This window comes from Choloepus didactylus, chromosome X, assembly GCF_015220235.1.
Source record: "Choloepus didactylus isolate mChoDid1 chromosome X, mChoDid1.pri, whole genome shotgun sequence".
Classification (NCBI taxonomy): Eukaryota; Metazoa; Chordata; class Mammalia; order Pilosa; family Megalonychidae; genus Choloepus; species Choloepus didactylus.
Window position 1 is genome coordinate 162,471,311 of NC_051334.1, and position 288,358 is coordinate 162,759,668.

At 38.3% G+C, this 288,358-nt stretch overlaps 2 protein-coding genes and 2 pseudogenes across 2 annotated transcripts; all 4 read left to right on the forward strand.

Annotated features, from left to right (window-relative positions):
* The first annotated feature begins 64,725 nt into the window (after positions 1-64,725).
* On the forward strand, positions 64,726-191,803 carry LOC119522436 (annotated as a pseudogene).
* A 2,359-nt stretch (positions 191,804-194,162) lies between these two features.
* On the forward strand, positions 194,163-197,502 carry LOC119522437 (annotated as a pseudogene).
* Positions 197,503-223,059: 25,557 nt separating this feature from the next.
* Positions 223,060-224,016, forward strand: LOC119522439 (olfactory receptor 13H1-like). The gene has a single exon (XM_037820911.1). The coding sequence runs from the start codon at positions 223,060-223,062 to the stop codon at positions 224,014-224,016; it is 957 nt and encodes a 318-aa protein (XP_037676839.1).
* Positions 224,017-247,238: 23,222 nt separating this feature from the next.
* LOC119522440 (olfactory receptor 13H1-like) lies at positions 247,239-247,994 on the forward strand. Its single transcript, XM_037820912.1, has one exon. It carries the CDS (start codon positions 247,239-247,241, stop codon positions 247,992-247,994), a length of 756 nt encoding a protein of 251 aa, XP_037676840.1.
* Positions 247,995-288,358: the final 40,364 nt, after the last annotated feature.

Sequence of the window (288,358 nt, forward strand, 5' to 3'; positions counted from 1 at the left end):
TCCTTATGGCTATTCTAATACACAAAACCTAAAAAGAGACATCTGTATAATGCATAAAAATAAACTGCAGCATGAGCTCTCAACTCTATCTGAAATCTCTCCACCACTGAAATTTTATTTTGTTTCATTTCTCTTCCCTATTTTTGTCCAAGAACGCCTTCTCAATCCCACAATTTGAGGGTCAGGTTTATCCCTGTGAGTCATGTCCCATGTTGCCATGGAGATATAAGCCCCTGGGAGTTACCCCCCATGTAAGGGGGAGGGCAGTGTGTTTACTTGCAGAGTTGGCTTAGAGAGAGAGGCCATAGATGAGCAACAAAAGAGGTTCTCTGGGGTTGAATCTTGGGCATAATCATAAGTAGACATAGCTTCTCCTTTGCAGGAATAATTTTCATAAGAGCAAGCCCCAAGATCAAGGACTTGGTCTATTAAATTTGTAGTCCACAATACTTGTGAGAATATCAGGAATTCCCCAAATGGGGAAGTTTAATATTTCCACATTTTTCTCAAGTCCCTCAAGGAGGCTTTGCAAATACTTTTTTAATCTCTGCCCAAATTACTCTGGGATGTATCAGGGCATCAAACTAACTAGAACAAACCCACAAGATCTCACTCCCTAAAATGTTTCATGTATTTATGCTGTTCAAATATACTGAAGAGATTATCAGTTTTTGATCTTCTCAAATAATCAACTTTTGGTTTGTTAGATCCCTCTATGCTTTTTTGTTTTTCTCCCTTGGCTTAAACTTTATTTTAAATTCAATTTAATTGAGATGTATTAACACACCAAATAATCCATCCAAAGTATACAAACAATTGCTCATACTATCATCATATAGTTGTACATTCATTGCCACAATCAGTTTTAGAACATTTTCATTACTCCATAATAAAGAAAAAATACAAATAAAAATTAAAAAGAACACCCAAAACACCCCATACCCATTATCTCCTCTATTATATATTGTTTGTCTTTATTACTCATCTGCCCATACACTAGATAAAGGAGTGTCAATCACAAGATTTTCACACTCACACAGTCCCATGAAAAAAGCTATATAGTAATACAATCAACATCAAGAATCAAATCTAGTGGATTACAGGTCAAGAGATTCTAGTATTACGTTCTTGCTATTCTAATACACTAGAAACTAAAAAGGAACATTTATACAATGCATAAGAATAACTTCCATAATGAACTCTTGACTGTATTTGAAATCCCTTAGCCACTGAAAATTTATTTTGTTTCATTTCTTTTCCCCCTTTTGGTCAAGAAGAAATTCTCAATCCTATGATGCCAGGGCCAGGTTCATCCATGGGAGTCATGTCCAACAATGCCAGGGAGACTTACACCCCTGGGAGTCATGTCCAACATAGAGGAAGGGTAATGAGTTTATTTGCAGAGTTGGCTGGGAGAACGAGGCCACACCTGAGAAACAAAAGTGGTTCTCTGGGGGTGACTCTTAGGAATAATTATAATCAGGCTTAGCTTCTCCTTTCCAGGAATAACTTTCATAAGGGCAAGCCCCAAGACTGAGGGCTTGATTTATAAAATTGGGATTCCCTAATGCTTGTGAGAATATCAGGAATTCCTCAAGTGGGTAAGATTATTTTTCTGCAGCCCCTCAAGGGGACTTTGCAAATACTTTTTTGTTTTCTGCCCAAAATACTCCAAGATGTTGTGATGATTAGGTTTCTGTGTCAACTTGGCCAAGCAATAGTGTCCAGGTGTCTGGTCAAGCAAGCACTGTTTGAACCATTACTGCAAGGGCATTTGTGGTTGGTTAATAAACCAGAAGGCTGGTTTATTAAATCATCAGTCAATTGGCTGCAGCTGGGACTGATTACATCAATGAAGTGAATGTCTTCTACAATGAGAGAATTCAATCAGCTGGATTTAATCCAATCAGTTGAAGACTTTTAAGGAGGAAAGAGAGAGGACATTCCCTTCTTCTTTGGCTAGCCAACAAAGCATTTCCTGAGGAGTTCAACAAACACCTTCATCAGAGTTGCCAATTTGCTGCTTGCACTATGGAATTTAGACTCGTGCATCCCCGCAGCTGCATGAGACACTTTTATAAAGTCTTGTATTTCCAGATATCTCTTGTTGATTCTGTTTCCCTAGAGAACCCTAACTAATACAGCTTGGTACTGGGAGTGGTTCTTGAGAAACAGAATCCTAAAATGGGCATTTACAATTTGTTTTCTACTCTAATTAGATTCAGAGGCACTAATGACTTCATTTCCAAGAATCAAGATGGTACTGACAGTCCATGTTGTGAGTTGGCAATGGAGATATGCAAAATATCACCATTTGATTCACCTAATCATACTCTTGTATGAAGCAAGGCTCTGGGTGACAGTGTTTTTGACACTTAACAGAGTTTTGCAGAGTAAAGAGGTATAATGATGTTGGTTGCTTGCTCTTAGGTATGCTGGATAAAGTTATAAAAGAAAGGGATGAACTAAAGTCTTCAAATTTGAAACTTAAGTGCTGTATGACAAATGTAAAGGTTTCTATGTGTGCCCTGAAAGAAAATCTAATTTCCTGTTACTGCAAACTTGACATTTCTGAAAACCAGACCTAGAGTCTCATTGTGCAAGTAGCAGATTTACAACATAAACTAAAACCTCAACTTTGCAGGGTGTCTGCTGTTAAAGTAAAGGCATTGATTGGAAAAGAATGGGATGCTGACACTTGAGATGGGGACATATGGATTGATAATAATGGCAGTGAGGACACTGGAACCCTGGATTCTGCAAAGACTTTGCTAGATATACCTGTAATTGTCTGCCCTGAGGAAACAGCCCCCCCACCTCCAGTCTGCCCAGAGGAGAGAGCTATCCATCCTCCAGCCTGCTTTGAGGAAACAGCTTCCAGAACTCCAGCCTGCCCTAAGAAGCCTGCCATCCAGCCTCCACCTAAAGAGATTAACCCTTTAGTGCCTGCTAAACCTATAATCACCTCCCCTGAGGAAGCAGCCCTCACTCCTCTGTCTGGAGGGATTGATCCTGTTTCACTAGATGAAACTGAAATGGAATGTCCTGAGGTAAATGGCTTGAGGGATGTTTCTAATACTTTTCATGACCCACCCCCACCACCAGTCTTATCTATACTTATTCTTCCAATCCATGAACACAGTGTGTCCTTCCATTTATTTAGGTCTTCATTGATTTCATTTAGCAATTTTTTATAGTTTTCTGCTTAGAGATCCTTTATATCCTTGGTTAAATTTATTCCTAAATATTTGATTCTTTTGGTTGGTATTGTAAATGGAATTTTTTTCTTGATTTCCTCCTCAGTTCATTCCTTACTAGTGTATAGAAACACTACTGACTTTTGCATACTGATCTTTTATCCTGCCACTTTACTGTTCTCATTTATTAGCTCTTGTAGCTTTCCTGTATAATTTTTGGGATTTTCTACACATAGTATCATGTCATTTGCAAATGGTGCAAGTTTTCTTCTTCCTCTCCAATTTGGATGCCTTTTATTTCTTTTTCTTGCCTAATTGCTCTAGCTAGAACTTCCAGCACAATGTTGAATAACAGTGGTGACAGTGGCATTCTAGTCTTGTTCCTGATCTTAGAGGAAAAAACTTCAGTCTTCCACCATTGAGTATGATGTTTTCTGTGGGTTTTTCATGTATTCCCTTTATCGTGTTGAAGAAGTTCCCTTCTATTCCTATCCTTTGAAGTGTTTTCATCAAGAAAGGATGTTGAATTTTATCTAATGCATTTTCTGATCATGTGATTTTTCCCCTTTCATTTATTGCTATGGTGTATTACATTGTTTGATTCACTGTGTTGAACCAGCCTTTAATACCTGGAAAATATCCCACTTGTTCACATATAATTCTTGTAATATGCTGCTGGATTCAAGGTGCAAGTATTTTGTTGAGGATTTTTGCATCTATATTCATGAAAGAGATTGTTCTATAACATTTTTTTCTTGTAGTATCTTTGGCTTTGGTATTAGGGTGAGGTTGACTTCATAGAATGAGTTAGGTAGCTTTCCCTCCTCTTCAGGTGTTTTGAAGATTTTGAACATGACTGGTACTAATTCTTTCTTGAATGTTTGGTAGAATTCACATGTAAAGCCATCTGGTTCTTGACTTTTTTAAAATTCAGTTTTATTGAGATATATTTACATAACATACAATCATTCGATGTGTAAAATCAGTTGTTCACAGAATCATCATATAGTTCTGCATTTATCACCACAATCCAACTCTGAAAATTTTCATTACTCCAAAAAATAAAATTAAAATTAAAGTGAAAAAGAACTTCCAAAATATCCCATTCCCCTCCTCCCTGCACTGTTCATTAACTTTTTAAAAAAATTTTATTTATCAAAAAAGTAAAAAAAAAACAATGAAAAACACATTTCAAACAAAACAAAGCAAATGATTAAGAAAAATGAATAACCTAAAATAATAACTTTGCTTCCAACATGTTCCTACCATACCCCAAGAAAATTAACAAACCATAACCAAACAAAGGAATAAGAAACACAAATAATCTAAAATAACAACATTGCTTCAAACATATTTCTACCATACCACAAGAAAATTAACAAACCATAATTAAAGAAAGGCATAAGAAAAATCAAATAACCTAAAATATCTACACTGAAGCTAATTTTTAATGCAATAGCATTTTTTTACTTTCTCAAAAAATTAAAAAATAAAATAAACAATTCAAACAAAACAAAACAAAGGAATTAGAAAAACAAATAAATTAAAATAACTACGTTGCTTCCAACGTGTCCCTACCATACCCCAAGAAAATTAACAAACTCTAACAAAACAAAGGAATAAGAAAAACAAATAACTGAAAATAACTACATTGACTCAACATGTTCCTACCATACCCAAGAAAATTTGCAAACCATAATCACTCATGAGCATTCCCATAATATTGAGATAATCCTCAATAGCTTTTCTGTTCTTATTAGATTATCATTTGTATTAGTTAGGGTTCTCTAGAGAAACAGAATCAATGAGAGGTGTCTCTGACTATCCAATTGTAAAAGTGACTCACACAACTGTGGGTATGCATGAGTCCAAATTCTGTAGAGCAATCAGCAAACTCTCAACTCCAAGGAAGATGTCCGATGAACTCCTCAGGAAACGAACCAGCAACTTCAACGAACTCCTCAGGAAACACTTCACTGGGCAGCTGAAAAAGAAGTGAAGGTCCTCTATCTGTCTTGCTTATAAGTCTTCAACTGATTAATTGGATTAAATCCAGCCAATTGCATTCTCTCATTGTGGAAGACACACCCTTTGGTGAGCCATCAGTCACAGCTGCAGCCAATTGACCAATGATTTAATAAACCAGCCTGTTGGTTTATTAACCAGCCTCAAATGTCCTCACAGCAATTGTTAGGCCAGTGTTTGCTTGACCAGACAGCTGGGTAATATCAACTGGCCAAGTTGACACATGAACCTAACCATCACATCATTCCTCCTTCATCTCTAGGTGCCCTACATTCTACAATATAAAATATTCATTTTACATTTTTTACACAGTTCACATTAGTGGAAATATATAATATTTTTCTTTTTGTGCCTGGTTTATTTTGCTCAGCATTGTGTCTTCAAGGTTCATCCATGCTGTCATGTTTCATGACTTTGTTCCTTCTTACTGCCATGTAGTATTCCATCATGTGTATATACCATATTTTGTTTATCCACTCATCTGTTGAAGGATACTTGGATTGTTTCCATCTCTTGGCAATTGTGAATAATGCTTCAAATATCTGTGTGCAAATATCTGTTCAGGTCACTGCTTTCAGATCCTCTGGGTATATACTGAGAAGAGAAACTGCTGGATTGAGGGGTAACTCAATATCTAGTTTTCTAAGGAACTGCCAGACTGTCCTCCAAGGTGGCTGTACCATTACACAGTCCCACCAGCAATGAATAAGAGTTCCCATCTCGCCACATCCTCTCCAGCATTTGTAGTTTCATGTTTGCTTAATGGCAGCCCTTCTTATTCATGTGAGATGATACCTCATTGTGATCTTGATTTGCACCTCCATAATAGCTAGCAAAGATGAACATTTTTTCATGTTTTTTTAACCATCTGTATTTCCTCTTCAGATAAATGTCTTTTCATATCTTTTGCCCATTTTATAAATCGGCTGTTTGTACTATTGTCATTGAGTTGTAAGATTTCTTTAACTATGAAAGATATCAGTCTTTTGTCAGATACATGGTCTCCAAATATTTTTTCCCATTGAGTTGGATTCATTTTCACTTTTTTGACAAAATCCTTTGAGATACAGAAGCTTTTAATTTTGAGGAGTTCCCATTCATCTATTTTTTCTTTTGTTGCTTGTACTTTGGGTATAAGATCTGAGAAGCGACCTCCTAATACAAGGTCTTGAAGATGATTCCCTACATTATCTTCCCTACATTATCTTCTACAAGTTTTAAGGTGCTGTCTCTTATATTGAGGTCTTTGATCCACTTTGAGTTAATTTTTGTGTAGGCTGTGAGGTAGGGGTCCTCTTTCATTCTTTTGGATATGGTTATCCAGTTCTCACCCAGTTTGGTGATTTGGGGGGCTTATCAATGTTAAGTTGACCGCAGATCTGGGGGTCTATTTCTGAATTCTCAATTCAATTCCTTTGATAATTATGTCTATCTTTGTTTCAGTGCCATGCTGTTTTGACTACTGTGGCTTTATAGTAAGCTTCAAAGTCAGGAAGTGTAAGTCCTCCGGTTTCATTTTTCTTTTTTAGAAGTTTTTTTAACAATTTGAGGCAACTTTCCCTTCCAAATAATTTGATAACTAGCTTTTCCAAGTCTGCAAGGTAGGTTGTTGGAATATTCATTGGAATTGTACTGAATCTGTAGATGAGTTTTGGTAGAATTAACATCTTAACATTTAGCCTTCCTATCCATGAACATGGAATATTTTTCTATCTTTTTAGGTCCCCTTCTATTACTTTAGGTAAAGTAATGTAATTTTCTACGTATAGGTCTTTTACATCCTTGGTTAAGTTGATTCCTAGATACTTGATTTCTTTAGTTGCTATTGAGAATGGAATCTTTTTTCCTGAGTGTTTCTTCAGTTAGGTCATTTCTAGCATATAGGAACATTAGTGACTTATGTGCATTAGTTTTGTATCCCACTACTTTGCTAAATTTGTTTATTAACTCAAATAGCTGTGACATTGGTTTCTTAGGGTTTTCCAAATAAAAGATCATATCATCTGCAAATAATGAGTTTTACTTCTTCCTTTCCAATTTGGATGCTTTTAATTTGGATGCTCTGTCTAGCACTTCTAGCACAATGTTGAATTTGAATGCCCTGTCTAGCACTTCTAGCAAAATGTTAAATAACAGTGGTGACAGTGGGCATCCTTGTCTCATTCCTGATCTTAGCAGGAACAGTTTCAGTCTCTCGACCTTGAATACTATGCTGGCTGTGGGTTTTTCATATTTGCCCTTTATCATATTGAGGAAGTTTCCTTCAATTGTTACCTTTTGAAGTGTTTTTATCAAAACAGGATGCTGGATTTTGTAGAAAGCTTTTTTAGCATCTATTAAGATGATCATTTGATTTTTCCCTTTTGATTTGTTAATGTGTTGTAGTACATTGACTGATTTTCTTATGTTAAGCCATCCTTGCATGCCTGGAATGAACCCCACTTGGTCATGGTCTATGATTTTTCAGTGTGCCTCTGGATTCTCTTTGCAAATACTTTGTTGAGAATTTTTGCATCTATATTCATGAGGGAGATTGGCCTGTAGGTTTCCTTTCTTGTAGCATCTTTACCTGGTTTTGGTATTAGAGTGATATTAGCTTCATAAAATGAGTCAGGTAGTGCTCCAATTTCTTCAGTTTTGGGGAAGAGTTTAAGGAAGATTGGTGTCAGTTCTTTTGGAAATTTTGATATAAATCCCCTGTGAAGCCATCTGGCCCTGGGCTTTTATTTGTGGGAAGATTTTTGATGACTGTTTGGATCTCTTTGCTTGTGATTGGTTTGTAGAGGACTTCTATTTCTTCTCTTAAAAGTCTATGTTTTTCATGTGTTTCCAAGAAATTGACCATTTCCTCTACATTATCTTGTTTGATGTTGTACAGTTGTTCATAGTGTCCTCATGATTTTTTAAATTTCTTTGGGATCTGCAGTAATATCCCCTCTCTCATCTATTATTTTGTTTTATTGGGTCTTCTCTCTTTTTTATTTTGTCAGTCTAGCCAAGAGCTTGTCAATCTTGTTGATGTTCTAAAAGAATCAATTTTTGGTTTGATTTATTCTCTCTATTGCTCTTTTGTTCTCTATATCATTTATTTCTGCTTTAATCCTTGTTATTTCTTTTCTCCTGCTTGGTGTAGGATGTTTGCTGTTCATTTTCTAGCTTCTTCAGTTGTTCCATTAGTTCTTTGGTTTTACCTCTTTTTCCATTTTTAATATATGCATTTAGAACTATAAATTTCCCCCTCAGTACCACCTTCACTGCATCCCATAAGTTTTGATATATTGTGCTCTCATTTTCATTCATCTCTAGATATTTAGCAATTTCTCTTGCTATTTCTTCTTTAACCCACTGATTGTTTGGGAGTGTGTTGTTTAGGCTCCAGATATTTGTGAATGTTCTAAATCTTTGATGGTTACTTCTAGTTATATTCCATTGTGATCAGAGAATGTGCTTTGAATAATTTCATTCCTTTTACATTTATTTAGGCTTGTTTTGTGGCCCAGCATATGTTCTATTCTGGAGAAAGTTCCAGGGGCCCTAGTGAAAAATGTATATCCTGGTGATTTGTGATGTAATGCTGTGTGTGTGTGTGTGTGTGTGTATATATATACATATCTATATATATATATATATGTATATGTATATATATATATATCTATATATATATATATATCTGTTAAGTCAAATTCATTTATCACATTGCTTAGTTTTTCAATTTCCTTATTGATCCTCTGTCTGGTTGATCTATCTATAGGAGAGGGTGATGTATTGAAGTCTCCCACAATTATTGTGGAAACATCTATTGCTTCCTTCAGTTTTACCAATGTTTGTCTCATGTACTTTGGGGCACCTTATTGACTGCATAGACATTTATAGATTGTTATTTCTTTCTGTTGAATTGTCCCTTTTATTAGTATATAGTGTACTTCTTTGTCTCCCATGACATCCTTGCATTTAAAGTCTATTTTAGCTGAGATTAATATTGCTACTCCTGCTTTCTTTTGGCTATAGCTTGCATGGAATATTTTTTGCAGCCTTTCACTTTCAATTTTCTTGTGTCTCTGGGTCTAAAATGAGTCTTTTGTAAGCAACATATTGATGGGTCATATTTTTAAATCCATTCTGCTAATCTATATCTTTTAATTAGGGATTTTAATCCATTCACACTCAATGTTGTTACTGTGAAGGCAGTTCTTGAATCAGCCATCATATCCTTTGTTTTTTATTTGTCAGATGTATTTTCCTGCCTCTCTCTTTCTTTCCTTTAACATATTCTTACTAAAAATCTTTAGTTCTGTGCCCTTCTCCAGATCTCTCTCTCCTTTCTTTTTTCTCAGCTGGTAGGGCTCTCTTTAGTACTACTTGTAGGGCAGGTCTCTTTTTAGCAAATTCTCTCAGCATTTGTTTGTGAAGATTTTAAGTTCTCCCCCAAATTTGAAGGAGAGCTTTGCTGGATAAGAATTCTTGGTTGACAATTTTTCTCTTTCAAAATTTTTAATATGTCATACTACTGCCTTCTTGCCTACATGGTGGACACTGAGTAGTCAGTACTTAGTCTTATGTTTTTTCCCTTGTATGTGGTGAATTGCTTCTCTCTTGCTGCTTTTAGAACTTGCTCCTTCTCCTCAGCATTTGACAATCTGATCAGAATATGTCTCAGAGTGTGTTTATTTGGATTTATTCTGTTTAGAGTTTGTTGGGCATCTACTATTTGCATATTCATGTCATTTAGAAGGGCTGGGAAGTTCTTCCCAACAATGTCCTTGAGTGCTCTTCCTAGTCCTTTACCTTTCTGTTCCCTTTCTGGAACACCAGTGATTCTTATATTTGTGTGCTTCATGTTGTCCAACATATCCCTGACATCCAATTCAAATTTTTCAATTTATTTCACCATTCATTCTTTTGTGATTTCACTTTCCAACCTACTTTCTTTCAGTTCACTTGTTCATTCCTCAGCTTCTTCTAATCTAGTACTATGTGTGCCAAGAATCTTTTTAATTTGATCAAGTTTATTTTATTTCCATAAGATCCTCTATTTTTTAATTTATTCTTGGAAATTCTTCTTTATGCTTTTCTACAGTCTTCTTGAAGTCCTTTATATCCTGAGCCATGGTATTGGTGTTTGTGCTTACTTCTTTGATTAATTTCTCTAAGTTCTGTGTCTCCTCTGATTTTTTAATTTGGGTGTTTGGGTTATCCATGTCTTCTGGTTTCTTCATATGCTTTATAATTTTCTGTTGTTTTTGGCCTCTTGGCATTTGCTTACCTTGATAGTTTTCTTTTAGGATATGCAGGCTTCTTTAACAACTAACTTTAATTTGACAGAGCTACAGCTTGATGCAGTGCACTTTCCCTGATATACCAGCAGATGGCACTCCTGAGTCACCTCTTACCCTCAATCCAGTTCTCCCCAACTTGATTTATGCAGCAAGTGGGGGTCCAAAACATGTGCATGTCCAGTCAGTGCACCAATTGTCCATGTGCAGTGAGGACAACCAGCTCTGTGGGTGGGGGTTATGCCCTTTGCAGTTTAGCAGGGAAGAGGGTTTTAAGACCCAGTACTCCCAGCTGTACTGGGGGTTGTGGCTGGAATACCCTGGGGCTGTGGCAGGCATCCACCCCTTCAGCTCGGACTCCCCTCAGTTCCTCTCTGCTATGGGCCCACAAGTCCCTGGGCTTTGTGTAGGGCTCCTGTGACTTTTGTGCAGCTCCCTGGCCTCTAGGCTATGCACCTCATGGGCTTCTGCAGAGGAGGAGTTGCACTGCCACAAGCTAGCTGAATCTTGAGATCCCTTTGAGGAAGCTCTTGGCTGCAGCGCTGTGAAGAAGTGTCTCCCAGCCCACTTCAAAGATGGCTCTGTGGGTTGTGGAAACTACCCACTTCCACAGACATCCTCTTGCTACAGCAGCTCCTCTCTGACTCGGGGGCCTTAAGCTGTCGGTGTGTGCAAAGGGCTATCACCCATGCCAGATACTGAGGCATGTGCCTGGAGCATGGAAGCCATTCCCCACCATGATCCACTGCAGCTCCCTCTGCCATCTCCCTGGCCATTCCCCAAGCCCCACTCCTACCTGCCTCCAAACAGCACAAGTCCAGCTGCTGTTTTTCCAGCAGCTCTCTGTATCAAAGACTTACATGATTCTGAATGCAGGCTCTTAGCTTCTCCAAGTGCTCAATCAATATGGATACACAAGTCCCTGCTTAGCCAGTGGAACCCTTGAACCAGTATTCTGGAGAAATTTTTGTCTTTTATCTAGTGTTTTTCATGGAGAATTTTTCTCTGTCTCTCCTAATCCACCATCTTGGATTTCCTCCATTATTTTTTTTAAAATACAGTTTAACGAGATATATTCACACAATATACATCATCCACAGTGTACAATTATTCACAACACCATCATACATTTGTGCATTCATTGCCAGAATCAATTTTTGAACCTTATCCTCACTCCAAAATAAAACTAAAAGCAAAAAAAGAACACCTAGATCTTTCCATCCCCTCCATCCCACACTATTCTTCTAATTTTTGTTTCCATTTTTCCACTCATCTATCCATACACTGGATAAAGGGAGTACAAGCCTCAAGGTTTTCACAATCACACAGTCACACTGTGCAAGCTGCATAGTTATAAAATCATCTTCAAGAATCAAGGTCACTGGGTTGCAGTTTGACAGCTTCAGGTATTTCCTACTAGCCATTCCAACACACTAAAACCTAAAAAGTGATATCTATATAGAGCATAAGAATACCCTCCAGAGTGACCACTTGACCCCATTTGAAATCCCTCAGCCACTTGAACCTTATTTTGTTTTATCTCTCTTCCCCTTTTTAGCCAAGAAGATCCTCTCAATCCCATAGTTCTGTATCCAGGCTCATCCCCAGAAGTTGGTTCCTTCATTGCCAGAGTGACTTACACCCCTAGGTGTCTTGTCCCACTAGGGAGGATGGTAGTGAGTTCACCTACTGAGTGGACTCAGAGAGGTGGGTAGGCACATCTGAGCATAAAAGATGCTCTCTGTGAGGGGGACTCCTAGGCACAACTGTAAGTAGGCTTAGCCTCTCCCTTGCAGCAACTAGCCTCACAAGGGAAAGCCCCCAGATCAAGGGCTTATCCCACTAAATTGACAGTCCTCAATGTTTGCTGGAAAATCAGCAATAACCCAGGTGGGGAAGTCCAACAGTTCTGCATTTCATGCCAGTTCCTCAGGGAGGCCCACAAATACAATTTTACTCTCTGCGCTTATCACTGGGATGTACCAGGATTTCACCCCAACCTGTACGAACTCCCCAAATTCCACTTCCTTTCACAGCCCTGGACTTTTCTTTCTTTCTTTCTTTTTTGGAATTTTTGATGACTGATCTCTTGTGATTGGTTTATTAAGGTCTTCTATTTCTTCTTGAGTCAATGCTTGTTCTTCATGCTTTTCTAGGAAGTGGTCCATTTCATCTAAGTTGTCTTGGTTGTTAATGTGTACTTGCTCATAGTATCTTCTCATTATCTCCTTTATCTCTTCAGGTTCAGAAGTTATGCCCCTTCCCATTTCACATTTTATTTATTTGCATCCTGTCTCTTTTTTTTGTTGTTGTTAGCCTAGCTAAGGGTCCATCAATTATATTGATTTCCTCAAAGAACCAACTTCTGATTTTGTTGATTTTGTCTATTGTTTTCATGTTATCAATTTCGTTTATTTCTGCTCTAATCTTTGTTAATTCTTTCCTTTGTCTTGTTTTGAGATTAGTTTCCTATTATTTTTCTTGTCCCTGCTGGTGGGCATTAAGTGTTACTTTTTAGGTCTTTCTTCTTTTTTAATGTAGGTGCTTAGGGATATAAATTTTCCTGTCAACACTTATTTTGCTGCATCACATATGTTCAAATAAGTTATGTCCTTGTTTTCATTTCTCTTGAGATACTTACTGATTTCTGTTGCAATTCCTTCTTTACCCCACTGACGGTTTAAAAGTGTGTTGTTTAACCTCCATATGTCTGTGTATTTTAAAGTTCTCTGCCAGTTATTGATTTCCACCTTCATTCCACAATGATCAAAGAAAGTGCTTTGTATAATCTCAATCTTTTAAATTCTATGGAGAGTTGTTTTGTGACCCAACATGTAGTCTCTCCTGGAGAATGATGCATGAGCATTTGAGAAAAATATATATTCTGCTGTTTTGGGGTGCAATGTTCTGCATATGTCTTTCTGGTCTAGTCATTTATGCTACTGCTCAAGTTCTCTGCTTCATTACTGATCCTCTGTCTAGTTTTTCTATCTATTCCTGAGTGTGGTGTATTGAAGTCTCCAACTATTATTGCAGAGATGTCCATTTTTCCTTTCAGCTTTGCCAGTGTTTGCCTCATGTATTTTGGGACACCCTGGCTATGTGCATAAATATATATTTTTGGTGCATAAATATTTATGACTGTTATTTCTTCTTGGTGGATTGCTGCTTTTATTAATATATAGTGTATTTCTTTGTCTCATAATATTTTTGCATTTAAAATTTATTTTGCCTGAACTTAGTATAGCTGCTCCAGCAGTTTTTTTTTTTTTTTGGTTACTGTTTGCATGGAATATGCTTTTCCAACCTTTCACTCTCAACCTACTTGGGTCCTTGAATCTAAGGTGAGTCTCTTGTAGACAGCATGTAGATGGGTCATACTTTTTATCCATTCTGACAATCTTTGTTTTTTGACTGTGGAGTTTAATCCATTAACATTCACTGTTATTAATGTAAAGGCAGCACTCACTTCAACCATTTTTTCCTTTGATTTTTCTGTGTCATATCTTATTTTTCTCTCTCCTTTTACCTATTTTTTTACTCTTCCTGATAATTTTCATTTCTGTATTCTACTCCAAGCCTTTCTCTCCTATCTTTTCCTTTCAACCTACTGAACTTCCTTTAGTATTTTTTGTAGGTCTCGTCTCTTTTTGACAAATGCTTTAAGTTTCTTTTGAATATTTTAATCTCCCTTCATTTCTGAAGGACATGTTTGCCAGGTAAAGAATTCTTGTCTGTTTTTCTTTTTAGTACCTTTAATATATCATACCACTTCCTTCTCACCTACATGGTTTCTGATGGGAAATTGGCATTTAGTAGTATTACTGTTCCCTTGTATATGACAAATTGCTTTATTTTTGCTGCTTTCAGGATTCTCTATCTTTTGCCTTTGACGTTCTGATCAAGTGCCTCAGAGTAGGTCTATTAGGAATCATTCTGTTTGGAGTTCTTTGTGCTTCCTGGACAGGTATTTTATGTCTTCCATAAGAACTGGGAACTTTTTGGCCATTACTTCTTCAAATATTCTTTCTGCCACTTTTTCCTTCTTTTCTCCTTCTGTGAAACCCATGGTGGATATATTTGTCTTCTTCATTCTGTCATTTAAATCCTTGAGACACTTTTCAGTTTTTTTTTTCCATTATTTTCTCTATCTGTCCTTCAGTCTGTAAGATTTCAATTGTCCTGTCTTCTAGTTCACTGATTCTTTCATCTGCCTGTTCAAATCTGCTGTTGTATGCCTCTAGTGTATTTTTAATCTCTCTATTATGACTTTCATTCCCATAAGTTCTGTTATTTATCTATTAATATTTTCAAAATCTTATTTATGCTCACTAAGTGTCTTCTTACTATCTTTCATCTTTTTAGTCTTTCCCTTGATATCTTTGAATTGATTTATGAGATTTATTTGAACATCTTTGATTAGTTGCTCCAAATTCTCCAATGTCTCCTCCAAAGTTTTAATTTGTTCCTTCAACTGGGTCATATCTTTCTGTTTCTTAGTATGGGTTGTAATTTTTGCTGATGTCTAGGCATCTGATTATCTTGATGAGTTTACTCATGGAAGGTCAACTTCTCTCTCTTGCCTAGGGCTTTATTGTCAATTGGTTTTGTGTTGAAGCTCTTCCTTGACACTTGGTTTAAATTATTCCAGATCTTTAGAATTGCCTGTTATTGACTGATCAGATTTTTTCAGCTCTTCTTCATCTTATTCTTGACCTAGGTATATGGTACAATTTTAAGATTGCAATATTTGTGCAATTGTTTCACCACCAGGGGAAAGTTTCCTTTCCTCTTTTCCTTCTCCGGGAATCTTGATCTGTTCTGTTGGTTTTTGTTTTGCATGCATATTTTTTTACTCTCCTTTCATTGCCTCTAGCTGCTTGTCTGAAGGTCAAAAACTGGGGGGAGGGTCACCCCAGAGAGGACTTTCCAAGTGAGTATTTTCCAGCCAAAATGATGCCAAGAATCCATGAAGGGAGTACAGAAAACTTCCAAGGACTCCTTGGGAGAGGGTCAGGAAAGATGCCAAAAGGCCTTTTGATGACTCCCCAAAGATGCCCTTTCCTGGCCTACCAAACAGATGGCACTCTTCAGCAAATTCTGCAGCCCTACTTAGACCCTGCTTCTTTTAATTTCTACTGCCTTTGCCCATTGGGGGTTGGGTTGAAATAATGGCATGACCATCCCTTTCTGGGCTAGGCTGAAAGAGCCAGGACCCACTGATCTAAACTCACCAATCAAGAGCTGTGATCAGCGCTCAACCTTACTGCCTCCTCCCCCTACCCCCCCATTCTAGGGGAAGAGGGCTTCAATGTTCCTCTCCCTCCACAGGAGCCACTTAGGAAATGGAGACCAGGCAACCAGCTTCAAGAGTGGGGAATAGGCACCAGCAGTTATCACTGAGCATTTACTCACAGTTATTTGCACAGTGTCTCAGCCTCTTGCTTCCACTTTTATCTGGATGCTGAACAATGTTCCCATAGGTTCCATATCCCCAGGCAGTTGTTTTAGATAGTTTCTTCCCATCCACTAGTTGTTTTTGGAAGACTGAGCACTGCACACCCTACTCTGCCATCTTCCTCGGACATTCTCACTCCTTGTTATTGTTCTACCCAAACCATTGATCATAACTTCATCTGCTGTTGCTGCTGCTCAACAGCCTGCCCAGGGGAAACATTCACCAACTTGTACCTCAGAGGGGGAGATGGGAAGAGAAAATACTGAACTGAATGATGGAGGTAATAGAATGAAAGCTGCTTTTAGAGACACAATTCATAAGTTTTAGTCCTGGCTCTAATTTGCATTGTCTTTCAGTTATGCAAAAGTCACTTAAACTCCTCTTTGCGGCCCATATTTTCTCTTCTCAAAAATTGAGAAAAAAATACCCATTATGCCTTTTAGGTTTGGTAAGAGGATCAAGTAAGATAATGAATGTGAAAGCACTCCATAAACTCTGAAGGGTGATACAATACATAAGGAAAGGATCCCTATTATTATTCCATCATGGAAGGTGGAAGGGGGAGGAGAAGTATGTCAATATGATTATTTTCTGCTGCTTCCTTCAGCTACTGCTTACAGAGCTTCACTCTTTGCCCTCCCACTCACCCCTTCATACACATCATCTGCTCTGCCTCTCCACTTTGAAAGATTTAACCTGTGAAAGTTTAAACAAACAGCTCTCAGCTGTTCACATATTTTGCATCATAAGCAAGACACATTTTCAATGTTACTTTAATGTTCTTATATCACTTTTTTAAATTTCCCAATTTAGGATAATTCTGCTCCTTGAATTCCTCATGCATTGTAGGCATTCAATAAATATTATTTTAATGAATAAATGACTCTATAATAGTCTTTAAAACTTGGCAAAACCCTTGTTTTAAATCTTTTATCTTTAAAATAGCTTAGATTGCTTTCTTTCCAAAGGAAATAAACATACAAAATTAAGACATTATGAAGGAAATGACTTGATACACCCCATCCATGTATGCTGGTGCATTAACCAGTGTCATAATAGCAGCCGTAACAGGTGTATTATTATCTTGCCTAATGTGTTTTGGATATTTCCTTGTTGTAAATAATCAGGCATTCCTTCTATTTGTTGAAGACATAGCCTTGCATATTTTTAAGTATGCATTTGTGTATTTTTCCCTAGAGGCATGTAAATTTACAGTACTTGTTCTTTAAAAACTGGTTTCCCCTTCTTACAGTTATTCAGTTATGTAGTCCTCTGAGAGTCTTCCAAAAATAGCATAACATTTATAATTTAAGTGAAGGTCCAATTATTTATCTAATCATTAAGATTGTCCTAAGTGTTTAATAAATGCCAGGCTTCCTAATGATCATCTATTCCACCGTATCCACTTTCAGATGAAGAAACAGAAGTCCAGAGAGCTAAAGTGACTTGTCTAAGATATCACACTGAATTAGTTGCAGGGCTAGTGTTGGAACATAGAACTCTTGACCTGATTCAGTGCCCTTTCCATAATACCATTTTGCTATCCCCTTTACTTGTTTCCTAAAGTATTTCTGGAAGGGATTCTTGCCTTCAGTATGTTCATTCTTCCAATAATATATGAAAGGTCATTCTCTGTCACTATATGATCTTGAGCAAATAACTTGTTCTTTTTGGGTCTTAGCCTCATCATCTATAAAGTGAAGCAGCTAGACAAGGTACCTCTAAGGCTCTTTCCATCTTAGAACTCTCATTCCCCATGGCTTTGTGAGTCAAACTATACACAGACCATTGGTCATGCTGAGCATCCAATGGAGGGAAGCTGAAAGAGCAAATTTCTATAGTTGCATGAATCTGTGCTATACAAACCACTCCACCCTTCTCTGCTCTTTCAGCCCTCATGGTATAAAAAAATCTCATATTGGAGTTCGGTCAGTTTTACAAGGCACTGAAGACCATTAAGGCAGGAGCAAGGGAGGAGTCTTTTCCAAACATCCTAACCATCTTAAAGCAGAGAAAGCCTGTTCAAAGATCTGTTCAAATCATCCAGATTATGTCACCTCCTGGCTTCCCATCCTTGCTTGGGCAAATTACTCAATGTCTCTGCCATCAATTTCCTTATTTAAAACAGAAATAATACTACCTAACTTTAATAACTGTATTTAAATCTATATATATATATATTTATATACATATATATGTAAGCTTAACATAAATTTATGTTTATGCTTCCCCTTAAAATTCCACTTTTAATTGTATGATTCCATTTATACAAAGTGTAAAGAACAGAAAAATTGATAAAAACAAAAAGTAAATTAGTGGTTGTTAGGGTGTTGGGGAGCGGTGCAGGAATGGGTGACTGCTAATAGGTATAGGGTTTCTTTCCTGGGTGATGAAAATATTCTAAAACTGATTATGGTGATGGATACACAACTCTGAATACACTAAACGCCATTGAATTTCACACCTTTGGTGTGTGAATTAATGCTATATGCATTATATCTTAATCTTAATTAAACTGTTACCAAAAAAAGTAGTCCTAATGAATACTGGGAATTTAAAAAAACATCCATTTTATAGATTGATCATCCCTGACTGCATCTAAATTATACTACTGACCTGTAACAGAGAGTCCTCGTAGGTACTGGAAGAGATCATCAATTTAAAAGTACTTTGAAAACTTATACAATGACAAAAGAAATGTATTCAAAGGAAGTGATAAAATCATAACTTGAGAAATAATGAAGTACATGAATAAACAGCAAGAGACACTTTGCTCTTAACTGATAAGGTTAAAATATAATAAAGATATATACTTTAAGTTAATGTTTAGATTTAATGTAATATCAATTTAAAATTCTACAGCATATTTTACTGTCCATGACAAATTTATAGTGAAATTCACCTGAAAGAATACAAAAATGCCAAGATATATTATTTCAAGTAATGATGGTAGATAGATTCTCATATTTTAAATTTAAAAAAAATCCATACTTATTTAAAGACCATTTGGCATTTGTTAAAAATGAAGATTATCAAAGAAATGGTATATTTTAGAGAAATAGAGACAAACTCTCAAAAAGACATATCTGGCAAGCTACAAAACACACACACACACACACACACACATATGTAAAAGGAACACAAACAAATAAATGTTGGGACAATTATGCATCAGTAAGAAGATAAATGAATTCGGATATGCACCTCACATCATATGCTGTAATAAATTTGAGAGGGGTCAGAAAGTTAACATAGCATTTTAAACAATAAAACTAAGAGGAAACAAAACTGTATTGTTTATCATTGTAGCTATTGAAAAAAAATGTGGGGTATCATCAGAGCCAGGATTATTGTTCAAATATATGACTAAATTTTTCACAAAGTATACTATAATAAAATAAAGATCAAGTGGAAAATATATGCAATGAGCAGAACTTTTAAAACTTTTCAAAAAATATAAAGAAATAATGAAACATATGAGATCAATGTACAAGGTTCACTTGATGAGTAGTCAAAGAAGATGGACAGCATACACAGTAGGAAGCACATGGAGTATACAATCACATGATAAAACATATCCCCTCACCAGCAATGAGAAAAATACAAATTAAAATGCAAAGCTTCCCTGGCTTGGTAAGTGTGTATGCAATAAAGAACACTGTCAGGAAACAGGTCACCATGTAAATTGTGGTATTCATTTCTGGAATATACTATGACAATGCATAACTCTCCTTTGCCCAGGTAATTCAGTTTGCAGGGATATACACACAAGGATATACTCCAAAGGAAATTAAATAATTTATGCAAAAATGTTCATTGCATTGCTTTTTAAATATTCATCTACTCTATAGGTATATATGTAAATCACCATGTTATATACATAGAGGATTCAATTATGTGTAAAACCTAATTCCTGTCCTCAAGGAATCTAGTGGGGAAGGCAACTGTATGTATAAAATATCTTTCATGGAAATGAAGACAAAGAACTACAGAAGCATAGATGGGGGGAATTGATTTCATTACATGGTGGAATGGGGGTGGGGAGAAGAAAGGATTCATGGAGGAGGTAGCATCGGACATGGAGGTTGAGAGATGAGTAGAGTTTGATGCATATTAGGAGTGGTTAAAAAATGAAAGGCCCTTCCAGGAAAGATTCCAAATGTCCAATAACTGGGGGAGGGGGGGGGTGTTCACTACATAAACTACTGGATATTAACAAGATGGAAGACTATGTAATCAGTAAAAACAATAAAAAGGAATATATTTATGAAATAACCTCAAATGACAAAATTATGACTGTATATGAAAAAGATGAGGCATGCAGTCAGAAGGTGGGATACCCACAATGTTCCTTTCAGTAAAGTTGTTCTAGTTCCACAATTTTAAAAAGTCAATAACACTATATATACATGTGAGGGTTAAGTCAAACAAACAAGTATTTGCTGAGATTATTCTCTCGGATGAAGGATTAGGAGGGCAGTAGGCATTGGATTTCTGCAGTGTCTTCAGGAATTTAAGAGATGTAGTTCCCCGTTACTGCAGGAAGCTGGGTTATGTCCTTCCTCCACTTCTACAAACACAAGTCATCTGCTTGATGTGCTGCTCCCAGCACTTTTCAATTCCTCTCTCCCTCAGAACCTAACCCACTAAATCTGCTTCTATTTCAACAAAGCAATCAAAATGCCTAATCCTCCAAATCCCTGAGTAATGGGACAAGAATTAGGAGGACTCAGAACATATGTCTTGTTTTACTAAGTCTACTGACAGGGAAAAAGAAAAATACCTGGGATTGGGAACCACAGTTTATAAAATCTTGGAATTCGTCAGCTCTGATTTCTGCCTGCTAGATTCTTACCCAAATTTATTATGTTTCTTCTGCAGACATAAAACAGAAATGTGAAAAGCAATTTAGGATTACTCAAAGAAAAATGTTTCTCTCTTCCTAAAGTTTTTCAAGTTCCAGGCCCCAGTCAAATACTTCAAAATAGATCAGCTTTTACTCTATGGCCCAAATCAGTGACTCTGGGTAAAAGGCCCCATTCCATTGGTTGCTACCCTCCACCTCAAGAGGTGGGATTTCAACAAAAGCACAAGGCCTCTATATTCACCTATAATATCTTTTTTTTAAGAAAACTTTCAGCATTTCCCATCTTCCCCAATTGTTTCTTCCAGAAAGACTGGTTTTAGCTTCTTGGATTTTTCTCCATGTAAATCACTACTCATCAGCCAACTGTATGGTGTTCATCACAAGAAATACATGTCATATAATACAGAATCATTCCCCTCTGAGGAAGTTAGAAGTTAATTGAAAGGTTGTGTGTAAATAGGCTCTCTTTCCTTAATCATATCTTACATTAAATGTCAAAAAAGTAACTCTTTTAATTAATTTTTTAATCCAAATACCACTCAAATCTATTATTACACCTTTATTGTCTTAACATCTGTGTAAGATCAGTAAAGCAGTGATAGTACACACTTGTATATCTTGGCTAATTAGGATCAGGCCCTATCTTTAGGCCCCCAAATTAGAAAGAGCAATGGGCAGATTATCTGAAAAGATGGGGCTTGATCTCAACTGTTCCCCTAATGAGCTGGATGACTTTTGCCTAATAATTACTCCTCCTCTCTCATCCTGTTTCCTCATCTGTAAAATGAGAGATGGGATTGGATGGTTTGCAAAGTTTTTTCCACTTCTAAGATGCAGTGAGTCTAAGTCCAGAGATATGTTTCAGAGGCAGGCCTCTTCATACAAAGGATAATATTATAAAGTATTTTTTAAATTGACTTTGCTGTAAAACAAACATGGATCTGAATCTTTGATTTACCACCAACTAGCAGTATTATTTTGGCCAAATTACCCTCTCTAAGCTTCACCTTTCTCATTTGTAAAATGGAGATAGTAACAGTTATCTCATATGGTTGTTGTGATGATTATATAAGAAAACACAGGTAAAGCACAAGGTACATGGTAGCTTCTCAATAAATGGTAGTCACTGTTATCTGCTATAGGGCAACACACTGTATCTTTCTCTCTTGAACATATCTACACTTTAAGGTAAAGTGTAAACTTATAAAGATTCTGCCTTTCCAATCTCAAAATAAACATGAATCTTCTTCACTTTCTCTTTCAGAGAATGGATAAGCAAGAATGCAATTGTTATATTAGCAACCTGATTTTACATATAGGAAAACTGAAGTGACATGACAAATATGAAGTGAGATAATGACAGAGCTGAGTCTAGAACCCAGGTGATTTCATCTCCAATTCAATAGATATTACATGCCCAGTTGACACTCTTTAAACTAGGCTGTACTGTTATTAACAATTTTTGCTGTCAGGAATACATAATGATGATTATTTATAATTTACTCTATTGCTTAGCTAAGTCTATGCAAGAAGAGTACTGGCAATCTGAGTAACTCAAGCTAAACATTTTTTATCCTAAATTTTAAGGCAAAATAGCCAAATGATGACATTTGGGCAGTTGTGGAAAAAGCAGAGAAAATTATTGTCAATACTTGTTTCCCCATATCTACTTCCAGTCATTCTGACAACCTCACTGAAGTCTCCATCTAGCCAGAAACCTTGAAGTCATCCTTAATACCTTAATACTCCCTTATTTCTCACCTCCTCCCATTTCCAAAGGTAACTAAGTCCTTCAAACTCTAACCCTTAAATTCTTTATGATTCTGTTAAATTCTTACTACCCCGCTACCAGACTATAATTTTCTCTCTCCTACAGAACAGGCAATAGCCTGTTAACTGATCTCCATTCAGCTGCTCTTATTTCCCTAAAATCGATCTATTATGCCCAATTGGTCTTTTTAAATGAAAATCAGAATATGTAAATATTGTTCATTGAAAAGTTAAATACATACTATTATGATGTCTGTTTTCTTGCACAAATTTTTGGTTTTCTTTGAGTCAGAATTTTATCATTTTTATTAGCCTTACTTATTTTATGTTTCCCACAAACACTATCAGACATGTTAGGACTAAAAAAAGTCATTTTTCCCAAATAAGAAAATATGTCAGATTACTTAATTCAGCAAATATTCATGGAGTGTCTATTATGTCCTAGGCACTTGGGATGTACAGTGAACAATACAATGTCCTTATGCTCATGAAGCATATATACTATTGGACAGAGACAGACAATAAACAGACATAAAATATATAATATAATGGAAGTGGTATAATAAAAGTGGTAAGTACTATGATGAAAAATAAAAAAAGTGGGTCCACTTAAAGATAGTTGATTAGACACTCATATTTACTCTATAAGTGTCAGAAAAGAACTATTCTAGAGACATAAACCCATCCCACAAAGTCAAAGAAAACAGAAGGCATGAGAATAGCAATATTTTAGGAGTAGAAAAGTAAACAAAGAAGAACTAACTGTCTAAGCTGACCAAAGGAGCCTAAATCTGAAACCAGCAGTGAGGAAATGAACAACATAGTTTCCACCAATAAATTCCCAAAAGGCTCAGAAATTGCCAGCATTAGTTATCTCTCTAAATGAGGAGAAAGTGGAGCTGAAAACAAGAGGAATGTTGAAAGATGATTTAAGAAGCAGTTAGGCCTCCAAATATCTTAATATATTCTTCACAGCTGAGTACCACCCCATACACACACCTTTCTCACAGAAGAATGAAGATTTATTCTCTGGTAATTAAAATAGAAGCCATTATGACTGGATGTCTCAGATAGTTGAGCATGAGATTAAGTGAAAATCTAGCTAAGTTCTGCATATTGAGGCCACCAACCCTCTTCTCCTATTTGGCTCCCAGAAAACTGCAGGCAAAGTTTATATTTCCAAGGTAGGAGGATGGAAGATTACTTTCTGAAAGAATCTAACCAGACCTGCAAAGTTATCTAAATATATTTAAATAAGGAAACTACTAAAGGAAAAGACCCAGCCAAATCATGCTATAAAGACGTACACCAAGATAAAATCTTTTAATAAGCCATTTTATGGTCCATTCAAATATAAGAAGACACCAAAGATCCGAACACATATGATTAAAGAAAATCCCATCATGAAAGGAAGAGCAAAAAAAAAAAAAAAAAAAAGAAAAAAGAAAAAAGAAAAAATGTAGGCAAAGTAAGTAAAATAAAGAAATAATAAAGATTAGAGTGGAGATAAATGAAACAGAGAATAGAAAAACAATTGAGAGAATCAATTGTTGGTTCTATTAAAAGTTGGTTCTATTAAAAGATAAACTGACAGTTCATTGGCTAGAATAACAAAGAAAACAAAGAAAGGATACAAATAATGAAAATTACAAATGAAAAGGGGTCATTACCACTGATCTTACAGAAATTAAAAAGATTATAAGAGAATACTATGAACAAGTGTATGCTAAGAAATTAGATTTAGATGAAATGGAAAAATTCCTGGAAACACACAACTAATTCAAACCAATTCAAGTAGAAGTAGAAGATCTCAAGAAAATTATAACAAGTAAAATGATAGAATCAGTAATCAAAAACCTCCCCAAAAAGTTAAGTTCAAAGCCAGATGGCTTTATATGTCAATTTTACCAAACATTCAAAGAATTAACACCAATCTTTCTCAACCTTTTTCAAAAAATTGAAAAAGAGGAACTCTTCCTAACTCATTTTATGAAGCTAGTGTTGTCCCAATACCAAAGCCAGATAAAGATACCACAAGAAAAGAAAACTACAGACCAATGCCCCTTATGAACACAGGTGCAAAAATCCTCAATAAAATACTAGTAAATCAATCCAACAGCATAGCAAAAGAATTATACACCATGACCAAGTGGGATTTGTAGCAGGAATTAGAGGGTGGTTTGACATAAAAATATCAATTAATGCAATATACCACATTAACAGAATGAAGGGGAAAAATTAAATGATCATTTCAATTGATGCAGAAAAGGCTTTTGTCAAAATCCAACACCCTTTCATGATAAAAGCATTCATAAAAATAGGAATAGAAGATAACATCTTCAACATGATAAAGGGCATATTCTGGTTTTCTAATGCTGGCATTATGCAAAATACGAGAAATGGATTGGCTATTATAAAGGGGGCTTATTTGGTTACAAATTTACAGTTTGAAGGTCATGAAAATGTCCAAATTAAGGCATTAATATGAGTATACCTTCACTGAAGAAAGGCCTTTGGCGTCCAGAAAATCTCTGTTAGCTGGGAAGGCATGTGGCTGGTGTCTGCTGATTCCAGGTTGTGTTCCAGCTCCTCTCTCAGCTCCTGTGCCTTCTTGGTTCTTTCTCCCAGGATGTTTTCTCTAAGTGCCTGGGGGTACTCTCTTAGCATATCACAGGGTAAACTCTGGGCTTCACCTATTAGCTAAACGTCCTTCTGTCTACATTTTCAAGCATATCTAAGCATCAGTGTAAGCAAGCATCTCAGCCTGTGTGGCTCTTTTTAAAGGACTCCAGTAAACTAATCAAGACCCACACTGAATAGGCAGGGCTACACCTCCATGTAAATAATCAAAATCATCACCTACAGTTAGGTGAGTTACATCTCCATGGAAACAAACTAATCCAAATATCCCACAAGATTCGATTAAAACATGTCTTTTGGAGGGACATAATATATCCAACAAGCACAGGGCATATATGAAAAACAAACAGTTAACCTTATACTAAAGGATGAAAGACTGAGAGACTTCCTGCTGAGATCAGGAACAAGACAAGGATATCCACTTTCACTACTGCTATTCAACATTGTACTCTGGTCCTTCCAGAGCAATTAGGCAAGTAAAAGAAATAAAAAACATCCAAGTCATAAGGGAGGAAGTATGACTATTTCTATTCTCAGATGTCAGGATCCCTTATATAAAAGATTCCAAAGAATCCACAAAAAAACTACTAGAAGTGTTAAACAAATTCAGAAAAGGTGCAGACTACAAGGGCAGCACACAAAAATAACTTGAGTTACTATACACTACCAAAGAATATTCTGAAGTGGAAATTAAAAGACATGCCACTCACAATACTTCATAAAAGAATAAAAATACCTAGGAATAAATTTAACCAATGAAGTGAAGTATTTTTCACTGAAAACTATGAAACATTGCTGAATGAAACAAATGCATATCTAAATATATGGCAAGATACCCTGTGTTCATAGACAGGAAGACAATATTATTGAGATATCAATATTACTCAAAATTATCTACAGATACAATGAAAAACCTGGCAAAATCCCAACAGCCTCTTGCAAATATAGGAAAGCTAATCCTCAAATTCATATAGAGAGGATTATGGGAAGATGGCAAAGTAAGGAGCTCCATGATTCAATTCTTCCACCAGAACAACTATTAAACAAGCAAGAACTGTTGAAAACAACTATTTTGAAACTCCAAAGGCCAGAAAAAACAGTATCCAGGTAAGAGCAGGAGGAAGAGGCTGATAAATTATAGTAAAAAAAAACAATAAATTGGTCCCCCCTGTGGCACCTACTGGTGTCCATCATCCACATTCATGGCAGTTTGTTGAGGGGCCTAGACTCTGGCTAGATTGATGGTGACAGGAAAGAACATAAAAATACTCTTCCCCAAGACCAGGACTGGACATGGCTGATCACTGATCATAGTTTTTCATTAGCATTTTAGATTTCTGGGGGCCCAGCTCTGACGGTTGCCATTATTTCAGTCTTGCAGACAAAGACCATGGTGGAAGAGACTTAAAGACAATGCTTCTGCAGAGTGGTGGGGGCAGTCAGTTGAAGGACATGCCAAGAAGCTTAGTTATGGGGAACCATGGAAGAAGTTCTTGGCACACTTTCATATCCCCTCCCCAGGATATTTTGGGGCCAGTCTGCACCCCCATCATGGGTCCCTGGTGCTGTTTCAGCTGGCAAAGATTGACTTGTGAGAGACTTCTCTGGCTTGTCTATTATCCAAGAATTGACCCAACCAGCAAAAGCAGATAGAGACAATAAAGGAGTGGAAGAAATTATAGAGGTTGAGAGTCTGGGACAAAGGCTTGCCAGCTTCAAACACCCAGGAGAGAAAGACCTGTCCCCTGGAAAAAAGAAGGGACAAATCAAATTCCTGTAAACAGGGGTACTCCTAAACAACTAACAATCCAAAGCCCAAGACAAGACAAAGCCCAGAAAGACAGGGGAAACCTTTCACAAAGCATTCACCTTGGGCATACCTCCTTGATAGGAGCACTGAAACTCAAGGAATTCTGTCTCATCACCAGCTAGTGACAAAATCAAGAAGCAGACGTCTCTAGGAATAAATTTTAGGGTTAACATTTTAAAATATTAAAATATGCAGTGTACATCAAAAGAGTACAAGACAAAGAAATGGGAAACGATGGCCCATCCAAAGGAAAAAGATAAAAATGCAGAAAATACTAGCAAAGAAGATGAGAATGTAGACATGCTGAATGAAGTTCTTGCAATTGATTGCAAAAAATCCTTGAGGCGATGAAGGAAAGTACAGAGAAAGAACTAAATTATATCAGGAAAACAATGAATGAACAATATGTGAGCCTAAATAGATAAAAATTTCAAAAGGAACCAAACAGAACTACTGCAGTTTAAGACCACAATAACTGAAATGAAAAAAAAAAAAAAACAAACCCCACAGAGGTCATAAGAACAGATTGGATCTGGCAGAGGAAAGAATCAGCAAAATCTAAGACAAGTGAAACTAGCCTAAGACACTTCTGGGACACCATCAAGAGTAGGAATATGCACATAATGGGAGTCCCAGAAGGAGAAGAAAGAAATAATAGGGCAGAAGGAATAGTCAGAGAAATAAAGACAAAGAACTTCACAAACTTAAAAAAAAAGACATGTATATTCACATCCAAGAACTCCAGAGAACCTCAAACAGGACAAAAATGAAGACAAATACAACCCATCATATATTGATCACACTATCAAATACAAAGGACATGGAGAGTGTTCTGAAAGAATCAAGTGAAAAGCAATATGTTATATACAAGGGAACCCCAAATAGATTGAGTGACAAATTCTCATCAGAAATGATGGAGACATGAAGCCAGTGGATTGAAATACTTAAAGTGCTAAAAGAAAACAATTGCAACCAAGAATATTATATCTAGTGAGACTTTCAAAAATGAGGGTGAGATTAAGACCTTCTGAGATAAACAAAAGTTGGGGAAGTTCATAGCAACTAGACCTGCTCTACCAGCAGTGCTAAAGGGAGTTCTTCATATTGAAAAGAAAGGACAATGGACAGTGACTCAAAGCAGGATAAATAAATAAAGACCCATGGTTAAAGTAACTGTATATATGAAGTCCAGTATTCTTTTAGTGTATTGCTTGGTATGAAATGCCACATCTTACTTCCTATAGTTGCTAAAATACACATGCATAAAAGGTAATGGTAAATCTATGGTTTTGGACATGCAATGTACAAAGATATAAGTGGGGGACAGAGAGGTCTAGGAAAAGTATATGTGAATGTTACTGATGTAAAGTTGGTATCAAACCAAATATGATTGTTACATATTTAATAGGTTTAATTTTTACCCCATGATAACCACAAAGACAATAGAAAATAAATATGTCAAGATAGAAAAGAGAAAGCATTTAATATGGTACAATGCAAAAAATCAAATAAATATAAAAGTTGGGATTAATGGAAGAATTGAGGGGAAAGAAAGATATAAGACATACACAGTCTAAAAAGCAAAATGGCAGAAGATAGACTCACGTTACCAGTAGTGACTTTAAATATAAATGGACTAAACTTTCCAGTCAAAAGGCAGAAAATGGCAAAAGGGTTAAAAAAGCATGAGCCAATTATATGCTGTCTGCAAGAGACTCACCTTAAAGTAAAAGATACAAGGAGCTCAGGGGTGAAGGGATGGAAAAATATGTATACCACACAAGTAGTAACCAAAAGAGGGTTGTGGTGGCTATACTAATATTGGATAAAATAGACTTTTCATCAAAAATAGTGACATAGGAAGGAACCCACTACTTAATAAATCAAGCCCTCAACTTGAGACATGCTCTTGTAAAACTTAGGGCTGCAAATGGGAGACTGAGCCCTCCTATAATTATGCCTAAGTGGCACCTCCAGGGAAACTCTTTTGTTTCTCAGATGTGACCTATCTGTCTCTAAACCCAACTCAGCAAATAAATTCATTAACCTCCCCCCATGATGGACATGACTCTCTGGGGAATGAACCTCCCTGAGGACATGGGACTTGACTCCCAGGAATGAGCTTGGCTCTGGTAGTGAGGGATTGAAAATGCCTACTTAAGCAAAAGGAAGAAACAAGAAAGGAAACAAGCTGATGTCACAGTGGCTGAGAGATCCCAGCAGAATATTGACAAGTAATTTTGCAAGAAGGAATGAAGCTGTGAAACATGCAAATAGGTGAATAGATCTTGAAGAAAGCATTTTGAGGCAACTATGCCAGAAATTAAAAGACAAACATTATAATGCCTTACTAATATGGACTAACTATGATGTGTAAATTCTGAGAATTGAATTTTAGAGCACAGCTTATCAGGGGAATGCTTATTGTAATGGTCCCTAGATTGTAAGCTATTACAGTAGTCACATCTATTCCTGAGTTGTAATGGTTATCTCCAAATTCTGAGATGCTGAGCTCTTTTCATTCAACATGGTCAATCTCTGGAACTTTGGGTATCTGTCTGACACCTGAAATTCAGAGCTAGAGCTCAGCAGCTATGAATGTTATTATTACCTCATACATCAGATATTCAAGAAGCTGAAAAATAGTTCAGACTTCAATTAGATGTATGAATGAAATGGATCTGGTTAGGACTAAGGCAAATCAGGCCAAAGGGTAAAGGTAGTTACTGACTGTGTTTTAAAACTTCAAATTCTCTGTGAGACCAAGGGAAGAGATGTTTCTATGGTACAGGATCTATATTATCTGTAGCACACTAAATAATTTAACTTGTACAGTCATTTTATTCAAACACTATAATTACATGGAACTTTGAATAGGAAGTGAGATGTGGTAGGTTTGTAAAGATTAGTGTGAAATCTCCATACATCCCAAAGTAATTTTGGAAGAGTATAAAAATCTATTTGCAAGGAGGATCTAAGATGACAGCATAGAGAGGAGTGGAAGCTAGTTAGTCCCCCTGGAACAACTGATAAACAACCAGGAACAACTAGTAAATAATCCAGAATAACTGTGGGGGGAGACAAATGTGACCATCCACTCATACACCAGCCTGATTTGGGAGGAATGCCTGAGATTGCAGCATAAAATCTATAAGTAAAAACTGCTGATCCAAGCCAGGAACCCCCTCACCCCACAGCCCAAGCTACAAAGCCTCATGGTGCTAGAGAGCACCTATCTCTGAGCAAGCAAATATAGCTCAGCTGAGCTCCAACTGGATTTAATTAACAAACATGGACTGCTCAATATAAGCTATGAATTCCCAAAAAGCGGGCAGAGGCTTTGGGTGATGACTGACCTTGGAGAGCCGGAGGGTGGCTGTGGACTGGCCCTGAAGGGGGCTTTCTGTCCCTGTGTTGCCTCACTGGAGAAAATCTCAGCCATTTTCAGTTCCCAGCCTTCTAACCCAGACAAAAGTGGAGCCAGCACAGGCAGATTGTATTCAAATGCTAATGACCTCTACCTAGGGGGTCTATCTTCCCTAAGAGGAAAGAGGTGGGGTCCAGCTTTACTACCCACCTTTCATTCAGAACCAGACACCAGAGCCTGGGGGAAAACAGCCACAGGCCATGCCCCCTTACACCATTCTGGCACTACAGGCTGACAGACACCACCTGCTGGGCAGAAAAGCACAGTTACCTGAGGTCTCACAGTGTGTACCAATTTTCTAAAACACATCCTCAGGGAAACCAGATGCTGAATAGTTCTTCCTTCTGGGACCAGAGCTCATTTTGGTCTGGGAAAACCTGATTGGGGTAACCAAGGAAACCATGCCTAGAAAACAGAAAACTACAATCTACACTAAGAAAAACAAAGTTATGGCCCAAAGGAACAAACTTACACTTCAACTAAGATACAGGAACTGAAAGAACAAATGCTAAATCAATTCAAAAAGTTTAGGGAAAATATGGCAAAAGAGATGAACTGTATAATGAAAACACTGGGTGTACAGAAGGTAGAAATTGAAAGTTCAAAACACCAGCTGGCAGAATCCATGGAAATGAAAGGCACAATGCAAGAGATGAAAGACACAATGGAAACATACAAAAGCAGATCTCAAGAGGCAGAAAAAAAACACTCAGGAACTGGAGAACAAAGCACCAGAAAGCCTACACACAAAAGAACAGATAGAGAAAAGAATGGAAAAATATGAGCAACATCTCTGGGAACTTAAGGACAACATGAAAAGCACGAATATACATGTCATTGGTGTCCCAGAAGGCGAAGAGAAGAGAAGAAGGGCAGAAGCAATAATAGAGGAAATCATCAATGAAAATTTCCCATCTCTTATGAAAGACATAAAATTACAGATCCAAGAAGTGCAAGGTACTCCAAACAGAATAGATCTGAATAGGACTACACCAAGATACTTAATAATTAGATTATCAAACATCAAAGATAAAGACAGAATCCTGAAAGCAGCAAGAGAAAAGTGATCCATCACATACAAAGGAAGCTTAATAAGACTATGTACGGATCTCTCAGCAGAAACTATGGAGGCAAGAAGGAAGTGGTGTGATATATTTAAGATACTGAAAGAGAAAAAACACAAACCAAGAATCCTATATCTGGCAAAACTATCCTTAAAATATGAGGGAGAGCTTAAAATATTCTCTGACAAACTGACAATGACAGAGTTTGTGAACAAGATACCTGCTCTATGGGAAACACTAAAGGAAGCCCTGCAGACAGAAAGGAAAAGACAGGAGTGAGAGGTTTGGAAAACAATTTTGGGAGATAGTAGCACAGCAATGTAAGTGCACTGAACAAAGATGACTGTGAGTATGGTTGAAAGAGGAAGGTTTGGACCATGTGGAATACCAGAACAAAAGATGAAAGTAAAGACTGGGACTGTGTAACTCAGGGAAACCTAGGGTGCTCAACAATTGTGATAAAAGGTACAAATATGTTTTTACATGAGACAGAACAAATGGAGGTCAACATTGGAAGATGTTAAAAATAGGGCAGGATTGGGGGGGAAATACAATGAATTCAAGCTAGAGACTATAATTAATGGAAACATTGTATTATGCCTCCTTTAATATAACAAAGGCAATATACCAAAGCTAAATGCATATGGGGGGTGGATAGGGGAAGGGTATGTGACTCCTGGCACTGGTTATGTTGTTTGACTCTTTATTCTACTTTAGGTTAATGCTATCTTTCCTTTTGTTGCTTTCTAACTGTCATGTTTTTTGTTTTGTTTTGTTTTCTCTCTCTTTCTCTTTTCTTTTTCTTTTGTTTCTCTGCCTTCTTTGACTCTTCCTTCTTCTTTGTGGAAGAAATGGAGATGTTCTTATATAGATAATGGCGATGGTGCTGAATACATAAATACATGACTATACAGGGAACCAATGTTTGTTTACTTAGGATGGAATGTATGGTATGTGAACAAAACCGTCTTAAAAGAAAGGGGTTGATGAAGAAACCTTGAGGGCACTATATTCAGTGAAATAAGGCAGACATATAAAATCAAATATTGCAGGGTCTCACTGATATGAAGTAATTATAATATGTAAACTCACAGACATGAAATATAAGTTACCAGGATATAGAATGAGGCTAAAGAATGGGAAGTGGTTGTTTATTATGAGCAGAATGTTCTACTAGGGTGAACTTAAACTTTTGGAAATGGACAGGGGTGATGGTAGCTTGTGAGAATAAATAACAGTTGTGAAAAGTGTGTGAAGGTTCTGGAAAGGGTAAGCTCAGAGTCACGTATGTCACCAGAAGGAAAGTTGGAGGTTAAAAGACGGGAATGAATAAAACAGTGAATCTTGTGGTGAACAATGTCCATGGTTAACTAATCAAATATCAGAAATCTCTCTCATGAACTAGAACAAATGTATGACACTATAACTAGAAGTTGATAATAGAGAGGCATATATGGAAAAATATATATTCCTATTGCAAACAATATACTACAGTTAGTAGTATTTTAACATTCATTCATCAATAGCAACAAATGTACTATACCAAAACTATGAATAAATAATGGGGGGGGTAGGGGTATGGGAGGATTTGAGTTTCCTTTTGTTGTCTTTATTTCTTTTCTGGAGTAATGAAAATGTTCTAAAAACTGAAAAAAATTAATTGTGGTGATGGATGCATGGCTGTATGATAATACCATGGGCAACTGATTGTACACTTTGGATCTTTGGATAGTTGTATGGCATGTGAACAGTTTCAATAAAAAATACATGTATATATATATACATATAGATATATAAAACAAAAAAAAATATATTTGCAGGGCTCCCCCTAGGAACTGGGGGAAAACGTGGAAATGTTGGACTTCCCCACCTGTGTTATTGCTGATATTCTCACAAACTTTGAGGACTAAAAATTTAATAGGCAGAGCCCTTGGTCTTCGGGCTTGCACTTATGAAGTTTGTTACTGCAAAGGAAAAGCTAAACCTACTTATAATTGTGACTAAGTGTTTCCTCCAGAGAACCTCTTTGTTAATCAGATGTGGCCACTCTCCCTCTCTCTAAGTCCACTTAGCAGGTGAACTCACTGCCCTCCCCCCTATGTGGGACATGACTCTCATGGGTGTACATCTCCCTAGCAATGTGGGACATGACTCCTGGGGATGAGCCTGGACCCATCATCATGGGATTGAGAAAATCTTCTTGACCAAAAAGGGGAAGCAAAATGAAACCAAATAAAGTTTCAGTGGGAGAGAGATTTCAAATGGAGTGGCGAGATCACTATAGAGGGCATTCTTATGTACTATATAGATATCCCTTCCTGGTTTTTAGTGTACTGGAATAGCTAGAAGGAAATACCTGAAACTATTGATCTGCAACTCAGTAGCCTTGATTTTTGAAGATGATTGCATAACTATGTAGCTTACATGTTGTGACTGTGCAATTGTGTAAACCTTGTGGCTCACGTTCCCTTTATCCAGTGTATGGACAGATGAGTAGAAAAATGGGGACAAAAACTAAGACAAATGGAGTGGAATGGAGGGGATGGAATGCTTTGGGTGTTCTTTACTTTTATTCTTATTCTTATTTTTATTCTTTTTGGAGTAAGGAAAATGTGCAAAAATTGATTGGAGTGATGAATGCACCACTATATTATGGTACTGTGAACAGTTGATTGTGCACCATGGATGATTGTATGATACATGAATATATCTCTATGAAACTGAATTTTTAAAAAGTAGAATATTGAGTGACTACAAGAAGGAATGAAGTTATGAGCTATGCAACTATGTAAATGGGTCTTGAGGACAGCATTTTGAATGAAACAAGTGAGAAACAGAAAGACTAATATTATAATACCTCACTAATATGGAGTAACTACAATGCAAAAACTCTGAGAGTTGAATCTTAGAACACAGGTTGTCAGGGGAAGGTTTATGGTAGAGGTCCCTAGACTGTAAGTTCTTACAGCAATCACATCTATTCCTGAGTTGTTGTAATGGTTATCTCTAAACTCTGAGATGCTGAACTCTTTGTGTATAACCTGATTGGTCCCTGCAACTTTGTGTATCTTTGTGACAACTGAGACTCAGAGCTAGAGTTGGTCAGCTATGAATGTCAGTGTCACCCCATACCACAACTGTTAATAAAGCAGAAAAAGAGTTCAGTTTTCAATTCAATATATGAATGAAGCAGATCTGGTTAGGACTGAGGCAAATTAGACTAAAAGGTAAAGGACTATATTGACTGTGTTTTAAAACTTCAACTTCAGTGTGAGACCAAATGAGGAGACATTTATTTAGTGCAAAATCTATATTTTCTGTAGCACACTAAATAATTTAACTTGTATGGTCAGTTTATTCAAACACCATAATTACATGGAACTTTCAAAAGAGAGTGAGATCTGGTTGGTTTATACAAGTTGGTGTGAAACCCTGATACAGGGTTTGGGCGGAGAATAAAAATGAATTTGAACCACCTGCTCAAGGGACTGGGGAAAAATGTTGAAATATTAAACTTCCCCACCTGGGGATTAGTGATATTCTCACAAGCATTGGGGACAACAAATGTAGAAGGCTGAGCCCTCAATCTTGGGGCTTGCATTTATGAAGCTTGTTACCATAAAGGAGAGGATAAGCCTACTTATAAGTGTGCCTGAGCATCTCCCCCAGATAACCTCTTCTGTTGCTCAGATGTGGCCTCTCTCTCTCTAAGTCCACTCAGCAAATAGACTCCCTGCCCTCTCCCCTACATTGGACATGACTCCCAGGGGTATAAATCTCCCTGGCAACATGGGACCTGACTCCATAGGATGACTCTGGACCTGGCATCATGGAATTGAGAAAGCCTTCTTGACCATAAATGGGAAGAGAAATGAAACAAAATAAAGTTTCAGTGGCTGAGAGATTTCAAATGGAGTTGAGAGGTCATTCTGGAGAGTATTCTTATACATCATATAGATAGCACTTTTTGGTTTTTAGTGTATTGGAATAGGTAAAAGAAAATACCTGAAACTGTTGAATGGCAACCCAGTAGCCGTGATTCTTGAAGATGATTGTGTAACTATGTAGCTTACACAGTGTGACTGTGTGATTGTGAAAACCTTGTGGCTCTCACTCCCTTTATCCAGGGCATGGACAGATGAGTAGAAAAATGGGAAGAAAATTAAATGAATAATATGGGAGGTGAAGGGATGGGATATTTTGGGTGCTCTTCTTTACTTGTATTTTTATTCTTATTTTTATTTTTTTGGAGTAATGAAAGTGTTCAGAAATTGATTTCGTGATGAATGCACAACTATATGATGGTAGTGTGAACAACTGATTGTACACTCTGGATGATTGTAGGGTATGTGAATATATCTCAATAAAACTGGATTGTTAAAAAACAGCATTGTAGTGGCACAAGGACAGAAATATAGACCAACAAAACCAAATTTAGAGCTCAGAAATCAACCCTCACATTTAAGGCCAACTGATTTTTGACAAGGGGTGAAGATATTCAATTGGGAATGAATCTTCTGCTGGGAAAACTGGATCTCCATTTGCAAAAAAAAAAAAAATAGCATGAGGACTCCTACCTTACACCTTATACAAAACAAAAACTCAACTCAAAATTGATCAAAGATCCAAATAGAAGAGCTGAAACTATCAAACTCCTAAGAGCAAGCATAGGGAAGTATCTTCAGAACTTTAGTTAGGCAATGTTTCTTAAACTTTACACCCATAACACAAGCAACAACAGAAAAAATAGATACATGCGGCCTTATCAAAATTAAAACTTTTGCACCTCCAATGAATTTACCATGAAAGTAAAATGACAACCTACACGACTACACAATAGGAGAAAATATTTGGAAAATGCATATACAATAAAGTTTAACATCCAGAATATATAAAGAAATCCTTCAACTTAACAAAAAATACAATTATAAAGTGGGCAAAGGACTTGAATAGACATCTCTCCACAGAAGATATACAAATGGCTAGAAAGCACATGAAAAAATGCTCAACAGCATTAGCCATCAGTGAAATGCAGATCAAAACAACAATGCAATACAACTTCACACACACTAGGATGACTATTACTCAAAAAACTAGAAAATAATCTGAGTTGGCAGGGTTGAGTAGAAAAAGGAACACTTATACATTGCTTGTGGTGCTGTAGAATGGTGTAGCCCCTGTGGAAATCAGTTTGGTAGTTCCTTAAAAAATTGAAATTTGAATTACCATTTGACCCAGCAATCTCACTTCTTGGTATATACCCAAAAGAATTGAAAGTAGAGACTCAAACAGCTATTTGTACACCACTGTTTAGAGCAGCATTGTTCACAATAGTCAAAGGTATAAACAACCCAAATGTCCATCAATGGTTGGACAGGATAAACAAAATGTAGTATATAAATACAATGGAATATTATTCAGCAATAAAAATAATGAATTCCTGATGATTGCTGCAACACAGATGAACCTTGAAGACATGTAGAGTGAAATAAACCAGACACAAAAAAGCATCTATTTTACAAGTGCACTTACATGAAATACCTAAAGAAGCAAACCTCATAGGGACATATAGTGGTTTACAGCTTATCACAGGTGGGGTAGTGTGCTGGTTTGGATATAGTGTGACCCCCAAAAAGAGCCATGATCTTTTAACCCAATCTTGTTGGGTGGAAACTTTTGATTGAGTGTTTCTGTGGAGATCTGACTCACCCAACTGTAGGTAATACCTTTGATTAGATTATTTCCATGGAGGTGTTAACCCTGCCCATTCAGTGTGGTCTTAATTAAATCACTGGAGTCCTATAAGAGCTCAGACCAAAGGAGCTCAGTGCCGTAGCTGAGAGAGACTTTTGGAGAGATGCTTGGAGGCTGACTGCTTTGGAGATGTTAGCCCAGAGTTTACTCCAGAGAAGCTAAGAGAGACAAGCCCAGAGACATTTTGGAAAAAGCCATTTTGAAACCAGAACCCTGGAGCAGACACCAGCCACATGCCTACCCAGCTAACAGAGGTTTTCTGGACAACATTGGCCATTCTTCAGTGAAAGTAACTTCTTGTCGATGCCTTAATTGGACACTTTTAGGGCCTTAGATCTGTAAATCTTTTACCTAATAAACCCCCTTTATAAAAGCCAATACATTTCTGGTATTTTGCATAATGGCAACATTAGCCATTATGGAGAGGGAGAGGGAGTTATGGCTTAATAGGTAAGTAGTTTCTGTTTGAGGTGATGAAAAAGAGGGTAAGAGATGTCCTTTATAATAGCACAATACTGTGAATATAATTTAAAATGTTATAAAGATTAAAAAGGGAAATTCTGTGCTCTATATTGGTTACTACAATAAAGGGTAAAAAACAATTTAAAGGAAAAAGACTTCAAAGAGATGAACAGTTTAAAATCATAAGAAATATAAGAGAAGGTATTATAGTCATTACAAAAGAACTGTATACAACTAAAAATGAACATTGATAAAAGAGCTATTGGATATTCTAAATGATCTCAGAAATAAAACTTCAGTAGAAGTAGTGGAAAATGAAGTTGAGTAATTCTCAGAAAAACTTAACTAAATAGACAAAGAGATATATAATAAGAAAGAAAATATATTAAAAACTTAGAGGATCATACCAGGAGGTCAAACATATGAATTATAGGTTTTCCTGCAAGAGAACAGAAAAAATGGAGAGAAAGAAACCTTCAAAGAAATCATTCAAAACTTTTTCCCAGAAATTAAAAAATCATTTTGAGATTATCAGGGGCAACTAGTTACCCAGCATAATTGATGAAAATAGACCCATACTAAGGCACAACATAGAGGTAAGAAAGGGCCACAGAAATTACCTCAGTCATGGCATCACATATAACTACTATATATAATCCATCACATTCTGTCTGCTCTACTCCAAAAAAAAGTCCCGTATCCAAAGACTTCCATTCCCACTGTACCATCCTTGTCCAGTCTTCCAATTTCTTCCTCTTAGAGTAGTACAATAGCCACAAACTTGCTCTCTGCCTTCATTCCTGCCCCTATGGACCATCCTCCAGACAGCAGTCAGAGGCATTTTTGCAATGTATAAACTAGAACCCTTTTCTCTCCTTGTTAATCCCCTCAATTGTTTTCCACTGCACCCAAAATTAAAACTACATGCTTTCCCATAGCCTTCTGAAACTTGCATAATATGACCCCTGACTACTTCTCACTACTTCCAACCACATTGATCTCCTTCATATTCTATGTATATGCCCAGCACATTTCTAATTTAGGGCTCTCACACTGGTCTCTGCCTGCAATTCTATTCCTTAAGGTTTTTACATGGCTAGGTTCTTCTCATCACTTAGGTCTCACTTCATATGCCACTTTCCCAGAGGACTTCCCTAATCAGTTTATTTAAAGTAGTCACTGACCCAGCAATTCTTTGTTTTATTTTATTCATAGTAGTTGTTACCAGCTAAAATTATATTTTAAAATTCATTTGCCTATATATTTATTTTCTGTCTTATTGCAAACATGATAAGGTTGGAAAATGAATTTGTTTATCTTTTTCATCATTGTATCTCAGCATTTAGAAAGAACCTAGCTCATTGTTGGTGCTCAATAAATATTAGCTGAATTTGTTTATTAATGAATTAATCATCAACATTTATAGTTCTTGAACACAGTGCACATTGTGACTTAGGGGCCATATGTTATAAGTTTTAAAAGTGGCCCTTGGCTATGAGCTCTTTATGCTTATACCCTAAAAGAAATCAATGATTTTGAATTCTACTATAATGTCTTACAGCTTCTTTTTTGTCCAGGACACATAGGTAGCAGGCATGGAGAAAAGACAAGTTAGTGAGGAAGAAATACACATATATAGTGGGGGAGGGGTTGATACAGAGCAGGGTAATCAAGCCCAGGTTCCTCACCATAGGAATGGAATAAATAATTCAGGTTGCCCCACAAATGAAACACCTTAAGTGCCAGGTTCTCCTGGATTCCCAAAAAAATGAACTCCAATGGGTGGCACTGTTGACTGGATACATTCTACAATCACAATCTCCCCCTAGATATTTTTATGTGTGGAGCTCTCTGAAGAAGTTCTACATTTCCAGTTTCTCAACTCCCAGCATACCTTTCCATCCTAACACCCTCCAAACCACCATGTTGTAACTTTAAAAATTGTTGTATTCTAAGGTCATCCAATATGATCAAGTTCCATAGCCATGAAAAGAATCAATTTGTCTTTTATAGATAAGAAATCAGATACCCATATTATGGAAGTAATGTGTTCAAAGTCACACTGAGAATCAGTTTTCAAGCCATATTTGGGAAACAGAGCTCTTGTCTCCCAGAAAAAGGCTTTTCCCCCTGAGCAAATGGTCACAAAAAGCCCTGGCCTTATGTTGGTTCTGAGGGAATTCAACAGAAAATTTAAGTGCTGCTAAAATTCTAGGTTACTTTGAACCTCACTCTGTACTTCACTGTTCAATTCCATCTTTCTGGACACTCTAGTCTAGTAACTGAAAATCAGAAAGTGCTCCCCTCAAAAGCAACCTCCAAAGCTCATTAGGAAAGAAGTACACCTTGTACTTGTTCCCTTGGCGCTTTAGGTGACAAAATTTCATCCCTTCACAGGCCAATTAGGAGCTCAAAATCACCTTGCTCTCCTGCAGCTGTCAAGGACAATGTGCTCCCTAAGACTCATGTGACAATCAATATTACTTAACAGACCACTCAGTCCATATAACAGTCAAAAAAATCTCAGGATTACTACTGAGGACTAAAGCATTGCTTAGAAAAGGGTCTCAATGATCTCCTGACTATGAAGCAAATGTGGGACAGGGAATAGTCAGTTGCTTTCCCAAAATTTAATTACCTCATGAAGACTTTTCTGATGAAACTCACTCAACTCTGACTACTCAATTGCTCTGTATTTTGTATTCCATTTGTTTGACTTTGCTCACTTGTTGCTTTGAAAATACTAATTTGGGATGCAATGCTATCAATATGTGAGGGTGTGCTCTCCCTAACTAATTTGTGTATTCCATATAGCTGTTTGGTCTGGTTTATCTGTGCTTCATGTGTTCTAAATTCACTTTTCTGAATCTCTTTTCACTGACACAATAATCTGGAGTTCCGGGGGGAGCAGAAGAGCTAAGCATTGGCAAAATATGGCTCATGCATGAAATATAGCATGGTAAATATAACATGTGATACCATCTGTTCTTAACTAAGTGGTTTACCTTTCTTGCCCACGTATCTCCTTCCTGACTACCCTTCAATAGCCACCTGCATATCTCCCTGTATCTCCTTTATGTAGCTGACAACAAAACCTTGATAAAGCTGACCATTAAGGATTGACCTGAAAATAAAAGAAACTATGATTCTCCTCAAAGAAATCTACATGTGGGACTCACCTTACAGGAAATATTAAGCAATGACCTTGATGGCTGAGATTGGATGGAGGAAGGCTGCTATAGATAATATGGCCCTTGCTCTCCCACACCACCAAGTATTTCCTTTTCTGCTGTTCGGGATGCTTTGTGGGTAAGGAAAAGAAGGAGCCAAAAAGGGGAGTAACTGGATCCTTGGGCCCCCTCTGCCAACTGGGTAAGATGTGAGGGAGGGTAGACACCTACAGGCTGTTTCTCCCACTTTATTCCCTCTTGCCTAATTATGACAAAGAGCATTTGAACTGCCTCCTTTCAATATTAGTGAAGCAATGAATAAATGACAAATCTGGCAGCCCACCTCAGAAAGGATACCAGTGAAGGTATAAGCAGAGATTGGCTCCAATTTAACTGAAAAGCTGGTAACTGTTTCTTTGCAAACTTTTATTGAACAACTCAGTTAAAGCTATGTTTAATCTTTTTCTCCAACTTTTTGGTGGTTGGAACTACGTACCCCATAAAAACATGTTCTTAATCTTAATCCATTCCTGTGGGTGTGGACTCATTTTAAATAAGATCTCTTCAAGATGTTACTTCAGTTAACTTATGGCCCAAATGAATCAGGTTGGCTTTTAATCTGGATTGCTGTAGTCCTTTATAAGCATCTAGTGATACAAAGAAATCAAAGGTGAAAGGATGGAAAAAAATATTCCATACAATTTACAACCAAAAAAAGCAGGGGTAACAATACTACTTTCAGATAAAATAGACTTTAAATCCAATGATGTTAAAACAGACAAAGAAGGGCACTATGTACTAATGAAAAGGGCAATTCACCAAGAAGAAATAACAATCATAAATGTTCAAGGTTCTCCAAAGTACTTGAGGCAAACATTGGCAAAACTGAAGGAAACAATAGACGTTTCCACAATAATTGTGGAAGACTTCAATATGACACTCTCTCCTTTAGATAGATCATCCAGACAGAAGACCAATAAGGAAACTGAGAACATAAACAATGTGATAAACGAATAAGTCTTAACAGACATATATAGAACTTTACATCCCAAATTACCAGGATATACATTCTTCTCTAGTGCTCATGGAACTTTTCCAGGATAGGTCAAATACTGGGTCATAAAACAAGCCTTAGTGAATCTAAAAAGATTCAAAACACATTCTATGACCACAATGGAATGCAACTAGGAGCTAATAACTATCAAAGAACCAGAAGACTCACAAATATCTGGAGGTTAAACAACACACTACTAAACAGTGAGTGGATCAAAGAAGAAATTGCAAGAGAAATTGGTAAATATCTAGAGATGAATGAAAACTAGAATACAACATATCAGAACTTATAGAATACAGCAAAGTTGGTATTGAAGGTGAAATTTATAGCTATAAATGCATACAATTAAAAGGAATAAAGAGCTAAAGTCAAAGAACTAGTGGAATAACTGAAAAAGCTAGAAAATGATCAGCAAACTAATCCCAAAGCAAGTAGAAGGAAAGAAATAGCAAAGAATTAAAGCAGAAATAAATGATATGGAAAACAAAAGACAATAAAGAGAATAAAGAAAACCAAAATTTGTTTCTTTGAGAAGAACAACAAGACCAACAAACCCTTAGCTAGACTGAAAAAGTCAAAAAGAGAGAAGACCCAAATAAATAAAATCAGAAATGAGAGGGTGGATATTACTATGGATCATGAAGAAATAAAAAGAAATCATAAGAGGATGCTATGAACAACTCTATGCCAACAAGCTAGATAATTTGGAGGAGATGGATAATTTCCTTGAAATGCATGAACAACCTAGACTGAATAGATAAGAAATAGAAGACCTCAACAAAACAATCAAAGTAAAGAGATTCAATCTCTTATTAAAAGGCTTCCTACATAAAACCCCAGGGCCAAATATCTTCACAGTGGAATTCTACCAAACTATCCATGAAGAACTGACACCATTCCTACTTAAACTCTTTCAGGAAACTGAGGATAAAGGAACACTACCTAACTCATTTATGAATCCAAAATCACTCTAATACCAAAACCAGATAAAGACTCTACAAGAACAGAAAACTATAGGCCACTCTTCCTAATGAATATAGATACAAAATTCTCAACAAAATGCTTGAAAATTGACTTCATAGACACATTAAAAAAAGTATACGCCATGACCAAGTGGGGTTCATCCCAGGGATGCAAGTGTGGTTCAACAAAAGAAAATCAATAAACATAATATAACACATTAACAAATCAGAAGGGAAAAAATCTAATGATCATTTCAATAGATGCTGAAAAAGCATTTGACAATATCCTGCATCCTTTTTTGATAACACTTTAAAAGTTAGGAATTGAAGGAAACTTCCTCAATATGATAAAGGGCATATATGAAAAACCCACAGCCAGCATAGTACTCAATTGTGAGAGACTATATGGTGAAAGCCTTTCTCAATGGTGAAAGCCTTACCTTTAATATCAGGAATGAACAAGGCTGCCTGCTGTCACCACTATTATTCAACATTGTGCTAGAATTTCTAGCCAGAGCAGTTTGGCAAGACAAAGAAATAAAAGGCATCCAAATTTGAAAGGAAGAAGCAAAACTCTCATTATTTGCAGATGATATGATCTTATACTTGGAAAACCCTGAGAAATTGATGACAAACCTTACTTGAGTTAATAAACAATTTCAGGTAATTGGAGGGATATAAGATTAATGCACATAAGCCAGGAATGTTCATATACAGTAGAAATGACATACCTGAAGAGACAATCAAGAAAAAGATTCCATTCTCAATGGCAACCAAAAAAATAAGTACCTAGGAATAAACTTAACTAAGGATGCAAAAGAACACTACACAGAAAATTACATAACTCTACTAAAGAAATAAAAGAGGACCTAAAGAGATAGACACTCCATGTACATGGATAGGAGGGCTAAATGTCTTTAAGATGTCAATCTACCCAAACTGATCTACAGATTCAATGCAATTTCACTCAAAATTCCAACAATCTAGTTTTCAGACTTGGAAAACTAGTCATCAAATTTACTTGGAAGGGAAAGATGATTTGAATTCCTCAAAACATTCTAAAAATGAAAAACTAAGTGGAAGGACTTAGACTGCCTGACTTTGAAGCCTACTATAAAGCCAAAGTGGTCAAAACAGCATGATATTCGCACAAAGATAGACATATTGATCAATGGAATTGAATTGAGAATTCAGAAATAGACCCCCAGATTTTTGATAAGGTCCCCAAATCAACTGAACTGGGACATAAGAGCCTCTTCAACAAATGGGGCTGGGAGAACTGGATATCTATATCGAAAAGAATGAAAGAGATGCCCTACTTTACACTCTACACAAAAAGTAACTCAACATGGATCAAAGATCTCAATATAAAAGACAGTACCATAAAACTCCTAGAAGATAATGTACGGTGTTCTAGTTTGCTAATGCTGCCAGAATGCAAAACACCAGAAATGGATTGGCTTTTATAAAAGGGGGTTTATTTGGTTACACAGCTACAGTCTTAAGGCCATAAAGTATCCAAGGCAACACATCTGCAATCAGGTACCTTCACTGGAGGATGGCCAATAGTGTCCAGAAAATCTCTGTTAGCTGGGAAGGCATGTGGCTGGCATCTGCTCCAAAGTTCTGGTTTCAAAATGGTTTTCTCCCAGGATGTTCCTCTCTAGGCTGCAGTTCCTCAAAAATGTCACTCTTAGTTGCTCTTGAGGGTTTTGTCCTCTTTAGCTTCTCAGGAGCAAGAGTCTACTTTCGATGGCTGTCTTCAAACTGTCTCTCATCTGCAGCTACTCTTTCAGCTTCTGTGCATTCTTCAAAGTGTCCCTCTTGGCTGTAGCAAGCTTGCTCCTTATGTCTGAGCTTATATAGTGCTCCAGTAATCAAGGCCCATGCTGAATGGGAGGGGCCATGCCTCCATGGACATTATCTCATCAGAGTTATGACCCACATTTGGGCGGGGCACATTTCCATGGAAACAACCTAATTCAAATGTTCCAACTTAATCCCCACTAATATGTCTGCCCCCACACGATTGCATCAAAGAACATGGCTTTTTCTGGGGGACATAATATATACAAACTGGTACATAGGGAAACATCTTCAAGACCTAGAATTAGGAGGTTGCTCTTAGACCTTACACCCAAAGCACAAGCAATGAAAGAAAAAAAATAGATAAATGGGAACTCCTCAGAATTAAAATCTTCTGTATCTCAAAGGATTTTGTCAAAAAGCTAAAGAGACAGCCAACTCAATGGGAGAAAATATTTGGAAACCATCTATCTGATAAGAGACTGATATCTTGTATATATAAAGAAATCTTACAACTCAATGATAATGGTACAAACAGCTCAATTATAAAATAGGCAAAAGATATGAAAAGACATTTATCCAAAGAGGAAATACAAATGGTTAAAAAACACAAGAAAAAATGTTCATCTTTGCCAGCTATTAGGGAGATGCAAATCAAGATCAAAATGAGGTATCATCTCACACAAATAAGAAAGGCTTCCTTTAAACAAACATGAAACTGTAAGTGCTGCAGAGGATATGGAGAAATTGGAACCCTTATTCATTGCTGGTGGTGCTGTATAATGGTTTAGCCACTCTGGGAGACAATTTGGTGGTTCCTCAGAAAACTAGATATCAAGTTACCCTACAATCCAGCAATTTCACTTCTTGGTATTTACCCAGAGAATCTGAAAGCAGTAACATGAGCAGATATTTGTATACCAATGTTCATAGCAGCATTGTTCACAATTGCCAAGGGATGGAAACAACCTAAATGTCCTTCATCAGATGAGTGGATAAACAAAATGTAGTATATATGCATGATGGAATACTATGCAGCTGTAAGAAGGAATGAGGTCAATGAAACATATGACATGGATGAATCCTGAAGACATAATGCTGAGTGAAATAATCCAGACACCAAAGGAGAGATATTGTGTGTTACCACTAATGTTAACTCTGTGAAAAATGTAAAATAAGTGTCATATTGTGGAATATAGGGGACCTAGAGATAGATAGCAGCTAGTGAAGGGAGGATAATAATCTAATAAGAGACAAGATATTGAGGGTGATCTTAATGATATGGGAATGCTCAAGTGTGACTATGGCCCATTGATTTTCTTTTGGTATGGTAGGAGTATATCAGAAGGGATGAAGTTATTTCAGGATATTTGTTTTTCCCATTGCTTTGCTTTGTTTTGTTTGGAAATTTTTTTTTTATTTGATAAAGTTTTTTAAAAAGATGTTACTTCAGTTAACATATGGCCCAAATGAATCAGGTTGGGCTTTAATCTGGATTACTGCAGTCCTTTATAAGCAGAGTGAAAGACAGAGGAAACAACACAGAAAGAATTTTAAAATCAGTGGAACCCATAAGAGAAGGAAGAAGCCAGGAAAGGCAACCATGTGCATTGCCATGTGACAGAAAGGCCAAATACCAAGTATCTCCAGCAACCAGTCCCAGAACACCACAGTCTTTATGGAGGAAGCATTGCTTTGATGACTCCTTGATTTTTTACTTCTCCTAGCCTCAAAACCAAAAGCCAATAAATCCCCATTGTTTAAACTTACCTATTGCATGGTATTTGTTTTAGCAGTCAAGAAACTAAAATACTCTTCCCCTGTTTTCACCATTTCAAACAGGAGCCTACCTCCACCAACACCCCCAAATTCACCCTTTTTGACTAAGACTCTCTTCTGTAATAAGTTCCCTACCCCCACACACAACACTGGGGGAAATGATTTGGCAGAATGTGTTTTTATTGTCACGAGCTATCTCTAGGGTGGAAATCAGGAAACTGCATGAATTATACATACAAACACATACGCAAAATGCATTGTATTAAATTGAACTTCCACTGCTACCCACATTCTAGGCATATACAATCATGTTTCTACCACAGTATGTCTAAGTGTGCCCAATTAGAAATCAAAGGCTTGTTAAATGTCAGAGTGAGAAAGGAGTATAGAGATAATTTAGTCTATAGCTGCTGTTTTACAAAGAACAAAACTAATACATAGAGCACTTTGTGCAGGTCTCTCAGTTAGTTGAGAATAGAAATGAGACTAAAATCATGGTCATGTTTATGATTCTTTGTACAAAACAACACCCATATACTCAACCAAGTACTTAAGTGTATATGGATCAAAATGAGGAATGACCAATCTTTTCAAAGCAAAAAATGACCCCATTCATCATGTCTAAATGTCCATTCTCTTTTCTGCCCTGCCTTGCTGCTTGCTTCCAATTCCCATGATGCATCCCTTCCCCTGCCTCCAAACAGCTCCCAAGAATGAGGAATTCCTAAATGCAATTTCTAGTACATATGCAAAGGAAACCAATAAGAGAAAAGTTCAGTGCCCATGCCCTCTGTTTCCAAATACTCCCCTTAAAATAAATGCTGAGTATAAATTGGCTTAAGACTTACAAATATCTTCTAGGAATTCTACACTTCCTGAAGAAATGGAAAATCCAATGAAGGTTGTGATGTGATTTACCAAAGTGAAAGGAGAACACAAAGGAGGATCAGGAGGCACTATTTTTCTATTGGCCTGGAGAATCATGCTGATGGGTAAGCAAGAGGCAGGTATGACTCTTCATTCTTTGTTATGCTCAGTCATTATTCTAATGTCTTGGAAAGTGAGGCAGGTACCCAGACATGTTCTCTGGTAAGTAGGAACAGGAAATCAGGTCTCTAGGGAAACTCAGAAGTGAGACATCGGGTGCCAAAGGAAAGAAGCAATTACATATAGGCATTTTGCTTTCTATTATGTTATTAGTCCTTTCCTGGTACTTGTCAGCATGCTCTGAAGTCTGAAATTTTCATAGTATAAAATCACACTTGCTCTTTCTCTCAGACACTGCCAAACATTCTTATTCAGATGGTGCACACAACGACCTTCACAATCATACCCAACCTACATTGCTAGTCTCACCTTTCATCATTTTTTTCCTGTGCTAATGCTAGACTGTAAACAAAGACCTGGAACACATCTCATACTTTGGGACCTAAATTTTTATACCTTTATATCTTAAAAAATGCTGTTTGACTTGCTAGAATGCCTGCATCTGTCCTTTTCATCCTTCAAGACTCAGTCCAATAGTCACCTTCTCTTTACAGTTTTCCATGCTCCCTACTGCCATCCCAAATTAATTTTTCTATCTTTAAACAGGGTTTTCTATCCTTTTATTGATTCAATCACATATTTTTTACTATCAACTATTTGTCAGTCACTGCATTAAGCATTGGTAATAGAGTGGATAGTAGACATGGCCCCTGTCCTCATGGAATATATAGGGTAATAAGAAAGATAAGTAGTTGCAATAAATATTTTTGATAGAAGTACAGGTGACTATGGGAGTTCACTGTGAGAGATCTAATGTAGTCTGAGAGATCATACAAGGCCCACCTGAAAAGGGAACATTTAAATTGAGACCTGAAATAGGAACGTGTTAGCCAGGTGAGGAGGAAATTGTCTTCCAGACAGAGATTATAGCATATTCAAAAACAGTGAGTCAGAAAGGGATGTGTGGCTTTCAGGAAATTGAAAAAGAGGAGAGAGTAGCACAACATGGGGAATCAGAAGACCAGGAATTGCAGGCTACATTAATAATTCTTGACCTTAAATTAGGAAGAACAGGAAGCCACTGTATAAAAATAGATTCAGAGAGATGATGATGGCTTGAACAAGGTTGATAGAATAAAATGGATACATTTGTGAAATATTTAGGGTGGAGAATCCATGGGACTTATATAATTATATTTTTTTAAATTCAATTTTATTGAGATATATTCACATAGCATAAAATCATCCACAGTGTACAATTATCACACTACCATTATATAATTGTGCATTCATCACCACAATCAATTTTTGAACATTTTCATTACCACACATATACACAAAAATAAGAATAAAAGTTAAGCTAGAAAAGAACACCCAACATATCCCATATACCCCATCCTCTCTATTATTCATTTACTTATTCTCCTCATTTAAATACACTGGATAAAGGGAGTGGGATCCTCAAAGTTTTCACAATCATGCAGTCACACAGTGTAAGCTCTATAGTTATACAATTGCCTTCAAGAATAAAGGATACTGGGTTGCAGTTCAACACTTTCAGATATTTCCTTCTAGCTATACCAATACACAAAAAAACTAAAAAGGGGTATCCATATAATGCATACAAATACTCTCCAGAATGATCTCTCAACTCTATTTGAGATCTTGCAGCCACTGAAACTTTATTTTGTTTCATTTCTCTTCCTCCTTTTGGTCCAGAAGGCTTTCTCAATCCAATGATACCAGGTGCAAACTCATTCCCATGAGTCATGTTCCACATAGCCAGGGAGATTTACATCCCTGGGAGTCATGTCCCATGTAGGGGTGAGGGCAATGAGTTTACCTGCATAGTTTTCTTAGAGAGAGGCAACATCTGAGCAAAAAAAGAGGTTCTCTGGTGGTGATCCTTAGGCACAGTTATAAGTAGGTTTAGCCTCTCCTTTGCAGTAACAAACTTCATAGGGGCAAGCCCCAAGATCAAGGGCTCAGCCTTCTAAATTTGTAGCCCCAATGCTTGTGAGAATACCATTAATTCCCCAGGTGGGAGATTTTAACTATAGACTCTAGTTTGCATTGATTGTATTTTTCCCAGTACCACCCATTTTAACACTGCAAAGTTGACATTCTTTGTTCTCCCTCATGTAAAAACATATTTGTACACTTAATTACAATCATTGGCTATTCTAGGTTTCATTAAGATGTGCAGTCTGAATCTTTATCTTTTATCTTTCCTTCTGATGTCCTATGTGCCTCTTTAAACCATATTCACAGTCATCTTTTTTCAGCGTACTCACAATATTGTGTGACCATTACCCAATGTTGTGCTTCAAACCTCTCTCTCCTGTCTTTTCCTATCTGCCTGTAGTGCTCCCTTTAGTATTTCCTAAAGAGCAGGTATCTTGCTCACAAACTCTCTCAGCATCTGTTTGTCTCAGAATATTTTAAACTCTTCCTCATTTTTGAAGGACAGTTTTGCTGGATGTAAAATTCTTGGTTGGCAGTTTTTCTATTTCAGTATTTTAAATATATCATACCACTGCCTTCTCACCTCCATGGTTTCTACCAAAAAATCTGCACATAGTCTTATTGAGCTTCCCTTTTATGTGATGGATGGGTTTTCTCTTGCTGCTTTCAGAATTCTCTCTTTGACTTTGACATTTGATAATTTTATTATTAAGTGTCTTGGCAAATGTCTGTATGGATCTATTCTTTTTGGGAAATGGTGCAGTTCTTGGATCTATAATTTTATTTCTTTCATAAGAGATGGGAAATTTTCAGTAATTATTTCTTCCATTATTCTTTCTGCCCCTTTTCTCTTTTCTTCTCCTTCTGGGAGACCCATGAAATGAGCATTCATGTGCTTCATGTTGTCATTCAATTCCCTGAGATGATGCTCATATTTTTCCATTCTTTTCCTTATCTGTTCTTTTTTGTGTAGGATTGCAGATGTCCTGTCCTCTGGATCATGAATTTTTTCTTCTGCCTCTTCAAACCTGCTGTTGTATGTTTCCATTGTGCTTTTCATCCTTGTATTGTGACTTTAATTCCCATAAATTCTGCCAATTGTTTTTTCAAACTTTGGAGTTCTTCCTTATGTTCATCCAATGTCTTCTTTATATCCTTCATCTCTTTTGCCATATCTTCCCTCAGCTTGTTGATTTGGTTTTTTAATTGATTTAGGAGATTTGTTTGATTAATAATTAGTTGTTTCAATTCCTGTATCTCAGTTGAAGTGTAAATCTGTTCCTTTGACTGGGCCATATCTTCATTTTTACTAGTGTGATTTGTAATGTTTTGTTGTCTAGGCACCCGCTTTACTTGATTACCCCAAACAGATTTTTCCAGACCAGAGAGGCCCATGTATCAGCAGGAGGCTGTATTCAGTGACAGGTTTCCCTGAGGGTGAGATCCAGCAATTTTTCAGACTTTCCTGTGAGGACTGTAGACTCTATTCTTTTCCTATCCAGCCCAGTAGGTGGAGCTTGTCAGTCCTTAGGTCCCCAATGGTGTAAAGAGGTGTGATCCTTTTAATTCTCAGTTTTACCCATCCTGGCCAAGGGTGGAGGGTGTCAGAAGCCAAGCATTAATTGTTTCTGGGCCCCCCGCCCAGACCCTGGGATCTGAATTCTCTGAGGGAGGGCAGCCACTTGAGGTGGTCCCTACCATCATTTTCTTAGGGAAGTTACACCCTTTAGGGATTTGTTTTCTACACTTGAATTCTTCTTTTGTCTCTCTGACTCTGTTAACTCCACCCTTGCCAGGGTCAGCACTGACAATTGAAAATGCCTGAGGCTTTCCCTAATGTGCTACTTAGGATGAGAGAATAAAAAAAGGAAAAAAGAGAGAAAGCCCCTTTTCAGAGACAGTTCCCAGCCACCAGACTGTGCATCAAGAAGGAGGGGTGATCATCTGAGGTGAATGCTGTTGAGTTGTAAGCAAGGGTAGATTTAGCAACACAGTTATCATTGTGACATTATTAAGAACTATTTCCGTGGAGGTATGTGGGGCAGAACACAGATTGGAGTAGGTTGAAGCAAAAAATATGGAGACAGAAGTATGACAACCCAATAAATTTGTCTTAATGTTCTTAGCAAGATTGTTCAGTAACTGGAGGGAGCTGTAGGATTCAGGGACTTTTGTTTCTCTGAACATAAGAAAGATTAGAACATGTTTAAAAATCAAAGGGAGAATCTAGTAGAGAAGGATGGGTTGAAGATACAGGGAATCAAGAGGTTAACTGATGGCATTAAGTCTCCTGGGCAGGCAAAAGGGGATAGGATCCAGAATAAAGATGGAAGGATTGGCCCACAACAAAAGGAAGGATAGCCTTCCATGGTAACAAGGGTGGTTTGAGATGTCCATAGTCTCTAGGTTTAAAGGTAGATTTGTCTCTGTGGTGAGGACATTTGCTGGGGTTGGGGGCAGAGGTTCTGATAAGAAGGAAATTTGGGAAGATAATTTTTGATCAAGTTCTCAACATGTCTTTTTTCTAGAGCTTCCCCATGATTACTGAAAGACAGTGTAATATAGTAGTTAAGAACATGGGATCTAGAGGAAGAGAGATTTACATGAGCCTTGGTTCCACCACCAAGTTGAGGGGCCTTGGGCAAATCACTTAAATATTCTATCCTCAGTTTACACATCTGTAAATTGGGGACCATAATTTTACCTACCTCATAATGTTATTATAATTGAGTGAATTAATATACATGAAGGACATAGATAAGTATCTGACAAATAATAAGCACTCTGTAGTGTTTGCTTTCCTTATTATTGCTCTCCCAAATTCACCTGAACCAGTTTGTTATTGGCTTGATAGAGATGAAAAATGTAACTACTGGGTGTGACAGAGAGTGACATTTTTTCTCCAAAAGTTGATATTTTTCAAGCTAGAGTAAAATACAACAGGATGGATTGTATGGTGTGTGAATATATCACAAAAAATACATTAAAAATACAACAGGGTCCTAAGTTTTGCTTAGTGAATGCCACTATATCCAAGTAGGGAGGACTTGGTCCAGAGAAGATGGAACCAAGTATGGTTTCCAATAAGAAGCCTAGAGGATTATCCCCTGAGCCCTAGGGTGATTCTTTTCTAAATCCAGAGGGAGAGACAACGCAACAAGTTGAGGTTTTCAGTAATACTGTTTTCTTGCTCCAGCCCTCTTCTCTCTTTTTCTATATTAGGAGGAATAAAAGTTCAAATCTGTTTCAGTTTTCTAAATCTGCCAGAAGGCAATATAGCAGAAATGGGTTGGCTTTTTCAATGGGGATTTATTATGTTACAAATGCACAGTTCTAAGGCCATGAAAATGTCCAAATTAAAACATCAACAGGGTGATACCTCCCCTAAAGAAAGGTCAATGGCATCCAGGGTTCCTCTGTCACATGGGAAGGCACTTTATGTCTGCTGGTTCTTCTCTCCTGTGCCCTGTTTCAAATATGGATCTCTCAGTTTCTATGAGCCCTTCTTGCTTCTCTTAGCTTCTCTGATCTTTCTCAGTTTCATCTGTCTTTTATCCTCTCTTAGAGGACTCCAGCAAGTGTGTTAAGACCTACAATGAATGGACTGGGTCAATCTCCATGGAAACAACCTAATCAAAAGGTGCAACTCAGCAATAGTTCTGCCCTCACAAGAAAGGATTAAAATAGCATACTCTTTTCTAGAGTACATAACAGCTCCAAACCAGCACAACATCTCTGGCTGGAAAAATTAGCAATTTTTAAAAAGTGGAGACAGTGACACTGTTTCTTCCTGGAATAGCTTCAAAAATATCTGCAAAACATCTGAGAAAGTACCATGGGAAGGGGTAGCTGCTCCTCGTCTTCACTGTAAGTGTAGTGTGCCAACTTAGTGACACGGATATAAAGGTTTAGAGATTGAAGATAGAAATGTGCTTAGTTGAAAACTTGGTTCCAGCTTGGGGAGAGCAGATGTGATCTTGAAGGTCAAATCAGAAAGGTGGATTGTCAAACTTTGCCAACTCAATCTGCATTAGTAAAAAGCCTAGATTACATGTACATAATATGCCACTTTAATATTTTAAAATATTCCATTTTAATATTTTCAGAATATTTATATAAGAAATGGCTAAACATTGCCTAGCAGAGGTCCCACCAGACCTGATCCTGTTTTATTTATAATTAGCATATTTATTTGTTAGTATGCAAATGAGTACTTCTATATTAATTAGGAAAAATTGAGTTGTTAAATTAGATGCAACATTCATCCTGCAATCTTATTCCTATTATTCATTAGTGCCTTGTCCTCTTTTTTCAAGAGAACACAAAATTAAACATCAAACCAGCAGAGATACATGAATTTACACAATGGCAGTCCAACTGTGTTACACTGGGAAGGTAATGTGAGGATAAACATGGCAGGGCTTTGAGTAAGTAGCAAGTGTATAAAATGGATCTTACAGAAACATATAGAACAGTATAGATAAGGTGCAAACTGTAATGAGGAAAGACAACGCTTCCCACTAGTAAGCCCATTTGCTCACATTTGGTCCTACAAAGATATGGCAAAGAGGCTTCAGAGTTGTAGTGGTTTGAAGCTGTATGTACCCCAGAAAAACATGTTCTTAAATCTAATCCATTTCTGTGGATGTAAATTCATTGTGCGTAGGACCTTCTGATGAGACTATTTCAGTTAAGGCATGACCCACCTCATGTCAGATGGGTCTTAATTCTATTACTGGAGTTCTTTATAAATGGAATGAATGCAGAGAGAGAGAGAAAAGCCATGAAAGCAAGAAGCTGAAATCAACAAAGCCCAGAAGAGAAGGAAGAAGACCTGCAGATGCTTCCATGTCCTTTGCCATGTGGCAGGGAAGCCAAGGATTGCCAACAGCTGGTCTTCAGGATGAAAGTTTTGCCTTGATGATGGCTTTATTTGGACATTTTCTCAGCCTCAAAACTGTAAGCTAATAAACTGCCATTGTTCAAGCCAAATCAGCCCAGAAAACTAAAACAGGTTTCAAGGTTCAAAGTCCAGCTCCACCAAATACTAGCTTTGTGATTTTGGCTGAAATGTTACTGTGTGACTAGAACATAGGTGATATTAATTGCAGAATGCACCTATATTTAACATACATGAAGACATAAACAGTATAGTGACAATATAGCATAGTGGTTAAGCAAGAGGGCTTTGAAATCAAAGTAACTGTGGTCAGAATCCTGATTCAACTACCCTAGCTATGGATTCTTTTAATCCAGTTATTTAATCTCCTTAATCCTTATTTATCTCATCTTCATTTTTCTGATAGATTTACCTTTTTTATATTTTTTGACATTGAAATATAGCATATATACAGAAAAATAACTTCCAAATTATGATTTAACAAGTAGTTAGAGAGAAAATTTCAAAGAATTTATGGGTTAGAGTTCCACAATTTCAGTTATTTCCTTATTGTTAAATATAACATATACTGAAATGTGACAACTTTCAAAGTACAATTTAAGAAGTAGCTATAGAGCAAATTTCAAAGCATGCTAAATGCCACAGTTCCACCATGTCAGTTATAGTACCCAAGAAACTAAAAAATATATATTTATATACTCAGTATTGTAATTGTAATCCTTTGTTAAATACTATCCTGTCTGTTGCTATGCCTCTCACTTGCTTGTTCATTTTCTCAATCTTCAGGTATATCTGGGGAGTGACCACCCTAATTTGTTCATATTGAAAAGTGGTGTCAACATTATGTGGAAGATGGATGAATCTGGTTGCTGATCTTGGAGAAGCTGTTGCCTCTGTGTTTTGGGCCTTAACTGGCATAAGAACTGTGACAGTTTGTATACACTGTGTCCCCAAGAAAAAGTCATATTTGTTAATGCAATATTGTGGGAGCAGATGGGTTAACCTTTTTGATTAGGGTGTGACCTCTTGATTATTTCCTTGGAGAAATGGAACCCACCCATTCAGGGTGGGTTTAAATAAATCACTGGAGTCCTGTAAGAGCTCACAGAAAGAAGGAGCTCAGTGCTGTAGCTGAGAGAGACATTTTGGAGATGGCCATTGAAAGCAGACTTTTGCTGACACTGATAATTAGACATGCTTGGAGATGCAGACAGAAGGATATTTAGCCAAGAGATGAAGCCCAGAGTTTGCCCTGGATATGCTAAGACAGGATCACCAGGTGCTTAGAGAGAAATATCCTGGGAGAAAGCACCAAGAATTCATGGGAGCTGAGAGAGGAGCTGGAACACAACCTGGGATCAACATGCCACCACATGCCTTCCCAGCTAACAGAGGTGTTCCAGACACCAACGGCCTTTCTCCAGTGAAGGTATACTCATGTTAATGCCTTAGTTTGGACACTTCTATGGCCTTAGAACTGTAAATTTGTAATTTAATAAATCCTCTTTATAAACACCAATCCATTTATGGTATTTTGCATAATGGCAGCATTAGCAAGCTGGAACAGATTTTGATACCAGAGAAGTGGGGAGCTGCTGAGTTTGCAAATGCCAAACATGTTGGAACAGCTTTTTAAATGAATAAGGGGGAGATTCTGGAAGAATTGTGAGGAGATTGATAGAAAAGGCCTAGAATGCTTTGAAGAGACTGTTGGTAGAAATATGGACTATAACAATAGCTCTGATGAGGACTTGAACAGAAATGAATGTGTCATTGCAAACTGGAAGAAAGGCAATCCTACTTTTATTTATTTTTTGACTTTTTAACTAATTTTATTTATCAAAAAAATTTAAAAAAAATCATCACCAGACAAAATTTTAAAAAGGAATAGGAAAAACAAATATCCTGAAATAACTTCATTCCTTCCAATATGCTCCTACTATGCCACAAGAAAATTAACAAAGAATAGTTATTCCTGAGCATTCCCATATCATTAAGATTACCCTCAATTTATCTTATCTGTTCTTATTAGAATGTTGTTCCCCCTTAACTACCTGCTATCTAACTCTAGGTCCCCTATATTCTACAATGTGTGACACTTGTTTTACATTTTTCACAGAGTTCACATTAGTGATAAAATACAATGCCCCTCATTTGGATCTGACATATTTCACTCAATATCATGTCCTCAGAGTCCATCCATGTTGTCATATGCTTCACAACCTTGTTCCTTCTCACTGTTGCATAGCATTCCATTGTATGTAGGTACCATATATTGTTTATCCACTTATCTGATGTAGGACATTTAGGTTGTTTCCATCTCTTGGCAATTGTGAACAATGCCGCTATGAACATCAGTGTGCAAATACCTGTGTCACAACTTTCAGGTCCTCTGCATAAATATTGAGAAGTGAAATTGCTGGATTGTAGAGTAACTTGATATCTAGTTTTCTGAGGAACAGCCAAACTGTCCTCCAGAGTGGGTGAACCATTACACAGTCACACCAGCAATGAATAAGTGTTCCAATTTCTCCACACCCTCTCCAGAATTTGTAGTTTCATGTTTGTGTAATGGCAGTCTTTCTTATTGGTGTGAGATGATCTCATTTTGGTCTTGATTTGCATCTCCCCAATAGTGAAGATGAATATTCTTTCCTGTGCTTTTAGCAATTTGTATTTCCTCTTCAGAGAAATGTCTTTTCATATCTTTTGCCCATTTTATAATTGGGTTATATGTATTAATGTCACTGAGTTGAAGATTTCTTTATATATATATATCAGTCTGTTATCAGATAGATGATTTCCAAATATTTTCTCCAATTTAGTTGGCTGTCTCTTTACTTTTTTGACAAATTCCTTTGAGGTACAGAGCTTTTAATTCTGAGGAATTCCAATTATTTTTTTCTTTTGTTGCTTACACTTTAGATGTAAGGTCTAAGAAGCGACCTCCTAATACTAGATCTTGAAGATGTTTCCCTATATTATCCTCTAGGAGCTTTATGGTGCAGTCACTTATATTGAGATCTTTGATCCATGCTGAATTAACTTTTTTCTATAGGGTGTGAGGCAGGGGTCTTCTTTCATTCTTTTAGATATAGATATCCAATTCTCCAAGCCCCATTTGTTGAAGAGGCTATTACATCCCAATTCAATGGATGTGGGGGCCTTAACAAAAATCAGTCAACCATAGATCTGGGGGTCTATTTCTGAATTCTCAATTCAATTCCATTGATCAATATGTCTATCTTTGTACCACTACCATGCTGTTTTGACTACTGTGGCTTTATGTTAGGATTCAAAGTCAGACAGTATAAGTATTCCAATTTCCTTTTTCTTATTAGAATATTTTTAGCAATTCAAGGAATCTTTCCCTTCCAAATAAATTTGATGACTAGCTTTTCCAAGCCTGCAAAGTAGATTGTTGGAATTTTGATGGGTGTTGCAATAAATCCATAGATCAGTTTGGGTAGCATTGACATCTTAACTTCGTTTAGCCTTCCTATCCATGAACATGCAGTGTCTTTCTATCTCTTTAAATATCCCACTATTTCCTTTAGTAGTGTTATGTAATTTTCTGTGTAGAGGTATTTTACATCCCTGGTTATATTTGTTCCTAGGTTCTTAGTCTCTGGCCAGGTCAGGGTCTGCTGAGAATTAAAGGGACCACACATATTTACACCAGTAGGGAGCAACGGGCTGACAGCTGCCACCTGCTAGGCAGGTTAGAAAAAGCACAGCATCTAGAGGCCTCAAAGGAAAGTCTGTCAGTCTTCTAGGACTCACCCTCAGGGAAGCCTGATACTGAACACAGCCTCCTCCTGAGACCTGAGCCTGTTCTGGTATGGGAAAATCTGATTCTTGTAATCAAGGAAACCAGATGACTAGACAACAACAAATCACACTAGGAAAAATTAAGATATGGCCCAGTCAAAGGAACAAACTTGCACTTCAACTGAGATACAAGGATAGAAGCAACTAATTGAAAATCTTCAAATAAATATGCTAAATCAATTAAAAACCAATTCAGGAGAAAATAAGATGGCGGCTAGGTGAGACAGGGCAAAAATCACCTCCATGAAAAACACTAGATAAAAACCAGAAAGTGACCCAGAATACCGGTTACAGTAATGCACCAGCTGGACGAGGTCTCCTAGTTCCACAGGGGCCATATACTTGGTGAAACCAGGAGTCTGCATTCTGAAATGAGTGAGTAAGCTGGCTGGAAGACCCGCAGCCACACGGCAGTCTGGGAAAGCCAGGGTTTGGCGTTTGGAGACTGACGGCCTCTTTAAAAAAAAGGGGGGGGACCCAGGAGTGGCTGCAGCTGCAATAGTGGGAACCACACAGTAAAACACAGCAAGAGGGGGCTGGGCCAGCCTCTTGGTGTCTGGCCTGGAAGATAGCCCGCTGCAGATACCCTTGGGGCCAGGGGAATGGAGGGGAGAGCCAGAAGCAGAAAGAAACCCCACGGCTAGCAGCTGGCTCCCTGGAGGGCTGGATAAACTCCTGCCCAGGGCTGTGCCCACAGCCCAGAACCCCACCAGTTGTCCCAGAGCTGGGAAGGAGGAACTGTGAAAGGAGGGGGGTGTGGAGATGCCCTGTTTAACCATCTTTGCATCAGGCTGAAAGCACCCTGGCACAGCTCAGTGGCCCAGGGCTTCCCTTGAGGGATGGCACGCGCTGGTGATGTAGCATGGCATTCCCTCAGCAGAGGTCCTGGGGGATCACAGCTGGGCAGGGGGACCCACTCGGAGAACCCAGGGACACTACGCCAAGTCCAGTGGTTTGTGGGACAGTGAGAGAGAGGGGCTGGGGATGAAATGAAATGAAGGCTTAGACTCTTGCGGCAGCCTTGAATCTCTGGGAACCTGGGGGTTTTGAATATTAAAGCTGTCCTTCCTCCCTGACCACCCATACACATGCCCCACATTCAGGGAAACAGCTCCAGCAACACACCCAAACTGAGTTCTCCAACTGAACCCCACAAGAATCATTTCCCCACACACTGCAGGGACAAGGTGTAGAACTGACTTGAGGAGAATAGGTGACTCACAGATGCCATCTGCTGGTTAGTTAGAGAAAGTGTATGCCACCAAACTGTGTTTCTGAAAAATTAGATAGGTATTTTTTTTACAACTTGAAAGAAATCTATCAAGCGAAGCAAACGCCAAGAGGCCAAAAACAACAGAAAATCTTAATGCATATGATAAAACCAGATGATATGGGGACTCCAACTCCAAACACACAAATCAAGATATCAGAAGAGACACAGTACCTCACACAATTAATCAAAGAACTACAATCGAGGAATGAAAACATGGCAAAGGATTTAAAGGACATCAAGAAGACCATGGCCCAGGATATAAGTGACATAAAGAAGACCCTAGAAGAGCATAAAGAAGACATTGCAAGAGTAAATAAAAAAATGGAAGATCTTATGGAAATAAAAGAAGCTGTTGGCCAAATTAAAAAGACTCTGGATATTCACAATACAAGACTAGAGGAAGCTGAACAATGTCTCGGTGTCCTAGAAGTCCACAGAACAGAAAATGAAAGAACAAAAGAAAGAATGGAGAAAAAAATCGAAAAAATCAAAATGGATCTCAGGGATACGATAGATAAAATAAAATGTCGAAACTTAAGACTCATTGGTGTCCCAGAAGGGGAAGAGAAAGGTAAAGGTCTAGAAAGAGTATTCAAAGAAATTGTGGGGGAAAACTTCCCCAACCTTCTACACAATATAAACACACAAAGCATAAATGCCCAGCGAACTCCAAATAGAATAAATCCAAATAAACCCACTCCAAGACATATTCTGATCAGACTGTCAAATACTGAAGAGAAGGAGCAAGTTCTGAAAGCAGCAAGAGAAAAGCAATTCACCACATACAAAAGAAACAACATAAGACTAAGTTGTGACTATTCAGTGACCACCATGGAGGCGAGAAGGCAGTGGCATGATATATTTAAAATTCTGAGAAAAATTTCCAACCAAGAATACTTTATCTAGCAAAACTCTCCTTCAAATTTGAGGGAGAGCTTAAATTTTTCACAGACAAACAAATGCTGAGAGAGTTTGCCAATAAAAGACCTGCCCTACTTCAGATACTAAAAGGAGCCCTACCAACAAAGACACAAAGAAAGGAGAAAGAGCTATAGAGAATTTTAACAGACATATATAGTACCTTACATCCCAAATCACCAGGACACTCATTTTTCTCTAGTGATCACGGATCTTTCTCCAGCAGGGACCATAAGCTGGGACATAAAATAAGCCTCAAGAAATCAAAAAAAAAAAAAATTGAATATACTCAAAGCACATTCTCCAACCACAATGGAATACAAATAGAAGTCAATAATTTTTGAACTGTAACTCCACTGTTTGCTTCCTATGTGATATAAAATACACAAAAGCTAATGACAAATCAGTGGTTTTGAACTCAATGTAAAATATGCAATTTTAGACAACTATATAAAGGTGGGGGAATGGAGGAGTATAGGAACATAGTTTATGTGTCCTATTGAAGTGAAGGTGGTATCAAAGAAAAACAAGATTGATATGGATTTAAGAGGTTAATTTTAAGCCCCACAGTAAACACAAAGAAATTATCAGAGAATATAACCATAGAGATAAAAAGTAGAGTTTGGGTTAAGAGAAATGGGGGAAGGGGCAATGGGGAGTTAAGAAATGAGTGTAGGGTTGCTGTTTGAGGTGAAGGGAAATTTCTAGTAATGGATGGTGGGAAAGAGCATTACAACATTCTAAATGTGATTAATCCCACTAATGGAAGGCTAGGGAGGAGGTGGAATGGGAAGATTTAGGCTGTATATATGTTTCCACAATTAAAAAATAAAGTCAGTCGAAATAGATGACAATTAAATGCCAAGGATGAACTTGGATGGGATTGGAGGACAGAGGACAGGTGTCTCAAAGGGACACAGTTGAGACATAAGGAAAAGGAAATATAGAATGTAAGCTTTGTATCATTGTTGAATCTCTTGTACTTCTTAGCTGTGCTTAATGGGATTGCACAAAAGAATGTTCTTGTTCATGGGAAGTACATACGTGAATTATAGTGTATGTTCATGGATGTGTGAAGCTAGCTCTCATATGTTCAGAAGACAGAGCAATAGATGATGGATGATAGATAGATAGGGAGGGAGGGAGGGAAAGAAATAGCAATGTGACAGCATGTTAAAGTTGGTGGATTGAGCTATCAGGGGAGGGGGGTCAGGGTATGATGGAAATCTGTGTATGGAGTTAGTATTGTTTATGCAACTGTTCCTATAACTTTGAATTTATTTCAAAATAAAATAAAAAATAAAAAAACCAATTCAACAAATTGAGGGAATACATGACAAAAGAGAGGAAGGATATAAAGAAAATTTGGGGTGAACATAAGGAAGAAATTGAACATTTGAAAAAAACAATTGGTAGAACCTATGGAAATGAAAGGCACAACACAAGAGATGAAAAACTCAATGGAGACATACAACAGCAGATTTCAAGAGGCAGAAGAAAACATTCATGAAATGGAGAAATATTCTCTGACAAACAGACCAGAGAGAATTTTGAACAAGATATCTGCTCTTCAGGAAATAGTAAACAGAGTGTTGCAGACAGACAGGAAAAGACAGGAGTGGGAGTTTTGTGGCACAAATTTGAGGGATGGTAGCACAATAATGTAAGGACACTTAACAAAAATGACTGTGAATATGGTTGAAAGAAGAATGTTAGTGTATGTGGGACACCAGAAGGAAAGATGGAAATTAAAGTCTGGGACTATATAATTTAGTGAAACCTAGAGCAGTCAAGGATTGTGATAAAATGTACAAATATGTTATTACATGAGGTAGAAGAAATGAATGTCAACATTGCAAGGTGTTAAAATGGTGTGGTATTGGGGAAAATACAATCAATGTAAACTAGAGTCTATAGTTAACAGAAACATTGTATTATGCTTCCTTTAATGTAACAAAGGCAATATACAAAAGTTAAATGCCTATAAGAGGGGGATACAAGGGAGGGGTATGGGACTCTTGGCATTGGTGATGCTGTCTGATTTTTTTTATTGTACTTTATTTTAATTTTATCTTTTCTTTTGTTGCTTTATAGATTTTTTTTCTTTATTTTTCTTTTGTCTGTCTACTTTTTTTTACTCTTCCTCTCTCTATTTGGAAGAAATGAAAATTTCCTATATAGATAATGGTGATGGTGGTGAATGCATAACTACATGATTATACAGGGAACCATTGATTGTTTACTTGAGATGGAATGTATGGTGCCTGAATAAAACCATATTAAAAAAGAAACAGTTGATGGATGAACCTTGAGGACATTACATGTAATGAAACAGTCTGACACAAAAGGACAAATATTGTATGATCTCACTGATATGAATTAATTATAATATGTAAACTCAAAGACATTAAATATAGGTTGCCAGGATATAGAATGAGTCTAAAAAATGGGGAGCAGTTGCTTAATATGTGCAGAATGTTTAGCTAGGTTGAACTTAAGCATTTGGAAATGGACAAAGGTGATGGCAGCATGTTATTGTGAGAATAACTAACAGTGCTGAATGGTGTCTGAATGTGGTGGAAAGGGGAAGATTAGTGTCATGTATGTCACCAGAAGGAAAGTTGGAGGTGAAAATATGGGAATGTATATCACAGTGAAACTTGTGGGCAATGTCTGTGATTAACTGTACAAATAGTAGAAATTTCTTTCATGAACTAGAAAAATGTATGACACTATGACTAGAAGTTAACAATAGAGGGGTATATGTGGAAAAATGTACCTATTGCAAACTATGTACTACAGTTAGTAATATTTTAATATTCTTTCATCAACAGTAATGTTCTAGTTTGCTAATGCTGCCAGAATGCAAAACACCAGAAATGGATTGGCTTTTATAAAAGGGGGTTTATTTGGTTACATGGTTACAGTCTTAAGGCCATAAAGTGTCCAAGGTAATGCATCAACTATCGAGTACCTTCACCGGAGGATGGTCAATGGTGTCCAGAAAACCTGTTAGCTGGGAAGGCATGTGGCTGGCATCTGCTCCAGAGTTCTGGTTTCAAAATGGCTTTCTCCCAGGACGTTCCTCTCTAGGCTTCAGCTTCTCTCCAAAATGTCACTCTCAGTTGCTCTTGGGTCGTTTGTCCTCTCTTAGCTTCTCTGGAGCAAAAGTCTGCTTTCAAAGGCTGTCTCCAAAATGTCTCTGTAAGCTGAAGCTCCTCTCTCAGTTCCAGTGCATTCTTCAAAGTATCTCTCTTGGCTGTAGCTCCTCTTCAAAAGTTCACTTGCAGCTGCACTGAGTTTCTTCTGTTATGTCAGCTCATTTATATGGCTCCAATGATCAACTTAGACCCACCCCGAATGGGCAGAGCAACACCTCCATGGAAATTATCCAATCAGAGTCATCATCCACAGCTGGGTGGGGTGTATTCCAAAGAAACACTCAAAGAATTACAATCTAATCAACACTGATAAAGTCTGCCCCACACAAGATTACATCAAAGATAATGGCTTTTAGGGGACACAATATATTCAAACTGGCACAAGTAACAAAGGTACTATACCAATACTATGAGTCAATAATAGAGGGTGGTTTAGGAGTATGTGAGGATTCAAGTTTTCTTTTTTATGTTTATGTCTTTTCTGGAGTAATGAAAATGTTACAAAATTGAAAAAATAGTTAATTGTCATGATGAATGCACAACTATATAATGGTACTGTGAACAATTGATTGTACACTTTTGATGATTGTATGGTATGTGAATAATCTCAATAAAATTGAATTTAAAAAGTTGAAGGAGAGCTTAAAATTTTCACAAGAACTACTAAAGGGATCTCTACTGGCTGAGAAAAAAATGAAGGAGAGAGTGGTCTGGAGAAGGGTACAGAACTGAAAAGTCTTAGTAAGGGTACCTTAAAGGAAATAGAGGGAGAGTAAAAATATATCCAACAAATTAAAACCAAAGGATAAGATGGATGATTCAAGAACAGCCTTCACAGTAAATACATTGAATGTGAATGGATTAAACTCCCCAATTGAAGGATATAGATTGGCAGAATGGATTTAAAAATATGAACCATTAACATGTTGTTTACAAGAGACTCATCTAAGACCTAGTGACACAAAGAAATTGAAAGTGAAAGGATGGAAAAAATATTCCATGCAAGGCAATCCTTGTTTTAAAGTTGCAGAGAATTTGGCAAAATTTGGGGAAAAAAATGAGTTGGATGGAAGGCAGAATTTGAAGGCAATGATCTGGGACACTTAGGTGAAGAGATTTTGGATCTAAATATCAGAAGTGCAGCCTGGCTTCTCCTTGAAGCTTATAGTAAAATGGACGAGGAGAGGGATAACCTGAAAATTGAAGTCTTGGGTATAAAGAAACCAGAAATTGATGGTTTGCAAGACTCTGGGCAACCAGAAAGTGAAACCCCAAAGGCTATAGCACCACGTGAGGATTTAATGAAACCTGAGACCATCCAGCCATTTCAGTAGAAGCCAGGATTGGAGATGGAGCTATCCAGAAATGATTTGTGGGAACTCCTGTTGTCTGATGGTTTTGAGCCCTGTGTGCTTCATGCCAAGCCAACAAATTTTTTGTGAGACACATATCAATGGAGCCACTGCCAGTCTGGACTGGAGGGGACAGAGAAGGAACAAATTGAAGGAAAAATTTCTTCAAAGACAGAACCATGGAAGTTGAGGTCTGGAGTCAAGAATTCTCAGGCAAGGAGAGCAGAGCAACCCATGCACATGGAAAGGATGAGTTTGCCCCATAGGCAGAGGGTGGGCTTTCCACCTTGCTGCTCAGGAAGAGTGCTGCCACCCTAGGATTCAGAGTGTGGAGCACATTCCCCAGGGATTGGGGAGAGCCTGGCCACTAGTCCCCTGTTTGGAGAGGGGAGAGCCTTTGCCCCAGAGAGGCAGAGTCCAGGTGGCACTCCATTGCTTGAGAAAGGTGAGGACAAGAAGTTGGTCTCCTCAATGTGTGGATATGTTGGAGCACTCAGCCAGGTTTTGGAGAGAATAGGACTGCCATGAAGACCCTTGGAAGGGGTTGGACTATGGCTTTCTCTAGCCCCAAGGATAACACATCATTCAGTAAATGATTCTCAGACTTTGAAATCGAATGGAGTTTGCCCTGCAAGTTTTAGGAACTGTTATGGTGCAGTGAATCCTGTTTTCCTTCCAATTTTTCCCCATGGCAATGGGAATGTTTGTCCTATGACTGTCCCTACTTTGTATATGGGAAGCAGATAACTTGTTCTAGGTTTCACAGGTCCACAGCTAGAGGGGAATTTTGCCTTAGGACAGACCATGCCTTTAACTAATTTTGATAAGATCTTTTACATACCTATTGTGACTGAAAGGATTTAAGTTTTTGTGATATTGTTATGGGACAAATGTATTTTGTATATGGAAAGAATATGTCTTTAGAGGTCCAGGGAGTGGAATGTGCCAGTTTGTATGTATTCTGTCCCCCAGAAAAAGCCATACTCTTTAATGAAATCTTGTAGGGGCAGATTGATTAACCTTTTTGATTAGGGTGTGACCTCATGATTGAATGTTTTCATGGAAATATGTACCCCACCCATTCAGGATGGGTCTTAATTAAATCACTGGAGTCCTATAAGAGCTCACAGACAGAAGGAGCTTAGTGCTCTAGCTGAGAGAGATATTTTTGAGATGGCCATTGAAAGGTTTTTGCTGATTCTGATGCTTGGACATGCTTGGAGACGCAGACTGAAGGACATTTAGCTAAGAGGTGAAGCCCAGAATTTGTTCCAGGATATGCCAAGCAGGACCCCCAAGCATTTTGAGAGAAATGTCCTGGGAGAAAGAACCAAGAATACATGGGAGCTGAGAGAGGAGCTGGAACACAACTCGGGATCAGCAGACACCAGTCACATTCCTTCCCAGCTAACAAAGGTGTTCTGGATGCCAAGGTCCTTTCTCCAGTGAAGGTATACTCATGTTAATGCCTTAGTTTTGGACACTTTTATGGCCTTAGAACTGTAAATCTGTAACTTAATAAATCTCATTTATAAAACCAATCCATTTCTGGTATTTTGCATAATGACAGCATTAGCAAACTGAAACAGGAACACTGTAGAAGATTTAAGTTTCTGAAAAGTAAAGTTAATGAGTGAAACTTTTAGAGTCTTATAGATGGACCTATATATTCTTTAGTATTTTCAGGTCTACTTTTGATTAGGGCTTGGCATCCTGTTGGCATTTGGAATATCTAGTTAGAGCTTGCATAAGAGTTACCTGCAGGACAGCATCTCAAGTCTATTTTAAATCTCTTAGCCACTGAAACCATGTCTTGTTACCTTTCTTTGCCTCCTTTTGTAAAAATGGCCTTTTCAATCCCTCAATGCCAGTGCCAGGCTCATTCATGGTAGTCATTTCTCACATTGCCAGGGAGATTCACTCCCCTGGAAGTCATGTCCCATGAAGGAGGGAGGGTAATGAGTATATTTACAGAGTTGGGATTAGAGAGAGAAAGGCCACATCTGAGCAACAAAAGAGGTTCTCTGGAATTGACTCTTACAATTCTAAGTAGGTTTAGCCTCCCATTTAAAGCCACATGTTTCATTAGAGCAAGCCTCAAGATCAAGTGTTTGATTTATTAAGTAGTGGGTTCCTAATTTCACATAACATATTCTGTCCAAGATAAACAATGTCTCACATTATCTTCACTTAGTTAGACAATCATCATCACTATCAATTTTAATTATCATAACCCCAAACACCCCAAAGCTCATATCAACCCCTGATTATCCCTAGCATTAGTGTGGTACTGGTAAGGTATTCTTAATAAATATAATCTATAATATGCAGTAGGTAGTTTTGCCTATACATGATTCTGTTTTTAACTCTTTATACCAGTGTCATACCTTAGAAGTAGATCATGCAAGCACTTATTTATATTTGTAGTGCTAACTTATGGGCTACATACCTTTAAACAACCCTTTTAAAACATGTTCACCTTCAATGCAGGACTGATATTTATAATGAAATTAATGAACTATCATAATCTTTGTCCATTCTCATACCTTTAAGTTCACCCTCATTAACATGCCTGCACATATTAGGTAACATTCTCATTCACTAGCTTCTCTCTAACTCCAGTTCCCCCATATTCTATATTATAAGACACTGATTTTACATTATTCAGGGAGTTTATATTATTGATAACATACAATATGTCTCCTTTTGTGCCTGATTTATTTCACTCAGCATTATGTCTTCAAGGTTCATGCATGCTGTCTTATGTTTCAGGACCTCGTTATTTCTTAATGCTGCATGGTATTCCATTGTATGTATATACCACGTTTTGTTTATCCACTCAACTGTTGAAGGAACTTGGATTATTTCCATCTCTTGGCAATTGTGAACAATGCTGCTATGAACATTGGTGTGGAAATGCTTATTTGTGTCACTGCTTTCAGGTCTGGATATATTCTGAATATAATGGAATTGATCGTTTATACAATAACTCAATATCTCATTTTCTGAGGAACCACCAAACTATCTTCCACAGTGGCTGTACTGTTATACATTTCCACCATCAATGAGTAAGAGTTCCAATTTCTCCACATCTTCTCCAGCATTTGCAATTTCCTGTTTGTTTAATGGCAACCATTATTATTGGTGTCAGATGATATTTCACTGTGGTTTTGATTTGCATTTCCCTAATAGCTAGTGTAGATCAACTTTTCTTATGTGTTTTTTTTTTTTTTTTGGCCATTTGTATTCCTCTTCAGAAAAATGTCTTTTCATATTGTGCCTGTTTGGATGTATTATGCCCCCCAAAACACCATGTTCTTTAATGCAATCTTGTGGGGGCAGATGTATTAGTGTTGATTAGGTTGGAACCTATTGATTAAGTGTTTCCATGGAAATATGACTGAATCAACAGTTGGCATGAAAATTGACTGGATAATTTCCAAGGAGGTGTTACCCCACCAATTCAGGATGGGTCTTAATTAAATCACTGGAGCCATATAAAAGAGCTGACAGATAGAAGGAACTCAGTACTGCAGCTTTGAGAGACATTCTAAAGATGGCCATTGAAAGCTGAGGCTGACAGTTTGGTGATTGTCAATTTGAAATGAACCCTGGGAGCAAGCAGGCCCCACCCATGTGCCTTCCCAGCTAACAGTGGTTTTCCAGATGCCAATGGCCTTTCTCCAGTGAAGGTAACCTACTGTTGATGCCTTATCTTGGACACATAATAGCCTTAAGGCTTTAACTTTGTAACCAAATAAACCCCCTTTTTAAAAGCCAATCCATTTCTGGTGTTTTGAAAAATGGCAGTGTTAGCAAACCAGAACACAAATATTTTGCCCATTTTATAATTGGGCTGTTTGACTATTGTCATTGAGCTGTAGGAGGTCTTTCTGTATGCTGGATATTAGTCTCTTATCAGACATATACTATCCAAATATTTTCTCCCATTGAGTTTGCTGCCTCTTCAACTTTTTGAAAAAGTCCTTTGAGGCCCAAAAACTGTTGATTTTGAGGAGTTCCCACTCATCTACTATTTCTTTTGTTGCTTGGGCTTTGGGTGTAAGGTCTAAGAAGCTACCTTCTATTATTAGGTCTTGAAAATGTTTCCCTATTGTGCCAGTTTGAATATATTATGTCCCCCAAACACCATTATCTTTGATGTAATCTTGTGTGGGCAGACATTATCAGTGTTGATTAGATTGTAATTCTTTGAGTGTTTCCATGGAGATGCACCCCACCCAACTGTGGGTGATGACTCTGATTGGTTAATTTCCATGGAGGTGCTGCCCCGTCCATTCAGGGTGGGTCTTAGTTGAGTCACTGGAGCCATATAAATGAGCTGACCGAAGGAACGCAGTGCAGATGTGAGTGATGTTTTTAAGAGGAGCTACAGCCAAGTGGGACACTTTGAGGAAAGCACAGGAGCTGCAGATGAGAGACAGTTTGAAGACAGCCATTGAAAGCAGACTCTTGCTCTGGAGAAGCTGAGATAGGACAAATATCCCAAGTGCTACTAAGAGTAACATTTTTGAGGAACTGCAGCCTAGAGAGTAATGTCCTGGGAGAAAGCCATTTTGAAACCAGAACTTTGGAGCAGATGCCAGCCACATGCCTTCCCAGCTAACAGAGGTTTTCGGGACACCATTGACCATCCTCCAGTGAAGGTACCCAATTGCCAGTGTGTTACCTTGGACACTTTATGTCCTTAGGACTGTAACTGTGTAACCAAATAAACCCCCTTTTATAAAAGCCAATCCATTTCTGGTGTTTTGCATTCTGGCAGCATTAGCAAACTAGAACACCTATGTTATCTTCTAAGAGTTTTATGGTAGTGTCTCTTATATTGAGATCTTTGATCACTTTGAGTTAGTTTTTGTATATGGTGTGAGGTAGGGGTCCTTTGTGATTCTTTTGGATATGGATATCCAGTTCTCCAAGCCCCATTTGATGAAGAGATGCTTCCATCCCAATTCAGTGGATTTGGAGACTTTTTGAAAAATCAGTCAACCATAGAACTGGGGGTTTATTTCTAAGCTCTTGATTCAATTCCATTGATCAATATGTCTATCTTTATGCCAGAACCATGCTGTTTTGACCACTATGGCATTGTAGTAGGCTTTAAAGTCAGGAACTTTAAGTAATCTCACTTTTTTCTTCATTTTTAGAAGGTTTCTGGCAATTTGAGGCCTCTTTCCCCTCCAAATAAATTTGTTAAGTGGCTTTTCAAAGTCTGCAAAGTAGGTTGGAATTTTGATTGGAATTGCATTGAATTGATGATCAGTTTTGGTTGAATTGACATCTTAACAATGTTTAGCCTTCCTATCCATGAACATGGAATATCTTTCCAACTATTTAGGTCATTTTATTTCTTTTAGTAAAGTTTTGTAATTTTCTGTGCAGAGGTCTTTTATGTCCTTGGTTAACTTTATTCCTAGGTATTTGATTTTTAAGTTGCTATTGTGAATGGAATTTTTCTTAAATGCCTCTTCAGATATGTCATTTCTGATGTGTAGGAACTTTACTGATATTTGCACATGAATCTTGTATCCCACCACTGTGATGAATTTGTTTATTAGCTAAATTAGCTGCCATTGATTTCTCAGGAGTTTCCAAATATAAGACCATATCATCTGAAAAAAAAAATGACAGTTTTACTTCTTCCTTTTCAACTTGGTTGTCTTTTCTTTTTTGTCTGGCAGCATTGCTCTGGCTAGAATTTCTAGCACAATGTTCTATAATTTTGGTGACAGTGGATATCCTTGTCTCATTCCTGATCTTAGTGGGGAAGGCTCTCAGTCTCTCACCATTGAGTACTACACTGGCTGTGGGTTTTTTATATGTGCCCTTAATCAAGTTGAGGAAGTTTCATTCAGTTCCTACCTTTGAAGTTATTTTATCAAAAAAGCATGCTGAATTTTGTTGAATGCTCTTCCAGCATCTATAGAGATGATCATTTGATTTTTCCCTTTTCATTTGCTAATGTGTTGCATTACATTGATTGATTTATGTTGAACCTCCCTTGCACACCTGGAATGAACCCCAGTTGGTTGTAGTGTATGATTCTTTAGTGTGCCATTGGATTCAATTTGCAAGTATTTTATTGAGAAATTTTCCATCTATATTCATTAGGGAGATTAGCTTGTTTTCTTTCTTGTAGTATCTTTATCCAGTTTTGTTATTAGAGCAAGGTTGGCTTCATAAAATGAGTTAGGTAGTGTTCCTTTTTCTTCATTTTTTTGAAAGGGTTTGAGCAGAAGTGGTTTCAGTTTTGTTTTTTGTTTTTTTGTTTTTTGGGAAAGTTTGGTAAAATTCCTGTGAGCCATCTCACCCTGGGCTTTTATTTCTAGGAAGTTTTTGATGACTGATTGGATCTTTTTGCTTGTGATTGGTTTATTGAGGTCTTCTATTTCTTCTCAGTCAGTCTAGCTTGTTCATGTGTTTCCAGGAAATTACCCTTTTCCTCTAAACTGTCTTGTTTGTTGGGATCCACAGTATTATCCCCCCTCTCATTTATGATTTTGTTTATTTGGATCTTCTCTCTTTTTTACTTTGACAGTCTAGCTAAGGTTTGTCAATGTTGTTGAGCTTCTCAAAGAACAAACATTCAGTTTTATTTATTCTATCTATTGTTTTTATGTTCTCCATAACATTTAATTCTGATTTAATCCTTGTTATTTCATTTCTTCTATTTCTTTTAGGGTTAGTTTGTGGATCGTTCTCTAGTTTCTTCAGTTATTCAGTGAAGTCTTTGGTTTTAGCTCTTTATTCCTTTTTAATGTATGCATTTGTTGCTATAAATTTCCCTCTCAGCACTGTCTTCACTGCATTCCATATGTTTTGATATATTGTGTTCTCATGTTCTTTCATGTCAATATATTTACCAATTTCTTTTGCAACTTTTTTTACCCACTGATTGTTTAGGAGTGTGTTGCTTAAGCTCCTCATATTTGTGAGTGTTCTAGTTCTTTGGTGGTTGTTCTAGTTTGCTAATGCTACCAGAATGCAAAACACCAGAGATAGATTGGCTTTTATAAAAGGGGGTTTATTTGGTTACACAGTTACAGTCTTAAGGTCATAAAGTGTCCAAGGCAAGGCATCAACAACCAGTTACCTTCACTGGAGGATGGCCAATGGTGTCTGGAAAACCTCTGTTAGCTGGGAAAGCATGTGGCTGACATCTGCTCCAAAGCTCTGGTTTCAAAATGGTTTTCTACCAGGATGTTCCTCTCTAGGCTGCAGTTCCTCGAAAATGTCACTCTTAGTTGCACTTGAGATATTTGTCCTCTCTCAGCTTCTCTGGAGCAAAAGCCTGCTTTTAAAGGTCATCTTCAAACTATCTCTTATCTACAGCTCCTGTGCTTTCTTCAAAGTGTCCCTCTTGGCTGTAGCTCCTCTTCAGAAGTTCACTCACAGCTGCACTGAGTTCCCTCTGTCCATCAGCTCATTTATATGGCTCCAGTGACAACTTAGACCCACTGCAAATGGGCGGAGCAACACCTCAATGGAAATTATCCAATCAGAGTCATCACCCACAGCTGGGTGGGGTGCATTCCAAAGAAACACTCAAAGAATTACAATCTAATCAACACTGATAACATCTGCCCACACAAGATGACATCAAAGATAATGGCATTTTGGGGGATATAATACATTCAAACTGGCACAATGGTTATTGATTTCTATTTGCATTCCATTATGGACAGAGAATGTGCTTTGAATAAATTCAAGTTTTTAAAATTTATTGAGACTTGCTTTGTGATCCAGCATGTGATCTTTCCTTGAGAACATTCCATGAGTGCTAGAGAAGAATGTACATCCCAGTAATTTGGGATGTAATGCTCTATATATGTCTGTTAAGTTTAATTCATTTATCACATTGTTTAGCTTCTCAATTTCCTTATTGTTCCTGTGTCTGGTTGCTCTATTTATAGAAGAGAGTGGTGTATTAAAGTCTCCCACTATTATTTTAGAAACATCTATTGTTCCCTTCAGTTTTGCCTACATTTGTCTCATGTACTTTGGAGCACCTTTATTTGGTGCATAAACATTTATGATTATTATTTCTTCTTGATGAATTGTCCCTTTTATTAATATATAGTGTCCTTCTTTGTCTCTTATGACATCTTTGCATCTAAAGTCTATTTTGTTTGATATCAGTATTGCTATCCCTGCATTCTTTTGTCTAAGCTTGCATGGAGTATTTTTTTCCTTCCTTTCATTTTCAATATCTTTGTTTCACTGGGTCTAAGATGAGTCTCTTGTATACAGAATATCAATGGATCATACTTTTAAATCCATTCCTCCAATCTGTATGTTTTAATTGGGGAGTTTAACACATTCACATTCAAATTTATTACTGTGAAGGCTGTTCTTGAACCAGCCATTGTATCTTTTGGTATTTATTTGTCAGCTATATTTCTCCCCCTCTCTTTTTTTCCCGTTAAGTTACTGTTACTAATACTCTTCATTTCTGTGCCCTTCTCCAGATCTTTCTCTCCTTTGTTTTTTTCTTAGCCTGTAGAACTCCCTGTAGTATTTCTTGCAGGGCAGGTCTCTTCTTAACAAATTCGCAGCATTTGTTTGTCTGTGAGAATTTTAAACTCTCCCTCAATTTTGAAGGGGAGATTTGTGGGATAAAGAATTCTTGGCTGGCAATTTATCTCTTTCAGAATCTTAAATATGTCATACCACTGCCTTCTCACCTCCATAGTGCCCTGAATAGTCAATACTTAGTCTCATGTAGCTTCCCTTGTATGTGGTGAATTGCTTCTCTCTTGCTGCTTTCAGGACTTTCTCCTTTTCTGCAGCATTTGACAATCTGATTAGTATATGTGTCACAGTGGATTTATTTGGATTTATTCTATTTGGGGTTCATTGGGTTTCTTTTATTTCCATATTTATGTAGTTTAGAAGAGTTGAGAAGTTTTCCCCAACTACATCTTCAAATACTCTTCATGCTGACATCTGCCCAGTCAATGCCACTAAAAGGATTTTATTAAAGTCACTACATATTACTTTCATGTTGCTTAATTCAGTGGACATTCCTATATGAGTTCTCAAGAGCATTCAATGCAAGTGACCACTTTCTCCTTGTTTAAATGTGAAAATTGGGAAGATTTTGGGAAGCTCCATTGAAATAGCTAATTACATTCTCCACTTGTGGCTCCCATTTCACAGTTGTGTCCTTCTTCTATGGTTCCATCATTTGGGTCTACTTTCTTCCCTCTTCTGCCTACTAAGCAGAAAGGGATAATGTGGCTGCATCATGTATACAATCATAATCCCATGATGAACCTCTTCATCTATAGTCCAAGGAACAAGGACATGAAAGGAGTACTAGGGAAACAACTTAGCCAAAAATCTTTGCCTGGAGATGGTGCACTCTGCCATAAAAGATACTTGTATCAACTTCCTAGACTTGTATGTGCACATAAAGGAGCCAGAGTCTCAGGCTACTGTGCTCCTTTGGTTTTTTCTTCCTGTCCATTTTCTGCCTCCAATACTACCCTAATATTGTAGGTAAGACTCATTTCCCCATAAGAAAGCAAGCAAAAAAAAAAAAGACACTACTTTTTTTCCCACAATACTTCACCACTTACATACAGAGTTTTTCCATGAATAAGTTCATGGTTGTATAATCAGTGCTCAGTGTTTAATAATTGTTCTCTAATTTTTAGTCTGTCTCCTTTACCCCTCTACCAAGCCCTACATGCTAGATTATAGATACTGGAAGAATAAAGAAAGAAGAAAAGAATTGATGATGATGGTCCAAAGCACCTTATAGATCCATGTTAAAGTTCACAAGCTATTTCCAAACAATAACTTGATTCTCACAAAAACCCTTTGAGATAAATGCTACAGCATTCATTCAAGTACACTAGATTGAAGAAGAAGAAAAAACTAAAGCAAAACAATCATGTACCTTGACCTGCTCTGAGCCCTACAAAGGTGCCCTACCAAAGCTCAAGTTCTTCAGCATTTAAGACCCTCTACCACCTGGGCTGACTTATATTTCCAGAAATATGAACCATAACTTACTGACCATGTCTTTCTTGGAACACTGTACATTTTAACTCCACTAAACACTCATCCTATGGATTTGCATGACTCTTGTCTTTGTACATGTTGCATGCTCCTCTGGGAATACTGGCTCCATTCATTCTCTTCCTACAGACATTCAGCACTTTCTCTAAGGCTCTATCTGACTGTTAAATTCTCTGTGAATTCTTTCAAAATTCTCACACCTCTCCAGATAAAATTACTGCTTTCCCACCTTTGGGTTCATATAGCTATTTATTTTGCTATTACATTACATACCACATTGAATTATAATTATCAGGCTATTGTTGGTCATATCCCATATATCTTGAGCTTTTTTGGACTCAGGGATTATTTTTTTTATTTTATTTTGGAATAAATTCCAAGTTATAGGAACAGTTACAAAAACAATACAAACCCCATACACAGAACTCCAGCATTCCCTGACCCCCCTCCCCCAATACTCTGATCCACTGACTTTAACCTGTTGCACACCACTATTTCTTTCCCTCCCTCCCTCCCTATCATCCATCATCTATTGCTCTGTCTTCTGAATATATGAGAGCTAGCTGCACACAACCTTGAACAAACACTATAATTCACATATACAACTTCAGGGATTATTTTTATTAATCTCTGTAACCCTACCAGTGAGTATAATCCCCATAGCAGAGTAGGTGTTCAGTAAGTGGAATTGAATAAATAAGTTTTCATCTTTCAGTACAGAACATTTAGCTTTAGTTGATATTCTGCTGATTTGTTGAGTAATCCTAGATTAATTGATTAACTGATCAGAAAGCATTACACATGAAATAGAGAGTCTTTTTACTCTAGAGAGTTGTATACCTCAAGGTCAGTTAAGAGAGTGGTTAATGTATATTAAAAATGTAGAAACATAACCACTCTAACTAAAGCTGAAGCAGGGGCTTTGAGACCCTGCCCTTTTAATCTACCCCTCACCTTATCCTGGTTCACATATAGAAATTTGGTCTCTAAGAGAAAGCAAGTATTTATACTGTCAGCTAGCTACAGGTTGTCTGTGCCCTGAGGAATATGGCTGCTCCTTCCTTGCCACTTCCAAATTACAGCAAGATTCTTGTTGCAGGGTAAATATGCATAATTTCTCTCCACCCCATGAACACACTCACCAAGCAAAAATAAGATAATAAGACACAAGCAAAAATAAGGGTATACATGAAAGAAGGTAATGGGATGGGACTATTGCCACAACAACAAAATGAGATTTCCATGCCCAAGTCATATCTGAAGGTCAGAAGGAGGTCAGAGAAGAATATGTTTAGTCTGAAATGTTTGTGAGAAAATAAAAAATCATCTCCTGCAACCCCTAAATTGCAAATGGGACTACCAAAGAGGATGACATGTTTCTCTGCTGCTGGTTTTCCATTTTAAAGGAAATAGAGGACTTTGGGACATGTGACTTTTAGAAGGCAGAGGCTATAAACTGAAAATGATTTGTGAAATGACTGAATGAAAATTTGCCTATAAGACCAAGATCTTGAGCAAGTTTATGTCTTGAGTCTGGGATTTGAGATAAATCAATCACATGATCTCAAGAAGTCTGTAGCTTCAGCAGATCTGAATGTGTGTTCCACTGTGGACAGAGTACTTGAGCTACCTCAAAAATATAAAAAAGGGGTATAAGTGAAATAACTATGGGATTGTGGATGAAGAAATGTGTAAACCTGATGCCATTATTTCATATACAGGCATGCCTTGTTTTATTGCACTTTGCCTTATTATACTTCACAAATATTGCTTTTTAAAAAATTTGTAGTTTTGTGGCAACACTGCATTGGAAAAGTGTATCAGCACCATTTTTCCAACAACATGCGCTCACTTTGTGTCTCTGTGTAACATTTTGGTAACTCACAATATTTCAAATTCTTTACTATTATTATTATATCTGTTATGACTATCTGTGATCAATGATCTTTGTGGTTACTATTATAATTCTTTGGGGGCTTCACAACCTGTGCCCACATAAGATGACAAACTTAATTGATAAATGTTGTGTATGTTCTCACTGCTTCACCAACCAGCCATTTCCCCAACTCCCTCTTCTCAGTCCTCCCTATTCCCTGAGACATAACAACACTGAAATTAGGCCAATTAATGACCCTACAATGGCTTCTAGGTGTTCAGGTGAAAGGGAGAGCCACATGTCTCTCACTTTATATCAAAAGCTGGAAATGATTAAGCTTGGTGATGAAGGCATGTTGAAAGCCAAGAGAGACCAAAAGCTAAGCCTCTTGTGCCAGACAGTTAATCAAGCTGTGAAAGCAAAGGAAAAGTTCTTTAAAGAAATTGAAATTGCTACTTCAGTGCACATATGAATGATAAGAAAGTGAAACAGTATTATTACTAATATGGAGAAAGTTTTAGTGGTCTGGGTAGAAGATCAAACCAGCCACAACATTTCCTTCAGCCAAAGCCTAAACCAGAGCAAATCCCTACCTCTCTTCAATTCTATGAAGGCTGAGAGAGGTGAGGAATCTGCAGAATAAAAGGCTGAAGCTAGCAATGGTTTTCTCATAAGCTTAAGGAAAGAAGCCATCTCCATAACATAAAAGTGCAAGGTGAAGCAGCAAGTACTGATGTAGAAGTTGCAGCAAGTTATTCAGAATATCTAGCTAAGATAATTGATGAAGGTGACAACAGAGTTTCAGTATAGATGAATCAGCCTTCTATTGGAAGAAGATGCCACTAGGACTCAGAACTAGAGAGGAGAATACCTGGCTTCAATGTCTTAAAGGACGGGCTGGCACTTGTTAAGGGCTAATGCTGCTGGTGACTTTAAGTTAAAGCCAATGCTCATTTACTATTCTGAGAATCCTGGGGACCTGAAGAACTATGCTAAATCTACTCTGCCTTTGCTCTATAAATGGAAAAACAAATAATGTTCCTGGATGACAGCACATCTCTTTATAATATTTTAAGCCTACTGTTGAAATATACTGCTCAGAAAAAAAGATTCCTTTCAAAATACTAGCATTCATTGACAATGCATCAGGTAACTCAAGAGCTCTGAGGAAAAGTACAATCAGATGAATGTTATTTTCATGCCTGCTGGTACAATATTCTGCAGCCTATGGATCAAGGAGGAATTTCTACTTTCAAGTGGTATTATTTAAGAAACACATTTCACAAGGCTATAGCTGCCATAGATAGTGATTCCTTTGATGGATCTGGGCAAAGTAAACTGAAAACCTTCTGGAAAGGATTCTTCAATCGAGATGCCATTAAGCGCATTCATTATTCATGGAGGTCAAAATATCAACATTATCAGGAGTTTGGAAGAAGTCAATTCCAACCCTCATGAATGACTTTGAGGGGTTCAAGACTCCAGTGGAGGAAGTAACTGCAGACATGGTGGAAAAAGCAAGAGAACTAGAATTGGAAGTGGAGCCTGAAGATTTGACTGAATTGCTACAATTTCATGATAAAACTTGAATGGATTAGGAGTTGCTTCTTATGGATGAATAAAAAATGTTTTTTTCTTGAGATGGAATCTACTCCTGGTGAAGATGCTGTGAACATTGCTAAAAAATAGATTTGACAAAGGACTTATCACCATGTAGAAAATGTATACAATCTGGTCTTGATCTAGAAAATAGTTATGGACTGAATAATGTAAAATATAAACATTATATATTTGTATAATGTTTGTGGAATGGAAATGGCTTTGAATTTGACTAATGCTGAACAGATCTTCAAGAGAGTAGCAACAATGAACATTTAGGAGACAAGGATGATCAATGATAACAACAAAGAATTTAGAATATTTCATAAACTAAGTTGATAATGCAGCAAGAGCATTTGAGAAGATTGACTCTAATTTTGAAAGACATTCTACTGTGGATAAAATGCTATTAAATAGCATTGCACATTACAGATAAATCTTTCATTAAAGGAAGTGTCAATCAGTGTGGCAAACTTCACTGTTGTCTTATTTTAAGAAATTGCCACAGCCACTCAGACCTTCAGCAACAACTACCATGATCAATCAGCAGTCATCAACATCAAGCCAAGACCCTCCATCAGCAAAAAGATTATGACTTGTTGAAGGCTCAGGTAATGATTAGCACTTTTTAATCAATAAAGTCTTTTAAATTAACATATGTACATGGTTTCTTATACATAAAGCTATTGAATACTTAATAGACTACAGTATAGTGCAGACATAACTTTTATATGCACTGAGAAACAAAAAGTCATGTGACTCACTATATTGTGATATTTACTTTATTGCAGTGGCCTGGAACTGAACCTGTAATATCTCCAAGGTATGCCTATATATCTGCTTACAGTGCTCTCAGTACTGATAAGGGAGATGGTCTTTGCTCCTGTGAGCTTAAAATCTAATACAATCTTAATTCAGACTACTCAATAAGCAAATGACAAATATTTTAATTAAATACACTGATAAGTGAATGATGCTTTAACACTCTGAACCAGCTAAGAGGGGAATGCCTACTGGAAATTATGGTGAAGGAGAGATTTATGAGAGCAATCCATAAACATAGACTCATATAGACTTGGCTTTGAGTCCCATCTCCTCCAATACATAGCTGTATGACCTTGGACAATCACTTAATTCTTTAGGCCTCAGTTTCCTTAAGTGAAAAATGAGGCTATATCAATGATACCTATATTAATGATTTGTTTCAGGGACTAAATATGATGTTGAATATAAAGTGCCTGGAACATGATACATGCTTAATAAATGTGAATTTTCTCTCTTCTTCTTTATAAATTTAGACTCTGATGTCCAAAATGTCATTAAATGTTTAAAGTCATCTGGTATTTACCTCAGAGGAGAAGGATTTTAGATGGTTTCCAAAAAACACAAATTCAAAATAAAACTAGATGTGGAAGAAACAAAAGAAGAGTGGTATAAGGGGTCAGAGGAAAAATTTATTCTAAGGTAATATGATCATGTATCAAACATTAAGAAAATAAGAACAGTTTTTTAAGCATCTGCTGGTGTAATTCTTAACCATAGTGGCCTTAAAACTTAAATAAAACCCCTTTCAAAGGATCCATCACTTCCTCTCTACTTAAGTTATAGGTAATAGATTTAACAAAGCACCTATCACTGTGTAGAAAATATATACAATCTGGTCTTGATCCAGAAAATAGTTATGGACTGAAGAATGTAATATATATACACATATTTATTTATATTTATAGTGTTCCCATAGAAGAGGCTGACATCAGTCAAGTGCAAAGAGGTAGTGGAAATGGCTTTCAATTTGACTGAAGCTTCAGGAGAGTAGCAACAATGAAAATGTAGGAGACAATGATGATCAGTAGAGAGCTCATCCAGACAAAGCCCAAAATGGAAAAAATATGAGTGGGTATCTGAGCAGAAGAGTACAAAAAGTGGGAGAATATCATAAAAGAAGCTATTGATGATTTGGACCTGGAAAAGTGAAGTATAAAGGCTAATCCTCCCCAAGACACATTATTGATAATTCCACTCATGCATTATGCAACCACTAGTTGGTTGCAACAAGTTTTGAATATAGTGATAGGATATAACGTGGCATATCTGAATGTGATGTAACAGTAATTACCTATGGAGGCTGGGAGATAATATTCTGTAGTCTCAAAGAGCAATAATGTCAGCATTTGGATCACATAACAGTAGAAGGAAATGGTCCTCTCTGCCAAAAAATTCACCAGCACCTTGGAGACTATGGCAGAGGAAAAACAGAAATCTATTAAGGATAAGTTTCAGAAGAAGTGCATGGCAGTTTGTAAATGGGGGTTGTTTCAGTTTGCTAAAGCTGCCAAAATGCAATATACCAGAAATGGGTTAGCTTTTCAAAATAGGGGTTTATTTGCTTACAAATTTACAGTTCTAAGGCCACGAAAATATCCAAATTAAGGCATCAAGAGGAAGATGATATCTTCTCTGAAGTAAAGCTGCTGGCATCCAGGGTTCCTCTGTTAGATAGCAAGGCACACAGCCAGAATCCACTTGTCCTTCTCTCCTGGGTTTCGTTGTTTTCAGCGCCTGGCTTCAGTGGCTCTCTCAGTTCTTCTGGAGGCTTTCCACTAAGCTTCTCTGGATGTTTCTCTCTCTGAGTTCACTGACTTTTTCTGTCCTTAATCATCTCATAGAGGATTCCAGAAAGGGGATTAAGCTGCACCTTGAATGGGCTGTGTCACATCTCCATGGAAACAACCTAATCAAAAGGTGCCACCCACAATAGTCTGCCTCCACAAGAGTGCATTAAAAGAACATGGCCTTTTTTCAGGTAAATAACAGCTTCAAACCAGCACAGGTGCTATACCAATAAGGATTAGCAAGCCAAGGTTTCCTACCACAGGGGCTACATATACCAAAACAGGCACCCCAAAGGGGAATACTTGAATTTGGGGATCTTTCCAGAGAAAATAAATTCAGTCATCAAACTGTGATTCTTTTGTGCATCCTTATCTCAATTGCTGCATTTTATTAGCTCAAAAGAATATTCCATTGGTAGAAACACAACCATTAGATACTTGTATATACATAAACAAAGAGAGAGAGAGAAGTCTATGTAGATATGGCAATACTACCTTGGAATACAGACTGCTGCAAAATAAAATAATGAAGATCTTTATTTCTGGAAGCCTGGAGCACAGGCCTTCTTTTAGATCCCATGTGGAAAACAGATATTAAGTTGATAGATGATGTCAACCAGATCTATCCATTGTCCCAATACATTAGCTCCATGGCCTTTCACTTCTACATAGAACATAGCCTAATGGTATGTATGCATTAAATGTATTGAGAAATGTTCATACTCTTTGACTATACAATCCAACCATGGGGAAACTAACCCAAAATATAATCCAAAAGAATGAAACAGAATTTAATACAAAGGCATTAATTGTGGGTATTGCTGCATTTTTTAATGCACTTGTATTTTATATATTCTACCACATGGTTACAAGTGCTTGGCTTCTGAATTTCATTTGTCCATTCCACAAACATTTCCTGAGGACCTTGTCTAGAGCTGACAGTGGGGATGCAGATTTGAAATGGACAATTCCTGCCCTGGAGGATCCCTTAGTCTGGAGGTGGAGATAGTCACAACAAAGGGTAAGAAGGGCACGTATGAAACCTTGAGTCCTGTATCCAGATATGTAGTGACTTCATCTGCAGCTCCCGTGTGAGGCTTTGGGACCCAGTAGCTGAAGAGTCCTCAAAAGCTCAAATTGTGATTTGCATTGCTTTGAGTAGTACCTTTCTATCTAAGTTTACAAAGCTACTTAGACAAATACCATAGAATGGGTTGGCTTAACAATAGGAACTTATTGACTCATGTTTTCAGAGGCTAGAAGGCTTGCTTCCTCCCAGGTTTGGTATCTTCTGGCTGCCTGGAAATCCTTGGGTTCCTTGGCTTTCCCATCATATAGTTATGTCCTCTCCTTTCTCATCTGGGGTCCATTGATTTCCAGCTTCTGGCTCTTCTCATAGCTTTTCTCCCTCTATGACTAAATTTCTTATAAAGGACTCCAGAAATCTATGAATAAGGCCCAACTTTATTCAGTTGGGCCACACCTTAACTAAAATAACATCTTCAAGAGACCTTATTTACAATGTGTTCACAACCACTAGGATGCAGATCAAAATCAAGAATGTGTATAAAATTGGGGTGTATAATTAAATCCACCACATTTTCTGGGGAAAATTAGGTGCCAATTCAATGGGACCATAGAACTTAAGATCTCAAAGTCCTCCAAGGCCTTGCAACACAATGCTTTCAACAAATAGTACCCCAATTAATTCTTCTAAAATCTTGCACTTTTCAAAGGTGCATGCCTGCTTAAGATTAGGCAGTTCTGGTCCACCCAAAAAACATGCCCCTCAATCTCTCATCATTCACTCAATGCATTTTATGTTGTAGAAACAGGGAATGTAGAAAGCAATGGAGAGTGAACCAACACTCTGGGACAAGGAAACAGCCCACATTCCTGAGAGGAGAGCACAAAGCTAAAAAAAAAAAAGGTTCACTTTGCATTTCACAAGGGTTAAAGAAGTCGTTTTACTCATGTCAATTAATTTAAACATGCCTCTGAAAATTGTATTTCTGTGCTGTCTTTATTTAAATGGAGGAGATAAATATACTTAATTTGAAAGCTCATAGGCTAATCAGAGAAAGCTTACCTTGGACTCTAGTATTGAGAAAAGAAGTTCTGAGCCATGTTGGTCGTCAGATACCCTGTGCTGATGCCAAGGCCCCATACTAGATCTACCTAACCAAAATCTCTGGAGGTGGGTCCTCACACATGTTTTTTATTTGGAGAGTAATCAACTTTATTAAGACCTAATCTTCATCCAAAACTGCACCCTTTTAAGTGTATGGTTCAATGAAAGTAGACAAATGCATACACCTGTGTAACTTACCATTCCACATTCAAGATATAGAATATTTGCATCACAGCAAAAGGTTCCCTCCTATCCCATCCTGGTCAATCTTCCCCATCATCAACACCAGGCAACCACTGATCTACTTTCTGTAACTATAGATTAGTTTGCCTGTCCTAGAATTTCATGTAAGTGAATATTTTATAAAGGTTGCATAAGCAATTTTGATGGGCAATCAATGTGGAGAATCATTAATATATAGGCTCCCATGAAGAACAGAGCCAAAGATCACCAGCTAAAGCTGGATATAAGCCAAAGGGTTTGGATTCTAGAAGCATATAAGCTTCTTTAATTTATGATTTTAAAAAATCATTCTTTTAAAATTCCTATGGTTCAAAACTAAATATCATGCAAAATTATTGGTTGAAGATTTATATTTTTACATTTAGCTACATTAGGAAATTCTATTGTATGCCAATTAACACATAGCAAAGTAAAACCTTGTCTCAAATTCATTTTCAAAAGCAAAATCCATCCCCTCCTATTTTTTTATTCTGCCTCAGTGGGAAGCCAATAAGGGACCAAAGCACATTATTTAGCAGTATAAGACTGTAGCATGGAAAAAGAGTGAGGTCTGGGGTTGAGGATACATTTTAATAGATGCAGCCATGAGGACCATAATAGGGCTTACAAGCAAGAGCTGAATCAGTAATTATGTACACAGGCCAATTACCCATTGTCATAGTGCAATGGTCTGAACTCTGCCACTACATTCCTGGGTATCTTCACCTCTTTATTCTCAAGATTGCCCATTTGCAAAAAAAGGAGTTTAAACCTGATTCTTTCAAAGGTCTATTCTGACCTCACATTTTGCAATTCTGTATGATAGCAAATTTCTTGATACTTATATTGCCAAACACCAAAGCCTAATATAAGTTTGTAATGTTTGTTGCAGAAGACTAAAGGATTTCATTGGAAGACTTTGTGAGTTCATATTATCCCACCTTCAAAGGTGACCAAAGCACCTGTGTCAGAAATAAGACATCAATGTGAGCTCTGATTATTGGAGCTAATTATGTTCTTTGAACATTACATTGTAAATTGTTTTTAATATTCCTTTGGAAGTCATGCAGAAAGTATAACTAAATGCCAAACTTTATCTGATGAAATTATACCACCAGGAAGTTACCTCAACTTTACATACTTTCCCTTTTATTATGCAAGAAAGGAAAGCTCATTAAAATTAATCCTAAAGGTTTTTAATGTATATAGGCTAGAGCATTTTCCTCTCTTCTCCCACGTGAGGCAGAGATTTTATTAAATATCCACAACATAGGCATACAATATCTAAATCAAGACTGACTTAATACATATTTTCCTATAGCATCCATTAATTCAATGGGTAATGAATTTCCCATACAAAAAAAAAAAATGTAGCCCCCAAACTATATTTCTTTTATTTTAAGCAGCCATCTCAAAAATCCATTTTCAGAGAAAAGATGGGGACAATCTATAGCATATGGCAGCCTTAGGTGATTTTATACATATACATATATATGTATGTATGTCAAAATATAAATTATCCATCCAAATTGTATCAGCTGTAACCATACTGGTAAGACTGTCTCACAACAGCATTAAAACAAATTCCAAAAGAAGAATTTGTAGAATAAAAAAGAAATATGGCTCCATTGAAAACTAATGAAAAAATGGTAACACGTTTAAATCTAAACTTGTCACAGTGTCAAATACCTGAGATGAGAGACCTTCAGAAACAATTGTTATGTGGTAAGACTTTCCAAGTGAAAGGATGCCAAAACAATTTGCAAAAAATTTATTATTATTGTGAACACCTCCTCACTTGTATTAAATGTGAACACAAGAGAAGGTAAAACATAGCTTCCACTCATATAAGAAGGAAGAATATGATAGATATTTAACTCTACACACTTGGATTCAAATGTCATATCCCCAATGGAGAAGTTGGAAGAAGGGGCCAAGTCAAGAGGTTGCAAATGTCCAGTGCTGGTCCCAGGTAACATTATGACTCTGGGTGGGTGGTCTGAGGGTGGTCCAGTTGCAACTCTGTATCCACTTACTTCTGTCCTCTCTCCCTGCCTGCTTATTATGCTCAGGCTCTCTTCCTGGAAAAACCAGTCTCTTAAGGAAAGTCCACTGGATCATGCTGACAATAGCACAGACTAATCCCAGCTCTGTGGGACTCCTAGGAGTTGCTGGTGGAGGAGAGGTGAGAAGAGAAAAGAGGAGGGAGCGAGACAGTGTGCATGTAAATCGAGATCTCACCATCAAATTCAGTTAAAGGAGACTGGCACGTCGGGAGAAGATGGGGCAGGGGTGAGCCAGGATATCTCTCTTGTTTTTCTGCATCTGGGTGGGGCTGTGCCTGGTAAAGCACGCCCTTTCAAGAAAGGTCCTGTTGCAAACAAGCACCAATTAATTTTCTTGCTGTACTAACAAGAGATAAGTGATGCAGTGGGAAAAACAAGGATGCTGTTCCTGGCTCAATCTCTCTCTTCGACAAAGGTAATTTGCCACATCAACTTACCCTTCCCAGGCACAAAGCATCAGAGGATTAGCTATTAAAAGAAAGACATTTTCTTGATCATTACAGCCTGCAATGTAAAACATCCAGAGATGCAAGGCGTCCTGTTTTCACCATTAAAGTAGAAATTATTTCCGGCGGCTTTAGGAGAAAATGCAATTATTTTCCATCCTGCCACAACATCTCCACATTCACCTAGAGATGAGAGCACCCTATTAAAATGGCCTCATTTTCCCATGATTAATGCCAATGAATGATCTTCCCTGACCTGGGTGGGGAGTGAGGCTGGTCCCTGAGCCCTCACCCCTTGGGATGTTTGGTCACGAAAGGCAGAGGAAATTAGACAGCACTGAGTCACTTACCTCTTATCTGTTTGTCACAGAAAGAGTAAATTTTTCAGAGAGGAAAGTGAACAGTTCAAGCAGAGCCCATCCATTTTTCCAATGGGCAGAACATACATGAACCAGATTGCCATAGGCTTTTTCAGCCATTCTTCTCCTAGAGAGGTCCAGTGGGCATCTCCTATGCAACCTCACAGTTAGGATCTCCTTAGCCAGAGGTCTTTCCCCACTTGCCTGCAGCCACAAAGAAAGAAGGATACCTGTAGCTATTCTCCCACTGCTACAGAGCTCACATGCTGTGGTCAGACCTCTCAGTTGGCTTGGCTGTTGAGCAAAGTCAGCCGAGGTGGTGATTTGTCTGCCTTCATGATCCATTCAGTCTCATTCTGGCCACTGGACTGGCCACAAACTCAGCCCCTTTCCAGGCCCTCTTCCTCCCTTTTCCAAAGAGGAACCCAGTGAGGTAGCATCAATTTCTCAGTGAATACTCACCCTCATAAATGCAGGCTTAATCTTCTATACCCTTCTCTTTTCTCTAGTGAAGATGGCCCATTGGCATCCTATTGCAACATGAAGAATCATATCACCACTCAAGACTGATAGCCAGAATGGATGAATCAGGAGACTTCCACACAGCTCCTAATCATGCTTTTCCTTCAGTGTTTTTCCATAGTGCAGTGAGATTCCACTGTTGTAAGCATTGTAGTGATATATTCTGATATATATTTTTTAAAGATTGTTCATGTTGCAAAGTGGAAATTAGATCCAAAGATCAGAGAAAGGCAAATTTGTAAATGCAGAGTTTCAGATAACGCTGACAGTGAAAGAGAGTTAGTGAGAGGGGACATGTAAAGAAGTGTCTGGATTCACCACAAATTTCGTAGATGGAATACAAGTATTTCTGATGAATTAGAAATAAAGGTGAAGGGAAAGGAGGGTACAATGGTGACTCCTAGTTTCTGGTTTTAATAACTGATCTTATGAATGCCACTTACTGAGATAGGGAAGACTTGGATTGGGAACAGATTTGGGGGAGGGGTGGTAAATAGATGTTCCATTTAGTAACTAGCTTTCTGGCTCTTGTGCTCCACTCTTGTAACTCAAACCTACCAGATCAACCTCATCTCACTAAGGACAGCCAAGCCATCACCCAGAACTTACAAAGGTAGTCCTATATTTTCATTTTTGTGTAAATCCAGCATAGATTGTACAAGAAACAAATCAGCATATTGACAATACTTACACAATGACAAATATCTTGATGCAAAATTTGAACCACCATCCAGAAATTTCCAATTAACAAAACACAGATGTGTAAACCATAAATTTTGATGCTTGAGATATTTCTTTTTAAATCCAAATATTTCATACCCTGTAGACCATATCTTGAGTATGCCAAGGAAAGTGAAGCATTGTGTGATAATTCTAAAGATCATTTAGGGGGAAAAGTTTTCTTACTGGATCATTCATGTAGTTAAAGATCACAATTAATTGACCACCAGCTTCACCAATCATGCAAGTGCCACAACCTCAGTCATCTGGGCACATTATTACACTTTTCCACATCAAGGGAGGATTTTCTGAGGCAGTCGTCTTTTAGGACATGTAATTAAAATGTCATGATCCACTTCTTTCTTAAGTGAGAGACAAAGCCTATGTTGCCATGACACCAAAACAATTTAATAGAATGTAGCAAGTTCAATCACTCAATCAGTTAATCCTTTCATTTCCAGAAGAATCAAACACCTTACCAGGAATAATGTAAACCTGTTTTTTATAGTATCCTGAAGGAACAACCAGAATATTTTAGGAACTTCCAATATGACAATACAAATAATTGAAGCCAACAATTATCCTCCAACTTTCTCATTTAACTGGATATTTAAAACAAGAGGGTTAATGTTGCTGAACTGAATTGATAAATGCTCTCAAATTCCCACATCACTTGACACTTCTGGGCAATTTAAATTACCTTCATGTTTCAATCTTATAATACTAATGAAAATCAGACCTGCAATAATAGATATTAATTTTCAACATATGATAACCCAGCTTCTCATCAATTAACTGGGTGTGATATGAGAATGGTGACTGTAGAACCTGTATGTGAGTTGCAAATCCTGCCATATAGTTATGTTGCCCTGAGACAGTGATAGATTCTCTTCTCATCCCATTTAGGGTAACAGTATGCATTTGTAAGGCAGTTTTTGTGGAATTGAGTAAGGTTGTAGTTGGCATGATGAATCTTTCTGGAGCCATGACAAGGGTCTATTTGTCTACCTGTCTTTCCCTATCTATATCTTTCCATCCATTTATCATTCCATCATTGGAAAAGGGTTTTTGATGGACATCACAGTGGTAAACATAATACAAGTTATATGTAAAGTTATGAGTAAGGTTAAAGTGCAAAGTGTATTACAGTGGTAAGAAATGACCCATGAATTTGGCTTGGAACCACACAGTAGCAAAAGGAAAGGTGGAAGTACAATCAGTGATGAGCCACATTGTTCACAAGAGCATTATGAAACAAAATTTTCATGAGAAACAGTTTTCCTAGCATTAAATCCAGAGAAATTTGTTCTGTGGGTCTTCATAAAATTGCAAAATATGGTGGAAAACAAATTTTTCAAAAAGGTGTACCAACAATAAAGTACAATTAGTAGCTAGTTTCTAAGACATTTTTCATGATATCCTTCAATGAAAGAAGATGGTATGATATAAAGAGGCAATTTCATTAAAGTCATTTTTTAAAAAGATCAAATAATGTGGTCTAGATACACAACTCTCTGATGATTTAGTTTGATTCCCAAAATATAAATCTGGAGTAATGAATGGAATATATTTCCTTTACTATTATATATATCATTCTCACAATTCATTTTTAGGTAAGACCTAAGCAGCAAAAATAGTGTGTCCTTTCTGATGACCATTTGAGGTAAAGATATTCCGGGCTTCCAATTAAAGACAGACTCATATGTTTTAATAGGTGCTTAACTAGCCTTGAGACAGTTACAACCTCATGAATATAAGTAGCTTATTTAATATTCATTTCAGAAAAGGTGACTACATATTGAGTATTCTCCAAAATATGAGCCAATAGTCCAAGTTCCCCAACTTGACATGGCACAATTTATTTGTTTTAGTTTATTTTTTTAAAAATTTTTAAAGTATACAATTCATTAAGATTATTTTTGTATATCCACTATATTGTGCAACCATCAACACAATCAATTTTAGAACATTTACATTACCCCAAAAAGCAAACCAGGACACATTAACAGTCACTGCCCATTCCCCCATCAGCACCTGGAAAGCACTAATCTAACTTCTGTCCCTATGGACTTGTCTATACTGGACATTTTATATAAATGGAATCATGCACTATGTGGTCTTTTGTGACTGGTCTCTTTCACTTAGCATAATGTTTTCAAGAGTCATTCATGTTTTAGCATCATGTATCAGTACTTGTTCTTATATAGCTACATTGTCTCCCAGCTTCTCTCTGCTATTAATGTCATACAAAATACATCTTTATAAATATAAGTCCATCAGGTCAGAGGTGATGGCACAACTATAGCTCTGATAAAACCAGCAAATTCTGGAGCATGAAACCTCCCGGGAAGCAACCTGGAAGTCCTCAAACCTCCGTGGGACACAACTGGATTCCACACATGAGGTGAGAGCCCTCAGAATCAATTGTGGTCATCTTGGAGCACTTGGAGAAGAAACAGTAGACAGAGAAAAAGGAACAGAAGATGATTGTGAGGGAAATATGCTTGGTTTGTTTGGGAAATTGCTGAACTTGCACTGTCTATATGTCTCTACAGGATGTAGAGACAGAAATACTTGGAAGTTGGTTTATAGGTTGGAGATCAAAAAGGAAGTCAGAGCTGAATACAGGGGTGTAGACAAGAGTAAAAGCCATGGAAATGGATGTTATTCCCCAGGGAAAAAGCTTCAGGAGAGGAATTCAAAAAGTACTGGAGGCATTTTTGGGGCTGGTCATTAAGATGACAGAGTAAGCCACTCCAGGGCTCTCTCCCTGCACAGAAGTAACAAATGGACAATAAGCACATGAAAAGATGCAGAATATCTGTAGCTATTAGGGAAATGCAAAGCAAAACTACAATGAGACACCACCTTACACCCACTAGAATGGTTACTATTAAAATAAAAAAGAAACAGAAAACAAGTGCTAGCAAGTATGTGGAAAAACAAGGTTCATCCATGTTGAAGCATACATCAGTACTTGGTCTTATATATCTCCACTGTCTCCCAGTTTCTTAGTACACTAGTTGGTGGGGATGTAAGATGGTGAAGCTGCCATGGAAAAGAGTTTGGCAGTTCCTCCAAAAGTTAAACATAGAACTACCATATGACCCAGCAATCCACTTCTAGATATATACCCAAAAGAATTGAAAGCAGGAACTAAGACAGCAATTTGTACACCAATGTTCATAGAAGCATTATGCATGACAGCCAAAATGTGGAAGCTATCCAAAGGTTCATCAACAGATGAATGGTTAAACCAAATGCTGCATGTACTTACAATGGAACATTATTCAGCCCTGAAAAAAGAATGAAGTTCTGATGCATGTTACAACATGGATGAACCTCAAAGACATTACATTCAGTGAAATAAGTCAGACAGAAAGGGACAAATATTGTATGATTTCACTTACATGAAATAGCTAGAAAAATGCAGATTCATATTGACAGAAAGTAGAGTACAGGTTACTGGGCTGGGGAAGGAGGTAAAAGGGAGAGTCAATGCATAATGGAAGGATTTCAGTTTGGGGTGATGGGAAAATTTTAGTAACAGATGATTGTGAGGGTAGCACAACACTGTGAATGGCATTAATCCCACTGGACTGTATTCTTGGGAATAGTGAGGATGGGAATGTTCATGGCATATATATGTTTCCATAATTAAAAGAAAAGACACAGAGAGGGAGAGAGATTAAAGACATAATAGTAACTAAAGGCAATACATAATCCCAAATTGGATCTAATAATGGAGGAGAAAATAGTGGACATTAATGGACATATGAAAAAATTGGAGTATAGATTGCAAGGTTTATATCAATGTTAAATTTCTAGAATTTGATCACTGTACTTAAGGTGGTTACATAAGTGAATATCCTTGTTCTTAGGAAATGTTACATGGAAGTATTGAGCCTTTAAGAAGTATGATGTATACAACCTACTCTCAAATGTTTAGAAAATACATAAATAGAAAAATAGTTGGATTGATGAGAGATGGACTGATAGAATAATATGGCAAAGTGGCAAGATATTGAAAGTACACATGCAGAACTGTGTACATGCTTTCTCAATTCTTTCCTGGGCACACACACAGTCCAGCATGTGCACTTGGCCTTCCAGAGTCTGAGAAATATGTTGGAGCTTTAAAAAGTCCCATATGACACCTTACTCCCCAGTTTTTCCATTTAAGTTTTTTGGTCAGCTTCCTGTATCTACCAATTGGTATCACCATCTCAGGCAACTGCAGTGTTAAACACATGGCACTGATTATTTTCAACAATGCTGTTCCAGTTTGCTAATGCTGCTGTTATGCAAAATACCAGAAATGTATTGGCTTTTATAAAAGGGGTTTATTTGGCTACAAATTTACAGTTCTAAGGCCATAAAAGTGTCCAAACTAAAGCATGAACAAAAGGATACCTTCACTGAAGGCATGTGGCAGGCATCTGCTGGCCCTTTGCTCCTAGATTGCATTGCTTTCAGCTCCTGATTCCAGTGACTTTCTCTCTAAGTGTCTGGAAGTCCTCTTTTAGTTTCTCCAGGGCAAACTCTGGGCCTCATCTCTTAGCTTAGCATCTCCAAACGTCCTCTGTCCACATCTCCAAGCATTTCCAAGCATCAGAAGAATATGGGTCTGTGTCAGCTCTTAGCTTCTCTCTTAAATACTCCAGTGGACTAATCAAGACCCACCCTGAATGGGCAGGGCCACACCTCCATGGAAATAATCTAATCAAAAATATCACCCACAGTTGAATGAGTCACATCTCCATGGAAATAGTCAAAACTTTCCACCCTAATCAAAAGACTAATAAATCTTTCCCCACAAGATTGCATTAAAGAACATAGCTTTTATGGGGACATAATATATCCAAACCAGCCCAATGAGCAAGTAGTCTCTCAGTATGGCTATACACTAATGAAGAATTCTCTATTCTTTATCACTTCATGGGATTATTCACTGGAAACAACATGATAGTATTTGTAGCTATTATTGATCTTTGTTTGGCATTTGACTCATGGAAAGAAATAGTTTATAAACTCTTTGAACATGATATAGAGCTCAGTCTAGTGATTCTTACACAGAATTTTTACTCTGGTAACATTGAAAAAGTCAGGATTCACAAAAAAACAGATTTTTTGACAGATACGTAACAATTTGAACAGAGTAAAGTGGCACGTATATTGACCATCCTTCCTTTCTAAATTGTGTCTTAATAACCGGATACCATTGTGAATAATTTGGATTCATGACCCTTGCCACTAGAAAAAAAAAGGATAAACATTCTTTTATATGCTGATACCTAGTTTTATTGCAAAAAACTAAGAATGTTTTCAATAGACATTGGCCCTGCTATGTAATTACTATTATAAATAATGATATAAGATCAACAATCCCAAAACCCAAACCATTATTTTAAGTAGAAGTCCTCCAACATTTAATTGGCTACATATAATAACTGTATTTAGTACAACAATACATTTATTTACATTGGAGGGCATTAAAATATGTACAATGGGACATTCACCAGGAAGTTACATTGACTTGCTTTAAACCTGATGTTGTATAGTTCCTTTATTGAGGTTTTTATGACTATAATGGGTGATTAGTAACACCTGCTTCGCAAATTTTCCATGCTAAAATAACTACAGACATGATTTATGATTGTAGTTTTCAAACTGCATTTTGAAATGGGAATTCTTGTTCATCTGTGGAGTTACCAAATAAGGAAAGAGAAAACTGAGTAATGTTTCAACAAGAGTAGCTGCACACATGCAGGCAAAAGTGTGTGTGTGTGTGTGTGTGTGTGTGTGTGTGTGTGTGTGTGTGTGACAGAGAGAGAAAGAGAGAGAGAGAGAGAGAGAGAGAGGAGGTTATGTGTGAGATTTAACTTAAAAAGAAAAATTTCAATAGCCAAGCAAAGTTTAAAAACCACTGGAACACTTGCAAAAATTGTCAAAACCAACTTTTTCAGAACTCAAGAAATTAACCAAAGACTTGCAATAATATAAAGAATGTTTATTTGAGAAAGACAGCAGAATCTCCAGTAAGAATAGTTGGTTTATGGTGTATTAACTTCACCTAGTCCCAGCCCCTTCTCCCCAACTCCACAGTAGCCTTGAAATAAAAGAACTCACTATCATAATAGCTGTGAAAAACAGCAGCCTAAAAGTCACTGATGGGAACACAATGGGTTTGGAACTCTCTAAAATTTCCATCCCAGAAAAGTAGTCTCTATTTGAACGGCAGTTCCACAAAAAGCTTCACTCTCATAGGTTGCCTTTAACTGTCATGACACAGAAGTCCATCTGTGTGAACAGTCTTGTACCATGGCATTTGTGCCAATTTGGATACATTATGTCTCCAGAAAAGTCATGTTCTTTAATGCAATATTGTGGGGGCAGATTTATTAGTCTTTTAGTTAGGGTGGAAACTTTTGACTGAGTGTTTCTATGGAGATGTGACTCGCCCAACCGTGGTGGTATTTTGATTAGGTTATTTCCATGGAGGTGTGGCCCTGCCCTTTCATGGTGGATGTTGATGAGTTTACTGTAGTATTTAAGAGAGAAGCTAAGAGCCAACACAGACCTAGATGCTTGCTGATGCTTGGAGATGCAGACAGGATGTTTGGAGATGCTAAGCTAAGAGGTGAAGCCCAGAGTTTGCCTGGAGAAGCTAAGAGAGGAACCCCAGATGCTCAGAGAGAAATGTCCTGGGAGAACCAAGAAGGGAGCTGAGAGAAGCTAAGAGAGACAGAAGGCCAGAGACATTTTGGAGAAAGCCATTTTGAAATACAACCTGGGAGCAAAGGACCAGCAGATGCTGGCCACATGCCTTCTCAGCTGACAGAGGTGTTCTGGACATCATCAGCCTTCCTTCAGTGAAGGTATCCTCTTGTTGATGCCTTAGTATGGACACTTATATGGCCTTAGAATTGTGAATTTGTGCCCAAATAAATCCCCTTTTGTAAAAGCCAATCCATTTCTGGTATTTTGCATAAAGACAGCTCTAGCAAACTGGAACACTCATCTTGTAAATCATTCACCTGAGAACCCAGACCTACAATTTATTAAGGAGACTGGCATACATTGTCAATGGATTATCTAGCAAAGTCTATAATTTGTGTGAGGATTAATGGAATTCCCTTTAAAAATAATTTAATAGTCTGTATTCTGAATCCAAAAACTGAAATTGTAATGGTGCAATTATAAGGCTAAACAAATTGGCAAGTATTTGACACCATTACTCTCAGTAATAATTAAACAATTTGGAAGTAATAATCTTCATTAGTTGCTTTATTTATTTGGAGTTATAAAATCATTTTACATGGGAGAGCACTATGGATACAGTGTAAATTAACAGGATTGAGGAATCCAAACTAAGGGGAAGGTCTGTGGCACAGAGCAGAATGAATTAAATGGACTGTCTAGAGACTCTGTCCTCAATTTTTGAATAAAGCAAAAAATAGATGGGCAAAAGCCAGGTTGTTTAGTCATTCCTGAGAGTGATAAAAATTTACATAGGACCCTGTATTAGTCAGGTTTCTCTAGGGAAACAGAACCAACTGGAGATATCTGTAAATATGAGATTTATAAAAGTGTCTCACACAACTGTGGAGGTGCACAAGTCCAATTTCTGTAGGGCAGAATTGATGAATGCAAATTCCATAGGGCAGGCCATGAGCTGGCAACTCTGACGAAGGTCTTTGATGAACTCACCTGGAGAGGCTGATTGGCTGAAAAAGAAGTGTAACTTCTCTCTCTTCTCCCTTAAAAGACTTCAACTGATTGGATTAAATGCAGCTGATTGAATTCTCATTGTGGAAGACACTCCCTTCTTTGATGTAATCAGCCACAGATGCAATCAATTGACTGATGATTTAATAAGCCAGCCATGAGCCTTCTGGTTTATTAACCAGCCACAAATATCCTTGCAGTAATGGTTAGGCCAGTGCTTGCTTGGCCAGAAAACTGGGCACCATCACATGGCCAAGTTGACACATAAACATACCCATCACAGTCCACCCCTTGTCAATTTGGCAGCTGTACACATCACCTTAAACCATACTTAATCTCTGAATAGAAACAAAGATATGTTTCACCTAACAATACTCAGCTGTCCTGCCAACAACTGGAAATGCACTAAATCTATCCAGAATAGGGTGCAAGTCCTTGGGTAATATTCACCCTTAAACTTATATCCTATCATTTAAATACCATAACATGAACAATACATCTTATGTCATGTGATAAGGAGATAAGATAGAGAAGAAAACAAAGATATTTGTTTTATGTACAAAGACAAACATACTCATGAAAAAACAAGGATGAAATAGTCATGCTGTCACAGTCCTCATTTCTATAGCTGGTCATGTGGTCATAGTTCATATTTATCACTACCTTCTTCCAATACCTATTCCATGCTCTCTTGACTCTCAGCAAGCACTTCAGCTGGCCATGGTTCTTTGCCTTGTGGGGTGATCCAAACCTTCAATCCTGAAGTTTCTGGGTCATTGGTAGTACTGCCTGGATTGGGTTGTGGGAGTTTTCTATTGATTTTAATCACAGGGCATGGTAGTACTAAGAGATGCCATAGGGATCTACTGTATTCCAAGAAAACTTTTCTTTACCTCCATTGTGCAGTTGCAGTCCAATTTCTTCCTGATAGGATCAATCACCCCAGCCAGTACAGTAATCCCCTTCCTTGCCTGTTGATTCAGAGGCATAAGAAGCCCAAAGTGGCCAGGTAGCTGTCTTAACTTCCAGTTCAATGGAATTATTGTTGTATCTCCTGGTGGAAGCACTCCTCCTTTTGGAACTAAGACTTGTAGAACAGCAGAGCTTAAGGTTGCAGGGACAGGAAGCAAAAATTTTCCTAGTGGATCACTAGGAGTGATAGTGAGTAGTTCCACTCCTACTTCTACCCCTTGATTCCTAGACCCGTGAATCCTGGCTATGGGAGAAACAGGACCATAGAGTGGATTCTGATTCAGAGCATACACAGCCTCCTGGAGAACAGTGGTCCAGCCTTGCAATGTATTGCCACCTAGTTGGCACTGTAATTGAGTTTTCAACAGGCCATTCCACCTATCTGGATGATGCAGAACATAAGACCATAAAACTCCATGAGCATGTGCCCCTTCCCTCATTTGATTTGCTGTGAAGTGTGTTCCTTGATCAGAAGCAATGATGTGTGTAACAACATGACAGGGGATAAGGCGTTCTGTAAGTACACAGAGGGTAGTTTATGTGGAAGCATTGTGTGCAGGGAAGGGAAACCCTTATTCAGAGTATGTGCCTATTCCAATTAGAAATCTTTGCCCCTTCCATGATGAAAGTGCTTCAATATAATCAACCTGCCAACAGGTAGCAGGATGATCACCTTGGAGAATGGTGCCATAATGGGGACTGCTCTAGTTTGCTAATGCTGAGGAATGCAAAACACCAGAGATGGATAGGCTTTTATAAAACGGGGGTTTATTTTGCTACACAGTTACAGTCTTAAGGCCACAAAGCGTCCAAGGTAACACCTCAGCAATCGGGTACCTTCACCGGAGGATGGCCAATGGCATCCGGAAAACCTCTGTTAGCTAGGAAGGCAGCTGGCGTCTGCTCCAAAGCTCCAGCCTCAAAACGGCTTTCTCCCAGGATGTTCCTCTCTAGCAAGCTTGCTCCTCTTCAAAACATCACTCCCAGCTGCACTCCGTGAGTTTCCTCTCTCTGAGACAGCTCATTTATATAGCTCCACTGATCAAGGCCCACCCCAAATGGGCGGGGCCACACCTCCATGGGAACATCTCATCAAAATCATTACCCACAGCTGGGTGGGGCACATTCCAAGCAAATCCCTGCCCCACAAAACTACAAAGATAATGGCATTTGGGGACACAATACATTCAAACCGGCACATTCCACCCCCTGGACCCCAAAATGACATTATCTTTCCAAACACAAAATATATCTATCCCACAACAACATCACAAAAACTTACATCATCTCAGTAACAATAGTCAAGTACAAAATCCCATCAAAATCAATTTAGGCATGGCCAGTCCTAAGGCATAATTCCCCTCTAGCTGTGCATCTGTGAACTTAGAACAAGTTATATCCTTCCAATATACAAAGGACAGACATTCATAGGATAAACATTTCCATTGCCATAAGGAGAAACAGGAAGGAAAACAGGGTTAACAGGAGCAAAACAGTTCCTAAAACCCGCAGGACAAACTCCATTAGATTTCAAAGTCTGAGAGTCATTAACAGAACAACGTTGCATCCTTGGGGCTTGAGAGAGCGGGAGCCTAACCCTTCCCAAGGGCCTTTTTGGCAGCTGTTTCCTCTCCAAATGCTTGGGTGAGTACTCCAACATATCCACACATTGGGGAGACCACCTTCTTGGCCCCACCCTCCTCAAACATTGGGGCAGCTCCCGGATTCCCTTCCATCTCCAGGGCACACGCTCAACCCCTTCAGAACAGTGGGGTGGCAGCCAGGCTCTCCCCAATTCCCTGGAAATGTGCTCCACCCTCTTTGGGACCTGCGGTGGCAAAACTCTTCCAGAGCATCGAGGCAGAAAGCCCGCCCTTGACCTCCAGGGCAAACTCACCCTTTCCATGCATGTGGGCTGCTCCACTCTCCCAGCCCGAGACCTCTTGACTCCAGACCTCAACCTCCATGGCTCTGTCTTTGAAGAAATTTTTCCTTTAATTTGTTCCTTGTCTGTCTCCTCCAGTCCAGACCGGCAATGGCTCTGTCTATAAAGATCTCACAAAAATTCTGTTGGCTTTGCATGAAGCATACAGGGGTCAAAGCCATCAGACAATAGGACTTTCCACAAATCCTTTCTGGATAATTCCATCTCCAATCTTGGCTTGTACTGAAATGGTGGCTGGGTTCCATGTTTGGTAACATCCTCATGTTGGGCTGTAGCTTCTGGGATTCCACCCCTTGGAAGCTCGTAATTTTCCAAGCCATCAGCTTCTGGTTTCTTTGAACCCAAGAGTTCAGTTCTAAGTTTATCTCTTTCCGCTCGCATTTTACTATAAGCTGCAAGGAGAAGCCAGGATACATCCTCCACACCTAGTCTGGAGATCTCCTCAGCTAAGTATTCCAGGTTGTTGCTTTCAAATTCTTCCTTCCATCTGACACCAGGACTCAATTTTGCCAAATTCTCTGCCACTTTAAAACAAGGATCACCTTTCTTCCAGTTTACAACACATTCATCATTTCTGCTCAAGTCCTCATCAGAAGTATCTTTAGAGTCCATATTTCCATAAACAGTCTCTTTAAAGCAGTTTTGGCCTTTTCTATTAAGCTCCTCACAATTCTTCTAGAGTCTTCCCTTTATCCATTTAAAAAGCCATTCCAACATGTTTGGTATTTGCAAACTCAGCAGCAAAAGCACCCCACTTCTCTGGTACCAAAATCTGTTCTAGTTTGCTAATGCTGAGGAATGCAAAACAGCAGAGATGGATAGGCTTTTATAAAACGGGGGTTTATTTTGCTACACAGTTACAGTCTTAAGGCCACAAAGCGTCCAAGGTAACACCTCAGCAATTGGGTACCTTCACCGGAGGATGGCCAATGGCATCCGGAAAACCTCTGTTAGCTAGGAAGGCAGCTGGCATCTGCTCCAAAGCTCCGGCCTCAAAACGGCTTTCTCCCAGGACGTTCCTCTCTAGCAAGCTTGCTCCTCTTCAAAACATAACTCCCAGCTGCACTCCATGAGTTTCCTCTCTCTGAGTCAGCTCATTTATATAGCTCCACTGATCAAGGCCCACCCCCGAATGGGCGGGGCCACACCTCCATGGGAACATCTCATCAAAATCATTACCCACAGCTGGGTGGGGCACATTCCAAGCAAATCCCTGCCCCACAAAACTACAAAGATAATGGCATTTGGGGGACACAGTACATTCAAACCGGCACAGGGACAAAGTGTGGGTCTCTGCTGCTGGCAGATTGGGCACTTAGCAGCAGCTGTGGCCAGGTCAGACTTGGTGAGTGGAAGTCGATGTTGCTGAGCCCATGCATAACCTCCATCCTACCACCATGAACACTTTGTTCATGAGCCCATTGGGCAATGACAGGAGTGCCTGGGGAAAGAGGCTGATTGGTATCCACTTGATTATTAAGACCTTCCTCTGCTGAAGTCACCCTCTGGTGAGCATTCACATGGAACAAAGTCTCTTCATGATTTTTGCCCACTCAGAAAAGCCTATCCACATACCTTTTCCCCAGACTCTTTGTCACCAGTTTTCCAGTCATATTCCTTCCAAGTCCCTGACCATCCAGCCAAACTATTAGGAACAGCCCATGAATCATTATACAAATGCACTGCTTGCCAAATCCCCTTCCAAGCAAAATGAACAACCAGGTGCACTGCTCCAAGTTCCATCACTGGGAGGATTTCCCTGTACCACTGTGCTTTAGGGACAACCCGGAAAGAGGCTTCAGTGATACAGCTGTTCACTTTGGGGTGGTACCTGCTTATTGTGCAGAACCATGGGTAAACCAGGCATGAGTTTTCTCTTCCTCAGTAAACTGATTGTAAGTAACTCTCCAGTAGGCCATAGCTCTGGGCTGGGAAAGGCAAGGTAATGTTGTATTTGACCTACTTCCTCATATAATTTACTTGTTCCTTCAGGACCACTCAAGCCCTACCTCATATATACCATTTCCATTTTATGATGGTGTGCTGTGTACATGCCAAAATTTATAGCTTGGTGGGTCAGACAACACCCAGCTCATGATAAGCAACTCAGGTCTCATGTTAACTTGGTGGCCCATGGTTAAGCATTCTGTCTCTACTAAGGCCCAGTAGCAGACCAAAAGCTGTTTCTCAAAAGGAGAGTAGTTATCTGCAGAGGATGTTAAGGTTTAACTTCAAAATCCAAGGGCCTGCATTGTGATTCTCCTATAGAAGATGGTCAAAGCCTCCAAACAGCATCTCTATTTGCCACTGACACATCCAGTACCGTTGGATCAGCTGGAGTATATGGTTCAAGTGGCAGAGCAACTGGCACAGCAGCGTGGACCTATCAAAGAGCCTCCTTTTGTTCCAGTCCCTCCTCAAACTGCAAGATTTTCTGGTCACTCTGTAAATGGGCCAGAGTAGCACACCCAAATGAGGAATATGTTGTCTACAAAGTCCAAGCAGGCCACCTACAAGTTATGCATCTGTTTTGGTCATAGGAGGGACCAAATGCAACAGCTTATTCTTTGCATTAGAAGGAATATCTTGACATGCCCCACACCACTGGAGATCTAGAAATTTTACAGAGGTGGAAGGCCCCTGAATATTGGATTTATCTCCATCCTCTGACATGCATTCCTTACCAATAAGTCTAGAGTAGTTGCTACTTCTTGCTCACTAGGTCCAATCAATGGATATCATCAATATAATGGACCACTTTGATGTCTTGTGGGAGGCAGAAATGACCAAGGTCCCTTCAGACAATATTAATATATAGGAATGGAGAATTGCTGTAACCATGAGGTAGGACAGTGAAGATATACTACTGGCCTTGCTAGCTGAATGAAAACTGTTTCTGGTGGTCCTTAGTAACAGCTATTGAGAAAAAAAGCATTTGCCAGATCAACAGTTGCAGACCAGGTACCAAGAGATGTGTTGATTTGCTCAAGCAATGATACCACATCTGGAACAGCAGCTTAATTGGAGTTGCCACCTGGTTAAGTTTGTGATAATCCACTGTCATCCTCTAAGACCCACCTGTTTTCTGCACAGGCCAAATAGGAGAGTTGAATGAGGATGTGGTGGGTTTCACCACTCTTGCATTCTTCAAGTCCTTTTAGTGGTATTAATCTCTACACTCCCTCCAAGAATCCTGTGTTGCTTCTAATTTAATATTTTGCTGGGCAGGGGCAGTTCTAGTGGCTTACACTTGCCCTTTCCTACCATAATGGCCCTCATTACATGGGTCAGGGAACCAATGTGGGGATTCTGCCAGTTGTTGAGTATGTCTATTCCAATTATGCATTCTGGAACTGGGGAAATAACCACAGAATGGGTCCCAGGATCCACTGGACCCGCTATGAGATGGACATGAGCTAAAGCTCCATTGATCACCTGACCTCCATAAGCCCCTACTCTGACTGGTGAACCAGAGTGATGTTTTGGGTCTCCTGGAATTAGTCACTTCTGAGCCAGTGTCTAATAATTCCCAAAATGTTGGATCCTTTATTTTTCCCCAATGCACAGTTACCATGATAAAAGGTCCCCTTGGAGAGTGCTGGGAGGAAGATTAACAGTTAAATATTTGGCAGTGTAACAGGTTCCTTCCCCAAGGGTACCTGGCCCTCCCCTCAGTCAAGGCACTCGGTCTGAAAACTGTCTCAACTCTGGGAATTGATTAAGGGGCTGTGACTCTATTTGTAATTCAAGTTAGACTTTTGTTCACTTGACCTAGAATTCTTCTGATTATAGAGATCAAAAAAGAATTTAGTAGACTTCACATCTATTTTACTTCTAGGTACCCCATGATCTACTAGCCAAAGTCATAAGTCTCTCTGAGTCAGATTATTTTGACTGCTGCTTTGAGTCTGTTGTGCATTATGGTAGCTATGTGCATCTTGTCTTTGTCAATTTACAGCTGCCACATGGCTTCTGTCAACTCAGGATCTGATTACCCCCATTGTGTTTAAGGATTCCAGCTCAGTGATAGCAGTTCCCACAGTAATATCTGACCTACAGAGAAGGGTGACTACAGAGCTTTTCAGGGATGATGGAGCTAGTCTCACAAATTTATTCCTCACAGTCCTGGCAAAAGTTGTATCCTCTGCACATTCCCGGCGTGTGTGAGCAGGTCTTCCATGATAAATCCACTCTAACATTCCAATCTCTCTAAGCCTTTGGATCCCCTCTTCTACATTATACCAGGGAAGTTCTGGCATTTTGACCTCAGTTAATGTCAGCCACCTTTTGATCCATGTTTCAGCCAAGCACCAAAAAACTGTTAATGCCCTCTCTAACCACTTGAGCTACAACATTGAATGAAGAATCTCTGCTTAGTGGACCCATATCAGTAATTTCAGCCTGACCCAACTTTATATTCCTTCCACCACTAGCCCACTCCCTTAATATCCATTCCCACACATATTCTTCTGATTCCTATCTATATAAATTGGAAAACTCATGTAGCTCTCTTGGAGTACAGCATACTTCCTCATGGGCCACACTTTGTACCTCACCTTTTGGTGCCTGTTGAAACTTTAGTCTAATGGGCCTGGAAGAAAAGAGCAGTGCTGTTGGTATGTCATGAAAAAAATTAGAATATCTTTCTAGCCAATAACCTCAGCACATTCCTTTGCATTTTCATCTGGTGAAACAGGGCTAATCTCTCCATACAGAGGAGTGAGGGCTGCTTCCTCAGGGGAGGTGATTACAGGTTTAGCAGGCACTGAAGGGTTAATCTCTTTAGGTGGAGGTTGGATAGCAGGCTCCTTGGGGCAGGCTGGAGATTGGGTGGCTCTTTATTCAGGGCACACTGGAGTTGGGGGGGGGGTGGCTGTTTCCTCAGGGCAGACCATTACAGTTATATCTAGCAAAGTCTCAGCAGAATTCAGGGTTCCAATGTCCAAACTGCCATCATTATCAACCCATATGTCCCCATCCCAAGTTTCAAGATCCCATTCTTTTCCAATCTATGCCTTTACTTTAGCAGCAGACACCCTGTGAGATTGATATTTTAGTTTACCTTGTAAATCTGCTGCTCCCACAATGAGACTCTGGGTCTGATTTTCAGAGATCTGAAGTCTGCAGCCACATGAAATAAGATTTTCTTTCAGGGCACACATAGAATCCTTTAAATCTTTCATAGGGCATTTAAGTTGCAAATTTGAAGCCTTCAGCTCCTCCCTTTCTCTTATAACAGTATCCAGCATATCCAACAACAACCAGCCGACATCATTATACCTGTTAACTCCACAAAACTCTGTTAAGGTGTCAAAAACACTATCACCCAGAGCCTTACCTCTTACAAGAGTATGCTTAGAAGAATCAAATGGTGATATTTTGCATATCTCCACAGCCAGGTCATGCCATGGACTGTCAGTGCCATCTTGATTATTGGAAATAGAGCCATTAGTGCCTTTGAATCTAATCAGATTAAAAAACCAATTGTAAAAGCACACTTTAATGTTCTGTTTCTCAAGAACCACTCCCAGTACCAAGTTGTATTAGTTAGGGTTCTCTAGGGAAACAGAACCATATGGAGATATCTGTAAATATGAGACCTTTAAAAGTGTCTCACACAACTGTGGAGATGCATGAGTCCAAATTCTGTAGGGCAGGATGCATGAGTCCAAATTCCATAGGGCAGGCTGCAAGCTGGCAACTCCAATGAAGGTCTTTGATGAACTCACCAGGAGAGTCTGACTGGCTGAAGAAGAAATAAAAGTTCTGTCTCATCTACCTTAAATGTCTTCAATTGACTGGGTTAAATCCAGCTGACTGAATTCTCTAATTGTGGAAGACACTCCCTTCTTTGATATAATTAGTCACAGATGCAATCAATTGACTGATGATTTAATAAACCAGCCACCAGACTTCTGTTTTATTAACCAGCCACAAATGTCCTTGCAGTAATGGTTAGGCCATCATGTGGCCAAGTTGACACATGAAACTAACCATCACAGACCCTGTCCAGTGATTTTGGCAGCTTCTTGTTCCTTCAACTGTAGATAAAAGGGTCATTAGGGTATGATGGTACCATAAATGGCATAGTCCATCTTGTTCTAGATCAGATATGATAGGAATTGGGTCTTAAATATATAACTTCTCCATTAAAATTGCTGATAGCTACGAAGCATGATGCACAAATAGAGAAGAATTTGTGTTTCCCCATCACTGAGCAAATGCTTGGGGAGACCAAAATGATGAAAATTATGGAAATCAAGACTGTAATCAGGAAGTTTGAGCTGGAGGGCAGAAACTCACAAATGTGGGTATCTGGACAGGGTAAAGCTAAAACTAGGGAAGTGTCACTGAAGAAGCTTTTCACCACATTGAACCTATAAAAGAAGAGATAAAATATGGTGCTTGATATTGTTATCAGAATAAGGATTTCCTTATACAAAGCATTCATCAATGATCTAAAAAGCATGAATAATACTTTTCTGTTTTGGTTGAGGGAAATATTTTGGTAATGGATGGTGGCAATGGTTGCAGAATATTGTGAATGTAATTAACACCACTGAATTGCATACTTGAAAGGGGGTAAAATAGAAAATTTTAGGTTGTGTATGTTACCACAATAAAAATAAAAGAGTACCCATAGAACTGCACAATATAAAATGTGAACCTTAATGTAAACTAGGGATGATAGTTATTAACATAATTATAATAATACTGTTTCACCAATTGTCACAAAGCTACCATACTAATTAAAAGTGTTAATAATAGGAAATACTGTGTGTGTTTGGGGCTGTGGTGGAGTATGTGGGAATGCTGTGCTTTCTGCATGATTTTTCTGTAAACCTACAATTACCCTAATAAAAATTTTTTCAATGTAACAAAAAAGGTGGTTAAAATAGGAAATTTTAAGGTTGTATATATGTTACCAGAATAAAAATGGAAAAAAAAAAACCATAGAACTGTACAACACAAAGAGCGAACCCTAATGTAAACTATGGATGTAGTTAATAGTATAATTATAATAACACTTTTTCATCTATTGTAACAAATGTATCACACTAATGCAAAATGTTAATAATAGGAAAAACTATGTGTGGGGGGGCATATATTGGAACTTGGTACTTTCTGCATGATTTTTCTGTAAACCCACAACTTCTCTAATAAAAATAAATAAATAACTTCAAAGCAAAGCTTGGATAATATAAGTACCAGGTAGTGCAACGAGTTACAGATGCCAGCATAGCAATGGCAGGTCAGGGAGGTCAAAAGCTAAAATTCTACAGTATCAAAGACAATGAATAAACTGAGTTTTAAACTGAGTTTTAATACTGAAGCTATGAGTTAACCTTAAGCTGAAACAGAAAGTCTACTGTCTTTCTTTGGAAAATTAGTGAAGAGTTAACAAGAGTTCAGAAAGAACAGGTAGACAAGAAAGGAGTACACAGTAGTGTGAAGTTTATGACCAATGTTGATGAAAGTGTCTAGGTACAGAAAACACATATAGGAAGAGATGAACAGGAGTTTCTACTACTTAAAGATATCAGAAACTCCAGAAACTGTGAAATCATCAAATTTCTGTTACTTCTTTCTATCATATCAGGATGGACTGTCAGATAGAAAACAGATTACCATTCTTATCAACAGTCAACATTTTCACCTTCATCAGTGTCAATGTCAAAATAATGACATGAGAATGCAGGCATTCAAGTAAGCCAGGTGAAGATTTATTTCCTAGTTCCTTGACCTCCTAATTGTGTCTGTGACCAAGTTAAGCAAACTCTCTAAGCCATAGTTGTCTCACCTATGGAATGGGGGTGATAAAAAAGTAGTATATATCTCACAGGATGTGATAAAAATTAAATGGGATAATATAAGTAATGTTCTTTGAATAGTGCTTGGTATGTAGTAGGTGCTCAATAAATGGTTACTATGAAAAACATCACATTATCATTTTATCAGCACATACTTCTAATCAGAATGAAACAAAACACAGAAGCACTGAATGAGCAAGGATGGACACTATAAAAGGGAGTAATCCTTTCTTGTCTTCAAAAAGGCTCCTAGTTAAGACACACACTGATGCACAGAAACTTATACAGGACTAACATCAGAAATCACCAACAAGCACAACTTTTCCAAAGATCCAGACAACACCACAATGACCACTGCAATTTCTTTATCCTATGTCACTGGGTGGGATTAATTTCCTTTTTAATTAGAGCTGTAAGCCCTGTAATATCTATCTGGGTGAGAGGCAAAGCTACACCTTTGGATGTACTGCCACAAAATGCAAATGGAGGACTTAGATAAATGCACTCAGAAAATAGGAGTCAATGGGGGAATATTTATTGTAGAACTAATAAGAAATGGAACTAATCCTAGTAGATAATTCCTCCTCTGTGTTTATCTCATGCTGCTACCTTTTAACATCACTTGCTGATTTTAATAGATATTTGAGAAATGTTTGCTGATGTCTAAGTTGTGTCTTAATGGGAGCATAACAGCCCATTGTCCCTGCTTTTATTAAATTACATTCACAATGTATTTATTGAATATTTATTTTTGTAAAGCACTTGGGTAGGCACTGAAGCAGGTATGAGAAAGAACAAGACACTGTTTCTAACTTCAAGGACCTGAGAATTAAACAAAGGGGTAACATATGAATGCAAAGTTCACTAGGGCAGAACACAGAGGGGAGATGTTATAATACTGATTCTACTAAATACTACAGCAGTATATGACCCAGGGAGTGAGAAAGGATAAAGATGGGGTTTACAGGAGGACTTAGAGGAAGTTAATGTTTGTATGTGTGATTATTTGGGAGGGTCATTTCAGACATAAACAAAAAATACAACAGCAGGAAACTATGGAGCATGTTTGAAAAAAAGAAATAATATCATATGGCTGAAAGTTCAGATGGAAAGATTCTCCAAGTGACAACCTGTCAGAGGTGTTTCTTGGAAACATCACAGAGAGATTTGACTCTCAAGCTGGGAGACTTGAACACTTTTTCATAAGCAACAAGTAGCCAGTGAAAATGTCTGACCTGATGATAACACGGTCAGTGTTAGCTTTAGGAAAGTAACATGGTAACAAGTAGAATGTGTTGGGAATCAGAAAGTTTGTAGGAAAAAAAACCCCACAATTACATGGCTAATTTAATAGTCTGATGAAAGATCACTATACTGTGAACAAAGAGAATAGAAGTGGGGAGAGAAAGGAGAAAACAAAGAAAAGAGATGTTGAAAATATATAATTGCCAGGTTTTGGCTTAGGATGAGATGTGAAGCACATGAGAGATTGAGGTGACAAATATGACTGATGCTTCCAGCCTGGCTAATAGGAAATATTGTAATGCTATTAATACAGACAATGAATGCAAAAAAAGAAAAGGTACCAGGAGGTGTTGGTGGTATGTTTGCTTTTTTAAAACAGCCCTGGAAATTAGTATTTAACAAACATTAAGGTGCAGGTTAATCACCTGAGGGTTTTGGTAAAATGAATGTTTATTCTGTAGGTGAGGAGTGGGCCCTGAGATTCTGCATTTCTAACAAGCTCCCAGGAAATATCAAAGTTACTGGTCCATAGATAATACTTATGGTAAGGAGAACTCTGTTAGAAAAAGGCAGGTCTGCCCAATAACTGTGCCAAGAAATCAGTTTGAGAACAATTTTAATAAAATATACATATAACAGGAACACCAACATAATTTGGGTCAAAAATTTTTTAATTAAATATCCTTATTTTCTAAAGGTGATTTTGAGCTTTTTGCTAGTTATTCAGAGTATTCATATAAATATATGCATGCTCACCACTCACAGTCAAATACACAAACCACTGAACTTTTTTTCACTAAATACATTCTTTTTTTTTCCCAAACATAAAACCATCATAAACACCTAAAGTGTCCCTGTATAGGCCAAAATCTACATTTATAAATTAAAATGGAGACCTGAGAAATTAATGCTACTTTCCAAAATACCATTTTCACAATAAAGGACACGTATCATTGAGTCCAAGTTGCTCTTTCTCTTCCAACACCTCATCCTCATGTTGACTTTAGTAATAAAAAGACAAATGACACTTTCTCCTTTTGATTCTCAGATAAAAATATGAATCATGTCTATGTGGCACACTCATTAGTAAGAAATTAGTAAGAATGGGAACATTTCAGCCAGATATATTATTTAGAACCAGGCAGCCTAAATTGAATATTTAGCTAAGTTTATATCTTTGCTAATTAAATTTAGTTAACCTGAACCGTATGTGTAGACACAGGAGGCGATACTTACTAAGCAAGGAAGGTAGATTAATACAGCATGAACACTTGGCTGTGCATGACTTCTCAGGGAAACTTTGGATTTTCTTTCAACTGAAAACTTGCCTTCTCTACTATACAAAAGACATCAGGGTAGCCAAAATATTTGCTATGGAAATGCCTCTTTCATTGGTCACTGAAATCTATGTTATGAGGTCTTTGGTGAGGAGTATAAAATCTTCCCAGTTTGGTCACCTGGGAAGCTATGATGTTAACTGCCAAGGACCTGTCTGACACAAAAGCTGAAACCAAAGGGCATGAAGAGGCTCCATGTGGATAAGCAAGCGCAAGCAGTATGAAAACCATCCAAGGCATGCATTTTGAAACTGTGAGAAGAAAGGCAGAGCCTCACAGGTGATATTTCCTGGGGCCCTTGGTTTCCAGGAAGCTCCCCGCAAATTCTCAGCAGAGGAAATGGCAGGGGTGATAAGCCTTTTCCAAGGCTTTTCTCCAACAGCTTTCAGATTTCAGGCACTTAGACTGCACTTGGAAAAAAACAATCAAATTATCATCTTTTCAGGAGCCTTCCAAATGGTTCACCTTTCAAAGAAATAATTAGAGGCAGGCTGAGAAAACAGCAGACACCTGATAAATGCTTCTATGAATGAGTGAGTGAAATGAATGAATGCATGAGGGAGTGCATAAGAAGCATACAAACTCCAGAATCTAAAACCGTAAATGACCAGAAAAGTACATTTCCTGAGGGAACTATTTCATCTCAATTTGAAAATACCAATTTCTGGCCTAGGGGAATATATGTAATGTATTCTCCCCTCCAGTCTATCCATGTTTATAAAAGTAACTTTTCCAGATAAAACCCATTATACAAAAAAGCAAAAAGACTGACAACTATGTCATGTCCTCTGTCTAAGCATTTTGACCTGTTTGATTCAAATAAAGAACCAAAACCCTTGTGGCTTTGGCCCAGTATTACAGATATTCAAGGAATTTTCAGCTGCATCAGATTGGCTCTCTGTATATTAGGTGCACTTGATGAGACTCAAAATAATAAGGTGAATAAGCTTTCTCCTGCTGCTATCCAATCCTGTTTCCCATGGTCAGCATGATTATACACTAAACAAAATTTCTAGTTTTCAGTGAACAATGGACATGTACCTTTTTATTTTTAATTCAGTTTTATTGAGAAATATTCACATACCATACAATCATCCATGGTGTACAATCAACTGTTCACAGTACCATTATATAGTTGTGCATCCATCACCCCAATCTATTTTTGAACATTTTCCTTACACCAGAAAGAATCAGAATCAGAATAAAAAATAAAAATAATAAAAAAACGCCCAGATCATCCCCCCATCCCACCCTATTTTTCATTTAGGTTTTGTCCCCATTTTTCTACTCATCCATCCATACACTGGATAAAGTGAGTGTGATCCACAGGGTTTTCACAATCACACTGTCACCCATTGTAAGCTACACTGTTATGTAATCATCTTTAAGAGTCAAGGCTACTGGGTTGGAGCTTGGTAGTTTCAGGTATTTACTTCTAGCTATTCCAATATATTAAAACCTAAAAAGTGCTATCTATATAGAGCATAAGAATATCCACCAGAGTGACCTCTCGACTCCGTTTGAAATCTCTCAGCCACTGAAGCTCTATTTCGTTTCATTTTGCATCCCCCATTTGGTTAAGAAGATGTTTTCAGTCCCACAATGCCAGGTCCAGATTCATCCCTGGGAGTCATATCCTGCATTGCCAGGGAGATTTACACCCCTGGGAGCCAGGTCCCATGTAGTGGGGAGGGCAGTGACTTCACCTGCTGAGGTGGCTTAGCTAGAGAGAGAGGGCCACATCTGAGCAACAAAGAGGTACTCAGGGGGAGACTCTTGGGCACAATTATAAGCAGGTTTAGCTTCTCCTTTGCAGTGACAAGCCTCATAAGGGCAAGTCTTGTGATAGAGGGTTCGGCACATCAAACCACCAGTCCTCAATGTTTGTGAGAACATCAGCAACAATCCAGGTGAGGAAGCCCAACACCTATGCATTTTCCTCCAGCTCCTCAGGGGGGCCCCAAATATATATTTTTATTCTCCACCCAAATTACTTTAGGATGTGTTGCAATTTTGTTCTAATCTATACAGACCTACCATAGCTCACTTCCTATTCAAAGTTCCATGTAATTGTAGTGTTTGAACAAACTGACTGTAGAAGTTACATTGTTTAGAAAATATAGATCCTACACCAAATAAACATCTCTTCCCTTGGTCTCACATGGAAGTTGAAGTTTGAACACAGTCAGTTTCAACCTTTACCCTTTGGCCCAATTTGCTCTAGTCTTAACAAGATCTGCTTTATTCATATCTCTAATTGAAGTCTGGGCTCTCTTTAAGCTTTTTTTTTAACAGTCACTGTATGTGTATATACTGATATTCATATCTGCCAAGCTCTATCTCTGAGTTTCAGGTGTCACACAGATACCCAATGTTCTAGAGACCAATCAGGTTATACATTAAAGGATCAACATCTCAGAGTTTGGAGACAGCCATTACAATGCAGGAATAGATTTGACTGCTGTAAGAGCTTACAATCTAGGAACCATTACAATAATCATTTCCCTGTTTGGCTGTGCTCTAAGATTTAATTCTGAGTTTACACATTGTAGTTAGTCCATATTGGTGAGGCATTATAGTGTTTGCCTTGGTTTCTGGCGTACTTCACACAACATGCTGTCTAGAGGATCCATTCACCTCGTTGCATGTCTCACAGCTTCTCTCCTTCTCATAGTTGCTCAGTATTCCATTGTATGCATACACCACAGTTCACCTTTCTGTTCCTCAGTCAGTGTACCCTTAGGCCGCCTCCATCCATTGCAAATTATGAATACTGCCTCCACAAACACCAGTGTGCAAATGTCCACCCATGTCTCCGTTCCTGGATCCTCCAAATACACACCCCACAGCGAAGTTGCAGGAACCCATGGTCCCACATACTCAGCTTCGTGTGGAACCACCACAGTGACCTCCAGAAAGCCTACACCATTCTGCCTCCTCATCAACAGTAAATAGGTACATCCCTTTCTCCATGTTTTCTCCAGCACTTTTACCTCTATATTTTTTCCTACAATCTTATAGAGATATATTTACATAACATACAACCATCCACAGTGTACAATCATTGTTCATGGCATCATCACATAGTTGTACATTTATCACCACAGTCAGTGCTTGAACATATTGATTATTATGAAAAAGTGTGTTTTTTTGGTGAATAATAGAAAAGATAATAAAAAAATAAAAATGTCATACAGTACAATATATTAATTAGTAAGGACAGAAAACAACACCACTACCAAGGATCCCATATCCCTCCCTTATATCCCCCTCTCATACACATTTAACTTTGGTATATTGCCTTTGTTACATTTAATGGAAGTATATTACAATGTTACTGTTGACCATAGACTCCAGTTTGCTTTGATTATGTTTTTTCCCAAATACCATCCCTTTTTTTCAGCACTCTGGATGGTTGACATTCATTTCTTCTCCCACATGTGAGAACATTTTTATATTTGTATATTTAGTAACAGTCATTGGCCACTCCAGTTTTTGCCACATTATACAGTCCCAGTCTTCATCATCTGTCTTTACCTCTGGTGTCATACATTCCCCTATCCCACTTCCTTCATCTTTACTCACAGACATCTTTGTTCAGTGTACTTACAATACTGTGCTACCATCACACAGTATTATGCTATCTATTTCTGGATCTATACAATCAATCCTAAACATTCTGTAGTTCTTCAGCATCAAATGGCTGGTCTCTGCCCTCTTTCTATCTCCTGGTCGCCTGTGTTGTCAGCTTTTAACTCCCAAAGTTTGTTCATTAATGTCTGTTCATATTAGTGAGACCATACAGAATCTCTCCTTTTGTTTCTGGCTAACTTCACTGAACATAATGTCCTCATGGTTCATCCACATTATTACATGATCCATGTCTTTGTTCTGTCTTAAAGCTGCATAATATTCCATCATATTTATATACCACAGTTTGTTTATCCACTAGTCTATTGATGGACATTTGGGCTGCTTCCATCTCTTGGCAATTGTGAATAATGCCACAATAAACATTGGTTTACAAATGTCTGTGTGTTTACTTTCAGTTCCTTTGAGTATATACCTGTAAATTGAATAGCTGGCTCATAGGACAGATCTATACTTAGCTTCTTGAGGAACCTCCACACTATCTTCCAGAGTTGTTGCACCATTATACATTCCCACCAGCAATGAATAAACGTGCCTCTTTCTCCACATCCTCTACAGCACTTGTAATTTTCAGTTTTTTGGATAATGGCCATTATGGTAGGTATGAGATGATATCTCATTGTGGTTTAATTTGCATTTCCCTAATAGCCAGTGAAGTTGAGCATTTTTCCATGTGTTTTTGAGCCATTTGCATTTCCTCTTCAGAAAAGTGTCTGCCCATGTCTTTTGCCCATTTTTTAATTGAGTTGTTTGTCTTTCTGTTGTTGAGTTGTAGGATTGCTTTATATATTTGGGATATTAAACCCTTATCTGATATGTGGTTTCCAAATATTGTCTCCCATTGTGTAGGCTGCCTTTTTACTTTTCTAACAAAGTCCTTTGATGTGCAAAAGTGTTTGATTTTGAGGAGATCCCATTTGTCTATTTGTTCTTTGGTTGCTCATGCTTTGGGTGTAAGGTCTACGAAACCACCTCCTGTCACAAGATCTTTAAGATAGTGCCCTATGTTTTCTTCTAAGAGTCTTATGGTCTTAGCACTTATGTTTAGGTCTTTGATCCAATTAGAGTTCATTTTTGTATAGGGTGTGAAGTATGAGTCCTCTTCCATTATTTTGGAAATGGATATCCAGCTCTCCAAACACCATTTATTGAAGAGGCTGCGCTGTCCCAGTTGATTGGGCTTGACTGCCTTATCAAAGATCAATTGTCTGTAGATGCAAGAGTCTCTGAACACTCAATTTGATTCCATTGGTCAATATCTCTGTCCTTATTCCAGTAGCATGATGTTTTGAGCACTGTAGCTTTGCAATATGCTTCAAAGTCAGGTAGTGTGAGACCTCCCACTTTATTTCTCTTTCTCAAGTCATTTTTGGCTGTTTGGGTCACCTTGCCCTTCCAAATAAATTTGGATATTTGTTTTTCTATTTCTGCAAAGTAAGTTGTTGGGATTTTAATTGTTATTGCATTGAATCTATAAATCAGTTTATGTAGAATTGACATCTTAATTATATTTAGTCTTCCAATCCATAAACACGGTGTGTTTTTCCATTTTTTTAGGTTGTGTTCAATTTCTTTTAGCAGTTTTTTTGTAATTTTTTTTGTATAGGTCTTTTGTGGCCTTCATTAAGTTTATTCCTAAATACTTTATTCTTTTGATTGATATTATAAATGGAATTTTTTTTCAATTTTTCCTCTTGTTGCACATTACTTGTGTATAAGAACACGACAGATTTTTGCATGTTGATCTTGTAGCCTGCCATTTTGCTGTATTCATTGATTAGCTCTAATAGCTTTGCTGTAGATTTTTCTGGATTTTCTACATATAGAATCATGTCATCTGCAAACAGTGAAAGTTTTACTTCTTCCTCTCCAATTTGGATGCCTTTTATTTCTTTTTGTTGCCTGGTTGCTCTAGCTAGAACTTCCAGCACAATGTTGAGTAACAATGGTGACAGTGGGCATCCCTGTCTTGTTCCAGATCTTAGAGGGAAGGCTATCAGTCTCTCCCCATTGAATATGATATTAGCTGTGGGTTTTTCATATATTGCCTTTATCATATTGAGAAAATTCCCTTTGATTCCTATCCTTTGAAGTGTTTTCATCAAGAAAGGATGGTGAATTTTGTCAAATGCCTTTTCTGAATTGATCAAGATGATCATGTGGTTTTTTGCTTTTGATTTTCTTATCAAAAAATAAGAAGGTTGAACCAGCCTCGCATACCTGGAATAAACTCCACTTGGTTGTGGTGCATAATTCTTTTAATGTGCTTGCTGGATTTGATTTGCAAGTAATCTGTTGAGGATTTTTGCATCTGTATTCATTAAGATTGGTCTATAATTTTCCTTTTTTGTATTATCTTTGTCTGATTTTGGTATTAGGGTGATGTTGGCTTCATAGAATGAGTTGGGTAGTTCTCTCTCTTCAATTTTTTTGAAGAGTTTGAGCAGGACTGGTATTATTTCTTTCTTGAATGCTTGGTAGAATTCACATGTAAAACCATCTGGTCCTGGGCTTTTCTTTTTGGGGAGCTTTTTGATGACTGACTCAATCTCTTTACTTGTGATTGGTTTGTTGAGATCCTCTATTTCTTCTTGGGTCAATGTTGGTTGTTTATGCTTTTCTAGGAAGTTGTCCATTTCGTGTAAGTTGTCCAGTTTATTAGTGTATAGTTGCTCATAGAATCTTCTCATTATTTCCTTTATTTCTGCAGGGTCATTAGTGATGTTTCCTTTCCCATTTCTGATTGCATTTATTTGCAGATGCTCTTTTTTTTTTTTTTTTTTTTTTTTTTTGTTAGCCTAGCTAGGGGTCCATCAATTTTGTTGATTTTCTCAAAGAACCAGCTTCCGGTTTTCTTGATTTTCTCTATTGCTTTCCTGTTCTCAGTTTCATTTATTTCTGCTCTGATCTTTGTTATTTCTTTCCTTCTGTTTGACTTGGGGTTTATTTGCTGTTCTTTCTCTAGTTCTTCCAGGTGGAGAGTTAATTCCTCAATTTTTGCTCTCTCTTCTCTTTGAATATAGGCATTTAAGGCAATAAATTTTCCTCTCAGCACCACCTTTGCTGCATCCCATAAGTTTTGATATGTTGTGTTTTCATTGTCATTTGCCTTGAGGTATTTACTAATTTCTCTTGTATTTCTTCCTTTACCCACTGGTTTTCTAAGAGTGTGTTGTTTCATTTCCATATATTTGTGAATTTTTCAATCTTCTGCCTGTTATTTATTTCCAACTTCATTCCATTATGATCTGAGATAGTGTTTTTTATAATATCAATATTTTTAAATTTGTTGAGGCTGCTTTGTGACCCAGCATGTGGTCTATCTTAGAAAATGTTCCATGAGCACTCAAGAAGAATGTGCATCCTGCTATTGTGGGATGTAATGTTCTATAAATGTCTGTCAATCCTAGTTCATTTATCATATAATTCAACATCTCCATTTCCTTGTTGATTCTCTGTCTAGATGTTCTAGCCATTGACTAAAGTGGTGTATTGAAGTCTCCAAATATTACTGTGGAGTTATCAACTTCTCTGTTCAGTGCTCTCTCTGTCTGCCTCATGAATTTTGGGGCAATCTGGCTTGGTGCATAAATGTTTATGATTGTTATGTTTTCTTGATGAATTGACCCTTTTATTAATATATCATATTCTTTTTTGTCTCTTTTAATTGTTTTACTTTTGAAGTCTAGTTTGTCTGACATTAAAATAGCTACTCCCACTTTTCTCTATTTGCTGCTTGCATGAAATATCTTTTTCCAAACTTTCACTTTCAGCCTATTTTTATCCTTGTGTCTAAAGTGAGTTTCTTGTAGACAGCATATAGATGGGTTCTGTTTTTTAATCCATTCTGCCAGTCTGTGCCTTCTTATTGAGGAGTTTAATCCATTAACATTTAGTGTTATTACTGTACAGGCAGTACTTTCTTCTATCATGTTGTCTTTTGGATTTTATATGTCATGTCTTATTTTTTTCCACTCTCTTCTTAACCTTCCTGATAATCTTCATCTCTACACTCTTCTCCAAACCTCTTTCTCCTGTCTTTTCCTATCAGCCTGTAGCACTTCCTTTAGTATTTCCTGTAACACCTGTCTCATATCATGAAATCTCTCAGTGTCTGTTTGTCTGAAAATATTTTACTCTCTCCCTCATTTTTGAAGGACAGTTTTTCTGGATATAGAATTCTTGGTTGGCAGTTCTTTTCTTTCTGTATGCTAAATATATCATACCACTGTCTTCTTGCCTCCATGGTTCCTGCAGAGAAATCTGTGCATAGTCTTATTGAGCTTCCCTTGTATGTGATGGATTGCTTTTCTCTTGCTGCTTTCAGAATTCTCTTTTTGGCTTTGCCATTGGGCAATCTGACTAGTAAATGTCTTGGAGTACATCCATTGGGGTCTATTCTGTTTGGGATATGCTGTACTTCTTGAATATCTAATTTTCTGTCTTTCATAAGAGTTGGGAAATTTTCAGTGATTATTTCATCTATTTTTCTTTCTGTCCCTTTTCCCCTCTCTTCTCCCTCTTGGACACCCATAATACATATGTTTGTGCATTTCATGTTGTCAGTCAGCTCCCTAAGACCCTGCTCATATTCTTCCATTCTTTTCACCATCTGTTCTTTCATGTGTGTGAATTCACATGTCTGATCTTTCAATTCACTTATCCTTTCTTCTGCCTGTTCAAATCTACTGTTGTATCCCCCCATTATCTTTTTCATCTCCTCCATTATGCCCTTCATTCCCATAAGTTCTGTCATTTGTTTCTTCAAGATTATGAATTCTTCCTTATGGTCATCCAGTGCCCTTCTTATATCCTTCATCTCTTTTGCTATGTCTTCCCTCAATTGATTGACTTGATTTTTGAATTGATTTAGATTTGCTTGAACATCTCCAATGAGTTCTTCCTTCAGCTCACTGAATTGATTTAGCAATATTTGCTTCAACTCCTGTATCTTAGTTGAATTATTAGTTTGTTCCTTTGGCTGATCCATATTTTTGTGTTTCCTAGTATGTCTCATTATCTTAAGCTCTCTAGGCATCTGACTTTCTTGATTAGTTTATTCCAGAGCTTGTTTTCACTCTTTTACCCAGGATTTTCTTGTTGGTTGGCTTTGTTCTCTAACCTTTGGTGCTTAGTTCAGCTTATTCTAGACCTTTAACTTAGATCCTGTTTAGTTGATCAGTTTTTCACCTCTTGTTTTTCTGTTTCTTTCCTTGCCTCTATGTAGCCTTTTTGTGTGGTGATCACCTCAGATATTGCCAGTCCCAGTCAGATTTTCCTAGTCCAGAGAGGCCAAGGTCTAGGGAGGAGGTATGGAGTTTCCTTGAAAATGAGACCCTCCTGTGAGGCCTTTAGACTCTGTGCTTCTCCTATGTTGTCCAGCAGGTGGCACTTGCCAGCCTGCAGTTCCCCCACCAGTGTAAGGAGGTGGGGAGCCTTTAGTTCTCCAGGTGACCCTACCCAGTCCGGGACCTGGCTGACTGAAGCTAGTCAATGAATTCCAAACCATGGGATCTGAGTTCCCAAAAGGGCTGGGAAGTTATGGTGTTTAGCAAATTTTCTCCACAATTAGTCTTATTGCTTTGTCTCTCAGAGCTATCTTAGCTCTGCTCTTGCCTGGGCCCAAATTGCAAGTCTTTGAGGCTTTTTGTAGTGGGCTTCTTAGAGTAATTATTTTAGAAAAAGAGAAAAAATTTCAAAAAAAGGAAGGGCCTAGTATGGACTATTTACAGTCTTTGCAGTTCTAATGGCTATTGAAATGCTAAAAGACCAGGAGTTGAGGGTGATTAAGGAGCAATCTAGAAAGCAGAGGAGCTGGCTTTTCAGACAAATGCTCTCCCTCCCTGGATTTGCATATGTGTCTGATCCTGTTTGAGCCCTGACCTTCTACATATTATGTTCACCTGACTCCAAAAGTCTCTGTTTTTATGTTGTTTCCTATTTTTTTGCTGTTTTGCTAGCTCTATCTCCTCTCCACTGGGCTGACTGCCCCCAGATTTTTCAGTGTCTGCTCTCAGTTTATCTATGGTGGCAGCTTTTGTTCTCCCTACTGGTTCCCAGCACTGATGGCCCCTCCTCCTTCAGGACTGTGCCTGGCAGGGAGGGGTATGGGCCCCCTGGCCATGAGAACTTACAGATTTTGCTGAGCACTGCTGTTCCACAGGTTCACGAGTGTTGTATGAAGTTTATCCAATCCCAAATTCCTCTGTGATGAAGGGTCTTCACAGTTCCTGGCTTTCTACCAACTGCCCCAGAGGAATACCTACAACCTAGACCTTACCACTCTGCCATCTTGCCCCACCTCCTTGGATATATGCTTTTAATAAGTTATTCTGTGCTATGCAGAAGTCAGACGATCACTAGCTTTGATTTCATCAAAAGCAAATATAATTCATGACATGACCTTGAAAATTTTCATTCTGAGACATTTTTAATGACTGTTGAGAGATTATTTTAAAACTGGCTATTAAGTAGTACATACAAATTAATTATTATGGTGGATTTTGGAGGAAAAAAATGTCTCTCTGCTCAAACATTTCTTTGTTGAAAGAAGGATCATATTCAATAAAGGAAATTACATTATCTTTACTCCCATAAGAAAACATTATAGACAAAAAAAGTACATATTATTCTAAAAAATGATTGAAATATGGTTGTCATGGCCCAAGTGGGCCTTTGCTGCCAAGAGGCCAAAGAAGACACCAGGCACATTCAGAGGCATGAATTTTTAATTCAGGGCTTACTTACAAGGGAAAAAATGGAAGTTGGTCACATTGCCCAGAATTCAGGAGCTTCTCTGGATGGATTCAGGAGCTGCTCTGAATGGCAGCCAGTTTAGAGCACAACATGGAAATAGGCTGCCCTTTGGGGGGCTGAATAAGCTGCTTATAAGGGCTCAACATTCCAATGGGTATGAGAGCATAAGGCAGGAAGTGGGGTCATGCAACATAGGGAGGGGTTGATTGTCAACAGGAAGGAGGAGAGGATTATAGAGATAACAGTATCTCAGGGAATCTCAGGAAGGAGGTAGTTTCAGGTATAGATTACAGTTAGCATCTGATATTACAAGGAGAATAGGTCAAACCACAACTGACCTAGGTTACGCAAGCTGCTACGTACAATCTTCAAGGCCCTTGGTCAATACCCTGTGCCCAGGGTTCCCACAATGGTGAATCTAAACTTGTTGTAGTGTCAAATACCTGAGATGAGAGACCTTCAGAAACAATTGTTATGCAGTAAGACTTTCCAAGTAAAAGGATGCCAAAAACATTTGCATAAAATTTATTATAAATGTGAACACCTCCTCATTTGTATTAAATATGAACACAAGAGAAGGTAAAGCATAGCTTCCACTCATATAAGAAGGAAGAATATGGTAGACATTTACCCCTACACACTTGGATTCAAATGTCATATCCTGAATGGAGAAGAAGTTGGAAGAAGGGGCCAAGTCAAGAGGTTGCAAATGTCCAGTGCTGGTCCCAGGGAACATAATGACTCTGGGTGGGTGGTCTGAGGGTGGTCCAGTTGCAACTCTGTATCCACTTACTTTTGGCCTCCCTCCCTGCCTGCTTATTATGCTCAGGCTCTCTTCCTGGAAAAACCAGTCTCTTAAGGAAAGTCCACTGGATCATGCTGACAATAGCACAGACTAATCCCAGCTCTGTGGGACTCCTAGGAGTTGCTGGTGGAGGAGAGGTGAGAAGAGAAAAGAGGAGGGAGCGAGACAGTGTGCATGTAAATCAAGGTCTCACCATCAAATTCAGTTAAAGGAGACTGGCATGCCAGGTTAGGATGGGGCAGGGGTGAGCCAGGATATCTCTCTTGTTTTTCTGCATCTGGGTGGGGCTGTGCCTGGTAAAGCACACCCTTTCAAGAAAGGTCCTGTTGCAAACAAGCACCAATTAATTTTCTTGCTGTACTAACAAGAGATAAGTGATGCAGTGGGAAAAACAAGGATGCTGTTCCTGGCTCAATCTCTCTCTTCGACAAAGGTAATTTGCCACATCAACTTACCCTTCCCAGGCACAAAGCATCAGAGGATTAGCTATTAAAAGAAAGACATTTTCTTGATCATTACAGCCTGCAATGTAAAAGGTCCAGAGATGCAAGGCGTCCTGTTTTCACCATTAAAGTAGAAATTATTTCCGGCGGCTTTAGGAGAAAATGCAATTATTTTCCATCCTGCCACAACATCTCCACATTCACCTAGAGATGAGAGCACCCTATTAAAATGGCCTCATTTTCCCATGGTTAATGCCAATGAATGATCTTCCCTGACCTGGGTGGGGAGTGAGGCTGGTCCCTGAGCCGTCACCCCTTGGGATGTGTGGTCATGAAAAGCAGAGGAAATTAGACAGCACTGAGTCACTTACCTCTTATCTGTTTGTCACAGAAAGAGTAAATTTTTCAGAGAGGAAAGTGAACAGTTCAAGCAGAGCCCATCCATTTTTCCAATGGGCAGAACATACATGAACCAGATTGCCATAGGCTTTTTCAGCCATTCTTCTCCTAGAGAGGTCCAGTGGGCATCTCCTATGCAACCTCACAGTTAGGATCTCCTTAGCCAGAGGTCTTTCCCCACTTGCCTGCAGCCACAAAGAAAGAAGGATACCTGTAGCTATTCTCCCACTGCTACAGAGCTCACCTGCTGTGGTCAGACCTCTCAGTTGGCTTGGCTGTTGAGCAAAGTCAGCCGAGGTGGTGATTTGTCTGCCTTCATGATCCATTCAGTCTCATTCTGGCCACTGGACTGGCCACAAACTCAGCCCCTTTCCAGGCCCTCTTCCTCCCTGTTCCAAAGAGGAACCCAGTGAGGTAGCATCAATTTCTCAGTGAATACTCACCCTCATAAATGCAGGCTTAATCTTCTATACCCTTCCCTTTTCTCTATTGAAGGGGGTCCATTGGCATCCTATTGCAACATGAAGAATCATATCACCACTCAAGGTGGATAGCCAGAATGGATGAATTGGGAGACTCTTCCACACAGCTCCTAATCATGCTTTTCCTTCAATGTTTTCCATTGTGCAGTGAGATTCCATTGTTAAAATATAAGTACGGCAGTGATATATTCTGATTTATGTTTTTAAAATATCACTGTTTATATAGTATGGATGTTGTTAAGGTATGTAATGATGTGTGTAATTTTAATTTTGGTATAATATACCATAGGCCCCACCACATCTTCAGCATACTCAAAAATGAAGTGGAAGTTAAGATTAAACTACCGAGTTTTGATCCCTCATTAGAGCTTAGGTGCTCTAATGGAGTGACTCTCCAGATGCTGAGAAACTGAGCCATGGACAACACTTTTTGGTACATGGCCAGTTTCACAAGTTTTGGAGAGGTGTCCATGGACCAATATGTCCCCAAAGAAAAACTGTGAGAAATAGCATTGCTTTGAGTAAAGATACCTCTATCACCACTGCTATTCAAAGACTAAACTTTGGGCTTAAGTCAGGCTTGTATAGCTAGGTTGTGGATCAAATATGAAGTTTTGACCCTCACAGGGGGCTAATGTGGTTCTAGGAAAGTGGTCTCCACTTGCTACCAACAATGGCAGAAGCAAATAAGAACATAGTCTTTGGAGCAAATGATTCTCAGAAATTAAGATCACAAAATGGGCTCAAAATAAAGCATGAGTAAGTATAATAGAAGGCCACTATCTATAAGATTAAGCAAATGCAGAATACATTAGATTTAGATACTTAAAGATTGAAGATATTGAAGTTGGTAGTTACAGCTTATAGAGGGCCTAGGAATGAATTAAAGAAATATGTATGTAATGACAATATTGAGAATTCTCTGAAAGAATATCAGGAATGGACAAGCATATATAAAAACATAATTCATGGAACATAAAAATTTACTTTTTGAAATATATGTCTCAATTAAACTGCATATTATACACTGATGGAAAGAATGTTTTTAAGCTGGAGGGTATGTCAAAATAAATTATTCAATAGAATTATCACATAGAGATAAACTGATTTAAAAATATGAAAGAAGTCTTAAGAAACATGGAGGACATAATGAGAAGATATGACAGATCTATTGGAGTCTCCAAAGTAGTGAAAGAGCTCCAATAATTAAAGAGGTAGTGCCCACAAATTTTCCAGAACTACTGAAAAATAAATATTCCAATCCAGAATATGCAACATACCCATGGCAAAACCTTAAAAATTTTAGAAGCCTGGACTCATTGCAATGAGTGATGAACATGAAAGACAAACAGAAAATCTTGAAAGGATCCAGAAAGAAAAGTTCTATCATCTACAAAGGAAGAACAATTTTGACAGCAGACTTTACAACAGCAGTAATGAAAGGCAGAGGACATAGGCATAAAACACATCATATTGTGAGAGAAAATAATTGTCAACCTCAATTTATGTAACCAGGAAGTTATTTTTAAAATACAAGTGTAAAATAAGGGTATTTATAGATAAACAAAAATTAAAAGTGTTTACCACTAATAGGACATAAAGGAGTTTTTTAAATACATATTTCAGGAAGGAGAATGATTATGGAAGGAGTGCCTAATGCAAGGAGGAATGGTAAGCAAACAAAATATCAACAATATATGAAATTAAAATCATTGTATTTATAAATAATACTAGTAGTAGTTTACAGGATTTCCAAAAGATAAGAAATAAAATATTGGACAACAATAGCAAGTACATTGCAGAACAAGTAATCAGTTAAAATGTATTGTTTACAAGGACTTCTAAGATTTTTTTAATCTCAGAATTTGTTAATGTACAGGTAACCACTAAAATGATAAGAATAAATTGTATGACTACCAAACAAATGGAGAGATGAAAAGTGGTAAAAATGAACACACAGGAACACTCAATAAACACATACACACACACACACACACACACATCATAGAAAAAGGAAAATGTAAAAAGTAAAGCCAATTGAAGTAAAAATGTGAGACTCTATAAGAAATTTCAAATATATCAATAACAAGAAGAAACTCTAAATGGACCAAAATTGCAAATTTAAAAACATAGGTTTTCAGATTGGATATAAAGAAAAATAAAGCCCATATATATGCTCCTACAAGTCACACACCAAAAGAAAAAGGCATGGATAGGTTGAAAGTCAAATGGTGGTAAAAATACACCAGGCAAATAATAACCAAAAAAAATTAGTATATTAGTATTACTATTAGAAAATGAAACTTAAATGTCAGAAAACATCTCACTAGGGAGAGAGATGCTACATAATGATAAAATATTCAGTCTACCAGCATGATAAACAGCTCTAAACTTTTACAAAACTAATACATTATCTGCAAAATATATAAGGCAAAATCTTCATGAGAGATTAAGAATTCTGACATTATACTGGTGAGATTTCAACACAATTTTATTGATTAATTGACAAATCATTCAGACAAAAATTAATTACTAATGATTTGTAGAGCACATTTCACAAGCCTGAGCCAATGGACATATGTAGAATTCCACACTCAATAATTAGAGAATACCAATTCTCAAAATGCATGGAACATTTACAGATATCAATTATACTAAGGGGTAAAATAAGTAAAGTTTCAGAGAATAGGTTTCTAACTATACAATTAAGTTACAAGTCAAAAACAATAAAACAATTTTTAAAATCCCTATACATTTGGAAACTTTAAAGCAAAATTCTAAGCCATGGACTAAAGAAGAAATAAAAATGGAAGTTTTAAAATACTTACAACTAGGGGGTGAGGAAAGATGGTGGCATGGTGAGGTGTGGGATTTAGTTAATCCTCTAGGGAGGCTGGTAAATAGTCAAGAACTGTCTGTAACAGCTGTTTGGGGGACTTCTGTGACAGGACACACATCATACACCAGTCTGGAGTGGGTGGAACAGATGAGATTGTAAGGAAGAACTGTAAGTTTCCCTGGCCAGGGGACTGGTGCCCCTCCCCCATTGGCACCCACTGGCACCCACTGGCATGTCAGGCTGTCTTAGAGCTGGTTTCCTGAGGGAAAAAGCAGTCTCTGCTGGGAAAAAGAAGCAGGGCTCAACCAGTCTCCAATTGTAGAATTAATTAACAATTTGGACTGCTGAATAAAAGTTCCAAGCACAGGTAAATCAACAGCAAACACAAAAGGAACAAGGAGGTTTCACTGTGGCAGAGAGGAGGCAGGGCTAACAAAAAACAAAACAAAACAACAACAACAAAAAAAACCAAACAGAGACTTTTGGAGTTGGAGGAGCTCAGAATACTGGAAAAGGGCTAGGGTTAATCAGAGTTAAACTGTAACAGGTACCACATCTGGCTTTTGATTGCCAAAACCAGGGAGCTGAGGTCCAGCTCTGAAAAGGGCTGTTTGTTTGTGTTTTTTCCTTTCTTTCTCTCTGTTTCTTTTCTTTTTCTTTTTCTTTTTTTTTTTTTTTACTTGTCAGTAGGCAATTAGAGCTGTGGGAACTCTCAGTTTTCAGCCCTGCCATGTGCAAGGGCAGAATTAAGATATGTATGAGAATAATTAAGTGAAAGAGATATTTCCCTAAAGGGCATATCATTAAGCAGTGTCTATTAAGACCAAGGGAACATAGCTCAACGAAGCTACAACTATGGAATTAATCTTGGCAGAGAGGAGGCAGGGCAGATGGAAAAAAGTAAAATGAAATAAAATAAAAAAGAACAGATATGGAGGGTTTTGGAGTCAGCCAATATCAGAGCATTGGAAAAGGACTGTGCCCAAAGAAGGGGGATACAGGTCCGAACCCTGGCTCTTGACTGATGAACATTGGTGGTTGGGGAAAGTCTCTGAAAAGGGATTTCTTTTTTCATTTCCTTGCTTTTTTTTTACTTTTATCTTTTCTTTGTTTAGCTTTTCTTCTTTTTTAAAACTATTCTAAGTGACTGATTAGAGAAAGCCTAAGAAATTTTCAGTTGGCAGCTGGAGCCAGGCAAGGGCAGAGTTAATATAGGTCTGAGAGAAAAAGCAATGAGTACAGTGGGGGAGACAATTCCCTAAAGGCCATAACTTCCCCAAAAGGTGGTGGTGGTGGGGCCCAGCTCAAAAGGTGGCAATGTGTCAAAAAACACAGACCCCAGGGGCTGGACACCAGAAAGAGCTTGAGTCAGTCACACCCCTGGTAGGGACAGGTGCTGCTGATATTTAGAGGCACCACATCTCATTACACCAGTGGAGATCTGTGGGCTGACAAGAGCCACCTGCTGGACAGGATAGGAAAACAGAGTCTAAAGGCATCACAGGAGGGTCTGACAACCTGCTGGGTCTCATACTCAGGGAAACTTGATACAGATTACACCCTCCTCCCAAGATCTGGGCCCATCTGGACTAGGAAAATCTGACTGGGGTCAATCATATCTGGGGAGACCCTCTCAAAGAAAGGTTCTATATAGGCAGGTCAAGAACCAGAAAAACAAGTGCAGAAAACTTCTGATCAACTAAACAGAAGCTATGTTAGATGTCTAGAATAACTTGAATTGAATGTCAAAGAACAGATATAGAACAAAGCCAAACAAGTAGAAAAACCCAGGTAAAATAGTGCAAATGATATCCAGAATAAACTAATGAAGAAAATCAGATGCCTGAACAGCAAAATATCACAAATCATACTAGGAAGCATGAAGATATGGACCACCCAAAGGAACAAACTAACACTTCAACTGAGATACAAGAGTTGAAAAACTAATTAAAGATGTTCAAACAAATCTTCTAAATCAAATCAATGAGCTGAAGGAAAATGTGGCAAAAGAGATGAAGGATAGAAAGAAGATACTAGGTGACCTTAAGGAAGAATTTGTAAGCATGAAAAACAAATGGCAGAACTTATGGGAATGAAAGGCACAATAGAAGAGATGAAGAACACAACAGAGACATACAACAGCAGACTTGGAGAGGCAGAAGAAAGAATTAGTGAATTCCAGGAGAGGATATTTGAAATCCTACACACAAAAGAACTGATAGGGAAAAGAATGGAAAAATATGAGCAGGGTCTCAGGGAACTGAATGACAACATGAAGCACATAAATATATGCGTAATATGTATCCCAGAAGGAGAAGAGAAGGGAAAAGGAGAAGAAAGAATAAAAGAGGAAATAATCAATGAAAATTTTGCAAGTTTTATGAAAGACATAACATTACAGGTCCAAGAAGCACAGTATAGCTCAAAGAGAATTGATCCTAATAGACCTACTGCAAGACACTTACTGATCAGATTTTCAAATGTCAAAGAAAAAGAGAAAATTCTGAAAGTGGCAAGAGAAAAGCATTCCATCACATTCAAGGGAAGCTCAATAAGACCAAGTGCAGATCTCTCAGCAGAAACCATGGAGGCCAGAAAGCAGTGGTATGATATATTCAAGATATTGAAAGAGAAAAACTGCCAACCAAGAATCCTATATCCAGCAAAAAATTCCTTCAAAACTGAGGGAGAGTTTAAAATATTTTCAGATAAACAGACACTGAGAAAGTTTGTGAAGAGGAGACCTCTACAAGAAATACTAAATGGAGTGCTACCAGCAGACAGGAAAAGACAAGAGAGAGATTTTTGGAGAAGAGTGTAGAAATCTATCAGGAGATAGATAGGGGATAGATATTGGGAATTTGATGTTGAAGGAGTCCAGAATGTTCAACGGTATTGATTGTATAGATTCAGAAATGGATAGCACAATACTGTGTGATGGTACCAAAATATTGTAAGTACACTGAACAAAGATGATTGTGAATATGGTTGAAAGAGGAAACTTATGGATATGTATGATACCAGAAGGAAAGACGGAAGATAAAGATTGGGGCTGCACAACATAGTGAAGCCGAGTGGTCAATGATTGTGATTAAATGTACAAAAATGTTAAATGTTTTTACATGAGAGAGAACAAATTAATGTCAATTTTGCAAGGTGTTGAAAATGAGATGGTAATGGGGAAAATGCTATCAATGCAAACTAGAGTCTATAGTTAACAGTAACTTTGTAATATGCTTCCATGAAATGTAACACAGACAATATACCAAAGCTAAATGTCTATAAGTAAGGGCTATAAGGGAGGGCATGGGATTTTTTGGCATTGGTATTCTTGTCTGACCTTTTTAATTTTTTAATTTTTATTTTTTCTTTTATTATTTTAGTCATTTTTTAATTTATTTTTTCTCCTTGTGCTGGTTTGGATGTATTATGTCCCCCAAAATGCCATGTTCTTTGATGCAGTATTGTGGGGGCAGATGTATTAGTGTTGATTAGGCTGCAATCCTTTGATTGAGTGTTTCCATGGAGATGTGACTCAATCAACTGTGGGTGAGACCTTTGATTGGATAATTTTCACGGAGGGGTTACCCCACCCATTCAGGGTGTGTCTTAATTGAATCACTGGAGTCATATAAAAGAGTTCACAGATAGAAGGAGGTGCTGCATCCAAGGGAGACACTTTGAAGAATGCACTGGAGCACAACCTGGGATCAGCAGATGCCAGCTACATGCCTTCCCAGCTAACAGACATTTTCAGGACACCATTGGACTTCCTTTGGTGAAAGTATACTTCTGTTGATGCCTTCATTTGGACATTTTTGTGTCCTTCAGACTGTAACTTTGTAACAAAATAAACTCCCTTTATAAAAGCCAATCCATTTCTGGTATTTTGCATAAGGCAGAATTAGCAAACCAGAACACTCCTCTTTTTCTTCCTTTGTGGGGAAATGGAAATGTCCTCATATAGATTATGGTGGCGAATGCATAATTATGTGATTATACTGGGAACCTTAGATTGTTTATTTAGGATGGATAATATGGTCTGATAAACTGTTTGAAAAATAAACAGAGGAATATAAGTTCTGGAGAAAATGTGGAGGGAGGGATGTACCTATACACTTTTGGTGGGGAAATAGAATGGTGCAGCTCATCTGGAGGGCAGTGTTGTGGTTCCACAGGGATATGGGGTTGCCATATGTTTCTGCAACCCTGTTATTGTGTTTATACTTGGAAGAACTGGGACATGAATGGACATTTTCACAGTAGGGTTTATGGTGGCAGCATTCACAATTCACAATGGATGGTGGTGGCCTAGGGATACACCAACTGATGAAAGGAATGGTGAACGGTGGTGTATACATACAATGGAATATTGAGTAACTATGAGAAGGAATGCAGTTATGAGATATGCAAGTAAGTAAATGGACATTGACAAGAGTATTTTGAGTGAAATATACCAGAAATGAAAAGACAAACATCATAGTACCTCTCTAATATGGACTAACTATAATGTGCAAACTCTGAGAATTGAATCTAATAGCATAGGTCATCAGGGGAAGTCTTATTATAAAGGTTCCTAGACTGTAAGCATTTACAGCATTTACTTCTATTCCTGAGTTGTAAGGGCTATTTCTAAATCCTGAGATACTGAGCTCTTGTGTATAACCTGGTCGGTCCCTGGAACTCTGGGTATCTGTGTGACATGGCACCTGAGACTCATAGCCAGAGTTTGGCAGCTATAAATGTCAGCATTACCCCATACAGCAGATGTTAAAGAGGCTTAAAATGAGATCAGACTTCAGTACAATATGAATAAAATGGTCTAGTTTAAGACTAAACTAAATCAGATTAAAGGGTAAAGGATGATATGGATGGTGTTTTAAAATTTCAACTTCTGTGTGAGACCAAAAGAAGAGATGTTTATTCAGTGCAAATCTATATTTTCTGTAGCACACTATGCAATTTAAGTTGTATGGTCAGTTTATTCACACATCTTAATTACATGGAACTTTGAATAGGGAGTGGGATCTGGTTGGTTTTTTTTTTTTTTTTTATCTTCATTTTATTGAGATATATTCACATACCACGCAGTCATACAAAACAAATCGTACTTTCGATTGTTTACAGTACCATTACATAGTTGTACATTCATCACCTAAATCAATCCCTGACACCTTCATTAGCACACACACAAAAATAACAATAATAATTAGAGTGAAAAAGAGCAATTGAAGTAAAAAAGAACACTGGGTACCTTTGTCTGTTTGTTTCCTTCCCCTATTTTTCTACTCATCCATCCATAAACTAGACAAAGTGGAGTGTGGTCCTTATGGCTTTCCCAATCCCATTGTCACCCCTCATAAGCTACATTTTTATACAACTGTCTTCGAGATTCATGGGTTCTGGGTTGTAGTTTGATAGTTTCAGGTATCCACCACCAGCTACCCCAATTCTTTGGAACCTAAAAAGGGTTGTCTAAAGTGTGCGTAAGAGTGCCCACCAGAGTGACCTCTGGTTGGTTTTTAAAGGTTAATGTGAAGCCCTGATGCATCTGAAAGCAATTTAGCCAGAGAAAAAAAATGTATTTGCAAAATACCCTTTAGGGACTGGAGAAAAAGGTGGAAATATTGAATTTCCCACCTGTGGAATACTGATATTCTCACAAACATTGGGGACTACCAATTTAGAAGGCTGAGCCCCAGATCTTATGAAGCGTGTTACTACAAAGGAGAGGCTAAGCCTACTTATGATTATGCTTAACAGTCACCCTAGAGAAACTCTTTTGTTGCTCAGATGTGGCCTCTCTCTCTAAGCCAACTCTGCAGGTAAACTCATTGCCCTCCCCCCTATATGGGACATGACTCACAGGGATGTAAATCTCCCTGGCAACATGGGGCATGACTCCCAGGGATGAGCCTGGACCTGACATTGTAGGATTGAGAAAGTCTTCTGAAGCAAAAGGGGGAAAAGAAATGAAAAAAATTAAGTTTCGGTGGCTGAGAGATTTCAAATGGAATTGAGAGTTCACACTGGAGGGCATTCTTGTGCACTCTATAGATATCCCTTTTTAGTTTTTAGTGTATTGGAATAGCTAGAAGGAAAACCTGAAACTGTTGAACTGCAACCCAGTAGCCTTGATTATTGAAGATGATTGTATAACTATAGCTTACACTGTGTGACTGTGTGATTGTGGAAGCCTTTTGGCTCACACTCCCTTTAGCCAGTGTTTGGACTGATGAGTAGAAAAATTGGAATAAACATTAAATGAATAATAGGATGGGATGGGGGATGGGATGTTTTTGTTGTTCTTTTTTACTGTAATTTTTATTCTTATTCTTAATTTTTTGCAGTAATGAAAATGTTCAAAAATTAATTGCGGTGATGAATGCACAACTATATGATGGCACTGTGAACAGTTGATTGTACATTTTGGATGATTGTATGATATGTGAATATATCTCAATAAAATTGAATAAAAAATACTGGTGTTTTATACCAAAATATCAAGGAATGGATTATTCCCATCTTATATAAAACTTCCTAGAAAATAAAAATCAGAATATTCCCTAACTCATTTTGTGAAGTTATTGTAATCTTACTATCCAAACTGTAAAAAGAAAATATGAGAAAATAAAATCATAGGCTATTTTCACTTATCTCCTTGATGAAAAAAAATCCTAAAAATGAAAAAAAAAGTTATTTGTATCCAACTATATATAAAAATGCTAATATAAAATGATCAAGCTGAATTTATCCCAAGAAGTTCAAGTTTTATTGACCTTAGAAAGTCAATAAATATCATTCATTATATTGACATATTAAAGGGGGAAATGTGATAACTTCAATAAATGTGGAAAATACACATTACAATTCAACACCTGCTCATGATATAAATGTCTAGGAAACTAGTATTAAAGGGAAATTCCATGACTTCATAAATTATCTCTACAGAAACCCTGGATCAAACATTATATTCAAAGGGAAATCATTAGAATTATTCTATTTAATATGAAAAACAATAAAATGATGTTCACTATCACTGTTCTATTTAACATTGTCCTGGAAGTCCTGGAATTTGGAGTAAGACAAAACAATAGCCTTGATTCTTGAAGACAACTGTATAATTATATAGCTCACACTGTGTGACTGTGTGATTGTGAAAACCTTGTGGCTCACACTCCCTTTAGCCAGTGTTTGGACTGATGTGTAGAAAAATGGGGACAAAAATTAAATGAATAATAGGATGGGATGGGGGGATGGGATGTTTTGTATCAAAGGCATAAGGATGAAAAATGAAGCAAAAATATTCACGGAGTATATGATTGAAAACTAAGACAAAGATACATAGAAATTCCTATATATAAAGGGATTTTGCACTATGACTGGTTATAATATGAACATTTAAAATATCAATTGTATTTCTATACATGAGCAACAGTTATAAAACATAAATTTTTAAATGAAACCATTAAAAGAGAAGCAAACTATAAGGTACCTAGGAGTGAGTAAATCTTGCAAAATATGTCTGTAAGCAGAAAATTATAAAAATTTGTAGCAAGATATTAAGATATAAATAGTTGGGGCAGTTGTCAAATATTTATGAATCAAAATAATCAATATCCTATAGATGCTATTTCTTCCTAAACTGATCCATAGATCCAATAAATTTCAATCCAAAGATTTTTCTAGGAACTTGATTAGCTGATTCTAAATTTTATATGGAAGCACAAAGGTGCAAAAATGGTAAAGACACATCTGAAAAAAGTGGGAGACTAGCCCTACCAAATATCAAGCTGTTTTATAAAATCATAGTAATTAAGGCAGAATGTTATTGATACAGTGATATGTAGCATGGACAGATGGAGACACATGCATAATGGATCTTTGATATATGATATAAGGGGCATTGCAGATTAGAGGGATAAGAGGAATCATGAAAAAACTGAAATTGGGTCCTTTTTGTGATACCTAAACTTCAATTCCAAACAGAGTTTGCCTAAAAATGAAAAGCAAAGATCATAAAATTACAGAAGGAAATATAGAATATATTTCTGATATAGGGGTAGAAATAATTTCTTGAACACAACACAAAAAGCATTAACCGTACAATGACATACTAATACCTACAGCTATATTAAAAGTAAGAACTTATGCTTATCTAAAGACACCATAAGGAACTCTTTCTACCTTTCTCATTCTCCGTCTCTCATTCTCTTCTCTACCTCTCTCTGCCTCTGTCCCCTCCACTCCTCTTTGGGGGATGAGTAAAGGTACTGGAATTTAAGGCAGATTTTAGAAGAACACTGCTGAAAGGGCTACTAAAAGGGGTGGGAAGACAGACTGTTTTAACAAGAGGGGATTGCCCATGGAAAGATTTGTAACAAGCTAATGAGCTGTCTCCAAAGCCGATGTGCTGTTACTAAGTTTGTTGAAGAAAATTAATGAAGAATAGCCAAAATCCTTTTTATTCCAAGTGCTCATCTAATCTTTAGAGTTTCCTCAGTTCTCAAACTCACCTCTGATATCTGGATCACAATAAGGAAAAAAAGGCCCCACCCCAATCAAGATGGCAGAGTGAGATGATTCAGAGCTCTGGTCCCCCACAGAACTTTGAACAACCAGCAAAACTGAAAGAAACATCCTTTCTAAAGTTCCAAAAAACAGTTGAAGAACTGTAGTTACAGAGTAAGTTCTGAATCAAGGAAAAATGTTATTTAAAATGGTAGGATCTGGTGAGGGGCAAGATGGCAGCATAGAGAGGAGTGGAAGCTAAGTAGTCCCCCTGGAACAACTACAAAAAAACAGAAACAACTAGTAAATAATCCAGAAGAACTGTGGGGAGACAAATGAGACCACCCACTCATCATACACCAACCTGAATTGGGAGGAATGCCCCAGAACACAGCATAAAATCTGTAAGTAAAACCTGCAGATCCAAGTCGTGAGACCCCCTCCCCCATAGCCCAAGCTGCAAAGCCTCATGGTGCCAGAGAGAAGCTCTCTCCCAGCAAGCAAATACAGCTCAACTGAGCTCCAACTGGGGTTTTAAGTAGTGAGTGTGAACTGCTCATTACAGGTACGAATCCCCAAAAAACAGACAGAGGCTTTGGGTGATGACTGACCTTGGAGAGCCGGAGGGTCACCTTGGACTAGGTCTGAAGGGGACTATCTGTTTCTTTTTTGGCTCAGTGGAGAAAGCCCCAGTCATTTTCAGTTTCCAGGACTGTGACTCAGAGAAGGGTGGAGACAGCACAAGCAGAGAGAGAGACCATTGAAATGCTAATGACCTCCCCCTAGGGGGTCTATCTTCTCTAAGAGGAAAGGGGTGGGGCCCTTTCCATTCAGACCAGACCCCAGAGCCTGGGGGAACGTGGCCATACCTCCTCACACCAGTCAAGAATTATAGGCTAACAGGCATCACCTGCTGGGCAGAAAAGCACAGTGACCTGAGGCATCACAGGGTGGAGCAATTTTCTAAGACATACCCTCAGGGAAACCAGATACTGAATATTTCTTCCCTCTGGGACCTGAGCTTGTTCTGGTCTGGGAAAACCTGATTTGGATAACCAAGGAAACCATGCCTAGACAACAGAAAATTACAACCTACACTAAGAAAAACAAAGTTATGGCCCAGTCAAAGGAACAAATGTACACTTCAACTGAGATACAGGAATTTAAACAACTAATGCTAAATCAATTCAAAAAGTTTAGAGAAGATATTGCAAAAGAGATAGAGGCTGTAAAGGAAACACTGGGCATATATAAGGCAGAAATTGAAACTTCAAACAAACAACTAGTAGAATCTATGGAAATGAAAGGCACAACACAAGAGATGAAAGACACAATGGAAACATACAACAGCAGATCTCAAGAGGCAGAAGAAAACACTCAGGAACTGGAGAACAAAACACCTGAAAGCCTACACGCAAAGGAGTAGATGGAGAAAAGAATGAAAAAATATGAGCAACATCTCCGGGAACTCAAGGATGAAACAAAGTACAATAATGTACGTATCATTGGTGTCCCAGAAGGAGAAGAGAAGGGAAAAGGGGAAGAAGCAATAATAGGGGAAATAATTAATGAAAATTTCCCATCTCTTATGAAAGACATAAAATTACAGATCCAAGAAGCGCAGCATACTCCAAACAGAATAGATCTGACTAGGCCTATGCCAAGACACTTAATAATCAGATTATCAAATGTCAAAGACAAAGAGAGAATCCTGAAAGCAGCAAGAGAAAAGTGATCCATTACATACAAAGGAAGCTTAATAAGACTATGTGCGGATCTCTCAGCAGAAACCATGGAGGCAAGAAGGAAGTGGTGTGATATATTTAAGTTACTGAAAGAGAAAAACTGCCAACCAAGAATCCTATATCCAGCAAAGCTGTCCTTCAAATATGAGGGAGAGCTCAAAATATTTCCCAACAGACAATGAGAGACTTTGTGAACAAGACACCTGCCCTACAGGAAATACTAAAGGGAGCACTACAGAGTGATAGAAGACAGGAGTGCATGGTTTGGAACACAATTTTGGGAGATGGTAGCACAACAATGTAAGTACACTGAACAAAGATAACTATGAATACAGTTGAGAGAGGAAGGTGGGGAGCATGTGAGACACCAGAAGAAAGGAGGAAAGATAAAGACTGGGACTGTGTAACTTGGTGAAATCTAGAGTATTCAACAATTGTGATAAATTGTACAAATATGTTCTTTTACGAGGGAGAACAAGCAAATGTCAACCTGGCAAGCTGTTAAAAATGGGGAGGCATTGGGGGAGGGATGCAATCAACATAAACTAGAGACTGTAACTAATAGAATCATTGTATTATGCTCCCTTTAATGTAACAAAGGTGATATACCAAGGTAAATGCAGATAAGAGGGGGGGATAGGGGAGGCATGTTAGACACTTGACATTGGTGGTATTGTCTGATTCTTTACTCTACTTTGATTTAAGGTTATTTTTCCTTTTGCTGCTTCCTAGATGTCATTTTTTTTCCTCTTTCTTTTGCCTCTCTACCTTCTTTGACTCTCCCTCCTGCCTTGTGGAAGAAATGTAGATGCCCTTATATAGACAGTGGTGAAGGTGGTGAACACATAAATATATGACCATACAGAGAACCATTGATTATTTACTTAGGATGGAATGTATGGTGAGTGAACAGAACCATATTAAAAAAAAAATGGGTTGATGACAAAACCTCACGGGCAATATACTGAGTGAAATAAACCGGACACATAAGGACAATTATTGCAGGGCCTCACTGATAAGAACTAATTATAATATGTAAACTCATAGACATGAAATATAAGGTACCAAGATATAGGACGAGGCTTAAGAATGGGGAGTGGTTGCTTAGTATGTTCAGAATGTTCAACTAGGATGAACTTAAATGTTTGGAAATGAACAGGGGTGTTGGTAGCAAGGTGTGAGAATAACTAACAGTGATGAATGGTGTGTGAATGAGGTGGAAAGGGGAAGCTCAGAGTCATATATGTCACCAGAAGGAAAGTTGGAGGTCAAAAGATGGGAATGTATAAAACTGAATCCTATGGTGGGCAATGTCCATGATCAACCTTACAAATACTAGAAATTGCTTCCATGAACCAGAACAAATGTATGACAATACAATTAGAAGTTAATAATAGAGGGGCATATAGGGAAGAAATATATACCTATTTCAAACTATATACTACAGTTAGTAGTATTTCAACATTTTTTCATAAACAGTAACAAATGTACTATACCAATACTATGAGTCAACAATTGAGGGGGGTTGGTCAGGGATAGGGGAGGATTCGAGTTTCCTTTTCTTTTTTTCTTTTTTCATCTTTCACTTTATTTCTTGTCTGTAGTAATGAAAAGTTTCTAAAAATTGAACAAAAATTAAGTGTGGTGATGTATGCACAGCTGTATGAGGGTACCCAGGGGCAAGTGATTGTACACTTTGGATCTTTGGATAATTGTATGCTATCTGAACAATCTCAATAAAAATGAAAAAAAAAAAAGGCAGGATCTCCTGGCACCACTTACCATCTCAGTGCAGAATCAACCTATTCTCCCAGTGTGGGTCCCTCGTCCTGATTCTGGAGGAGCAGAGTAACCTTCATGAGCTTACTGAGAATATGTATGCCTGGCCCAACCTGACTGGTAGTGGCCTAAGGGAAATGCTGCACTAGAACATTCCCTGTGCATATAAGTCAGCTCATTGAGCTCTCCTACAGAAAACCACAGGGGAGCAGTTAAGTCAAGCCACCTGGGGCAAGGGATTGCTGGCTGCAGGACATACAGTGCAGTGCCAGCACCATGAGGAAACTGTTTCCTAGGGAAGAGGGAATATTTGTATCCATATAAACAGGGGGATTCCCTGGGCCACATACACATGCGCAAGACAAGAAACATCAGGGAGGCTGTTACTCTCTGACCTCAAGCTATTCCCTTATTGACTCAATAAACCCTGATGGAGAGCATCCCCACAGGTCAATCTGAAAAAACTGGGAAGGATGTTTTCATTTTTTCCTTTTTGTTTTTTTGTTAGCTCCTGGCATTCAAGGAAAGCTCTCTCATAATACTAGCTAGATAATAGCTCAAAAAAAAAAAAAAAAAAAAAAAAACCTTGGAGAATAAATTCCAGTAATAATAAATGAAAATATAAAAAAGTCCAGGTTTCAACAAAATGATTCAAAAACATACAAGGAAGCAGGAAGTGATGGTCCAGGCAAAAGAGAAAACTAAATCATCATAAACCATCAATGAGGAGGACCAGACCTGGGATATACCAGACAAAGACTTTAAAAAATAAATGGTCCTAAATATGTTTAAAGAGATAAAGGAAAACATGGACAAAGAACTAAAGGAAATCAGAATAATGATAGATGGAAATTATGGAAAGGAACCAAACACTGCTGAAGACCATAGAGTAGAAATTTAAAATTCCCTAGAGATTCAACAGCAGCTTAGAGCTGGCAGAAAAAAGAATCATTGAACTTGAAAATAAGACAATTGGAGTCTTCCATTCTAAGGAATGGAAGGAATAAAGAATGAAGTAAAGTGAACAGAGCCTGAGGAACCTGTGGAACAAAATCAGGTTTACCAATATACACATTATGTGAGTCCCAAAAGGAGAAGAAAGAGGAAGGATCAGAAAGAATATTCAAAGAAATAATGGCTGAAATTTTCCCAAATTTAATGAAAGACATGAATAAACACATCCAAGATGTTCAACAAATTCCAAACAGCATAAACCCAAATAGACCCATGCTGCAGCACATTATAATCAAACTGTCAAATGCCAAAGATAAAGAGAGAATTCTGAAAGCCACAAGGGAGATGCAACAAGTCATATACATGAGGGTCTCAATAAGATTAAATGACAATTTCTTATAGGAAACAGTGGAGGCAAGAAGGCAGTAGGGATATATATTTGAAGGGCTGAAAGCACAAAAATATAAAACATACCTGCCAACCAACAATTCATCTCTTTTGCCACATTTTCCTTCAGCTCATTGATTTGATTTAGATTTGTTTGAACATCTTTAATTAGTTTTTCAACTCTTGTATCTCAGTTGAAGTGTTAGTTTGTTCCTTTGGGTGGTCCATATCTTCATGCTTCCTAGTATGATTTGTGATATTTTGAAACTTTATTTCAAAAATAAGAGAAAGCACTGTGGATGATAGTATGGTGTGTGCATATATCTCAATAAAACTGAATTTAAAAATAGAGTAAATTAAAATAAAATGGCAAAAAAATAAAATAAAATAAAAAAATAAGGGAGAGATTAAGACATTCCCAGATAAAAGCTGAGGGTCTTTATCACCATTAGACTTGCCCTACAGGAAGTGTTAAAGAGAGCTATGCAGACTAAAGTGAAAGGATAATATACAGTAGATTGAATCTGCATGAAGAAATAAAGATCTCTAATAAGGTTAATATATTGATAAATATATAAAAAAGACACTATAAGGAAAGTGAAAAAGCAATCCACAAAAGAGATATTTGCACTACATTCAACCAACAAAATATTAGTATTGATAGTGTTACTGTCAGAAAACATGGTCTAAATAGTCAGGCCTCCCTGATCCACATCAAACAGAGAAAAAAGTCTCTCTGCTTTGGTGAGAAAGTGAGTTTATTGAAGATGCATCAACAAAGAACTGGAGGGAAAAAAGTCTTTCCAAGACCAGCTCAGAGTGAAAAGAGTAGTTTGGGCTTTTATAACCCCAAACAGACAAAAAAAAAAATGTCTAGGATCTAGAAGAAAGCAGGAAGGGGAAAAAAATAGAAGAGAACAAGTTGTTTGATCAATATCTCCTATTATCTTGAAGTCCTCCTCTCATTCAGTTTTGTTTTTCAAGAAGGCACTGCTTTTCAGACTGCATGATGATATGCCTTGCATTCTCCTGCAGGCAATCCTGGGAAAGTTCCTGGGAACAGAAAGTTTTTTGTTGTTGTTGATATTAGAGCAACAGCAAGTTATTTTAACAAGGGCATCTTATGCTTAGAATAACTGCTTGAGTGAAGTGATCATAAGAAATGGTTTTATTATTATTATTGTTTTTGGCTACTGAAGACTATTATAAGTATTTTCCAGCTAAAGAATTATATTGAGTATTTTTTCTATTTATCCAGCTATCAATAATATACAAATAACTCACACAAATCATAAGAAAAATTACAAACAACCTTACAGAAAATGCCATATATGAAATGATTAATGGAATTCAAATAACAACCACAGGGGAATATTATTTTTTACCTAAAACTTCAGAAGTCTGAGAATACCACCTGTTGGAGAAAATGTGAATGTAGATATTTGGAAAACAATTTGGCATAATCTTCTAAAGTTAAACATTCTTATTACCCTACAACATAGCAATTTCACTTCTGGGTATATACCATACCTATTATAGTATTATCAGTCAACAGAATATAATACAGCAGCAAAAATGATATGGAATGTAGCTACATGTAATAACATTGAACAATCTTAAAAATATAATGTTACATGAAAAAGGAAAGTCCTAGAGGACTACATAGGGTGCAAAACCAATTTTAGAATGCTCAGGAAAAAAGCAAAAGTAAATAACTCATTTTTTAGGCATTCAGATACATGTGATAAAAATAATTAAAAAAAACAAGAGGATAATAATCACACAATTAGAATAGTGAAAAAGGTGAATTATGCTCACTTTCCAAACTACCAGGGACAAAATTGTTTCTATTCTCCATTACAATATTTTGGCATATGTGTCCCCACTAGTTCCTTTTGAATTGTTATTCGTCTTTTAATTGGAACCAATCTTTGTTTACAAATACCATAATGAGATGTGCTGGAATAACATCTTGGACAAATGGAAACTTGATTTCATTTTGCCTCAGAAAACTTTCCCCTCAATATTATTATTCCCTGGTAGGTATGTATCTGTTCTGAGGAAGCAGTAGGTCTCCATATGTCACAGATCCTATATGTGATTATTTCACATTTACTTCTCTTTCACTTGCTCAGATGAAATACCACAATGTTGATTGCAAACAAATCAATAAATGTACAATATCTATCTTCTTCCCTGTGTGCCTTACTGAATCCATGCCCCTATTAATTCTGAGCATGAGATTTTCCCATGGTTCTATAGAAAAGGCTCAATAATTTATTATCCAGTGGCCCTGTGTTTGCCTAAGTTATGCTGCAGGATCCTTGGCTCTGTTTACTTTCACCATAAACCCCAACCCAAGTGTTTCCTATTTTCAAAAATTATCTTACTGTTAGGACTTCTAATTGCTTCCAATCTTGATAGTTTTATTCCCTGTTTCTCATTTCTATTGTAGATTAGATTTTACCTCATGTTTACAGTTATTCTGATATTTTGATGGAATTTGGAAAAATAGGGTGAAATGAAATCAAGGATGCAATTGTCCATCTTGAATGAAAAGATAGTCTGATGGATTTAAATATTTTCTAAAGAATTTAGTTAACTTGCCTGATGTGTGTAGACACAGAAGGTGATATTTATTAAACAAGGAAGGTAGATTAATACAGCATGAACACTTGGATGTGCATGACTTCTCAGGGAAATTTTGGATTTTCTTTCAACTGAAAAATTGCCTTCTCTACTATACAAAAGACATCACGGTAGTAAAAATATCTTCAATGGAAATGCATCTTTCATTGGTCACTGAAATCTCTATCTTATGAAGACTTTGGTGAGGAGTATAGAATCTTCCCAATTTGGTCTCCTGGGAAGTTGTGGTTTTAACTGCCAAGGTCCTGTCTGACACAAAAGACACAAAAGCTGAAACCAAAGGGTAAGAAGAGGCTCCATGTGGATAAACAAGCACAGGTACTGTGAAAACCATCCAAGGCATGCATTTTGAATTTGTGAGAAGAATGGCAGAGCCTCACAGTTGGTATTTCCTGGGGCCCTTGGTTTCCAGGAAGCTCCCTGCAAATTCTCAGCAGAGGAAATATCAGGGGTGATGTGAAAGAAGGGAGCCCACTCTGAACTCTGTGTTCCTGCAAAAGAAAGTTTTATTCTACTCATTTCTACAGGTTTTTATAGCATACAAGGTAGTCTCCTACGTGACTGTTTTCCAGTATTTCAGGGAGGGTACATTTTTTCTAAAGCCATAAGGTGTGTTTACATGTCTTTAATCTCAAGGGACAATTTCTTTGGGGCTAGACAGGAAACAGCAGGGGCAGGAGACAGGAGCACATAAGGAGCCCAGCAAGAAGCCCTTATCTAAATTGCTGTCTGTCTTCAGACATGCAAAACTTTGGCTTTTTCCCAGCTTGGCACCCGCCTTCAGGCATCCGGAGCTTGGGAAGTGGGCCCACTGTATAATCTATCGAGCCAGGGGACCTCCATGTCTCCACATCTCCCCCCTTTTTATTATGATTACAATTTGGTGTAGTGACATAAAACTCATTCATAGGGATATCATGGGGGTTCTGGGAACAGGTGCCATGTCTTCTTAAGCTGGTCCATCCACACTGGAGTCAGCTTTGGGAGGTATCTTCTTTGTACAGTTGTTATAGCACAGCATCATTGGTCCTCTGGGAAACAGGATGGTGGGCTTCAGGGTTCCACTGAGCTGTTTTTTGATAGATAACCTTTTTAAAAATAACTGAAATTATAATTATTAGTATTATATTGTTTGATGTTATGCACATTAGTAACTAAAAGAAGTTTAGAAGTTTTTAATTTTTATAACATTGTCTAAACATTGCTTTGCAATTTATAACATACTGCATGAATTTAATCATTTTTAGTAGTTTATTTATTTTTCTAAGGTGAAAGAATAATTTTTTTGTAACTGTTGGAAATAAAAAGATATTATTTAGGGTTTGACCTTGAGAAAGTAAAATGTTAAAAGTTATTAGGTTTGAAACAGTATATATATATATATTTTTTATTTAGTTAAAGTTAAGGAAAAGACAGCTTTTTTTTAAAAGTGAGAAGACAGTATTTTTAAACAACTAAGGACATGATAAATTTAACATATGTTGAGTGCAAGAAATTACTTTGATAAAAGAGACGTTTTGCATCTTACACTGATTACTTAGAAAAACACTTTTATAACCTTTTATTAAGAAATAACACCTCAATAATTTAAGGAAACTTTTTTTCTTAATAAAAACAGCAGGAGACCTTAATTTGAGGAGCTTGTAGTATGGTGAGGAGTGTTTATATTTTGTGAATTATTGGGCACATACTCACAATACTGTATATTAATTACTGCTTTGGGTGGTGGTTAAAATATTTAATGCTATTTTGTTTTATAAAACCACCTTTTTTTCTTTAAGTTGTGAGGTTCTATTGTTAAGCAGTGTTATTACTAGTTTTTACCATTTTTTAACTTTGACCACAGAAATAATTGTTTTCACAAACTTTTTACAGCTTTTTGTATTTATCTTTTAACCTTGACTACAGAAATAAATTTTCCACTCTACAAACCTTCTACAACTTTTTGTATCCATCTAAGCTTTATCCCACATTCTTATCCTTTCAGGCTTTATTTTACATTCCTAAACAATCAGTCATTTAGGACAAAGCTACTTGCCTTTTTCCCTTAATTAGAAAAACATTCTTTATACCTTCTATACAACATGCTATTACCACCAAAATTAAACTTGTTAGAATGATGCTAAATATTTTAAAACATTCTTTATAGAGAGAGGGAGTTAAAGTTCTCATTATCAGATTCCTTAGTAGAGATATTATTTTATGACACTGGTTTGACAATTTGCACTTTTGCTGATTTTTAAATTGTATTAGTTACTTTTGATGTTCTTTAAGCAATTTTAGGTTTTTGTAAGGACCCTTTTGACTAGGTCTTTTTGACTTCTTAATTTAAAAACTGATAGGCTAGCACATTTACATTATTATTTCTTTTATTTTAATTGCTTTGGAAGTCTTGATATTAAAGCAGAGGTGGAAGTTCTGCATACATTTTTTAAACTGTAACTTTTCTTTTAACTTACAGATTTTTTTGCCTTTTTTGAGACAGTTTGCTATAGCTAGCCATACCACACATAAAGGCCAGCTGGCTGCATCTATAGCTCATTAACAATTTTAATGACACTTTTTAAATTTAGGCTAATTATTAAGAATAGTTTTTAAGGAAGATGTAACTGGCATGTTTTGAGAGTTTTCCATGGCTGAACAACAGCAAAAGAAATTATAAAGACAGAACATAGGAGTAGGAGCTGTTTAAATGTTACTGGTTTTTCACACAAATGCAAACTGTGCAAACTGCACAAAATTTAAAAGGAGAACTACAAATCTGGGGTTATAGTTAGTGGGGCTGAAACCCACTGAGTTTGTGTGCATGACTCTTGGAGCAACTTAATTAGCTTTACTACACAATAGACTAATTGAAACAAAAGAAAGCAAAGTGAACACAATAAACAAAAAATTACACATTTACCCATTACAGGGAAAGTTTGAATTGCAAAGCTACCTTAACTCAGATGCATTTGGTGTTTGTTTGTGGCAGGCACTTTCATCTGGACTTCCTAATCCCAGTACTCTAGGAAAAATTTCTGGGCAACTGGTTAAGCATAATGGGGCAAACAAAATTTCCAGCTAATGTCACCTTGTGAAGACAGCATTGCAAAACTGGTGTGGCATCTCTAGGGAGGGAAGGCAGTGGTGGTGGTGGTGATAAAGGAGGAAAGGGAGGGAGTGAGGCTATAGTCATTTCCCCACTGCCTTTATTGGCTGGCAGTATGGGGACCAAGGGCTTGGGGGGTGGGAGGCATTTATTGGAGAGAGCAGCGGTTTCTCTTTCAGGGACCTCAGTTTTAGAACTCTCAGTCTTGGCAATATGAAGAGGGGCCAGGACAGTGCCAATAAGAGCCCATGTAGTAAATGTTTTAGAGGAAACATTTTGTCCTTGCTTAAAGTGGCACTTTAAATTTCATCCAATGCACTCCCACACATTTAAGTTTAATGTGCCTTTCTCAGGAAACCAAGGGTTATTTTGAACATCATACAATAAAGAGTACAAATTATCTTCTGAAACAGAAGCTTCAATAGCCTGCAGCAGCCATTGTAAAATTAACACATGACGGTGCTGGGGAACACTGACAGACTGACCCATATCATTGAGTGGCTGAAACTTATGACCCACCATGAGACAACTCACTTGTACTTACTGCACAGCTTCCAAATGTCATGGTCAGGATTAGTGAGCCTCACACCGGGTGCCAATTGTGAAAGAAGGGAGCCCACTCCATCCTCTGTGTTCCTGCAAAAGAAAGTTTTATTCTACTCATTTCTACAGGTTTTTATAGCATACAAGGTAGTCTCCTACGTGACTGTTTTCAGGTATTTCAGGGAGGGTACATTTTTTCTAAAGCCATAAGGTGTGTTTACATGTCTTTAATCTCAAGGGACAATTTCTTTGGGGCTAGACAGGAAACAGCAGGGGCAGGAGACAGGAGCATGGAAGGAGCCCAGCAAGAAGTCCTTATCTAAATTGCTGTCTTCAGACATGCAAAACTTTGGCCTTTTCCCAGCTTGGCACCCACCTTCAGGCATCCAGAGCTTGGGAAGTGGGCCCACTGTATAATCTATCGAGCCAGGGGACCTTCCGTGTCTCCACAGGGTGATAAGCCTTTTTTCAAGGACTTTCTCCAACAACTTTCAGATCAGGCATTCAGACTGCACTTGGAAAAAAAAACAATCAAATTATTATCTATTCAGGAGCCGTCCAAATGGTTCACCTTTCAAAGAAATAATTGGAGGCAGGCTGAGAAAACAGCAGGCACCTGATAAATGCTTCTATGAATGAGTGAGTGAAATGAATGAATGTGTGAGGGAGTGCATGAAAAGCATACAAACTCCAGAGCCTAAAACTGTAAATGACCAGAGAAGCACATTTCCTGAGGGAACTATTTCATCTCAATTTGAAAATTCTAATTTCTGGCCTCAAAGAGCATATTCTCCCATCCAATGTATTCATGTTTATAAAAGTAGCTTTTCCAGAAAAAAATCCATTATAGAAAAAAGAACTAAAGACAGATAATTTTTCCATGACCTCTGTTTGAGCCCTTGGATCTGTGTGGTTAAAATGAGGAACCCAGGCTCTGGTGGCTTTGGCACAGTGTTGCAGTCATTCAAGCAAGTTTCAGCTACATTAGATTTGCTCCTGCCTATTAAAATCCATAATCTTTAGGTGGACTTGAGGGAGACCAAAAATAGGAAGGTAAATAAGTCCTATCACTGAGACACTTGGTAAGATCCAAGATATAACCCTTCAGAGAAAAGGCAGATCTATGGCTTCCCTAAATGGTATAGAATTGATTATTTTGCTTCAAATTGGTAAGGACTTAAGATATGTGGTTATTAAATAATAACAAGTGTTTTTATATTTAAAACTTCCTGACTGGAAGATCCACAAGAGGTGTTGTGGAAAGCTGAGGATGTTGTGAGCAAACATCAGGCTCTTTTATCTGAGTCCCTAATACATGAACTTCCATGATTTGCCATAAGCCACATTAAGTTGTTCTGTCCCTCTCCATTCTGAAATGAATGGTCTGTGGATTTGTTATTGTAACTATACAAGGTTATGCAAATATTAGCTGTTCTTGTTGCTGCTGTTCCTGTTTAGATGGCAATAGTGAAATCAATGTCTTCCAAAGGGGAATTGGAGTCCCTTTGCCCCAACTCTTACCATAATCAACCATAATCTAGCATCTTTTGGGGGAAAGAATATGTTAATTATAGGAGATATATTTCCTTTTAAAATTTTAAGCTCAAATAGTTTTCTGGAAGTTTTGCTTAAGTGCTTCCTCTCTTTCCAATTGGAGTGATGAAAACTGAGTGATAAAATGAGGGACAAGGTGATTAATGCCCTTGACTCAGCTTTACATGCAACTTAAGGATGATAACATTGCCCTTTATTTATTTCAACTTGTTGGGAATAAAGCAGTACCTGTAAGGGAATAAACACTCACTCAGTTCTGGAGGAGAAAAGAATTTATTTATGATCTTGCAAGATAGGGTGCACATCCAGAAATGTGGTAGGCTGATGCACAGGAAAAAGAACATGGTGATCTTTTAATCTCCTACTCCTAATGCACAGGTCCCTCCCCTGTTTCCCCACTGGCTGGATACTACAGAGGTTACAGCCTATCTGAGAGAGCTAACTAGCCCATATTTGAGATTTTAATTTGTACAGACTATCTGAGAGAGTTCATTCAGTTTAAATTTCCTGCTGGGAGTTCCTGCCTCTGATTATAACCCATATTCCTTTACATTCCAGTAACCCTGGTTATTTTTCCATATAAGGAGCTGGAACAGATTCTAGGCTTACATCATGGCTCTCTCTCTCTCTTCCCTTTACCACAGAGCCTGTTTAAGCTGGTTCTGCCACCATTTTCCCTATTCCATGCTGCCTTTATTTGAAAGCTAAACTTAACCCTTTATTACAAACTGATTCTGTAAGTCAAGAAAGACAGTGTAATAAAAGGTCCATAAGCTACCTGGAACAGATACTCAAGTAATTTAAGGGACCTAACATCTAATGCAATTTGTCACTATTTCCATGTCTCTGGTAAACACAGAGAATAAGGAATTGATGAGAACACTCACACTTTTTTTTTATTGATAAATTTGGTTTTATTAAACTTGAAATTTGAGAATTTCTCACCCTCAAAGTATAAAGAAGAGTACAAAATTCTATGAAATATCTGTTAATTCGTATGTGACATAATGTACATAAGAATTACAATGATGAGTTCCATAACATTAAAGTACATTAGAATTTAAAATTACAATACATTTTATATGTATGTCACACAAATTCTTGATCATGTTGTAACAGTGACTTTTAATATATAATCTTAAACTGTAAGCAAGTAAGAAATTGCTAACTATAACCATCAAAGCTAGAGAGAGGATGCAATGGATGCTCTTATTCTCACAAAGGAGCAATTTGTAAAGTCTGCAAAAATATGTAAATGTAAAGTATCCTGACTCCAGAAAAAGACAGGGAAACAGGAGATAACAAATAACTAAAGTTCTCCAAACCTGTTACATGATATATAAATTTAAACTTTGCAGCATGCCACCTGGCTCCTGAAGAAAACAGGAAATAACAAAATTGACTCCCTTTATCTCTAATGGGTTTAGACAATTAAAGAATCACTGAGAAACTGCCTCAAACCTCCCAGATAGATAGGCCTTTTGACTATCACTCTTGTTGCATGGTTATCTCTCTTTGTCTCTGAACCTGGGGATAAAACCCAACTGGAGAAACACGTGGGAGAGGCAGATTTGGGAAAATTTCCCCTGCTTTCCACCAGCATAATAAACCATCTTTTCCTCTTCAGAGAGATTCAGTGTGACTTCTATTAGCTGTGCTGAGCAATGGTCCTACATTTGGGAAGTGCCCCTTCTTCAGTTTGGCGATCATGAAGGGAAAAAATGTCTGAAGAATGTGCTGCTCAGTGGATTCCTGGACCCCCTGAGGTAAGACATTAATGAGTCTCAGCTCTATGGCCATTGGAGACACTTTTCTCTGACAGCTGTATGCGAGAGTCTCTTGCCCTGGGTATCCAGGACCCCAATGGTGGCTGGCTGCAGAGGAAAACAGGTTTGGTGAGTGAGTGTAGTTGTCAAGTGAGTGTGGATGTCTTGTGAGCATGCACAGGCCTTGTTTTCTTTTGTTTATAAGCCCTGTTTGTTTTTCCTTCAGTGATACAAACTCCTGCTGGAGCTGTAAGTGGGAAACTGCATTTGGTTTGGGTGCTCAGTGGCACATGTGAAGGGCCACTGAGACTTGGTTTGAATGGGAACAGACCCTGGCATAAAGGGAGGTCACTGGTTTTGTGTGTCTGGGTGAGACTTGGTCACCTAGGACTTGGCTTTTGTTCTTGGTTTTGAATTCTTTTGTATATGGCTCCTGTTTGGATTCTTTTTCAGTGACATGCAAACTCCTGCTCAAGCTGTAAGTGGGAAACTGCATTTGGTTTGGGCACTCAGTGGCACATGGGAAGAGCCATTGAGATTTGGTTTGAAAGGGAGCAGCCCCTAGCATTAAGGGAGGTCACTGATTTGGGGTGCCTGGGTGACACTTGGTCACCTAGGACTTGACTTTTGTTCTTGGTTTTGACTTCTTTTGTGTATGGGTCCTGTTTGGTTTCCATTTCAATGACACACAAACAACTGCTGAAGCTGTAAGCAGGAAACCGCACTTGGTTGGGTATTCAGTGGCACACAGGAAAAGCCATTGAGACTTGATTTGAAAGGGAGCAGCCCCTAGCATTAAGGGAGGTCACTGATTTGGGGTGCCTAGGTTTTGGTTGTTTGAGCACTCAGTGGAATATAAACTTATGCCAAAGCTATATTTGAAGGATGAAGCCCCAGGCATAGAATAGCCATTGAGACTTGGTCACCTAGGACTTGGCTTTGATTCTTGGTCTTGTTTTTGTTTGTGATCTGGTTAAGTTTTGTTCTGTGTTTTGTTTTGTCCTGTTTTGTCTCAAGATATCTACATGGTATTTAAAAAACATTGGGAAACAACATAAGTGAAAAATCTAAGGAAATTAAAGAAAATAAACCTTCAAATTGAAAGCAATTCAGGTATAAGTCCATAGCAGTAACAAAGAAAAGCTTCATGCAATGTAATTTGGCCTCAATATAAATTAGAGAATGGCCACAAGTGGCCAAATCAGGGATCATAAAATAAAATGCTATTTTACAGCTAAATTTATTTTGTAAGAGAATAAACAAATGGGATAAAATTCCTTATGTACAGCGTTTTATGGCTCTAGCTCAAAATGAAAAGCTGTAGAGAAAATGTTTTGGGCATGGCAGTTTACCTATCAGCCAAGCTCCTAGCCTCTCCTTAAAAGCTCCAGAGCTTATTGCTCCAGAAGTAAAAGTGGGCCTTGTTCCCAGGTAAAAAATTAAAAAAAAATAAACAAAACTTCCTATGTCCAGGCTAAAAAGTAGCCAAAGCACTGTGCCCCAGGCTGTGGGACACTTGGAGCATCTGACCCTCAGAATAAGAACAATGATCATTCTGTTGCATTCCCTCATCTTTGTTTTTTAAAAAGAACAAATCCCTATGAATGACTTGTATTAAACTTTTACATTTTAATTAAAAATTATTAAACATGACAACTTTTCATGTATTACTTTAAGTAAATTATGAAGATATAATTTTCTCTAAAAAAGTCCACTTGAAAGAAAGGTTTAGTAACTGTAAAGCAGGCATAGCTTAGCTATAAATTTGTGCTCTGTAAATTTTATATCTCCTTGTGCTACTTTGGTTGGGCAAAATCTGTAGCACCCATTAAAGTCTATTAGTTCTGTTTTCTAAGAGCTAGTGGTAACTGAAAATAACAAACAGGGTTGCAAGTGACTAATCTTTTGTAAATGTGTTAATCTTTTTCCATAGTTTCCTTTTAATGTAGCACTAAATCTGGAGAGAATTGCTTATGCTACACAGTACAAATGTCCCACCTCACCATAAAGTTTTGGAATGTTTTCAGTGGTATTGTCACTTGTCAGCTTCATTAAATCTCCTTTTCATTAAAATAAAAAACATTTTAATTTAATATAAAGTAAATGGTTTACTGTTGTTTATTAGTACAATAGAAGCCTGATTTTCCAGTGTAAATCTAGGAGCAACTTCCTAACAGTAGGTAAAATAATTAAATGGCCATTCATAGAGTTTAACTTAATGCAAGACATAGTTAAAGAAATGGTACAATTAGAAACTAAACAAGGAAATGATCAAAGCTATGAGTGTTGTAAGAAACCCCTCCCTGATTCTGCTCAGCCTAAGTAACTTATAAATGCTGTAAACAGCTCTAGGGTTGAGGGGGGGCATCCTTTTCCTCTATATAAATGCCCACAACCTCTGCATTTCCCCAACACTTGCTGCCAATATCTATGGTTACTTTATGGTTTGTGAACTCTGCATTTTCCCCAACACCCTCAGCCAGGACCTATAGGGGTTATTGTTTCTGTAGAAAAATGCATTTCCCCAACCATTTTCAGCCAGAGCCTGTGGCAGTTGCATCTACATCCCCCCACTTTATTGGGGAAGTGCAGAGGAGCACAGGATGCTTTTAAATTTCCCCTGAAATGGCCTTCCCACCTCATATCATGAATAATATGAATTTCAGGCAGGGTGTCTCTACCTCTGGAGGGCAAAGGCAGGGCATCCTCTCCAACAAGGGCCAGCTGAAATATTTGTCAGTGCTCCTGACATTCATCAAAAATTATTAAAAGTTGAAGGTGACTTAAGTTGCCAATCTCAGCACTGGTAGAATTGTGTTTAAAGGGTTCTATAATTGTGATGCAGCTCAAGGAAAGGACAGAAGGGAAGCTATCACCTATGAAGCTAACTGAATTGCTGTCTTAGAAGCAGTCCTGAGTAAAACTTCTCAGCAGCAAAAGAAGTCTGTGAAAGGTAAGACCCCCGGAGCCCCAAGAAAACTGCTGTGCCTCCAGCACTGTGCATATTCCAGGGGTAAGGACATTAAAAATAAGAATGTTCCAGCTTGATGCAAGGGGAAGGAAGCAACTCCATCAATCCAGTGTCTACAGCTGACAGGAGACTAAGACAGTAACCTGTAGTGATGGGGCCCAAGGGGCACTTTCCACCAAACAGGAAACCATCCTGATCACCCACAAAGAACCTAGGGTCTCATTCCAAGTGGGTAAAAACTTAATAAATTTTCTTGCAGACATGAGGCTTAACTGTACTTGAAATCAGTCCTTATAATGGGTGTGTCTGAAATTGCTAATGACCGATTCTTCTCACAGCATCAGCAATGCCAAGTTGAAAAAGGTCAATTGACTTACAAATGTCTTTGCAAGCCTCTTTCTCTCACCTGGCAAAATGAATTTACCAGTTCTGCCTCTAGGAGCAAGGCTGCAAACTGCATTAAAAGATACAGACAGGCCACAACTTCCTAATGGAGAAGAACCATGAAATATCCTTGAGGTGAGCCAGAGATGTACAAGAAGTCACAGTAAAATTGTGACTGAACATAATTCCAACACATTTAAGCAATGTCCACTTAGGTAAAGAGAAGAGAGAACACTTTTGCCACCAATTAAAAATTTCAAAATAATGACTAATGACACCAGGAACTCAAGGTTACAAAATTTATCCAAAATTTAACTTTAAAGAATGTTGTTTATTGCATCCCCCAAAATAAAAACTTTCCAAAACTCTTTGCATAAGAATAAAGAAAACTTGACATAGGTATAAAACAGGAGTGTAATTGGATTGTATTAAAAAGTGCAAATCTTGTCTAAAAATCCTCGGGGAGTAAAGTTTCACAAGAAACTTTTTGCAGAGAAAAAGTTTCTCTCCATGCCAAAGAACAAAAAGAAACTCAGGATTCTTTGGTATAGTGAGCTATTGTCAACTGCCAATACCAAATTTTGGATTGATAGCCAAACCTCTATATCTAGCCATAAAGAAAAATTTTAAAAAGCATTTAAAATTAATATTAGAATGTACAATTGCCTTTCAAATTTTAAAGGCAAATTAGTTTCAGCTCCAGCCTTAGGATCCCTGATACCATCAAAGAATTTGACCTATCTGTCATGAAAGGCAGAGTATGACCTTCAAAGTACTTGCTATGGCCTTTTGGAAAATTACGTGACCAGTAGCTTATTTGTAAAAATATTTTAACACTGTAGCCCAAGGACCAGTGGCTTATTATCATAACAGTTTGACACTGTATCCTGAGGATGGCCTGCTGGCCTAGAACAGTGGCAACCACCTGTGAACTCTTATGAGAAAGAAAAAGTTTACTTTGAGCTTACTGTATTGTACCAAAAAGGGAAAAGTGGCTCACAATGGAGAACTTAAGTTGCTATCAGGTAGTGCTGCTGGACAATCTTGAGTGTCAATCATCCCACAAAAAACAAGATATTCAGTAGCAAATAATGTCTCCCCTGACAGGAACATCAGCACAAAGGGTGGGATTAATTGCCCTAATAATGGTCCTCCAGCTAAGAACAAGGCAGAGTCACCTCCTGCACAAACTAGCATATGTTTTTGCTGATATATACTAATAAAAGGGGCAATTCAACAAGAAGAAATAACAATCATAAATGTTTATGCACCCAATCAAGGTGCCAAAAATTACATGAGACAAACACTGGCAAAACTAAAGGAAGCAATTGATGTTTCCACAATAATTGTGGGAGACTTCAACACATCACTCTCTTTTATAGATAGATCAACCAGACAGAAGACAAATAGGAAATTGAAAACATAAACAATCTGATAAATGAATTAGATTTAACAGACATATATAAAGCATTACATCCCAAGTCACCAGGATACACATTCTTCTCTAGTGCTCACGGAACTTTCTCCAGAATAGATCATATACTGGGGCATAAAACAAGCATCAATAAATTTTAAAAAAATTGAAATTATTCAAAGCAGATTATCTTCTCTGACCATAATGGAATAAAATTAGAAGTCAATAACCATCAGAGACTTACAAAATTCACAAATTCCTGGAGGTTAAACAACACACGCCTAAACAATCAGTGGGTTAAAGAAGAAATAGTAAGAGAAATTGGTAAATATATAGAGATGAATGAAAATGAGAACACAACATATCAAAACCTATAGGATGCAGCAAAAGTGGTACTGAGGGGGAAATTTATACTGCTAAATGCATACATCAAAAAGGAAGAAAGAGCTAAAATCAAAAAACTAATGGGGCAACTGAAGAAGCTACAAAATGAACAGGAAACTAATCCTAAAGCAAGTAGAAGAAAAGACATAACAAGGATTAAAGCAGAAATAAATAACATAGAGAAAAAAATAGAAAGAATAAATAACACCAAAAGTTTGTTCTTTGAGAAGATCAACAAGATTGACAAGCACCTAGCTAGACAGACCATATAAAAACAGAGAAGACCCAAATAAACAAAATAATGAATGAGAGAGGTGACATTACTGCAGATCCCAAAGAAATTAAAAAAATTTTAAGGGGATACTGTTAACAACTGTATGACAGCAAACTGGATAATGTAGAGGAAATGGACAATTTCCTGGAAACAAATGAACAACCTAGACTGGCCAGAGAAGAAATAGAAGACCTCAACCAACCAATCACAAGCAAAGAGATCCAATCAGTCATCAAAAAGCTTCCCACAAATAAATGCCCAGGGCCAAATGGCTTCAAAGGGGAATTCTACCAAACTTTACAAAAAGAACTGGCACCAATATTATTTAACTCTTTCAAGACATTGAAGAAAATGGAACACTACATAATACATTTTATGAAGCTAATATCAATCTAATACCAAAGCCAGGCAAAGATGCTACAAGAAAGAAAAACTACAGGCCAATCTCCCTAATGAATATAGATGCAAAAATTCTCAACAAAATACTTGCAAATTGAATACAATACATTGAAAAAATCATACACCATGAAGAAGTGGGGTTCATTCCAGGCATGCAAGGATGGTTCAACATAATGAAATCAATCAATGTGCTACAACACATTAACAAATCAAAAGAGAAAAATCAAATGATCATCTCAATAGATGCTGAAAAAGCATTTGATAAAATCCAACATCCCTTTTTGATAAAAACATTTCAAAAGGTAGTAATTGAAGGAAACTTCCTCAATATGATAAAGAGCATATATGAAAACCCACAGCCAGCATAGTACTTAATGGCAAGAGATTTGAAAGCCTTCCCTCTAAGATCAGGTATGAGACAAGGATGCCCGCTGTCAACACTGTTATTCAACATAGTGTGACAAGTGCTAGCCATGGCAATCTGGCAAGACAAAGAAATAAAAGGCATCCAAATTTGAAAGGAAGAAGTAAAACTGTCATTATTTGCAGATGCTATGATCTTATATCTGGAAAACCCTGAGAAATCAATGATATAGCTACTAGAGCTAGTAAACAAATTAAGCAAAGTAGCAGGATACAAGATTAATGCACATAAGTCAGTAACATTTCTATACACTACAAATGAATGAACTGAAGATACACTCAAGAAAAAGATATGATTTTCAATAGCAACTAAAAAAATCAAGTACTTTGGATAAACTTAAAGATGTAAAAGCTAAATACAAAGAAAACTACATAAATTTACTAAAAGAAATAGAAGGGACCTTAAAAGATGGAAAAATATTCCATGTTCAAGATAGGAAGGCTAAATGTCATTACGATGTCAATTCTACCCACACTCGTCTACAGATTCCATGCAATCCCAATCAAAATTCCAACAACCCACTTTGCAGACTTGGAAATGCTAGTTGTCAAATTTATTTGGAAAGTGAAAATTGCTAAAAACCATAGGAAAAAGAAAAACAAAGTGGGAGGACTTACACTCCCTGAGTTTGAAGCTTATTATAAAGCCACAGTAGTCAAAACAGCATAGCACTGGCACAAAGATAGACATATTGATCAATGGAATCAAATTGAGACTTTGGAGACAGATCCCCAAATCTACAGCTGACTGATCTTTGATAGGGTCCCCAAAGCCACTGTACTGGGACATAACAGTCTTTTCAACAAATGGGGCTGGGAGAGTTGGATATCCATATCCAAAAGAATGAAAGAGGAACACTACCTCACACCCCACAAAAAATTAACTCAAAGTGGATCAACGACTTCAATATAAAAGACAGTACCATAAAACTCCTGGAAGATAATGTCAGAAAACATCTTCAAAACCTTGAATTAGGCTGTCCCTTCCTAGACCTTACTCCGAAAGCACAAGCAACAAAAGAAAAAATTGATAAATGGGAACTCCTCAAACTTAGAAGTTTCTGTACCTCAAAGGAATTTGTCAAAAAGATGAAGAGGCAGTGAACTCAATGGGAAAAAATTTTGGAAACCATGTATCAGACAAAAGACTGATATCTTCATACATAATGGAAGCCTACAACTCAATGACAATAGTACAGACAGCCCAATTATAAAATGGGCAAAAGATATGAAGACAGTTCTCTGTAGAGGAAATACAAATGGCCAAAAAACACATGAAAAAATGTTCAGCTTCACTAGCTATTAGAGAGATGCAAATTAAGAACACAAGATACCATCTCACAACAATTAGAATGGCTACCAATAAACAAACAGGAAACTACAAATGCTGGAGGGGATGTGCAGAAATTGGAACACTTCATTGTTGGTGGGATTGTATAATGGTTCAGCCACTCTGGCAGACAGTCTGGCAGCTCCTTAGAAAACTAGATATAGAGTTATCCTATGATCCAGCAATTGCACTTCTCAGTATATACCTAGAAGATTTGAAAGCAGTGACATGAACAGATATCTGCACGCCAATGTTCATAGCAGCATTATTCACAATTGTCAAGAGATGAAACAACCCAAGTGTCCTTCAACAGATGAGTTGATAAACAAAATGTGTATATATACATGATGGAATACTATGCAGCAGTAAGAAGGAACGATGTCATGAAACATATGACTTGGATGAACCCTGAAGACATAATGCTGAGTGAAATAAGCCAGGCAGAAAAAGAGAAATATTACATGCTACCACTAATGTGAACACTGAAAAATGGTAAAATAAATGGTTTATACTGTAGAATGTAGAGGACCTAGTGATAGAGAGCAATTAGTGAAGGAGGAATGATAACCTAATAAGAAAAGATAAAAAAAAAAAAGAGCATGGTCAAATAACTGCAGCCAGCAAAAATATAAAGCATATAAAGCTAATTAAAAAAAAACATATTCGTACCTTTTATCACAATCATTGAGCACCCTAGGTTTCCCTGAGTTACACAGTCCCAGTCTTTATCCTTTGTCTCTTGTTCTGGTGTCCCACATGGTCCCAACCTTCCTCTTTCAACCATACTCACAGTCATCTTTGTTCAGTCTACTTATACTGCTGTGCTACTATCTCCGAAAATTGTTTTCCAAACGTCTCACTCTGTCTTTTCCTTTCTGTCTGCGGTGCTTCCTTTAGTGTTTCCTGTATATGACAAACTCTGTCATTGTCTGTCAGAGAATATTTTAAGCTTTCCCTCATATTTGAAGGACAGTTTTGCTGCATATAGGATTCTTGGTTGATGGTTTTTCTCTTTCAGTTTCTTAAATATACCACCCCACTTCCTTCTTGCCTCCATAGTTTCTATTGAGAAATCTACATATAGTCTTATCAAGCTTCCTTTGGATGTGATGTATCACTTTTCTCCTGCTGCTTTCAGGATTCCCTCTTTATCTTTGATATTTGATAATCTGATTATTAAGTGTCTTGATATAGGCCTATTTAAATCTATTCTGTTTGGGGTATGCTGCACTTCTTGGATTCCTAATTTTATGTCTTTCATAAAAGATGGGAACTTTTCAGTGATTATTTCCTCTGTTATTGATTCTGCCCCTTTTCCCTTCTCTTCTCCTTCTGGGACACCAATGACATGTACATTCTTCCTTTTTGTTTTGTCCTTAAGTTCCTGGAGACTTTGCTCATATTTTTCCACTCTTTCTCTATCTGTTCTTTTGTGTGTAGGCTTTCAGGTGCACTGTTCTCCAGTTCCTGAGTGTTTCTTGTGCCTCTTGAAATCTGCTGTTGTATGTTTCCATTGTGTCTTTTTTTAATTCAGTTTTATTGAGATCTATTCACATGCCATACAATCATCCATGGTGTACAATCAACTGTCCACAGTACCATCATATAGTTGTGCATTCATCACCCCAATCTATTTTTGAACATTTTCCTTATACCAGAAAGAATCAGAATAAGAATAAAAAACAAAAATAAAAAAGAACACCCAAATCATTCCCCATCCCACCCTATTTTTCATTTAGTTTTTTCTCCAGTTATTTACTCATCCATCCATAAACTGAATAAAGATAGTGTGATCCACAAGGTTTTCACAATCACACTGTCACTCTTTGTAATCTACATTCTTATATGATTATCTTCAAGAGTCAAGGCAACTGGGTTGGAGTTTGGTAGTTTCAGGTATTTACTTCTATCTATTCCAATACATTAAAACCTAAAATGTGTTATCTATATAGTGCATAAGAATGTCCACCAGAGTGACTTCTCGACTCCATTTGAAATCTCTCTGGCACTGAAGCTTTATTTCATTTCATTGCACATCCCACTTTTGGGGACAATGGACTTCCTCACCTGGATTGTTGCTGATGTGCTCACAAACACTGGGGACTGACGGCTTGACATGCTGGGCCTTCTTTCTTGGGGCTTGCACATATGAAGCTTGTTACTCCAATAAGTTTTGCTGTTGTTGTTTTTTTTTAATTTTAATTTGACATAAATTCAAACTTACAGAAATAGTTGCAAAAACAATACAAACCCCATACACAGAACTCCAGCATACCCTGACCCCCTCCCCTGATACCCCGATCCACCAACTTTAACATCCTGCCACATTACCATTTTTTCTTTCCCTCCCTCCCTATCTATCATCCATCTTCTATTGCTCTGTCTTCTGAACATATGAGAGCAAGCTGCACACATCCTTGAACAAACAATATGATGCACATATACATTTCCCATGAACAAGAACATTCTTTATGCAATCCCATTAAGCACAGCTAAGAAGTTCAAGAAATTCAACATTGATACAAAGCTTACATTCATTATTTCCTTTTTTTTCTTATGTCCCAACTGCATCCCTTTGAGCCTCCTCTCCTCCATTCTCAGATCCCATCCAGGATCATCCTTGACATTTAATTGTCATTATCTAGTTAGACTGCCTTTTTTTTTTTTAATTGTGGAAACATATATACAGCCTAAATCTTCCCATTTCAACCCCTCCCTAGCATTCCATTAGTGGGATTAATCACATTCAGAATGTTGCAATGCCATCACCTTCCCACCATCCATTACTAGAAATTTCCCTGCACATCAAACAGAAACCCTACACTCATTTCTTAACTCTCCATTGCCCCTTCCCCACTTCTTGTAACCCATACTCCATTTTTCATCTCTATGGTCATATTCTCTGATACTTTCTTTGTGTTTACCATGGAGCTTAAATTTAACATCTTAAATCTATAACAAACTTGTATTTCTCTGACACCAACTTAAATTCAATAGGACACATAAACAATGTTCTTATACTCCTCCATTCCTGCACCCTATGTAGTTCTTGTCAAAAATTACATATTTTACCTTGAGTCCAAAACCACTGATTTACCATTACAATTTATGTATTTTAGATCCTATAGGAAATAAATAGTGGAGTTACAAATCAAAAATACAGTAGTATTGGTATTTATATTTACCATGTGATCTTTACTGGAAATCTTTATTTCTTCATGTGGTTTCAGTCAATTGTTTAGTGTCCCTTCCTTTCAGCCTACACAATTGCATTTAGCATTTCTTATAGGACTGATCTACACATGATGGAGTCCCTCAGCCTTTGATTGTCCAGGAATGTTTTCATATCCCCCTCATTTTTAACCTCCAGGAGTTTGTGAATTTTCTAAGGCTCCTGATGGTTATTTCCTTCTATTTGTATTCCATTGTGGGCAGAGAATGTGCTTTGAATAAATTCAATTTTTTTAAATTTATTGAGGCTTGTTTTATGTCCCAGCCTATGGTCTATTCTGGAGAAAGATTCATGATCATTAGAGAAGAATTTGTGTCCTGGTGATTTGGGATGTAATGTTCTATATATGTCTGTTAAATTTCTCTATATCTCTCTCTCCTTTCTTTGCTCTCTGTTGGTAGGTCTCCCTTTAGTATCTGAAGTAGGGCAGGTCTTTTATTAGAAAAATCTCTCAGCAATTGTTTGTCTGTGAAAAATTTAAGCTCTCCCTCAGATTTGAAGGAAAGTTTTTCTGGATAAAGTATTCTTGGTTACAAATTTTTCTCTCTCAGAGTTTTAAATATGTCATGCCACTACCTTCTTGCCATGATGGTGGCCGCTGAGTAGGCACTACTTAGTCTTATGTTGTTGCCTTTGTATGTGGTGAATTGCTTTTCCCTTCCTGCTTTCAGAACTAGCTCCTTCTCTTCAGTATTTGACAATCTGATCAGAATATGTCTTGGAGTGGGTTTATTTGGATTTATCCTATTTGGAGTTTTCTGGGCATTTATGCTTTGCGTATTTATATTGTGTAGAAGGTTTGGGAAGTTTTCCCCAACAATTTCTTTGAATACTCTTTCTAGACCTGTACCCTTCTCTTTCCCTTCTGAGACACCAATGAGTCTTAAATTTGGACACTTTATTTTATCTATCATATCAATGAGATCCATTTTGATTTTTTCAAATTTTTCCCCATTCTTTCTTCTGTTCTTTCATTTTCCATTCTGTGGTACTTGAGGATGATGAAACATTGTTCAGCTTCTTCTAATCTTGTACTATTAGTATCCATAATCTTTTTTTATATATTCATTTTATTGAGATATATTCACATACTATGCAGTGATACAAAACAAATCATACATTCAGTTGTTCACAGTACCATTACATAGTTGTGCATTCATCACCAAAATCAATCCCTGACAGCTTCATTACCACACACACAAAAATAACAAGAATAATAATTAAAGTGAAAAAGAGCAATTAAAGTAAAAAAGAACACTGGGTGCCTTCATTTGTTTGTTTGTTTCCTTCCCCAATTTTTCTACTCCTCCATCCATAAACTAGACAAAGGGGAGTGTGGTCCTTATGGCTTTCCCAATCACATTGTCATCCCTCATAAGCTACATTTTAATACAATCATCTTCAAGATTCATGGGTTCTGGGTTATAGTTTGATAGTTTCAGGTATCTACCACCAGCTACCCCAATTCATTAGAACCCAAAAAGGGTTGTCTATATTGTGTGTAAGAGTGCCCAACAGAGTGACCTCTCAGCTCCTTTTGGAATCTCTGTGCCACTGAAGCTTATTACACTTTCTTTCATTTCCGCCTTTTGGTCAAGATGTTCTCCATCCCATGATGCCAGTTCTACATTCCTCCCTGGGAGTCATATTCCACGTTCCCAGGGAGATTCACTCCCCTGGGTGTCTGATCCCACATAGGGGGAAGGGCAGTGATTTCATCTGCCAAGTTAGCTTAGCTAGAGATAGAGGGGCACATCTGAGCAACAAAGAGGCATTCAGGAGGAGGCTCTTAAGCAAAATTATAGGAAGGCTTAACTTCTCCTTTGCAGCAACAGTCTTCCCGAGGGCAAGACCTGTGGTAAAGGGCTCAACCCATCAAACCACCAGTCCCCTATGTCTGTGAGCACATTAGCAACCATCGAGGTGGGGCAGGCCAATACCCCTGCATTCTCCACCAGCTCCTCAAGGAAGTTCTGCATATTTTTTTCATTGTTTTTTTAATTAACTGTTTTTTTTAAATCAACTGTATAAAAAATAGAAAAATTTTTAAAATTTTAAAAAACATACAATAAAAGAACATTTCAAACAGACCATAACAAGGGAGTAAGAAAAAGACAACTAACCTAAGATAACTGCCTTACTTCCAACATGTTCCTACTATACTCCAAGAAAGTAACCTAATATAGCAACATTTCTGTGAACTGGTTCCTACTATACCCATCAGAAATTAACAGACCATAGTTATTCCTGGGCATTCCCAGAATGTTAAATTTACCCACGATCACTTATCTGTTCTTACTGGATTATTGTTCCCCCTTCCTTAATTGCTCTCTATTGCTAGATCCCCTACATTCTACATTATAAATCATTTGTTTTATATTTTTCAAAGTTCACATTAGTGGTAGCATATTTCTCTTTTTTGTGCCTGGCTTATTTCACTCAGCATTATGTCTTCAAGGTTCATCCATGTTGTCATATGTTTCACATTGTTCCTTCTTACTGCTGCATAGTATTCCATTGTGTGTATATAGCACATTTTACTCATCCACTCATCTGTTGAAGGACATTTGGGTTGTTTCCATCTCTTGGCAATTGTGAATAATGCTGCTATGAACATTAGCATGCAGATATCTGTTCATGTCACTGCTTTCAGATCTTCCGGGTATATGCCGAGAAGTGCAACTGCTGGATCAAAGGGTAACTCTATATCTAGTTTTCTAAGGAACTGCCAGACTGACTTCCAGAGTGGCTGAACCATTATACAGTCCCACCAACAATGAATAAGAGTTCCAATTAATCCACATCCCCTCCAACATTTGTTGTTTCCTGTTTGTTTAGTGGCAGCCATTGTAATTGGTGTGAGATGAGTTCTCATTGTGGTCTTAATTTGCATCTCTCTAATAGCTAGTGAAGCTGAACATTTTTTCATGTGTTTCTTGGCCATTTGTATTTCCTCTTCAGAGAACTGTCTTTTCATATCTTTTGCCCATTTTATAATTGGGCTGCCTGTACTATCGTCATTGAGTTGTAGGATTTCTTTATATATGCAAGATATCAGTCTTTTGTCAGATACATGGTTTCCAAAAATTTTTTCCCATTGAGTTGGCTGCCTCTTTACCTTTTTGACAAATTGCTTTGAGGTACAGAAACTTCTAAGCTTGAGAAGTTGCCATATATCTATTTTTTCTTTTGTTGCTTGTACTTTGGGTGTAAAGTCTAGGAAGTGTCCGCCTAATACAAGGTCTTGAAGATGTTTCCGTACATTATCTTCTAGTTTTATGGTACTTTCTTTTATACTGAGATCTTTGATCCATTTTGAGTTAATTTTTGTGTAGTGTGTGAGGTAGGGTTCCTCTTTCATTCATTTGGATATGGATATACAACTCTCCCAGCTCCATTTGTTAAAACAACCATTATGACCCAGTTCAGTGACTTTGGGGGCCTTGTCAAAGATCAGTCAGCCTTATATCTGTGGGTCTATCTCTGAATTCTCAATTCAATTCCATTGACCAATATGTCTATCTTTGTGCCAGTACCATGCTGTTTTGACAAATGTAGCTTTATAATAAGCTTCAAATTCAGGGAGTGTAAGTCGTCCCACTTCGTTTTTCTTCTTTAGAGTGTCTTTAGCAATTTGAGGCATCTTTCCTTTCCAAATAAATTTGATTACTAGTTTTTCCAAGTCTGCAAAGTAGGTTGTTGGAATTTTGATTGAGATTGCATTGGATCTGTAGATGAGTTTGGGTAGAATTGACATCTTAATGACATTTAGATTTCCTATCCATGAACATGGAATATTTTTCCATCTTTTAAGGTCCCCTTCTATTTCTTTTAGTAGAGTTATGTAGTTTTCTTTGTATAGGTCTTTTACATCTTTGGTTAAGTTTATTCCTAGGTACTTGATTTTTTTAGTTGCTATTGAAAATGGTATCTTTTTCTTGAGTATCTCTTCAGTTTGTTCATTTCTAGCATATGGAAACATTACTGACTTATGTGCATTAATCTTGTATCCCGATACTTTGCTAAATTTATTAGCTCTAGTAGCTGTATTGTTGATTTCTCAGGGTTTTCCAGATATAAGATCATATCATCTGCAAACAATGACAGTTTTATTTCTTCCTTTCCAATTTGGATGCCTTTTATTTCTTTGTCTCGCTGGATCCCATAATCTTTTTAATTTGGTCAACAGTTTCTTTTATTTCCATAAAATCATCTATTTTTTATTTATTCTTGCAATTTCTTCTTTATGCTCTTCTAGGGTCTTCTTTATGTCCTTTATATCCTGTGCCATGCTCTTCTTCATATCCTTTATATCCTGTGCCATGCTCTTGTTATTTGTCTTTAGTTCTTTGATTAACTGCTCCAAGTACTGTGTCTCTTCTAATCTTTTGATTTGGGTGTTTCGGTTTGGGTTCTCCATATTAACTGGTTTTATCATATGCTTAAAAATTTTCTGCTGTTTTTGGCCTTGGCATTTGCTTTACTTGATAGGGTTCTTTCAGGATACAAAAAATATCAATCTCTAATTTGTCAGGTCTACAGCTTGGCAGTGTACACTTTCTCTAATTAACCAGCAGATGGCATACGTGAGTCACCTATTCCCCTCAAGTCAGTTCTCTCCAACTTTGTGGTGTGTGGGTGTCTGATTCTTGTGGGGTTCAATTGGTGCACTAAGTTTGGGGTGTGTTGTTGATGCTGTCCGCCCTGAATATGGGGCATGTGTCTGAGTGGTTAGGGAGGCAGGGCAGCTTTAATAATCAAACCTCCCTGGTGTTCCTAGAGATTTCAGGCTGTTGCAAGAGTCTAAGCCTTCATTTCAGTCTTGCCACAGATTGTCTCTGCTGCTGACCCACAAGTCCTTGGTACTGGTGTAGGGTCCCTGGGATTTCTGAGTGGGTCCCCCTTCTCAGCTGTGCTCTTCCAGGACCTCTGCTGAGGGAAGGCTGTGCCACATCACAAGTGCATGCCAGCCCTCCAGGGAAGCCCTGGGCCATCAGGCCATCCAGGGACATTCCCAGCCTGTGGTAAAGATGGCTGAATGAGGCATGTTAATTTCCCCCATTTCACACAGCTCCACCTTCCCTGCTCTGGGATAATTAGCTGTGGGTGCACTAAAGGCCACTGTCCATGGCTGACAATGTGGTGTGTGTGCGGTGCTGCAGGAAACTCTCCCTGTCACACTGGGACCCTTGATGCAGCTCTGGGCTGTGGCTCCAGTGCTGGGCAGGATCATCCCCAGCCCACTGGGAAGATGGCTACAAGGGGGATGGTTTCTTTCTTCTTTTGGGTCCCCTCTGCAATCCTGGCTCTGAGACAACTAGCAGCAGATGTGGTAAGGGCTATTTTCCATGCCAGATATTGAGGCATTGGCACAGCCCTTTCCTGGTGCACTTCACTGTGTGAGTCTCACTACCATATCCTCAGCTGCTCCCAGGTTTTTTTTTTTTAAAAAAAGAACTGGTCCATCTCCAAATGCCAACCCATGGTTTCCCCACACTGCAGTGCAGCTGCCAGACTTTCAGCTGGCTCATTCACTCATTTCAGAATGCAGACTCCCAGTTTCACCAACTGCACAGTCCCTGTGGATTTAGCAGACCTTGTCCAGCTGGTGCATTGCTGGAACTGGTGTTCTGGGTCACTTTCTGGCTTTTATATACTATTTTTCACTGAGGTGTTCTTTTGCCCTGTCTCACCTAGCCACTATCTTAGCTTCTTCCCCCTCCATTGTGTCTTTTATCTCTTGTGTTGTGCTTTTCATTTCCATAGATTCTGCCAGGTGGTTTTTCAAACTTTCAATTTCTCCCTTAAGTATACCCAGTGTTTCCATTTCATGGTTCATCTCTTTTGCCATATCTTCCCTAAACTTTTTGAATTGACTTATTAGTTGTTTCAATTCCTGTATCTCAGGTGAAGTGTAAGTTTGTTCCTTTGACTGGGCCATAACTTCATTTTTCTTAGTGTATGTTGTAGTTTTCTATTGTCTAGGCATGGTTTCCTTGGTTATCCCAATCAGGGTTTCCCAGACCAGAACAGGCTTAGGTCCCAGAAGGAAGAAATATTCAATATCTGGTTTCCCTGTGTGTGTGTCTTAGAAAATAAGTACACCCAGTGATGCCTCAAGTAACTGTGATTTTCAGCCCAGCAGGTGGTGCCTCTCAACCTGTAACTCTAGACTGGTATAAGGAGGTGTGGCCTGTGCCTGTTTTCCCCTAGGCACTTGAGTCTGGTTATGAATGGAAGGCAGGTAGTAGAGCTGGGCCCCACCCCTTTCCACTTAGGGAAGATAACTCCCTAGGAAGAGGTCATTGGCATTTGAATAGACTCTGCCTGTGCAATCTCCGCCTTTGTCTGGGTCAGAGCACTGGGAAATGAAAATGGCTGTGGCTTTCAACAACTGAGCCAAAACAGAGACAGATAGCCCCCTTCAGGGCCTGTCTGCAGCCACCCTCTGGCTCTCCTAGGTCAGTCATCACCAAAAGCATCTGTCTACTGCATGGACTGGACACCACAGAGCAATTTGACTTTGGGCATACTTCATACAACACTCATGAACACATCAAACTGCTGAGAGCAGTGAAATCTGTAAGTTTTTGTGGCCAAAGGACCCACACCCCTCCTTGCCAGGCTCAGTCCCGTGGGAGGAGGGGCCGTCAGCACTGGGAAGGAGAAGGGAGAACTGCAGTGGCAGCTCTTATTGGAAACTCATTCTACTGATCCAAACTCCAACCATAGATAGACTGAGACCAGACACCAGAGACTCTGAGAGCACACAGCCCAGCAGAGAGGAGACAGGCATAGCAAAAAACAGCAAGAAAAACTCCAAAATAAAAGCAGAGGATTTTTGGAGTTCTGGTGAACATAGAAAGGGGAAGGGCAGACCTCAGGCCCTGAGGCTCATATGCAAATCCTAAAGAAAAACTGATCTCTCTGCCCTGTGGACCTTTCCTTAATAGCCCTAATTGTTTTGTCTCTTAGCATTTCTATAACCCATTAGATCTGTGAGGAGGGCCCTTTTTTTAAAAAACCTTTTTTTCTTTTTCTAAAACAATTACTCTAAGAAGCCCAATACAGAAAGCCTCAAAGACTTGCAATTTGGGCAGGTCAAGACAAGAGCAGAACTAAGAGAGCTCTGACACAAAAGGCAATAATCCAGTGGCTGAGAAAATTCACTAAACACCACAACTTCCCAAGAAAAGGGGGGTGTCTGCTCACAGCCATCATCCTGGTGGACAGGAAACCCTCCTGCCCATCACCAGCCCCATAGCACAGAGCTGCCCCACACACCCCAGTGTGACAGAAGTGCTTCAAATAACAGGCACACACCACAAAACTGGGCGTGGACATTAGCCTTCCCTGTACCCTCAGCTGGTTGTCCCAGAGTTGGGAAGGTGGAGCAGTGGGAATTAACAAAGCCCCATTCAGCCATCATTTCAGCAGACTGGGAGCCTCCCTACACAGTCCAGCAGCCCAGAATCACCCTGCGGGTACGGCACTCACCTGTGACATAGCACAGTCATCCATCAACAGAGGACCAGGGGGTGCACGGCCTGGAAGAGGGACCCACTTGCAAGTCTCAGGAGCCATACGCCAATACCAAGGACTTGTGGGTCAGTGGCAGAGACAAACTGCGGCAGGAATGAACTGAAGGAATAGACTATTGCAGCAGCTTTAAAACTCCAGGAACACCAGGGAGATTTGATTGTTAGAGCCACCCCCTCTCCCTGACCACCCAGACACATGCCCCATATACAGGGCGGGAACACCAAATACACATGCAAGCTTGGTTCACCAATTGGACCCCACAAGACTCACTCACCCACTCACCAAAAAGGCAAAGCAGGGGAGAACTGGCTTGTGTAGAACAGGTGACTCATGGACGCCACCTGCTGGTTAGTTAGAGAAAGTGTACTCCACGAAGCTGTAGATCTGATAAATTAGAGATAAGGACTTCAATTGGTCTACAAATGCTAAAAGAATCTTATCAAGTTCAGCAAATGCCAAGAGACCAAAAAGAACACAAAATTACACAGCATATGAAAAAAACAGACAATATGGATAACCCAAGCCCAAGCACCCAAATCAAAAGTTCAGAAGAGACACAGCACCTAGAGCAACTACTCAAAGAACTAAAGATGAACAATGAGACCATAGTACAGGATACAAAGGATATCAAGAAGACCCTAGAAGAGCATAAAGAAGACATTGCAAGACTAAATAAAAAAATAGATGATCTTATGGAAATTAAAGAAACTGTTGACCACATTAAAAAGATTCTGGATACTCATAGTACAAGACTAGAGGAAATTGAACAACGAATCAGCGACCTGGAAGATGACAGAATGGAAAATGAAAGCACAAAAGAAAGAATGGGGAAAAAAATTGAAAAAATCGAAACGGACCTCAGGGATATGATAGATAATATAAAACGTCCGAATATAAGACTCATTGGTGTTCCAGAAGGGGAAGAGAAGGGTAAAGGTCTAGGAAGAGTATTCAAAGAAATTGCTGGGGAAAACTTCCCAAATCTTCTAAACAACATAAATACACAAATCATAAATGCCCAGCAAACTCCAAATAGAATAAATTCAAATAAACCCATGCCAAGACATATTCTGATCACACTGTCAAACATGGAAGAGAAGGAGCAAGTTCTGAAAGCAGCAAGAGAAAAGCAATTCACCACATACAAAGGAAACAGCATAACACTAAGTAGTGACTACTCAGCAGCCACCATGGAGGCGAGAAGGCAGTGGCATGACATATTTAAAATTCTGAGAGAGAAAAATTTCCAACCAAGCATACTTTATCCAGCAAAGCTCTCCTTCAAATTTGAGGGAGAGCTTAAATTTTTCACAGACAAATGCTGAGAGAATTTGTTAAGAAGAGACCTGCCCTACTGGAGATACTAAAGGGAGTCCTACAGACAGAGAAACAAAGAAAGGACAGAGAGACTTGGAGAAAGGTTCAGTACTAAAGAGATTTGTTATGGGTACAATAAAGGATATTAATAGAGAGAGGGGAAAAATATATATGACAAACATAAACGAAAGGATAAGAAGGCTGATTCAAGAAATGCCTTCACAGTTATAATGTTGAATGTAAATGGATTAAACTCCCCAATTAAAAGATATAGATTTGCAGAATGGATTAAAAAAAATGAACCATCAATATGTTGCACACAAGAGACTCATCTTAGACACAGGGACAGAAAGAAATTGAAAGTGAAAGGATGAAAAAAAATATTTCATGCAAGCTACAGCCAAATGAAAGCAGGTGTAGCAATACTAATCTCAGACAAAATAGACTTTAAATGCAGGTATGTTTTGAGAGACAAAGAAGGTCACTACATACTAATAAAAGGGGCAATTCAACAAGAAGAAAGAACAATCATAAATGTTTATGCACCCAATCAATTTGCCACAAAATACATGAAAGAAACACTGGCAAAACTAAAGGAAGCAATTGATGTTTCCACAATAATTGTGGGAGACTTCAACACATTACTCTCTCCTACAGATAGATCAACCAGACAGAAGACCAATAAGGAAATTGAAAACCTAAACAATCTGATAAATGAATTAGATTTAACAGACATATATAGAACATTACATCCCAAATCACCAGGATACACATTCTTCTCTAGTGCTCACAGAACTTTCTCCAGAATAGATCATATGCTGGGACATAAAACAAGCCTCAATAAACTTAAAAAGATTGAAATTATTCAAAGCACATTCTCTGACCACAATGGAATACAATTAGAAGTCAATAACCATCAGAGACTTAGAAAATTCACAAATACCTCGAGGTTAAACAACACAGTCCTAAACAATCAGTGGGTTAAAGAAGAAATAGCAAGAGAAATTGCTAAATATATAGAGACGAATGAAAATGGGAACACAACATACCAAAACCTATGGGATGCAGCAAAAGCAGTACTAAGGGGGAAATTTATAGCACTAAATGCATATACTAAAAAGGAAGAAAGAGCCAAAATCAAAGAACTAATGGATCAACTGAAGAAGCTAGAAAATGAACAGCAAACTAATCCTAAACCAAGTAGAAGAAAAGAAATAACAAGCATTAAAGCAGAAATAAATGACATAGAGAACAAAAAACAATAGAGAGGATAAATATCACCAAAAGTTGGTTCTTTGAGAAGATCAACAAGATTGACAAGCCCCTAGCTAGACTGACAAAATCAAAAAGAGAGAAGACCCATATAAACAAAATAATGAATGAGAAAGGTGACATAACTGCAGATCCCGAGGAAATTAAAAAAAAATTATAAGAGGATACTATGAACAACTGTATGGCAAAAAACTGGATAATGTAGAGGAAATGGACAATTTCCTGGAAACATATGAACAACCTAGACAGGCTAGAGAAGAAATACAAGACCTCAACCAACCCATCACAAGCAAAGAGATCCAATAGTCATCAAAAAGCTTCCCACAAATAAATGCCCAGGGCCACATGGCTTCACAGGGGAATTCTACCAAACTTTCCAGAAAGAACTGACACCAATCTTACTTAAACTCTTTCAAAACATTGAAGAAAATGGAACACTACCTAACTCATTTTATGAAGCTAACATCAATCTGATACCAAAACCAGGCAAAGATGCTACAAAAAAGGAAAACTACTGGCCAATCTCCCTAATGAATATAGATGCAAAAATCTTCAACAAAATACTTGCAAATCGAATCCAAAGACACATTAAAAACATCATACACCATGACCAATTGGGGTTCATTCCAGGCATGCAAGGATGGTTCAACATAAGAAAATCAATCAATGTATTACAACACATTAACAATTCGAAAGGGAAAAATCAAATGATCATCTCAATAGATGCTGAAAAAGTGTTTGACAAAATCCAACATCCCTTTTTGATAAAAACACTTCAAAAGGTAGGAATTGAAGGAAACTTCCTCAATATGATGAGGAGCATATATGAAAAACCCACAGCCAGCATAGTACTAAATGGTGAGAGACTGAAAGCCTTCCCTCTAAGATCAGGAACAAGACAAGGATGACTGCTATCACCACTGTTATTCAACATTGTGCTGGAAGTGCTAGGCAGGGCAATCTGGCAAGACAAAGAAATAAAAGGCATCCAAATTGGAAAAGAAGAAGTAAAACTGTCATTGTTTGCAGATGATATGATCTTATATCTGGAAATCCCTGAGAAATTGATGATACAGCTACTAGAGCTAATAAATTTAGCAAAGTAGTGGGATACAAGATTAATGCACATAAGTCAGTAATGTTTCTATATGCTAGAAATGAACAAACTGAAGAGACACTCAAGGAAAGAAACCATTTTCAATAGCAACTAAAAAAATCAAGTACCTAGGAATAAACTCAACCAAAGATGTAAAAGACCTATACAAAGAAAACTACACAACTCTACTATAAGAAATAATAGAAGGGGACCTTAAAAGATGGAAAAATATTCCATGTTCATGGATAAGAAGGCTAAATGTCATTAAGATGCCAATTCTACCCAAACTCATCTGCAGATTCCATGCAATCCCAATCAAAATTCCAACAACCTACTCTGCAGACTTGGAAAAGCTAGTTAACAAATTTATTTGGAAAGGGAAGGTGCCTCAAATTTCTAAAGACACTCTAAAAAAGAAAAACGAAGTGGGAGGACTTACAATCCCTGAATTTGAAGCTTATTATAAAGCCACAGTTGTCAAAACAGAATGGTACTGGCACAAAGATAGACATATAGTTCAATGGAATCGAACTGAGAATTCAGAGATAGACCCCCAGATCTATGGCCGACTGATCTTTGATAAGGCCCCCAAAGTCACTGAACTGGGTCATAATGGTCTTTTCAACAAATGGGGCTGGGAGAGTTGGATATCCATATCCAAAAGAATGAAAGAGGACCCCTACCTCATCCCCTACACAAAAATTAACTCAAAATGGACCAAAGATCTCAATATAAAAGAAAGTACCATAAAACTCCTAGAGGATAATGTAGAAAAACATCTTCAAGACCTTGTATTAGGCAGACAATTCCTAAACTTTACACCCAAATTACAAGCAACAAAAGAAAAAATTAGATAAATGGGAACTCGTCAAGCTTAGAAGTTTCTGCACCTCAAAGGAATCTCTCAAAGAGGTAAAGAGGTAGCCAACTCAATGGAAAAAAATTTTTGGAAACCATGTATCTGACAAAAGACTGATATCTTGTATATATAAAGAAATCCTACATCTCAATGACAATAGTACAGACAGCCTAATTATAAAATGGGCAAAAGATATGAAAGACAGTTCTCTGAAGAGGAAATACAAATGGCCAAGAAACACATGAAAAAACGTTCAGCTTCACTAGCTATTAGAGAGATGCAAATTAAGACCACAATGAGATAACATCTCACACTGATTAGAATGGCTGCCATTAAACAAACAGGAAACTACAAATGCTGGAGGGGATGTGGAGAAATTGGAACTCTTATTCATTGTTGGTGGGACTGTATAATGGTTCAGCCACTCTGGAAGTCAGTCTGGCAGTTCCTTAGAAAACTAGATATAGAGTTACCCTTCGATCCAGCGATTGCACTTCTCGGTATATACCCGGAAGATCGGAAAGCAGTGGCATGAACAGATATCTGCACGCCAATGTTCATAGCAGCATTATTCACAATTGCCAAGAGATGGAAACAACCCAAATGTCCTTCAACAGATGAGTGGATAAATACAATTTGGTATATATACACGATGGAATACTACACGGCAGTAAGAAGGAATGATCTCGTGAAACATATGACAACATGGATGAACCTTGAAGACATAATGCTGAGCGAAATAAGCCAGGCACAAAAAGAGAAATATTATATGCTACCACTAATGTGAACTTTGAAAAATGTAAAACAAATGGTTTATAAAGTAGAATGTAGGGGAACTAGCAATGGAGAGCAATTAAGAAGGGGGAACAATAATCCAAGAAGAACAGATAAGCTATTTAATGTTCTGGGAATGCCCAGGAATGACTATGGTCTGTTAATTTCTGATGGGTATAGTAGGAACATGTTCACAGAAATGTTGCTATATTAGGTAACTTTCTTGGGGTAGAGAAGGAACGTGTTGGAAGTAAAGCAGTTATCTTAGGTTAGTTGTCTTTTTCTTAGTCCCTTGTTATGGTCTCTTTGAAATGTTCTTTTATTGTATGTTTTTTTTTTAATTTTTTTTAAATTTTTTTATTTTTCATACAGTTGATTTTAAAAAAAAGTTAAAAAAAAGAACAAGGAAAAAAATATGTAGAGCCCCCTTGAGGAGCCTGTGGAGAATGCAGGGGTATTGGCCTACCCCACTTCGATGGTTGCTAACATGACCACAGACATAGGGGACTGGTGGTTTGATGGGTTGGGCCCTCTACCACAGGATTTACCCTTGGGAACACTGGTGCTGCAAAGGAGAGGCTAGGCCTCCCTATAATTGTGCCTAAGAGCCTCTTCCCAAATGCCTCTTTTTTGCTCAGATGTGGCCCTCTCTCTCTACCTAAGCCAACTTGAAAGGTGAAATCACTCCCTTCCCCACTACGTGGGATCAGACACCCAGGGGAGTGAATCTCCCCGGCAATGTGGAATATGACTTCCAGGGAGGAATGTAGACCCAGTATCGTGGGATGGAGAACATCTTCTTGACCAAAAGGGGGTTGTGAAAGGAAATGAAATAAGCTTCAGTGGCAGAGAGAATCCAAAAGGAGCCAAGAGGTCACTCTGGTGGGCACTCTTATGCACAATTTAGACAACCCTTTTTAGGTTCTGAAGAATTGGGGTAGGTGGTGGTAGATACCTGAAACTATCAAACTACAACCCAGAACCCATGAATCTCGAAGACAATTGTATAAAAATGTAGCTTCTGAAGGGTGACAATGGGATTGGGAAAACCATAAGGACCACACTCCCCTTTGTCTAGTTTATGGATGGATGAGTAGAAAAATAGGGGAAGGAAACAAACAAACAAACAAACAGACAAAGGTAACCAGTGTTCTTTTTTACTTCATTTGCTCTTTTTCACTTTAATTATTATTCTTTTTATTTTTGTGTGTGTGCTAATGAAGCTGTCAGGGATTGATTTAGGTGATGAATGTACAACTATGTAATGGAACTGTGAACAATCAAATGTATGATTTGTTTTGTATGACTGCGTGGTATGTGAATAAATCTCAATAAAATGAAGATTTAAAAAAAAATTTTTAAGGAAAAAAAAAAGCCTCTGCTTCCTGGGGATTTGTAGCTTGTAGCAAGCAGTCTATGTTTGTTAATTAAAACCCCAGTTGGAGCTCAGCTGAGCTACATTTGCTTGCTGGGAAGAGCTTCTCTCTAGCACCAGGAGGCACCATACCTTGGGCTGTGGGGGGAGGAGGATCCCAGTTTGGATTGGCAGTTTTTACTTACACATTTTATGCTGCAATCTCAGGTATTCCTCCCAATTCAGGTTGGTGTATGATGAGTACATGGTCATGTTTGTCCTCCCACAGTTATTCTGGATTATTTACTAGTTGTTCCTAGTTTTCTATTAGTTGTTCCAGGGGCACTAACTAGCTTCCACCCCTCTCTATGCTGCCATCTTAGATCCCCTCCTAAAGCTATCTTTTGAATTGTTAAATGCAGTAATGCATCCCAATAAATTAGTCATCCACTGCAGAGGACATCTATCCATCAATAATAAAAGGCCAAAATTGTAAAGAAAACCAGCAAATAAATTTGCAGTCAAGCCAAAATTCCTTGAAATCTCCAAGTATTTGCTAGTGTTTCTGAACACTTTTACAGACAGTTAAAAGCTTTTTCCTTGTTAGACTAAAAAGCACAACTTATAAAATGGTTACTCCAAAAATTCCTAAATTTGGACTTCTGCTTTCTGCTCAAAGCAATAGATCAGCTTTCACAGCAAAATTATTAAAGGTGTTTCAAGACTTTTCAGCATTGACTGGTGCCCACATTCCACTTACAAGCCAGTCTACAGGAAAAACAGAATGCAGGAATTGGACTTTTATAGACAGCCTCACCAAAATCTTCCAAAATTGAACAAAGCTCTACCTATTTCCCTCTTGAGAATAGAAGTAGCACCCCAAAGTGGGCTTGGCTTGAGCCCTTTAAAATAACATTTAGAATGCCATTTCTAAAGGTTAAATACGCAGGCAGCATGCATCCCAGTTCAGAATTAACTACATTTCTATATGTAAAGTTTTCAAGTACTTCTTTAGCTACTAAGGCCTTAAATTCCCCACAGGTGTACCTCATTACATCATTATCAGCATAAAAACTGTTTGAATCTGCACCCAAAAAAACTAGTATCCCCAGGTTCAACTAAATCCTAAATGGGCTAGTCCTTTAGTGTTCATTGTTACTTATTCTTTTCTTAAGTTGCAGGAAATAAAGCCCTGAAATTCACCATACCAGAGTCAAGCTGCAACTGTTCCAGGGTGAATACACACATCCTGTTAAATGAAAACTATGGTAACAGTAAATCCTCCAGAAATAAGGTCATGGTTATAAGCTATTTTTCAAACCATGCTTATCATCTTCCTAATTGTTATGTCTACTCTTGTCCTAGTGAAATGCCTCTTGTCTCTATGTACAAAACCCTTTTCATCTTCCAAAATTCCAGATAGAAATGATCCATGGTGACAAATGTAGAGGGTATAAGGAATGTTTTTATTAGAAGGAAAAAGAAAGTAGTTTTGTCCTAAATGACTGGTTGTTTCAGGATGTGGGACAAAACCAAGATGGATGCAGAACGTTGCAGAAAGTTCATGGAAAGGGAAATTTATTTCTGTAGTCAAGGGTGGAAAATGGTAAAGACTAGCAATGTCACTACTTAATGGTAAAACCTCACAATTTAAAGAGGTGGTTTTGCAAAACAAAAGGGCATTAAATATTCTGGCTGCCACCCAAGGCAGTACTTGTGCTATGATTAATGTTCAATGTTGTATGTATGTGCCTGATAATTCACAAAATGTAACCCTTTTCATCTTTCAGAACTCCAGCTAAGATTAATCCATTCTCCCATGAAGGAAATCAACAATGTCTACAAGTTATAAATCAGATATTTCACCAAATAATCCCTTACTTAGCCATATTTGCCAGCAGGAAGCAGCCAGAATGACCGGCAGCCCAATACCCAACATTGGAAATGAATATTATTTTAAGGGGAAAATTGTAACAGTGATTTAAAAATGTAATCTTAAACTGTAAGCAATCAAGAAATTGTAAAATGTAACCTTCAAAGCTAGAGACAGGATACAATGGAAGCTCCTATTCTCACAAAGGAGCAATTTGTAAATGTAAAGTGTGCAAACATATCTAAATGTAAAGTCTCCTGGCTCCTGAAAAACACAGAAAAACAGGAGATAACAAATTACTAAAGTTCTCCAAAACTGTTACACAATATGTAAATGTAAAGTTTGCACCTTGCCACCTGGCTCCTGAAGAAAACAGGAAAACAGGAAATAACAAAATTGACTCCCTTTGTCTCTAATGGATATAGCTAATTAAAGAATCACTGAGAAACTGCCTCAAACTTCCCAGATAAATGGGCCCTTTGTCTATCACTCTTGTTGCATGATTATGGGGATAAAATCCAACTGGAGAAACAATTGGGAGAGGCAGATTTGGGAAAATTTCCCCTGATTCCCACCAGCATAATAAAACATCTTTTCCTCTTCAGCCAGGTTCAGTGTGACTTCTATTAGCTGTGCTGAGCAGTGGACCCATATTTGGGAAGTGCCCCTTCTTCAATGCAAGAGTAGATTTTGCTGTGATATACCATGGGCCAAAGTCCACTGGAGGAAATGTGATGAAAATGTTTACACATCAAAATATTTGTCATAAAGCTCCCTTGAGGGACTGGGAAAATGTGGAAATATTAAATTTACCCACCTGCAGAATTCCTTATATTCTCACAAACATTGGGACCACCAATTTAGTAGGCTGAGCCTTCAATCTTAGGGCTTGACCTTATGAAGCCTGTTACTGCAAAGGAAGGCTAAGGCTAATCATAATTGTACCTAAGAATCATCCCCAGAGAACATCTTTTGTTGCTCCAATGTGTCCTCTCTCTCTAAGCCAACTACATAAGATGTTCCTCCCAGGGGTGTGGATCTCCCTGGCAATATGGGACATGACTTGTGGGGATGAGCTTAGCCCTAGCATTGTGGGATTGAGAAGGCATTCTTGGGCCAAAAGTGGGAAGTGAAATGAAGCAAGGTAGTTTCAGTGACTGAGAGATTTCAAATGGAATTGAGAGACCATTCTGGAGAGTATTCTTATGCATTATATAGATAACCCTGTTAGTTTTTAATGTATTAGAATAGCTAGAAGGAAATATCTGAAACTGTTGAACTGCAATCCAGTAGCCTTGATTCTTGAAGATGATTTATTAACTATATAGATTACAATGTTCTGGTCATTCTTTTTTACTTTTATTTTTATTATTTTTGTTTTTATTACTTTTTGGAGTAATGAAAATGTTCAAAAATTGATTGTGGAGATGAATGCACAATTATGTGATGACACTGTGAACAATTGATTGTACACTTTGGATGACTGCATGTTATGTGACTATATCTCAATAAAATTGCAAGGAAAAAAATGAAATATGGCCAGGGTGACATAGGGCATTGGATCCCTAAATTGCATATTAATAAAAATATCCACCTCTTAAAAATATATCTTTGGAGAGACAGAAGAAGATGGCCACATAGAGAGGAGTGGAAGCTAGTTTGTCCCCCTGGAACAACCAATAAAGAAGTAAGAACAACTAGTAAATAATCTAGAATAACTGCAGAGGGACAAATGTGACTGTCAACTGATCACACACCAGTCTGAATTGGGAGGAATGCCCAAGACCACAGCATAAAATCTGTAAGTAAAAACTGCAGATCCAAGCCAGGAGTGCCTTCCTCCCCAAGGCCCAAACTGCAAAGCCTAGTGGTGAATATAGCTCAGCTAAGCTCCAACTGGGGTTTTAATTAGCAAACATGGACTGCTCAATACAAGATACAAATACCCAAAAATCAGACAGAGGCTTTTGGTGAAGACAGACCTTGGAGAGCTGGAGGGTGACTGTGGAATGGCCCTGAAGGGGGCTTTCTGTCCCTATTTTCACTCAGTGGAGAAAGCCTCAGCCATTTTCAGTTCCCATCACTCTGACCCAAACAAGGGTGGAGATAGCACAGGCAGAGAGTCTATTCAAATATAAATAACCTTGCCCTAGGGGGTGTATATTCCCTAAGAGGAAGAAGGTGTTACCAAGCTCTACTACCTGCCTTCCATTCAGAACCAGACCCCAGACCCCAGGTAAAAACAGGCATGGGCAACATGTCCTTATACCAGTCTGGAGCTACAGGCTGACAGGCACCACCTGCTGGGCAGGAAAGCAGAGTGGCCTGAGGCCTCACAGCGTGCATCAGTCTTCTAATACAAACCCTCAGGAAGATATGATACTATTGCCTCCTGCTGATACCTGAGTCTGTCCTGGTCTGGGAAAACCTGATTGGGGTAACTAAGGAAATCAGATGCCTAGACAACAAAAAACTACTACATACACTAAGAAAAATGAAGTTATGGCCCAGTCAAAGGAACAAACTTACACTTCAACTGAGATACAGGAATTTAAACAACTAATACTAAATCAACTCAAAAAGTTCAGGGAAATATGGCAAAAGAGATGAAGTGTATAATGAAAATACTGGGTGTCCATAAGGAAGAAATTGAAAGTTCAAAAAAACAACTGGCAGAGTCCATGGAAATGAAAGACACAACACAAGAGATGAAAGACACAATGGAAACAAAAAACAGCAGATCTCAAGAGGCAGAAGAAAACACTCAGGAACTAGGGAAGAATGCACCTGAAAGTCTACACACAAAAGAACAGACAGAGAAAAGAATGGAAAAATATGAGCAATGTCTCCAGGAACTTAAGGACAAAATGAAATGCAGGAATGTACATGTCATTGGTGTCCCAGGAGAAGAGAAGGGAAAAGGGGCAGAAGCAAAAATAGAGGAAACAAACAACAAAAATTTCCCATCTCTTATAAAAGACAAAAAATTACATATCCAAGAAGCACAGCATACCCCAAACTGATTAGATATGAATAGGCCTATGACAAGACACTTAATAATCAGATTATCAAACATCAATGATAAAGGGAGAATCCCGAAAGCCACAAGAGAATAGCAATCCATCACACACAAAGGAAGCTTGATAAGGCTATGTGCAGATTTCTCAATAGAAACCACAGAGGCAGGAAGGAAGTGGGGTGATATATTTAAGATACAGAAAGAGGAAAACCACCAACCAAGAATCCTATATCCAGCAAAACTGTCCTTCAAATATGAGAGAGAGTTTAAAATATTCTCTGACAATGACAGAGTTTGTGAACAAGATACCTTCTCTACAGGAAACACTAAAGGAAGCACTGCATACAAAAAGGTAAAGAAAGGAGTGAGAAGTTTGGAAAACAATTTTGGGAGATAGTAGCACAGCAATGTAAGTACACTGAACAAAGATGACTATGAGTATGGTTGAAAGAGGAAGGTTAGGACCATGTGGGACACCAGAACAAAAGACAAAGGATAAAGACTGAGACTATAAAACTCAGGGAAACTTAGGGTGCTCAATGATTGCAATAAAAGGTACAAATATGTTTTCAGATGAGGTAGAACAAATGAATGTCAACATTGCAAGGTGTTAAAAGTAGGTTGGGATTGGGGGGAAATGGAGTCAATGCAAACTAGAGACTATAATTAACAGAAACATTGTATTATGCTTCCTTTAATATAGCAAAGGCAATATCCCAAAGCTAAATGCATATGGGGGGTTGAGATATAGGAAGGGTATGGGACTACTGGCATTGATGATGTTGTCTGACTCTTTATTCTACTTTAGTTTAATGCTATCTTTCCTTTTATTGCTTTCTAACTGTCACGTTTGCTCTCTCTCTCCTTTTTTCTTTTTCATCCATCAAACTTCTTTGACTCTTCCTCTTTCTTTGTGGAAGAAATGGAGGTATCATTCTATAGACAGTGGCCATGGTGCTGGATACATAAATACATGACTATACAGGGAACAAATGATGGTTTACTTAGGATGGAATATATGGTGTGTGAAAAAGACTGTCTTAAAAATGGGCTGATTAAGAAACCTTGAGGGCACTATATTGAGTGAAATAAGACAGACACATAAGGACTAATATTGCAGGGTCTCACTGATATGAACTAATTATAATACGTAAACTCATAGACATGAAATATAACTTACCAGGATGTAGAATGAGGATAAAAAATGGGGAGCAGTTGCTTATTATGAGCAGAATATTCAACTAGGGTTAACTTAAATGTTTGGCAATGAACAGAGGTGATGGTAGCACATTGTGAGAATAACTAACAGTGCTGAATGGTGTGTGAAGGAGGTGTAAAGGGTAAGCTCAGTGTCAGACATGTCACCAGAAGGAAAGTTGAAGGTTAAAAGATGGGAAAGTATAAAACAGTGAATCTTGTGGTGGACAATGTCTGTGATTAACTGTACAAATATTGGAAATCCCTCTCATGAACTAAAACAAATGTATGACACTATAACTAGAAGTTAATAGTAGAGGGGCATATAGGAAAAAATATATACCTATTGCAAACCATATACTACAGTTGGTAGCATTTTAACATTCTTTCATCAACAGTAACAAATGTACTATACTAAAACTGAATCAATAATGGAAGGGGAGTGGTTAGGGGTATGGGAAGATTGGAGTTTCCTTCTTTTGTCTTTATTTCTTTTCTGGAGTAATGAAAATGTTCTAAAAATTGAAAAAAAATTAATTCTGGTGATGGATGCACAGATGTGTGATGGTACAATGGACAATTCATTGTATACTTTGGATCTTTGGATAGTTTTATGGTATGTGAACAATCTCAACAAAAACTAAAAAAAATTATATATATATATATATATATATGTCAATATCCAACTAGAGAGCAAATGATTTCATCAGCATTTGATACAATGTCCTTAACAAAAACTAGGGTTTAACACAGTCCCTTAAAGTTCATTATATGAAGGTTAAAGAATCATGGTATCTAATGTTTCATATAACGAAAAAACTCTTAACATATGCTCTTCCAGAAAACATGCAAAAAGCAACAGTAATAGAAATTTTTTTAAAAGCTTTTATATTCCTTTGTTGAAAACTCAGTCTTATAACTTACACTTTTTCAATTAAAGGGTGAAATTCAATATAATCTCCCCAAGAAAAGCCCTTTATTTGGAGTAAAAAAAAAACAACAGTAGAAGTCAAAGAGAAGAGGAAGGAAAGAATTAACATTTATTCACTCATTTCACAGAAATATATAGAGGGATATATATCAGGTAGGAGAATAGTAAACTAGACACTCAATATTCTTGCCCTCAAGGAACTTAACACTAGAAATATTTTTAGGTATTTGTTTAGCAGAGACTTATATAGTGCCTCCTAAGTGTCAGGGCTATTCTAAGTGCCTTACAAATATTAACTCCTTTAATCTTCACAAAATCCTATGAACTATCATTACTCCCATTTTACATATGAAGAAACAATTGAAGCACAAAGATTAAGTAATGTGTCCAAGGTCACAAAGCTAGTAATCACTGGTGATTTCATCCATTTTCATCCATTCAACTGTCTTACATCTATCAATGTTCCCCAGCAGCCATATAACTGGGCCAAATTTCCCTACTGCACTCTAGAACTATATATCTAAATTTCTATTAGACTCTTCACCTAAATATCCCTCAAACTCAAAATACTCAAAATTGAATTATTATCTCTCCCTCCAACCTGCTTTTCCTCCTACATTTTCTACATTAGTGAAAATAACCATTCAGTCACATAAACCTTACACCTAGTGGTCACTTTCTGCTTAACCTTCCATATCAAACTCCTCACCCTATCCCCACATCACTATCACCACTCAAGTTCAAACAGTGAACAAGTTTGCCAGTTTTGTCCAAGATCTCTTATCTGTTGCCTTCTCTATCTCTACTAAAAATTCATGTCTACTCTGCTCTACTTCAGCAGTCTTCCAATAAGTCTTGCTGCCTTTAACTTGCTCCTCTATTCCATCTTCTTTTCTTAAACTTATTTATTTTTATATTTGCTTTATTAGAGAAGTTTTGGGGGTACAGAACAATCATGCATAAAATACAGAATTCTCATATACCACCCCAGCAACAATACCTTGCATTGGTGTGGAACATTTGTTACATTGATGATAGCACCTTTTTACAATTGTACTATTAATTAAAGTCAATGTTTTAACCTAGGGTTCACTGTTTGCATAGTGCAGTTCCATGAATTGTTTTTTCAAATTTTTATTCTGTTGCCAGATATACAATCTAACATTTCTCCTTTTAATCATATTCAGTTACATACTTCAGTGCTGTTAATTATATTCACAATGCTGTGCTACCATTGCCACCATCAATTAAAAAAACATTTCCATCATTCTAAATAGGAACCCTGTACAATTTAAGTCTTAACTTCCCATTCCTTATCCCCACCACATCCCCTGGTAATCTGTATTCTAGATTCTGACTCCATGAGTTTGCGTCTTCTAATTGTTTCAAAATTGTGAAATGAAAGAACATTTGTTCTTTTGTGTCTGGTTTATTTCACTCAACATGATATCTTCAAGTTTCATCCATGTTGTCACATGTATGAGGATTTCATTCCTTTTTTACAGTTGGTTAATACTCCATTGTATGTATATACCACATTTTATTCATCCATGCAACAATTGATGGACACTTGGTGTTCTAGTTTGCTAATGCTGCCAGAATGCAAAACACCAGAAATGGACAGGCTTTTATAAAGGGGTTTATTTGGTTACACAGTTACAGTATTAAGGCCATAAAGTGTCCAAGGTAATGCATTAACAATTGGGTACACTCACTGGAGGATGGCCAATGGTGTCTGGAAAACCTCTGTTAGCTGGGAAAGCATGTGGCTGGTATCTGCTCCAAGTTCTGGTTTCAAAATGGCTTTCTCCCAGGATGTTCCTCCCTAGGCTGCAGCTCCTCTTCAAAATGTCACTCTCAGTTGCTCTTGGGGTGTTTGTCCTCACTTAGCTTCTCTGGAGCAAGAGTTTGCTTTCAATGGCCATCTTCAAACTCTCTCATCTATAGCTCCTGTCAGCTCCTGGGCATTCTACAGGGTGTTCTTCAGAGTGTCCCCCTTGGCTCTAGCAAGCTTGCTCCTTCTGCCTGAGCTTATGTAGTGCTCCAGTGAACTAATCAAGGCCCACACTGAATGGGTGGGGCCATGCCTCCATGGAACTTATCTAATCAGGGTTATCACCTACAGTTGGGTGGGTCACATCTCCATAGAAACACTCAAAGAATTACATTCTAATCAACACTAATACATCTGTTCACACAAGACTACATCAAAGTAATGGTGTTTTGGGGGACATAATACATTCAAACTGGCACACTTGGGTTGTATGCTGGTTTGGATGTATTATGTCCCCCAAAATGCCATTATACTTGATGCAGTCTTGTGTAGGCTGGAAATGTATTGGTGTTGATTGGGTTGCAGACTTTTGATTGGATGTTTCCATGGAGATGTGATCACTCAACTCTATGTGGGATCATTCATTGGATGATTTCCACGGAGTTGTGGCCCCACCCATTCAGCATGGGCCTTGATTAGTTTACTGGAGCACTGTATAAGCTCAGAGAGAAGGAGCGAGCTTGCTACAGCCAAGAGGGACACTTTGAAGAATGCACAGAAGCTGAGAGAGGAACTGCAGTTTACAGAGACAGTTTGAAGATGGCCTTTGAAAGCAGACTTTTGCTCTGGAGGAGCTAAGAGAGGATAAACACCCCAAGAGCAACTGAGAGTGACATTTTGGAGAGAAACTGAAGCCTAGAGAGGAACATCCTGGAATAAAGCCATTTTGAAACCAGAACTCCAGAGCAGATGCCAGCCACGTGCCTTCCCAGCTAACAGAGATTTTCCAGACACCATTAGCCATCCTCCAGTGAAGGTACCCAATTGTTGATGTGTTACCTTGGACACTTTATGGCTTTAAGACTGTAACTGTGTAACCAAATAAACCCCCTTTTATAAAAGCCAATCCATTTCTGGTGTTTTACATTCCAGCATCATTAGCAAACTAGAACAGGTAATATCATAGTTCTATACCTAGCTTTCTGAGGAACTTTCAACTGTCTTCCACAGCAAATGCAGCATTTTACATTGCCACAAGCAATGAATGAGTGTTCCTATTTTTCTGCATCCTCTATAACACTTGTTATTTTCTGTTTTTTTTTTAATAGCAGCCATTCTAATGGGTGTGAAATGATATTTCGTCATGGTTTAGGTTTGCAATTCCCTAGAGAATAATGATGTTGAGAATCTTATATAAGATTTTCTTATATATTTGGGAGTATTGGATATGTGGTGTCCTAGTTTGCTAATGCTGGAGAATGCAAAACACCAGAGATGGACAGGCTTTTATAAAACGGGGGTTTATTTCACTACACAGTTACAGTCTTAAGGCCACAAAGCATCCAAGGTAACACCTCAGCAATTGGGTACCTTCACCGGAGGACGGCCAGTGGTGTCCGGAAAACCTCTGTTAGCTAGGAAGGCAGCTGGCGTCTGCTCCAAAGCTCCAGCCTCAAAACGGCTTTCTCCCAGGACGTTCCTTTCTAGCAAGCTTGCTTCTCTTCAAAACATCACTCCCAGCTGCACTCCCTTTCTTCCTCCCCCCCCCCAGTCAGCTCATTTATATAGCTCCACCGATAAGGGCCCACCCTGAATGGGCGGGGCCACGCCTCCATGAGAACATCCCATCAGAATCACTGCCCACAGCTGGGTGGGGCACATTCCAAGCAAATCCAACCATCACCAAAAACGCCTGCCCCACACAAGACCACAAAGATAATGGCATTTGGGGGACACAATACACTCAAACTGGCACATTCCACCCCCTGGAACCCAAAATGGCATTATCTTTCCAAATACAAAATACATTCATTTCATCACAATATCACAAAAACTTAAATCATTTCAGTAACAAAAGTTAAGTACAAAATCTCTTCAAAATCAGTTTAGGCTTGGTCAGTCCTAAGGCATAATTCCCCTCTAGCTGTGGATCTGTGAACCTAGAACAAGTTATGTGCTTCCAATATACAAAGGAGAGACATTCATAGGATGAACATTTCCATTGCCATAAGGAGAAACAGTAAGAAAAACAGAGTTAACAGGAGCAAAACAGTTCATAAAACCCGCAGGACAAACTCCATTAGATTTCAACGTCTGAGAGTCATTTACAGAACGACGTTGCATCCTTGGGGCTTGAGAGAGCGGGAGTCTAACCCTTCCTAAGGGCCTTTTCGGCAGCCCTTTCCTCTCCAAACGCTTGGGTGAGTGCTCCAACACTTCCACACATTGGGGAGACCACCTTCTCGGCTCCACCCTCCTCAAACCTCGGGGCAGCTCCCGGATTCCCTTCCATCTCCGGGGCACATGCTCAACCCCTTCAGAACAGTGGGGTGGCAGCCAGGCTCTCCCCAATTCCTTGGAAATGTGCTCCACCCTCTTTGGGACCTGAGGTGGCAAAACTCTTCCAGAGCATTGAGGCGGAAAGCCCGCCCTCGACCTCCAGGGCAAACTCACCCTTTCCATGCATGTGGGCTGCTCCGCTCTCCCAGCCCGAGACCTCCTGACTCCAGACCTCAACCTCCATGGCTCTGTCTTTGAAGAGATTTTTCCTTTAATTTTTTCCTTGTCTGTCTCCTCCAGTCCAGACCGGCAATGGCTCCGTCTATAAAGATCTCGCAAAAATTCTGTTGGCTTTGCATGAAGCATGCAGGGGTCAAAGCCATCAGACAATAGGACTTTCCACAAATCCTTTCTGCTTAACTCCTTTTCCAATCTTGGCTTGTACTGAAATGGCGGCTGGGTTCCATGTTTAGTTACATCCTCATGTTGGGCTGTAGCTTCTGGGATTCCACCCCCTGGAAGCCTGTAATTTTCCAAGCCATCAACTTCTGGTTTCTTTGAACCCAAGAGTTCAGTTCTAAGTTTATCTCTCTCTGCTCGCATTTTACTATAAGCTGCAAGGAGAAGCCAGGATATGTCCTCCACATGTAGTCTGGAGATCTCCTCAGCTAAGTATTCCAGGTTGTTGCTTCCAGATTCTTCCTTCCATCTGACACCAGGACTCAATTTTGCCAAATTCTCTGCCACTTTAAAACAAGGATCGCCTTTCTTCCAGTTTACAACACATTCATCATTTCTGTTCAAGTCCTCATCAGAAGTATCTTTAGATTCCACATTTCCACAAACAGTCTCTTTAAAGCAGTTTTGGCCTTTTCTATCAAGCTCCTCACAATTCTTCCATTGTCTTCCCCTTATCCACTTAAAAAGCCGTTCCAACATGTTTGGTATTTGCAGACTCAGCAGCAAAAGCACCCCACTCCTGGTACCAAAATCTGTCCTAGTTTGCTAATGCTGGAGAATGCAAAACACCAGAGATGGACAGGCTTTTATAAAACGGGGGGTTTATTTCACTACACAGTTACAGTCTTAAGGCCACAAAGCATCCAAGGTAACACCTCAGCAATTGGGTACCTTCACCGGAGGACGGCCAGTGGTGTCCGGAAAACCTCTGTTAGCTAGGAAGGCAGCTGGCGTCTGCTCCAAAGCTCCGGCCTCAAAACGGCTTTCTCTCAGGACGTTCCTTTCTAGCAAGCTTGCTTCTCTTCAAAACATCACTCCCAGCTGCACTCCCTTTCTTCCCCCCCCCCCAGTCAGCTCATTTATATAGCTCCACCGATAAGGGCCCACCCTGAATGGGCGGGGCCACGCCTCCATGAGAACATCCCATCAGAATCACTGCCCACAGCTGGGTGGGGCACATTCCAAGCAAATCCAACCATCACCAAAAACGCCTGCCCCACACAAGACCACAAAGATAATGGCATTTGGGGGACACAATACACTCAAACTGGCACATTCCACCCCCTGGAACCCAAAATGGCATTATCTTTCCAAATACAAAATACATTCATTTCATCACAATATCACAAAAACTTAAATCATTTCAGTAACAAAAGTTAAGTACAAAATCTCTTCAAAATCAGTTTAGGCTTGGTCAGTCCTAAGGCATAATTCCCCTCTAGCTGTGGATCTGTGAACCTAGAACAAGTTATGTGCTTCCAATATACAAAGGAGAGACATTCATAGGATGAACATTTCCATTGCCATAAGGAGAAACAGTAAGAAAAACAGAGTTAACAGGAGCAAAACAGTTCATAAAACCCGCAGGACAAACTCCATTAGATTTCAACGTCTGAGAGTCATTTACAGAACGACGTTGCATCCTTGGGGCTTGAGAGAGCGGGAGTCTAACCCTTCCTAAGGGCCTTTTCGGCAGCCCTTTCCTCTCCAAACGCTTGGGTGAGTGCTCCAACACTTCCACACATTGGGGAGACCACCTTCTCGGCTCCACCCTCCTCAAACCTCGGGGCAGCTCCCGGATTCCCTTCCATCTCCGGGGCACATGCTCAACCCCTTCAGAACAGTGGGGTGGCAGCCAGGCTCTCCCCAATTCCTTGGAAATGTGCTCCACCCTCTTTGGGACCTGAGGTGGCAAAACTCTTCCAGAGCATTGAGGCGGAAAGCCCGCCCTCGACCTCCAGGGCAAACTCACCCTTTCCATGCATGTGGGCTGCTCCGCTCTCCCAGCCCGAGACCTCCTGACTCCAGACCTCAACCTCCATGGCTCTGTCTTTGAAGAGATTTTTCCTTTAATTTTTCCTTGTCTGTCTCCTCCAGTCCAGACCGGCAATGGCTCCGTCTATAAAGATCTCGCAAAAATTCTGTTGGCTTTGCATGAAGCATGCAGGGGTCAAAGCCATCAGACAATAGGACTTTCCACAAATCCTTTCTGCTTAACTCCTTTTCCAATCTTGGCTTGTACTGAAATGGCGGCTGGGTTCCATGTTTAGTTACATCCTCATGTTGGGCTGTAGCTTCTGGGATTCCACCCCCTGGAAGCCTGTAATTTTCCAAGCCATCAACTTCTGGTTTCTTTGAACCCAAGAGTTCAGTTCTAAGTTTATCTCTCTCTGCTCGCATTTACTATAAGCTGCAAGGAGAAGCCAGGATATGTCCTCCACATGTAGTCTGGAGATCTCCTCAGCTAAGTATTCCAGGTTGTTGCTTCCAGATTCTTCCTTCCATCTGACACCAGGACTCAATTTTGCCAAATTCTCTGCCACTTTAAAACAAGGATCGCCTTTCTTCCAGTTTACAACACATTCATCATTTCTGTTCAAGTCCTCATCAGAAGTATCTTTAGATTCCACATTTCCACAAACAGTCTCTTTAAAGCAGTTTTGGCCTTTTCTATCAAGCTCCTCACAATTCTTCCATTGTCTTCCCCTTATCCACTTAAAAAGCCGTTCCAACATGTTTGGTATTTGCAGACTCAGCAGCAAAAGCACCCCACTCCTGGTACCAAAATCTGTCCTAGTTTGCTAATGCTGGAGAATGCAAAACACCAGAGATGGACAGGCTTTTATAAAACGGGGGTTTATTTCACTACACAGTTACAGTCTTAAGGCCACAAAGCATCCAAGGTAACACCTCAGCAATTGGGTACCTTCACCGGAGGACGGCCAGTGGTGTCCGGAAAACCTCTGTTAGCTAGGAAGGCAGCTGGCGTCTGCTCCAAAGCTCCGGCCTCAAAACGGCTTTCTCTCAGGACGTTCCTTTCTAGCAAGCTTGCTTCTCTTCAAAACATCACTCCCAGCTGCACTCCCTTTCTTCCCCCCCCCCCAGTCAGCTCATTTATATAGCTCCACCGATAAGGGCCCACCCTGAATGGGCGGGGCCACGCCTCCATGAGAACATCCCATCAGAATCACTGCCCACAGCTGGGTGGGGCACATTCCAAGCAAATCCAACCATCACCAAAAACGCCTGCCCCACACAAGACCACAAAGATAATGGCATTTGGGGGACACAATACACTCAAACTGGCACATTCCACCCCCTGGAACCCAAAATGGCATTATCTTTCCAAATACAAAATACATTCATTTCATCACAATATCACAAAAACTTAAATCATTTCAGTAACAAAAGTTAAGTACAAAATCTCTTCAAAATCAGTTTAGGCTTGGTCAGTCCTAAGGCATAATTCCCCTCTAGCTGTGGATCTGTGAACCTAGAACAAGTTATGTGCTTCCAATATACAAAGGAGAGACATTCATAGGATGAACATTTCCATTGCCATAAGGAGAAACAGTAAGAAAAACAGAGTTAACAGGAGCAAAACAGTTCATAAAACCCGCAGGACAAACTCCATTAGATTTCAACGTCTGAGAGTCATTTACAGAACGACGTTGCATCCTTGGGGCTTGAGAGAGCGGGAGTCTAACCCTTCCTAAGGGCCTTTTCGGCAGCCCTTTCCTCTCCAAACGCTTGGGTGAGTGCTCCAACACTTCCACACATTGGGGAGACCACCTTCTCGGCTCCACCCTCCTCAAACCTCGGGGCAGCTCCCGGATTCCCTTCCATCTCCGGGGCACATGCTCAACCCCTTCAGAACAGTGGGGTGGCAGCCAGGCTCTCCCCAATTCCTTGGAAATGTGCTCCACCCTCTTTGGGACCTGAGGTGGCAAAACTCTTCCAGAGCATTGAGGCGGAAAGCCCGCCCTCGACCTCCAGGGCAAACTCACCCTTTCCATGCATGTGGGCTGCTCCGCTCTCCCAGCCCGAGACCTCCTGACTCCAGACCTCAACCTCCATGGCTCTGTCTTTGAAGAGATTTTTCCTTTAATTTTTTCCTTGTCTGTCTCCTCCAGTCCAGACCGGCAATGGCTCCGTCTATAAAGATCTCGCAAAAATTCTGTTGGCTTTGCATGAAGCATGCAGGGGTCAAAGCCATCAGACAATAGGACTTTCCACAAATCCTTTCTGCTTAACTCCTTTTCCAATCTTGGCTTGTACTGAAATGGCGGCTGGGTTCCATGTTTAGTTACATCCTCATGTTGGGCTGTAGCTTCTGGGATTCCACCCCCTGGAAGCCTGTAATTTTCCAAGCCATCAACTTCTGGTTTCTTTGAACCCAAGAGTTCAGTTCTAAGTTTATCTCTCTCTGCTCGCATTTTACTATAAGCTGCAAGGAGAAGCCAGGATATGTCCTCCACATGTAGTCTGGAGATCTCCTCAGCTAAGTATTCCAGGTTGTTGCTTCCAGATTCTTCCTTCCATCTGACACCAGGACTCAATTTTGCCAAATTCTCTGCCACTTTAAAACAAGGATCGCCTTTCTTCCAGTTTACAACACATTCATCATTTCTGTTCAAGTCCTCATCAGAAGTATCTTTAGATTCCACATTTCCACAAACAGTCTCTTTAAAGCAGTTTTGGCCTTTTCTATCAAGCTCCTCACAATTCTTCCATTGTCTTCCCCTTATCCACTTAAAAAGCCGTTCCAACATGTTTGGTATTTGCAGACTCAGCAGCAAAAGCACCCCACTCCTGGTACCAAAATCTGTCCTAGTTTGCTAATGCTGGAGAATGCAAAACACCAGAGATGGACAGGCTTTTATAAAACGGGGGTTTATTTCACTACACAGTTACAGTCTTAAGGCCACAAAGCATCCAAGGTAACACCTCAGCAATTGGGTACCTTCACCGGAGGACGGCCAGTGGTGTCTGGAAAACCTCTGTTAGCTAGGAAGGCAGCTGGCGTCTGCTCCAAAGCTCCGGCCTCAAAACGGCTTTCTCTCAGGACGTTCCTTTCTAGCAAGCTTGCTTCTCTTCAAAACATCACTCCCAGCTGCACTCCCTTTCTCCCCCCCCCCCCCAGTCAGCTCATTTATATAGCTCCACCGATAAGGGCCCACCCTGAATGGGCGGGGCCACGCCTCCATGAGAACATCCCATCAGAATCACTGCCCACAGCTGGGTGGGGCACATTCCAAGCAAATCCAACCATCACCAAAAACGCCTGCCCCACACAAGACCACAAAGATAATGGCATTTGGGGGACACAATACACTCAAACCGGCACATGTGGTTTCCAAAATTTTTCTCCCCTTGTGTAGGTTGTCATTTTATTTTCATGATAAAGTCCTTTGAGGAACAAAAGTATTTAATATTGAGGTGGTCCCATTTATCTATTTTTTCTTTTGCTGCTTTTGTTTTGGATGTAAAGTCTGAAAACCATTGTCAAATGTGAGTTTCTGAAGATGCTTTCCTACATTTTCTTCAAGCAGTTTTATAGTTCTAGCATTTATATTAATGTCTTTGATGAATTTTGAGTTAATTTTTGTATATGATGTGATGTAGGGACCCTATTTCTTTCTTTCTTCCTTTCTTTCTTTTTGCAAATGGAGATCCACTTTTCCCAGCATGATTTGTTGAAGAGACTATTCTTTCCCAAATGAATGGTCTTTGTCAAAAATCAGTTTGAGGACTTCCAAGGAATATGGTGGAGTAGGGAGCTCAAGGACCCACTCCTTCCTCCAAAACAGCTAACAAACAGGCAGAAATTATCTGAAGCAACTGTTCTCATGCTCCAGAGGCCAGAAAAATACTGAGCAGCATCCAGGGAAGAGCAGGAGGGAGGTCATAAACTGCCATAAAGTACTGTGAGTAGCTCTCTCTGCACAGTGACTGCCAGTGCCCATCACCCACTCTCTGGGCAAGCCACCTACCAATCCAGTCCCTGGCAAGGTGCTACTATCAGAAAGGGACACAAAAATTCTCTAACTCTATAATGGAGTGTGGAGACCCAGCCAAACACTGATCATGGCTTTTGATCAGCAAATTCAGTTCACTGGGTCCCAGCTCTCAGCTACTGTTTCAACCCATCTAGGACAAAGACAATGACAGCCATTGTTTCAACCCTGCTAGCAACAGGAGCCAAGGTGTTGCAGGTTTAATGACACAGTACTTCCTTAGAGCTACAGGTAACAATTTGCTGAAGGGTTCCATCTGCTTGGCAGATCAGGAAAGCACATCTTCAGGACACCATCAAAAAGGCCTTTGGAGTCTTTCCTGAACCTCTGCCCAGAGAACCTTAGAGCTTTACTATGCCCCTTTCATGGGTTCCTGGCTCTGTTTTGGTGGGGAAATACTGAATTGAGAAAGTACTCTCTGGGGTGACCCACCTTCCAAAATTTGCCCTCCATGCAAAAGCAGATAGAGACAATGAAAGAGTGTAACAAAACTATACAGGAAAAACAAAAACAAACAGAACATATCAAGATTCCTGGACAAGGAACAGATAAAGGAAGCTTTTTCCTGGGAGTGAAACAATTGCACAAATAGTGCAATCTTGAAAATTGTACCACATATCCAGGGCAATATTCAGATGAAGAGGAGCTGAAAAAATCTGATTAGTTAAATGCAGTCTATTCTAAAGTTCTAAAATAAATTGAACCTAGTGCCAAAGAAGAACCTTAAAACAAAGCTAATCAACCATAAAATCCTAGGCAAGAGAGAGAAATTGACCTTCAGAGTAAGCTCATCAAGATAATCAGATGCCTAGACATCAACAAAAATTATAAGCCATACTAAGAAACAGGAAGATATTGCTCCATCAAGAGAACAAATTAAAACTTCAGAAGAGCCACAGAATTTGGAACAACTAATCAAAGATGATGAAACAAATCTTCTAAGTCAATTCAAATAAATGAAGAAAAATACAGTGAAAAAGTTAAAGGATATTAAGAAGACACTGGGTGAGCATAAAGAAAAATTTGAAAGTATGAAAAGAAACATAACAGAAATTATGGGAATGAGAGGCACAATAGAAGAGATTCAAAATACAGTAGAGTGGAAGTTCCATGTGGAGCAGCACTGAAGGCAGGGCAGTTAGCAGTGCTGTTGAGAGAAGGCCAAACCATCACTACAGCCACTGCAGCTGAGAAGTCCTTGTTTCCACTGCTGGTAGGGAGAGCCTGGTGCAGACAAAATGATGGATGGGGAGCTGAACATGGACAGTCTCATCACCTGATTGCTGGAGATGCCATTGTGGATGAGAAAGTCTTCTGTTGTCATGGGGGACTGTCACCAGAGGTACAGTCAATGGAGCAGATTTGGAGAATTATGAGACCAACTGATATCCCTGATACAAGTTTGCTCTGTGATTTGCTGTGGTTTTATCCAGATAAGGACATGCTAGGCTGGGGAGAAAATGATTGTGGTGTTTCCTCCACTTTTGGAGCTGATATAGTCATTAAATTTTTGAATCATCATGATTTGGACTTGATTTGCAATGCTCATCAGCTAGTTGAAGATTGGTATTAATTATTGCTAAATGACAATTGGTAACCCTGTTATTAGTCCCAAATTAATGTGGCAAATTTGATGATGCTGATGGAATGATGAATGTGGATGAAAGTTTTATGTGCCTATTTAGGATATTGATTTCATCTGAAAAGAATGCTGAGTACCAGTATGATGGACTGAATTATGAACATCCTGTCACTCCACCTTGGATGGATAATCCACTGAAGAAGAAAAGGTATAGAAAGGAACTCTGTAAAGAAACCATCATATTTGTTAAGTACATACTTCATAATATATAAGTGTGCACTGTAAAATCATCTAGCCATTTGACACCCTTTATGATGTCACACCTTTAACTTATGGAGAGAGAGAAAGGATCTTAATTTTTTTCTAATAGAAATATATGGTACACTGTATTGTAATAAGTATACTGTTATAATATTCAATAAAGTTAAATCCAAATTCAAAATTATCCATTAAAATTACATCTTCACATATAACAAAATTTAAAGATGAAAAGCATCCCAGTTAAACTAGATGATATGTAAACCAGATGAAAGCATGATGATCCATCTGTGTAATGTGGTTTTAGTGTTGCTTGGTTGCTTATGTGGGGCTTTTTTTTATTTTGTTTGTTTGTTTTTGCTAGAATAATGGAAAATATTTTTATTGTTTTCCCTAAACATTTTAAAATTGAAATGTGGGAAGAATTTTACACTTTCACTGACTCTTTTTTCCCCTTCTTATCTAGTTATGTACCTGTTTGGTCTTACTAATAAAACCTATGCATCATTAAAGTAAAAATGAATTTTAGAGATTGATAGTCCAAAAAAATAGAAAACTGCCCTATCCCATGATGTAATAAAACAGATTGACTGGGCAAACTTTATAGCTGATAGTGAATATTTTGCTTTATACAGAAATTGCCAGTGATATGGATTTGTGCACTATGGTTTTTCACTTATTAATGTTCTATTGTGCAGTAGCATTTCATTAAACTTCCAGATAAGGCTCATATAGTATTACCCAGCTAGTTGGTAATGTGACTATGTAGTACCTTGGCTTTGGGCTTTAATTCCCATGAAACATCTTTTGGTATGCTTAGTTTTCTGGGAATGCCCTCACCTACATTTTTAAAGGTTTTTTTTCCTTTGTTTTTGTTTGTCTGTTTTTAGATCAACAGAGAATGAGAATCCTTTTTTGACCAGTCTTGGAAAGCTAACACTATCTCCTCTGTTCCCCCTCTGTAAGGATATATTTAAATGAATACTGGTCATTGGGACATTTTGTCAGCTATAGATATTGGGTGCTTAAACTGTCTAATAGTGCCATGTGAATGATTTATAAAATTGACTGTAACGCTTATACTACTAAAGATTTTTATTTTTCTGATTTTTCATGATAAAAGTTCACATGATATTGTATAGGCATGTTTTGTAGTGAAATATACATCAAAAATTTCTGTACCTGATCAAGAACTTTTTGTAGTCTTTCTTTTCCTGTTCTCTTTCATTTTTAAGGGGTAGTACTAACAAATGGCAAGGAATAGAAAAGTTAACACAAAGATTTTAGAAGGAGAACACATGGGACATAAACTTGTGATTGTTTGCCTGTGACACTATTGGATATGATTCTAAAAGCTTTTACTGAGCATTGTCAAGTTTGTAAGCTTCATAAGAATGGATATCAGATTTATAGTGCCATTTTATATGTACTAGAATACATGTGAAATTCTTGACCTTAATATTGTCTTAAAAAATGTTAAATTGAGAATTCTGTTAACATTTTATGAATTGGCACATTGTATTATTGCAAGAGATATTTGATTTTCAGAACAGTGCAATGTTCTTTAAAATGAATACATCTATTTTCTAATTCCATTTTGTATAAGCACATTTTAAATGTAGTTTTCCAATTTCATAAAAGTTGTCTAATTGATACAGAAAAGAATATTCCAGAGGCATGCAACAGCAGATTTGATCAGGCAGATGAAAGAATCAGAGACTTAGAGGAAAGGGCAATCAAAATATTACAGACAGAAGAAGAGTTAGAAAAAAGAATGGAAAAATTGAACAAGATCTCAAGGATTTGAATTACAGTATGAAGCATGCAAATATATGCATTATGTGTATCCCAGAATGAGAATAGGAAGGAAAAGGGACAGAAAAAAAATTGAGGAAATAATGAGAAAATTTCCCAACTCTTATGAAAGACATAAATATACATGTCCAAGAAGTACAATGTACTATAAACAGAAAAATTTCTAATATATCAACTCCAAGACATGTATTAATCAGAATGTGATATGCCAAAGATAAAGAGAGAATCTCTGAAAGCAGCAAGAGAAAAGCATTTCATCACATACAAGGGAACTACAACTAGTCTAAGTACCAATTTCTCATCATAAAACATTGTTCCAGTTTGCTAAAGCTGCCGTTAGGCAAAATACCAGAAATGGATTGGCTTTCATAAAGGGTATTTATTAGGTTACAAATTTACAGTTCTAAGGCCATAAAAGTGTTCAACCTAAGGCATCAACAAGAGGATACCTTCACTGAAGAAAGGCCAATGGCATCTGGAACACCTCCATCAGCAGGGAAGGCACACGTCTGGTGTCTGCTGGTCCTTTGCTCTTGGGTTGCATTTCAAAATGGCTTTCTCCAAAATGTCTCTAGGCTTCTGCCTCTCTTAGCTTCTCCCAGCTCTCTGCTTGGTTCTCCTGGGGCATTTCTCTCTAATTATCTGGGAGTCCACTCTTGGCTTCTCCAGGCAAAACACTGGGCTTCATCTCTTGGCTTAGCTTCTCCAAACATTCTTCTTCTGCATCTCCTAGCATCTCCAAGCATCTGGGTCTAGGTCACCTCTTAGCTTCTCCCAGGGGCAAACTCTGGATTACATATTTTAGCTTCTTTTCAAAATGTCTCTCTCATCTTCTCTAAGCTCCTTCTTTCCCTGAGCTCTCTTAAAGTACTGCAGTGAACTAATTGTGGGGTCACACCTCCAAGGAAATAATCTAATTAAAGGGGCTCACCTACAGTTGAATGGAGCACATATCCATGGAAACAACCTAATCAAAATGTCCCACCCTAATCAAAAGACTAATAAGTCTGCCCCCACAAGCTTGCATTAAAGAACATGGTTTTTCTGGGAGGCATAATAGATTCAACCAGCACAACTATACAGGTGAGAAGGCAGTAGAATGATATGTTTAATGTACTGAAGAGAAAAACTGCCAGCCAAAAATACTTTATCCAGCAAAACCATCCTTCAAAAATGAGGGAGAGTATAAAATACTCACAGAAAAACAGAAACTGACAGAGTTGGTCAACAACAGGCATCCTATGCAAGAAATATTAAAGGGAATTTTGCAGGCTGAAAGTCAAAAGTACAAGAGAGAGGTTTGGAGTAGAGTGTAGAAATGAAGATTAGCAGTAAGGGTAACCAAAAGGATAAAAAGAGAGACAAAAAAGATATGACATATAATAACCAAAGGATAAAATGGTTGAAGGAAGTACTGCCTTTACAGTAATAACATTGAATGTTAATGGATTAAAGTCCCCAGTCAAAAGATGCAGATTGGCATAATGGACAAAAAATGTATGATCCAACTCTGTGCTCTCTACAAGAGACTCACCTTAGACACAAAGACAAAAACAGGTTGAAAATGAAAAAAATACTCCAGGCAGACAGTAGCCAAAAATGCTGGGCTAGGTATACTAATATTGGACAAATAGATTTTAAATGCAAAATTATTAGAAGAGACAAAGAAGTACTGTATATATTAATAAAAGGGGAAATCCACCAAGAAGAAATAACAACCATACATATTTGTGCACCTAACCACAGTGCTCCAAAATTCATGAGGGGAAAATTGGCAAAACTGAAGGGAGATATAGATGTCTCTACAATAGTAGTTGGAGGCTTCAATACACCACTTTCATCAATAGATTGAACATCTAGACAGACAATAAGGAAAAAGATAATTGATTAATATGATAAATGAACTAGACCTAAGAGATATATACAGAACATTGTACCCCAAAAGAATAGGATAGACATTCTTCTCAAGTGCTTATGGATCATCCTTCAGAATAGAATACATGTCAGGTCAAAAAGAAGTCTCAATAAATTTAAAAAGATTGAACATTTACAGAGCACTTTCTATGACCATAATGGAATGAAGCAGGAAGTCAAAAATAGGCAAAGAACTAGAAAATTCACAAATATATGGAAGTAAACAACACACTCTTAAACAATCAGTTGGTCAAAGAAGAAATTGCAATAGAAATAAGTAAATACCTTGAGACAAATGGAAATGAGAACACAAAATAGTAAAACATTTGGGATGCAGCAAAAACAATTCTGAGAGGGAAACATATCCCTAAATGCCTACATTACTAAAGGAGACATAGCTAAAATCAAAGACCTAACTGCACACCTGGAGGAACTAGAAAAAGAACAGCAAACTAATACCAAAGCAAGCAGAATGAAAGAAATAAACATTGGAGTAGAAATAAATGAAATTGAGAGTAAAAAATATAATATAGGGAAATAAAACCAAGAGACGGTTCTTTGAAAAGATCAATAAAATCAACAAACCCTTAGCTAGACTGACAAAGAAAAAAATGAGAGAAGTTGCAAATAAATAAAATAAAAAATGACAGGGAGAATATTACTACTGACCACACAGAAATGGAGGATACTATGAACAACTGTATGCCAACAAATTAGACAACTTAGATGAAATGGACAATTTTCTAAGAACACATGAACAACCTACTCTGACTCCAGAAGGAATGGAAGATCGCAGCAAACGAATCACAAGTAAAGATACTGAGTCATAAAAAACCTCCCAACAGAGAGCTGCCACTGCCACTGGGGAGGAGCAGCTACTGCTGCACAGGACTGGGCCCTTAGGGAGGAGGAGGTGAGAAGTTGGTGGATGACTCCAGTGCTGCCAACAGGAATATGGAGATCTAGAAGATCAAGAAGCTCATCAAGAGCTTGGAAGTGGCCCATGGGTGAGCACCATGTCTGGCCCCCCAGTGTCCTCCTGGTTCCCAGACCCCTGCAGATGGACACCCCCATGCTGCATGGCCAGATGAAAACCAGGCAGTAGCCAGCTCCCAATTTCTGGATCTCTGGCAATGGCACAAGCATGATTTTGTTGATCATTCCTCCCAAAGACCAGATTTCATGAGCGGCAAAATATTAGCAGATGAGTTTGGAACTGCATCTAACATTAAGTCATGAGTAAATGGCCTTTCAGTCCTGGGAGCCATTACATCTGTACAACAAGACTCAAACTTTATAACAAAGTACCTCCAAATGGTCTGGTTGTTTACTGTGGAACAATTGTAACAGAAGGAAAGGAAAAGAAAGTCAACAATTACTTTGAGCCTTTCAAACCAATTAATACTTCATTGTATTTGTATGACAACAATTCCATATGGAGGCTCTTACAGTGCTACTTTCAGATGATAGCAAGTTTGGCTTCATTGTAATAGATGGTAGGGGTGCAGTTTTTGCACACTCCAAGGAAACACAAGAGAAGTCCGGCATGAATTCACTGTAGATTTCCCAAAGAAACATGGTAGAAGAGGTCAGTCTGCCTTGTGTTTTGCCCATTTAAGAATGGAAAAATGGCATAACTATGTTCAGAAAGTCACTGAGACTGCTGTGCAGCTGTTTATTTCCAGGGACAAGATGAATATGGCTGGTTTCATTTTAGCTGGATCAGCTGACTTTAAAACTGAACTAAGTCAATCAGATATGTTTGATCAGAGATTGCAATCAAAAGTTTTAAAATTAGTTGATATCTCCTATGGTGGTGAAAATGGATTCAACCAAGCTATTGAGTTATCTACTGAAGTTCTCTCCAATTGTGAAATTTATTTGAGAAGAAATTAATAGGACAATATTTTTATGAAATCAGCCAGGACACTAGCAAGTACTGTTTTGGAGTTGAAGATACACTAAAGGCTTTGGAAATGGAAGCTGTAGAGATTTTAATAGTCTATAAAAATATGGATATAATGAGATATGGTCTTCATTGCCAAGGCACAGAAGAGGAGAAAATTCTCTAACTCTAGAACAAGAGAAGGATAAATTCCATTTGATAGACAAAGAGACAGGACAGGAAAATGAGCTTATTGAGAGCTTGTCCCTGCTGGAATGGTTTGCTAACAACTATAAAAAGTTTGAAGCTAAATTGGAAATTGTCACAGATAAGTCACAAAAAGGATCCCAGTTTCTGAAAGTTTTTGGTGGAATTGAAGGCATCTTGCAGTACTGAGTAGGTTTCCAGGGAATGGAATACCAAAGAGGCGTCAATGAATTTTTTGACCTTGATAACTACTGGATAGTTGACATGGGTTTGGAAAACTGTGCCTCACTCCCCAGCATCCAACCCAAGGAGCATACCCATAGTGGAATCCAAAAAGATCCCTGCCTTACAGTTGGATCATTTCCATAATGTGATCCATAAGCATTGGATAGTGAAAAGAAAACTGAAATAAAACTAGACCCAACACTACACTTTGGTTTGTCAGGATGTGAATGCAGCACCCTACAACTAAATTCCTAAATGCCATTTGGGACTAATTTTAAAAAGAATCCCAGTTTTTACTTTTACTAAGTGGAATTGGTTTCTCTTGTATTTTATGGGGAAAAAATGACTTTTTAACCTCTATACATAGAAGGAAAAATAACCTTAACTGCTATAAACCTTCAAGAATTAATAGAAGTGAGATCATACTGGTTTTTTCTTATTTTGATTTGAGAAAAATTAAATTGCTGCATTTCACAGTGACCCATTTACATGGCATTCTCAGTTTAGACTGCATATAAGAAGATATATATGTGGTGAAACCAAAAAAAGAAAAAAAAAAACTCCCAACAAATAAAAGCTCTGGACCAGATACTACATAGGTGAAGTCCACCAATTCCAAGAAGAATTAATAGGAATCCTGCTCAAAGTCTTGGAAAAAATTGAAGGGGAGGGAACACTGCCAAATTCATTCTATGATGCAAACATCACCCTAATACCAAATCCAGATAAAGATACTACCAGAAAAGAAAAGGAGGACTTGTGAAATTTTATTTCAGTCATTTCCTTCATGAGGTGAAATGATTGTACTATGTTCCATTTTTACATGGACTTCGCTCAATTCTAAGTGGTCTTGATTTCCTCCTTCCACCATTTTTTTGTTTGTATTTTGAGACACAGACAAATGGATGTTTTACAAATCTGTGGTTCTCATTTTTGTGTTGGATAACACTTTTCTCCTTTTTAAGAGGAGATATTCTTGTTCAACATTTTCCTTGATTGGTTCTTTTTTCCTTTAAATGATTTCAGTGTTGAGCTTTTTTGTTTTTTGTTTTTGTTTGTTTCCATTTACAGTACAAGAAATTGAATCTGTCTTTACCATTCCATCCTTTCATTATATGAACTGTGATGGTCATGCATATTTGAATTGCACTTTTAGGAAAAACAAACTTCTTTAGGTTAAAGACTTAATTGAACATATAGCAGGGCATTTATATATGTCAGTTTCTTAAAGAACACAAAATCCTTGGGATTCCCCTCCCCTGAAAATATTTAAGAGCCAATTCAACCAGGAAATAGCTTGAAAGTTATTTATTTTTCATGTAATTGTGTGCCTGAAAAAATCTAAACTCTGTAGTTGTGTATGTTCAATGCCAGTCTAAAGAGTGCCTGTAGCATGGGCAAAAAGCATAAATAATAACATTCTAGTAAAATAATCTTCATTTCATACATTTTCCTTCCTGCTAACTATGTGAGTTTTGGCTATTTGAGTCTTTTTGTTTATGTAGGAAGGAACCAGAAATTGAAATTTGGGAAATTAAGGCTACAGATTGCTTTCATCCCCTGAAATAGTACATTGCATCATTATTCAATTTAGCACTGGATTTGCTGGAAAAGAGAGGCAGTATATAGAACATAATTTTAAGGATGAAAACAACTTATTATAAATGAGTTTTCCCTAATATGTATAAATGAATAAAAATAAAGTATATAGAAAAACATATAAAAGTCACATTTGATTGGGAGATACATGGATAGATAAATTCAGTTGGTTGTATTTTACTTTATGGTGTGTGACTTTGTGGCAAATAGCAGTTTGTGGCATTTTTCATTTCTTTATAAAAACATTTAGGGGACTTCTGGAAGATGGTGGTTAGGAGAGGCAGGGCAAAAAAACACCTCCAAGAAAAATACTAGATAAAAGCCAGAAAGCCACCCAGAACACCAGTTCCAGTGATGCACCAGCTGGACAAGGTCTGCTAAATCCACAGGGATGGTACACTTGGTGAAACTGGGAGTCTGCATTCTGAAATGAGTGAGTAAGCCTGCTGAATATCTGGCAGCCACACTGCAGTGTGGAGAAACTGTGGGTTGGCATTTGTAGTCAGACTAGTTCTTTTTAAAAACCCAAAAGTGGCTGTGGATATAGAAGTGAGAACCACACAGGGAAGCATGGCATGAACAGCATCTCCACAACCTGTGAGTATGCCTCAATATCTGGCATGGATGATAGCCTTTTGTGCACCTGCTGCTAATTCTCTCAGAGCTAGGAAAGCAGAGGTTAGCCAAAAGGGGAAAAAACTACACCCCTTACAGCCATCTTCCTGGTGGGCTGAAAACACACCTGCCCAGTGCCAGTGCCACAGCCCAGAGCTGCACCAAAAAACCCAGTGTGATGGGAAGTGTTTCCAGCAATGCATGCACACACCACAATATCTGGCATGGACAATAGCATTTCATGCACCCACAGCTAATTGTCCCAGAGCTAGGAAGGCAGAGTGGTGCTAAAAGGGAGAATTTAACATGCCCCATTCAGCCATCCTTTCTGCAGGCTGGGGATGCCCCTACATGGCCCAGCATCCCAGAACTTCCCTTGAGGGTCAGCATGCACTTGTGATGCAGCACAGCCTTCCCTCAGCAGAGGCACTAGAAGGGCATGGCTAGGAAGAGAGACCCACTAGGAAATCCCAGGGACCATACGCCAATACCAAGGACTTGTGAGTCAGTGGCAGAGACAATCTGTGGTGAGACTGAACTGAAGGTTTAGACTCTTGGAACAGCCTTAAATCTCCAGGAACACCTGGGAGGTTTGATTGTTAAAGCCACCCTCACTCCCTAACCACTCAGACACACACCACACATTCAAGGCAGACAGCACCAACTACACATGCAAAACTGGTGCACCAATTGGACCCCACAAGAATCAGACCACCACACACCACAAAGAGAAAGTTGGGGAGAACTGGCTTGAGGGAAATAGGTGGCTTGCAGATACCACCTGCTGGTTAGTTAAAGTGTACATCACCAAGCTGTAGATCTGACAAATTACAGAGAAGTCTTCAAATTTGCATACATATCCTAAAAGAACCTTATCAAGTTAAGCAAATGCAAAGAGGCCGAAAACAACAGAAAACTTCAAAGCATATGAAAAAAACAGATGATATGGATAACCCAAACCCAAACACACAAATCAAAAGATCAGAGGAGACACAGTACTTGGCACAATTAAAGAACTAAAGACAAACAATAAGACCATGACACAGAATATAAAGGACATGAAGAAGAGCATGGCACAGGATATAAAAGACATGAAGAAGAGCCTAGAAGAGCATGAAGAAGAAATTGCAAGAGTAAATAAAAAAATAGATGATCTTATGGAAATAAAAGAAACTGTCAACCAAATTAAAAAGATTCTGGATACTCATAGTACAAGACTAGTGGAAGCTGAACAACGAATCAGCCACCTGGAGTATGACAAAACAGAAAACAAGAACAAAAGAAAGAATGTGGAAAAAAATTGAAAAAATCAAAATGGACCTCAGGGATATGATAGATAATATAAAACATCCAAATATAAGACTCATTGGTGTCCCAGAAGGGGAAGAGAAGGGTAAATGTCTAGAAAGAGTATTCAAAGAAATTGTTGGGGAGAATTTCCCAAACCTTCTACACAACATAAATACACAAAGCATAAATGCCCAGTGAACTCCAAATAGAATAAATCCAAATAAACCCACTCTGAGACATATTCTGATCAGACTGTCAAATACTGAAGAGAAGGAGCAAGTTCTGAAAGCCACAAGAGAAAAGCAATTCACCACATACAAAGGAAAAAAACATAAGAGTAAGTAGTGACTACTCAGCAGCCACCATGAAGGCAAGAAGGCAGTGTCATGACATATTTAAAATTCTGAGAGAGAAAAATTGCTGACTGAGAATTCTTTATCCAGCAAAGCTCTCCTTCCAATTTGAGGGAGAGCTTAAATTTTTCACAGACAAACAAATGCTGAGAGATTTTGCTAATAAAAGACCTGCCATATGGGAGATACTAAAGGAAGCCCTACCAACAGAGAAACAAAGATAGGAGAGAGAGAGATGGAGAAAGGTTCCATAATATTAGATGAAGATGCATTTTTAAGCCATATAGTGACAACTGAATATAAGTTTGGCTTTATTATCATCATATTCATCATAAGACACAACCCTATATTAAATTATTTTTAATTCCATATTTCAGAGAGGAATAAACAGACATTGCAGAATGGTGACATTATGAAGGAGAAAACATACTTGGTATCACATCCTATTCTGTGCTACCATTTTTTTCACTCTATTTCAAATGGATAACTCAGGTTTATGGTATGGCATTCTTTCTGAAACACTGGAAGTCAGAAGATGAAGAAACTTGCCTCACTTTTCTGATTTGCTGATTGTAAATGTGGTCATCTCACTTAACTTGTAAGATGACTCTTAGTTTCCTAATTGATAAAACAGGAATTAGACTAAGAATAATTAAAAACTATTAAATTTAAGTCTGAAAATATAGACTTCTTTTGAAAATCCAAAGGAATACTCATACTTTTTCAGAGCATTGAAAAATGTATATTCTCATTTATGTTTTATTGGTTGGTGTAGATTGGATGCCATTGTCTGTAGATAGGCATGGGATATATAGAGCAAAGGCATATAGGGAGCAGTGTTGGTGAAAATGTCTATTTATATATGGAAAGACATCTGTTACTGTAGTCATTGAACCACTAAATTTAAATAGCAATTATTAACTTCTATTTCATACACTGAAACAAAAGAACATTAATTGTGGACCCAAGATTTGCTATTTATTGCATAGTTAATGGAAAATACTGAGCCATTTTACCTTCTGAGGTCAGATAGAGGGTTTGGCAAAAAAAAATCTATTTGCTCTCTGATCCCTAAGCTTGTATAGTTTACAGTGAGAATTCCTATAAACAAAACAAAATTATCTCAATGCATTTAGTTCTTTGGTTCAGATAAAAATAATTTGAATAGCAAGGGTTATGTGTAGGCTTGTTTGTAAATATACAAAGGAGGAAGAAGGGGAAGTATTGATCTGTATTCAAATTTATTCTGCAACCTATGTGTGGTGAGAATAGTGCAACAATATCCTCATCTGTAAAATTTATAACATGGCCACTATTTTTTTTTATTAAATTCAGTTTTATTGAAATACATTCTCACACCATACAATCATCCATGATATACAATCCACTGTCCACAGTATGATAACATAGTTATGCATTCATCACCACAGTCTATCTCTGAACATTTGCATGGCCACTATTTTGTGATATCAAATAAGATGACTATAAATACCTGAAAATTAAATACTATTCTGAAACTTTTAAAAAAATAATAGAGGGGCATATAGGGAAAAAATATACCTATTGCAAACTAATTACAGTTAGTAGTATTTTAATATTCTTTCATCAACAGTAACAAATGTACTATACCAATACTATGAGTCAACATTGGGGTTAGTTAGGGGTATGGGAGGATTTGAGTTTCCTTTTTTTTGTCTGTATTTCTTTCCTGCAGTAATGAAAATGTTCTAAAAATTGAAAACAAATTAACTGTGGTGATGGATGCACAGCTGTATGATGGTACCGGGGGCAATTGATTGTACACTTTGGATCTTTGGATAATTGTACAGCATGTGAACAATCTCAATAAATAAAAAAAAAAACTTAAAAAATATATTTAGAAAATGTAATTTAACATTAGAAATAAAATAGTTGAGCAAAAGATGCCTCAATTATCTGTGCTTTTATGAAGCAGATTTAAACATGCAAAGTGTAAAAACACATTTGTGTTTATTTTGTTTGACTAGTTTTCTGCTAATTAGATCCTCATAAGTATATGAAAGTTCTTTGGTATTTTATTGTTGCTTTGTGCTTTTTTAATAGCCATTGCTTTTGAAAATCTGATAGTATCAAAATTTTCAAAAGTTTTATATGCAGTATTTATGTATTTTAAGAAATTACAGTGGTACCATTTTGATTAGCCTGAATGTTTCCAGTCATTGAAATAAATCTTGACTAAGATTTTTAAAAAATGGGCAAAAGGCTTGAAAAGACATTTTTTCCAAGGTGGAAATACAAATGGCTAAAAAGCACATGAAAAATTGCTCAACATCCCCAGATATTAGGAAAATGCACATCAAAACCACAATGAGATACCATTTCATACCTACTAGAATGGCCACTATTTAAAAAAAAACTGCAAGTTTTGGAGAGGATGTGTAGAAATAGGAACACTCATTCACTGCTGGTGGGATTGCAAAATGGAGCAGCTGCTGTGGAAGATAGTTTGGCAGTCCCTAAGAATCTAAGTATAGAATTACCATATGATCTGGCAGCCCTGCTAGGTATATACCCAGAAGAACTGAAAACAGAGACTCAGATATTTGCACACCAAAGTTCATAGCACCATTATTCAAAGTTGCCAAAAGATGGAAGCAACCCAAGTATCCATCAACTGATGAATGGATTAATATCATGTAGTATATACATACAATGGAATATTATTCAGCCATAAAAAGAATGAAGTCTTGAGGCATGTGACAACATGGATAAACCTTGAGGACATTATGCTGAGTGAAATAAGTCAGACACAAAAGGACAAATGTCTTATGATATCACTGTTGTAAACTAATTATAATAAGAAAGCTCATGGAGTTAGAATCCAGAATATAGGTTTCCAGATGATTGAGTGGGGTTAGAAAATGCAGAGTTGATGCTTCACTTGTAGCAATTTTTATTTAAGCTGATGGTAAAGGTTTGGAGTGGATGGTGGTGATGGTAGCACATTATTGTGAGTATAATCAAACACACTGAAATATATATGTGACTGTGTTTAAAAGAGGAAACTTTAAGATGTCTTACTAGAATAAAAATTAAAGATAAAACATAGGACTGTATAGTGCAGTGAACCCTGTTGTAGATGATGGACAAGTATAAGAATGTTATTTTGTGGAATCCTACAACTGTATGACAAGGTGGAAATAAAAGAGTGGTATATGGGGGAAAATACACCTAATTTAGATAATGGACACTAGATAGAACTATCTTAATAATCTTTCATCAATTGTAACAAAAATAACTTTGTTAAAAAATAATACAATTGTAAAAAATTGCTATCATCAGTAGTAACAAATGTTCCACACCAAGGTAACTTGTTTTTTTTGGTGGTGTACAGGTATCCTGTATTTTATGCATGATTGCATTGCCAACTCACAACTTCTGTAATAAAAAAAACCAATAAAGCTATTTGTTGATGATGACTAACTGGATATTTGGGATGACAGAATTTCAAGTAGAAAGCCAATCAATGTCTTATAACTATGGTTGAGGAAAGAGGAGAAAAGAAAACAAATGAAATACATAGATATAGATGATTAGATACAGATATAGATATAGATATAGATATAGATATAGATATAGATATAGATAAATATCAGTTGGCCATAAATGCGTGGGTTGATTTATGAGCTCTCATTTCTATTCCATTGGATTATATGTCTGCCCTTGTGCTGGTACCATGCTGATTTGATTACTGTGGCTTTGTAATAAGTTTTAAGAAGAGAGCATGTGAGTCCCCCAACTTCATTCATCTTTTTCAAGATGGCTTTAACTATTGGGGTCCCTTACTCTTCCATGTAAATTTGATGATTGACTTTTCCATTTTTTCAAAGAAGGTTGTTGGAATGTTGATTGCAATTGCATTGAATCTATAAATTGCTTTGGGTACTGTTGTCATCTTAATGATATTTAGTCTTTCATTCCATGAACCCAAAATATCCTTCCATTTATTTAACTCATCCTTAATTTCTTTTAGCACTGTTTTGTAATTCTCTGTGTACAAGTTGCTTACATCCTTAGTTAGAGTTATTTCTAGAAATTTTATTCTTTTGATATTGTGAATGGAATTTTTTACTTGATTTCTTGTTCCAATTGTTCATCCTCTGCATATAGAAACACTACAGATTTTTGGGTGTTGATCTTGCACCCTGCCACTTTGCAGAACTCATTTACTCGCTCTAGGGATTTGGTGTGGATTTTTAAGGGTTTTCTGTATATAGGATCATGTCATCTTCAAATAGTGATAGTCTTATTTGTTCCATTCCAATTTGGATACCTTTTATGTCTTTTTCTTGTCTGATTGCTCTGGAAAGAACTTCCAGTAAAATACTGAATAACAGTGGTGACAGTGGCCATCATTGTCTTGTTCCTGATCTTAGAGGGAAAGCATTCAGTCTTTCACCATTAAAAAGGAAGTTAGCTCTGGGCTTATCATATATGCTCTTTATTATGCTGAGGAAGTCTTCATCTATTCCTAATCTTCTAAGTGTTTTTATCAAGAAATTGTGTTGTGTTTTGTCAACTGCCTTTTTGGCATGGAGATGATCATGTGGTTTTTTCCTTCATTCTGTTGATAAGGTGAATTACATTAATTGCTTTTCTTGTGTTGAACAAACCTTGCATACAATGGATAAGTCCACTTGTATAATTCCTTTAATATGATGTTGGATTCATTTGCTAGTATTTTGTTCAGTATTTATGCATCTATATTCATAAGAGATATTACTCTGTTGTTTTCTTGCAGTATCTTCATCTGGCTTTGTTAGAAGGGTGATGTTTGTCTCACAGAATGAGTTAGGGAGTGCTCCCTCCTCTTTAATTTTTTGGAAGAGTTCGTGCAGTTTTGGAGTTAAGAGTTCATGGAATGTTTGGTAGAATTCTCCCTGTGAAACCATCTAGTGTTGGGTTTTTTGTTGGGAGGTTTTTGCTGACTGATTCAATCTGTTTACTGGTAATTGTTTTGTTGATATCTTCTATTTTTTCTTGAGTCAATGTAGGTAGTTTGTGTGTTTCTAAGAATTTCACCATTTTATCTAGGTCATCTAATTTATTGGCATAGAGTTGTACATAATATCCTATCATAGTCCTTCTTTTTTCAGCAAAGTCAGTAGAAATGTCCACCTTTCATCACTGATTTGTATCCTCTCTTTTTTTCATCCATCTAGCTAATGGTTTATGGATTTTATTGATCTTTTCAAAGAAAAAACTTTTGATTTTGTTGATTCTCTATATTGTTTTTTTCTATTTCATTCTTCTCCATTCTAATATTTGTTATTTCCTTCCTTATGCTAACTTCAGGTTTGGTTTGCTCTTCTTTTTCTAGTTTTTCCAGTTTTGAGGTTAGGTCTCTGGTTTGAGATTTTTCTTCTTTTTTAATGTAAGCATTTAGAGCTATAAATTTCCCTCTCAGCACTCCATTCACAGCATCACATAGGTTTTGTTATGTTGTGTTTTCATTTTTATTCACCTCAAGATATTTCCTAATTTTGCTTCTGATTTCCTCTTTAGCCCATTTGTTGTTTAAAGTTATGTTGTTTAATTTCCACATATTTATGAGTTTACCATTTCTTGCTCTGTTATTTATTTCTAGCTTCATTCTGTTGTGGTCTGAAAATATGCATTGTATAATTTCAATATTTTGGGATTCATTGAGACTTTTTTGTGACCCAACATATGGTCTATCTTGGAGAGTGATCCATGTGCACTTGATAAGAATTGATAAGAATGTGTATTCTGTTGTCATTCAGTGCAGGGTTCTATATAGGTCTTTTGGGTCTAGTTGGTTTAGTGTACCATTAAAATCCTGTACTTTCTTAACTATGTTCTGACTAAATATTGTATACATTATTGAGAGTGATGTGTCTCCTTCTGTTAAAGTAGAACTATCAATTTCTCCCTTCAAATATGTCAGTATTTATTTAATGTAATTTGTTTCTCTGCTGTTGCATGCCTATATATTTACAATTGTTACTTCTTGTTGAATTGACCTTTATTATTATATAATGATCACCTTTGTCCATCATAACTGTTTTTTTATTTAAAATCTATTTTATCAAATATTAGTATAGCTAAGCCATATCTCTTTTGGTTCATACTTGTATGGTATATTTTTTCCATCCTTTCACCCTCAACTTACTTGTATCATTGACTTTAATCTGAGAGTCACACAGACAGCATATAATTTGTTCATGCTGTTTTATCAATTCTGCCAACATCTGCCTTAGGATTGGAGAGTTTAATCTATTTACTAAAGTCATTACTGATAATACTGGACATTCTTCTTCCACTTTGCTATATAACCTTTGTAAGTCTTTTACTATTTTTGTCCCTCACTTCCATTAATGCATACTTTTATATTTATAGTTTTCTTTGAGTTGTACCCTATTGAGTGCATTCTCTTTTCTATCTGGATATATTTTTCCTCTGTTTTCCCTGTGGTTACTATGGGGTTAGAATTTAACAGCCTAAATATATAGCTATCATATTTGGTTTCATGCAAACAAATTCAATAGCACATACATATATTTTTCCTATATTCCTCTGTCCCCTACCATTTTTTTGTACTTGTTACCACTGGTGTTGGTTAGGTTCATGTGTTAACTTGGACAGTTGATGGTGCCCAGTTGTCTGGTTAAGCAAGCACTGGCCTAACCATTACTGCAAGCACATTTCATGTCTGTTGATAAAACAGAAGTCTTGTTTATTAAATCATCAGCTAAGTGATTGAGTCTGTGGCTGATTAAATCTGCAGTCAACTAAGGGAGTATCTTCTGCAATGAAAGAATTCAATCAGTTGGATTTAATCCAATCAGTTGAAGACTTCTAAGGGAGAAGAGAGAACTTTCAGTTCTTATTCAGCTAGCCAGCTTCTCCTAGGGAGTACATCAAAGACCTTCATCAGAGTTGCCAGCTCATGGCCTGCCCTATGGAATTGGATTCATGCATCCTGCCTTACAGAATTTGGACTCATGCCTCCCCACAGTTGTGTGAGAAACATTTATAAAATCTCATAATTACAGATATCTCCTGTTGGTTCTGTTTCCCTAGAGAACCCTGCCTAATAATGATTGATAACAGGAGTAGTTCTTGAGAAACAGAATCTTAAAATGGGCTTTTACAATTGGTTTTGTACACTGATTAGATTTACAGGCACTAATGACTCTATTTTCAATAATCAAAATGGCATTGACAGTCAGTGGCATTAGTTGGCAATACAAATATGCAAAATACCACCATTTGATTCTGTGAATCATACTCTTGTATGAGGCAAGGCTCTGGATGACAGTGTTTTTGACACCTTAACAGAGTTTCATTGAATTAAGAGGCATAATGATGTTGGCTAGTTGTTGTTGGATATACAGGATACAGTTATAAGAAAAAATGACAAGCTGAAGGCTTCAAATTTGCAACTTAAATGCTGTATAAAAGATTTAATGGTTTCTATGAGTCCCTGAAAGAAAATCATATTTCCTGTGGCCACAGACTTGAGACCTCTGAAAACCAGACCCGCAGTCTCAATGTATGAGTAGCATATTTACAACATAGCTAAAATCTCAACCTCATAGGGTGTCTGCTGTTATAGGAAAGGTATTGATTTTCCTGAAAATTGGGATAGGTACATTTGGGTTGATAATGATGGCAGTGGGGACATAGGAACCCTGGATTCTGCTGAGTCTTTGCTAGATATACCTGTAAAGTCAGCCTTGAGAAAAGAGCTACCCAATCTCCAGGTTACCCCGAGGAGGCAACTCTCCGACCTTCAGCCTGCCTTGAGGAAGCAGCTTCCTGACCTCCAGTCTGCCCTGAGGAGCATGCCATCCAACCTCCACCGAAAGACATTAACCCTTCAGTCCTGCTAAACCATGAATCACCTCCCCTGGGGAAACAGCCCTCACACCTCTGTCTAGAGGGATTAATCCTGTTTGACTAGATGAAAATGCAACAGAATGCCCTGGGGAAATTGACTTGAAGGATACCTCTAATTCTTTTCAAACCCACCCACACCACTGCTCTTTTCTTCAAGACCTATGCATAGACTAAAGTCCCAACAGGCCCCGAAAGATGAGGTACAGTGTGACCCATAAGGGAGTATGCTATACTCCAAAAGAACTGCATGAGTTTTCTGGTGTATGGGAATGGACATAAAGGGTGTGGGATAATGGTGGAAGGAATATAAAGTTGGGTCAGGCTGAATTTATTGATATGGGCCCATTAAGCAGAGATCCTGCATTCAATGCTCTAGTTGCACTGATATTACCTGACATGAAAATGCCAGAACTGCCCTGGCATAATGTAGAGGAGGGGATCCAAAGGCTTAGAGAGATTGGAATGTTAGAGTGGATTTACCATGGAAGACCTGCTCACACACCTCAGAAATGTCCAGAGGACCACCTTTTACTAGGACTGTGAAGAATAAATTTGTGAGACTAGCTCCATAATCCCTGAAGAGCTCTGTAGTTATTCTTCTCTGTAGGTCAGATATTAATGTGGGAACTGCTGTCACTGAGCTGGAATCCTTAAATGCAATGGGGATAATCAGATCCTGAGTTGACAGAAGCCATGTGGCAGCTGTAAATCACCAAAGACAAGGTGGATAATGTGACCCATTCTGTGGATATCAGTCAGCCTCTTTCCCCAGTCACTCCTGTCTTGCCCAATGGGTTCATGAACAAAGTGGTCATGGTGGTAGGGATGGAGGTTATGCATGGGTTCAACAACATTGACTTCCAGTCACCAAGGCTGACTTGGCTATGGCCACTGCTGAGTGTCCAATCTGCCAGCAGCAAAGACCCACACTCAGTCCCCAATGTGGCACCATTCCTCAAGGTGATCAGCCTGCTACCTGGTGGCAGGTTGATTATATTGGGCCACTTCTCTCATGGAAGGTGCAGTGATTTGTTCTAACTGGATTAGAAACATACTCCAGATATGGGGTTCCTTTCCCTGCATGCAATGCTTCTGCCAAAACTACCATCTGTGGACTTACAGAACGCCTTATCCCCTATCATGGTATTTCACACAGCATTACTTCTTATCAAGGAACACACTTCACAGCAAATGAAGTGTGGGAATGGACATATGCTTAAGGAATTCTCTGGCCTTACCATGTTCCCCATCATCCAGATGCAGCTGGGTAGATAGAAAGGTGGAATGGCCTGTTGAAGACACAATTACAGTGCCAACTAGGTGGCATTACCTTGCAGGGCTGGGGCAGTGTTATCCAAGGAGGCTGTGTATCCTCTGAATCAGCATTCATTCTATGGTGCTGTTTCTCCCATATCAAGGATTCTTAGGTCAAGGAATCAAGGGGTGGCACCACTCCCTATCACCCCCCCCATGATCCACTTGGAAAATTTTTGCTTCCTGTCCCTGCAACCTTAAGCTCTGCTGGTCTACAAGTCTTAGTTCCAAAAGCATGAATGCTCCTACCAGGAGACACAACAATGATGCCATCGAACTGGAAGTTAAGACTCCCACCTGACCACTTTGGGCTTCTCATGCATCTCACTCATCAGGCAAAGAATGGGATTACTGTACTGGCTGGGGTGATTGATCCTGACTATCAAGGGGAAATAGTACTGCAACTACACAATGGAGATAAAGAAGACTTTTCCTGGAATACAGGAGATCCTTTAGGGCACCTCTTAGTACCAACATGCCCTGTGACTAAAGTCCATGGAAAACTGCATTAATTCAATCCAAACAGGACTACCAATGGCCCAATAATTTCAGGAATGAAGGTTTGGACTGCCCCACCAGGCAAAGAACCACAGCCAGCTGAAGTGCTTGCTGAGGGTAAAGGGAAGATGGAATGGGTATTGGAAGAAGGTAGTGATAAATAAGAACTATGACCATGTGAACAGTTAAAGAAATGAGGACTGTGATATTGTATGAATATTTTCTTTTTTTGTTATGAGTATGTTTGTATTTGTACATAAGCAAATATCTTTGTTTTCTTCTCTATCTTATCCCCTTATCTTATGTCATAACTTGTATTGTTCCTTTGGTAGTATTTAAGTTATAAGAGATCAAGTTTAAGAGTGAATATCACCTAAGGACTTGCACACTACTCTGGAGAGATTTAGTGCATTCCCTGTTGTACACAGGACACCTGATTATTGTTAGGTGAACATATGTCTGTTATTGTATTCTATTTAGAGATTAAGTACAGTTTAAAGTGATGTGTATAGTTTCAATGTTAACAAGGGGTGTACTGTGATGGTTAGATTCATGTGTCAACTTGACCAGGTAATGGTGCCCAGTTGTCTGGTCAAGCAAACACTGGCCTGTTACTGAAAGGAAATTTTGTGACTGGTTAATAAACCAGAGGGCTGGTTTAGTAAATCATTAATCAATTGATTGCATTTGTGTATGATTACATCTATGATCAACTAAGAGAGTACCTTCTGTCATGAGAGAATCCAATCAGTTGGATTTAATCCAATAATTTGAAGACTTCTAAGGGAGAAGAGAGAACTTTCGCTTCAGCCAGCCAGCATCTCCTGGGTAGTCCATCAAAGACTTTCATCTGAGTTGCCAGCTCATGACCTACCCCATGGAATTAGGACTTGTACATCCTGCCCTATGGAATTTGGGCTCATGCCTCCCCACAGTTGTGTGGGACACTTTTATAAAATTTCATAATTACAGATATCTCCTGTTGGTTCTGTTTCCCTAGTGAGCCCTAATACCCTACTTATATCTTTGTATCATGTATTTTCAAAAACTTAGATTTATCATTTTTTATGCATTTGCATTTTCACACCTCTAGGAAGAAAGAAGTGGAGTTACATATGAAACAATATCATAAAATAATACTGGCATTTCTGATTACCCAAATTTTTACCTTTACCACAGGTCTTTATTTCTTATGGGGCTTTGAACCATGTCTAGTGTCTGTTTGGTTTGAAGAACTCTCTTTAGCATTGCTTGTAGAGCAGCTCTAGTAGTGATGAACTCCCTCAGCTTTTGTTTATTTGAGAATGTCTTAATCTGTCCCTCATTTTTGAAATAGAGTCTCACCAGACATAAAATTCTTGGTTAGCAGATGTTTAGTTGTTTTCCTTCAGCACTCTTATTTCATCCCACTGCCTTCTTGCCTCCATGGTTTCTGAAGAGAAATCAGCATTCAATCTAATTGGGACTCCCTTGTTCATAACACATTGCTTTTCTCTTGGAGCTTTCAGAACTTTCTCCTTGTCCTTTGCATTTGATAGTGTAATCAATATATGATGTGTTGTATTTTTTTCATATTTATCCTGTTTGTTGTTCTCTGAGCTTCTTGGATGTGCATATTCACATCTTTTTCTAAGTTGGGGAAGTTCTGCCATTATTTCTTTGACTATTTCTTCTGTTGCTTTCTCTCTTTCTCCTCCTTCTGGAACTCTGACAATACATACATTCATGTGCTTGATGGTGTCCCATAGCTGTCTTGGGCTAATTTTTTCTTTTAATATTTCTTTTTCTTTCTGCTTCTCAGCCTAACTCATTTCAAGTGTCTTGTCTTCATGTTCACTTATTCTTTCTTCTGCCAGTTCCAATTTGCTCTTGATACCCTCCTGGGAATTTTTCATTTCAGTTATTGTGTTCTTCAACTCCAGTAATCCTTTTTCGTTCCTTTTAAAATGTCTATCTCGTTATGTAGACTCTCATACTGTTCATTCATTGTTTTCCTGATATACTTTAGTTTTTTCTCTATACTGTCCTTCATCTCCTGAGAATTTTTAAGATTATTTTTTAAAGGCTTTGTTTAGTGTATCTACATTCTCATCTTCTTCATTGGTGTTTTCTGTATTTTTATCCTCTTTCCTTGGATGACCACCATTTCCTATTTCTTTGTCTTGTACTCTTGTTGCAGGCTGTACATTTTAATATTTTTAAATATTTACTCTTGGATTTACTCCCCGTGGTGTCTGTTTCTTGTTTTTTTTTTTCCTAACCAGCTGATAAGGCAGATATTTTCTTGAGCTTCTGCCCTCCTATCAGGAAGGTCTGCCCAAGACAAATGCAGTGTGCAGGGTTTCCCGTGTCTTTCTGAGCTTCTGTCTTGTTCTGGGATTTTGATTGTTTTCCTTTGGAGTTTCCCCCTTTATAGCAGTTTGTTGCCCCCTCTATTTCCCAGGAGACTGACCTCCCTCTCCTGGGTGTTTGAAGCCAGCAGGACTTTGTCCCACACTGTCTACCTCTAAAGTTTTTACACTCTTTTTGATGTCTCATGCTGATTTTTCCTGTAGGGCAAATTCTGGGAGAAGGGTCATCCCAGAGAAGACTTTCCCAAGTCATTCTTTCCCAGCCAAATCAGGGCCAGGGACCCATGACATGGGTGCAGACCAGCTCCAAATTGCCCTGGGGAGGGAATGAGGATGAGTGCCAAGAACTTCTCTGATGGTTCCCCAAAGCTGAGCTCCCTGGCCCACTCAGAAAATGCAGCCCTTCTGCTAATTGTCTCCTGCAGCCCAGAGGAAGTGCTTCATCTTTAAATCTCCACCACCTCCACCCCTGTCTGGGGAGGACTGAAGTAATGGCTGCCACTGCCTTTGCTGAGGATGGAGTCAAACAATGGCTGCGGCTGCCTTTGACTTGAGTAGGTTGAAACAACAGCTGTCCTCATAGCTGGGACCCAGTGATACAAATTCATTAATCAAAAGCTGTGATCAGTGATTGGCTATGCCCACCCCTATTCTTGGAGAAGAGGATGTTTATGTCCCTTCCTGTCACCAGCAACTAGCCAGGGACTTGACCCCACAGTGGCCTACTGTAAGAGTGGGGGGTGGGCACATACAGCTTCCAGAGGGAGCAATTTACAGGTTTTCTTTTTTTTACCATAATTTATCAGCCTCTTCCTCCTGCTCTTCACTAGATGTTCTACAGTGTTCTTCTGGCCTCTGGAGTTTCCAAATAGTTCTTTCAGGCAGTTCCTGCCTTTTCAATAGTTCTTTTGGTGGAAGGACTGAGTCCTGGAGCTCCCTACTCCACCATCTTCCCTGGAAGTTCTCTCCCTCTTTTCCATCTTCCATGATGCTGCCAGAGTGATATTTCTGTACCCAAAACCAACAAATTACTCTCCATCTGTAGACTCTTCAGTAACATTTCCTTACCTCTAGAATAAAGTTCAAGCCCTTAGCATGGTGAACAAAGCCCTTCATTATCTGATCCCTCCATACCGTTGCAAGCTCATCACTTGCCCCATTTTCTCTTACACAGTCTGCTCCCGCCATGCTGAGCTGCTTATGGTTTCCCCAATGAGAAAGGAAGTTTCACATCTCTGGGCCTTGATACATGCTTTTCCCTATCTCTGATTTTCCTCTCTACAACATGCTTCCTAAAAAGCACCTACTCATTTTACAAGACTCGGCTCAAGCATCACCTCCTTTATTAAACTTTGTTGACAACTTCTCATCCTCTGTAGAATCAATCATCCCCTCTTCTGTCTCCCAATATAGCCTTATAACATCATTCTTATCTATATTCATTGTTACACTTTCTTGCATGAACTCTTTTAGATGTCTGCATCTCCTTACCAGATAATAAGATCATAGAAGTCAGGAACCTAGACTTATTTATTACTGAACATTCAACTCCCAGTATATTGTCTGAAACTGTAGTACATTGTCAATATAAGCTTATTTAATAAGTTACACACAAATGAATAAATGAATCAGTGAACCAATCAATAGATTAAGTAATGTCAATTTTTTGGAACTTTGCCTCCTATGCAGAGTTCACCACTCCACCCCTTCACCAGTTGTGCTGAGCCAGTAGGATTCCATGTTCCTCCTTGGGAGCCCATAATTTGCCCAACCTGAGAATAACAAATGACTGAATGATAGAGGATGCCCATAATACTAATTGCCACTTATTGTTTATTATATTTTAAGCACATTGCTTATCACTTTCTGTATAATTTATTTCACCTCCTTAAGCCTGTTTCTTAATCTAGGGGATGAAGGTGTTATTACCTATTTTATAGGACTATTATGTAACTAAATGAGCTAATGTATATATCTAAAGATATATACCCTCTCCCAAATTAAATAAAGCATAACATGTTCAATGTATGAAATTTAGACCCAATTCCTTAGCCCTACATGCTTACTCTGATTCCAGTCAAATCCCAGGTTTAAAATAATTCCGTGGCCTTGAATATTTCCTTATATCTTCAAGTATCTTTTGTACTCCACATGTAATTTTGTCCTTACAACACTCATGTGCAGTATCTAGGGAAGGGATTATTGTTTACCATTTCGCACACAGGAAAAAGTTAATGAACTTACTACAGTCACAAGGCAAGTTTGTAACAGAGCTAAGTCTAGAGCACAGATCTCTTCACAAGCCATTTTCATTTTGAGTTCAGGGTCATTTGTAATAGAGGCTCATATTCTAAAGTGTGTACCATTTAGATGAGCATATTTGGTACAACTCTCTTGTGTCAAACTCAGAAAATATTTTGAAGTTAAATCCCACTGCTTGACTTCTGTTCGCTTAGAATAATTTTTCATTGTTTTCAAGCCTTCAAAGCTTCTCCATTCACATCTTGAGGAAGCTTCTACATTTCCCCACTGTTTACAATTACTGTGTCATTATGGGGCTGAAAGTTTCAAGTGAAGTTAAGTGCCAAGTCTGCCAACTTCTTAACAATGCTCAGTGTGGCATCTTTGGGGATTTGCAAGAAATCATTTTCAATTGTTTAACTTTGAGCAGTGCACTGAGGCTAATCATGCCCACAGAGCCTAAAGTAATTTCTGAGATACAAAGCTATTAAAAGTGTTCTGTTTGTCTGGGACCAACCCAAAACAACAGAGGCTGGAAGACTAATTTTCCAACTTAAGATAGGTGTATGATTTTTCAATGTTGAGACAAATTTCCTTAGAAATCTGCTTAAAGGTTATTATGCGGTATTCAGCTGATCAGTCTCCCCAGTTCCTCAACTCCTTTTCCCCCTGTTACCTCCTAATCTGTGGCTACAGTCCACTTTATAACAGAAGGGGATGGGGGAAGGCAGAGTTGTCACTTGCTACATTATGATTATGAATTTTTGCATAACTCCAGACAGACACCCAAGGACTGTGACAGAGAATTGCCTAGAGCACATTTAGCCCTTCATAATCCATGACACACTCTCTTTTGCTCTTGCTCCAATAAAGGATTGTTCAAGAGTGAACCAGAACCAGAGTTACTGAAGGGGTCTGCTAGTAGTCACAATCTTGCTGAAGCAGAGAAATGTATTCCTACCAGGTCAGTCTCCATCCCCTGTCTCTTTCAGTAACTACTATTATTCAGTGTCTTAAGCCTTCTTTGTACTGTTTTGATACATCTCTACACTAAGCTACAGAATCCACAAATGTTTCCTTTTTCACTTTAACCCATATCTGCCTTGCTATCTTTTTACTAGGCCTTAAGATACCTTTCTGAGTTATCTTCAGTATACAGGAGTGATATTTATGACTCACTATTTAAAGGAATGCTTTGAATTGGAATAGTTCCTCCCAAACCAAGAATGTTCTAACTGGAATGCACCTCAGAGATGGTCTGTAGCAAAAGAAACTGAGGCCCAGAAAGTGAAAGCTACTTGCCCAAAGTCAGTTTGCAAGGTGTGCACTCTCCCCTCAGGTATTTCCTTCTGACCACTGGTACATATTTGAGAATTAACATATTTGGAATGCATCCAGTGGTCATCAGACTGACTGAAGCTAAATTACTGTCATAGGAACTAATCCCATAACCTAAATATTACTGTGTTCTAATTGGCAGTGAAACAAGCCTCAACTAAACACAGGTGTCTTAATGTGGTACCCATATCATGTCACACTGAGTTACCCGTGTACCTGGCCAAAATCTTCATGAGTACCAGTTCTGAGACATTTGCTCTCAGAGCAAGCATCAAGCAAAAGACAATATGAATAATTTTTTAAAAAGCACTGGTCTGGAAGCAAGAAAACTTGAGTTTTCTTTCCATCTTGATTTCTAATTAATTGTATCCTTTGGTCAGTTTGCTTCAGTTCTTTAGGCCTCAGTTTTTTCATCAACAAAATGTAGGTGTCAATTTATGCAATTGCATTTGGAAAAGTAAAAATACCTAACAGGCTAATATTTATTGAGACTTTGTATATTCTAGGAACTATTCTAAGCATTTTACATGCCTTTATTCCTTTCATAAATAAGGAAAATTAGGCTCAGATTATTTGGGCTACTTGTCCAATATCACAAGGCTAGCAAGCAACTTAGTGAGTATACAGCCTTAATCATTATCCCAAACTGCCTCCCACTTCCCTATATTGTATCCATTGCCATTACCACAAAAAAAATAACAAAGAAGTAGAAAAAATTATCTGTCCTCAGGTTACCTATGATATAGTATAAGAGACCGAAAACTTAGAAATGCAAAAGAACCAGAGACATAAGCTGAGTTCTGAAAGATGGATTGGGTATGATTGACTTTCCAAGTTGGTAGACCATCAGGTGCATGTTTATATTCTTAATTGTTTGGTTCGTATTGGTATCTCCCTCCACATAGTAAGCTCCATGAATATCAGAAACATGTCTGGATTTTTTTGTACCACTGTATCCTCAGTGCCAAGCACATAACCTTACACATCATGGATGCTCATTAAATATTTGTTGAATAAATATACTCATTTGTGTATGAATGAACTACTTAAATGATAGGTGAGGGGCTGCCATAGTCGACCCTGAATGTCAGATGAAAGAACATAGACTACTTGCAGTTGAAAATGGAGTGCATGGAGGATGTTTGAGCAGGTTGGGGTGACGGAAGTAGGAATGGAAGAGTAAACATAAGGGCTATTTCAACTTGGGAATCAATAACATATGCACTCTCTGTTATGCACTCTCTATCCCAACCATCTCCTGACAGACATCTGTCTACCAGCTGCAGGCTCTGTCATGACACCAATTTAATACAGAAGTAACGTGCAGAAACTATGAACCAAAATTTAAAAAGAGTTATTTCTTAGTCCTCTGGAAAGTCTAGCAGTGGTATATGAAAGTTTCATGGTCTCAAAGGTCTCCTTTCTCTTTTCTTTGTTTGTTTTCCCTACACAAAATGCTACTTTTTTCTTGTTTTCTTTCAGACAGCTCTGGTTTGCCAAAATTTAATTGCCTATTTGGGATGAGGTCCCTGAAGTTCTTGGAAGTTAATTATTTCTTCCTGGTGAAGATCAGAAAATTTGAACTCTACTCATAAGATAAATGTCTGGTAGCACTTTGAAACTTCAACTTATTTAAGCTACTGAGCAACTCATCAACTTACCCCTTGCATTTGGAATTGAATCTGGAAGAGAATTGGACCCCAGACATCATGAGCAGGCTGAGGATGTGGGATTTATAGACTTAGTTCAGAGCAAAACATGCTGCCAGATAGAGTCTGGTGACAGCTTCCAGATAAACATATAGATGGGTGTATTAGAGCCTAGATGGTGAGAAGTGGAGATGTGGCACAATTTCTAGAAACTAAGCTGCTCAAGGAAAAGCAGATTTTGGTTATTCAAAATTTCTGGATAAATGAAGGTAAGTGAGGTGTAACTGAAAAGCTTTTTATGGTTTCAACTCCAGAAAAATGCTTTCTAAATGCCTGAGTCCATTTTCCAGCTTTAGCAGGTAGAGTGACTCATTAAATCTTTCTGTTTACTAAGGGATGCACAGGATCTTGGAAGCATCAGGTTGTACATTTTCACTTTCTAGCACTGAGAATGAGAAGTGGAAAAAGACTAGGAAAACTGGGTATGGTATGTACAGAGCCCAAGACCTTCCCTGGAAGTCATCCGATTTAGTTTAAAGCCCTAGGTGCAGACATTTTGTTAACATTTCCCTGCTTAATGAAAGTGACAATTTGGTTTAGTTGTCTAGTTCACTGAGATAAGATAATAGAGAGATAAACACTTCCAAGTGGCAGAAGATGACTGAACTAGCAGTTGTAAATTGAAATAACCTAAGGGTTTTGATGCAAAGTATTCAAATGACCTCAATACTCTATATATTATAGCTTTTTAGGGATACTGAACAAGAAAGTATGTGGAGCAAACATCAGTGAAAGAAATGTTTGCCTGAGAAATTAACTAATTTAATTAGATACCTTCAGCAAGGGCTGCAGACTAAAGGTTTTGGCAATTGAGATTTGAACTAACCTAAAACAATCTTTTTTTCTTCTGAGATTTCCAGTCATTTTGGAGTTTGAGAAGCTGAGAAGGCTTTTAAAATCTTTCCAGGAGAGCTTGCTGGGAGATTGTCAAAGTTCCAAAACTGGCAACTGTTGGAGAATTGTTCTTTAGACCGTTCCAGTCTGCTCCATTTACTGGTACTTGAGAGGGACCACCAGTGGTGAATAGGTAACAGGATTGTGCTCTAATTTCTTTCCTTTTCTCCCTTTTGTGGTCTCTAACCATCTCTCTGGCATGGGAGACCTCCAGGAAGGCAATAGGCAGCCATAAATTGAGGGGGAAGTTACACTGTATAAATAATAGCAGATGACAGGACTAAGATAGGAAATATGCTGGGCCCAGTTTGCCAGGAATTTTTAAATGATAATTCTAAGACAGATCAATCAGCACTGTCTTTAGAGGCCAGGGTCCAACTAAATGAAAAATAGGCCCCTCAACTTAGATGCTGAGTAGCCTGTAAGCATGAGAGGAAAATGGTCATCAATTTTAGTTCCATGGGTCCAAACATAGCACTAATGGAGCCAAGGTCATGGGTTCAATCCCATTCTCTATCAGTAAGCTTAACACCATTTGTAAAAAAAAAAAGTCTGTCCCACAGTCATAGACGGATCACCAAATTTTAGTTAAATGGCTCATCAATTGATTCTACTGGACTCAGGAAGGACTTAAAAACCCTACTTCAATTTTGGAGACGCAAAATACATCCTGTGGCTCGTTAAGAATAATGACTTCATATAAGGAGGAAAAACATCTATTTATCAATATTTAACATTTAATAGTAACAGCAGTGTGTTTTATAGAGTTGTAGGAGCAACAGAGACCTTTAAATTGCATACTAATCAGCCATTCACCTATACACAGAACCTTCCATCTGCATCTTCAGTCTGGCCATTGTTTTTCCAGATATTAAATGGTGAATGGGCCCACATATAGATAACTGGGAGTTAAATAGAAACGATTCAAAAATGTTTGGGTATGAATGAACTAACTGAACATATAATGGATTTCAGAGCATTACTTCACATGGCCATTTGACTCTCATCTTTGTGCATTCTCTCTCTATGCAAAGATGATTATCTCAGTTTTCACTTGGAAACATGGAGATACTCTAAAGCAAAACCTCTTTCTCAGAATCCCATGATAAATGAAGGTGAAGTAAGCATTGGACTCTTAAAGCTCTGAAGACACTCTTGTGAAGGCAGGTCACCATCTCCTCCATCCCTTACAATTGTTTACCGCACGACAAGTGGCATATACTTTCACATCCATGGATTTATCATCCTTGTGTTCTTATCCTATCTGAGAAGTTGAGAAAAGTGGAGAGTGAGACACAGGAACAGGATACTTAGGGGCAAGATCTGGGAGGGGAGTTATGGAGTTTGCTGAAGACTTTTAAAGACAAATGAGTCTCACAACTCAGAGATGATTAGAGAAACCCCATCCTTTAGCCAAAGCCCATCTTTAGCCCACAAGCCACTGCAAAAAAAGGTGGAAAAATGCTTTAGATTTCCTATGCTGTGAAGAGTGTTAAGATTTGTTTTTTTCAGTTTTAGCTGAGGGAAATAAAAGAATCCTGGAATATTAGAGTTGGAAGGGTCCTTAAAGATCACATTGTTTAACTGGTTTGCAACTGAAAATTCAGGTGTTATCCAGAAACACCTAGCCAGTGAAGTTAACAGAAGTTTCAGGGAAAGAATTAGAAACAGAAGGAAGACTGAGTCTCATGAAGGAGCATACAGACATTATGGGGTGCTTGACGTAGAAGCATCAATGTCAAGGGAAGAGGCAGATGGACAAAGAAAGACTGTCTTTCAATAAAGAACAGCTAAAAAGCTCCATTTACACATTTGTTTAGCAAATACTTATTGAGCACCTGTTCTAGGTTTTAGGCATACAGCAGTGAGCAAAACAGACAAAATTATCTGCCCTCATTTAGTTTAAATCATTTAGTTAGTTGGGAGAGAGAATCATTAAACATAATTAATAGATAAAATAAACAGTGTCTTATAAAGTAATAATTCTAAAGAGAGAAAATAATGGAGGAAATAGATAACTAAAATGTCAGAGGTTAGAGCTGAACATTTAGACAGCATAGCCCAAGAAGGACTCACTGAGAAGGTGCCTGTGAGTAAAGACTTGAGGGAAGGGAGAGAGTAAGGATCTAGAGGAAAAGTGTTCCATAATTATGGAACATCAAGATCAAATGCTCTGAGGAAGGGGTGTGCTTTGAGTGCCTGAGGAAGAGTGAGGAGACCAGTGTGACTGGAGAAGAGTGACCAAGGGGAAGCGTGGTAGGAAATGGAGTCATAGAGATAATGGGTAGGCAAACCAGGTAATGCCTTTCAGCTAACAATGAGGAGATTGGTGTTTAATGAGGCTGAAATGGGGAGCTTTTGAAAATTTTTTAATGAGAGAGTGACTGGTTCAACTTACAATCTAACTTAATCATTTGAACTGAATGGGAGCTAGGCCAGAAACAGGGAAAACAATAAGGAAGTTATTAACAAAATCCAGGAGACTAATGGCAATGGCTTGGAGTAAGAGATGGCATTGCAGCTGGAAAGAGAAATAGTTATATTCTGGATAATATCCATGACTATCTAGGACTTTATATATTCATTTATTCAATCAATATCTGTTGGGTTATTGTGATGTCCCAGATACTGTTCTAGGTGCTAGGGATACACCAGAAAGCAAAGCAGACAAGGGCTAGTTCCCCATCCTTAATAAATTTTCATTTGAGTGGGAGACAAGTAGCAAACAACTAATGAAATAAATAAAATAGTTAATATGACTTCAGCTACTAGAATGTGGTATAAGGAAATGAGGGGATAGAGAGCAGTGAAAGTGGGAAGAGAGACTTTTCAGATAGTCTGGTGCCTGAAGCCTTCTCCTTTCCACCTGCACTTTTAGAAAAATTACATTATATTATTACACTCCTAACTGGGGCTCAGCAACCATAGCATGAAAACCACAGGAGAAGCTGGAAATGTAACTTCAAACAAGGATATTAGCAGAGGTTTCCCACAGACTTCAAAGTCTCCATGAACTACTCCATTTCCATAATACCACTTTCAGGTCAAAGCAGTACTTTGCATTCACATCAGGCACTATGGGAAAATGGAGGCATGCATAATCTAGGAGTGAGAAACAGATGCAAGTATATGTAATATTTTCATTAAGCAATTTCTTCTGTCAGAAAGTACCCTGTTGGTGGAGATCAGTAACTCAAGGTGACTGAGATTCAACCGAGTATGCATCAGACTGGCTTTGGAAACGGAGACCAGGTGAGAAAGAGGGCTAGGAGATGGTCTCAGTTTTTTTCTCTACTTAGTTGGAAAAAAAATCCAAAAAGGCATCTGGTGGAGGGCTGAAGAAATTTTCATATTACTATTTTCAAAGAATGAGAAATTGTCTATTTTCCCAGGGGTCCCCAGATTTTTAGCTTTACCTCTGTCCCCATTATAAATATCCCATAGGTGTTCTGTGTCTTTTGAAATGGACAAAGATAATGATCCTGCCTACCCTTTCTTTCCACTTTTCTCATATCTGTTATTTTCATTCTCATTCTTGCAGGTAAAATTAAGCAGCTGCATTGGCACACATCCAATGAATAGCGGCAAGGGGGAAGGATGGCCATGAACAATGCCACTGCAGTGATTGAGTTTCTCCTTATTGGCATCTCTAATTATCCTGAGCGGAGTGTCACATTTTTCACATTGGTGCTGATAACATATATCAGCATTTTGTTGGGGAATGGACTTATCATCTTTCTGATCCACTTTGACCCCCACCTCCACACTCCAATGTACTTCTTCCTTAGTAATCTCTCTTTCATAGATCTTTGCTATGGAACAGCTTCCATGCCCCAGGTCTTGGTACATTGTTTCTCTACTCATCCATACCTCTCTTACCCACAGTGTTTGACTCAAATGAGTGTTTCCTTGGTCTTGGCCACAGCAAAGTGTCTTCTACTGGCTGTCATGGCCTATGACCGTGTGGTTGCTATCAGCAATCCCCTGCACTATTCCATGGTCATGAATGCTCCAGTGTGTGCCTGGCTGGCTGCTACCTCCTGGGGGGCATCACTTGTGCTCACTGCCATGCTCCTCTTATCCCTGCAGCTTCACTTCTGTGGGGCTAACATCATTAACCATTTTGCCTGTGAGATTCTCTCCCTCCTTAAGCTGGCCTGTTCTGATACCAGCATTAATCAGCTTATGATCTTCATCATTGGTATCTTCACCCTGCTCCTACCTTTTGGGTTCGTTATCTTCTCCCATTTCCGAATTGCTGCTGCTGTCCTAAAGATTCACTCAACCCAGGGCAGGCTCAAAGCCTTTTCCACCTGTGGATCTCACCTGATCGTGGTGACAATCTTCTATAGAGCAGTCATCTCCATGTATATGAAACCTCAGTCCAAGTCCTCACCTGACCAGCATAAGTTTGTCTCAGTGTTTTATGGTGCTTTGACACCCACGCTGAACCCCCTAATATACAGCCTGAGGAACAAGGATGTTAAAGGGGCAATGAGGAAAGTTATGATGAAAAGGCATAGGCCTCCTTTGCTTCTAAAACTTCTAAAGTAACATTCAACTATATCTTCACCTATGGTGAAAATTGTTTAAAGGGGCTAACTTTACTCTTGAAAGAGTAAGTTATTGTCATATGAGCAGCTTCAGGAAGTGCCCCTACAACAAAATATTACCTACTGAGACCTGAATTTACATTAGATGTATTATTTTTGCTCTTTCTTTACATATAACACTGTCAGTGGTTACCCATTAGGTTACTCTCTTTCAGGTAAGTGAGATTATCAGAATGATTTCCTTACTGACAGAAGGGACATGAGCAGCAAGAGAACCTCCCACAACTGTTAATAGGAGACAAGGCATAACTGAAATTAGAAAATATGACAAAGAATGGTATAATAAAAGGCCAGAAGATAAATGATGGAAAATTTACATCTTTAATGGGGGCAAGCCCTGTTGTGTGAACACAATCTCCTTGTTCTATTTGACCTTAGAATAATGAAAAAAATTGTATTATAGCCATTTCCTACATTTGTGTGGAGTGTTTCATTTTTTGTGTGTGTTATTTACAAACTTCTTTCTAATCTATTAGTTTATTTTATATTCCTAATATCTCTATGAAATTGGTAAGGAAGATACCATAATTCTTTCCCCTATTAACAATCAGGAATTGAGGCTCAGAGAAGGCTTTGATAGTTGTCTGAGGTCATACATAACTGGTAGTAGACTCAAAACTAGAACTTGTATTATGCCACCTATGAACTTTTCCAACTAGGTCTGGAAAATTATTTGGAAACATAGAATTATAAAAGCAGCTAACATTTATTGAGCACTTACCATATGTCAGGCATTTTGCCATGCTCTCTACATCCATTATCACATGTACTTTTCACAACAACTCCATGAACTAGTGCTATTATATCTCCATATTCGAGATGAGGAAACTGGTTAAGTGATTTGCCCATGGCTAGAGAGCCATGGGTTAAGTGATTTGCCCATGATCACAGAGCCAGTAAACAGCAGAGCAAGTATTTGAATGTAGTTCTGGTTGACTCCAGATTCTACTCACTTAAAGTCCCTTATACAGTGTCCAAGCTATAAAGGACCTTAGAGATGATCTAACGCAGTGATTTTTTAAATTAACTTTATTGTAGTATAATTTATATGCAATAACTTCATCCAATTACAGTGTACAATTCAATGAGTTTTGCAGATATATATGCCCAATAGAATCACCAACACAATCAAGATACCTAACAATTACATCACCTTCAAAAGTTTCCTTGTGCACTATTGCAGTCCATCCTTCCCTCCATCCCCAGCCCCAGGTAACCACTGATCTGATTTTGTCACTATACTTTTCATTTTCCAGAACTTTCTCTAAATGGAATCATACATAATATTCTCTTCTGTGCCTGGTTTCTCTCAGCATATTTTTCAGATTCATCCATGTTGTTGCATGTATCAGTAGTTTGCTACTTGCTGAGTAATATTATATTGTACAATTTACCACATTTTAAAATATCTGTCAATGAACATAATACAGTGGTTTTTAAAGTTTAGCTCATATAACTTTACGGATTCTGTAGTGGAGCCTAGTCTGCTAAAGGGGGTAAAGTTTTCTGTGTATAATTTCATTTGAAAAGGGAGTTATTAAAAAATAAAAGAGTTTTGATGAACAAGGATCTACTACAGATCTCTCATTTTAGATGAGGAATTTGAGGCTCAGCGAATAGAGAGTAAATTTCCCAAGATCATGAAACTAGTTCAAAGCAGATCTAAGACTAAAACCCAAATATCCTGTCTCCCAGATTCACTTTACATTGGGCAAGTCCACCAAACATGATGAAGTCATCTCCAAAGCAGCCTAATAGGGAACAAGACACACAGGAGTAGAAAAAAATATGCATAGCATATTGATATGAAGCAAGGCACTACTGAGCCAGTGAACACCCTATTCATTCCTCATAACCTGATTGCTGTGGATTGATGTGACACTGTCTGATATTGCAAAGGTAATACCAAGCATGCAAGGGATTTGTCTTCCATGTTTGCTCACTAAATGAGAAAATAAGTTGAGGGTGAATAAACCACTTATCCAAATAGCTTAACTTAAAAACTGATGCAGCATTTATTCCAAGTTCATCTACTATACATTTTTAAAGACACATGGTATTCTTACTCACTGAAATCATGTTTTAATATCAAGAAAGAAAAAATATTTAAGAAAAAGCCAAGTGATTTCAATCTTTAATTTATTCATTCAATAAATGTTAAGTTCCTACTTTCAGCCAGGCTCCTTGCTAGGTGTTGGGTATCTACTGAGGCAAGCTTCATACTTTAATCAAAATGCTTCTTAAAGTGAAATAAACATAAACTGCTGAAATCGATAAAATTTTATATGAAAAACAACAGAGCCTTAAGTTAGAGAGGAATTCAGAAATTAGGAGGAATGTTAAGAGTATTCATTTTAGTCACATTGTTTTTGGGGGGCAAATACTATACTCTCCATTACAGGGGAGTTTATGGTTTAAAATGACAATCGGATTATCACTAATGAGGCCTCTACCCCCAAATGGGAGCTATGCCACTAGGTTCTTTATCTCTTTATTGACTTGTTGGTACAGAACAGCCTACAGATAGAATGGCATAGTGGAGTCTGGAGATGAGGGATGTGGAATTTATTCTGCTTCTAACTAACTGTGTGACCTTACTTATATCCCTCTCTGGTCCTCAAATTTGCTCATCAATCTAATGGGAAGGTTGTATTTAGTTACCCAAGGACCTCTCTAGCTCTTACATTTTGATTCTTGGTGTTTTTTTATATAGGTTTTCTTTCTTTTAAAAAAAAAATGGAATCAGAATCAATTTACTCTGCAACTTGCTTTTTCCACTTAACAATATATCATGCACATTCCTCCCGATCAATATATATGGACCTATCTGTCTGACTTTAAATGTTAGCTTTGACTGAAAAAATAAGCACATACAGCAGCTAATTAACATGGCTATGGCCCTTCCAACACTAACATTCTGTTTGTAGGCCTTTAAAACCCAAAGGCCATCCAATTCAGTATTGATATTAATTCATTTTAAATTTAAAAATGAACTCTATGAGGGTATTGTGAAATGTAATCAATACTGGTTTGTTGAAAAGTCCTAAGGCTGAATATTGTTTCTCCACGTGATCAATCACAGGGTTCCACAAGAAGCATATACCACTGTGCACTGCACATCCCAGGCATCTGGGTAATGAAGCTTTCCTTGCTTTACCCTGGAAAGTAAATAAAGATTGGTTTGAAACTAAGATATTTCTATCAAAAATTGAGGAGAAAGCTTTAAACTGAAATATAAACTCTAAGAAATATCTTCCATTGAAATATTCAAAGGGATTTAAGGAAAAGACAGTGTCCCATTCATAGGATTGGGGTTTTCAGGTGAAGAGAGGCAGTGGAGTATAACTACTTGGAGCACAGGTTCTGGAGTCAAACTTCTTGGATTCAGACCCTTATTCTTCCGCTTCTTCATTCAAGTCACTCTCTGCTTTGGTCTACCTGTAAAGAGGTCTGAATAATAGTACCTATCCATAACACTCAAGGTTTGGTCAGAAACATAGAAACTACTATAGTTATTTTAGGCAGGAAGACATTTAATGATGGGAATTAGGTGCGTACAAAGCCTTTGGAAGTGCAGTGATAAGGAAGGTAAGGTTATGTTGGCAACAATTTGGGGAAGTTGCAAGAATTGTAGGAATCTTTAGGGAAGTTTTAGGGATATCAGCAGATTGACACCAATGACCTTGCTGAAGCGGGTGTTTCACAGGAGAATGCTCAGAAGCCACTTAAACCTTCTTCTGACAGTGTCCGTACATCTAAACACGATGTCAGCAGGAGTAACCGTGGTTTCTATTTCTCTACCTGTCAAGTTTTCTGCAAGTGTATATCTTGGATGGAATCTAAACTGAACCTGACTGGCAAGGGAGTGTGGGAAATGTACTTTCAAAACATTACAATGCAGGTGAGAGCTGAAATGAATGGGGATGGTGTTGAATATCACCTCATAATTTGGTTATGAGAATTATGTGAGTCAATTCATGTAAAGCACTTATGAGTGCTTAGCCTATGGTTAGAGCTCAATAAATATTAGCTGTCATTATGTCTTTATTATGTCATTATTATGTCATTTATTATGTCATTATAAAGGACTGAGTCATCTGAGTCTAAGATGCCAGGAATTGAAGTGCCTACTTGCTTTCTAAATAGTCTATCTCAAAGCTGCTCCTTCACTCATGCATTCAAGTATCTGAAGATATATCATTCATTCAATACATATTAACTGATCACCTATATATAGCAGACACTGTACTCATTGCCAGGGATACAGTGGTGAAGAAAACATACTTGTTCCCTCCACTCAAATGGTTCACTATCTAATGGGGCAGTAGGACATACACACAGGCAATGTTACTGTATGAATTGATATGTTCCTAGTTCTTATAATGCACTTAATAGTCTATCTTATGCTTGCACATATATGATTTCATATATCCTCAAAATAATTTAATGAGATAAGCAGAACAGTTATTATTATCATTAAACAACAGTTATAGCTGAAAAGATTTAGTGATGCTGTGATATTAAGTTTCAACAGTTAGTGACAAGACTGGGGTTAGAACAGAATTGCCTGATGCCTAGATGAATGCTCTTTCTGATGGAATTCTGATGAGTTCAGAGAATCCATAGAAAAGAGTAGTAGGGAAAAGGTAAGATTGTTACTTAGCAGAGAAAATCCAGGCCCCTTCACTTACTAGCTGTATGACCTTAGGGAACTCTGTGCCTCATTTTCCTCATCTATATCAGGAAGATAATCACAGGACTGATATCATAATGTTGTTGAAATGATTAACTCAGTTAATTTATATAAAATGCTTTGAACTGTGGCTGTCACATAGTTAGCCCTCAATAAATGCTACCTATTTTTATTTTTGTTACAGGTAGGCTTTGCGTTATTATTACTATTGAATTCTACTTTGACTCACAAGTAGGCAGCACTCATCTCACTGGGTGTCTATTCCCTCTCCTTTTTAAAAAAATATCAATATGCATAGTAACTTTATGGGTTAAGTGTGAGCAGCAGGTCAAGCACTTTTTCAGTGCAACACCATGATGGAATGGAAAAAGCACATAGTTAGGCATAAGTTAAGTCTGAATTCTAGTCTGGGGTTCTGCTATTAATGACTTAAGAAATACTGGGAGAATGACTTAACCTCTATAGACTGCATCTGTCAAAGAGGGAAAAATATACTTCCTAACCTAACTTAGGGAGTACATTAAAGATCAAATGAGATCATAGATGTTAGATGTTAAAAAGTTAAGAGCACATTACAAATGCCACATGTTGGCCCTATCACTATCCTCAGAGGTAGCCTCTACATCTCCTTCTCTCTTATCCATGACAACCACTAATTCACTGAATTTTATCAATTCTTGCTCTGAAATGTCTCCCAAATCTATCCCCTCTTCTCTGTCCCAGTTCATGGCCCTATCATTGCTTACTATGATAACTCTAACAGGCTCCAATTTTCCTTGCTTCCAGTCTTGTCTCCCTCCAATAAAGCCATACAAGCAATGCCTCCAGAGTTATTTTTCTAAAATGAAATCTCATCATGTTACTCAGTCATCCTATGAGGTCCAGATCAAATGTCATGTCCTCAGAAAGACTCATCCAGCCTGCTCCCCTGTTTCACCATGGGTGGATGTCTTAGTTTCCTAGGCTGGTCAAAGCAAATACTATGAAGTGGTCAGGATTAATCAATGGGAATTTATTAGCTTACAGTTTTGAGACCAAGAAAATGTCCAAATCAAGGCATCATCAAGGTGATGCTTTCTTCCCAAAGACTGGCTTCTGGCAATCCTTGGCTCCTCCGCCATGTAGTGTGGGTCTCCCTTCTCTGCCAGGTTTCATTGCTTTCAGCTTCTTGATTCTGTGGTTTGTTCTCTCTCTCTCTCTCTCTGTGTGTGTGTGTGTGTTTGTGTGTGTGTGTGTGTTTGTGTGTGTGTGTGTGTATCTGTGTGTTCATTCTGTTTATAAAGGACTCCAGTAATAGGATTAAGACCCATTCTACATGAGATGGGTTACACCTTAACTGATGTAGCCTCATCAAAAGGTCCTACTAACAAGGGGTTCACACCCACAAGAATGGATTAGCTTTAAGGACATGTTTTTCTTGGGTACATACAGCTTCAAACCACCACAGTGGGTGACAATTCCATCTCCACTGCTTAATAACATTCTGTTCAACCCTCTCTTTAACATCTTTCTTGCTTTACTACCTTCATTTGTTTTGGGGTGCTTATTCCCAATTAGATCATAAGATACTAGAGAGCAAGAACTTTGTTTTATTCATCTCTGTCTCTGTAGCATAGGGCCTGGCAGAGAGTACATGCACAATAAAAATAGGTTAAATGAATAAGCCCTAAAGCAATGCTTCTCAGATTGTCTGCAGTGAAGGACAGATTTTCTTTTTGATTTCCAAGGTGTTGCAGAGTGATGTTTTTAAAAATACAATAAAAATGTCTCACCAATGTCAAATCACTTTAAAAATCACAGTTCTAGTTTGCTAATGCTGCCAGAATGCAAAACACCAGAGATGGATTGGCTTTTATAAAGGGGGTTTATTTGGTTACACAGTTACAGTCTTAAGGCCATAAAGTGTCCAAGGTAACATATCAGCAGTCGGGTACCTTCACTGGATGGCCAATGGTGTCCAGAAAACCTCTGTAAGCTGGGGAGGCATGTGGCTGGTGTCTGCTCCAAAGTTCTGGGTTCAAAATGCTTTCTCCCAGGACATTCCTCTCTAGGCTGCAGTTCCTCAAAAATGTCACTCTTAGTTGCTCTTGGGGCATTTGTCCTCTCTTAGATTCTCCAGAGCAAAAGTCTGCTTTCAACAGCCATCTTCAAATTGTCTCTCATCTGCAGCTCCTCTCTCAGTTCCTGTGCATTCTTCAAAGTATCCCTCTTGGCTGTAGCTCCTCTTCAAAATGTCACTCACAGCTGCACTGAGTTCCTTCTGTTTGTCAGCTCATTTATATGGCTCCAGTGATTTAATTTAGACCCACCCTGAATGGATGGAGTAACACCTCCATGGAAATTATCCAATCAGAGTCATCACCCACAGTTGGGTGGGGCACATCTCCACAGAAACACTCAAAGAATTATAATCTAATCAACACTGACAAGTCTGCCCACACAACATTACATCAAAGATAATGGCATTTTGGGAGACATAATACATTCAAACCAGCACAGTCACTAAATGTTTACTCTTGATTTTGTCCTTATCTAATTGTGAACACTTTCATTAGTGCTGGGCTTGAATATTTGTGAAGACGCCTGGCCCTTGCCCCCTAAATTTTTTTAGTTGGTAGGTGATATTTACACTTTTTTACTAAAGAAGTTATAAGTTTACAGAAAAATCATGCAGGAAATACAGAGTTCTCATATACCCCCCTCACACACTCAGTTTCTCCTATCATTAACAATTGATATTAATGTGGTATCTTTGCTACAATTGATGAAAAAATATTATAATTATACTGTTAACAATAGTCTATAGTCTAAATCAGGGTTCATTGTTTGTGTTGTTCAGTCCTATGGCTTTTAAATGTATTTTTATTCTAGTAACATACATAAACATAAAATTTCCCCTTTTAACCAGATTCAAATATATAATTCAGTGGTGTTAATTACATTCACAATGTTATTATACCATCACCACCAACGATTATCAAAACTTTTCCATCATTGCAACAGAAATTTTGTACCAATTAAGCATTAGCACCCCATTCCTCTCCCGCACTTGGCCCCTGGTCACCTGTATTCTGCTTTCTGACTTTATGAATATGCATATTCTGCTTTTTCACATAAGTGAAAGCATAGTTTTTGTTCTGTTGTGTCTGGCTTACTTTACTCAATATGATGTCTTTAAGGTTCTTCCACATTGTCACACGTGTGAGAACTTCATTCCTTTTTAAGGTTAATAGTCCATTGAATACTATTCAATTTATCTATCCATTCACCTGCTGATGGACACTTGGTTTGCTTTCAACTTTTGGCAATTGTGAATAATGCCACTATGAACATCAGTGCGCAAATATCTGTTCAAGTCACTATTTTCAAATTTTGGGGGTATATACCTAGAAGTGGAATTACCAGGGACACTCTAGGGAATTTGTCATTTCAGTTATTGTGGACTTCAACTCCAGTATTTCTGTTTGGTTCCTTTTTAAAATTTCTGTCTTTTTGTTGAGACAATCATATTGTTCATTCATTGTTTTCCTGATACGCTTTAGTTGTATTTGTGTGTTTTCCTTTATCTCCTTGAGCATACTGAGGACCATTTTTAAAAAGTCTTTGATAAGTCAAAAGACTGCTATTCTTTGTTGATGGTTTCAGGATTCTTATCCTGTTCCTTTGGATGGGTCATCATTTCCTGTTTCTTTGTTTGTCTTGTAATCTTTTGTTGCACCCTGTACATTATAATATTTTAAAGTGTTAACTCTGGGATTTAGTCCCTGAGCTGTCTGTTACTTAAATTTGTATCCAGCTAGTGATATGACAGAGATTTCCTTGAGTGCCAGGTGCTGAAAAAACAAGCAAACCAACGCAAAAAAAAAAAAAAAAAAACACCTTTCACAATATTTTCAAATTGGCTCTGCATTGGCTGGTGCTCTCCTTCAGAGTTTAGTCCTCCTAGCATGAAGTTCAGCCTAAGGTGAATGTGACATGCAGTTTCCTCTCTGTTTTTTCTGAACCTATGCCTTGTCCTGGGTTTGTGCTTGATCATGGTCTTAGGGAATTGCCCTGTTTACAGAAATTCAATTGTCCCTTCTACTCCCTATGAAATAGACCTCCTTCCCACCTCCCACTTAAACCAGATAATCCTTTTCCCCAGGCCTGTTTTTTTCCTCTGCAATTTTATTGCTATATAGCTACATACCATACAGTCATCCAAAGTGCACAATCAATTGTTCACAGTATCATCATATAGTTGTGCACAATTTTTGAACATTTTCATTACTCCAAAAGAAAAAAAGTAATAAAAATAAAAATAGGAATAAAAACAAAAATAAATGTAAAAAAAGAACACCCAAAATATCTCATCCCCTGTATCCTCCCTATTATTCATTTACTTTTTTGTTCCTATTTTTCTACTCATCTGTCCATACACTAGATAAAGGGAGTGTGAGCCAGAAGATTTTCACAATCACACAATAACACTGTATAAGCTATATAGTTATACACTAGTCTTCAAGAAACAAGGCTACAGGATTGTAGTTCAATAGTTTCAGGTATTTCCTTAAAGCTATTCTAGTATACTAAAAACTAAAAAGGGATATCTTTATAATGCATAAGAATAACCTCCAGAATGACCTCTTGACTCCATTTGAAATCTCTCCACCACTGAAACTTTGTTTCATTCTTCTCCCCCCTTTCGGTCAAGAAGGCTTTCTCAAAACCATGAGGCCGGGTCCAGGCTCATCCCTGAGAGACACAACCCACGTTGCCAGGGGGATTTACACCCCTGGGAGTCATATCCTATGTAGGGAGGAGAGTAGAGAGTCCATCTGCCAAGATGGCTAAGAGAGAGAGGCCACATCTAAGCAATGAAAGAGGTTCTCTGGGGGAGACTCTTAGACACAATTATAAGTAGATTTAGCCTCCCCATTGTAGTAACAGGCTTCATAAGGGCAAGTGCCAAGATAGAGGGCTCAGCCTACTAAATTGGTAGCCCCCAATGTTTGTGAGAATATCAGGAATTCCCCAGGTGGGTAAATTTAATATTTCCACATTTTCCTCCAGTCTCTCAAGGGGGCTTTGCAAATACTTTTTTATTCTCTGTTCCCCAGGCCTCTTTGACTTAACTGTTTGTTACACTGCTTTAGCTGTCCATGCTTCTGCCTGAAGGGAAAATTCTGGGACAAGGAGCCCAAACATGTTTCTAGTTTCCTTGTTGAGTCTTTCAGGCTGCCATCTGATAGTTTGGCACCACCATACAGGCACCTCAGCATGCACACAGGGGTTACTCTGCTCCCTCTGGAACAGTCAGGTACCCATGATGGGAGTGCAGGCTGGATCCTCATCACTCCAGGGAAGGGGTTGAGGAGGAGCCAGCAAGGGCACCATGAGCTTCTCTTACTGTTTTTAAAGCTGCATTTTCTTGATTCAGCACTAGCCCACTTACTACAACCCTTTAACTGTTTTCCAGAGTTCTGAGGAAGATGGCTCTGCCAGATTTTCCTAGTTGTTCAAGGATTCTGTGGGGCCAACACCCTGAGCATCTTACACCACCATCTTTTTTGACCAGAACACCTGCCCTCTAAAATTTTGATATCTAAGTTGGAAATTTTTTTAATTCATTTTATTGAGATATATTCACATACTGTGCAGTCATACAAAACAAATCATACATTCAATTGTTCACATTACCATTGCATAGTTGTGCATTCATCACCAAAATCAATCCCTGACACCTTCATTACCACACACACAAAAATAACAAGAATAATAATTAAAGTGAAAAAGAGCAATTAAAGTAAAAAAACAACACTGGGTGCCTTTGTTTGTTTCTTTGTTTGTTTGTTTCCTTCACCCATTTTTCTACTCATCCATCCATAAACTAGACAAAGGGGAGTGTGGTCCATATGGCTTTCCCAATCACATTGTCACCCCTCATAAGCTACATTTTTACACAATTGTCTTCAAGATTCATGGGTTCTGGGTTGTAGTTTGATAGGTTCAGGTATTTACTGCTCGATAATTCCAATTCATTAGAACCTAAAAAGGGTTGTCTATATTGTGCATTAAGAGTGCCCACCAGAGTGACCTCTCAGCTCCTTTTGGAATCTCTCTGCCACTGAAGCTTATTTCCTTTCCTTTCACTTCCCCCTTTTGGTCAAGAAGATGTTCTCTATCCCACGATGCCGGGTCTACATTCCTCCCCGGGAGTCATATTCCACGTTGCCAGGGAGATTCACTCCCCTGGGTGTCTGATCCCATGTAGGGGGGAGGGCAGTGATTTCACCTGCCAAGTTGGCTTAGCTAGAGAGAGAGGGCCACATCTGAGCAACAAAGAGGCATTCGGGGGGAGGCTCTTAGGCACAATTATAGGGAGGCCTAGCCTCTCCTTTACAGCAACAGTCTTTCCAAGGGCAAGTCCTGTGGCAGGGTGCTCAACCCATCAAACCACCAGTCCCCTATGTCTGTGAGCACATTAGCAACCATCGAGGTGGGGAAGCCCAATACCCCTGCATTCTCCACCAGCTCCTCAAGGGGGCTCTGCATATTTTTTTCATTGTTTTTTTTTATTTTTTTAATTAACTCTTTTTTTAAAATCAACTGTATAAAAAATTTTAAATTAAAAATTAAAAATTTTAAAAACCATACAATAAAAGAACATTTCAAACAGACCATAACAAGGGAGTAAGAAAAAGACAACTAACCTAAGATAACTACTTTACTTCCAACATGTTCCTACTCTACCCCAAGAAAGTAACCTAATACAGCAACATTTCTGTGAACTTGTTCCTACTATACCCATCAGAAATTAACAAACCATAGTCATTCCTGGGCATTCCCAGAATGTTAAATTTACCCATGATAGCTTATCTGTTCTTATTGGATTATTGTTCCCCTTCCTTAATTGCTCTCTGTCACTAGTTCCCCTACATTGTACATTATAAACCATTTGCTTTACATTTTTCAATGTTCACATTAGTGGTAGCATATAATATTTCTCTTTTTGTGCCTGGCTTATTTTGCTCAGCATTATGTCTTCAAGATTCATCCATGTTGTCATATGTTTCATGACATAAGTTGGAAATTTTAACAAGGATACACAAAAATTAATAACCAAATGTATCACACACTCAGAGCACAACTGTACAAGAAATCAATAAAATAATACTGCTGTAATTAGGTACATGCACAAAGTAATTTAATGGGTAGTGAATGAATAGGTGCAGGACTATATTTAGACAGAGATAGTTTGTGTGGCACCTCAAAACTAATCTCAGATCCTTCAAGGAAAAGTGGAATTTCCATAAGCTGTTCAAATCAGAGTTGGTTGGGATGGGGTCAGAGAAGACAGGAAATAGAAAAGAGAAAGTGGTGACCTCCATTAAACACTTGATAGAATTTAATTTACTTGAATACTTAATTGAAAATTTTCATAAAGTCCCAACAGATTGTGGCTACTTCCCTTTCCCTATTTTTTCATTACCACCTCAAGTCACTGCCTAGATGCCTTATCTCCACAGTAGGGTTGGGAACCCTCCCAAGAAACACAGGACTCTGGGTAATCATCCAATATTCCAAACCCTAGGGATGACTCTACTCCTTGATAACTTAAGAGCAGAAATGGACTTGACAGTGTTAATCAAAAGATTTGCCATATTGCCATTAATGCAGTCTTGGAATTAGTGAGCAAAAGCTACTTGTATCTTAATAACATAGAAGTAAAAATCCCAAGAGAATATACAGCTTCAACTCGATAGTGGGATTTAATTGCCACTTCAAGACTTGGTCCCTGAAGTCTCCTCAATGAAATTACTTCTTTATAGTCAGAAAGAATATATTCAGAAGATAGCAGAGAATTTTTAAGATTCTCCTTATTCTGTTGTTCATATTTTGGACCATATGGAGTACTGGATTCTAAAATGCTAAGCAGATCCAAGATAAAACCTATTGTAAGAGCAAGTGAAGATCCATATAGAATATACAGTGATTATTCCCTGGAAAGAAGGAAAGAAGCCATTTTCGATTCTTTGAACAAATCAACAAACACATATATATGGAATTGTCAGACTTAACACAGATCTCCAGGATGCACCTGTAACTCACTCCCCCTGCAAGACTACAATACCTAAGTGAGCTTATGGTGCTGCATTACAGAAGGGGAGTATCTGTCTATCTATCATCTATCTATCTATCTATCTATCTATCTATCTATATTGCTATTCAGGTGAGTAAAATCAATTCAATTTAAAAATATTCAGTGAGTGCGGTCGCAGTTGATTTATCTGGGGGGGGGGGGCGGCCGGTTGCTGAACCCTCGGCTCTCGGCGTTGCTCGGAGGGTACCGGCGGCGGGGGCTCTTTCCCGGAGGCGAGGGCGAGGCGGGGGACTGGGCCCGGTCCCCGGCGGAGGCGTGCAAGGTGTGGAGGGCGGCGAGAAGGAACAGGCAGGACACGGTTCTTTGAGGGTGAAGAAGCCAAGAGACTTTATTAGGGGTGAGCACAGGTTATATAGGCTGGCATAGAGGGCGGGGGTTGTTACAAGTCAATGCTGAGGGGATAAAGGCTAGGATTGGTTCTGAGAGGGTGCGGAGGTTAGGATTGGTTCTAAGAGAGCACGGAGGTTGTTTGAAAAGGGGCGGGAGTTGCTCTGGCAACGGTGTCTGGCAACAATGTATGCGCACTGGTGGTGATGGGAGTTGCACTGGCAACGGGGAGTGTCCGGGCAAGATAAGGGGGTGGGGAAAAGGCGGTTCCCTCCGGCAAGCCTCCCCTAACGGTGGTATTTTGGGTGAGGAAATGGGGCCTGCCTCCGGCCTCACTTTCCCAGGCCTGGGGGGCTGTGGAGGGCGCTGTCGCCCGTGCCCACCACCCTCCCCAGGGGCGGATCCGGTCCCCTGGCCCAGGCCCGCCAAGTTGAAGCACGTAATCAGTGTCCCGCATTTCCCCCTTCTTTTCTAATTGAAGGAAGAAGCTTACCGGAGAGGTCCGCTAAGGGATGAGGGAAGGGGGAGGCCGGGGAGGGGAAAAGGGGTTGACGGTGGCTCAGCGAGGCTGGAGCTCGGCGTTGGTGTGGCGCCCGGGCGCTCGACAGGGGCCTTGCTGCTTGCGGGATGGACGAGGGTGGCGACGCTGAGGAGGGTTAGCTTCTTCAGTGGAGGCAAGTTGTTGATACTGGACTTGCACAAATGATGAGAGGACAGCATTGGTATTGGCCTGGCTTTTAGCAAGTTGGCGAAGTCTGCGGATAACCCAGGGTCCTAGGGTGAGAGCTAGAATAATTATTAGTAGGGGGCCTATGAGGGGGAGGAGGTAAGGGAGGAGGGAGGTAAAGATGTGGGACCAATAGCTGGCAGCTTCACGGTCCCTTTTGCGCTGTTCTAGTCCCTCTCGGACTTTCTTTAGGCTGTCTTCGGCGAGACCTGTGGAATTGGCATAAACACAGCATTCTTCTCCTAGGGCGGCGCAAAGGCCTCCTTCTTTGAGGAGAAGAAGGTCGAGACCTCGGCGGTTTTGGAGCACTACTTCAGAGAGGGAGTTAACAGAATTTTTAAGATGGGAAATAGCGTTTTGTAGGTGACGAATGTCCTCGTCAACAGCCGCCCGGAGGTGAGTTAGGGCGGAACCTTGACTGGCTAACGCAGCGATTCCGGTGCCAGCGCCTGCAAGACCTAGGAGGGAGGCAATTGTGAGGGCGGTGATGGGCTCTCGCTTTTGCAGAGGGGCAGGAGCTGCAGTTCTTTCCAGGCGGAGGAAGAAGTCTTCCTCGCTGTGGTATAGGACCCTAGGGATGAGGACAATCAAGAGGCAAGTTTCATGAGTTGTATTGAGGGTCAGTACGTTAAGGCAGGGGGTAAGTCCTGTAGAGGAGCAGAGCCATTGGGAGGAGTTATGAGGAATGAGAAATTTGGCAGAGCTGCTGGGAGATGAGTAGTTGGCACAAGCTGTGAGGTTGGGAGAGTTACTTGAGCGAGGGCGGATGCACTTTCCTGTAAAGGAGACTGAATGAAAGGTTAGGGGGACGGTTGAGGTATTCCAGTTGCATTTCGAGGGGCTGTCTTCTGTGTTTTCTGAAAAGGAGAGGTTGGAGGCAACTGGCTCATACAGGGGGGAGGAAGTGGAGAGGCAAAGCCAGCAGGAGGAGGTAAGATTGGGGTTGGAGAAATTCACCGAGGTGAAGGCTGCTTGGATAAGGCCGAGGAGGGGAGAGGAGTAATGAGAGGGGGGCAGAAAAGGTTGGGGTGGTGGGGTTGGCGATGCATTGTTTGCAGCTGAGGTGCGGCTGGTTGGAGCTGAGGTGCGGCTGGAGGGCTGTGGAAAAAGGGGGTTAATGACTTTATTGGGACCGATAGCAGAGGGGTTTTTTAGTACAGCCTCCTTTTTTATCAAAATAAGGGAACTTGGGTCGCCTCCTTCTTTATGAGAATAAGTGATCCTCGGTCGGCTTCTTTTTCATAGATTCTGAAGCCCCAAGTTTGACCGAGTAACCAGGAGGGATTAGTGGGGAGCTGCACTGTAAGATTAAGATGTGTGCAGGATTCCTCGCTTTCTTGGCCGAGCCAGTTAACTGTAGGGAGTTTGCACCCTGTAGGGGTCCATTTTAAGGTAAGGTAATGATTAGGAACAGGAGGCTTCCAATTAGTGGCTAATGTTTCACACCCCCAGTATGCACAGTAGTACTCGTTGGGGGAATTACAGTACGATTTTCCAGGATTTGAGGATGGGCACATGTAATATTGGGCCTGGGGATCACTTACCTTTCGAGCGCAGGTTTCTTCGACTCTGGAGACAAAGGTGGCGAAAGGCTCACTCGGCTCCTGGAAGAGCTTGGTGAATTTATTAGGCCGACAGGCGGAGCAGTTGGCAAAAGCTCGCAAGGCGATTCCCCGAAGGATAGGCCAAAAGGTGGTAGGTGCATTAATATAAGCAGATGCATTTATAAACGCTCCCGTGCCCAAGTAAGCTTCGGGGTGATGATAGACTCCAGTGGCTGCGTCTTGCTCACTTTGCCTAGCTGCTTCCGCCTGGAAGTGAGCACGCCAATCAACGAACTGGCCGGGGTTAAGGATGGTACGGGCAAGCGAGGCCCAGTCTTGGGGGAGGCAAAAGTCCATGGCGATATTCTGCAGTAATTGGGAAGCGTATGGGCTACCTAACCCGTCTTCCTTGACGGCCCTGCGAAGCTGCTTGATAGTATTTGAGTCAATGGGATACCAGTCGTACGGTTTCTGCGGTGTGGGGGTAAGGTTAAGAGGAAAGCAGCGAAAAGCACGAGAGAAAGGAGGACGCGCTTGCAGAGGGCCTGGCACGGGAGTGGGGGTAGGGGCAGCGTTGCCCCAAGGGTTGCCTTGAGGTGTAAAAGGCAGCCAGGGGTTATTTGCCGGCAGGGTGGGAGGGGCGGCGGCAGCTGCCGGCAGTGGCTCCGAGGGGGAGCTCGCCGAAGGGGGAGGCGGAAGTGGGAGGCCCCAAGCGTCGCGAGGCGGCGGCGCGGTGGGAGTGGCTAAGGCATAAGATGGTGGACTAGCCCCGTCCTGTGAAAGGGCGGGGCCCAAGGCATAAGATGGCGGACTAACTCCGCCCTGTGAAAGGGCGGGGTAAAGCGCATGCGGTTTCCGGCCCGGCTTAGGGCTGACGTCATCACTAGAGCACTTCCTCCCCTCAGTGGAAGAAGAAGGAGGAAGTTCGCCATTTTGGAGAGGCTTAGTATTGCTTTGTTTTCGGGGGGCGACTTCGAGCGCGTTGTTAATTTGCTCGACTAAGGATTCTGTGTCCGAATCGTGGTTTACATTAGTATCGCTGTCTGAATCTGTTGACTGGGTTGATAGGGCCTCCTTGGATTTAGTGGGGCCTCGATCAGGGGGGAGGGAGCCTTGAAGGCAGGAGCGGACGGTTATTAGGGTGGGGAGCAAGCCGGGAGGGAAGCGCTTGTTCTCATGTTCCATGGCGTTGGTGACCCGATCAACAAGGCGATCATAAGTGACGGGGTCCCAAAGGTGGCAAGTGGTGAGCCATGGGTTAAAGGGCAGCAGGAGGTCCCAGTATACTTGCAGCTGCCGGACAGACACCTTACAGCGATGTGTGTCTAGGAGACCGGCCAGAGCGCGAACTTGGGGTGCTTGGCGTGCAGATAGACGATTACCCATAGTGGAGTGAGAAAAGAAAAAAAAGAGGGGGGTTGATTATTGAGTAAAGAAAATGAGGTAAACCGTGGTCGCGAGGCCGAAGGAGACGGCGAGAATAGAAGGCAGGAGCCTCTAGTAGCGAGAGCAGTTTGGGGGGGCGGTCGCAAAGAGGCACACCGCGCCAAACAAAGAAACAAGGACACAAAGGACCACAGCAAAGTAATGGAGGGGAAGAGGGAAAGCTACTGGAGGAAGAGTGTTAGGAGGAATGGGGGGACATAGGAAGAGAAGACGAAAGGTAGTCGGGGGCAAAAGCCAGGTTAATGCAGGAAAGGAAGAGCGGCCCGGGCGCGGAGCGGCGTGGGAGAGGCGGCTCCAGACGTGGAGCGGCGAGGGAGAGGCGGCTCCGCGGGGCGGCGAGGGAGAGGCGGCCCTTACCTTGCAGGCGAGGAGAAGGGGAGGTGGAGAGGCGTCCGGGCGAGCGGGTGGTTTACTGGACCGCTGCGTGGAGAGGACCTTTAATCCCAGGGTCGTGGGTTCGAGCCCCACGTTGGGCGCCAGTTGCGGTCGTAGTTGATTCGTCTAGTGGGGGGGAGTGGCGGCCGGTTGCTAAATCCTAGGCTCTCAGGATTGCTCGGAGGGTACCGGCGGCGGGGGCTCTTTCCCGGAGGCGAGGGCGAGGCGGGGGACTGGGCCCGGTCCCCGGCGGAGGCGTGCAAAGTATGGAGGGCGGCGAGAAAGGAACAGGCGGGACACCTTTCTTTTAGGATGAAGAAGCCAAGAGAGTTTATTAGGGGAGAGTACAAGCTTATATCGGGCGGTTTAGAGGGCGGGGTGGCTGTAGGGGTTAAAGGCTTGGATTGGTTCTGAGAGGGCGTGAAGGTTGATTGAAAAGGTGTGGGAGTTGCTCCGGTAACGAAGAGGGTGGAGGGTACGGGTAAGGCACGGGGGTGGGGTTTTTCTCCGGCAAGCCCTCCCCAACAATTGTACTTTGGGGTGAGGAAATGGGGCCTGCCTCCGGCCTCACTTTCTCAGGCCTGGGGGGCTGTGGAGGGCGCTGTCGCCCGTGCCCACCACCCTCCCCAGGGGCTGATCAGGTCCCCCAGCCCAGGCCCGCCAAGTCGAAGCACGTAATCAGTGTCCCGCAAGTGAGTTTCTACCATGTGTCAGTAACTGAGCCAAGTACTGGAGTTATAGAAATAAATAAAACACAAATTCTGCTTTCAGAGGGCTCAAAGTATAATCTGATCATAGTGCCTTATTTCTGTCCTCATTTATGGATTTTTTCTCATAAAAGAAAGACACCCAATATAGCCAATGTATCATGGGTTCTACTTCCTGAGTGAGACTTCTTTCAAAAATAATAGCTAATTTTTATATAGTACAAGAACTCTATGAGGTAGGTATTCTTATTATCACAACTTTATAATTGAGGAAACTAAGATGTAAAGTTAAGTAAATTACCAAGGTCATATAGTGAATCAGTGATGGGTCTAAGATTCAAACTTGGCTCCAGAATCCATGTTCTTAACCACTATTCTACATTACCTGACATAGATGAGAACTTTCCCTCTGTAAGCACTAGCCATTCCATAAAGTATATTTGGAGCTCCTGGGAGGTCTCTGAAGAGCTCAGGGAACAGGGAAGATACTCCAAGTATTCTTTAATTTTAGTATTAAAATTATATGAGTCCTCCTGGGAAGTATGACCTTGCATGGGAGGTGGAAACAAGAAGGCACACACTGGGGAACCTGTGTGAAAGAAAGCCTTGAAATGTGCCCAAAATATTGTTAGAGACAGAAAAAAGCTATGAGTATATGTGTGGGTATCTCCACATATGTCTAGTCAGTTTAGAAAGATTCTGGCCTTTACAATGCTAAAACACTGAATTGTTCAACAAAAAATATATGGTTAGTTTGATAAGAATGTCTCAAACATGTGAACTCACACAAAAATGCATTCTTTGCTTTCCAGCTATTTATACTGGTATTTGTTTTGAAATCTTTAGAGCTATAAGATGGTATGGACTGTAAGTCAAACTAAGGCTTGATGATTAAATATGTTGCCATTCTAGTGTGAAACTTTAGTACCCTTTGAAAAGGTAGGGGCCCTGAGAATCCTATTCTTGAATGACTAATAGGAAGCTAGGGTGGGATGTGTCACCAATGCACCCAGCCAGATCACCTGGCTTCAGCATAGTTTTGGTCTCATAACTCTACTCCAAGGACACTTTTTTCCTTTCAGATTGGTCCTGTTTTCTGATTCCAAATCTGGGAGTAGCTACAGAATGAAAAGGAGGAGCCTTCTAACACACTCAATAGAGGTAGTCAAGGATCTCCTTGTAGTATCACCTTCTTTAATAAGTGGAAACAATCTTAATCAGAAGATTAGCAGAAGCTAAGCATTTTTTTTCAGTTCTTCTGCCCATGACTTTGATTTCTATTCAGAGACCACTTATCTTGCATCAGGTTTTGTTGAGGATTCTGTTATAATCTGCTATCCTACTTTCTGAATTACTTGTCTATAAAGGTTTCTGAGACCTACAGTCTGTGCTAGGTCAAGAATCCAGAAAGATTACCTATATAGTCCAGATGGTTCTTCATGCTGCCTGACTTCTAAGACAAACATTCCCATCAACAGTCTGCTCTAGCCAAGGTCTGACAGCTGCCTCATGAGTCTGCAACTACATACCATAAACACCCAGAATCCTGGGGATTTCATGGGGAATCTTAACAGACTGTCTTGGAAAACCTCTTGACCTAAATAATGAGCTAGTTTGTGACAGCATTCAGACCGATGGAACTAAGCCAAAGTAAATAAAAATTTGAATGGACCAAAAAGGGTTAAAACATTTTTTTTCAGTTTCTAGAATAATCTCCATTTTCTTTCTTTGCTATAGCAGCTTCCCTCCATGCAAAGGGAAAATTTAAGGCTAAAAAATGGCAGAACATTAGAATTTGTATTTCTGAGCTGCAGGGAATTAATAAGACAACACCATGAGACACCATTTCTCATCGTAGGCTTTTTACCATCAAATATATATATATATATATATATATATATATATATATATATATATATCCCTCAGCCAATTCAATGCAGCTTCAAGCAAATCAATCTCTTGTCATTGTATAAGACAGAATAGCCAAGTAACTGGCCTCAGTTCACTCAAAAAACACGCATTGAACCCATATTGTGCTAGGCATTGTGCTGGGTGGGGAAGGTAAGGCAGTGCAAAGGATAGTCTGGGTTCTTCCCTCGCAGAGCTTACATTTTCTTTTGAATTAAGTATTTCATCTTTTTATTTCAAAAGAAGAGGGAATACAAAGGAGCAAAATAATGAAGCCATTAAAAGCAGTATATCTGTAAAGTAGGATAGAGGGTGGAAAGGGAGAAATGGATCAGATTTCAATGATAGAGTTGCTTAATGCAAACCAGGGTCTAATGCTGCAAACCTAAGTCACATTAAGTTCAGTGACTTCAGCAGATTTGCCAATGCAGAAAAGTGCCACAGCCAGGACCCTTTCCTGTGGAATCTTAACTTTACACATTCTAGAAACATGACATGCAAATACAGGTTACACCTTATGGTTGCATGAAATTGCATGCATGTCACGAAGTATCATTTTGAAGGCACTATTTTGCACAGCAGTAGCCACTTCCTAGGATGGCTTGCAAATGGTCCTCCTTTTCCTCCTTTTTACTTACATTTAATCTGAAACTTTGGTGTAAAACTCGAGTGCTATCTAATCCTACTCTTACAACCATTTTGGTTTCACATCTCCCCTTTCTTCCACTTCCCATTCTTAAAGATACATACACCAACCTTAGAAGACATGTTACCTGACAATAATACATCATTTTATTTGGATTTTCAAATGATTTCAATTAGGCAGCAATTCACAATTTGCTACTTTAAAACAAGTTACTGTGAGTTTCCTTTACTTCTGAATTCAGCAAGGCCCATAACTCACAAATTCAATGCACAAGATATGTGAGGTGCTGAACCAATAAGAAATAATTTCTAATTATAATTAAAATATGGCCTTGTGTATGTTTAAGTCACCATTAACTTTTAAAACCTGATTTCAATATATGCTGCCTTAAGCAGTTCACTTCTTGATTCTAAAAAGTATGATGATAGCTATGGGCAAGGCATGTTTACATCTTAGGCACAGAAAACAGCTTTGCATCATCTTTTTATTTTTTTTAATTAGAGAAGTTGTAGGTTTACAGAACAATCATGCATAAAATACAGGATTCCCATACAACACCCTATTATTAACACCTTGCATTGGAGCTTACATTTTATATGGGAACAGATATTAAATAATCACATATAAATACAAACTGTGATAAGAGCTATGCAGGAAAAGTTCTGTGTGCTCTGAACAATTGTAAAGAGAATTGATTTAGATCAGTGGGTAGGAAAGACCTTTCTAAGTATGTTCCACATAAACTGAGATATCAGCTCAGTTTATATAGCACCTGGTATATAAATTTACCAAGTAAAGAAGAGTAGGAAGAATATTGACAGAAGAGGGAACACAATGTGCAAAAGCCCTGAAACAGGAACAGGTTTGGAGCTCTTCAAAAAGAACAATATGGCAGGAACATGGTAAGCACAAGAGAAGATAGTACAAGATGAGGATACAGTCAGATCATTTAGTGTCTTATAGGACATGGTAAATAAGCTAGATTTCATTCCAAATGCAGTAGGAAGCCCTCAAGTGGTTTCAAACATGGGTAGGATATGGTCATATTTATTTATGTTTGTAAAAGAGCTCCCTGGCTGTTGTGTGGAGAATAGATTGTAGGTAGGCAAGAGCAGAATGGGGGAGACTGTTAGACAGATTTCATATTAGTCCAGATGAGAGATGATGGTGGCATTGACTAGAAAAATGTTGAATCTGGATATGGAGAGATTTGGGCAGAATTGAAATATATTCAGGAGGTAGAGCCAATAGGATTTGGTAATTGATTGGAAGCAGAGGAGCAGAGGGTAAGGAAGAAGTGAGAGTCAACTGGGCATGCATTTTTTTTTTTGTTCAATTGATTTTTTTAATTCAGTTTTATTAAGCTATATTCACATACCATACAATCATCCATGGTGTACAATCAACTGTTCACAGTACCATCATATAGTCGTGCATTCATCACCCCAATCTATTTTTGAACATTTTCCTTATACCAGAAAGAATCAGAATCAGAATAAAAAATAAAAACACAAAAGAACACCCAAATCATCCCTCCCATCCCACCCTATTTTTCATTTAGTTTTTATCCCCATTTTTCTACTCGTCCATCCATACACTGGATAAAAGGAGTGTGATCCACAAGGTTTTCACAATCACACTGTCACACCGTGTAAGCTACATTGTTATACAATCATCTTCAAGAGTCAGGGCTACTGGGCTGGAGTTTGGTGGTTTCAGGTATTTACTTCTAGCTATCCCAATACATTAAAACCTAAAAAGTGTTATCTATACAGTGCATAAGAATGTCTACCAGAGTGACCTCTCGACCCCATTTGAAATCTCTCAGCCACTGAAGCTTTATTTCGTTTCATTTTGCATCCCCCTTTTGGTCAAGAAGATGTTCTCAATCCCACGATGCTGGGTCCAGATTCATCCCCGGGAGTCATATCCTGCATTGCCAGGGAGATTTACACCCCTGGGAGTCAGGTCCCACATAGTGGGGAGGGCAGTGAGATCACCTGCAAAGGTGGCTTAGTTAGAGAGAGAGGACCACATCTGTGGGCATGCATTTTATATCATAGATACGAACCAACTAAACACAAATTTTTGGCTATCTGTAGCAGTAAAGAACAATTAGAAATTCCATAAATCAGGGATCAGATTATATCTGAGCAATAAAATAGCATATTTTCCTTTAGGGGAGTATTCAAAGCACACTTCAGGTGAAGCCCAACTCCCGTCATGTTATAGGCAAAAGAATTAAGATTCACAATGGTTTGTACTATTTTGAAAATTAATCTTGTGTTCTGCATGAATGTTTTATTTCCTAAATTAGAAAATAAACTTCCAAAAGGCATCACTTGTTTTGTAGATGTTTCCTCTTAATAGCACCTGGTATATAAGACTGAGGACATAGCAGACAATAAATGTTTCCCAAACTAAAATGAAAAGAATTTCTTCTTCTTTCTCAGCAGATTGAACAAAATGGATATTCTGGGTACTGACAATGCCAGTGAGGTGACAGTTTTCATTCTGGTTGGTTTGTCCAATCATCCAAAATCCCAGATTGCCTTTTACTGCACCATGATAGTGGTCTACGTGATCACGTTCTTGGGTAACAGTCATTATTGTTGTGGTCAGAATTGATAGGAGGCTTCATATTCCTATGTATTTTTTCCTAAGCAACCTGTCCTTCCTTGATATCTGCTACTCCAGCAGCTGGGAGCCATATGTCTCGGCCCAATGCTTCAAGGATTTCCCCACCATCTCCTATACCAGCTGTTATGCCCAGATGACCATTGCTCTTTTTCTGGGGATGACTGAGTGTCTCCTCCTTGCTGTCATGGCTTATGACAGGTTTGTTGCAATCTCCAGTCCCCTGCATTACACCATCATTATGAACAACCAGGTCTGCATACAGTTGGCCATGATGACCTGGGCCAGTGCCTTCTTTTTGGCAATAATACCAATCATTGCAATTTCTGCTCGTTTTTGTGGACACAACATCATCAACCATTTTACCTGTGAGGTCCAGGCCCTGCTGAAGCTCGTATGCTCAGACACCCCAGTCAGTCTGATTCTGGGTCTGGTCATCAGTGTATTCACACTGCCCTTGCCCTTCACCTTCATTCTCATTTCCTACTTCCGCATTGTGGTTGCCGTGCTGAGGATCCGCTCTGCACAGGCCAGGCTCAAAGCTTTCTCCTCCTGTGGATCCCATCTGACAGTGGTCGCCATATTTTATGGGACAGCCATTTATATGTACTTGAAACCTCAGTCAAAGATGTCCCAGGACCAGGATAAAGTAATTTCTGCATTTTATGGTGGTGTGACTCCTATGTTGAACCCCCTCATTTATACCTTAAGGAACAAGGATGTGAAAAATGCCCTAAGAAAAATAATTGGGAAGAAACAGTCCTAAAATGGATGTGGATTCCCCCATGGAAGCTCATCTAACCAACAGCTTGACATGGATTTGTAATAATAACAGATAGAAACATTAAACAATATTTTGGTAAGGTAATTATTTTCAAATGCATTTTTTCTGTTTTCAACAAACGTGAAAAAGAACACCTGTCTACTGAGAAAAACCTGTTAAATTTTTATAATGGTATCCATTTAAGCAGTAAATTACACAGGGCAATCTTGATGGAGAGTTTTTAGACAAAATAATGATTAGTACATTTTAATGTTTGAGAAGTTTGATTTTATTTTACTAAATAAGAGGTATTCCAATATTCTACATTCCCTTTTATAGGTGATAATGAGAAAAGTTTCAAAATGGACAACTCTTATCTCAATATTTTTGCACAAAGTGCACTGTGACCCAGGCTTAGAAGAGATGGATGTGAGGGGATACAGGGTGGAAAATCACTCAACTGCTACATGAGACTTCCACAGAGAAGTTCCTCTGTGGAAGCAAGGAGCCCTTCAAGACTATGTAGATACTGAAGGCAGGACTGCTGACCCTACAGAACCTGCAATTGCTGATCTTGATCAATTGATAGTGCCACGTTTTCTCTGTCAGTGTAGACTACTCCTGGATAATTGCCTGCAACTTCCAAAGGTATTGGCCACAAAAACATAAACCAAATTTAACTCTAATAGGAGCTCCTTAAAAAGCAACCAATCATGTGTTGCATTTTTAGATTACAAAAATTATAATATTCTTTATGTAAAAATAGGAGGGGGAGTAAAAAGAAATGAAAATTCACCTGTAATCCAAATACTCCCTGAGACTTTCATAGGTTTTGGAGTAAGGCATACATGTATTTAAGTCTGTCACTTACAGTTATGTGAGATTTAGCTAGTTACTTGCCATCTTAAAGTTTCAGATTTTTCATCTGTAAAATGTGGATGATAAGAGTGCCTATCTCACAATGTTATTTTGAGAATCAAATGAGACAATACATGTTAAACTTCTATCACAATGTCTGGCACATAATGTACACTGAATATGTGTCAATCAAAACAGAAAAAATACTGTCAACTTGCCCTCTATTGTCCAAGCCCATCAGAATTGTATGAGTGTTCATTTGCTTATGACTGTATTGATAATGACTATATCATTTAAAAATGATCCATGACAATATGATAGGTTGAAAAACTATTTTCTTATTGTTATCTTAATTTTAATTTCTCTGATTATAAATGAGGTTGAATATGTTTCTCATGCTATTGGTCATTTGTATTTCAAGATTTAGGGTCTTTGAAATTGGGTCTAAATGACAGTGAGCCAGCCAAGTATAGGAAAAATAAAATGCTGTACCCAGTGATATATGACTAGTAAAAAGCCTGAAAAGTTGTTTCAACCTTGATGGACTCCACCATTGTTCCCAGATATATCCTGACAGGCAGACCCTCAAGTTTGACCTATTCTTTTTGCTCTGTTAAGCACTTCTGGGAGTAATACTTTATTGGTCAACATCTGAGGCCTACTTAAGAATACTGCAAATGCAAACATAAATGAGAAAGCTGTGGGGACCCCAATAAAGAGCTCTTTTGAAAGGGAGTCAATGGTGTTATGCAAATTTTGTTGTAATGAAACCAATTAAACCTTGAACAAATTCGAGTGTAAATTTTATTTCTGGTGTTTCCTAATCCTTCTCATTTAACCTAAAGCACTCCTCAAACTAAAGGTTACATACTATTAATTAGCTAACCAGACATGGTGAGCAGATAAATTCAAACACCAGATGGATGGGAACAAATGTGATTCTTCAAATGGAAGGGGAAAAAAGAATAATACTGCAAACCTAATACTGATTTGAGTTTGATCATATTCATTAGGGACTAAGAGGAAGTAGAGAAAAACAATCAAAAAGATGTGTCTTGTGCTGATAGAGAGAAATTTATTAGGGAGAAGCAGGGACCTTTTTAGTACGAGAGAAAATTAGACAGGTAAACTAATGTCTTCCCTTTTAGTTACCTCAGGAAGAGGTTAGGCAGGGTTCTCTCTAGAGAACATCTAGAAGTGTGAAACAAGCTGTGTGAAGGTTTCTGACATGAAGTCAAGATTCTGGGTGAATAGAAAATTTAAGAGATTCTATCATAAGAACAATTAATCAGTTACAGATGTGTGCATAAGGTGACTGTGTTAAATATTTACTGTGAACTCTGGCTTCTTCAAATATGCCTTGTGTTCAAAAAAAAGCACCTTTGACTTGGAATAAACAGACTGTACTTTGGAACTAGGTTATGCCATGAAAAACTGGCTTAAATTTCTTATCTCTGCCAAACAGCACTTATGACTTGCAATTGATAATGGGCAATTTTGCCTCTCTGTACACCATCTCCTGCTGAAGTGTGCCAAAATCACAAGGCCACATCTTAGAAAGTTGAACTGACTCCTTGGAAATCAACATCACTGAGAAAAGAGCTTCATGCTGTATACTGGCAGCAACAAACTGAAGAAAATGTAATTGAAATCCATTACCAAAACTTTTCCTGGAAGTATCTCACCAGAAGAAATTAAGCATTTGAAAATGGCTAAGAAGATACTATTGTTGTTGTTTTTTAGTATGAGTTTATCAACAATATCTGTACCGAGTAGTAAAAAAATTTAAATTAATCATTCCTAGAATGTTCCTTGGGTTTCTACAAAATCATGAAAGCAGAACTATTATATCTACCATTTTCATCACATGGAAAGGAGCACACAGAAAAGCGTTCATTTGTTCCTCCAATTTCTTTCTAGTTATTCCAATTAAAATAGTCACCAAAGTCTTCCATTAACAAATGTGAGTCAATGGCCCTATGTACACATATGTGCATGCACCCATACACATACCAACATGCACACACAGGCTTTATCATAAAAAAGACCTGGATTTGAATCCAGACTCTACCACATTTTAGGTATTGAACCTTGAGCAAGAAACTTTAACCACTCACTGGGATACCCCTATCTTCATCTATGGAATGGGCATTGTAATACTCCTTATCTCATCAGGTTGTCCTAAGGATGGGATAAGATAAACCTTGTAAAACACTTCACACAGAACTTGACAAAGAGTAAGCACCTTAAAACTAGCTATTACTATTACTGCTACCATCATCATCATCATAAGCAATATTACATAACTCTGGTACCAGAGATGCTCGTACATTGAAGGGCAGCAAAGTTATCACATTTTCTTGATTGGATCCCATATCTGGACTTACGGAGAGCAAATGCAGGCATTTGACTGATCTACGTGTAAGTGCTTGAGGATCTTTCACGCTTTGCCTCTCTTCATTCCTTAATCCATTTATTCAAAAAATATTTCCGAATGGATGGTGGTGATAGTAGCACAACATTGTGAATGCAGTTAACAACACTGAAATATATATTTGAATGTGGTTAAAAGGGGAAATTTTAGGTTGAATATATGTTACTAGAATAAAAATATAACAAACGTAGAACTGCACAACACAAACTGTGAATCCTATTGTAAACAATGGACTATAGTTAATAGTACAATTATAAAAACATTCTTCCATGAATTGTAACAAATGTACCACACTAATGCAAGGTGTTAATAATAGGGGGAACTCTGTATTTTATGCATGATTTTTCTGTAAACCTACAACAACTCTAATTAAAAAATTAAAAAATTAACTATTGGGGATCTACAGTGAGCAAGACAAAGTTCTTGACCTCAGGGACTAAACATTTAAATGGAAAGACACGTTAAATTAGCAAACATATAAAAATAAAATAGTTTAAGAAGCATGATTTCTGAAGGAAGTAAATAAGGACATGGAACAATAAAGTAATGGTTGGGCCATGTTTTGGATAGGATTGTAAGGTAAGAGTTCTCAAAAGAAGTGCTATTTAAGCTGAAACTGAAGGATTCACGTTAAATAGTTATTGTGAATGTTGAAGAGTGAAGAGTGTTCTAGAATTAAGGAACAAAATATACAAAGGTCCTGAAAAAAGAAAGACATAGGCATGTTTAAGGAACAGAAAGAAGACAAATATGGCTAGATTTAAGTGAGCAAGGCAGTGGGTACATGGTATGACATCCATTCATTCATTCATTTGTTCATTCAACAAAAACAACTAAACACCAATTCACATGTGCATGAGTACACACACACACACACACATACCTATACACACATACACACAGAGAGAAAGAACATATTATGTGTGCCAGGCATTGATTGTTCTAGGATTTGGGGATACATCACTGAATAGAAGAGTCCCCAAATTCATGAAGCTTATAAGGTAGAGGGGTGGGGGTGATACAGACCATGAAAAAAAATCATATAGTATGTTATAAAAATAAAAGCATGTTAACAGGGATAATGAGAGACAGGAAATGGGTTTCAATTTTAAATATGGAGATCAGGGAAGGACTAACTGAAAATTTGAAATTGAACAAGGGAGAGAGCCATGTGAATATCTAGGAAAATAAAATTCCAGGCAAAGTCCTAAAGCAGGAGCTTGTGTAAGGCATTTGAGAAACATCAAGGAGGTAAGTGTGGCTGGAGAGGAGTGAGCAGAGGAGAAGAGAGCAGCAGACAAGCTCAGAGAGGTAACAAGGGACCACATTGTGTATGTACATCTAGACCATTGAAAGGGCTTTATATCCTTTGTAAAAGTTTTATTGAGATGTAATTCACATATCATAAAATTCATTTTAAAGTATACAATTCAGTGGTTATTAGTATATTCCCAAGATGTGCAACGATCACAATGTCTAAATACAGAACATTTTCATCACCACAAAAACAAACCCTGTACCCATTAGTAGTCATTCCCCAGTCCCGTCTCCCTGCAGCTTCTGTCAATCATGAATCTACTTACTGTTCTATGGATATGCCTATTCTGGACAGTTCATATAAATGAAAATATAAATATGTGACCTTTTGTGTCTTGCTTCTTCCAATGAGCATAATGTTTTCAAGATTTATCTATGTTGTAGCATTATCAATACTTCATCAGCAGTACTTCAATCCTTTTTTTTTTTTTTTTTGGCTGAATGGGTATACCAAATATTGTTTATCTGTTCATCAGTTGTTGGTTCCTGTATTTTTAAAAATAATAATCCTCAGAGTGTGAATACAGATCAGTTTGCAAAACTACTTATCAAAATGTGTAGGATTCAGCTAAAAGAAGGCTTTGATGGAAAATTTATAAGCAAATGCTAATTTTTAAAAATATCAATAAAATTGATAACCATCTATGTAGGGTGATCAAGAAAATGGGAGAACACATAAATAACTATATTAGAGATGAGAGAAGTGGCATCATTATAGATATTAAAAATAAGAAAAGGGGAAAAAAGGAGACTATTATGAACAACACCACACAAATAAATTTGACAACTTAAATGAAATGGAAACACTCCTTGGAAGACAAAAATTACCAAAATTGACCCAAGAAGTTGATATCTGAATAGTTTTATATCAATTAAAGAAATTGTGGTTTAAAACCTTCCAACAAAGAAAACTATGGGTTCAAGTGACTTTTCTGGTAAATTCAATGAAATATTTAAGAAAAAATGGAATCAATACTATACAAACTCTTTCAAAAAAAATAAGAAAATAAAATACTTTCAAAAAATTTTATGAGTATTAGCCTGAAAATAAACCCAGACAATGACATTAACATCCCTATGAATATAGATGCAAACATCCTCAACAACAATTTAGCAAATTGAATACAAGAACATATAAAAAGGATACTACATCTTGACCACATGGGTTTGTCTCAGGAATGAAAGGTTGGTTAACATCTAAAAAATCAATGTTATTAACCATATAAATTGGAAAAAGGAGAAAAAACATACCATTTTAATAGATGCAACAATGGAACTGGATAAATTTATTACCCACTCATGATAAAATAAAAACTCTCAGCAAACTATGGATAGAAAATAGAAGAGAACACCTGATTAACAGCACTACAGTTAACATCATACTCATAGGTGAAAGAGTGAATTATTTCTACCTATTTGGAACAAGTTAAAGGTGTTCACATTCACTACTTTTATTCAGCATTGTATTGGAAGTTCTTGCCAGTAAAATATGGTAATAAAAATAAATCAAATGCATCAGATGGCAAAATCATCTTTATTTGCAAACAACATAATCTTTTAGGTGGAAATTCTAAGGCATTAATGAAAATAAAAAGCTACTAGATCTAGTATGTGAATTTATAAAGTTCACTGAATGCAAGATCAATATACAAAAATAAATTTCATTTCTATATACTACCAAAAACAATTGGAAAATGAAATTTTAAAACAACTCATTTTACACTGCCATCAAAAAAATCCACATAAGTAAATGTAACAAAAGTTGTTCAAGACCTGTCCACTAAAAGCTACTGTTCCAGTTTGCTAGTGTTGCCTTTTTGCAAAGCACTGAATGGGTGGGGATCCACCTCCATGGAAATTATCTAATCAGAGTTATCACCTACATTTGGGTGGTCGCATCTCCATGGAACTACTCAAAGAATTACAATCTAATCAACACTAAATACATCTGCCCACACAAGATTGCATCAAAGATAATGGTGTTTGGGGGGACATAATGCATTCAAACTGGCACATTCCACCCCCTGGACCCCAAAATGACATGATCTTTCCATATACAAAATATATTCATCCCACAACAATATCACAGAAACTTAAATCATTTCAGCAACAATAGTTCAGTGCAAGATCCCATCAAAATCAGTCACAGGCATGGTCTGTGATAAAGCAAAATTCCCCTCTAGCTGTGGATCTGTGAACTTAGAACAAGTTTTGTACTGCCAATATACAAAGGAGGGACAGTCATAGGATAAGCATTCCCATTGCCATAAGGAGAAAAAGTAAGGAAAGCATAGTTCACAGGACCAAAACAGTTCTGAAAACCTGCAGGGCAAACTCCATTAGATTTTAAAGTCTGAGAGTCATTTGTAGAATGGTATTTTATCCTTGGGGCTTGAGAGAGCAGGAGTCTAACCCTTCCTAAGGGCTTATGTGGCAGCCCTTTTCTCTCCAAATGCTGGGGTGAGTGCTCTAACATATCCACACATTAGGGAGACCACCTTCTTGGCCCCACCCTCCTCAAACATTGGGGTGCCACCCTGACTGCCTCTCTGAGGCAAAGGCTCTCCCCTCTCTGAACAGTGGGGGGCGGGGGCAGCCAGGCTCTCCCCAATCCCTGGAGAATGTGCCCCACCCTCTCTGAGGCCTGGGATGGCAGCACTCTTCCTGAGCATCCCGATGGAAGGCCCATGCTCTACCTCCAGGGCAAACTCACCCTTTCCCTGTGCCTGGGTTGCTCTGCTGTTTTTGCCCAAGATTTTTTGACTCCAGACCTCAATTTCCATGATTCTGTCCTTGAAGAAATTTCTCCTTCAATTTGTTCCTTCTGTCTCCCTTCCAGTCCAGACCAGCAGTGGCTCCATATACACAGATCTCACAAATATCTGATTGGCTTGGCATGAAGCACACAGGGGTCAAAACTGTCAGACAACAGGAGTTTCCACAAATCCTTTCTGGATAACTCCATGTCAAATCTTGGCTTGTACTGAAATGGCAGCCAGGTTCCAAGTTTGGTTAAATCCTCATGTGAGGCTATAGCCTCTGCGGTCTCACTTTCTGGAAGCCCAGAATATTCCAAACCATCAGTTTCTGGTTTCTTTGTACCCAAGGGTTCGTTTCTCAGTTTATGTCTGTCCTGTCACATTTCACTATAAGCTACAAGTAGAAGCCAGGCTGAATTTCCTATATTTAGCTTGGAGTCCTCTTGAGCTAGGTAATCCAGCTCATCACTTTCAAATTCTGCCTTCCATATGACACCAGGACTCAGTTTTGCCAAATTTGCAACCACTTTAAAACAGGGATCACCTTTCTTCCAGCTTGCAATAACACATTCATTATTTCTGCTCAAGTCCTCATCAGAAGTATCTTTACAGTCCATATTTCCACAAACAGTCTCTTCAAAGCAATTTAGGCTTTTTCTATCAAGCTGCTCACAATTCTTCCAAAAGCTTCCCCTTATCCATTTAAAAAGCCATTCCAACATGTTTGGTATTTGCAAACTCAGCAGCAAAAGCACCCCACTTCTCTGGTACCAAAATCTGTTCTGGTTTGCTAATGCTGCCTTTTGGCAAAACACCAGAAATGGATTGGCTTTTATAGAGGGAGTTTATTTAGTTACACAGTTACACCCTTAAGGCAATAAAGTGTTCAAGGTAAATCATCAACAATTGGGTACCTTCACTGGAGGATGGCCAAAGGCATCCAGAAAACCTCTGTTAGCTGGGAAGGCATGTGGCTGGTGACTGCTCCAGAGTTCTGGTTTCAAAATGGCTTACTCCCAGGACATTCCTCTCTAGGCTGCAGCTCCTCAAAAATGTCACTCAGTTGCTCTTGGGGCATTTGTCCTCTCAGCTTTTCCAGAGCAAAAGTCTGCTTTCAAGGGCCATCTCCAAAATGACTCTGTAAGCTGCAGCTCCTCTGTCAGCTTCTGTGTGTTCTTCAAAGTGTCCCTCTTGGCTGTAGCAAGCTCACTCCTGTCTGAGCTTATATGGTGCTTTAGTAAACTAATTAAGGCCCATGCTGAATGGGCAGGGCTCCACCTCCATGGAAATTATCTAATCAGAGTTATCACTTACAGGTGAGTGGTTGCATCTCCATGGAAACACTCAAAGAATTACAATCTAATCAACACTAATATGTCTGCCCACACAAGATTGCCTCAAAGATAATGGCATTTTGGGGGTCATAACACATTCAAACTGGCACAGCTACAAAGCAGTGCTAAAGAAAACTAAAGAAGAACTAAATAAAAGGAGAGATATATCATCATTTTCATGGCTTAGAAAATTCAATATTATTAAGATGGCAATTCTCTCTAAACTGATCTATAAACTCAATGCAAACCCAGTAAAAATGCTACCAGGATTTTGTAGGAAAAAAAAGTGTGATTCTAAAACTTACATGGAAAGATAAAGGATGGAGAATAGACAAAATAATTTTTAAAAAGTGAAGAATTTTGAAGCCTTACACTATCTGATTTCAAACTGAACATAAAGCTACAATAAACAAGACAGTGTCGTATTGATTGAAAGATAGAAATATCGATTGATGGAACAGAATAGGGAGTCCACAGATTGGTACACACATGGCAAATTGATTTTTACAAATATATCGATATAACCCAATATGGAAATGGTAATATCTCCCAAAAAATGATGCTGCAACTAGATATTGATAGGGAAAAAGACAATAAATAACAAGCTTTATCTCACACCATATGTAAAAATTAACTCATAATGAATCATAAACCTAAATATAAGAGGTAAAGTTATAAAATTTCTACAAGAAAACTTAGGGAAACATTTTGTGATATTGGGTCATTCAGAGATTTCTTTAAAAGGACATAGCAGTTTCCTATTCCTACTGTAACAAATTAAAGCTTAAACAACACAAATTTATTATCTTAGCATTTTGGATGTCAGAAGACCTAAAATCAAGGTATCAGCAGAGTTGCATTCCATTCTGGTGGCTCTCGAAAAGAAGGCATTTCCTTGCTTTTCCTAGCTTCTAGAGGCTGCCTTCATTTCTTGGCTTATGACCTCTTCATCCATTTTCAAAGCCTGCAGTGTAGCATCTTCCAGTCTCCCCCACCCACCCTACTCTAACCTCTACTACCATTGTCACATCTCCCCTGACTCTATTCTCTTACCTTCTTCTTATAAGGATCTTTGTTATTACATCTGGTCCACACTCAAAATCCATGATAATCTCCCCATCTCAAGAACCTTAACTTAATCACATCTGTGAAGTCCCTTTTGCCATGTAAGGTAATGTATTCACAGTTTCTGGAGATTAGAACGTGTATATTATTCAGCCTACCACACCCAAAAAAATGACAAAATGGGCTTTATCAAAATTTAAATCTGCTCTTAGAATGGCAAAGTTAAGAAAATGAGAGATCAGGAGAAAAAAAATATATTTTACAAAATACACATCTGGCAATGTGCTTGCATCCAGAACATAAGAGAGCTCTTAGTGTGTAATAGTAAAAAGAAAAACAGCTCAATAAAAATTTGTCCAAATATTTGAACTGGCAATTTGTACACACATACACACACACACAGAGATACTCAAATAGGCAGCATGCACATAAAAAGATAGTCAACATTACTAGTGATCAGGGAAATGCAAGTTCAAACCAACATAAGATACCACTCCACACACACACACACACACACACACACACACACACACACACTAGAATGTCCACAGTTTTAAAAGTCTGATATAAACAAGTTGGAGGGGATGTGAAAGAAACGGAGTTCTCAAACATTGTTTTTGAGAATGCAAAATGGAGTATCTGCTTTGGAAAACAGTTTGGAAGTTTCTTAAAAGTTAATCATATATTTACCATGGGACCTAGCAATTCCTAGATATTCACCCAGGAGAGCTGAAAATATATGTCTTTGAAAAGCCTTATACATGAATGTGTATAGCAGCATTATTCACAAAAGCCAAAAGGTGGAAACAATCCAAACGTCCATCAGCTGTTGACTGATAGGTGACTTTTATTATATGTAAAACATTTTGGGAAAAAGAAAAAGAGAACACAATTTATCAGTATCAGTAATGAAAGCAGGGACAATACTACACATCCTATAAATATTAAAAAGAAAATGATGGAATATTATGTTCAACCCTCTAATATTAAATTTGAGAAATTACATGAAGTACAAATTCCTTGAAAAATACAACTCACTAAAACTGACATATGATGAAATTGAAAATCTGAATGGTTCTATATCTAGTGAAGAAATTAAATTTAAAATCAGAAAACTTCCCACAGGAAAATTCCAGGACCTGATGGATTCATTGGTGAATTCTATCAAATATTTAAGAAGAAATAATGCCAATTTTAAACAATCTAAGAAAATAAAGGGGGAAGAAATACTTTCCAATTTTCTTTTTTGAGGCCAGCATATCCCTGATACCAAAACATGATAAAGATATTAAAAGAAAACAGGCAGATCCATATTTATCATTAACAAAGGCACAAAAACTAATAGCAAATTAAATTTAGTAATACATGAAAAGCATAATGCATAATAACAAAATATAGTTTATCCCTGTAATGCAAGGATACATAATATTCAAAATAATAAATATAGGTCACCATATTAACTGAGTAAAAGATAAAAATCATATGATCATATCAATAGATGCAGAAAAACAATTGACAAAATTAACACGTTTATATTTATAAACTATCAGAAAACTAAGAAAGAGTGGAAAGTTCTCAGCCCAAAACAAAAGAAAGCATCTAAAAGAAATGTACCTAATATCAAGGCCAAAAAGGTACAAAATAACTTTTTGAGATGATGGGAATGTTCTTAAAGGTGAAATACTGGATGTGTTTAAAATTGGAAACAAGGTAAGGATGTTTACATCCATCACTTCTTTCAAAATCATATTGGAGGTTCTAGCAGTGCAATGAGGCAAGAAAAAGAAAAGAAAGTCAAGAGTTTGGAAGAGTAAAAGTTTCTTGATTCACAAACAACATGATCACTTATGCAGAAAATCTTAAGGGATCTAGAAAAAAAGACACTAGAACTAATAAGTGAGTTTAACAAAGTCACAGGATATAAGGTCATTACAAAAAAATCAACTATTTCTACATACTAACAGCACACAATTAAAAACTAATCTTTTAGGAAATGTTTTTACAGTGGCATCAAAACTACCAAATACTTAAGTATAAATTTAACAAAAGATGCACAAGACCTCCATATTAGAAACTACAAAACACTGCAGAGAATGTCATACAATACAGAGTTGGCACACCATCCACAGTAGCCCAGTGCTAGGAAGGAAAAGGGTATTCTCAGATGTGAACTATGCTGTCTTTTAGAAAACAATCTAGCAATTCTATTACAGTTTAAAATATATAGATCCTTTGGACATGAGGGGAGCTTCCAGGGTGTTGAGAATGTTCTGTTTCTTGATTCAAGTATTTTTTACTCAGGGGTGTTCAGTTTGTAAAATTTCATCAAGCTGTACACTTAAGTATAATCTATTTTAAGGTGTATTATTTCTGTATGTATATCATGTTTAAATAAAAGTTAAACAATAAATATAAAAAAACACTGCAGAGAGAAATTTAAAAAGACATAAATAAATGGAGAGAGGTACATGTTCATGGATCAGAACACACACTGTAAATATGTTCATTCTACTCACATTGATCTATATATTCTATACAATCACACTCAAAACCCTAAGAGGGATATTTATAGAAATCAAAGTTTTTCTAAAATGTATATGAGAAACAAAGAATCTAGAATACCAAAACAATTTTGATAAAGAAAAAAAAATCCATAACTAACCATACCCAATTTTAAGGCTTACTATAAAGGTATATATAGGTACTGCTCTGAGGATAAACAAATAGAACAATGGAACAGAACATAAGGTCCAGAACTGGACCCAAACATATAGGTCTATTGAATTTTGAAAAAGGTTGCAAGGTAATTCATCGGGGAAAAGTAGCTTTTTAAGAAATGGTGATTGAATAACCGAATATCCATATGGAAAAAAAAATTGACTCCTATCTCACACCTTACTCACAAATTAATTGAATATTGATCACAGACCAAAGTAAATGCTTAAATCATAAAGCTTCCAGAAAAAAAAATTGGAGAACATCTTCATGACATTGACAGTGGCAAAGATTACCTCGACAGAATCCAAAAAGCACAAGTCATTTAAATATTGATAAATTGAACTTCATCAAAATTAAAAACATCTGCTCTTCAAAAACTCCACTAAGGAACTGAAAAGGCAAGCCACTGACTGGGAGAAACTAGTCACAATGTACATATCTGATAAAAATCCATTAAAAAGACAACGTGGAGGTGGGGCAAGATGGTGGATTGGTGAGGTGTATGTTTTAGTTACTCCGCCAGGGAAGTAGGTAGAAAGCCAGGAACTGCGTGGACTGGACACTGCAGAGCAATCTGACTTTGGGCATACTTCATACAACACTCATGAAAACATGGAACTGCTGAGATCAGCGAAATCTGTAAGTTTTGCAGCCAGGGGACCCGCGCCCCTCCCTGCCAGGCTCAGTCCTGTGGGAGGAGGGGCCGTCAGTGCTGGGAAGGAGAAGGGAGAACTGCAGTGGCAGCTCTTATCAGAAACTCATTCTACTGATCCAAACTGCAACCATAGATAGACTGAGACCAGACAACAGAGAATCTGAGAGTAGCCAGCCCAGCAGAGAGGAGATAGGCATAGCAAAAAACAGCAAGAAAAACTAAACAATAAAAGCAGAGGCTTTTTGGAGTTCTGGTGAACATAGAAAGGGGAAGGGCAGAGCTCAGGCCCTGAGGCTCATTTGCAAATCCCGAAGAAAAACTGATCTCTCTGCCCCCTGGATCTTTCCTTAATAGCCCTAATTGCTTTGTCTCTTAGCATTTTAATAACACATTAGATCTGTGAGGAGGGCCCTTTTTATTCTTTTTTTTTTTTTTTTTATCTTTTTTTCTTTTTCTAAAACAATTACTCTAAGAAGCCCAATACAGAAAGCCTCAAAGACTTGCAATTTGGGCAGGTCAAGACAAGAGCAGAACTGAGAGCTCTGAGACAAAAGGCAATAATCCAGTGGCTGATAAAATTCACCAAACCCCACAACTTCTCAAGAAAAGGGGGGCGTCTGCTCACAGCCATCATCCTGGTGGACAGGAAACACTCCTGCCCATCACCAGCCCCATAGCCCAGAGCTGCCCCAGACAACCGAGTGTGATGGAAGTGCTTACAATAACATGCATACACCACAAAATTGGGCGTGGACATTAGCCTTCCCTGCACCCTCAGCTGGTTGTCCCAGAGTTGGGAAGGTGGAGCAGTGTGAATTAACAAGCCCCATTCAGACATCATTTCAGCAGACTGGGAGCCTCCCTACACAGTCCAGCAGCCCGGAACCACCCTGGGGGGACAGCACTCACCTGTGACATAGCACAGTCATCCCTCAACAGAGGACCAGGGGGTGCAAGGCCTGGAAGAGGGACCCACCCTGAAGTCTCAGGGGCCACATGCCAATACCAAGGACCTGTGGGTCAGTGGCAGAGACAAAGTGTGGCAGGACTGAACTGAAGGATTAGACTATTGCAGCAGCTTTAAAACTCCAGGAACACCAGGAAGATTTGATTGTTAGAGCCGAACCCCTCCCTGACCGCCCAGACACATGCCCCTTATACAGGGCGGGCAACACCAACTACACACGCAAGCTTGGTACACCAACTGGACCCCACAAGACTTACTCCCTCACTCACCACAGAGGCAAAGCGGGGGAGAACTGGCTTGAGGGGAACAGGTGGCTTGCAGACGCCACCTGCTGGTTAGTCAGAAAAAGTGTACTCCACAAAGCTCTAGATATGACAAATTAGAGATAAGGATTTCAATTGGTCTACAAATCCTAAAAGAACCTTACCAAGTTAAGAAAATGCCGAGGCCAAAAACAATGGAAAATTTTAAAGCATATGAAAAAAACAGATGATATGGATAACCCAAGCCCAAGCACCCAAATCAAAAGATCAGAAGAGATACAGTACCGAGAGCAACTAATCAAAGAACTAAAGATGAACGACGAGACCATGGCATGGGATATAAAGGACATCAAGAAGAGCATGGAACAGGATATAAAGGACATCAAGAAGAACCTAGAAGAGCATAAAGAAGAAATTGCACGACTAAATAAAAAAATAGATGATCTTATGGAAATTAAAGAAAGTGTTGACCAAATTAAAAAGATTCTGGATACTCATAGTATAAGACTAGAGGAAGTTGAACAACAAATCAGTGACCTGGAAGACGACAGAACGGAAAATGAAAGCACAAAAGAAAGAATGGGGAAAAAAATCAAAAAAATCAAAATGGACCTCGGGGATATGATAGATAATATGAAACGTCCAAATATAAGACTCATTGGTGTTCCAGAAGGAGAAGAAAAGGGTAAAGGTCTAGGAAGAGTATTCAAAGAAATTGTTGGGGAAAACTTCCCAAATCTTCTAAACACCATAAATACACAAATCATAAATGCCCAGGAAACTCCAAATAGAATAAATCCAAATAAACCCACTCCGAGACATATTCTGATCACACTGTCAAATACAGAAGAGAAAGAGCAAGTTCTGAAAGCAGCAAGAGAAAAGCAATTCACCACATACAAAGGAAACAGCATAAGACTAAGTAGTGACTACTCAGCAGCCACCATGGAGGCAAGAAGGCAGTGGCATGACATATTTAAAATTCTGAGTGAGAAAAATTGCCAACCAAGAATACTTTGTCCAGCAAAGCTCTCCTTCAAATTTGAGGGAGAGCTTAAATTTTTCACAGACAAACAAATGCTGAGAGAATTTGCTAATAAGAGACCTGCCCTACTGGAGATACTAAAGGCAGCCCTACAGACAGAGAGATAAAGAAAGGAGAGAGAGACATGGAGAAAGGTTCAGTACTAAAGAGATTCGGTATGGGTACATTAAAGGATATTAATAGAGAGAGGGAAAAATATATACGACAAACAAAAACCAAAGGATACAATGGCTGATTCAAGAAATGCCTTCACGGTTATAACGTTGAATGTAAATGGATTAAACTCACCAATTAAAAGATATAGATTCGCAGAATGGATCAAAAAAAAAATGAACCATCAATCTGCTGCATACAAGAGACTCATCTGAGACACAGGGACACAAAGAAATTGAAAGTGAAAGGATGGAAAAAATATTTCATGCTAGCTACAGCCAAAAGAAAGCAGGTGTAGCAATATTAATCTCAGATAAAATAGACTTTAAATGCAGGGATGTTTTGAAAGACAAAGAAGGTCACTACATACTAATAAAAGGGGCAATTCAACAAGAAGAAATAACAATCATAAATGTTTATGCACCCAATCAAGGTGCCACAAAATACATGAGAGAAACACTGGCAAAACTAAAGGAAGCAATTGAAGTTTCCACAATAATTGTGGGAGACTTCAACACATCACTCTCTCCTATAGATAGATCAACCAGACAGAAGACCAATGAGGAAACTGAAAACCTAAACAATCTGATAAATGAATTGGATTTAACAGACAGATATAGAACATTACATCCCAAATCACCAGGATACACATACTTCTCTACTGCTCACGGAACTTTCTCCAGAATAGATCATATGCTGGGGCATAAAACAAGGCTCAATAAATTTAAAAAGATTGAAATTTTTCAAAGCACATTCTCTGACCACAATGGAATGCAATTAGAAATCAATAACCCTAAGAGACTTAGAGAATTCACAAATACCTGGAGGTTAAACAACACACTCCTAAACAATCAGTGGGTTAAAGAAGAAATAGCAAGAGAAATTGCTAAATATATAGAGACGAATGAAAATGAGAACACAACATACCAAAACCTATGGGATGCAGCAAAAGCGGTACTGAGGGGGAAATTTATAGCACTAAATGCATATATTAAAAAGGAAGAAAGAGCCAAAATCAAAGAACTAATGGATCAACTGAAGAAGCTAGAAAATGAACAGCAAACCTATCCTAAACCAAGTAGAAGAAAGGAAATAACAAGGATTAAAGCAGAAATAAATGACAGAGAGAACAAAAAAACAACAGAGAGGATAAATAACACCAAAAGTTGGTTCTTTGAGAAGATCAACAAGATTGACAAGCCCCTAGCTAGACTGACAAAATCAAAAAGAGAGAAGACCCATATAAACAAAATAATGAATGAGAAAGGTGACATTACTGCAGATCCCAAGGAAATTAAAAAATTATAAGAGGATACTATGAACAACTGTATGCCAACAAACTGGGTAATGTAGAGGAAATGGACAACTTCCTGGAAACATATGAACAACCTAGACTGACCAGAGAAGAAACAGAAGACCTCAACCAACCCATCACAAGCAAAGAGATCCAATAGTCATCAAAAAGCTTCCCACAAATAAATGCCCAGGGCCAGATGCCTTCACAGGGGAATTCTACCAAACTTTCCAAAAAGAATTGACACCAATCTTACTTAAAATCTTTCAAAACAATGAAGAAAATGGAACACTACCTAACTCATTTTATGAAGCTAACATCAATCTGATACCAAAACCAGGCAAAGATGCTACAAAAAAGGAAAACTACCTGTCAGTCTCTCTAATGAATATAGATGCAAAACTCCTCAACAAAATACTTGCAAATCAAATCCAAAGACACATTGAAAAAATCATACACCATGACCAAGTGGGGTTCATTCCAGGCATGCAAGGATGGTTCGACATAAGAAAATCAATCAATGTATTACAACACATTAACAAATCAAAAGGGAAAAATCAAATGATCATCTCAATAGATGCTGAAAAAGCATTCAACAAAATCCAATATCCCTTTTTGATAACAACACTTCAAAAGGTAGGAATTGAAGGAAACTTCCTCAATATGATAAAGAGCATATATGAAAAACCCACAGCCAGCATAGTACTCAATGGTGAGAGACTGAAAGCCTTCCCTCTAAGATCAAGAACAAGACAAGGATGCCCGGTATCACCACTGTTATTCAACATTGTGCTGGAAGTGCTAGCCTGGGCAATCCAGCAAGACAAAGAAATAAAAGGCATCCAAATTGGAAAGGAAGAAGTAAAACTGTTATTGTTTGCAGATGATATGATCTTATATCTGGAAAACCCTGTGAAATTGAAGATACAGCTACTAGAGCTAATAAATAAATTCAGCAAAGTAGCAGGATACAAGATTAATGCACATAAGTCAATAATGTTTCTATGTGATAGAAATGAACAAACTGAAGAGACACTCAAGAAAAAGATACTATTCGATAGCAACTAAAAAAATCAAGTACCTAGGAATAAACTTAACCAAAGTTGTAAAAGACCTATACAAAGAAAACTACATAACTCTACTAAAAGAAATAGAAGGGGACCTTAAAAGATGGAAAAATATTCCATGTTCATGGATAAGAAGGCTAAATGTAATTAAGATGTCAATTCTACCCAAACTCATCTGCAGATTCAATGCAATCCCAATCAAAATTCCAACAACCTACTCTGCAGACTTGGAAAAGCTAGTTATCAAATTTATTTGGAAAGGGAAGATGCCTCGAATTCCTAAAGACACTCTAAAAAAGAAAAACAAAGTGGGAGGACTTACACTCCCTGACTTTGAAGCTTATTATAAAGCCACAGTTGTCAAAACAGAATGGTACTGGCACAAAGATACACATATTGATCAGTGGAATTGAATTGATAATTCAGAGATAGACCCCCAGATCTATGGCCGACTGATCTTTGATAAGGCCCCCAAAGTCACTGAATTGGGTCATAATGGTCTTTTCAACAAATGGGGCTGGGAGAGTTGGATATCCATATCCAAAAGAATGAAAGAGGACCCCTACCTCACACCCTACACAAAAATTAACTCAAAATGGACCAAAGATCTCAATATAAAAGAAAGCACCATAAAACTCCTAGAAGATAATGTAGGGAAACATCTTCAAGACCTTGTATTAGGCAGCCACTTCCTAGACTTTACACCCAAAGCACAAGCAACAAAAGAAAAAATAGATAAATGGGAACTCCTCAAGCTTAGAAGTTTCTGTACCTCAAAGGAATTTCTCAAAAAGGTAAGGAGGCAGCCAACTCAATGGGAAAAAATTTTTGGAAACCATGTATCTGACAAAAGACTGATATCTTGCATATATAAAGAAATCCTACAACTCAATGACGATAGTACAGACAGCCCAATTATAAAATGGGCAAAAGATATGAAAAGACAGTTCTCTGAAGAGGAAATACAAATGGCCAAGAAACACATGAAAAAGTGTTCAGCTTCACTAGGTATTAGAGAGATGCAAATTAAGACCACAATGAGATACCATCTCACACCAATTAGAATGGCTGCCATTAAACAAACAGGAAACTACAAATGCTGGAGGGGATGTGGAGAAATTGGAAGTCTTATTCATTGTTGGTGGGACTGTATAATGGTTCAGTCACTCTGGAAGTCAGTCTGGCAGTTCCTTAGAAAACTAGATATAGAGTTACCATTCGATCCAGCGATTGCACTTCTCGGTATATACCCGGAAGATCGGAAAGCAGTGACACGAACAGATATCTGCACGCCAATGTTCATAGCAGCATTATTCACAATTGCCAAGAGATGGAAACAACCCAAATGTCCTTCAACAGATGAGTGGATAAATCAAATGTGGTATATACACACGATGGAATACTACGCGGCAGTAAGAAGGAACGATCTCGTGAAACATATGACAACATGGATGAACCTTGAAGACATAATGCTGAGCGAAATAAGCCAGGCACAAAAAGAGAAATATTATATGCTACCACTAATGTGAACTTTGAAAAATGTAAAACAAATGGTTTATAATGTAGAATGTAGGGGAACTAGTGATAGAGAGCAATTAAGGAAGGGGGAATGATAATCCAAGAACAGATAAGCTATCATGGGTAAATTTAACGTTCTGGGAATGCCCAGGAATGACTATGGTCTGTTAATTTCTGATGGGTATAGTAGGACAAAGTTCACAGAAATGTTGCTATATTAGGTTACTTTCTTGCGGTAGAGTAGGAACATGTTGGAAGTAAAGTAGTTATCTTAGGTTAGTTGTCTTTTTCTTACTCCCTTGTTATGGTCTCTTTGAAATGTTCTTTTACTGTATGTTTTTTTTTTATTTTTTTTTATTTTTCATGCAGTTGATTTAGGAAAAAATAAAGTTTTAAAAAAAAGAAAAAGGAAAAAAATATGCAGAGCCCCCTTGAGGAGCTGGTGGAGAATGCAGAGGTATTGGCCTGCCCTACCTCGATGGTTGCTAACATGCCCACAGACATAGGGGACTGGTAGTTTGATGGATTGAGCCCTCTACCACGGGATTTGCCCTTGGGAAGACTGTTGCTGCAAAGGAGAAGCTAAGCCTCCCTATAATTGTGCCTAAGAGCCTCCTCCCAACTGCCTCTTTGTTGCTCAGATGTGGCCCTCTCTCTCTAGCTAAGCCAACTTGAAAGGTGAAATCACTGCCCTCCCCCCTATGTGGGTTCAGACACCCAGGGGAGTGAATCTCCCTGGCAACGTGGAATATGACTCTCAGGGAGGAATGTAGACCTGGCATCGTGGGATGGAGAACATCTTGACCAAAAGGGGGATGTGAAAGTAAATGAAATAAGCTTCAGTGGCAGAGAGATTCCAAAAGGAGCCGAGAGGTCACTCTGGTGGGCACTCTTATGCACAATTTAGACAACCCTTTTTAGGCTCTAATGAATTGGGGTAGCTGGTGGTGGATACCTGAAACTATCAAACTACAACCCAGAACCCATGAATCTTGAAGACAATTGTATAAAAATGTGGCTTATGAGGGGGGACAGTGGGATTGGGGGGGGCCATAGGGATCACACTCCCATTTGTCTAGTTTGTGGATGGATGAGTGGAAAGGTGGGGGAAGGAAACGAACAAACAAACAGACAAGGGCGCCCAGTGTTCTTTTTTAATTTAGTTGCTCTTTTTCACTTTAATTATTATTCTGGTTATTTTTGTGTGTGTGGTAATGAGGGTGTCGGGGATCAATTTTGGTGATGAATGTACAACTATGTAATGGTATGTGAACAATCAAATGTACAATTTGTTTTGTAAAAAAAGAAAAAAAAAGGGGCTTCACAACTCAGCAAATAAATTCATTAACCTCCCCCTACATGGGACATGACTCCCAGGGGAGTGAATCTCCCTGGTAATGTAGGATACGACTCCCAGGAATGAGCCTGGCCCTGGCATCAAGGGATTGAGAATGCCTTCTTGACCAAAGAGTGAAAAGAAAGGCAACAAAATAAGGTTACAGTAGCTGAGATATTTCAAATAGAGTCAAGAGGCTATCCTGGAAGTTACTCTTATGCAAGCACCAGCTAGATATCCCTAATGGCCACAGTATGCCAAGCCCAACCAACACCAGTCCCGAAATACCCAGGTCCCTATTTGAGATTCTATAAAAGTTTCACTCACTAAGTTTCTCTCTCAGAAACTTAAATCCACCAGAGTGCTCCTATGCCAGACAAGTCCTAAAACCAGAGGCAACAGTCTCTTTAAGAACAACCAGATGCAGCCCCTTTCCCATAATGTTGACACCCCTTTTCAATATGAACAAGTTAGGGTGGTCACTGCCTAGACTCCCCTGAAGATCGAGAAAGTGATTAAACAAGGGGTAGCAACAGATAAGATAGGATTTGATAAAGGATTACGAATACTGAATCTTTATATAAATATTTTTTTTAGATGCTAAGGTAACAGAATAGCTAGAAGGAAATAACTGAAATGGTGGCAATGTAACCTGTAATATTATTTGAAATTTGCTGTATAGCTACTCATTAAATTATACTTTGAAAGTTATCACCTTTCTGTATACATCTTATATTTCACAATAAGAAAATGACTGGAACTGTGGAACTGTAACCCATAACATTCTTTGAAATTACCTATATAACAACTTGGTAAATTTGTCTTTGATAGTTACCACCTTTTTGTATATTATGTTATATTTCACAATAAGGAAATAACTGAAATTGTGGAACTGTAACCCACAACATTCTTTGAAATTTGCTCTCTAACTACTTGTTGAATCGTACTTTAAAAGTTGTCACCATTATTTATATATGTTAAATTTCACAATAAAAATGTATTTTAAAGAAACAAAAAAAAGACAATGTGATTAAAAATGGGCAAAAGATTTCAGAAAAGAAGATATATGAATAGCCAACAGACACATGAAATGTATTCAGTTTTATCAGTTATAGGGAAACAAAAATTAAAATCATAAGAGGGTGATGAAACTGTTCTATATGGTACTATGGTGATGGATACATGGCTCTACGGAATGGCCAAAATCCATGGAATCATGCACTAGAACAAGTAAGTTTTACATTACGCAATTTTTTTGTAAAGTCAACTACATGCCAGGAGATCCCTGCTGCAGGCTGTGACTAATGAACCTAAATATATGACAAAATGTCACAGATTGTAGTGGACTAAAGAGGCATGATGACTAAATGGCAGCATGGTATACTGGATTGCATCCTGGAACAGAAAAAGGGATTGTGGAAAAACTGATGAAATACAAATAAAGTTTGTAATTTACTTAATAGTGTTGTCACAATATTAATTCCACAGATTTCACAAATATAGTATGGTTATTTAATATCGTAACAATGGTGGAAGCTACATATAAGAGTATATGGGAAGTCTCTGTACTATCTTTACAAGTTTTCTCTAAATCTAAAATTATTTCAAAATAGTTTAAAAAAGAATGAGATCCTATCATATACCCACCATAATGGCTTTAATTAAAAAGACCAATAATGCCAAATGTTGGCAAAGATATAGAGCAGCTGGAACTCTCATAAATTGCTGGTAGGCATGCAAAATGGTATTAGTTATTTGGAAAAACATCTGACAGTTTCTTATAAAATTATGCCTGTATCTATTTTATGACTCAGCCATTAGACTCCTAAGTATTTACCCAAGAGAACTGAAAAAATACATCTATAAAACAACTTGTACACAAATGTGCATAGCAACCTTATTAAACATAGTCCCAAAGTGGAAACAACCAAAATTCTGTCAACAGAAGAATAGATAAACAAATTGTGGTATATTTGCACAATGGAATATTACACAGCAATATGTGTAATAAATAGTTGATAACATGCAACAACTTGGATAAATCTTAAAACTATATTAGGCAAAAATCTAAATGCTTCCTTTCATATAAAGTTCAAGAACTGGCAAAACTAATCTGGGTTTCGGACAGAGTTGAGAGGTCATTCTGGAGGTTATTCTTAAGCATTTTATAGATATCCCTTTGTCATTTAGTGTATTAGAATAGCTAGAAGGACATACCTGAAACTGTTGAATTGTAAACCAGCAGTCTTGATTCATGAAGATGACTATATAACTACATGGCTCTTAAGGTGCGGCTGTGTATTGTGGAAAACCTTGCAACTCATAATCCCATTATCCAGTATATGGGCAGATGGGTAAGAAAACAAAGACAAAAAATATATAAATAATAGGAGGAAGGGATATGGGATGTTTGTGGTGTTCTTTGTTTATTTTTATTTTTTTGAGTAATGAAAATGTTCAAATATTGATTGTGGTGATTAATGCAAACTGTATGATGATACTGTGAACCACTGATTGTACACTTTGCATGATCATCTGGTATGTGACTATATCTTGATAAAATTGCATTAAAATAAAAAATCTGGGAGAATAGAAAACAGAACAGTGGTCACCAACAGGAGTGGGAATTGACTGGAAGTGGACACAAGAATTTGTTGTGATTGTGGAAATATTCTATATCTTTTATTGAGGTTGAGATTACATAGTTATATGCATTTATCATAATTCATTACATTTGATGCTTAACATATGTGTATCACTGCATGTAAAATTCACTTCAATTTAAAAAAAAAAAATGACAAGAATCTAAGTCTCTGACAGGTAAAATGGATTGCCCAAGATTATTTCAAAGCTCATGGCTGAGTTGGGCTTAAAATTCAGATGCACTGAGACCAAGGTACCACTGGCCCACCAAACCAATCACCATTACACTAGGCAACTGATACCCCAATAAAAAATGAATAATTCCATACTATTAGCATTTCAATTCCAATCTCAATAATATGAAATATCTACCAACAGTGTCTCCCACCTTCCCTTCTTCTGTCTTCAGAAACAGTTTTCAGATACAGTTTCCAACTCCTAAAAGAATGTGACTACTTCAAAGAGTGGCAACTTTGCTCTCCAACTTGTATAGGCCATATGCCCAATGGCAAGAAGTATAAATGCATTTCAAACACATATTTGGGCTTATAGATTTTGAGGAAAAAGCCCAATAGGGAACTGTCAACCTCTGGCTGGAAAAGTAAAACAGTAAAACAATCACAAGATATTTTAACCCAATGCTTATCTTGTAATGTTGTAACATAGCTAAAGGCTATTTTCACCTGCTTTGCTTTAATGACCAAGGTTCTTAAAGTTGTCCCAATTGCTACAGTCCAAGCATCCCCTGAAGTTGAAGGGGTCCAAAAAGACTATAGTTGCAGCCCCCAAAACTACCTCTAATTTTAGGATCTGCAAACTCAACAGAATCAATGATGGTATGCTCTCAAAATTACCTCAAACTTCATAAAGTGCTTGTATACAAAGTTACAGCTTCAGCTACATTCTTTCAGCTTGTGAACATGCTGAAGAATACTTCTTAATAATAATAGTAGATATCACTTATTGAACCCTTGAATCAGCCACTGCTGTGCACCATTTTATTTTATCCCACAGACTACCCCATTAAATTAGCATGATGAAGCAAGGCAAAATGGCAGAATGGTGAGGTGTGGGTTTTAGTTACTCCTCTGGGGCAGTTGGTAGATAGCCAGGAACTGCATGGACCAGATACCACAGAGAATTTGAGTTTGGACATACTTCATACAACACTCAAGAATGTGTGGAGCAGCTGAGATCAGCAAAATCTGTAAGTTCTCACAGCCAGGGGATCCATGTCCCTCCCTGCCAGGCACAATCCCAAGGGAGGAGGGGCTGTTGCCGCTGGGAACCAGGAGGGAGAACTGCAGTTGCAGCACTGATTAACAAACTCAGACTGCTGAACAAAAACTCCAACCATAGGTAAACTGAGACCAGACACTGGAGAATCTGGGAGCAGTCAGCCCAGCTGAGAGGAGACAGGGCTAGCAAAAACAGCAAAAAATAAATAAACAAAAACAGAGACATTTGGAGTTGGGAGTGAACATAATATGGAGAAGGCCAGGCTCAGACAGAATCAGGCACATATGCAAACCCCTGAAGCCAGAGCCCTTCTCTGAAAAGCCATTTTTTTCTGGTTTCTTGATTATTCCTTAATTGCCCTCAACTCCTTGTCTTTTTGAATTTCAATAGCCCATCAGAACTGCAAGGACTGTAAATAGTCTATACTGGGCCCTTCTTTTTCTTTTTTCTTTTCTTTTTTTACCTTTTCTCTATTTTTTTTAAATAACTATTCTAAGAAGCCCATTAGAGAATGCCTCAAAGACTTGCAATTTGGGCCCAGGCAAGAGCAGAGCTAAGATAGCTCTGAGAGACAAAGAAATACATCTAGTGGTGGTGAAAATTCACTAAAGTCCATAACTTCCAAAGAAAAGGGGGGCATGGCCCAGCTCCAGAGGCAGCCCTCCTTAGGGGAACTCAGACAGCAGGGGCTGGAATTCAGAAACCAGCTTCAGTCAGCCATGCTCCCAACAGCTTCAGGGTCACCAGGAGAACTAAAGGCTCCATACCTCCTCACACCTTTAGGGGAGCTGTGGGTTGGCAAGCACCACCTGCTGGACAGCATAGTAAAAGCACAGAGTCTAAAGGCCTCATAGGAGGGTCTCATTCTTAAGGAAACCTCATACACTCCTCCTAAGATGTGGGCCTCTCTGGACTGGGAAAACCTGACTGGGGTTGACCATATTTGAGGAGACCCTCACACAGAAAGACTACATAGATGCAGGACAAGAAACAGAAAAATGAGAGGTGAAAAGCTCTGATCAACTAAATAGAAACTAAGTTAGAGGCCTAGAATAACCTGAACTAAACATCAAAGGTTAGAGAACAAAGCCAACCAACAAGAAACCCCTAGGTAAAAAAAGTGAAAACAAAGCTGCAGAATAAACTAATCAAGAAAGTCAGATGCCTAGAAAGCTCAAGATAATGAGCCACACTAGGACAAAATGAAAATATGGACCAGTCAAAGGAACAAACTAATAGTTCAACCAAGACATGAGTTGAGGCAACTAACACCAGATCAATTCAATGAACTGAAGGAAGAACTAAGCATATTCAAACAAATTTCCTAAATGAATTAAAAAATCAAGTCAATGAATTGAGGGATGATACAGCAGAGATGAAGGATATAAGGAAGACACTGGATGATCGTAAAGAAGAAGTCATAAACTTGAAAAATAAATGGGAGAACTTATGGGAATGAAGGACATAATGGAGGAGATGAAAAAGACAATGGAGGGATACAACAGTAGATTTGAACAGGTAGGAGAAAGGATCAGTGAATTAGAAGACCAGATATTTGCATTCATACACACAATAGAACAGATGGTGAAAAGAATGGAAAAATATGAGCAGGGTCTTAGGGAGCTGAGTGACAACATGAAGCACAGAAATATATTTGTTACAGATGTCCCAAAGGGAAAAGAGAGGGGGAAAGGGGCAGAAAAATAATAGAAGAAATGATCACTGAAAATTTCCCAACTTTTATGAAAGAGAGAAAATTACAGATTCAAGAAGTACAGCACACCACAAACAGAATAGACCCCCAATAGACCTACTCCAAGATACTTACTGATCAGATTGTCCAAAGTCAAAGACAAAGACAGAATTCTGAAAGCAGCAACAGAAAAGCAATCCATCACATACAAGGGAAGCTCAATAAAACTATTTACAGATTTTGCCACAGAAACCATGGAGGTGAGAAGACAGTGGTATGATATATTTAATGTACTGAAAGAGAAGAACTGCCAACCAAGAATTATATATCTGGCAAAACTCTCCTTCAAAAATGAAGGAGAGAAACCTGGGACACAGGGTCTGAACAAGGTGCTGCTCGTGTGGGTTCCTGGACCCTCGAGGTGGGACATTCGCACTCTCAGCTCCTTGGCTGATGAAGAGACTTACCTCTGTGAGCTGGATGAGAGGGTTTCTTGCCCCTACATCCGGGACCCCAAGGGCTGCTGCTGCAGAGGAAAACAGGTTTGTTCAAGTTCTGACTGTAGGATCAGGCCTACAGACTGCATTGAAAGATCCAGGCAAGCCACAACTGCCTAAGGAAGAAGAGCTGTGAAATATCCTCCAGAGACAACTGGAGTTCTGAGGATTGGGAGAGTGGAGGGAGGTCCAGCTCAACTGGCAATCCTCCTTCTAGGAACTCAGACCCCAGGGGCTGGAATTCAGATTCCGGCTTCAGTCAGCCACGCCCCTGACAGGATCAGAGTCACCAGGAGAACTAAAGTCTACATACCTCCTTACACTGGTGGGGGAGCTGCGGGCTGGCAAGCGCCACCTGCTGGACAGGAGAGGAAAAGCACCAATTCTAAAGGCCTCATAGGAGGGTCTCATTCTCAGGAAAACTCCATACCCTCCCAATGAGACCTGGGCCTCACTAGACTGGGAAAATATGACTAGGGTCGACCATATCTGAGGAGACCCACTCACAAAAAGGTTACATAGAGGCAGAGCAAGAAACAGAAAAAAACAAGAGGGGAAAAATTCTGATCAACTAAATAGAACCTAAGTTAGAGGTCTAGAATAAGTTGAACTGAATAAAAGAGGCCAGAGAACAAAGCCAACCAACAAGAAAACCACTAGGTTAAAGACAGAAAACAAGCTCCAAAATAAACTAATCAAGAAAATCAGATGCCTAGACAACTTAAGATAACAAGCCATACCAGGAAACACGAAAACATGGACCAGCCAAAGGAACAAACTAATAGCTCAGCTGAGACACAGGAGTGGAGGCAACTAATTCTAAATAAATTCAGTGAAATGAAGGAAGACATAGCAAAAGAGCTGAAGGATATAAAGAAGACACTGGATGACCATAAAGAAGAATTCATAAACTTAAAAAAACAAATGGCAGAACTCATGGGAATGAAGGCCACAATGGAGGAGATGAAAAACACAATGGAGAGGCGGGGCAAGATGGAAGACTGGTGAGCTGTATGTTTTAGTTACTCCTCCAGGAAAGTAGGTAGAAAGCCAGGAACTGCGTGGACTGGACACCACAGAGCAATCTGACTTTGGGCATACTTCATACAACACTCATGAAAATGTCGAACTGCTGAGATCAGCGAAATCTGTAAGTTTTTGCGGCCAGGGGACCCGCGCCCCTCCCTGCCAGGCTCAGTCCCGTGGGAGGAGGGGCTGTCAGCTCCGGGAAGGAGAAGGGAGAACTGCAGTGGCTGCTCTTATCGGAAACTCATTCTGCTGATCCAGACTCCAACTATAGATAGACAGAGACCAGACACCAGAGAATCTGTGAGCAACCAGCCCAGCAGAGAGGAGACAGGCATAGAAAAAAAAAAACAACACGAAAAACTCCAAAATAAAAGCAGAGGATTTTTAGAGTTCTGGTGAACACAGAAAGGGGAAGGGCGGAGCTCAGGCCCTAAGGCGCATATGCAAATCCCGAAGAAAAGCCGATCTCTCTGCCTTGTGGACCTTTCCTTAATGGCCCTGGTTGCTTTGTCTCTTAGCATTTCAATAACCCATTAGATCTCTGAGGAGGACCCTTTTTTTTTTTCTTTTTTCCTTTTTTTTTTTTTTAATCCTTTTTTCTTTTTCTGAAACAATTACTCTAAGAAGCCCAATACAGAAAGCTTCAAAGACTTTCAATTTGGGCACGTCAAGTCAAGAGCAGAACTAAGAGAGCTCTGAGACAAAAGGCAATAATTCAGTGGCTGAGAAAATTCACTAAACACCACAACTTCCCAAGAAAACGGGGGTGTCCATTCACAGCCACCATCCTGGTGGACAGGAAACACTCCTGCCCATCGCCAGCCCCATAGCCCAGAGCTGCCCCAGACAACCCAGTGTGACGGAAGGGCTTCAAATAACAGGCACACACCACAAAACTGGGCGTGGACATTAGCCTTCCCTGCAACCTCAGCTGATTGTCCCAGAGTTGGGAAGGTGGAGCAGTATGAATTAACAAAGCCCCATTCAGCCATCATTTGAGCAGACTGGGAGCCTCCCTACACAGCCCAGCAGCCCAGAACTGCCCTGGGGGGACGGCACTCACCTGTGACATAGCACAGTCATCCCTCAACAGAGGACCCGGGGTGCACGGCCTGGAAGAGGGGCCCACTTGCAAGTCTCAGGAGCCATACGCCAATACCAAGGACTTGTGGGTCAGTGGCAGAGACAAACTGTGGCAGGACTGAACTGAAGGATTAGACTATTGCAGCAGCTTTAAAACTCTAGGATCACCAGGGAGATTTGATTGTTAGGGCCACCCCCCCTCCCCGACTGCCCAGAAACATGCCCCACATACAGGGCAGGCAACACCAACTACACACGCAAGCTTGGTACACCAATTGGGCCCCACAAGACTCACTCCCCCACTCACCAAAAAGGCTAAGCAGGGGAGAACTGGCTTGTGGAGAACAGGTGGCTCGTGGACGCCACCTGCTGGTTAGTTAGAGAAAGTGTACTCCATGAAGCTGTAGATCTGATAAATTAGAGATAAGGACTTCAATAGGTCTACAAACCCTAAAAGAACCCTATCAAGTTCAGCAAATGCCACGAGGCCAAAAACAACAGAAAATTATAAAGCATATGAAAAAACCAGACGATATGGATAACCCAAGCCCAAGCACCCAAATCAAAAGACCAGAAGAGACACAGCACCTAGAGCAGCTACTCAAAGAACTAAAGATGAACAATGAGACCATAGTACGGGATATGAAGGAAATCAAGAAGACTCTAGAAGAGCATAAAGAAGACATTGCAAGACTAAATAAAAAAATGGATGATCTTATGGAAATTAAAGAAACTGTTGACCAAATTAAAAAGATTCTGGACACTCATAGTACAAGACTAGAGGAAGTTGAACAACGAATCAGTGACCTGGAAGATGACAGAATGGAAAATGAAAGCATAAAAGAAAGAATGGGGAAAAAAATTGAAAAAATCGAAATGGACCTCAGGGATATGATAGAAAATATGAAACGTCCAAATATAAGACTCATTGGTGTCCCAGAAGGGGAAGAAAAGGGTAAAGGTCTAGGAAGAGTATTCAAAGAAATTGCTGGGGAAAACTTCCCAAATCTTCAAAACAACATAAATACACAAATCATAAATGCTCAGCGAACCCCAAATAGAATAAATCCAAATAAACCCACTCCGAGACATATACTGATCACACTGTCAAACACAGAAGAGAAGGAGCAAGTTCTGAAAGCAGCAAGAGAAAAGCAATTCACCACATACAAAGGAAACAGCATAAGACTAAGTAGTGACTACTCAGCAGCCACCATGGAGGCGAGAAGGCAGTGGCACGATATATTTAAAATTCTGAGTGAGAAAAATTTCCAGCCAAGAATACTTTATCCAGCAAAGCTCTCCTTCAAATTTGAGGGAGAGCTTAAATTTTTCACAGACAAACAAATGCTGAGAGAATTTGCTAACAAGAGACCTGCCCTACTGGAGATACTAAAGGGAGCCCTACAGACAGAGAAACAAAGACAGGACAGAGAGACTTGGAGAAAGGTTCAGTACTAAAGAGATTCGGTATGGGTACAATAAAGGATATTAATAGAGAGAGGGGGAAAAATATGGCAAACATAAACCAAAGGATAAGATGGCCGATTCAAGAAATGCCTTCACGGTTTTAACGTTGAATGTAAATGGATTAAACTCCCCAACTAAAAGATATAGATTCGCAGAATGGATCAAAAAAAATGAACCATCAATATGTTGCATACAAGAGACTCATCTTAGACACAGGGACACAAAGAAACTGAAAGTGAAAGGATGGAAAAAAATATTTCATGCAAGCTACAGCCAAAAGAAAGCAGGTGTAGCAATATTAATCTCAGATAAAATAGACTTCAAATGCAGGGATGTTTTGAGAGACAAAGAAGGCCACTACATACTAATAAAAGGGGCAATTCAGCAAGAAGAAATAACAATCGTAAATGTCTATGCACCCAATCAAGGTGCCACAAAATACATGAGAGAAACACTGGCAAAACTAAAGGAAGCAATTGACGTTTCCACAATAATTGTGGGAGACTTCAACACATCACTCTCTCCTATAGATAGATCAACCAGACAGAAGACCAATAAGGAAATTGAAAACCTAAACAATCTGATAAATGAATTAGATTTAACAGACATATACAGGACATTACATCCCAAATCACCAGGATACACATACTTTTCTAGTGCTCACGGAACTTTCTCCAGAATAGATCATATGCTGGGACATAAAACAAGCCTCAATAAATTTAAAAAGATTGAAATTATTCAAAGCACATTCTCTGACCACAATGGAATACAATTAGAAGTCAATAACCATCAGAGACTTAGAAAATTCACAAATACCTGGAGGTTAAACAACACACTCCTAAACAATCAGTGGGTTAAAGAAGAAATAGCAAGAGAAATTGCTAAATACATAGAGACGAACGAAAATGAGAACACAACATACCAAAACCTATGGGATGCAGCAAAAGCAGTGCTAAGGGGGAAATTTATAGCACTAAACGCATATATTAAAAAGGAAGAAAGAGCCAAAATCAAAGAACTAATGGATCAACTGAAGAAGCTAGAAAATGAACAGCAAACCAATCCTAAACCAAGTAGAAGAAAAGAAATAACAAGGATTAAAGCAGAAATAAATGACATAGAGAACAAAAAAACAATAGAAAGGATAAATATCACCAAAAGTTGGTTCTTTGAGAAGATCAACAAGATTGACAAGCCCCTAGCTAGACTGACAAAATCAAAAAGAGAGAAGACCCATATAAACAAAATAATGAATGAAAAAGGTGACATAACTGCAGATCCTGAAGAAATTAAAAAAATTATAAGAGGATATTATGAACAACTGTATGGCAATAAACTGGACAATGTAGAAGAAATGGACAATTTCCTGGAAACATATGAACAACCTAGACTGACCAGAGAAGAAATAGAAGAACTCAACCAACCCATCACAAGCAAAGAGATCCAATCAGTCATCAAAAATCTTCCCACAAATAAATGCCCAGGGCCAGATGGCTTCACAGGGGAATTCTACCAAACTTTCCAGAAAGAAGTGACACCAATCTTACTCAAACTCTTTCAAAACATTGAAGAAAATGGAACACTACCTAACTCATTTTATGAAGCTAACATCAATCTAATACCAAAACCAGGCAAAGATGCTACGAAAAAGGAAAACTACCGGCCAATCTCCCTAATGAATATAGATGCAAAAATCCTCAACAAAATACTTGCAATTCGAATCCAAAGACACATTAAAAAAATCATACACCATGACCAAGTGGGGTTCATTCCAGGCATGCAAGGATGGTTCAACATAAGAAAAACAATCAATGTATTACAACACATTAAAAACTCGAAAGGGAAAAATCAATTGATCATCTCAATAGATGCTGAAAAAGCATTTGACAAAATCCAACATCCGTTTTTGATAAAAACACTCCAAAAGGTAGGAATTGAAGGAAACTTCCTCAACATGATAAAGAGCATATATGAAAAACCCACAGCCAGCATAGTACTCAATGGTGAGAGACTGAAAGCCTTCCCTCTAAGATCAGGAACAAGACAAGGATGCCCGCTGTCACCACTGTTATTCAACATTGTGCTGGAAGTGCTAGCCAGGGCAATCCGGCAAGACAAAGAAATAAAAGGCATCCAAATTGGAAAAGAAGAAGTAAAACTGTCATTGTTTGCAGACGATATGATCTTATATCTAGAAAACCCTGAGAAATCGACGATACAGCTACTAGAGCTAATAAACAAATTTAGCAAAGTAGCGGGATACAAGATTAATGCACATAAGTCAGTAATGTTTCTATATGCTAGAAATGAACAAACTGAAGAGACACTCAAGAAAAAGATACCATTTTCAATAGCAACTAAAAAATCAAGTACCTAGGAATAAACTTAACCAAAGATGTAAAAGACCTATACAAAGAAAACTACATAACTCTACTAAAAGAAATAGAAGGGGACCTTAAAAGATGGAAAAATATTCCATGTTCATGGATAGGAAGGCTAAATGTCATTAAGATGTCAATTCTACCCAAACTCATCTACAGATTCAATGCAATCCCAATCAAAATTCCAACAACCTACTTTGCAGACTTGGAAAAGCTAGTTATCAAATTTATTTGGAAAGGGAAGATGCCTCGAATTGCTAAAGACACTCTAAAAAAGAAAAACGAAGTGGGAGGACTTACACTCCCTGACTTTGAAGCTTATTATAAAGCCACAGTTGCCAAAACAGCATGGTACTGGCACAAAGATAGACATATAGATCAATGGAATCGAATTGAGAATTCAGAGATAGACCCTCAGATCTATGGCCGACTGATCTTTGATAAGGCCCCCAAAGTCACTGAACTGAGCCATAATGGTCTTTTCAACAAATGGGGCTGGGAGAGTTGGATATCCATATCCAAAAGAATGAAAGAGGACCCCTACCTCACCCCCTACACAAAAATTAACTCAAAATGGACCAAAGATCTCAATATAAAAGAAAGTACCATAAAACTCCTAGAAGATAATGTAGGAAAACATCTTCAAGACCTTGTATTAGGCGGCCACTTCCTAGACTTTACACGAAAAGCACAAGCAACAAAACAGAAAATAGATAAATGGGAACTCCTCAAGCTTAGAAGTTTCTGCACCTCAAAGGAATTTCTCAAAAAGGTAAAGAGGCAGCCAACTCAATGGGAAAAAATTTTTGGAAACCATGTATCTGACAAAAGACTGATATCTTGCATATACAAAGAAATCGTACAACTCAATGACAATAGTACAGACAGCCCAATTATAAAATGGACAAAAGATATGAAAAGACAGTTCTCTGAAGAGGAAATACAAATGGCCAAGAAACACATGAAAAAATGTTCAGCTTCACTAGCTATTAGAGAGATGCAAATTAAAACCACAATGAGATACCATCTAACACCGGTTAGAATGGCTGCCATTAAACAAACAGGAAACTACAAATGCTGGAGGGGATGTGGAGAAATTGGAACTCTTATTCACTGTTGGTGGGACTGTATAATGGTTCAGCCACTCTGGAAGTCAGTCTGGCAGTTCCTTAGAAAACTAGATATAGAGCTACCATTCGATCCAGCGATTGCACTTCTCGGTATATACCCGGAAGATCGGAAAGCAGTGACACGAACAGATATCTGCACGCCAATGTTCATAGCAGCATTATTCACAATTTCCAAGAGATGGAAACAACCCAAATGTCCTTCAACAGATGAGTGGATAAATAAAATGTGGTATATACACACGATGGAATACTACGCGGCAGTAAGAAGGAACGATCTCGTGAAACATATGACAACATGGATGAACCTTGAAGACATAATGCTGAGTGAAATAAGCCAGGCACAAAAAGAGAAATATTACATGCTACCACTAATGTGAACTTTCAAAAATGTAAAACAAATGGTTTATAATGTAGAATGTAGGGGAACTAGCAGTAGAGAGTAATTAAGGAAGGGGGAACAATAATCCAAGAAGAACAGATAAGCTTTTTAACGTTCTGGGGATGCCCAGAAATGACTATGGTCTGTTAATTTCTGATGGATATAGTAGGAACAAGTTCACAGAAAGGTTGCTATATTATGTAACTTTCTTGGGGTAAAGTAGGAACATGTTGGAAGTTAAGCAGTTATCTTAGGTTAGTTGTCTTTTTCTTACTCCCTTGTTATGGTCTCTTTGAAATGTTCTTTTATTGTATGCTTGTTTTCTTTTTAACTTTTTTTTTCATACAGTTGATTTAAAAAAGAAGGGAAAGTTAAAAAAAAAAAAGAAAGAAAGAAAAACAAGGAAAAAAAAATGATGTAGTGCCCCCTTGAGGAGCCTGTGGAGAATGCAGGGGTATTCGCCTACCCCACCTCCATGGTTGCTAACATGACCACAGACATAGGGGACTGGTGGATTGATGGGTTGAGCCCTCTACCATAAGTTTTACCCTTGGGAAGACGGTTGCTGCAAAGGAGAGGCTAGGCCTCCCTATGGTTGTGCCTAAGAGTCTCCTCCTGAATGCCTCTTTGTTGCTCAGATGTGGCCCTCTCTCTCTGGCTAAGCCAACTTGAAAGGTGAAATCACTGCCCTCCCCCCTACGTGGGATCAGACACCCAGGGGAGTGAATCTCCCTGGCAACGTGGAATATGACTCCCGGGGAGGAATGTAGACCCGGCATCGTGGGACGGAGAACATCTTCTTGACCAAAAGGGGGATGTGAAAGGAAATGAAATAAGCTTCAGTGGCAGAGAGATTCCAAAACGAGCCGAGAGGTCACTCTGGTGGGCACTCTTACGCACAATTTAGACAACCCTTTTTAGGTTCTAAAGAATTGGGGTAGCTGGTGGTGGATACCTGAAACTATCAAACTACAACCCAGAACCCATGAATCTCGAAGACAGATGTATAAAAATGTAGCTTATGAGGGGTGATAATGGGATTGGGAAAGCCATAAGGACCACACTCCACTTTGTCTAGTTTATGGATGGATGAGTAGAAAAATAGGGGAAGGAAACAAACAGACAAAGGTACCCAGTGTTCTTTTTTACTTCAATTGCTCTTTTTCACTCTAATTATTATTCTTGTTATTTTTGTGTGTGTGCTAATGAAGGTGTCAGGGATTGATTTAGGTGATGAATGTACAACTATGTAATGGTACTGTAAACAATCGAAAGTACGATTTGTTTTGTATGACTGCGTGGTATGTGAATATATCTCAATAAAATGATTAAAAAAAAATTTAAAACTGAGAAAAAAAGGGAAATTATGAATGAAACTCTAAAGTTGAACTAAAAAAGAGAATCCCCCCAAAAAAAAAATTTAAAAAAAAGCACCCAGTGTTCTTTTTTACTTTAATTGTTCTTTTTCACTAATTTTTATTCTTATTATTTTTGTGTGTGTGGTAATGAAAATGTTCAAAAATTAATTTTGTGATGAATGCACACCTATATAATGGTACTGTGAACAACTGAACATACGCTTTGTATGACTGCATGGTATGTGAATATATCTCAATAAAATTGAATTAAAAAAAAACACAATGGAGGGACACAACAGTAGATTTGAACAGGCAGAAGAAAGGATCAGTGAACTGGAAGACAGGTCATTCAAATTCATACACACAAAAGAACAGATGGTGAAAAAAATGGAAAAATATGAGCAGGGTCTTAGGGAGCTGAGTGACAACATGAAATGCACAAATATACGTGTTATGGGTATCCCAGAAGGAGAAGAGAGGGGAAAAGGGGCAGAAAGAGTAATAGAAGACATATTCACTGAAAATTTCCCAACTCTTATAAAAGACAGAAAATTAGAGATTCAAGAAGTACAACGTACCCCAAATAGAATAGATCCCAATAGACCTACTCCAAGACACTTACTGGTCAGATTGTCCAATGTCAAAGACAAAGAGAGGATTCTGAAAGCAGCAAGAGACAAGCAATCCATCACATACAAGGGAAGCTCAATAAGACTGTACAGATTTCTCTGCAGAAACCATGGAGGCAAGAAGACAGTGGCATGATATATTTAAGATACTGAAAGAGAAAAACTGCCAACCAAGAATTCTATATCCAGCAAAACTTTCCTTCAAAAATGAGGGAGAGATTAAAACATTTTCAGACAAACAGACACTGAGAGAGTTTGTGAATAAGAGACCGGCACTACAAGAAATACTAAAGGGAGTGCTACAGGCTGATAGGAAAAGACAGGAGAGAGAGAGTTGGAGAAGAGTGCAGAAATGAAGATTATCAGGAAAGGTAAAAGGAGAGAAAAAAATAAGATATGACATATAAATTCCAAAAAACAAAATGGTAGTAGAAAGTACTGCCCTTACAGTAATAACACTAAATGTAAATGGATTAAACTCCCCAATAAAAAGACACAGACTGGCAGAATGGATTAAAAAACAGGACACATCTATATGCTGTCTACAAGAAACTCACTTTAGACACAAGGACAAACATAGACTGAAAGCGAAAGGCTGGAAAAAGATATTTCATGCAAACAACAACCAGAAAAAAGTGGGAGTAGCTATATTAATATCAGACAAGTTAGACTTCAAAAGCGAAACAATTAATGAGACAAAGAAGGACACTATATATTAATAAAACGGTCAATTCATCAAGAAAACATAACAATCATAAATATTTATGCACCAAGCCAGAATGCCCCAAAATTCATGAGGCAAACACTGCGATCACTGAAAGGAGAAATAGATACCTCTACAATAATAGCTGGAGACTTCAATACGCCACTCTCATCAATGGATAGAACATCTAGACAGAGGATCACTAAAGAAACAGAGATGTTGAATTGTATGATAAATGAACTAGACTTGACAGACATTTATAGAACACTACATCCAACAACAGCAGGATACACTTTTTTCTCAAGTGCTCATGGAACATTCTCTAGGATAGACCACATGTTGGGTCACAAAGCAAGTCTCAACAAATTTAAAAATATTGATATTATACAAAACACTTTCTCAGACCACAATGGAATGAAGTTGGAAATAAATAAAAGGCAGAAGGTCATAAAATTCACAAACATATGGAGGCTAAACAACACCCTCTTAGAAATCCAGTGGGTAAAGGAAGAAATTACAAGAGAAATTAGTAAACACCTCGAGGCAAATGACAATGAAAACAAAACTTACCAAAACTTATGGGATGCAGCAAAGGCGGTGCTGAGAGGGAAATTTATTGCCCTGAATGCCTATATTAAAAGAGAAGAGAGAGCAAAAATTGAAGAGTTAATAGCTCACCTGGAGAAATTAGAGAAAGAACAGCAAACTAACCCCAAAACAAGCAGAAGGGAAGAAATAACAAAGATTAGAGCAGAAATAAATGCAACTGAGAACAGGAAAACAATAGAGAGAATCAACAAAACCAGAAGTTGGTTCTTTGAGAAAATCAATAAAATCGATGGACCACTGGCTAGGCTAACAAAAAAAAAGAGAGAGCAGATGCAAATAAATGCAATCAGAAATGGGAAAGGAAATATAACTACCGACCCTGCAGAAATTAAGGAGATAATGAGAAGATACTATGAGCAACTATATGCTAATAAACTAGACAACTTAGATGAAATGGACAAATTCCTAGGAAAGCATAAACAACCAACATTAACTCAAGAAGAAATAGATGACCTCAACAAACCAATCACAAGTAAAGAGATTGAGTCAGTCATCAAAAAGCTCCCAAAAAGGAAAAGCCCAGGACCAGATGGTTTCACATGTGAATTCTACCAAGCATTCAAGAACAAATTAGTACCAATCCTGCTCAAACTCTTCAAAAAAATTGAAGAAGAGGGGAAGCTACCTAACTCTTTCTATGAAGCCATCATCACCCTAATACCAAAACCAGGCAAAGATACTACAAAAAAAGAAAATTATAGACCAATTTCTTTAATGAATATAGACGCAAAAATCCTCAACAAAATACTTGCAAATCGAATCCAGCAGCACATTAAAAGAATTATACACCACGACCAGGTGGGATTTATTCCAGGTATGCAAGGCTGGTTCAACACAAGAAAATCAATTAATGTAATACACCACATCAATAAATCAAAGCAGAAGAACCACATGATCATCTCGATTGATGCAGAAAAGGCATTTGACAAAATTCAACATCCTTTCCTGATGAAAACACTTCAAAGGATAGGAATAGAAGGGAACTTTTTCAATATGATAAAGGCAATATATGAAAAACCCACAGTTAACATCACACTCAATGGGGAGAGACTGAAAGCTTTTCCTCTAAGATCAGGAACAAGACAGGGATGCCCACTATCACCATTGTTATTCAACATTGTGCTGGAAGTTCTAGCTAGAGCAATTAGGCAAGAAAAAGAAATAAAAGGCATCCAAATTGGAGAGGAAGAAGTAAAACTTTCACTATTTGCAGATGACATGATTCTATATGTAGGAAATCCAGAAAAATCTACAGCAAAGCTACTAGAACTAGTCAATGAATACAGCAAAGTAGCAGGCTACAAGATCAACACGCAAAAATCTGTAGTGTTCCTATACACAAGTAATGTGCAACAAGAGGAGGAAATCAAGAAAAAAATCCCATTTACAATAGCAACCAAAAGAATCAAGTATTTAGGAATAAACTTAACCAAGGACACAAAAGACCTTTACATAGAAAACTATAAGAAACTGCTAAAAGAAATTGAACAAGACCTGAAAAAAATGGAAGAACATACCATGTTCATGGATTGGAAGACTAAATATAGTTAAGATGGCAATTTACCTAAACTGATTTACAGATTCAATGCAATACCAATTCAAATCCCAACAACTTAGTTTACAGAAATAGAAAAACCAATAACTAAATTTATTTGGAAGGGTAAGGTGCCCCGAATAGCCAAAAATATCTTGAGAAAGAGGAACGAAGTGGGAGGTCTCACACTACCTGACTTTGAAGCATATTACAAAGCTACAGTGCTCAAAACAGCATGGTACTGGCATAAGGACAGATATACTGATCAATGGAATCGAATTGAGTGTTCAGAAGTAGACCCTCGCGTCTACGGACAACTGATCTTTGATAAGGCAGTGAAGCCGAAGCAACTGGGAAAGAACAGCCTGTTCAATAAATGGTGCTTGGAGAACTGGATATCCATTTCCAAAAGAATGAAAGAGGATGTCCATCTCACACCTTATACCAAAATTAACTCAAAGTGGATCAAAGACCTAAACATTAGCACCAAGACCATAAAACTCTTAGAAGAAAATGTAGGGCAATATCTTAAAGATCTTGTGAAAGGAGGTGGTTTCTTAGACCTCACACCCAAGGCACGAGCAACCAAAGAACAAATAGACAAATGGGATCTCCTCAAAATTAAACACTTTTGTACATCAAAGGACTTTGTCAGAAAAGTAAAAAGGCAACCTACACAATGGGAGATGATATTTGGAAACCACATATCAGATAAGGGTTTAATATCCCGAATATATAAAGGAATCCTGCATCTCAATAACAGAAAGACAAACAATCCAATTAAAAAATGGGCAAAAGACATGAACAGACATTTTTCTGAAGAGGAAATACAAATGGCTCAAAAGCATATGAAAAAATGCTCAACTTCACTGGCTATTAAGGAAATGCAAATCAAAACCACAATCAGATATCATCTCACACCTACCAGAATGGCAATTATCCAAAAAACAGAAAATGACAAGTGCGGGAGAGGATGTGGAGAAAGAGGCACATTTATTCATTGTTGGTGGGAATGTAGAATGGTGCAACCACTCTGGAAGACAGTATGGAGGTTCCTCAGGAAGCTAAATATAGATTTGCCATATGATCCAGCTATTCCAGTGCTAGGTATATACTCAGAGGAACTGAAACTTAAGACACAAACAGACATTTGTAAACCGATGTTTATTGCAGCATTATTCACAATTGCCAAGAGATGGAAACAGCC

What these genes read in the sequence shown, in the direction of transcription:
- LOC119522439 (XM_037820911.1), top strand. Translation starts at nt 223,060, where the DNA reads ATGGCCATGAACAATGCCACTGCAGTGATTGAGTTTCTCCTTATTGGC.
- LOC119522440 (XM_037820912.1), top strand. Translation starts at nt 247,239, where the DNA reads ATGTATTTTTTCCTAAGCAACCTGTCCTTCCTTGATATCTGCTACTCC.